Genomic DNA, 258,491 nt, shown 5'->3' with positions numbered 1-258,491 from the left:
TCATCTCTTGGATCTAGACTGTATGGAATAAGAAGGTCATTTGAAATACCCATACACATACAGTATGCCAGTGCCTGCAACCACATATAATGATTTTGCCACTTTTAACTCTTAATATATTTTAAAATGAGGATGTACCTGCACCATTTTATGTGCATTGTCTTTCTATATTTTCAGTCCATTGTCTGTCCATTGTCTTTCCATACTTTCAGCACCATTTCTCCATGATGTAAATATTAATAACACTGAGGATAAGAATTTGGCAAACACAATACATAGCTGCAAACATTTTGCTTTTATTGGTCCAGTACATGTTTCAAGCAGAGAGCTCTTTTTCAACACTTGAAAAAGAGCTCTTTGCTCGATCCCTGAAGGGATTATACAACACATATGTATGACATGGCTCTTCGAAGTGTTAGTATGTATTTAATTTTATTAATGATAGTGTGTTGAGCAATAGAATCTTTTGAAAGGAAATGTTTGCTAAAGAAAAAATATGTCCTCTACCATAGCGCCTGCTGCTTAACATCCTTCAGTTAAACCAGCTCCTGTTCTGCATCTGCTAAATGGCTTTTGTCTAAATGAAGTTCAGCATGCAATGAAAAGGGAGGAGATCTGCCAAAATCAACATTTCTGTTTCTTGAATTATTTAGTATCTGTTCAAGTAGCAGTACAAAACAATATGACTACTTAACCCTGGTCATTAAATAGGAAGAAACCACTGCACATATCAGTTTCTATGCCTTTTCAAATGGGACCCAGGCTAAGCCTGGCAGCCAGGGAGCTAGTTACAGATAATTGTTAATGTAATTATAATTACTATAATGTAGTAGAAAGGAATATGCACATCCTTCACATAAATAATTCTCAATTGTGTGTGCAATGATACATTGACAAAGGAGGTTTTAGGCCCCCTGAAACATTTGTACTCTGCATCCTCGTTTATTGCTCCAATAATCACTGTGGAGGCACTTTTCAACTGCATAATGTGAGTGACACCCATTCTTTACCCTTTGTTATTATAATTACATTAGTGTCTAAATTAAGTACGAATTGTTATAGAAATTTCACCATAATAAAAATGCAACCAAAACACTGCTATTTGTTGCTTGATCAGTTCATAACAAAATTTCAAGTCATTTTGCTTGGTGCTTTATATTTATTGGCCAATATATAGGTAAAATTAATCTAATCTATTTTGAGGCCTTGTGCTGATCTGCTTTTTCCAATCTGTGATAATCGGAATAGACACTCACATACAACGCCAGACACTCAGGGGCAGATTTATTTATGTGAATTTTTTTAACTCTAATAAATTCGTATGTACTCACTAGTTGAATGGGAGGTTATTTATGAAATAACTCGAACAGAATAGAATTTGAATCAAGTCTTTCACCGAAAGAAAACTTGAATTTCAGGAAGGCAATTAACATCTTCAATGGTTCAACTGTAGTGAAGGACGAATTTGTGCCGTTTCGATTCGCCGAAAAATTTGCGAATTTCACGGGAAATTCGCGAAATGGCGAAAAATTAATTTCGCAAATTTATTTGCCGGTGGCAAATCGCGCAAATTCGCCGCAAATTTGCTCCTGGCGAATAAGTTCGCCGCAAATTTGCTCCTGGCGAATAAGTTCGCCCATCACTATTCAACGGACCTCTGCCATTGACTTCTACATGAGCTTGGCAGGTTTTAGGTAGCGAATAGTCAAATTAGAAATGTTTTCATGGTCGAGGTGTGATAAATCTCACATTCAAATTCGAGTTGCCGATTTAAAATTAGAATTTGTTGAAAATTAGAATTTGAATTTACCATTCGAATCTTAATAAATCTGCCCCTTAAAAATCACATCCAGTGTGGAATAAAGTGATACATTATTATGTATATTGCAACAAATTGCATGCATAAATTGCAAACTGTGTACCGTAGGTTATGAAGGTACAAATTACAGAAAGATTCTTTATCTGGAAAAACCCCAGGACCACACATTCTGGATAGTGGACCCCATGCCTAAACCAATTATTAAAGTAATATGTTGTCTTGTGTATAGATTGATTATTTATTGCTGACATTGGGAATATTAAGGGGCCAATTCATTAACTTTGAGTGAAGGAATAGAAGAAAAAAAACTTCGAATTTCGAAGTGGTTTTTTGGCTACTTCGACCATCGAATGGGCTACTTCGACCTTCAACTACGACTTCGACTTCGAATCAAAGGATTCGAACTAAAAATCGTTCGACTATTCGACCATTCGATAGTCGAAGTACTGTCTCTTTAAGAAAAAACTTCGACCCCCTAGTTCGCCACCTATAAGCTACCGAACCCAATGTTAGCCTATGGGGAAGGTCCCCATAGGCTTGCCTAACCTTTTTTGTTAGAAGGATAATCCTTCGATCGTTGGATTAAAATCCTTCGAATCGTTCGATTCGAAGGATTTAATCGTTCGATCGAACGGTTATTCCTTCGATCATTCGATCGAACTATTTGCGCAAAATCCTTCGACTTCGATATTCGAAGTCGAAGGATTTTCATTCCCTCGATATTCGACCCTTGATGAATTTGGCTCTTAATGTAAGTTAAAATATTCCATGACTTTGTGCTGCCAGCACACAATTTTAATAAAAATATAAATTCTTCTCTATACAGATACACCATGTTAACGGATATTTTAGGAATTCACTGGTCTCATGTGTTGTGTGCCAAAAATGTTGAAAAAAAACCCCTCTTACTGTGTTTTTTTAAAGGTTCCAAGAACCCAGGTATATGTAAAATTCATATTACCATGCTAAATCATTCAAAGAGGGAAGAAAGGAGACAGACGGAATGTACCATCTGTAAATATCATACAGTATGTAGGATTTATTACACTTGAAATCATCTCAGATGGTGACACATTAGTGCACCGAATCATTTTGTAAGCTAATGCAAACCTATCAAAAATTGAATTAAACAATGATAATAGTAGATATCATGTGAATCAAATATACCCTTCCAAAAAATGTGTAAACTTGATACCATAGACTCATGGGGTATGTACTAGAAGGTAAAAAGCTAGTAGCACTTATAGTGACCACTTAGTTTGTTGTTTGTGGCCAGGGAATGAAACCTGTTGCTTGGTTGCTTTCTCTTTACTAAAACAGGAACTGAGGTTACATAACTACATTCGTGCTTTAATTTATTGTCATTGTTATTATTTATGTTGTCTGTCATGGATCCAGAATGAATTCTGAGACTAGTGTGTTACCAGAACAGCATGGTCTTTTTCATGTTAGTTTCAGATGTTTTGCTGTTTAAACAGTAGTTGTTCAGGATGGAAAATGATATGACTCATGAGGATGATGTCACATGTTCCATAATGCCCAAATCCAGCCAAATTCCAGGATCTGACAAACTAAAAAAAATCTTATAACAATGGATTGGTAATAAATGTCTTAGAGCCTTATATAGAGGTACAGTAATGGTATCAGGAAACTAATTATACAGAAAATTCCAAATTACAAGAGGGCCATCTACCACAGGGTCCATTTTGAGCTTATAATTCTAATTTTTAGAAATGATTTTCTTTTTTTCTATAATATTAAAACAGTACATTCCACTTGATGATAACTGAGCTGGTAAATCCATGTTGGTGGCAAAACAATCCTACTGCTGATGATGATGTAGGTGACCCATTGAATGCCCATAGAATGCACATGTGAGTGGCAAGAATACCATTGGAGACCAAGACACAAGGGAGCCCAGCCTATGGCATTAAGCAGAGGATGTCTTCATATTGAAAAACCCTGAACTCTCCACCTTCTGGTGAATTATAGGTTGGGTGGAAGTACAGAGTTCAGCTTCTACCAGAAATCCCAGTGGTTCAAGTGCTTCATGAATGTGTGGATAGCTCTTGCACTTTCATCCATGGAGTTAGAAATGAGCCCTTGGATCTGTATTATCTGTATTAAAGATCGAATCTAATGTCCATGTTTGTTAGTCCCTCTTATTCTTGCATTTGCTTTCATATATTTTCAAAGAAATTGTGAGTGCAAGACATGGTATAAGCCTTAAAATAAAGTATAGCTAGTAGTACCACTGAAATAAAACAGCGATCAGCACCTGGCTTCTACGAATATTGCATGCTCTAAAACCCAAAGTAAATAAACATATTTTAGACATGTTCGAAATAAAATGTGTATTCAGCGGTTAGAGTTCCTCACCCATGAAAAAAACACTCTTTAAAGGAAAGCTGAGATCTCTCAGCAAGTTTTTCTAACATCAGCAAAAATTATAATTCTGTCCCATGCAATAGAAACAGGTTTGGCCTAATAATTTTCCTATATGTAGGGCATAAGTGGAATATGCAGGTAACCCCCCATATTCATCCATCCTAAATACACCCATATATCTCCAAGCTATGTAGGGGACAATATACTGGTAAACATGGTAGGTAAAAGAATACCTGGTAAAGCCATAGTGGTACTTATACTATCATTTTGCTTAAGAGTGGGGAGGGGACAGAGCAGACAAAGATCATGTAATATGACACTGTATCAGTGTAAGATCTGTTTGAGAGCACACCCATTGTTACACATCTTAACACTATCCTTTTAAAGTATTTAAAAAGAGATGCATGCTGTTGTTTCCTGGACCTGGTTAATATTTTATCATTTGCAGCATCTTAATTCACTTTAAAAAACATGAATATGGTTACAAATACAACACTCTAACCTGATATGTAAGCTTTCCTTTTTTTTTTTAAAGTATTTTGTTTTTAACAGACTGGAGTAGTTATCATTTCTAAGCATATTTCAACATGTTTTTTCCATGGGGAATGTACAATATGTGTCAGCAAATTCCCCCATCATAGGGGTCAATGTACCCAGTTAACCCTCATAAATTAAAACTTAAGTACTGTATTTTGATAGAGCTAAAGTTTGATAAATTTTCCACAATATATGTCTTCATTAGAACCATCTTCTTATTATATGACCTATTGCTTTTAAACCATTGTCAGGGATGATCCTCAGATTAGTGGGGACTCAACAGAAACTGGAAATTAATGAAATGATGCGTCTTTTAGGCAAATAATATTGGACGGGACAAAAGAGAGTGGATGAAATACAAGACTGGATAGAGCAGGCAAAGCATAGTTACTAACCCGTCAGAGACACTCAGGTCTGAAAAGGCATTAAAATTAGCAAACTCTTGCAAAGCTCTCAGGTCAAAATTCACAAGTAAGAATCAAGTTGGGAATACAGTTACTCAGGTCAAGAAATACTGGACACTCAGATGTAAATTACACAGAATCACATACTCAAATAAGCCTTTAGTTTGAAAAATAGGCTGTTACCTGTAGTTACAAAATGACAAATTAGTTTTAAGTGAAAATGCAAGAGAAGAGGTGATGAAAATGCATGTAATATAGTAGTAGGACAATGAGCAAAAGTAGGGTACAGTGTTTAATTATATATCTGTAAAGGCAGCACTGTGAAGCATAATCTGCAGGAACGGCACAATTTCATCAATCAGATATCCAGATTTTAAGATAGCAACTTCGATGGCACTAAAATAAAGGAAAGTTTTTAATACAAAGAAGTATTTGGAATCATGTCTACATAAAAATAAGTCATAGTCTTCCCTAACGATTGCACAGTAATTCAAGGTACATAACTGGAGATAATTTAACTTTATGATTTTCTATGCTGAATCCTCCATAAACAATTTGATCAAATATCAAGTCTGATCTGAATTCCTTCAGTTCTTAATTAATATGTGGCACTGAAGCTTCACATTTAGTTGGCCAAGTGGTGGGATTTGGCCAATTCAGAACTCTGATCAAAGCATAAACATGCTGTGTATTTTATTGCTGTATCTTTTGCATTTTGCAATCAGTTATATTTCTTTTTCTATGTGCTCTACTGCTCCCCGATATAAAGGTTTGTGTGCATGAACTAACAAAAATATAACAAAATAATATTCTTATAATACAAACACTTCCCAAAATCCCTTTAAAAACAGCTTTGAGGCACACTTAAAAGGATTTCTGTAAGGCCTACATAGTACATAGATATGTTGTGCATGTTGTGTTGCAACCACTACAGAGTCCAGACACTTCAGCTGAGTATGACAAAATGTAAGTTTATATAAATGGAATGTATGGTTATAGAGTAGCAAGGGACATGAATTTACAATGATGCAGATAATGGAATGTCACTAAGTAATACAAGTACTGTAAATAAGTATTCTGAATCTGAGTTTTTTCCTGGTGTCCTGACGGTTTTTTTCCTGGTGTCCTGTCAGCCCAGTCTGACCCTGCATTGGTGGCTTTAACATTTTGTGAACCTAACAGGGCCGGGCCAAATCGTCCGGGCGCCCCAGGCAGCATGCCAGGCAGCATCGCCCCCTCCAAACAAGTGCATGCACGGCAGCGCGCGCATGCACACACGTACAGGAGCGCTCACGTATGGGAGCATGCATGCGCACTGACAGGCTGGGTCAGGCCACGCACACCACCCTTTCTTCACCTAGGCGCGCTTGCAATGCGCATAACACAGGATTCTTCAGGCCGGAATGGGGTAGGCAGCAGTTAGAGGTGCGTGCTGGGCCCCCTCCAAGCTATGCACCCTAGGCACGTGCCTACTCTGCCTACCCCTAGTTCCGGCCCTGGAACCTAATGTTGGCAAATGAGCCCCACAGTCTCAGAGATATAGATTTATGGAAATATTTAACATTAGTAGGGGGAGCGGATTGTAAATGTGTGATTCAATTTGCTAATATTCTAAGTATGTTGGGACACTAGGAAATTGGGGGATAATTGCTGAAATCTTAAACCAGGGGAATCCTGGTTGTTTTATCTGGATTTTTTTTGACTCCCATAGACATTAATGGGCGACAGCGACATTTCGGTGGCGGCGAATTTTTGCGAAACGAATCGGGTCAAATTCGCCCATCCCTAAAAAGCACACATTCTGTCAATAAAATTTTTTAAATAAATGTGTTTTTATTTTTTTCATAACGTTCTGTTGTGTGACTTGGTTTAGGTTTACACTAATGTATCACTCCTGACAATGAAGTCTGGTAACATTCACCTTGGGGCAGTTTAATCAAGGTTCGAATTCCGAGGGTTAAAAAACCCTTGAATTCGACCCTCAAAGTAAAATCCTTCGAATTAGAATATCGAATTCGAAGGATTTTAGCGCAAAAGGTTCAATCAAACGATCGAATGATATAATCGAAAGATTTTAATCGATCGAATGATTTTTATTAGATAAAAAAAAACTTGCTCTGGAAGGTCCCCATAGGCTAACATTGCACTTCGGTAGCTTTTATGTGGCGAAGTATGAAGTCGAAGTTTTTTAAAGAGACAGATTATCGAATGGTCGAATAGTCGAACGATTTTCGATTGAATTTGACCAATTCAATGGTCGAAGTACCCAAAAAAATACTTTGAAAAATCGGATATTTTTGCATTCAAACTATTCACTCGAGCTTAGTAAATCTGCCCCCTTGTGTCACATTGGAGAAGCATGACATTATCATTGATCTGGCTATAGAGATACAAACAACCTAATGGAGGCAAACACCCTATGGGAATCAATGCAATTGGGTTTGCTGTGTCTGTTCTGTGGATCATATTTGCTTAATGACCCATTTCATTTTATAAACTAAACAAAATGTATAGGCTGCACACCTTGAAATAGTAGAGACCTGGGTGCTCATGCAAAAAATAAAGAATAGACTGTCCAAAGTGATGGTACACACAGGATTTACACAATGACACCAAAATCAAAGAAAAGGTTTATTTATCCGATATTTCTGTTCCCCCACAGGAACCTTTCTCATGGACAGCAGTGTAAAGAGTGAACAGACAATATATAGACAATAAAGCCACAAAACCAGTTGCTCAGCAACCAAAAACCCACCCATCAATGACATCACACTGATCATACAAAAGTGAAGATAAAAAGCTCCTAATGGTCGTAACACCGGCAATCCTGTGAATGCCATCATTTTGGACAGTCTATTTTATAAACGAATACACCTTTACTGGGCTAAAACAGTCCTGGAAATGTTGAAATGGGTTACTATTTTTTTACATTTTCATCCAAGCCAATGCAATTGGTAGTTCGAACTATGAAAGACAGCCTAAAGTTTATTATTAATGCTTCAGTCATTTCTATTATTTTGCTTTATTGCAGTTATCTGTATTTGAAATTAATACCATCTGTGTTAAAGACATACACAGTTCTATATACAATCCTGTCCACTAGACACAGCTGTCAAAGACAGCCTTAGGGCACTGTTGAAGTGTTTAGGAATAAATTACCAGCATGAGCTACCTTCAGTGGTGCAATAGACATACTACTATCTAAGACAAATTAAGTTAATGTAACCTAACAGTTAAGCCAAGGTAAGGTAGATGATTAATGCAAATCCTTTCCAGTAAAGGCTTCACGCCTTTTTGGAAGATGTAAAAAAATAATAAAAAAAAGAGATGTGAAAGTTTTAGTAGCCCCTGTTTTAATGGGCCAATTATTTCCATATGGCAGGTTTGTGCTCCTGATTATATTAAAATGATGACGTCATATAAAAATGCCTTAAATGAACCCTTGAGTAGACAGGGAGCGGACATATCTCTTGGATTTAAGGACAACCCCGATTTAAGGTTCAGTCATGCTAAATGCAGCCTTGGCCCAAGTAAAATCAACTGTGAACTTGTGCATCCATATTGATTCTTTTTATGTTACTGTCTACTAAGGTAAGTGTACAGAATAGAATATAGAATTTAATTTTAAGGAGCTCTGTTTCATTTGTAGCCAAAGTTACATAGTTAGACATTACACACTTATAAACCAGAATAATACTAGTGCGGTTTAAATGTAACCACTTGGCTCACCATACGTGCATCAATTTTTCACCCATTGGAGTCTATGGCCATCTTTTTCATGGCAAAACCCGTCAGAAAATATTTTACTCATCATTATGTGTTAATAAAGCTGTGGCTTTGCACATCCATCCTGTATTGTCTTATAATACACACAGAGCTATGAATATCTTGTAAATTATACTGTATCCTTATAAATGGTGAGTACTGATGTCATCAGTTATAAACTGTGAGTTCTGATGTCATTTCTGTCACATGAATCACTGAAATTTGTGTATTATATTAAATAAACATCCCCCAGTTGCAAAATATGAGAAGTTATCGCGGAGTTTCATGACCGTATAAAAACATATATGGTCATGAAACTCCTCGGTAACTTATGATATCCTTATATTTTACAAGAGGGGGTACTTTATTCACTATATATACTTATTTATGCAATGGTAAGTGGCAGCTTTTCAGTAGGGGGTTTAGATGACAATATGCCTTGACACTGCCCTGGTTATTGATTTTCTACCCATTCATTAACTGACAATAACCACATACTCACAATCACTAGGGATGCACCGAATCCAGGATTTGGTTCGGGATTCGGACAGGAATCGGCCTTTTTCAGAAGGATTCGGATTCGGCCAAATCCTTCTGCCCGGCCAAACCGAATCCGAATCCTAATTTGCATATGCAAATTAGGGGTGGGGAGGGAAATCATGTGACTTTTTGTCAGAAAACAAGGAAGTAAAAAATGTTTTCCCCTTCCCACTTTCCAGAGAAAACAACCCAAACCTTGATAGTCTACACTCATATTTTAAGTCCTTTATCCCTCTAACCAGTTTAGTTGCACGTCTCTGCACTCTCTCCAGCTCATTTATATCCCTCTTAAGGACTGGAATCCAAAACTGCACTGCATACTCCAGATGAGGCCTTACCAGGGACCTATAAAGAGGCATAATTATGTTTTCATCCTTGAGTTAATGCCCTTTTTTATGCAAGACTTTATTTGTTTTAGTAGCCACATAATGACATTGCACAGAATTAGACAACTTGTTATCTACAAAAACCCCAAGATCATTCTCATTTAAGGAAACTCCCAACACACTTCCATTTAGTGTATAACTTGCATTTATATTATTTTTGCCAAAGTGCATAACCTTGCATTTATCAACATTGAACCTCATTTTCCAGTTTGCTGCCCAGTTTCCCAACATAGACAAATCACTCTGCAAAGTGGCAGCATCCTGCATGGAACCTATAGTTCTGCACAATTTAGTATCATCTGCAAAAATAGAAACAGTACTTTCAATGCCCACCTCCAGGTCATTAATAAACAAGTTGAAAAGCAAAGGACCTAGTACAGAGCCCTGCGGTACTCCACTAACAAAACTGGTCCAATTAGAAAATGTTCCATTTACCACCACTCTTTGTAGTCTATCTTTTAGCCAGTTCTCTATCCAGGTACAAGAGCCTGAACTTGGGGTAGGCAGAGTAGGCACGTGCCTAGGGCGCAAAGCTGGGGGGGGGCACAAGGCACTTACCTGCTCTGTTGTCGACCCCATGTCCAGTCCCGTCTCTCCCCGACTGTGGCTGCTATTTTTTGCGCAAATGTGCTTCTGTGCATGCACGCACACACTGTTTCACGCCCGCACGCTCGAGAGCAGTTTCACGCATGCGCAATCGAGGCACACTCTGCCGGCGCTGTGGCTCTAGGCAACCTGGCCAGGTTGGGCCGGCTCTACCAGGTACAAATACTATGTTCCAGGCCAACATTCCTTAATTTAACCATTAACCTTCTGTATGGCACTGTATCAAATGCTTTAGCAAAGTCTAAGTAAATCATATCCACTGCCATCCCAGAATTGAGGAATTAACAGAAATTAAGTTAGTCTGGCAAGATCTATTACGCATAAAACCATGCTGGAACACATAGTATTATGATTTGTTATGAAGTCCAGTATCTTATCCTTTATTAACCCTTTGAAAAGCTTTCCTACCACAGACTAAATGGCCTATAGTTTTGAGGCTCGGAACGGGATCCCTTTTTTGATAGCGGCACCACAGCAATTTGCCAGTCTCTCAGCACAATGCCAGACCTCACTGAATCCTTAAAAATTAAGTAAAGAGGTCTGGCAATCACAGAGCTAAGCTCGCTAAGTACCCTGGGATGAATACCATATGGCCATATACCATATGGCCCCGTACCTGCCTCTGTCTTGTCCTAACCTGATGTATGCTTAGCCACAGAAGTAAGTTTTAATAGATCTAAAAAATAGAAAGTCCACAAACCATTATTTATTTTATTATATTTTCATAAAAAATGTGAAAAAATAATATATTCACCATTCATTAATTTTAATAGATAGATACAAATTAGATGGTTCTGCCACATGTGTGGGGGGGGGTAATTATTAAGCCTCAAATTCCCACATGTACACTTTTCGTTCAGATGTTTTTTTAATAAAGTAGGCCAAATCGTGCTTGGGAGTTAGGTTGAATTTTTATTTTTTAAATGACAAGAAAAAAATTGTAAATACCCCTCTTAATTTTATACTAAGAAATGCTCAAGTGGGTATGCTCATAAATTTTCCAGGCCTAAAAAACTAAACATTATTCATAAAATACTTTGAGAAAATTCTAAACTATGCAGCTGACCACACACAGATGGTAAACCCGCTACTGTATTACTTCAATGTATTGGGTAGGGGTGTATATTAGTTAAGAAATGTATCTTTGGCAACTATTTGCCATTTATAAACTTTATATTCATAGTCATTTTAGACAGTTTCTTGTTTGTTCAGAACTGATGTTTTAAATTGTTACCCCTCGTCCACATATTGTAAATTATAGTGTCAACTACTACCCTTTTCAGACTATTGGATTATATCATTTTCCTAGAGTGTGGTCTGAACTTATGCTATCAGATTTTTCAGGCATGATTATATCATTCTTATAACTTCAAAAAGTAATTTTATTTTGATTTGGCAGGTTTTGATTGACTCATTCAGTTTCTTTATGAGACTTTGCATACAGGACACTGAATTTCCAGGTGTTGACACAGTCTCTTTAAAGTAACAAGTGATATGTTCTTGGCACATATAGTGGAAATGTAGTCTCTATGCATGAATGTTTGCTTGAGTTTTCAGCCTTAAAATTCATAGTTTGTTTTATTCTGCTCAGACATAGCTAAATGTATCATAGAGCATTCAATCAAGGTGCTCCTAAACCCCTAGCATTGAGTCTTTTCTCAACTTTGTGTAAAGGTTATGATCTAAGTCCTAATGAGCACATTTTTCTAGTTGTTATGGAATTGTAGTAGAATTCACTCTTTTACTTGCAGTGAATTTTCATTTCAGTCCGCACCAAAGTTTTACTGTGCATTTTATTTCACGTAAAAAAAGCTGAAAATGCAATTATCACTATATTATGACACCTACCCAGCATCTTTAAGCATGATGGTGTAGGCAGGGACGGACTGGGCCAGCGGGACACCGGTAATAAAAAACAGGTAGGCCCCGGCCCTCATGTGCCCTGCTGACCCAAACCCGCTTCCCAATCAGGCGAAACTAAACAAAAATCGGTGTAGCGCAATTTGCAGAATTATGCACTGGTCTGCCAGTTTTTGCGCTTGTGCATGGAGCGCATGCACATTTTTTTTTTGCACTCTTAGGGCAGAGATTCAGTGAAAGGACCACAAGAATTTCCATGGGGTTGAAGCTTGGACCATGTTTATTACAAGTTTTTCCATTATTAATGGTCAAATGGGTAGATAGGTATGTTATAAATTTGGAAGCTTCTTTATTCATATTAGAACCTAAAATAAAAGAATTCTGAACTGACTGTCCTCAGCTTTCCATTCCAGGATGTACTGTCTCTTGTTCATCTTCTTCTTCTAATCACAATCACCAAGAAAGAAGAAAGTAAAATAAGATGCAGAACACATGTAACCATAACCTCGTTTTATGTATCCAGTTGTCCAGAATTGAATAATTGTCGTAAATTCTAAATTCGCTGGCTTAAACTCTGTACTGCTCTCAACAACTCTCTGAACACTGCTGACACAATTATTGCAAATGAATTGCTGTGAAGTAAGTTTAGAATGCCTTGGATAGGTTCTCAGCTGAATATGACATCTCAGGAAAACTCTTGTTACGAAAACGAAATAAAAAAAAAAGATTGTCTAAATTATTTTATACATTTGAATTTTGATGTGTATTTTTCTTGAGTTGATTTGCAGAATCATTTTATTTGGCCTTAATTATTCTGCATTCACCCCCAGACCGATTTTAGTAATATTTTGTATGTGTTTATCGTTGCCAAAAGAAGAATGCTAGAACTAAATGTTTCTTTATAATTTAAATTCAGGATTCTAGTATTTTCCAGAATCAATAAGTCTATTTTCATTAATACCACAACTACGTGTAAATGACAACTGTATTAGAATATTTTATTACAATTAATTTTACTATTGGGAAAAGTATACATTATCCAGAGGTCAGTTTTATCAGCTCAGGCAAGCATATAATGATAACAATCTGACATCAACAGATAATTAATAGCCCCAACATACTAGCAGCCTGCCCAATAGCCAGACCAACTTAGCAGTTCCACCTGAACATATTAAATTGCACCTTACAAAACAATGCCATGATTTATCAAACACTGGTTAATATGCCAATGACATCAGTATAGCTGGAACAGGAAGCGATACAGTTCACCATTTAGTACTGTGTTTGTAAAAGAGGATACATTTGTATTCGAAGCACACATTTATATTCGAATGCAACTCTTACTTTCAGCGAAAATTGTACTTTGTGGATTTGGATTTAAATATGTATATCTAGAAAACTGTAGTAAACAACCTGGTTAGCACACGAATGCACATTTATACACACACATACAATTTGTTTTCATTTAAAGGGGAAGTCTGTCCAAAATAAAAAAGAATAAAAAATAAATTTTGCATGCTGAAAGAAAATATAATTTATTTTCCAAACATGTTAAATTAAAGAAAATATTTTTTGTGATTGTTTTATTCATTAAATGTAGTGCCTAGTTATTTCTGTTCTCTGAACGACTTGTCCTTATTGTTTAAAATAATGTAGCAAAAGTCAGCTGTCCTCAGCCAAGACTTAATGCCTTGCATATTCCTTTGCAGGTCTGTTAGTAAGAGCACATGAATGCATTGTGGGAACTTGAGTCTTGGCTAGAACAGAGTTGGCTGCTGCGTCTTAGGAGTCAAGGGATGTTGTTTAGAAAACAAGGACAAATAAATACTGCTTTCATCAAGAAATATATTTATAAAACCACTGACATTATAATAAATGTATATTGGAAAGCTGTTTTCAATGTAATTTTTTTCTTAAATTTTTTTTAATGTTTTAATTCTCTGGATTCTATTCCCCTTTGAGTGCTAACCACTCAACACCATGTTTCCCATTCCCCTCTCTTGCCACTGAATATGCATTGGTCGCAGTAATCTTGGTAGGGAGCACTTAATGCAGCAATACTCCCTATGTCTATTATTTTCGCTATATTGTTTTAGGAATTTAGTTTAACGTAGCATAGGAAAACTTGCTCAGCTATATCAGGGTCCGGGCTATACGTAATTGACATTAGGCAAATATAATAGGTTTCTCATGTTGTTATTCTTTTTTTGTTATATTGTAAACCATATAAGTGTAGCTAAGCTCGTAAATGTGATTGTGCAGTAGGGTCAGAGATCTTTAATAGTGATGGGCGAATTTATTCGCCAGGCACAAAATCGCAAATTTGCGCGATTCGCCGCCAGCGAATAAATTCGCGAAACGCCTGCGAAAATTTGTGGCAAAAATTCGCCAGCGTCAAAAACGGACGCCGGCATCAAAAAACCGGCGCCGGCGTCAGAAAAAACTGGCGCCGGCGTCAAAAACGAGATGCCGACGCCGTTTCGCGAATTTCGCGCGAAATTCGCACATTTTCCGGCGAAGCAAAATGGTGCAAATTCGCCCATCGCTAATCATTAAAGATATGGAGGGGTTAGGGGACAGTAAACAAATTACTTCCTATTAAATGTGGCTCTAACTAACCCTGAATATTTTTAACCCTAACCAAAATACTCAGGAGTAATGATCTTGTTGAGCAAGGATGAATTGCCAATATTACCTAATTACCTAATAATATATTGCACTAATGTGACAGAGCATATTTAATTGTAAGGTTTTGGTTTAGTTTGAATTCCTAAAATATTTATGCCTATTAGTTGTTTCTAAATAACAGGCACAATATGGGATTCATTAAGAGCCAGAATGCCATAGCAAAAGAGCAAAATATCCACAAATCCCAGTTGTAGAAATTAGGACATTGTGTCTGTTCCTTACTCATGTAAATATTAGGCAAGACATATGTGAATGCTCACTGGCATACGCCACATCTAAAAAATATTTGAATCTATACATATACAATGCACAGTGGCCATTAAACCTTTTGGTGTAATTAACTTGTTGTTAACAGCCCCTAGTGTTATCTGTATAGATTTTATTTTCTTCTTCTACTTTTGTTTCTGTCTTTAAAATGTGTGCCTCACCAGGGTCTCTGGCCATTATAGTCAAACATTGGCCTCAGAGACATAAATTTGAAGATTTCAGAAAGTGCACTGTCTGTATATACTGTATAACATACAATAATGCAGGTACAGTATTCATTATCCGAAAGCTCCAAAATATTGGAGGCAATCCTTTATAAACTTAATTTTATTGAAATAATGAACGTTTTAAAAAAGTATATCCTTTTTCTCTGTAATAATAAAACAGTACCTTGTACTTGATGATAAGTCGGCTGCATGAATACATATTGGAGACAAAACAATCCTATTGAGGTTATTTAATGTTGTATTATTTAGCAGACTTAAGGTATGGTGATCCAAATTACAGAAAGATCACTTATCTGAAACCCCACAGGCCCCGAGTATTCAGGATAATAATCTTATATAACATATTTGAAAAATATTTCATAAAATGTATTTAAAAATTGATTGGTTCTTCACCACAAGCACTGATGAGTGAAATATTGACCATATTTAAACCATAATATGGCATTTCACAGCACAATGTTTTTACATTTTGGAAATATGTTAAATAACCTATAATATATAATAAAAGGAGCGAACATATTTGCAAACTTACAGTATACTATAGCAAGACAGAATGAAGAAGGAAGCATTTCTATGTTTTGTTATAATGGTACAGAGCTGAATGGGAATGGGATTAGGAAGTTGCCATTTTGAAAATCCGATATTCAAATAAAATGTATCTGCAAAATAATTGGGAATCAGAAAAAGAGAAATCATTTAAAACTGCCAAAATGAAGTTCTAAACTGGACGTATAATTCCCTTTAGGTCATAGTTCTCAAAACCATAGGGCCTGCCCCTTGTTGGGCCCTAAAGCAGTTTATTGTGGGCTCAGACTAAAGGGCATTTAAGGTGATATCCAGGCAGCAAAATTTTAGGGGGGCGGCAAGCTGCCCAACCACACCTGCATTGATTCAGAAGCACTGGTGATTCACAGGAGATACAATAGTTTTGAAAATGTGTGCATCAATCCCCATTACTCTTGACCCGATGCATGTGCACAAAGGAAGAAGAGGGGAAGGGGAGATGAACGGGAGAGGGCCTAAGGGCGCCTGCTATTTAAATCCGGCCCTGGTGATATCTGATATATTAAGTCCCCCTCTCTCCCCCTGTAAACAGTGTAATTTGTTCAGATGGAGATATTAAACCTGTTATCCAGGAAATTTTGAATTATAGACTCCATAGAATTTTTTTAATTATTTAATTTTTAATATAATAAGACAGTACCATGTACTTGTTCCCAACTAAGATATACTTAATCCTCATTGGAGGCAAAACAATCCATTTGGATTTCATTAATGTTTTAATGATTTTTAGTAAACTTAAGGCATAGAGATCTAAATTATGGAAAGACCCCTTATCCAGCAAACCCATGAGCTTTCTAGATAACAAAACAAAACATACCCATATTTTCCTCAAGCTGCAGCGTTTGTTAGATTTTGAGAAAAGAATCAGCTAATTTTTAATATGTTTTAATGCCTATTCCACCCTACTCAGTGGCACACAAGAACTAGGAAGTTGAAAAGTAAAAATGGTCTCAGCTTTGGTGAATGAAGTTCTATTGATTTAATGTTCTGATGTACAGTTCTGCTCACATAAGTAGCCCTATATAAATAAAAATATATATACATGCAGGACACACATGGCATCACATATTTGGAAATTCATGTTGCAATACATAGACAAATGCATACAAATATGATGTCAATTCTTGGTCTCTCTGTCTCTCTCTCAGCCTCCTCCTCAGTAATAAAATATAAGTGAAATAGGTACTGCTGGGATGTGTTCACACTTATAAGCATTACAGTGTATTAGTAAAAAACAGGAATAGGCATACTGTAAATGGAAAGAGAGTTTGAAAATGAATTTGATCTTGAAAAACCTCACAGCAGTTTGGAATCTGTGACAAATCCTTTAAGCATTGTAACATTTTCCATGTTGTAAATCTGAAATTACTTGATAAATGCATAATAAATATGAACATTATTTGTTAAATCTCTAGTTAACATAAAACATTGAGACACTAAGGCGTGAATGTTTTTGTTGGGCCAAAGTTTCAGTTGCAGTTTAATTACTCAAATGATCTTTCATATCTAAACTTTAGTGCTGTTTTCATTTTTATATTAGTTACAACTGTTGCATTTACAATTGAATTTGACATTATTATGAAGAAATATAAAGTTAAACATTGTATTGTATTGAAAAATAAATGGGAATTTTAGTATAGCACAACAGCTTTCCCTAATGTTAATGAAATACACAGGTGACATCTCCTGTGAGACACTGCCCTGTATATTGTTTTCTCAGTCCTTTTCTTTTCCCTTTGTACCCCATTTTATGATATTCTCTGTGCTGCCTCAGAGATCATCTGACCAGAAATACTGCAGCCCTAACTATAACAGGAAGAAGTATGAAAGCAAAAGACAGAACTTTGTCGGTTAATTGGCTCATGTGACCTAACATGTGAAGGGACCATAGGGTTAATGTGCCCCTATGGCTTTAAATCCCTATCCTTCCTCGTTTCCCTAGTTGCTGGGCAAGAGCCCATGTCATCATTTACGCATCCCAGTTATTGGCCAAGAGGTATTATGACCACTTCCTGCCACACTTTAATATAGTGTTGGGAAAAGGGTGGATCTTCCTCTTTGGCTGCTGGTGTCCTAACCATCTGGATGTTCCCACTGAGCCAGTAAAGGCCCAGTAAAGCCCTTTTACCCTAGAGGGACCAGTGAATGAGGCTAGCTAGAGACAGGATTTAGATCAGTAAAGTACTCTCCTGGAGAGTAAGATGGAAAGGAGAGAGATAAAGAGCAGCTTTGTGCTCCATCAATGATCTGTAGCAGGGAGTAACTTCCCAAGGCACCTAGATTGCCTTTAGTGAAGGGACCACAGTGGTTAGGGTGTCAGGCTTAGATTCTTCTCCCTGACCACTCCACTGGCTGTGATCTTCACCAATTCAAGGTATATCTGCCTGTAAGTTTGCCTTACTACTTGTCTACATCCTCATGGGAGTCACATTCCTAGCTGTCTCATCCACCTTTCCTAGTCTGCTGGTATTTAAGTTTGCATGTGCCTCCTTATTGTAAGTAATCCTGTGGATCCTTTGTCTCTGACAAATAAACTATTATAATCTGTTTTCACTACAAGAACCTCCTGGCGTCCGTTCTTTTCTATTTTTTTTGCACAGTAGCCTGTGTTACATACCACTAAAAAAAGTATATGATTGTGAAAATGGTGTATTTACATGAAACAGGGTATGAGTAGAGACCTACATGGTTTGGGGGTATCGTTTTCCTTTAACAGGGTAAGCAGTCAGTTATTTCTAGGCCAAAATATACTCACGAAAAGTACACACGTGTATGAACTTGGAGCAATTTTGCACCCATTGGTGCAGCGCCGGACTGGGAGGCCCGGGGCCCACCGGAGCTACTTCCCCCCTCTCAGCACCCAGCCATTTGCCCCTCTCCTGCAGTACATGTTTTTTACAGCGTCCGGAAAATCATTTCTGCAGGGAGCGGGTCTGGGCCGGCGGGGCCCACTAGAGCCGGGGCCCACTGGGTTTTTTCCTGGTGTCCTGTTGGCCCAGTTCGACCCTGCATTGGTGGCTATACCATTTAGTGAACCTAATGTTGGCAAATGAGCCCCACAGTCTCCAGAGATACAGATTTTATGGAAATATTTAACATTAGTAGGGGGAGCTGATTGTAAATGTGTGACTCAATTTGCTATTATTCTAAGTATGTTGGGACACTAGGAAATTGGGGGATAATTGCTGAAATCTTAAACCAGGGGAATCCTAAAGGATTCCCACCAGTTTGATAATTTTGCCATTTAAGAAAACGTCCCTGATTGTCAGGAACATTTTCTTACATCCGGGAAAGTTTTAATGAATTGTTAAATCTATCAAATTCAATACCTCTGTACATTTGCCAGAATGTTTTTGGCTTCTTAAATCAGTCAATGCCATTCTGTTGTATGGGATGATAGCGCTGTCCAGCATTGGGCACTATGACTATGGTTCCATTCATGACACCCTGGGGAGAAAGTATTCAGACAATTTTTTCTACATAACAATGAATCATTTTAGGGTGGAAAATAAATTATGTTTAGCCCCTAATTGTCTAAACTAGCATTGCATCCAATGTGAGAACCAGTGCACATAAACCCCAGTACTATATTTCCTTCCAAATTTCCTATATCATTGATTAACTGGCTATGTGAATAATAGATGTATGCATTCTGTTTTGTCTGGAAAATATGCTAAATTACTATTTTACCTATTTATCATTTGTGTTGACTGTGTACAAGTGATTTGAATGATGTCACCACACAAGAATGAATTGCTTCACTTTCTAGGTAATTCAGTGATACATAAGGTTAGCAAACACAATACTTTTATAATAGTCATTAATCTTGGTGGAAAAAGTACACTATGAACTCTGGAATGCACTTCTTTGGCTTCTTTTGAAACTCCATCCTCGCTCCTAATTGCCATATGTTTCTGATTTTGGACATCCTGATTCAGTGGCATTGTCTGAACAGCTTCTGAAGTTAAACGGCATTAGTTTTAGTAATAACTATGCTACATAAATAGATGCAATATTTCTCTACTAAAATAATGTAGTATAAGATTTATAGCTGTTTAACATAGTCTTTTTCTTATGTAAATAAAAAGTATAAAGTGTTTATTATTGCAAATATTTAATTAAAGGTATGCCTATTCCATTATTTAGTTTTTTTTTAATTTTTCTTAAGGGAACAAAAACTGTGCACAAATTGTGTTCAAAATATAAGAATGTTGATTATCCGCACTACACTACAGCCAGTAAAATTTAATTATTGGGTATGCTTAGAAATTAAGGCATTATTCATGTGAACTCATTCTAAAATAAAAGGACAAAGAAAGGCTATTTCACTGGGAAGGTGGTGGCAAAATGTGAGATAACCCACAGTGCAAAGTACTTCTTATCCTGATTTTTTAAACCAATTCTTGGTTTAATGGACACACATGCATCTATACTGTGTGTTTTTTGCCGCTTAGTAAATGCACATGTATTTTCACAGCCTCAAATTGTAATTTTTCCCTTCCTGCCGGCTAGAATGTAAATCGCCAGCAGGATGGCACCCGGATCACTTCGGCTTTCCAAAGTCTCCCGAGGTTTCCTCATGAGGCAACTTCAGACGACTTCGGAAAATGAAGCATTCTGAGTGCCATCTCGCATTTACATTCTAGCCAGCGGGAAGGCATTTAGGGGAGATTAGTCCCCCGAAGAAGAGGCGATTTGGTGCTGGGTGACTAATATCCCCCAGTAGCCTTGTCTGCAACCACCCTAAGAAGCATTATAACTATAGGGACTTGCTAGGAGGCTAAGACAATAGAGTCATAAAAAGAGCCACAAGAAGAGACTTTGAAGATTTATTTTGGAGAAACAGAGGGACTCCAGCACTTCAGCTCTCCCTATTCAGATACTCTTTGGACTTCTGTTGGACTTCAGGACCGCCTTTTTGATTTTCTACTTTCATAGAAGGATTTTCTGCTGTTGTGATGTCATCGGATTTTACCATAAGTGAAAAAATGCCACATGGATTTATTCTCCAGTGGCCTGGCATACTATTAAGCTGGCCATAGATGCAAAGATCCGAAAAAAAACGGACTTCCCCATCTCCGACCTGCAATTAACCATTCAGATCAAATAAAGTAGAAAAGAACAGATCAGCCGATGTTCTGCCCCTGACAGCAATCGTACAAAAGTTATGTCTGACAAAAACTAGTGACAGTCTCCCACTGAAAATCGTACAATACATGCAGAGATATTAAAAAACTCTTTCTCTAATGTCTTATTTAGCAAACGTGATTTGTGTAAGCCATTAGTCTGGCTATTTAACCCCCTATACTGTACTGACTCATTGCCCAATATAGGTCTATTTCCTGGTAGTTCCTGGGTGTGATTCTCATCTGATTTTCTGTTCCTGACCTTTGCCTGTTTTTGACCTTGCTGTATTGTTGCCTGTTTGACCACTCTTCTGCATCCTGATTTTACACCGTGTTACTGATTGGTTTTGAATCTGGCTTGTTTATACTGATTACGCTCCTGGCTGCTGATTCTGTACTGCACAGTCTGGTTGGTACTGTCCCTGGCTGTTCCTTATCCTTCCTGTATGCATTACGGTCCCCTTGCCTGCCCAGAGTTTCCCCCTTGGTCCTCTCACTTTAAGACCTGGTGGCATCCAAATAACGGATGGCTCCACCCAAAACGAAAGGCAGTTGTCAGAGGCAGAAGCGTGAGCCAAGACCAGGACCTTAGGGTTTGTTCTGGGTTTTGGGATTCCATATGTTACATTGCTGGCCATTGTTATTGTGCACTTTTAGTATTCACATAGAAAAAGTAAAATACTTTGCACTGAGAGCAACAAATTTTTAGTGTCCTATTTAGAAGATTATTTGAACAAGGCAAGCATTTTTCATGTTTAATAAAGTAAATCCATTTTCTCATGTTTTAATAAAGTAAATCCTTCAATATATATCATGACATCCATTGTTTACAAATTCAGCAAAACATATTTATTTTGACAATTCCAGCCTGTCTAAATGACGTCAGTATTAAACTAAGCAAACTGTGGTTGTAAAAGGGTGGTAAATGTTTTTGATGGTGTGATACATTTGTATCTTTTATAAATACCATTTCACCGATCTAAACCTTTGCTACAAAAGACACCTGTCATAAAAAGCTTACCTGAATCATAGTGTAAGTACGTTTATTAAAATACATAGCATCAGAAATGTATGAAATATTCATGTGCAATACACAGTACCAATATAATAAGGAGGTGATTTATCAAGGTTTGAATTTAAATTTCTGACATTATTTAATTTTTTTGCACAAAACCTCACAAATTCAAATTATATTTTCAAAAACTCAAATGTCTGCTATTTATATTATATTGAAAATATAATTCAAATTTGTGAATGTTTGTACAAAAAATATGAATCGTGGCACAAATTAAAACATTGATAAATCACCCCTTAAAGGCCTATTTATTAAAATTTTAATTTGTGAGGTTTAGAGTTTTTTCTACTTCAGATAAACTCACAATTTAATAAAACTTAAATGTTTACTTACTTATGAAAAAATCCAAAACGTAAAAAACATGATTGAATACAAATGGGTCCATACACGCTAATGGGTGAAAAAAATTGTAGCTCATCGTAAATTTGTTGCGCAATATGTTCCACGTCAAAAAAATGTTGTTGCCTATAGACTTCAATGCACTTCAGCAAATTTTTACTGTTTCACAAATTTTTGGCAAAGCAAAACAGGTCAGATCAGAAAAGGTCAAGTTTTAGTAATTATGCCTTTTCGACTCTAAGCTCTTAGGGCATGGCCCTTTTTTCTACTGTCTCAATTTTTATGAATTGTCATCTGAAAAACTCAAATACTTCATATTATCAAATGAAAACCAGCGCAAACAACCTGAAACTACTAAGAAACCTGAAGGCAAAAATATGTTCCTATTGTTAAAGGGCAGGTTTTAGCTGCAGTATTTTAAGATTCCGATTTTTAGAAGCTTTGGAGCATATTCAGACTTTCCCCCCTTTAAAACTCATCCAGAAAAATTTGAGGCTTCATAAATAGGCCCCTTAGACTTGAGAAACTAAAGTTTCATTTGAAGGTGGTTCTTATAGTGAGGGCAATGAGCTTGAGGAATGCCCTGATATGTGGGAGCAGATTTATTAAGGGTTAAATTGAAAATTCAAATCGAATTTTTGATTTTTTTTAAATTTTTTTTTAGGGTCAAAACTCTCAAATTCTAATTGTGAATTATCCAAACTCGATTCAAATTTTAATTCAAATTTTGAGATTTATCAAACTCTGTCCCTTTAAACTGATCAACTGATTCATTTTGAAAAAAAATGTTTTTCCCATGACAGTATCCCTTTAAGGGCTATTCCACACGGGGAGATAGCGGCGCGTTTGCGGTCGAGGCGACAAAGCGCCGCGACAGTCGCCGCGACCGGCGCAGGCGACAGTTTTGTATGGGCGCCTATGTAAAAACGCCTGTGCTAACCACACGAGGCGATGCGCTTTTCAACAGTCGCCTGAAAATGCCTCGCCAGGCTTTTTCAGGCGACTGTTGAAAAGCGCATCGCCTAGTGTGGTTAGCACAGGCGTTTTTACATAGGCGCCCATACAAAACTGTCGCCTGCGCCGGTCGCGGCGACTGTCGCGGCGCTTTGTCGCCGCGACCGCAAACGCGTCGCTATCTCCCCGTGTGGACTAGCCCTAAGACTTTCTGTCTTTTCCAACCCAAATTAACCATGTAACTATGTAACATAGTACAAAACCCAATAATATTCATATTCATCAGTCTCCTAATGATAGTTTTCTTTACATATCATTTCAATATTGTACCCATAACTAAAGACGTACGCATTTATATACTTGTCATGAAAATAACATAGACATTTATGGTATTTGTTCTATAAAATGCCAGGCAAAAAGGCCCATGAAACTTTAGCAACCAAGTGATAATATATTGAATATAACTGCTTTGTTGTGCTCTATCAGTGCAGGATCTTTTGGGGCCTTGATTAATCATGACTATACAGAACAAGAAAATGTATTGTGCAGAGAAAATGTATATTGAAAACCGCCACAGAACTACGACATTTTCCATCAATTTTCTCATAGCAAAAGATGAGTAAACTTATTACTTTGCCAAAATGAAATTGTACAGTCTCCAAGTAAACATTTTGGGCCAGTGATTCAATTAGTACCACATGTGCTGAGGAGAGACCAAAATTCAAGGTATAGCAATAAATGTTCCTCTGGGTATTGGTCTACTTTTCAGGTTCCAAACCAACTGAGAAGAATTTTTGTACTTAAAATAGCCTGTATTTTTTTTCATACAAAGCTTGTCTTTTCTAATCTCCTGAACATTTTATTATGTTTCACAACTATTGCCAAAAATTATTGTTGACTTTCCTAGGCCTAGGAAGGCAACCTGCTGTACCTACAGTATTATAATATATAATCCAGTATTATTAAACTATAATCCATAACACACCCTGATAACTGTGTGACTTTCTAAAATATTCTCTTCAAATTTACACATTAGCAAAGCATAAGGGGACAGAGCCCAGCATATTTACAAAGCCAAAGTCTCAATATAAGAAAGAATAAAGACAAGTGCAGTATCTGGCATGCAAACAGCATACAAGTCTTGAAAAGAGGAGCTGGCTTCTGTTACATTGTTTCAAGAGTTAAAAAAAGCAGTGCAGAAAGGGGCAAACACATACTGCTTTGAGTTGCAATTGCATAGTCAAATAACTTTTAATTAATGTTTATTAGAAAGTTGCTTAGAATTAGAATGTTAATACAAAAAATGTCCAGCAGAATTCACGGGCGTCATCTTCAGCCGCTTCAGTAATCTTCAGAATGAGACCGGTGCAATATTTGTGAGTTTCGGCGCATGCGCAGTTGTCACAAATCAGATAATTGTTCCAACTGTGCATGCACCACTTCTTCTGTCTCATTCCGAAGATTACAGAAAAAAACTGGACAGAATCTGCACGGAGGGGTAAGTATAAAGTTAGGGGCATTTGCCGGGGGGCAGTTAGGCTGGGCAGGAGGAGGGAAGGGGTCTATGTAGGGTAGGGGGGTAGGGTTATTTATTAAGAGTTTGTTTCTCCCTTAAGGTGAAATTACGGAAAAATCTCATAGTTGTCCCAAGCATTCTGGTACATACCTGTACTACCTGTGGCTATGCATTAACTGATCTCTATAACCTTGTCTAAAAGGGCAAGATTAGTAGTTAAGCTAACTTCACAAACAGAATCTCATGATTCATGCAGACAAAATAATAGGTAATAATTTCGATGAACAATGAAACTATGAAATACTGGAAAAGGCTACCGGCTGGCAGGAAAGGATATCCATCCAGCAGTAGTTATGTTTGCGTAATACTGCTATTAAAGATAAAAAAACATGAATAAAGAGAATGATAATATATGGCTGCTGTATTGCCTGTCTGCCCTTAAAGGAAGTACTGTATGTCATACTGCAATTAAAGTAAACTGATAAATGGTTCTAAAGTGACAACAATGAATTGTTTTATAGCAAACCAAATATGCTATGTTGGTTAATAGATGAGTTAATCTTGTCCCTATATTTATATTTGAGACCTGGTAGATTGTTAATTTGTAATGGAGACTGGTGAATTGCCAGGAGCAGAGTTTCAATTTAATGTTTTCTTTAGGTTCCCTTTTGGGTTTCAGGCAGCACTGTCAAAAGGAACCAAGTTCATTGTTAGTTCAATAGGAAAGAAAACAAGCTACATTTGTAATGCATTGTTATAAAATAAATTCAAATATGTATATATATTTTTTATTAAACCAATGTAAAAGGGATGTCCAACTACACAGTATTTGTATCTTAATTTTTCTTTGGATATGCATTACAGCTTTAATAACTCATGTGAAAGTGCATAGTACTGGACTGTGGTTTATATTTACAGTATGATAATACTCCCTGCCATCTGAAACCAGGGACTTGTACAAGATAATTATATAAGCCCCCCTCCCTGGGGTCATAATGGTTAGAAAACAAATCACGCAGTAACATCACTGACCTTCTGCTGCTTGAAGTTTGTCCGGGCCACCAATGTGACTTGGGGATCCTTAAATGTAGCAGAATATGTTTCTTCTTGGAGGGAACAGGAAACAGACTATCTCTCTCCTACCTCATATCTGCCATTTTGCCCCTATTCACACATATGCAACGCTGTACCTATCCCCACATGTCACTCTCTCCTTCATCTAACCACTGAGGGGACAATGTAATAAAAGTCATATAGAGAAAACCAATTTGCAAAAATAAGAATATAAATTTGCATTTCTCAATGTCATAATCTTCATTAGACTATTAACACATTTTGAATTTTAATTGCATATTGCATACTTCTCAGATGTGCTTGAAGGTGGCAAACAGAAAACTTTTTCAGTAAGACATTACATACACTGCACTAGAGTCCTGCACAGGTCTGGTCAAAACCCTCTGACCTGCAGCCCAGCCCTTACCTGCCACCTACTACAGTATGCTCCCCTACCTAGACCCGATACCTGACCCGGCCTGCAAATAATTCACTAACCTCCAAACCTGGCTACCACTAAAATGGAAGTTGAGTCATGCTAGAGCCTATTCCAACAGGTATGTTGAGAAATTTTACTACAGACTTGGGGGTTGGGTGTAGGGACCAGTTCTGCTTCCTGGTACCCAGATTGGTTACCAGTGGACTACCCGCACAGGCAATCAGAAGATTCTGGCTAAAATCCAACCACCTTGGGGGTTTTCCATGGATATCTGACCAGATGCAGGACTTCACATGCAGTGTCCAGAAAAGCTATATTTAGGGGCTTATTTACTAAAGTCACATTTTTCGTGGGAAGAAACCCCTCTGATGGAGTTTGGATTTTAGTAAATAATGCGCATAATGGAAAATGTGTATACATTTTCGTTCACACACCACCCCCCCCAGCCTGTCCAATCATCATGCAGTTATATTGGAACTTTGATGAGAAAATGTGCAGGACAGAGAACTGTACAGCAAACAGTTTACTGATAGCAGAAGACGTGGATAAAACAGAGGAGTACAGCACAATCTGGTCCCCCACCAGACACGGGACAACTGTCCCCCCATAAGGTGGCCTTTTTGGTCAAATGACCCTGTTTGTCTCATATCTACTTGTTTTGGATGTAATATTCTAGGAAAGAATATTCTAGGATTAAACTGCTGGACTCTCTCTTGATCAAGTTTGATCAATAACCAAATTCATACAGACTGTTGTCAATGTCAGTGACACCTTTGTTTGCATACACATCTGGTAACAACATAGATTGTTAGTTATATTGGACTGTTATAGTCTACATATAAGTGACCACCGAAGGAGTTCCAGGGCCTCCCCGTGCTTGGCAACGTTCAACTTGCAAAATATCTCTCCCTTTCCACGCTCATACCTGGCGATGTGTGGTAGGCATACCTCTTCTGCCTGCCTTCAGTTGTGGGTCTGATACTGATGATCAAAACACAGTTTCAAAACTTCATCCTACATATATAAGGAAAGTAATAATAAATAGTGTCTATTATTAGTAGTTTCTTGCACTGACATAAGTCATATGTATGTTTCACACAGCACCAACATTTCACACCCAAAAAAGTTCTAATCACTGTAATGAAAACCTGGCCAAAATAAAAAAAAATCCAATTTGGCTTTTAAAACTCCTGTCATGATAAATTGTTACTGACAAAGTGCGAATAGTCATATTTGTCTAATCACTCATGGTTTTGTAGCTTCAAAAAAGGGTAGCAAGTCATTTTCTTTTCAACCCTTACAATATGCTAAAGGAAATTATTTACATTGATGTGTGCCTCATCTCTGGATCCAGTAAGAGTATGTCTGGATTCTATATTAACACCTTACATTTGTTTTGCTTAACTCTGTCTAGAACTAAACTGCTGTCATAAGTAATAATAATAAAAAGGACCAAATGCTTTAAACATGAGTTAACTGAATTTAAAAAAGAAAGTGGCTAATTTTTGCTTAAAATAATTCAGATTTTTCTAGATATGGAAAAAAAACATGATACCCATTAATGAAATATTTGAAATGCAAGAATCAGGGAATGATTGTGCCTGGTTAAAAAAATAAAATATTAATAATTTGCATTAAAAAGAAAATTTGCCATGGCACCAAGGTGACCAAAAGTCCCACTCTGGACAAGACTTTATGCCCAATGGGCATGTAGGGAATTTGCTATGGTCCAAGCGCACAGTGAAACAAGGACACACAAACCCAATATTAACACATTCCCTTAAGATATGGTGTAAAAATGGACATATATATATTTCCATATTTAAATCAGCTGCTAGCATGTTATCCAACCTAGACTTTACCCCGTGGTTTTCCCGTGGAAATGTTCTATGGTGGGAACAACGCAACTTAACTACAATCTATTCCCTCAAATTAATGCTCTCCGAGCAACAATTGCACGACCAGTATAAAGTGCCTGAAGAGGAAACTTTCAGATACTTACAGATAGGACACTACATTGTGGAAGGAGGACCCCTTCCCACACCCAACTCCACTTGAATTGATGTGTTTCCAGATACTCCCTCAAACTCAAAAATTCGATCATATATGATTAAGACCAATAAAAGACTTGAACTTTGTCCAATGGTGGGAACTGGACCTCAGGCTCTGCTTTGATCCCGATACTTGGAAGGACATTATTAGAGACTTAGTCAGCTGTTCTACAAACATCTCCATACAAGAAACCTCACAGAAAGTTCTAGACCAATGGTACCTGGTCTCAACAATCCTGGCAAATGGTACCCAAAATCATCATCTCTTTGCTTTAGAAATTGTGACCAACCAGGATTTTTCCTACATATATGGTGGGAGGGCCCAAAAGCCACTAGATTTTGGATACCAGCAGAGACCATTTTAAATAAGCACTAGTGATGGGCGAATTTATTCGGCAGGCGCGAATTCGCGGCGAATTTGCGCGATTCACCGCCAGCAAATAAATTCGCGAAACGCCCGCGAAAATTCCCGCCAAAATTTTTTTTCCCGAAAAAACGGACACCAGCGTCAAAAACTGGCGCCAGCGTAAAAAAAACGGACGCCGGCGTAAAAAAAAACGGGCATCGGCGTCAAAAACGAGACGCCGGTGCCGTTTCGTGAATTTTTCACAGTTTCATGAATTTTGCGCAAAATTTGCGAATTTTTTGGTGAAACGGCGCAAATTCGCCCATCACTAATAAGCACAAAATCTATGACATTTTTAGGAAAAAAAACTGTCTTTTAGATTAACTTTCCCTTGCAGAGGATCTTAGCTGCAGTCAGAAAATCTCCAAAAATTATATATGGATCAGTGCCTATGGCAACATAGAAAAAAACAAAAAATACAAAAGTGCGCAGTATAGTTAAATATTGTGGTAGCACCTGGTGTCAAGATCTATTTTTAGGTGTAGTTCCCTTTTAAACCTTCCACTTTTAATGCATGCAAGATTCCTTTGCATCCAATCTTTTTCCACCACCATACAGCTGAATTGCCTACTCACAAGACGGTAATACGATATAATGCCTGTAGTATTAGCAGATCTCCATTCCCTTCACATGCTCCAATGTGAAAAATACAAATCCAGGATAGTGTAATACTGTTTATTTAAAAAAGATTTCTAAAAACAAATTGAATACTCACATTTGTTCAAAGTAAATAACACATGTAATGTACAGGTTTCACAGGCTTCTTTTGTCTTTGGGGGGACCCTGTCAACATGTAAATTACCCTTCTGGCTTTTCCTGTGATCCTAGCATGACATAACGCTAGGATCACAGGAAAAGCCACCAGGGTAATTCACACAACTATTTTATTTTCTCTGTTGCCATAGGTTCTGATCCATATATAATTTTTAGCCCTTTTAAATAAACATGTGTCTGGAGGGAACAAATATTCGAAGAAACTACTTACCCACATTTTCTCAGCAGCTAAACGAACAATTGCAAACAGTGGCGTAACTAGTTGTTACTGGGCCCCATAGCAAATTCAATTTAGGGCCCCAAAATATTTATAAGTTGGCCTATTTTACCAAGATATATTAAAATTGCTCATTAATTAGGGTCTCACTGGGCCCCCTACACTCCTGGGCCCCCCTGCAACCGCAGGGTCTGCTTCCTCTATAGTTACGCCCCTGATTGCAAAAGCATGGAAAACCCCTACTCTGGATATACAGTTCATTAAAGCCAGACTGGACAATGTATTCATTTTGGAGTAACTCACTAGCCGCCTGTACAGGAAAACAGAAACAATACAACAAGGTCTGGAATTGTTGGATGACATACAGAAACAAACAAAAACATTAGCTCACCTAGATATAATCGATCTTTATAAGTCTGCATGTACTTTAGCGATCTCCACCATAAGATAGATGTACTAAGATAAGTGGTTTTTAATTTGACAGCATCCTAGAATGTTTGGAGTTTATTTTTCCTTTTTCTTCTTTTTTCTTTCGCTCTTTCCCTTTTATTAGTTATTATAATTGCTGATCATTGTTTTGACCTTAATGCATCTGTTTTTTCATAATACACAGGAACATATGGTAAACTTGAAAACGTATTGCCCACTGTTGCAAACTTATACATAGAAAAAGTAAATTTGCATTAAAACATTTTGTGGCATCCTTCTTTTAAGTGAAAGACAATTTGTGTTGCTGTAGTTGCAAATTTAGTTCCTCTAGTCAAAATGGGTGGCTTTTTTTTCTTTGATCTTTTTTATGGGAAAAAAGATCTCCCCCTGGCTACAGTATATTGTATATAATGTTATCTAATGGACTCGCAAGTGGCTCTTCTACAGAGCAACTACACCCAACATTTATAGTCTTTCTTAATTGCTCTGTTCCTGTTGCTTGTGGCAACTACCTGTAAGTCTAGACAAGGTACCTTGTGTTTTAGCATACTATGCCTATAATTGTTGCCTTTAGTTCTGTTAAATGCTTTAAGTCCATTGAGAAAACGCAAACAAGATGTGTTTAAGGCACACATGTCCCTGTTTATAATTTATGTTAAGGGCAAATGGAGTTAAATGCATTATATTCATTTCTTAGGAGTTCTCCAGAATATGTCAGATTTCAGCTACCCTATAGGTGTTCTTTGACCTAAATTCACCAACACAAGTTGAAGAGATTATTAGTAGTGGAGTACACCATGCATATTTGTGAGGAAAATTTTAGAGAATTCTAAGTAGCTGCCTCTGTCCACACTACAGACTTAAGGGGTATGGAAAGTATTTGTTTAGTAATTTTGTCTCATGGGACTAAAATGGCTTTTACATCATTCAAGGCAACCATTGGGGAGTTAAGCAAATGCTTTCAAAGTCACAATCAGTTGTGATTAGGTTGTGAAACAGATTTTATCAATTGGCTTCTGAGCAAACTCTTTATATAGACATGGGGCAGATTCACTAAAGGACACTAGCAAAGATTCGCCAGAAATCTCATCCACAGGGACATTGCCAATTCACTAACAGGCGTAGAGGACAATTCACTAGTGGAAATTGTTCATTCGCACCCTATCGCCAGGAACGGTCGTTACTTATACATACTTCACTAAGATATGAATTTTACTGAACATTACCTATTTCGCCAGTTTATTCCGCAACATCAGACCAGGCGAACTGATAAAACGAAGCTACATCGTCCTCAATCTTATGTCAGTGACATCATATCCTGTATGCCGGAAATGCATTAAAGTTGTATAAAATCCCTGGCGACTTTTCTTTTTTTAAAGCGGGATTGTCTTCAAAAGTCCAAGCTATTAAAGATTTATAGGTGAACAATTTTTTTAAACTAATTTGAGGGTTATGTCACATTTGTTTAAGCGTGGGCTCATGTCTAGGGCATTAGAGGATCACTTCTGTTTTTATTATGGCTCATTGGACATGTGTTTCAAAAAGTTGCCACCAAGTATTTGCACCAACATTACTATTATGTCCATAAGACACTAGCGATAATTGCCAGAGTTTGGCTGCTGAGACTCAACTTCGCATTTTAGTGAATTAGTGTAGTGGTACCTAATTTGCGCCTGGCAAAGTGGCGCGGAGTCTGACGAATCGTTGCTGGTGACAATTCACCCTTTAGTGAATTTGCCCCATGATGCTTCTGCTGTTTCTTGTGAATTATATGGATCTTTACTTAATTTTTCAGGATTCATTGAGGTCTGGCATGGTGCCAAGAGACTGGAGAATGCACTGCCAGATGATGTTGTGATAGCTGACTCTGTTATTGCTTTTAAGATAGGCTTGGATGATTTCTTGGACAAGCATAATATTCAAGGCAATAGTGATATTAAAATCTATAATTAATATCGATATGGGTATATATAGTTTATGTGAGTGTATGGAGGGGTCAGTGTGAGTGTGTATATGTATGTGCCCTGGGTTTCATTTGGAGGAGTTGAACTTGATGGACTTTGGTTTTTTTTCAACCCAAATTAACTTTGTAACATGAGACCAAAATGCAGCAGTACATCAGGGGTGCCCAAAAACAAGGAGTATAGATCTGCAAGACTCCAGAGCTCATGGCCAAAAAGCCAAACATACTTAAGTATAGTAGGTCAAGTAAATTGCTCCCAAGTACCAGTCTAAGCTTCTGCAACTCATTAGAAAAAGATGACTTGTGATTTGCCAAATATATGGAATTCCTCTTCAGGCTTTGTAGGACACAGGATCGAAAGTTACCATTATCAATGAAGCACTGTGACAAAGAGTCACACACACTTAAATAATTGTGGTGCTAGGACCTGCAACCCTGTGTGCAAAAGCAGCAAAAAAAACCCCAGACATTCCTTTTATAGGATGGAAGTCCAGTTCCAGATCACGCCAAAGGCAAACTGCACCAAACAGTTATTAGTGCCAGTGTTATTTTTGGGAGACCCAAAGGTTGCTGAACAGCCAATCACTGGATACATTGAAGAAATCATGTTTTATAACTGTGTTATATTCATAGGAACACTGTTTTATAAGATGTACTGCTAGAAAATTATTACGTTAAATTTACTGAATACTGAATTACATGTATAGAATTATATGGTTTTTTTTTTAAAGATGTTTATTTCTGGTTTTAAAACACACAACAAAACAGACACATACAAGGCTGTGCACCGAGACATCATTACATGTACAGATCAGTATCGAAGCATATGTAAATCAGGCAAAAAGAATCCTATCCACTATTGTGGTGATTCCGGGAGTGAGATACCGGGATTGGCATCAACCCAGGAAGCCCAAATTTTATCAAACTTTGTGGGTGAACCTCTGGCAATGTAGGTCAATTTAATAAGTGGTAGCGTGTTATTTATCTATTCCCGCCACTGTTTAATATTGGGAGGGTATGGACTCATCCACTTCATCACCACCAGCTTTTTGGCATAAAAAAGTGTAGCCCGTAAAAGATTCCTGGTTTTGTTTAGAGGTACCAGCTCCTCCACCACCCCCAAGAGACACACCAGCGGGGATTTTACTCCCGGGAGGTCAAGATTTTGGCTTAAATATTGGACAACCGCTGACCAAAAGCGAGAAACCACCTCACATTCCCACACCATGTGAAAGAATCCTGCATTGAGGGTTTGACATCTATGACATTTCCCATCCACCGACCTACCCATTTGTTTCAATCGAAGAGGAGTAATATATAGTTGGTGTATAGCCTTAAATTGTATCATTTTGTCCCGAGTGGATATCAAGGACCAATATACACTCCCTGTACCTTCCTCCCATTGCTCATGATCAAGTTCTGGGATGTATTGAGACCATTTAGGATAGGACTTGGTAAATGGGTCTATCTTTGGGTCCAGAAGTAGCCTATATACATCCGAGAGCAGTTTCTTGGTCTGTGGATCCCATAGTCTAGATTCAAGTTTCGAGCTTACCCAAGTGATAGTTAAGGAACCAAATTGAGCCTTAAAGGCATGTCGCAATTGCAGATAGCGATAAAGTTGGATGGTAGGATTGAGTAACTTCCCACGCAAGTGTTCTAAAGACATGAACAACTCTCCACTGACTAGGTCACCAATATGTCTGACGCCCAAGTTCGGCCAGTACTGGAAATCAGGCAAACTGTAGAAATGAGGGAGATCAGCATTCTTCTATAGTGGAAGTTTAGGAGAAATATGTGAGGGGGGCAGATCTACAGGTTTATATCGTTTCTTCCAAAAGCGTATGGGGAGTGCCATAACCTCTGGCAGGTGAGGGGAGTCTTTGAGACGCCTGTATGGGGCATTGCGAAGAGCTTCCAGTGAACCTATGAACCTATGCCTGTAGTAGAGTAGCGGTATTATCAAGGTCTGAGTGAAACCAAGAGTGCAGGTAGGAGATCTGGCCAGATAGATAATAGTTTTTAATATTCGGGAGTGCCAGACCACCTTTTTCAGTTGGCGCTGTCAGTAATTTCAGTGACATATGTGGGATCTTATTAGCCCAGATAAATGATGTAATACTCGAGTTTAGTTTCCTAAAAAAGGCATCAGGAATTGAGACCGGGGAGTGCAATAGAGGGTATATCAGCTTGGGCAAGAAGATCATCTTAAATAAGTTGGAGCGACCCCAAATAGTCAGAGGTAACTTGAGCCATTGGACGGCGGCCAGATTAAACTTTTGCACAGTCGGTTCTAGGTTGTTTGCGAGATATTGGGAATGGTCCTGCATGATAACAACGCCCAGGTATTTAAATTTAGACACCCAACTCAATCCACTTACTTGCCCACTCGGGGTGTCCCCACCCAGAGAAAAAAGCGAGGATTTAGATTTGTTGACTTTTAGCCCACTAATGTCTCCAAATTCAGTCAGAACCTTCAGGGTCACTTCCAGAGACCTATCCTTGTCCGCTAGGAACAGAATAACATCGTCTGCGTAAAGAGTGATTTTATCCTCAAGTCTGCCTATTAGTAAGCCTTTAATCTCCTGCGTCCCACGAATCTTGAGAGCTAGCGGCTCTATCGCCAGAGCAAAAAGCAGTGGCGATAGGGGGCAGCCCTGCCTCGTACCTCTTTCAAGAACAAATTGGGGGGATAGTATCTCATTGACCCGTATCTGGGCCATTGGCTGTTTATACATGAGACGTATCCAATTAATGAAGGTGGGACCCACCCCAAATCGTTCCAAAACCCGCCACAAATAATCCCAATCGACAGAGTCAAATGCTTTTGATATGTCCAAAGAGGCTATTACTCCACCATACCCCCTCTGGGCGGTCAATTGGATGTGAGTATGGAGCCTACGGATATTAACTGCCGTCGTTTTGTTGGGCATAAACCCCGTCTGATCACTGTGGATGAGAGAAGTTATAACTTTGCTGAGCCGAGTTGCCAGTAATTTGGCTAGGATTTTTATGTCAGTATTAATCAGAGAAATAGGACGGTAAGAGTCCCAACGCGACATGTCTTTCCCGTCCTTCGGGATCAATGTGATCAGCGCAGAATAAAAGGAGTCGGGGAGAGTGTCAGCCTCCCAGGCAGCAGCATAGGTGTCTTTTAATTTGGGAATAACTGTCTCTAAGTGTAACTTATACCAGGCCGCCGGCAGGCCGTCTGGCCCTGGGGTCTTTTGGGGAGATAGAATTATATGTTTAATTGTTTAGGAACTTTTACAGGATATACCAGTTCCCATGTGCAGGATTAAGAGAACGTTCCTGTTGTCTTTCAGCTCCCTGCAATACATTGAATTACTTCCCTCTTACTCTACCCTCACACTCTGAATTATTTTTCATATGTGCAACACTTACAGTGCTAGGACTACTGGGGGCTGCACCACATACCACCAGTGCCAGACTTCCCTATACTTTAGCTGTGGCAGAAGCTTTATCACCTGGGGGCTGAGGTTTGGCTCACAATTTATTACTAATTATTCACCCTATGTAAGTAGTATTAGAAAGGGAAAATAGTGAGGCTAATAATGAGAGTTAGAGCGAAGGAGAAAGGGAAATTGAGTGATTAGACAATGAAGAAAGGTAAAAGAAATTACCAGATGAAATAAGTGAAATAAAGTGTTGGAAGAAAAAAGAGATCAAAGTATTAGACAATACAAGCAAGATGGAAAAACAAGATAAACACAGACATTAAAAAATGGGAAACAAAAGGAGAAACCAAATCACAGTTTCTGGTGGGTACTTTGCTAGCATGCTTATTATATTAAACCATAATATTGTTCCTGATAATTGTGTAATACAATTTTGGGCTATTTAGGCCAACAGGTTAACAACCAGCTAGTATTCTAGAAGATGGGTTACATTTGACTCTAACACTTAAAGGAATAGTTCAGTGTGAAAATAAAAACTGGATAAATAGATAGGCTGTGCAAAATAAAAAATGTTTCTAATATAGTTAGTTAGCCAAAAATGTAATCTATAAAGGCTGGAGTGAACAGATGTCTAATAAAACAGCCAGAATCCAACTTCCTGCTTTTCAGCTCTATAACTCTGAGTAAGTCAGTGACTTGAAGGGGGGCCACATGGTACATTTCTGTTCAGTGAGTTTGTAATTGATCCTCAGCATTCAGCTCAGATTCAAAAGCAACAGATATGACCCTCAAGTCTCTGATTGGTTACTGCCTGGTAACCAGGGTAACCAGTCAGTGTAAACCAAGAGAGCTGAAAAGCAGGAAGTAGTGATCTGACTGACATGTTATACGTCAAATCACTCCAGCCTTAATACATTACATTTTTGGCTAACTAACTATATTAGAAACATTTTTTTATTTTGCACAGCCGATCTATTTACCCAGTTTTTATTTTTCCACTGAACAATTCCTTTAAGGCAGGGCCTTGCAAATCAAGCAGAACAGAATAGCTTATTTACTTACAGTGTAAAAAGGCATAGGCAGAATAGATATTCACAAGGCTAGGACAGTACATCAGAGACAGTTAAATGTGTCTCCGCTGAGGATGTAGTCAAGGCAGTACAGCATAGGTCCAGGCAGAAATACCTCACAAGTGGTCTGAACCCCACCCAGTGAAGTGGTCAGGGAGAAGAACCTAAACCTGACACCCAATCCACTGTTGTCCCTTCACTGTAGGCAATCTTATGGCCTCATTGAATGGGTCCCTGCTCCCTGACTTATCTGTCTCTCTAGAGATACTGGTCGCTCTAGGGAAAAAAGGCTTTACTGGGCTTTGGTGTACCCAGGCTCCCTAGAAACATCCAGCTGGGGCAAACACCAGAAGCCAAAGAGGAAGATCCACCCCTTCTCGCTCACTATACCAAAGTGTGACCGGAAGTGGTCACAACATCTCTTGGCTGGGATATGTACATCACAACTAGCTACATGGGCATCTGTCCAGCAACTAGGGAGATCAGAAAGTGTAGGAATTTAAAGCCATAGGGGAACATTAACCTTATGGGTCCCCACAATTGATTTAATGGAATTTATATTTCTTATACATTTGGACTAATTCGTCTTATTCTAACCTGTCTTTATACATATTACACTTTGTTTTTAGCATGAGGTATGAGTCAGTGGCCAAATGCATTAATATCACACAAAAAAACTGAATTTTCCCATACAAAAGAATCTCAGATACTTTATTTTGATTATTCCTGTTTTTAATTTTCACATGGAATGGAAACTGGATCAATATTAAACCAATGGTTGTTAGAAAATCTTTATTAGATTTGGGTGTGGTTATTATTTGGGCTTTTGTTTTGTGTTTATTTCTTCAACTCTTTTTTGGAAGACGCATACAGATTCTGTAATTGTTTTGAGTACATACATATTCATTTATGAGGCTCATACAGTATTATCATAAAGATGAACGCTACCAGTTTGGGAGTGAGCAATATTGACTATTTTTATATTCAAAAGAATATAGTTTTCTGAGTCTAAGAGAAATAAAAAATAAGCAAAAAGGTGTGTTAACTATTTTTATAGCAAGATCTTGAGTATTTTTATCATAAGCCAATTGCTAGTTATTATGTATTGCAATTAAAAGCAATGACATATTATATTGTATATCCTTTTATATCTATCTATCTATCTATCTATCTATCTATCTATCATCTGTATATCTACTCTAAATACTAAGAGAGAGAAAAGGATATCCACAACACAGAGGTGCACACCAACAAATGTGGCCGTCTGGGTCCATGAAAAACAAGGAATAAACAATAAATCTCTGTTAACTATTTTTATAGCTAGATCTTGAATATTTTTATCATACGCCAATTGCTAGTCATTATGCATTACAATTAAAAGCAATGACATGGTTGCTCCATAGTTCTATTCCCAGCAAGAATAGTTCATCTTGGCAGAAGAAGCGTAAGGAGCATCCAATATAAACAAACAATATACGGGTTAAATATTTGTCCTCTAGATTAAATAGTGCACATTTTATTTAATAGTCAGGCTTGAGAAACATGCTGGTGCGCACTATGTGGTAATTAAATACTAATAACACAAAGTGATAATACTGCTTCTAGAAGAGTTGAGATACCACTTAAATGGATGCAGATAATAAATGACCAAATTAATAATTGCAAATTAATCATTTCTTATTGATCATTAGATTAATTATTGAGAAATGAATTATATGATTATGGAACAGCATGTCCCTTGCTCTAAATAAGTTTGGCAGAGTGAGTGTTCTTGTGGTTTTTCCAGTCCCTCAGTAAAATTTGTCTTGTCAGTACCATTCATTAGACAATGAGAAAGGCACGAATGTGATCATGTAAACTAATGATGTCTCCTGTGTAGAGATATTGTTATGCAATACTATGGTAGCTCAGTTAAAAGAACTACCAAAATAGATCCCACAATAACTCATACTTACTGCTATATTGTATTAATGTGCAGGTAATGGGAAACTGGAGCAGAGAACACAGGAACAGGGAACCGGACGGAGACTCAGGAACAAAGCAGGAATCAGGCACAGGAGTCACAGGATCAAGGAGTCACAGGAACAAGGAGTCACAGGAACAAGGAGTCACAGGAACAAGGAGTCACAGGAACAAGGAGTCACAGGAACAAGGAGTCACAGGAACAAGGAGTCACAGGAACAAGGAGTATGCTGGATCTAGCTTGGGAGCTTCAATGATCAAGCCCCGGGGTATCTTTAGCAACAGGCTTATAAAGTCCCTTAATTAACAAATTACCAACACCTGGTAGAGCAAGAAGGAGGAGGAGGAGGTGAGCAAACGTATAAGGTAGAAAGTCTTTAATCATACCAGTAGAATCAGATTCCAAAGGTCTCCAGTGGCTCAATGAAATAATGTAGGAGCTTGTGAGTGTATAGTTCAGAGTTCGATCCCAGGTAGCTCCTGACATAATATTTCTTGAAAGTAGGCTTAACCTTGCTACCATGTATCCTTTTTTAGCAGTGCAGTATATCCATATTTTGTATATGTTAATATGATGTGAAACAGGTTCTTGCAACTTACAATTTGTCCTTTTTGGAATGTTTTTGGAAGTTACTTTATGTTGCTTTGAAAATTCACTCATCATAGTGCTGATTGGCTGAGCTCTTTATAGCTGACACAGTCAGTCAAGTTTGTATGACTAGAACTGTATTTGTATTTAGTTACTTCAAATGCAACATCATTTTTGAGGACCACTGTAACCATACATGGCAAAAGATAGGTGGTAGATGAACTCTCACCTTCTCAAATTTGCTGGCAGGTGGTCCTTCATGACCACTGTAAACAAACCAACCCAAAAACATAGATGTGAAAAGCTGGAACTGAACTCTCAAACTTCTTTTTGATAAAGAACAAATTTGCTAGAAGATTGCCCTTCAATCAAGGCTACTTCAAAAAACCTATCCCAAAAGGACTGACGTAGGAAGAAGTTGAAGTTGAAATGTCAATCATAAACCTTAGAAGCATCTGGATATCTGGATATAAAAAAGAGCAAAAATCATCAGGAGGGGGTTTTCAACTCAAAATGTTCTTGTTTACAACTTCTCACACAACCACTACACCATTAAAAACCTGTACTAGCAATGATGCAATAAGTTCCATCTAAAAAGAAGCCCAGCAGGCAGATTGTGGTTAATGCAACTGGCACATAGTGTTCCGAGTTCAGTTAACATCTAAGCTGCGTAAGCACTGTAATTTGTGGCTTTTTTCAGTGGTGAACTTTTTCACAAATTTGCTCTACACTTTCTTCATGTGGTCTGTTTTAGCAGGATAAAAATAATCGCAGCAGACATCATTCTACCACTTGCCTAATACTTTTTTTTGAATATATTACAGACTGCAAAATAGCAGGTATGATAAATTATTATAGGCTAAAAACACATAAATAAACACTTGGGGGCAGATTTATCAAGGGTTGAATTGAAAATTCTAATTTTCAATTTTTTTTATGGTCAAAACTCTCAAATTCAACTAGGTAGTTACTCAAATTTGATTTGAGTTTTTTTAAAAAATTCTAATTTGTTTTTTGTGATTTATCATACCCCTTAAAAACTTGAATTTGCCACTTAAAACCTGCAGAATTGGTGTTTAAGTCAATGGGAGAGGTCCAGGGATCATTTTTGAGTTGTTTGCAGCCTTTCTGAAAAAAACTCAAATAGAGTTCTTTAAATTCGAATCAAATTCAATTTGAGTTTTCAGGTTGATTTAATTAATCTGAGTTTTAAAAATTAGATTTTATTAATAAATTTCGATTGGTCAAATTTTGAAATTATGGGAGTTTAGGAGAGTTTTTAAAAAAACTCACATGAATTCGAAATTCGACCTTTAATAAATGTGGCTCTTTGATAAATGTGTCTCTCTTGGTGGCTTAAGGTTCGAATTTAAATTTTTGCCATAATTCAGTTTTTTTTGCACAAAACCTCACAAATTCAAATTATATTTTCAAAAACTCAAATGTTTGGTTTAAGCAAAGCAAACTCGAAAACTTGAATGAGTTGGTGAGTTCATATAGAAGTCTATAGGAATTGTCCTAGACAAAACTCAAGCCATTTTTTAATTCGCATTTTTGAGCTTGTAAACTCACAAATTTGAGTTTTTAAGCCTATAAACTCGAAAAATTTGAGATATCGAGTTTTTTTTTACAATTGTATTCAATTGAGTTTTTTTACATACAGATTTTTTGATAAATGAGAAAACATTCAAGTTTTTTTTTAAATTGTGGGGTTATTCAAAGTAAGAAAAAAACTCACAAACCTCACAAATTAGATTTTTGTTAATCATGTTAATTTAGTATGCACCATCAATAATTCTGCACCACTTCTAAAAAGCATGAAACAGTATTTTAATTTGAAAAAATGTTGCTCTAGTGAACACATTGATGCATAGCTACCACAAATAAAACTAGGGCTTCTACTAAAAAACAACATTTTACAAATTGTTATTTGCTGTAAATTGCTGATATGTTTATACTGATTTGAACATACAAATTAATATTACATATTTGTGAGCGAAATTAGTTTTATTTATAAAAATATAAATACTTGAATGCTGAAAATGATCCTCACCTTGACTTCTCCAACATTTAGTTGACAAATTGTTTTCAAGAATTTTTCAATTCATAAGTTTAAAAAATTCGAGGTCCAAAACTAAAATGCAAAAACATTTAGGATAGCATTTTTGTCGCAATTTCTTGAATGCTAAAAAATACATGACCTCCAATATTAATGAATCTGCCTTCATAGTGTCCACTGATTCAAATGTATTTTTATTTTAGCTAAAGCGTTTTAAACTTTGTGTACAAGTGACTACTTCTGTCTAAAATAAAAGACAGGGCATGCAGTGGATTGTTCAGCCAATACATTAATATCTGGATAAAAAAATCTCATAAAAATGCTTCCCTATTAAAAAATTATTCTTCAATATTTATACCAGACTGGTGGTTGAAAATTCCACAGCCAAGCTAGCAGCACAGAATAATTGCTTTTTTCAGTGTGATATTCAGTTTTTCACTTTTATAAACTCACATCTGTGATTTGTTAGTTGTGTCCCAAATTTAATTGGAAGATAACATACAATTAATTAGATCTGAGCATATGGTTCTTTTATGTATCATCTTAACATTTTCATGTGCAGGTTCAACTGAAGGTAGTCATGCAATAGAATGTTTTGCAACAGTTAATAATTATTTCTTGGAGACTGATCATACATTACAAATACCCTTTGCCAGAATTTCTCAAACATTCTAAATTGAATAAAAGACAACTGTCCAAAATATGCATCCTATGAAGATTATCTATAACCCAAAAATGTCAGTTTTATCTAAAACACAACATATAATGAATTAATATATTTTTAAAAATGGTTAATGTTGTGCATTTAGCATTTTTTAAAGAGGATGTTCACCTTCCAAATACATTTCATAGTTTAGTTCAGTTGTTTTCACCAGAAATTAAGACTTTTTTTTCCATTTTTTATATTTTAATTTCTTAACAAAACTGAAGTTTAAAGTTGAATGTCTCTGGTGTTTCAGTCTGGCAGCTCAGTAATCCACTGTTACGATTTTGCTACATTTATTTGATACACCTCTCATCAGCATCTGTGGAATATTAGCAACTATTATATCAATTACTGTACAGCTGCCTTTGATGAAACTCAGGGATTCTGCTCAGCAGGGCCAAAGAGAATAAATGCATCATGTAAAGGTACCATATACTACATAATTGCGATTTTCTACGACAAATATTGAAAAATTTGTGGGTTTTCTATATTTTTTAAAAGCTCTAAAATTTTGAGATGTATTAAGTGTAAAAACCACGAATTCAAACATTTTCCAAGTAAAAGTTGTTGAGGTCCTATAGAAGTCAATGGGAGCTGTGCTGATCTTATTTTGCCACTTTCAATCAATTCAGACTGCTATAGGTTATTGAATTTTTTTCACTAGAAATTGTCTGAAACACTCACATTTTTAGAAGTTTTCCAGGTATTCATATTTTTTAGTGCATCGTTCAGTGATTTTTTCTGTTCGTATTTTTTTTTTTTTTGCCATGTACTGTATAAAGCAGGCTGACTATCAGAGTAACCTGAGAGGCAGCAGCTCTTATATGGGCATTGGGGGGGAGTGTAAGGAAGGAAAGGCAGGTTTTAGTTATAGGGGATTCAATTATTAAAAAGGTGGATAAGGTAATCTGATGCAAGTACCCTACAATCTGCTGTTTGCCTGGTGCTACAGTTTGGTGTGTGGTAGAATGAGTGGACTGATTATTGTGATGGGCTGGGGAAGACCCGTTGTCTTGGTACACATAGAAACCAATGACAAAGTTAGAGGAGGGTGAGGACTTCCAAAGTAATTTTCTCAGAGATACAGTATTACCTGTTCCACGAGAAACTTTAAAAAGAAAGCAGGAGCTTAGGAAGATTAATGTGTGGCTGAGAGATTGGTGTAGGGAGGAGGGTTTTGGATTTCTGGAGAAATTTGATTGCTTTTTTTATGATGCGGTAAGTAAAATGCTGGACAAAGGGAGAGCAGTTAATGTGATCTATTTGGATTTTGCCATACAGTGACCTACAAATGACTCCTTTCTAAAGTAGGGACTGTTGGGCTTAATGAAGAAGTTTGCACATTGATAGGAAACTGGATACAGGATCGGGTACAGAATGATTCATTCTCTACTTGGAGTATGGTTCTTAGTGAGGTCCCTCAAGGCTCTTGTTAATGACTTAGGGGAGGGTATTGTAAGTAACATATCAGTGTTTGCAGATGACACAAAACTATGCAGCCCAATTAATTCCATCCAGGATGAGCAGGATGTGGCATCCTTGCAGCAGGATCTTGACAAACTAGCAATGTGGAAGTGGCAGATGAGATTCAATGTTGATAAAAGTAAAGTCATGCACCTGGGATGTAAAAATATGTAAGCCATTTATACCCTTAATGGGACTGCACTAGGCAAATCCATAATGGAAAAGGACCTTGGAGTCATTGTAGATAATAAACTTGGCTGTAGCAAGCAATGGCAGTCAGCAGCATCAAGGGCAAGCATTAAGGTCTTGAGCTGTATTAAAAGGGGCATAGATTCACATTAGTAGGGGGTCATTCTTCCACTGTACAGAGTGCTGGTAAGGCCCTATCTAGAATATGACATACAGTTATGGTCTCCAGTGCTCAATTGAGACATTATTGAATTAGGGAGGGTCCATAGAAGGGCAACTAAGCTGGTAAAAGGTATGGAAAATCTTAGCTATGAAGAAAGACAGGCCAAATTGGGGTTGCTTACACGGAAGAAGAGGTGCTTGAGGGGTGATATGATAACTATGTATAAATATATAAGGGGATCTTCAACAAACATCACATTCCTACGTTTTCAAGCAAAATATCACTCTGATTGTCCAAACAAAAGACCCAAAACTAGGGATTAGCAAACTTGTAGTGACTATACTGCAATGAGGAAATTTTGAAAACCTCAAAATTCCATAAATACGTACTGAAGTTAAAGAGGTTGTTCACCTTTGAGTTAACTTTTATTGTGATGTAGAGGGTGAGATAATGTGCAATTGAGTTTCATATTTTTTGTTATTATTTGTGGTTTTTGAGTTAATTTGATTTTTTTTCAGCAGCTCTCCAGTTTGCAATTTCAACAATCTGTATGCTAGTGTCCAAATTACCCTAGCAACCATGCATTGATTTCAATAAGAGACTGGGAAGCTGGAAATAGTCAGAAGAAAAAGGCAAATAATTCAAAAACTATAAAGAATAAATAATGAAGGCTGAATAAAAAGTTATTTATAATTAGCCATTCTATAAGGTACTAAAAGATAACTTTAAGGTGAACCACCCCTTTAATAGAAAAGGCTAACTCAGCATCTAAAGGAAAAATGGAAGCTCCTTGGAGGATAGCAATGAGCATATTGGACAGAAAGAAGCATGAAGCCAAACTAGAACAACCATCCATCAAATCTATTGAAGTCAACCATGATGTTAATATTCCTTACCCAAGTTGTTTTACAACAATTCATATTTCCAGTCATGCAACTTAAAAATGTAACACCTGTCTAAATGAGAATCATGGTACCTGGGTCACACTGTCACATCTTTGAGTTTCAGCTAACCCCTTCCTGCCTTAGCTCAACAGAACCATTGTGGTTAGTAGTTGTTGACTGATCGACTACTTGGATGAGCAATGAATTTACTCTGCAAGTCCTATTTCTTTAGACCTATTTCTACTAGATACAGTAAATTTGATTTTAGAAAATACAATAAAATGGGTTTGTTAACCACAACATATTTTGAAAAAGGTTATTCATTTCCATATTTTAAAAAAGATTTATAGATTTACTACATGTACTATTTTTAATGAATATTTATTTTAGAATGGTTTGAGGCCACACACCCTTATTGTTCTGTGTATATTGTCACATCTGAAAATAATATGTGTTTCTTCTAAGGACACAAAGGGAAGTATTCAGCAACACATTCTGCCAATGGATTCTCCACCCAGTAGCTTGTGACAAAAAGTTTATTAAAAGCATAGCTTCACTAGTACATAAAAAAGGATTTACACTTACGGCTATTGATGTACTATTCTATTCAATCATTTATATCGACATTGTTATGTGGAATTAGCATATGTTATTTCTTAGAGTGAATTAACTGGAAAGTTGTCTGCATCTTACACTTCTATCAGATTTCTAATTGAAACAATCAGTTAAATTTTTAACAGATGTTTGACCAAATAATAGGCAGGGCTTAAGTAATTTTTGATCCAGCATCTAAGACCAGTCCAAGAACAGTATGTCCAATAGGAAATCGTTTTCGAGGACAGTTCAAATGAGAGTAATTTACTACCATACATAGTATATTTGCACATAACACAACACACAATTTACCAAATAGAACTAGAGATGATCATAAACAAGCCTTGGTTACAGAAAACAAGATTAAACCAGTAGAGATGAAAATAAAACCTATTATTTTAAAATCTGTTTGCTATTCAGCTGAATATCTTGACTATATATATATATATTCAATCAAATATTATTTGCTACACTTTATGCCTGGTACACATACTTCTTTTATATATTGCTAAGTTGTAAAGACCATTTAAATGAATGATGAAGGGCACACTGAAGAGGAGGAATCACAGAAGCGTAGTAAACTTTTTTTTCCGCAGAAAACTCTAATCATTCCCTCTGTGGGAATGTTTAAAATTATTTTATTCTAAGCTAGACTTGAAGGAAATGCCCACTGCCTCTATTCTCCACTGACAATTACAAAAATAACAATGTTTTCCCCCCTATAATATCTAGAATCTCTGGATGTTTACCTCTATTACCCATGACCACAGATACTCTCTAGGAGTCTAGGTACACATGATCTACCCCTGATTTACCCTTGGTCCTTGCCGGTTCAGTGAACCAATCAATTATGGGTGAACATTCCCCCTTTCCCCTCATTTTACACTTTACTCGTCTTAACCCTATCCCCATAACTGATTATAAGACCAGCACTATTATAGTGCCAAAGGTATACAGGGTCAAGCTTGAATCCCTTATAGTATATTCCAGCGGCTAAGTAAGAGCACTAAGCAAAAGGCTAAAAAAAATGTGAATAATTATTTTTGACATATAGTTTAACTATAGTACTTTCTTTCTCATCCCTAGTCATGTTGTATCAGAACTGTAAATAAACAGGCTATATTGATGCATCTGGTGAACACAAATCAATCAAACATAAACGATCCAAAAATATACATTTAGACAGACTCACAATGATCACAGAATTGTTTGATCTACAGTTAATTACTCTGCTAAACTTAGAGAAAAGGTCTTGTTTTATTATAACGGAACTGTTTGCTGTAAAGTTAATAAAGTTAAGAAAATGAATGAAGACAAATCTGGGACACGTCCTTGTGTTTTTGCACTGATAGTTCAAGCATGGAACTACGCTACAGCCAGTGCTTTAGGACTGCTACTGGAGTCCAGAAGTCTCAGTTTGGTTATTCATCTAAGAGTGGGGGCAATTACTATAGCAATTACTATGACAGATTGTGATAGGGGAAACCCAGTCAAAAAATAATGGAAAGTGAAACTAAGAGGCCCATTTACTATGGGTCGAAGTGAATTTTTGAATTCAAAAACTTCGAATTTCAAAGTAATTTTTGGGTACTTTGACCATCGAATAGGTCAAAATTCGATTCGAATTGAAAATACTTCACAAATTCGACCATTCGAAAATCGCGGTACTGTCTCTTTAAAAAACTTCAAATTCGACACTTCGCCACCTTAAACCTGCCGAATTGCTGTTTAGCCTATGGGGGACCTCCTATAAAGTTTGTGAGTGTTTGGCTAAGTTTTGAGTAGTCGAAGTATTTTTTTGTAAAATCGGTCGAATCGTTCGATTCGAACAATTTAAACAATCGATCGGACGATCTAATCGATCGATCAAACAATTTTTACTTCGACTATCAAAGTATCAAATTCGATGGCCGAATTTCGAAGTTTTTTAACTTCGAAATTCGATCTTTAGTAAATGTGCCCCTTAATCTAGTAGTAGTTAAACTGCAATAGTTTAATGGGTTAGTGAATTGCACATGTTTTTGGCTAAGCCCTTTCTTGAGGTGTAACTACTACTAAATTTCTTTTTCATTTCATTATTTTGAAGTTTTGCACAAAATGCTCAAAATTAATATTGTGAAAATTAACTTGTTTTTTTATAGTGAGGATAAAAAAAATACAAACATGTGTCTTGTTTATACCATTTTTTTCCTTGTTACATTTTTCCATAAAACCCATGGCACTCCAAACAATATTTGGTGATGCTTTCAATGAGAATAGAAAAGGATGAGAATAGAAGAGGATAGAAATAAAAACAAAAAAAAGCCCTTCCACTTGTGTCATCATTTCCCTTGCAAAAGTCCGAAAAACACTCTGCTTATAGCCAGTGGCGGAACTACTTAGTGCAGTTGCACCCCACGCACCCCCTTGGGGCCCGCTGGTGGTTCTCATGCACATATAACTGCTGCGACAATCTACTTGGGAGGGGTTGGGATGGGCCCAGCTGCAGGCCCTGCACCCTGACCCCACAGGGTATAGTTACTTAACTGCTTATAGCCAATGCTTGTGATTGCAAACTTGCTAGAATGAGTCTTCCTAGGCCTAAAGTTACAGTGATAGCCTAATTTGTCACAATGATAGACTACAGGATTCATTGAGGTTGTAGCAAAATCGTAGTCACCCACAGTAAATTCAATTGCTAATTTTGTTCCCCTGGCCAGTACTTTATTTAAAAAGCACACTGGCCTGTGGAAGTATCTAGATCAGCTATATGCTGCCACCTTTCCTTGCTTTTCCAGTCATCAAGCAGTTAGACTTAGACTTGCAAATTTGCAATAGCAGAAGATTCTAACCTAAGCATAACTGGGAAAATAAGGGAAGAGATTTGTTTTCTATACATTAATTAACAGTTACATAAACTTTATAATTAAGGGACTTGAACTATACACCTACTTTTCTGTAACTGATGCCACAAAGGAGGAGATATGATATTGTCATTAATTGACTTTTAAAATCATTTCCCGTAATTTGTATCAACACAGGTTTGGCCAAATAGTGAATAAATCTCCAGAAAAGCTGCACTGCGCTGATGATGCTGAACCTTCTCTTCTGTGCAACACAAGGGGGAAAGCATTTCCAGAGACACACAGCCTCTAAAACTGAGATTCATTTTTTTCTGCTACTGAAACTATGACAGAAACTGAAACTATATCGATATGACAGAATTGTTAACTTAAAGCTAACTTCCAGCTAACAGAAAATGAAAATTACTTTTCATTTTATTATAGAATTGTTGTTTATCATTAAGCATTTCTTAAAGCAAATTACATTTCTGCAACTCTCGATCTTAAATGTTGCTTAATTTGTTTGTTCAACAGAATGCAACGCAAACAAAAGTTAAAGAAACATCAGCAGACTGATTGATTTTAAAAACACAATTTATTATTTGAAATAGTTTACATCTTATAAAGCAACATATCTGGAGTAATACACAGAATAACAATTGAAAGTATTGTTTAGAAAACAAGTGAAAGCAATAATGAGCAGTACATTGCTAGTAATTCAAGTAGCTACAGGGACATATATTTGCATTAATGTCCGGTGCATTATACATATTGTATTTTGCATTGCCTTTTGCATTAATGTAAAAATTACCTAACTGTATAAAAGCTGAAATATTCAGTTGAAATGGTTTCAAATGGAACTATGTATAATGTGGCAATAGACTGATCATTAGATACATGCTAGAATATACATATGCTCACTTTTGTTTGCCAGAATAATGAAGATTTCTAAACATGTTCAGACATCTGTGTCTCATATTGGTATGTACTCTATATTACATGTCTCTCTGGAACACAAACTTGATTTTTCCCCTATTAAAAAGGTGACATTGCAATAATGTCTCTGGTGCTGATTAAAATGTCTTTGGTGTTTGTGTAACAATAAACAAATCATAAAAATGTCATATTCTTTCCATAAATACACGGACATAAAGTATCTCCATGACAACAAAGTTATTGCTTATATAACATGATGTAAAGAAAGTTTTAAAAAAGGGGAGTTTTGGCAATTTTCCTTAAGACATTTGTAACTGCCTGAAGGAATGTTACCACTTAGTTTCTATGATTGACCAAATAAATCATTTTTAAATAAAATTTGTATATCGTTATAAGGCAATATGATAGTGACTATTGCCACTCTTTCACCTTACTTTCTCATTTCGGAATTCACATGTTTGCATTGATGCATATAAATGTCCCCTATTCAGAATCTCACTTAAATCTCATATGTTTTTCCCATATAATTTAAAAACAGGAAGTGTATCTTATGATGATTTCAATGTAATTCAGGTAGGTATATTATACTGTGTTGTTGGAGAATAATTCCAAAAGGACTAGTTAAGAGGTCGTATATGAGGTTGTAATGTATACTTCTCTGCAATAATAAAGTCCACTGAGCACTTGTGGAATCAATCTAGTATATTTTTGTTTTACAAGTATTAAAAGCCACAAAAGAGTACGTATAGAAAAATTCTGATCCCCAAACAGAATGCCTTATCTCTGAATTATCCCTGAAGTCTTCTTTCAAGAATCTTGGCGCTCTCCCCCTTATAAGAGCATCAGACCACACTCCCCAGGCCTTGGCAGTTGTGCACATTGGCATGCGTCTTGACTTAGTTCTGCGCTTTGTAATACTTGCCACTTCAGGCTTGCGCATGTCATGACACAGACATTTAGAGCTTAAAGAGATGCTCACACTTTGAGTGGTAATTGTGACACTGAGCTTCTTAGTTTGTGTTCTGACTTGACTTCAGATTTCTACACCCCTGACAGTGTTACCTCATAAAGCATGGAGCCTGATGTTGCCTCTTCCGTGATGCTTGCCTTTAGAAAGGAGAAAGCCACATCGCTGTAAGTTCATAAAAGTTTATTAATATTGTTAAAAACAATGGCACACAACTAGGTCTGCTGCCTCACACGTTTGGGAGCATGCACCCTTAATCATGCACCTGAAACACGTACAGAATGTGAGATATGATCAGAAAAGAGAGACCATTGCTGAAGCTGCCCTTTGAACCCCTCAAAAAAGATGCCCACATACGTATTATGTCTCTGCATTTCACAGATATGCCAATACCCAATGGGTCAATGCAGCTTTAAATCACAAATTCCACATTTGGTTATCCAAAACGTTAAAGGGATGAACTTACCAGAGTTAAAATTCCAGATAGGATGGAAAAACGTATTAATCTTACTATTAAGGAAAAGATTTGAAGATTTCAGAAGAACCTGTATCTCTATTGTGGCACTTCAGGTCACTTCCTAAAAAACTATACTACCCCCCTGGGGTAAGATTTTCTTCAGGTGAGCAAATGCTATTAATCAATGGAGAGCAAATATCTTGCTATGAATAAGAGAAGAGACAAATGGAAAATGGTTTTCATTCTCCCTATTGACATTTTGAATATATAGTAATGCCTTTCAAATTATAAATCCCTTACACTGCAACATTTTGTAAACAACTTTCTTGTCCAATTTCTAAATCAATGACATGTTGAGCTTCTCCGCATCTAGAGAAGAACACATTAACCATATGAAAAAGGCCTTCAATATCAATTCACTAGATTTTAAAAAGTAGAATTTATCATATCCACTGATGGCATCAGTATGGATCAAAAAAAAGATTTATGCATAGGCTCACTGTGCCTATAAATTGTAAGGCTGATCAAAAAAAATTTGGGGTCCACTAACCTCTAACATGTATCTAAAATTTCTTTAGTATTATAGCACCCATTACAGACCTGAGCAGCTCTCTATAAAATGTTTCAATAGACAACTAATGCCCAGTCCACTTTCAACCAGCTGAAAGTATTACATCCAGATATCTAACTACCTTTTTAGTACTTAAGATAGATGCCTCAGAAACTCATAGAGGCTGTCTTCTAGATCTGGAGTCAATCATTTTCTTGAACTTGTAGTGCTCTTTTCTAAAAAGCTAACCACTTCTGAGAGAATTGATTATGTAGACCCTTAACTTCTTGTTATTAAAGCTGCTTATCTCCAACCACCAAAATCTTGACTTCATTGAGAAAACAAGATGCTAAGACCTCAAGAGGACAAATGGGTCCTTTTCCTCTTTAACTTCCACATCACCTACAGACCTGTCTCTCAAAAACAGAAAGCAGATTTTCTTTCTGTGAAGTTCTTTAAACATACCCCTCACAAGAGTACTCCTGATACCATTCTTCACCCTTAGAAGTTTTAAAAGTAAAGGCTCATCATCCCTGTCACATTCAAAAGGCTTGTAAGTAAAGGTTTTATTTTTTCAAAAAGTTCTACAGCTAATGCATGACCTTGTGGGAGATTATAAAACCATACATTTAACCAAAAGACTCTTTTACTAGCATGGTTTAACCAATGATTGTTGCCTATATGTATGTTTCTGCTGCAACACTCTCATCTGAGACCTTTTTGTGGAATGTTTTATGTATTTGTTGCATATCCCAGGTAGACCTAGTGATTTATGAGGTTTATTTGCTGTATTGCCCTGTGCATCACTGGGGGTCATTTATAAACTTCGCGCAGGGCAGATTGGTTCGCAAAGTGAATATATTTGCCCTGCGCATGGTTATATTTATAAAGCTGAATAAGAGGGTGCATACAGAATTGCAAATTTTTTATTCACAATGCGAATGTCTAAAGGGGCTTTATAAATATGTCACAATTCGCAAATTGCGAATCTTTATGCGCACACTCTGCGACTCAACTTTGGTGGCGGATAAAATATTCGCAAAACAGTTTTCCAAACTGCGAATTTAAGTTACTGTCAACGCTATTTTCGCGCACAAAAACCTCGCACATTGGGTGCGCTCGCGCAAACTCCTGTCTCATTTGCGCGCCATTTGCAAAAATGTATTCACATTGCGAATTCGCAAAAACAGGAAAGAAGGGCAGAGCAGTGCAATATATTAGCACTCAGCAAAAAACATGCGCAATACAACCATTAGCAAAAAATATGCGCTGCGCGAACTTTATAAATGACCCCCAGTGTGTTTGAAATCAGTTAATTTATTTTTCAGAGTTCATTGCAGGTAAACTGAAAAATGAGGATTCATAGGGCCAGTGAGAAAAAAATGATTTAATTGTTTTATTGTTGAAAACTGATGGGCGTGATTAAATTCCAAGGGAAAATTTTTTTCACCTAATTAAGTTTAACCTTTTTTTACCATAGATTGGAGTTTTTACATGATACATAGTGAGATGCGTTTTTCTGGATGGAATTGATTCTCATACATCACATTTCATGTGATAAATCTTTTTCTCACTGAATTGAATCAGGTTCATTATGTGAACTGGGTTGTAAGGTGTTTGTATTGTCTTTTAAGTTGAAGTTGAAGTTAGTTCTCCTATTTTTTTAAAAACTTACTTGGTACTATAAATCTTGGTGTTGTTGCAGCCTCAAGTCTTCAGCCTCTTAAGTGCCCTTTTCAAGTGATATTTTAAGATATAATGGTTGTTTATTGAGTTGTGTTGATGTATTTCCTTTGTTTATTATCTCTAACTTTTTAGTTAGCATTTTATTTTGTTCCTCTGCTCTCTGTTTTTGCACATTTGTTCCTAGTTTAATAGCTTTCCCCCTGATAAAAGCCTTATGTGTACACCACAAGATAAAGTGCCATTATCATTCTGAGTTAACTATTCTTCTAGTGCTTCAAAGAGGTTATTTTTGCTTTGTTGGTTTCGTAAAAGATCATTCCTCTTTTTGCTTTTATATTAGCTTGGCTGTTAAATGGAAACGTTTTATGGTTGCCTCCAGAAGGTTTGTATTGGCAGAAATTGGTCTTTTGAATAAATGCTACATCAGCATGAACATTTATAAGTTCTTTCCATAGTTTCGAATGTTTGTAAGGGCTGTTGAGATCCTTCACATTTAAAAAGATACATTTCAATACATTGCAATACCGCTTAGATGCATTTTTACCATCAGTCATTGACATTGTATCAGTTAAGACAACATAAATGCTTTCTGTAGGTGTACAAATATAACAGACAAAAACTACAAAGTATTTATTCTTCTTTATTTGATTAGTGTAGTTGCAGATAGAACTGTGAAAATTAAAAATTTTCCATTTGTTTGTGAATTTTTTTGTGCAATGCCCTCACTTACTTGAAAATTCTCCTGCTTGGTATCTGCTGCTATTTGTTAGAATTTTCTCAGGAGAGAGCCTATATCATTTGCAGAAGTTTTCTCATCATGGATTCACTTACCATTTAATGTAGCTAGGTGTTCATTATCTGACACTGGATTATCTGTGCAGCTGAAGCCATCTTGGATTTGTCTTGGCCATTGTTCTGTGGTGAGCAACTCTGTTCGTTTCCCATCTTGCAAGAGTTATGGTGTGAGCTGTTGTTGTTCAGTAAGTGGGAAAACTATCATTTAGCCTATTTATGATTGAACATGTCTTCTCTCTTAGCCATTCAGGCAATGCCCACCTAAGTAATACAATTTTGATAGAAACAATAAAGAAATTTCTGGGGATATGATTTTTTTTGTTTAATGTTATATAGAATGTGGAAAAACAGGCAACTTAAGGGAAATATTTAGCTACTATTGCAGGATGTATAACTGGGCCAAGTCTTAATCACGTAGGATTTTAATTACTGAATGGTGTAATGGAACTGCCAACACATCAAAAGAAGAACATTTTTTTAACTTTATTAGTAATGAGAATGTTTTGGGTTTTCTAATCTCAGACAGCACAAAACATGTAACAAATCTTTGCATAATGGAAAAATAAAGAACAGTGATCACAGCAATGTCTAATTTGATGCACGTTACAGATATCAAATGCATACTGGAGATTTACAGATACAATCTAAGTTCTGTACAAGGATAGCCAGGCAATGTTACCTTTACTGTTCTGGGGCAAGTTGAATAATAAAATCAAACATCTGATTGCTTATGGTTTTCCCGAACAGGGCAAATGTTGCACACAGTAATTCACTGAGGCACAATAAGACTATAGCTCAAAAATTTAACAACAGCTTAAATTTATAAAACAGAATTATGTAGATTTTACATATCTAATTTTCTAATTGTGCATTGATTGAAAAAAATTGCAATAAGTTCCCGGAACGATAGTATAAACAGCGTCATCAAAGATACACCCAGCTTTCAGCCTTTTCCCTAAATGGAGCAAACTCTAACGCTTAGTCCCTATTTCTGGGCAATTGCTACCCGGGATCATAATTCCATCTAGTGGCTAAAACTGATACTTTGACTTAGGAAATGGAGTCTAGCTCCTGTTTAACTAAGGGGCCCTTAAGTGACCAAACGTCAGCCCCCTACACACACATAACAATTATTACATATAATGACACCACATACAGTGAAAACATTTACCCAATAATTATGTGTTTCAGGATTCCCTTATTCACTTATTCAAGGTTAGTGTGGTTAGAGATAAGGTTGAGATAAGCACAATTATGCTTTATTTTCTTTTCAAATAGTAAAGAAAATCAATTTGATGAGTGACTGAAATATACCTGTAAACAGAAAAAGTGCTGGCTATGAACAAAAATTATATAGTTCTTTTACTTTCCCAGACTTGAAGTGTTTGCATGTAACTGGCTTTCCTTGAGATGCCTTTTTTTCATTACACAATGACAATGTCGAATGATTAATCACTGCATTTAATCATTTTAAACACATACCGTCTTTTTAGTCATGAACCCATGCGATTGCACATTTGTTCTGTCTAAAAAAAACATTTCTTGCTGGGATACAGGTCAACCATTGTCTGTCTCAAGTTTGAACTATTAGTAATGAGTCTCTGAGTTTCTCATCAGTGTTATGTAGCGTCATAGACATATTTCAAAGTCCTAGTCAAATTTCTTATATTGAGGATATTTATCTACGATTAAAAATATGTAGTCAAAATCCTTGGTTTTATTGTACCAGTACTGGTAATGTAAGAACATTTAAAGCAGTGAAAAATAAAGAATTGCATAGCTTTTATGCTGGTAATGGATCAATAAAGCTTGAAGATGTAGATTATTTTCTTAGAAGACTATGCAGATTGCAGATGTTATTTTCATTTCCCTTTCCAAACTAATAACCAAACTTCCTATTCTTTCACTACTGTGTCAATGTAAGATATAGTAATGTAAAAACTTCCATGTCATAAAACACTGATTAATCCCAAGAGAGTTTGCAAACCAAGATCTTTTCCATGTACAGAAAATCCAATAAGTTGTTTGACGCTTGGTCATTTCCTTCCCTTTAAATGTGTTTATGTGTTTAAATATAATTAATAGTTTTTAACATCTTGTCTTTAGCTGCTAGTAGTAACCTTCTTTTTGTTATTATTGTGCTATTATGGCTTGTTTTGATCAATTGTTTGCATTTAAACTTGTGTTTAAAATAACAAAGGAATTTCTATAAAAAAAAAAACAGGAAACAAAATAGAACCCTTACCATAAAATAATGTAATTACATTAAGTAATTGGAATTTGATCAAATTATTTCATTAATTTTCCACATGCAGCAGCAAATGTTTGTGTATTTAATTATGTATTTTATTTATCTCAGTTTTACAGAGCCAATGATTCCTACAAATCATAATATGAGCAGCTGGAGAGTGAAGTGCATTTAATGGAATGGGTTCTTACTGTTGTGTTAATGTAGCATTTGGTTTGTAAGTTTTTTGAATTTATTTATCATTTAGAAAGGTCATGGAAGACATTGCCTGCTATGTAATAGGCAGGAATGTGGCCTTAGGTAGTGATAACCAAAATTGTTAGCCATGTTTCACAGTGAAAAAGACACCCATAGACTTCAATGGGTTAAAAAATGTGTTTGTGCATCATAGACTTTAATGTATTTTGTGAATTTTTCACAGTTGTGAGAATTTACGGAGAAGCAAAATGGGTGACATTTTTCCATCCCTAACCTTAGGTAATGTTTTTCCAGGGAAGGAAAACATCTGACTGCAAGTATAGTTACCCATGCTCCAACAGTATGCAAGTCACTTTAATACCTGAACTTTTCCAAAATGTTTGACTCTTTAAAGGAACAGTTCAGTGTAAAAATAAAAATTGGGTAAATAGATAGCTTGTGCAAAATAAAAAATGTTTCCAATATAGATAGAAAAAGTAATGTATAAAGACTGAAGTGAATGGATTTCTAACATAACAGAACAAAACACAACGCCCTGCTTTTCAGCTCTCTCACTCTCAGTTAGTCAGCAAATTTAAGGGGGCCACATTGGCCATATTTGATCAGTGAGTTTGCAATTGATCCTTAGAATGTAAGGATCAGATTTAAAAGCAAACAGTTATGACCAATATGGCCCCCCTTCAAGTAATTGATTGGTTACTGCCTGACAACCAATCAGTGGAAACCAAGAGAGCTGAAAAGCAGGAAGTTGTGTTCTAGCTATTATGTTAAACATCCAGTCACTCCAGCCTTTATACATTACATTTTGGCTAACTAACTATATCGAAAACATTTTTTTATTTTGTACAACCCATCTATTTACCCAGTTTTTATTTTTACACTGAACAATTCCTTTAAGGACAGTGGTCCGTGGGGCTAAAAAATGTTGCTCTAGGTGTGCTGCAACAGCACAAGATTTTATAGGATCATAATCTAATCCCCATAGCTGCCAAGTTAAATTGGATCAGATTAAGCCGTTATGGTGTTTTGTTCCTGCACCTACTGTATATGCATCAATGTATTTCAATGAGGAAAAAAAAGTAAGTCAGACACCATCATATTTTATCTCATCAGATAAAGACATGCAGTGTTCCCTTCTATATAATAACAATATAATTTAATATAATAATATTTTGACCCGTGCAACTACATCCTACTTTTAGGGTTCAATCTGTCGCTCCAACACCATCCTACAAAATCTCCCATGTAATTTAGATGGGTAGTTTAGTCTAGAAACTTTTTTTCAGGTGGGCCCTGATTAACAAGGTCTATCTATCACATTTGTTGATATGACCATCTCTATTAGTTATGAACATTTACAAAGTGAAACATGGATTCATAAATGCATTTGCTGCATCACTTAATCTCACTCCAATCATACATGTTGCATATTGGTAACCTTAGTCCAGCATCCAAATATCCAGAACAAAGCAAACATAACATTTATTAATTGTAGTAAAATCTCTGATGTTTAATGGAATCAAGTACAGATTAGAATAAAATTAGAATCCTATTGCCTGCAGAGCAATTATACAATTTTTTTCTTAAAGGAAAATTATACCCCTAAACAATGTATATAATTTGTATGTAAATAAGGATTTTCATAATAATATACTTTTTTAGTAGCATGTACAATTGGATAATCCTAAATATAAAAGTGCCATTTTGAGAACTAAGGGCTGTCCCCCTTGGAGGGGGGATTTAGCACACAGTTTAAAACCAAGGCATAGGAGTTGTTCACATGAAGTAATGCTATTAAGAAGAGAGGTAAGATACCTATTTTACTATGATTAAAGGTAAACAAGTTAGGGACCACCGTATGGGGTTTACCTTGACGTGGTATGGTGGCTTATCAATTTTATGATCATAACTTTGTAACTAAAAAACCCTGTTTCAAAACTATATGCACTAGCATTTTTACTTGAATCATTGAGACAGGGAATTAGACTTTTTGAAATTGGCCTCAGGTGTGCACCCACAACCATTCTTTTTTGTATTTGTAATTGCTGGGAGCTATGGCTAAGCTCCATGTGGTTTGTTGCACCCTCATACCCACCCTTTTAGATTTTTGGTGGTCCTATTGTCCCTTTAATTATTTGCTTTGGTTTGTGCAATCACTCTCCCTTAAAAGCCGAAAATGCTAGCGGCATGGGAGGATCTAGCCTGAAGGCAGTCTCTCCCATTTAAAAGCCGCATAGCAGTTGGCGGGGGAGGATTTAGCACACAGTTTAAAACCAAGGCATAGGAGTTGTTCACATGAAGTAATGCTATTAAGAAGAGAGGTAAGATACCTATTTTACTATGATTAAAGGTAAACAAGTTAGGGACCAACGTATGGGGTTTACCTTGACGTGGTATGGTGGCTTATCAATTTTATGATCATAACTTTGTAACTAAAAAACCCTGTTTCAAAACTATATGCACTAGCATTTTTACTTGAATCATTGAGACAGGGAATTAGACTTTTTGAAATTGGCCTCAGGTGTGCACCCACAACCATTCTTTTCTGTCCCCCTTGGATCCTAGAATTCACGGTGCACACAAGCAAACAAGACAACCCATACATGTTAGGTCACATGAGCCAATTAATAAACAATGTTCTGTCTTTTACTCCCATACTGCTTCAGTTACAGTTAAAGCTGCAGTATTTCTGGCCAGGTGATCTCTGAGGCTGCACAGAGAATATCATAAAATGGGGGCTCAAGGGAAAGGATATAAAAGACAAATATTTACTGAAATAAATATTTCACTTTGGTAAGATTCTTTAATATGCCACTTCGTATGATGTAAATGATCTGTTGCTTAAGTACTGATTTGGGGGGTATAGATTTCCTTTAAAAACCTTCTGGAGTTATACATGCAAATGTTACATTCTTATACCAATCTTTGTACAGAATATAAAAATGGAGAGGTTTGTATTACATTATTACATAAAAATGTAAGCCTGGTGTTTATCCTATGAATTGAGTCATCTATTACACAACTTTTGCAGCATACTAATTTTTAAACATTATGCCAAAATCCTTACAGACACATTTTAAAGTTATTGAGGATTTATAGTCTGTACTGAGACATAAAATTACCTGTTTACATAGATGATTGAGGACAAAGACCTAGAAAACAAATTGACACTAGCTAAAAAGCAATAAGGACGTTTTCATTAAGTTACAACATGTGATTGTAATGTCTGATCCAGGCATTCCTGTACAGATCAGCCAGCAATTTGATAAATAAAGCAATTGCAATGTTTTAAAGTTAATGTTAAAGCAGTATAGATACAATGGGGCAGATTTACTGAAGAGCGAAGTGGCAGTCGCTAGAGAAAATTCACCAGAAATCTTATCTGTAGGGACATCGCCAATTAACTAACAGGCATAGATGACAATTTACTAGCAAAAGAGATTAGTGATGGGAGAATTTCTCCCGTTTTCCCGAAAAATTTGTGAATTTTGACACCCGCGACAATTCCGATGCTGGCGACACCCTATCGTCAGGCGAATTTTTGCTCAGGCGTTAATTAGTCACAGCGAGAATTTCTTCTAGTGTTCTGCCTAGCAAAACTTTTTACTAATCCTCTAATGCCAAAGACATGAGCCCACCCTAAAACAAATGTGGTATGCCCCTCAAATGTTTGGAAAAAAATGTTAATGTTAATAGTTACGACTTTTGAAGGCAATTCCACTTTAAAAAATGAAAAATCGCCAGCGTTTTTTACAACTTTTATGAGTTTCTGGCATACAGGATATGATGTCACTGACATAAGATTAAGAAAGATGAAGCTTCATCTTATCAGTTGGCCTGGTCTAAGTTGGCAAAGGAAACTCTGGTAGAAGAGGTAACGTTCAATAAAATTCACACTTTAGTGAATTTGCAGAGTTCATTTAAGCAAAAATGCACCTGGCGATAGGGTGCGAAACTGCACTAGCAACAGTCTCTTACTAGAGAATTGTTGTCTACGCCTATGAGGCAAATTGTCTCTAGCAACGTCCACTTTGCCTTTTAGTAAATCTGCCCCAAGGTGTAAATACTGACTAGTTTAAAAATCTAAGATGACCCTAATGAAGCAGATGGGCTCCAGACTGAGAGAATATTACATTGACTGGATCAGATAGCTGAGATTCCGATCTGGAATAATGCAAATAATTCAAAAAGATAAAGAAAAAATAGGTGGAAGAATACGTACTGTATGAACCCTGAGACAAAATGTGCCTATAGTCTTTGATGAGAGTCTGGATGGTGGTACTTTTAACCATTCTTCCATACAAAATCTCTCCAGTTCAGTTAAATCTGATGGCTGCCGAGCATGGACAGCCTGCTTCAAACCATCCCATAGATTTTCCATGATATTCAAGTCGGGGGACTGTGACGGTCAATCCAGAATATTGTACTTCTCCCACTGCATAAATGCCTTTGTAGATTTCCAAGTGTGTTTAGGGCCATTGTCTTGTTGGAATATCCAACCCCTGCGTAACTTCAACTTTGTGACTGATGCTTAAACATTATTCTGAAGAATTTGTTGATATTCGGTTGAATTCAAGCGACCCTCGACTTTAACAAGGGCCCCAGTCCCTAAACTAACCACACAGCCCCACAGACTTGTGACTTGTCTAAATGAGCTTTTGCATACAACAAGTGACTCTGTTTGTGGCGTGAGTGTAGAAAGGGCTTCTTTCTCATCACCCTGCCATACAGATGTTCTTTGTGCAAATTGCGCTGGATTGTAGAACTATGTACAGATACACCATCTGCATGTTCTTGCAGGTCTTTGGAGGTGATCTTTGGGTTGTCTGTAACCATTTTCACAATCCTCTGCATATGCTGCTCCTGTATTTTTCTTGGCCTGCCAAACCTGGGCTTTACACCAACTGTGCCTGTGGCCTTCCATTTCCTGATTACATTCCTTACAGTTGAAACTGACAGTTTAAACCTCTGAGCTTTTTGTAGCCTTCCCCTAAACCATGATACTGAACAATATTTGTTTTCAGATCTTTTGAGAGTTGCTTTGAGGATTCCATGCTGTCACTCTTCAGATGAGAGTCAAACAGAAGCACAACTTGCAATTGGTCACCTTAAATACCTTTTCTCATGATTGGACACAACTGCCTATGAATTTCAAGGCTTAACAAGATAATCCAACCAATTTGGTGTTGCCAGTAATCAGATTTGAGCAGTGACATGCATTCAAATGAGCAAAATTACAAGGGTACCCACATTTTTGCATGTCCAGTTTTTCACATTTGATTTATTTCATACAACTGAATACTGCTTCACTAAAAATCTTTGTTCAGAAAACCCCCCACTACTCAGATGTTCCTGAGAAATGAAAGATACACCACTTTCTTTTTTGTTGAAAGTGGAGAGGGGTTCCCAAACTTTTTCATATGACTGTTTGCTTTGTAGTGTACATGCCTTTCACGTCTCTAAGCACTGGGGAGAATGCATTAGGGAAATGTTTGTCAAGTAAGGCTGGTGTGTGATCCAATCCTAACATTAGTTTATAGATGTTTTCCTTTTTTGTAGACTGGTGTTTTTCTAGCATTCCACCATATTCTTTTCCATTTAAGATTGCTAATCTGGTCACCATGCATTCCACCCCAATGTGTCATATATCTGTATGCACACTGGCTAAGTCTTACTGTGTTCAGGATAAAATAAAAGCTAGTAAACGTCACTGTGTTATCTTGGCTTTACACAACTCACTAATCTGATGCAGGGAGGACATCTGTCTCTGAGGGAAAAGAATTATGATGTAATGAGAAATTTCTGATTTAGATATCTAGAGCCCTCTTTGTAAATGTTCCATGATTTCATTATATGTTATCAATTTGTTTTCTTAACCATCAAGAGACATTGCTGATAATAGTTAAGAGAAGAGTGTCTTACTGACAACCCCATGTCCCAGGGAAACTTCTAGTTTCTATGATAATACATCCATGGGGACTAGTGATGGGCGAATTTATTTGGCAGGCACGAATTCGCGGTGAACTTGCTTGTTTCGCTCCTAGCGGATAAATTTGCAAATTTTCTGTGCAAAGTTTTTTCAACGCCAGTGATGGTTCCGACACCTGTACCTGCTGGCGATGATTAACAGGGAGTGCCAAATAAGGTCAATTGGCTATTTGGTAGTACCATGTGGACTGGCAGCCTGCTTCGTAGTGCACACAATCTTTATTCCTCAAAAAATTGCCTACAAGACAAGAATTAAAAAATAAGCACCTGCTTTGAGGCTTCCAGGAGCAACATCAAATGGACCAGTGATCAACATGTTGTTCATGAGCCACTGGGTTGGGATCACTGTGCTAAGAAGTGCCTAAAATGTCTTTCTCCAAAATCAACTTGTCTTTCTTGCCTCCTTGACATCATTTTGTATAAACAGGCCCTTTTTTTGGATTTTCCAGAGGATGTCTGCTTTGCCTCAAAATTATAGCAAACTAAATTATTATGCTTTATTTAGACAGTATACTGTATTTCATACCATTATAAGTAATTTACATCAGTCTTATGCTTTTGTTGAGCTTAAACACTAAGGTCCCTATCATACACAGTCAATTTTATCAATTCTGGAGTTGAAACCACACAAGTACAGAGAAACATACAAATTCCTTGCAGATAGTGTGAAATCTATCATTTAAGGAAGGAACTAGTCAAGCAGTCAGGGAGGCAAATGTATACATTTTTTTCCAAGGCCAGATTATATAAAAATGACAATGTCATGCAAATAAGTCTTGTGCAGGCTGGGGCAACTTACTTTTTATTGACAGTTTTCAAAGTTTTACAATGTTGAGAACATCTCAATAGACATCAAATGCATGTTAATACAGTATAGCATTCAGAAAATCGTCTAGAGCTAGGGCCTTTAGGGCCGGCATCCAGATCTATGTCAATAATCAATAAATGTTCGCAAATCCAGGCGGGAATGCGAACTATGTATCATTCAAACGTAAACTGCAGATGCAATAAAAAGGGGCCCAAAATTTTTTTAAATGTATTGCCCATATTTTAGCAATGTTATTCTCTGCTTCTTATTTATCATTTGGGTCTCTTCCACACTATCATATTCCTTTTGTTTCTACCTCATTGCACATTTTACTGTAAATTGTAAATATGTAAAACCTTGTTCTATTAAAGGAGAGCTAAAATCCTGTGACTCCAAAGGTCTCTCTCGTGTCTCTCATGTAGAATACCTATGATACAGACCTGGAAGGATCATGTCTCAACAGCCCACCTAATTTATATCCTTAATTGAAGCCCAAATAAACATAAGCAAGTTTGGGAAGTTTTGAAATTTAGGGGCCTATTTATTTAACCTCGATTTTTTCTGGTCGAATTTTAATGGGGAAAAATCTGAATTTTTAAAGGAAAAAAATATTTTGGGGAGTTTTTATACTTCAAAGTTGCTAAAAATCTGAATCCAAAAATACTCCAGCTAAAACCCATCCAAGTCATGTAAAAGTCAATGGTCGATGGTCCCTTTAACAAGTGGAACATGATTTTTGCCTTCATGATGTTCAAAGGTTTCAGGCTGTTTGACGATGGTTTTCTTTCAATAATCCGAAAAATTTGTGGTTTTCATACAATAATCCAAATAATTTGAGTTTTTTTGGGTGACAATTTGAATTGTCACACAATTTTGTGGAGGATTTTCCTGCAGAGACTTTATTTGAACAGATTTTTAGATAAATTAAGGCAGTGGCTGCAGTGGTGCACAATTGGCACAATTAAGTGGCATATTAAAGAATCTAATCAAACTGGAATATATAGCCCTTTTACATCTCTTGCCTTGAACCATCATTTCGTGATGATCTCTGACTAGAAATACTACAACTCTAACTGTGACAGGAAAAAGTGTGAAAGCAAAAGACAGAACTCTGTTAATTGGCTCATGTGACCTAACAAGTATGGTTTGTTCAGTTTGTTTGTGTGCACAGTGAATCATATGATCCCAGGTGTCTGTCCTTATTTTTATAAATGCCAGTTTTCTGTTTATGATTACCCAATGGTACATACTACTAAAAAAGTATATTATTATTTATAAATGGTTTATTTACATGAAGCAGGGTTTTTTCATATGAGCTGTTTTATGCAATATATTTTTATAGAGACCTACATTGTTTGAGGGGTATAGTTTTTCTTTAAAAAAAAATTATGTACTATACTGTATGGATCAGAGACTCCTGTGTGGTACTGGATGTTCAAGATGTTCATTTTCTTTAGTCTCTTGGAATGCAGAAGAGACAAATCACTTGACACCCTTCCTTCTTTATTAACCTTTAGCTCAGATCATAGTGTTCTAAATATGTACTGTTCCTCTTCATACTTAGAAATTAGTAAAGTATATAGTGATTTAGACTGAATATATCTCCATGGCAATATATATTTTATGAACAATTGAATTCTCAGATCTTTCCAGGCTGAAATCTAAAACTATGGAAAATATGAATAAGATTGTTTTTCTTTTCCCAAGAGTTTCCTGTTGAAAAAATGTCCATTAAAATTATATGCTTTTGAATTAAAATGACATAAATTAGACTTACCATGTTTTTTGTTTTTGTTTACATTATATATTTATATATTTGTTAAAATGTAGTGTTACTTAATGTTAGATCTCACTACAATTCATTTAATCTGTTTGATGAAACCATTTGATAACTTAGATTTAAAAACACACACGCCTATTTATCAAGCCTCAAAGTTTTAAAGTTTTTAGAGAAAAAAAACCCCCAAATTTTTTTCTTTATCAATTGGAACATGTTTTTTATCTTCAAAACTCTCAATAGTTTCAGACTGCTTGTGCTGGATTTTGTTTGATAATCAGATAAATTCAAGATTGTTGGGGAAGTTGCACGATTCATATTGAAGTATATTATAATAATAATAATTATAATAATAATAAGTATTGGTATATTAAGGGCATTCTGGTTTTGGAGTTTGTTTGTTTTTTTAATTAAGTGAGCAATTCAATAAGAATTGAAACAGAAACAAAATAACAGAAACTTACTGTATTTTGCTGAACAATAGTCACACCAATTTTTAGCACATGATGCATTTTAAATTGATTCCGTTTTTTATTGCTTTCCACCTCACTGGGCACTGTGTGGGTAAATCAGTGTTAAAAACATAACTCCATTTGGTCAAAAGTTTTTTAGCAGTATGGGGCAGAGATCATTTTTCACCAAATAGTAATTTTAAAGCTTTCACTAGGAACACAAGGAACAGACAAATCAAAAAGGTTGAGCCCCAATAATAACAACAGTGGCAGACATTTGAGTGAAGCTTTGTTTAACTTTATGTTCCAAACATAATATTGCCACGTGATCTTACATGATCATCGATCGGCTGTGGAAGGTAGCATCCACGCTATATTAAAGATTGCTGTTCTCCATGGAACTGTGCATGATGTATTGGAAGCATACCAGATATATAGAGGAGTTAACCTTTTTAGACAGTTTTATATCTTCCACCAGATGGCTGGTTCCTTCATGTACATTTTAACATGATAAGGCTTTTTTTTAGTTTTGCCTTTAAAGTAGATATTGCTGGTTTGCACATGCTAGTGTAATTAAAATAAATTATAGAGATTAAAAGAAGTCACAGTGGCTGGTCCTTGATCAGACCTGGAGGTTTCTCTCTTTTCAGAATGCCAAGAATGTTTATTTTTGGGATAAAGTCAGTTTTTCTGTATATGAGCCCACAAATTGTGACCAAGCACACAGGATTGCTAACTGATATGCCCCTGTTCACCAATTGATACAATAAATATCCATCCTAGGAATGATGTGTTTGCAGCTGGGGCTCCTGTTCATGTATTCCAGCTGGTTGGCATAGTTAGCCTATTCGATTTTATGCTGTCTTTTTGTTACCCAAATTGTCCCTGACCAGTTTTTTGCTTTTGATGGTGAGTACCACATATTACCTGCCTGTTCTCTGTTGGAATGCCAATTCCTTTTGCTCTTGTTATTTAATACTGTAACTGACTCTCTGATTGTGTACTTATTTCCTTTGCATTCTATAAAAAAAACAATAAAATCTAATTGTATAAAAGACAGGGTGTATTTTTATAGCAATGTTAGTTCCCTTTAAATTTCAATCTACTTTTTGTGAATGTTAGCAATGGATGGCATGCAGTTGGGGACAGTAATGTGCAATCCAAGAAGAGGCTATAGGTGCATGTTCAGTGATTTCTTTCCATCCATACTTTTTATAATCATAACTTTTAATAAATTCAATGACATTCGAAGTTTTACAATTTTTTAATTGTGGTTTCAAAAGCCTCTAAAATCCAATCTTTCAGCAATCTTTCATTAATAGGTTTTAGTGTAATTTTTTTGTGACAAATTCATAATTCACAAAATCCTAGCAGTACAAATGTGAGGCCCCCATAGTCAAGGCAATAACATTTTGTTTCAGTGCCTGCCTACTATTCTGTTTATATCTTTTTTTCTCTTCTCAGTATTTTTTATACTGATGTTCAAACCTCCTTCCATTTGTTTTCATTTCTTACTCCTTCTGCTTCTATACCCCAACTCCATTTATTTACTATTTTCTCCTTAACATGCATTCCATTACGTCCAAGCGTCATCAAAAAATGAAGCATAGATTATGTGCAGCGTGTGAACAACCATTGCCAGATGAACATATTCAAAGACTATGCCTGACTTGTATGAAAAATACTTTGGAAGAAGATCAGGTGAAACAGTCAGAACACTTTATCGACTGGTTTAAAGGGATGATGTCACAGACTTTTGAGGAGATGAAACAAGCTGATACATCAGATAATAACGATGATCTTATCATTTTGGATCAAGTATCAGGGGATTCAGAATCTGGCGAATTATCATCTTCATCTTCTTCTTTTTCATCTGGGAAAAAGGAAAAAAGCGAAGGCATATTTCTCTTTCCGACAGACAAAACCCAAAAGCTGATTAGAGCTTTGAATAAAGTGGTAGAAGATCAAGACAAAAAGAAAGAAAGAAAAAGAAAGAACAAGGTACTTCTAATGATTCACTGCTGTTTTTCTCCAAACAAAGAGCCGATACATTTCCTGTCAATCCAGTGATTAAGGAGATGATGGAAGCGGAATGGAAGGATCCTACCAGGAGGCCAGAATTGTCCAGAAGATTTAAACAAATGTTTCTATTACATAAGCAAGATATAGCATCTTGGGAAGAACCTTCTAAAGTGGATATTTCTATTGCTAGATTATCAAAAAGAACAACAATTCCAGTGGAAGACACAGAAGGGCTGAAGGATCCAATGGACAGAAGAGCAGATACATCGCTCAGAAGGTCACATATAACAGCAGCAGCAGTGGTGAAACCTGCAATTGCTTCAGTGTCGGTCTCAAGAACACTGAAGTGCTGGATTAACAATATAGAGGAAGATATTGATTCAGGTGTATCAAGAGATGAAATATTAGACTCGTTTAAATATATTAAGTTGGCCACAGATTTTCTCTGTGATTCCGCTGTAGAAATGGTAAAATTATCAGCAAGACTCATGGCATTATCAGCAGTGGGCCGTAGGGCTCTGTGGGTGAAAGCTTGAAAGGCAGACGTAACATCGAAAAACAGTTTGTGTTCACTTCCTTTTGAAGCAGGAAGGTTGTTTGGAACCAAGTTGGATTCATTAATCGAGAGTCTCCAAGGTGAGAAAGCGAAAACATTACCACAAGACAGACCAAAAGGTTTCAAAAGACCATTTTTTCGTCACAAGTCCAGAAGTCGTTCACCCAGAGCAAAACAACCAAGATATGCAGCAAGAAATAGAGATTTCTTCAGAAGACAAAGACAGTATAGAGTCAATGAATATGACCGAAATAATAGAAGACAATCTAAAACCAAAGATGGCAAGAATAGAAAGCTGGGTTTCTGACGCCAGGCCCTTTTGCAAAGAAGTAGGGGGCAGACTCTCTCTTTTTTACGACCAATGGGAGAGATCGACAACAGACGAATGGGTACTGAATATAATAAGAGATGGATATCAGATAAAATTTTGTCATCATCCAATAAGCAGATTCTTACAGTCAGTGCAAAAAGAAGAAAATTTGCAGAGAGCTGTGGAAGAATTTATAGAGATGAAGGTGTTAGAAGAAGTTCCAGCACACGAATGGAAACAAGGAATCTACTCAAGAATGTTTCTTGTCCCAAAACAAGGGGGAAAAATGAGATTAGTAATAGATCTCAGATATTTGAACAAATATATCCAAAAGGAAAAGTTCAGGATGGAATCGATCAAGTCAGTGTACAGTATCCTCAACAAAGGGGATTTGATGGCCACAATAGACTTGAAAGATGCTTATTTGCATGTTCCGATTCATCACAGCAGCAGAAAATTCCTCAGAGTGGCAGTGAAGATCAGAGACAAGTTAAGACATCTGCAGTTCAAAGCTCTGCCATTTGGAATAACTTTGGCGCCAAGGGTTTTTACCAAAATAGTTGTGGTCCGAACAGCAGCTCTCAGAAAAAGAGGGATATATATTGTTCCTTATCTAGACGACTGGTTTCTAAAGGCGTCAAGTCTAGAAGAAATAGAAGACCATCTGGAACAGACGATATATTTTCTGGAAGAACATGGATGGATTATAAACAAACAAAAGTCAAATCTTCAACCATCCACTTGTGTAAAATTTCTGGGTTTAATCGTGGATTCATTCAGAAGGAAAATAATTCTTCCAAAAGAAAAGATACAAAAGTTGATTCAAGAAACTCAACAATTGATTCAGACCAAAGTAAGTCCGATTCGTCAGGCAATGAGAGTCCTGGGACACATGACGGCGGCAATAGAAGCAGTTCCGTGGGCAAAAGCACGGATGAGATATTTTCAAAACGAAATACTGATGGCATGGAATCGGAAGAATTCAGGCTTGGACAGATTGATGAAAGTGTCAGTCAGCCTGAAGAAGTCTTTGAGATGGTGGACAAAGATTTGCAACCTCAACAAAGGCTTATCGTTTCATCTTCCCCCTCCAGTGGTGGTAACCACGGATGCATCCTTACGAGGATGGGGAGCCCATATGGGGAATCTTTCAGCGCAAGGTCTATGGTCTCCACACGAGAGGAAAACATCCTCGAATTACAGAGAGTTGAAAGCAGTGTGGAGAGCTCTGAAAGAATTTCAGAAGGAGATCAGCAACAACAATGTGCTAATTCAATCGGACAATAGTGCTGTAGTTTCCTATATAAATCACCAAGGTGGTACCAGATCGAAGAAATTGATCAAACTATGTGTGAAAATAATGCAGTGGGCCCAAATGAAACTGATTCATATATCAGCTTTACACATCAGGGGAGTGAACAACAAATGGGCAGACAAACTCAGTCGACAGACAATCATGCCGGGCGAGTGGTCCCTGAATCAGGAGACTTTCTGTCAAATAGTGAAGAGATGGGGTTACCCACAGATAGATCTGATGGCGGCCAGACAGAATACCAAATGCAAGAAGTTCTGTTCGATTTACAGAAAAGACAGACCGACGCATTTGGATGCGTTCTCAATAAACTGGGATCACCGACTAGCATACATATTCCCTCCAGTTCCAATGATACAGAGGGTACTAAAGAAAGTGAAAAGGGACAAAGCAAAGGTAATAGCCATATTACCGGGATGGCCCAGGAGAGCTTGGTTTCCAGAGTTACTGTACCTCTCGAAGGGGAACTATTGGATACTACCATTGAAGCCAGATCTGATTGCACAGAAGGGGATATATTTCCCAGATCTCAGCAAACTCAAATTAACAGCTTGGTTACTGAACGCGCGACATTGCTAGAGCAAGGACTGTCGCAGGAGGTAGTGGAGATAATGTTGCTAGTCAGGAAGAAGTCTACATCCAGTACCTATGAGAGAATTTGGAAAAGATACAATTCCTGGTGTGTTCAAAAACAATTAAATCCATTACAAACAACAATACCTCAAATACTTCAGTTTTTACAAGAAGGGTTTGAAAAAGGTCTACAGCCTAGTACTCTGAAGGTGCAAGTATCTGCTTTGTAAGTGTATTTAAGTTTAAAACTGTCGGCAAATACCTTGATAATGAGGTTTTTGAAAGCAGTGTCTCGGTTGAGACCTCGTACAATATCATACGTTCCTCCCTGGGACCTAAATCTTGTATTGAATAAATTTTGTGGAATACCGTTTGAACCATTAGATCAAGTAGAGTTGAAAATGTTGACGGTGTTTTTAAGGCGGTGTTTTTAACAGCAATAACTTCGACTAGAAGAGTTGGTGAGATACAAGCTTTGGGAGCTGTTGGAATGCAAGTTCTTCCTGCATTCATCAAGTATCAGGAGTCAGCAGTTGTTGGAAAGTTCTTTTATTTCCAGAGGAAAATTATACAAAAAAAAAAACAGAAGAAAAGTATTTTTTCACAGAAAGCACTGTGATAACTCCATATAACAAAAATAAACAGGGTACTTTGCAACTACCCCTTTCCAGGCAGCTACCCTCTGCACTCAGACTGCTTGCTCTGAGATCAGGAGTTCTACTAAACAGCATTTTGTATGTTCTTTAAGTAGGTAAGTCTGCCTTTCCCAGCAGCCCATGCTCTTAAAGACACATTCAGCTACAACAAAGTTGAAATTATTAACAAAATAATACCTTCATATACATTTTGCTTCCTATCTCCCCATAATAGGAGCTTACAATCTTATTATTCACAAAACTAACACAGGCAAAACCCCATTATCAGCATATAAGAAAAACACATTTTGCTTACATGTGACCTGCTGCAGCTTTTACCAATTGGTAATTAAGCTCAGTGCTTGCATCCTGCAAACACCCAGTGCTTAGGTTTTGCTCCCATTATACCAAATGGGAACAGACACACTTGGTAAGTAATATTTTTAATTCTTGTAATGCTGGGTAAAATGTGGAGAGCATAGTTTATTACTTTGTCTGCATAGCAAGAAAAATGGGAAGAAAAAGAGATTTGCTGGCCAGCAATAGAGAGAGAGGAAAAGCATTTATATCACACATACAGGCAGACAAAATAAACCACTGTGCATATCCTAACATACCCTCCAGCTTAAGTGGAAGCTTGTTCTTCCACAAACTCTTCCTGGACTTCAGTACCAAACCTAGATAGGTGATCAGCATTTTTATGCTGACTCCCTGGTTTGTAATTTACTGTAAACTTGTAAGGTTGTAACGCCAGGTACCATCTTGCTAAACGAGCATTGTTATTTCTCATTTGGTTCAACCAATATAATGGATGATGATCGGAAACTAAAACAAATTCCTTTCCGGTCAGATAATAACGTAAACTCTCTATGGCCCACTTAATGGCCAAACATTCCTTTTCTATAGTGGAATATTTCTGTTCTCTTGGAAACAACTTTCTGCTAATGAATAAAATTGGGTGTTCTTTCTCATCTTGAATTTGGCACAAAACAGCTCCTATACCTCTCTCTGACGCATCAACCTGCACTTGAAATGGTAGTGAGAAGTTTGGATTAGTCAAGACTGGAGCTGTGCAAAGTTTTTCTTTTAGAATTGTAAATGCTTTGTCACAATCTGGTGTCCACTCAACAACATTCCTTCGGGTCTTTTTTGTAAGATCACTAAGACAAGCTGTTAAGTCATAGAAATTTGAGATAAAACGGCGGTAATAACCTGCTAGTCCTAAAAAAGACCTAACTTCTTTTTTCGTCTTAGGAACAGGGGCTTCTTTTACTGCCTTTACCTTCGAAGTTTCTGGTTTAACTTTGCCATTACCTATCACATATCCTAGATAAGAGGTTTCTTTTTGTGCTATAGAGCATTTGGTTGGATTTATTGTAAGTCCAGCATTCGAAATGGCACAAATAACTTTCTCTAAATGGACAAGATGAGACTTCCAATCTGAGCTAAATATAATGACATCGTCAAGATAAGCAGCACAGTATGAACTGTGTGGCTTTGTCACTATATCCATTAGACGCTGAAATGTGGCTGGGGCCCCGTGTAACCCAAATGGCATACGTGTAAACTGAAATAACCCTTGGGGTGTAGCAAATGCAGTTTTCTCACGGGATTCTTTATCCAATAAAATCTGCCAGTAACCTTTTGTTAGATCAAATGTAGAGATATATTGGGCTTCACCCAGCTGGCTAATCATATTGTCAATGAGGGGCATTGGATAAGAGTCAAATTTTGAAACTTGATTAATTTTTCTGAAGTCTATGCAAAATCGCTTTTCCCTTCTAGAAAGGTGACCTTTACCTGTACCCTGAAATATTTCACCCAAGTTTTCAGCTGTAGTCTGGCTTTTAACTTGAGACCTTGTTGACACAGCAGACACCTTACTGTCCCTGTTCAATATATCACTGAAACCAGGTGTATCTTGCCCCAAAATAACAGGGTAAGGTAAGTTAGGTACTATGCCCATCTCCAACGACACCCGTGTATTGGCTATTTCCACAGGTAGTACTGTCTTAGGGTATATTTTTGTGTCCCCGTGAACACACTTCAAAGGTAACTGACCAGTGACATTTGGGGAAGCTAGCAAATTGGACCGAATTAAAGATTGTTGGCTCCCTGTATCAACTAAAGCTTTTACAGTTTGGGAGTTGATTTTGACAGGTTGTAAATAATCATTCACCACACCAACACAATTTGTAACAGTCTCCTTGCCAGACTTTACCCTCTTACTTAAACAGTCTTTGGCTAAATGTCCCACTTTATGACACAAGAAACAGATAACATCTTTAGTGTGACCTTTGTTTTTTAAAGTGTCTTGTCTGGGTTTATCACCACTGCCAACAACTGGAGTAGCTCTTACCATATGCATCTTACGTGATAGTCCTTTTCTTGCGAGTAAATAATTCTCTGCCAATATCACAGCCTGGTCACCGCTCTCTGGCTGATGCTCCTTTAGCCAAACTCTCAACGGTTCAGGAAGGATTTCTAGAAACTGTTCAAGAATAATGGTTTGCAAGACTTGTTGGACAGTCTTATTTTCTGGAACAATCCACTTTTGGCACAATTCAGTCAGACGCGTATAGGTCTCTCTGGGTCCCTCCTTTTCAATGTAGATATAGCCTCTGAACCTCTGTCGGAAGGTCTCCGTGTGAATATTATACCGCCTCAAAATGGAACTTTTGACTTTTTGATAGTCCCCAGCATCCTCAATCCTCATTTGGCTATATGCTTGCTGAGCCTTGCTGGTGAGGAAGGGTGCAAGATGAATGACCCATTGATTTTCTGGCCATTGACTTGCTTGAGCAACTCTCTCAAATACTGTCAAATATGCTTCTATGTCATCAGTCTCTGAAAGTTTAGTGAGTTTTAAACTTGGCACAGGAGGCATATTATGCTGCATTGCTTGCAGTAACTTGAGAAACTGGTCATCTCTCTTTGCTCTCTCAGCTTCCTGATGCCTCAACTCATCCTTACGTTGATGTTCCTCTTTTTCCATACGATACCTTTCTTGCTCACGATAAAATCTCTCCTCCTCCAGTCTGCGCTGGTCACCTATTTCTTGGCGCTTTACCAACCAGACTAAAAGTTCTTCCACATTTTTAGGAGTGGTCCCAGTCTCAGTTGAAATTTTAGCACCATCATCAGATATAGCGCCCTCCTCCGGAGGTTCCTCTGGGATCAAAGGTTCACGCTGCTTTGGCCTGGCTCCTGCCATCTTGGCTATTTGATGTGATCTCTCCGTCACTTTAAGACTTTTGCCAGACTGTTTCAGGAGCTCAGCTTCCTTTGCGCGTCTCCTTATGAATTCCCTTCCACGTGCTTTTACTCCTGCCATGCAGTGCTTAATTCAACACCAAATGCACTCCCACCGCTGCCACCATATGTTGGAATGTAAGTTCTTCCTGCATTCATCAAGTATCAGGAGTCAGCAGTTGTTGGAAAGTTCTTTTATTTCCAGAGGAAAATTATACAAAAAAAAAAACAGAAGAAAAGTATTTTTTCACAGAAAGCACTGTGATAACTCCATATAACAAAAATAAACAGGGTACTTTGCAACTACCCCTTTCCAGGCAGCTACCCTCTGCACTCAGACTGCTTGCTCTGAGATCAGGAGTTCTACTAAACAGCATTTTGTATGTTCTTTAAGTAGGTAAGTCTGCCTTTCCCAGCAGCCCATGCTCTTAAAGACACATTCAGCTACAACAAAGTTGAAATTATTAACAAAATAATACCTTCATATACATTTTGCTTCCTATCTCCCCATAATAGGAGCTTACAATCTTATTATTCACAAAACAAACACAGGCAAAACCCCATTATCAGCATATAAGAAAAACACATTTTGCTTACATGTGACCTGCTGCAGCTTTTACCAATTGGTAATTAAGCTCAGTGCTTGCATCCTGCAAACACCCAGTGCTTAGGTTTTGCTCCCATTATACCAAATGGGAACAGACACACTTGGTAAGTAATATTTTTAATTCTTGTAATGCTGGGTAAAATGTGGAGAGCATAGTTTATTACTTTGTCTGCATAGCAAGAAAAATGGGAAGAAAAAGAGATTTGCTGGCCAGCAATAGAGAGAGAGGAAAAGCATTTATATCACACATACAGGCAGACAAAATAAACCACTGTGCATATCCTAACAGGAGCAACAGAACCATATATCAGATTCTGTCAAGATAAAGTATGTTTGAGGACCCTACCAGATTTTGTACCTAAAGTGCCCACATCTTGGTGTGTTAATGCTGAGGTAAATCTACCTACTTTTTGTGCGGAACCCGAAAATGAGATGCAAGAAAATTTACATAGGCTGGAGGATCCCTGAGCTAGATGATAAAAGTCCACCAGAAATCTTAAAAGCTCATTCAACAAGAGGAATGGCAACGTCTTGGGCAGAGAGAGCTTATGCTTCACCACAAGAGATATGTAAAGCGGCTACTTGGTCCAACCTTCATACGTTTGCAAAACACTACAAACTTGACATCCTTTCCATGCAAGATACAGCCTTTGGTAGCAAAGTACTCCAAGCGGTGCAGTAAAGAAACTAATAATGTCCCTCCCAAATTAGGGAAGCTAGTAAATTCCCTTGATGTGCTGCCTTACGGACGTAATGGAATAGGAAAATTGGTATACTTACCATCGAAATTTTCCTTTCCATTAGTCCGTAATGCAGCACAAATATACCCTACCCGAATAAATATATTTAAGCATTGAGTGTGTGTGTTTATGATAAGAAAGGAGCTAGGAAAATAACATGAGTGGGAGGGGCTTTCTATGGGGTTTAAAGGCTGTGTTTAACTATTTACTACCTGTCCTATCAGGAGGCATGGGATATTAACCCTTGATGTGCTGCCTTACGGACTAATGGAAAGGAAGATTTCGATGGTAAGTATACCAATTTTCCCATTCTCTCTTTATTCATATTGTATTGACTTTCTCTTGGTCTGTTTCTCAAATTTTCACACATTCTCAAGATTCATTAAGATAATTGCAACCTTTAGCACTACAATATGGTTACAGCTAAACTGATGGGGATGCAAATAACCCCTATTATCCTTCTATAAAGCCATTTCAATTATGCATTGTCCCATTCCTCTTCTCCTACTCTCTTTTATGTATTTATTTTCACCTTTCTCTACAAACATTATAACCCCAGTGATAGCTTTCTCAACCTCTTTTCTTGCTCTTTTACATTTTACAATACATTATTTGTATTGGTTCCCTAGCCATCATATTTCCTGTTGTTTGGGCCCCTTGATTCTCTCCACACTTCCCATATGCTCTCACTTCCTCTAATTATTTTCTTATGCTCTTAACTTCTCTCAGTATTTGTCTTCTCTCATCTTCCCTTTCGCTCTTATTTTTTTTCAAATTCATCCTTTCCTTCACTTATACTCTCTCTCTACTCCATTTCTTTTTTACTACCCTTCTACTTCCTATCTGTCTTTAAATATCTGTTTTGCTTCTCTTTAAATTAAGTACCCCTATTTTGCCCCCTCCCTCTGATGATAAAAAGACTGGATATAAATTTGTATAAGGGTATAAGTATACATTTCAAAACAATAAAAGGTGCAATGGGTGAATAGTACAGAGCACTTAGAGAATCTTAAAATTTAAGTTAACGTGGAACATATTGTTTGTTGGGTCCACTACACAACATTCCTTATTAAAACCTAATTTAACAAATAAACCCTTCTTCAGACAATCAAATATATCTAGATATTGATACCAAAGAGAAAAGAGAAAAGTTATAATAGCACTAATCCAAAATTTCAAATAGAAAAGAGTGTTAGATTTTTCATTCTTGACGTTTTAATGAAGAGCTTCTTGAAGGTTTAATTCGCTTGCTGAAGATATAGGGGCAAATTTACTTATGGTCGAATATCGAGGGTTAATTAACCCTCGATATTCGACAGTCGAAGGATTTAGCGATATTCGTTTGATCGAACGATTAAATCCTTCGAATCGTTCGATTCGAAGGATTTTAATCCATCGATCGACCGATTTTTGTTCGACCAAAAAAAGATAGCTAAGCCTATGGGGACATTCGACATAGGCTAATATTAACTTCGGTAGCTTTTAGGTGGCGAACTAGGGGGTTAAAGTTTTTTTTCAAAGAGACAGTACTTCGACTATCGAATGGTCGAATAGTCGAACGATTTTTAGTTCGAATCGTTCAATTCGAAGTCGAAGTCGTAGTCGAAGGTCGAAGTAGCCAAAAAAAAATTCGAAATTCAACGTTTTTTTCCTCTATTCCTTCAAGCTAAGTAAATGGGCCCCATAATCTCTTTTATAAAAGGGACATTATTTTTTTATCCAAATAAAGAGCAATACGTTTTCTTATGGAACTCTTGAATAAATGTAATAGGTTTAACAACTCTTTCTCTTTGTTTGAGGCTAGGTTGTCTAAAAAATTCCATCTGTTAAATCCAGTAATGTAAACATTGGATGGATCTTGATTCTTAAATTTAGATTAAGAGAAAGAATTCTTTAGCAGGCTTCTGTAATCAAAATTACAGAAAGAGCCCTTATCCCGAATACCCCAGGCCTAAGCATTCCATATAATAGATCCTATACCTATACCATTTAACACATAGAGGCACATTTATGAAGGGTCGAAGTTTGAATTTATGTGAGTTTTTTAAAACTTGCATAAACGCAAAATTCGACCAAAAAATTATTATTAAAATCATATTGTTTAAACTCGGATTTAGAAAATAAAAGTTCAAGCAGTTTAGACAAGTCAGAGTATGATTCAGGGACTTTGCAGATCCGTATGTTGTTATGGCAGGACCCATTTCCAAAGTCCTCAGTGTGGTTAGTAAGAGCTATTGCTTCTCTGCTTGTCTCTTGCAGATCCCCTCGTAAATGACTTTGACACCTTTCTACACATAGATTGATATTTCTTTTTGTTGGTCATTTGACCTATGAGCTGAATGTTGTATAAATACCAGAGAACACCACAGCTTCATTGTAATCAGCTTGAAAAAGGAATCACCTTTATACCACTTTGTTATTTTTTATTTCAAAAGGGTTGTTCTGTAACATTTTTACTGGCTAACACGGTACAGTAACTTTAAGAGCTACTACTGACCTTTCCAGTGCAGCTACCTGATGTATCAGCTTGTTATGGGCTGTAGCCATTTCGAGGAGTTTTGTGCGAGAGCCCAAATCGGTAATTTCTTTCTTAATATCTGTTATTGCTGCCTTTAATTCAGCTTGGAAGGTAGTGGTCAGCTTTTGTAGTAGAGATTCTAAGCTGGTATCCAACATTGATTTAGTAAGGCAAGTAGTATGCTTGATGTTCCAGGAGGGCTGGTGCCATCTTGGATATTTGCTGGGTCTGAGGTTTGTTTGAAGAAGTTCCCTGTGTCTTTCTGGGAGCGGGATCTTTGTGATGCCATTCCACTTTGGTACTGAAGATTGTGGTTAAGGAATTTCTGTTAAGTTCTGCATTCTGTCTGTACCACAAGTGCTCACTGAGCAGGAATAGCATGGGAGCTGTTAGGTGTCGCATCCTCATATTTCAATGTCTGTCTATGCCCGACAACAAATAGATTTTTTTAAATCCAAACCAGAGCACTTTAATATTTATTTTTAAGATAAGGTACAGATGTACTGAGATTCTGAGTGTCTTTTAATTATACATAAATCAATATGGATTTATTCTGTCATCTTCTACTTCTGCACTTTTTCTTGCTTAGCAACTTTATTTTCATTCTTCAGCGTTCACTAGATCATTTTACTCACTGCATGTATCTGTAACCTACTAAGTGAGGTTAAAAACCAGACACAAGCCCATAAAGTTCAACTATTAATACAGATCAGAGACAATAAATGAAAGGGAACAAATTAACAAACTGTCAGTTTAGCAAGCACCCAAAACATTCAGTTAGTTATAATTAATTAGCATTCTTTTTCATACAAATGTACCAAACAGTTTAGCAAGTTCTATAAAAGTGCCGCTTTCATCTGTTACATCTTTGCTGATTTTAAAGCATGAGAAGATTTTATTAAATTGTTCAGCTTTGATACATATTAAGCCCTGATTCTTTTATACAGATGAAGTGTTTGCTCTCCCAGATCATTTTTTGGGATAGCCCAGATAATTTAAATGGAATGTGTTTGTTTGGTTGTTTATAAGAGTTCCCTCATTTGTTGTTTGGGAAATGTATCCCAGAAGAGTTTACTGTATATTACATTCAAGCATCTTAATTAAATCAAGCTTTCAAAATGTATCTTAGAAATAGTCCAAGAAATCATTCAATATGAAGCACTTTGTATGTCTTAGCACTAATTAATGTGGCAGTGTTAGAGCTCAGTGCTGCTGCTGAGCTCTAACACCCCATACAACAAAATAGTATTCAATAGCTCAAAACATTTGAACACACACTCACACTTTCCTAAATGTATCACTCTTAGGTACATTTTTCCAAGAGTTAGGAATCTGTTTAAATATGTGATACAATTTGCTAACTGCTAAAAAATCTTTGGGATTCCCAGTTTAAGTTTAAATAATTCTGCACCAAAATTTATTCAAACGGTAACATGTATTCTGCTAATAAACCATTTGAACAACTTATACAGGTATGGGACCTGTTATCCAGAATTCTCGGGACCTGGGGTATTGCAGATAATTGATCTTTTCATAATCTGCCAGTGTGAAAGTTCTCCATTCTCTATTCAGATCTTTGGGATTTTTAAAAGTGTATTTATGTGTACACTCTCAGTTTCATCCATTGTCAAATAGGCCTTTACAAATCCCATAGAAATAAATAGAGTGGGGAACATAATTTTGCACTAGTCAGTATGCTAGCCATTTTACATAAGTACTTAGTTAAATTGGGTTGAAAAAAGACCAAAGTCCATCAAGTTCAACCCCTCCAAATAAAAAAACTCCAGTATCTATACATACACACACTCATACTTACCCTTCCCTACACTGGCATTTGCCTTTAAAAATGGATGCACATTAACATGTGTTTTGAATTTTGCTATTTCACCCCAGATAACCTTATGTGACTGTGCAAATTCTCTGCTTGTCTTTATTGGAAGAACCATATGCACAGTTAACATGACACATTACTCTTATATGGGGTCATTCCTTTGCTCTCAATCAAAATAGCAACCGTCAGCAGTTGACTAAGACGTAAAGGACATTGTGGTAGAGATACAGTAATTCCCTTATAAATTGCATCACTAAGCAAAGGGTGATCACAAGCATATGCCCAGTTTAAAATTACATTTCTTGAAGAGTGTGTAGCGCTATAGTAAATTGAGTGCACCTTACTCTATATATAGTATATATACTATAAGCTCCACTCCCCATAAATGTGCTCCGGATGAGACCTTAAAATCTTAGGGAGTAAGCCCTCGCAGCAGTGTGGAGGCAGGGTGCAGTGCAACTGTAACTGTATTCAGGGTGCAAATAATTGGGCACCAGTGGCTCTTATAACTTAACCATTGAACAGATTTATTGAACATACAATCCTCAGAGGAGTGACATAAAATAGAACATGCAGGATCATACATCAACATTGCATAGGCAATACTCACAGAACCTTTGATCAATATAAGTTCCCTCGTGAACAAGTATAATGTATGCAGCCTTGAGGAGGTACAGCCAGCTTTCAGCCTTTTCCCTAAGTGGAACCTGAGGGGACTACTCTACCCTAGGTCTGTACACTTAGTCCCTACTTCTGGGCAATCAGTACCCGGGACCTGCAGCAATTCAACTAGTATGGAAGGCTGGAAGGCAGGGTGCAAAATGCTAAAATATTTTTTTATACTTTACCTCCTGCCTTCCCTGTAATAACCTCTTAGAACTCTTAGAACTGTTGACAGTATACAATTATTGTATGATTTTAACTTTGCAATACATTCTGCTTGCTGACTTCAGAAAAGTCAATGGATGGTGTTAAATGTGAAGGAGAACATCATATTTTGCTAAATAATGACTTTTGTCTACCATAGGAAACTGAGTAAGTTGCTTAAATGAAATTATTTTTAAAAAATTCGAATTCGATTTTCAAGATTTATCAAACTCTGGCCCTTTAAGTATTTAAGTACTCACCACCTAAAACCTGCCGAATTCATGTATAAGTCAATGGGAGAGGTCCAGTGACCAATTTGAAGATGTTAGTAGCATTCCTGACATTAGAAATTTCTTTCAGAGTAAAAACCCAAGTTTGGTCAAATCTGATTAGAATTACGATTCGAGTTTTGAGGTCGGTAAAATTTGTCCCAGTTTGAGATATTAGATTTTTTTAATAAATAAACCCCCAATCAAATTTCTAGGTAAATCAAATTTATTACAGTTTAAAAAGAACTCAAATTAATTCGAAATTAAACCCATGATAAATCCGCCTCCCCATAAACCCAACAGGATTGTTTTGTCACTAATATGGATTTAAGCAGCTTAGTTACGATCAGGTGCATTGTTCTGTATTATTATTAGAGAGTAAAAGGAAATAATTTTAAAAAATGAGTTATTTGCTTAAAATGGACTCTAAGGGAAATGGACCATTTGTAGATTTCTGGATACTGGCTTTACTGATGAGGGATGACATGCATGCACTTTTACTGTAAGCAGTTCACAGACATTTATGCAAAATTATTCCCTTTAATATAGACCTCACAGTTTAGGCTTGATGAAAATTACAAGTAGCTGGCAAAAGAAGAGCCAATGGAAATCAAAACAATACCTGCCTAAGAAGTGAGTTGTATAAATGCACTGGAGGTCAGTATAATAAAAGTACTGGAGAAAACTGGATGCGATACCAATATTCAAGCATGGTCTGGAAACTATAAACCTGGAAGTTTGACATCTTTATTTGTTAATATATCTGTAGATTTGTTGAGAGATCATATTCAGGAATGTTTTAAAGAATAACAGCATTTAAGTAATTTAAAAGACAGATCTTGCCAAACAGATTAACATGCTCAATATGAGAGTTTGCAGTACTTTTTTCAAAATCTCTATAGCAGTTTTTGCAAACTGGTCTTGTGGGGTATATTTATCAAAGAGTGAAGTTAGAGGTTGCCACAGTCCTTTAGGTTCAGAGATTTACAGTGGGTCAGAGAAAGCAGTAGGCTAGAAATGTTGTACATTATGTTTTGAACTTCTGTACCAGCCCAAGGCAACCACAACCCTTTAGCAGGGACAATCTGTGCCTCCATAGATGCCCCAGTAGCTCCCCATCTTCTTTTCTGCTGATTCACTGCACATGCTCTGTGCTGCTGTCACTTACTGAGCTTAGGAACCCACTCACAATATACTGTACACTTATTTACTAAACTCTGAATGCAAAAATCACGGAAATTCATGATTTTTTTAAATAAAATTGTACTTTTAAAAAATCATGAATTTTTCGGAATTTATTAAATCCTGAGAATGGAAAAGTCTGAATCTGAAAATCCAGCATTGCAGACCTGTCCAGGTTGCATATAAGTCAATGGGAAAAGTCCCAATGATTTTTTGATGTGCACTGGGTTGCGTGCAATACCCCGAAGTTTTTGGGTGATCGTGAAATTCGTGAAAATTGGATGAAAAAATCCAAAAAAATCTTGAAAATCAGATTTTTTCCTGCAAAGCACATTTTCGGTAAAATGTAATAATAAATAAGCGTAAAAACCCCGACGGATTCGATCGGACTTTGCAGCAGAAAATATTGAGATCAATTAGGACTTAGATAACACCCATAGAATACCTCATGGCGCAGGGTTTAACAGTTTGTTAATATGTTCAATATTTAAATAAAATGAAGCTTTTTTACCAATGATTTGATGAGCAAGCGATTCCTTGATGTAATCCGAAGAGTGTGCTGTCCAGGAATTTGGTGTGTGCAGTAACCCCCATAGAATATAAATGTCAAGGTTGATTAGTGATTAATAATAGCTAAATGGCAGCACGGAAACCAGTTCAATCTGATCAGAATTTAAAAATCAAATTTAATTGTAGCATCAGCTTATATTACAGACACACCTCATTTTCTGCTCGATAATTTGTGACAACCCCTAAGCTTAGCTTCTCAACATCTGCTCAAAGCCCAATAAGCATGTGCGTGTCGCAGACACTTTCCAAGATGGTGACCCCCTGTGATAAGTTTGAAGTCCTGATTAGTTGCTGCTATTGAGAAGCTGGAACTTTAGGCTGGTGCATTAAGTTCAGTACATAAAATATGGGATTTTTAGCTATATTAATTTATAGGGGTTAGTTCTCCTTTAAAATAAACCTCAACAGTTTGTGTGTTACAACAGTATTTATACATTACTATACAATTGATTTTGCCTTATGCAAGCAGCATGAGGATCACTTAAGATGTATAAATCAAAGAAAAATAATAGCATTCCAAGAAAAATGCAAAATATCCTATTGAATTCAGAGATGCATTATATTTCCCTTTATACACATGCCAAGAGGTTCATTGCTTTAATAAGCTGACTGTTAGACGTTTATAGCAGCCATACCATAGCTTTTATCTGGCAGTAAAAGGCAATTTCTCCACAAAATAATGCTCTTCTTTCAGCAGTTGTTCCTCAGGTGCTGTGAATATGGATATAGTGGAAGAGCAATTAATATTAGTTTGCACAATATGCTTATCTACAATACAATTATATAGAACAGAATACTGGACTAGGTTAGTATTCAGATTAGATGTTAAATAAAACTTGGTACGTTTAGTACTGACTGAATCTGTCCCATTTTACTTCATAGAAAAATTTACTATACAGTAAAATTTCACAAAATGCATTAAAGCCAATAGGTGGGTGGATGGGTGGGTGTATGAGGGGGTTGTTGCACAGTTTTGTGGTGACTTTTTTTTTTGATGGTCACTTTTTCTTATACAATGCATTGGAGTCTATGGACATTTGGTCACTTTTCTGGGGGGAGTGTGGAATTTCACTACATTCATTCCTGGTGAAACATTTCATTTCTCACTAGCAAGCTCAGATACATATATGGACATTAAATAACTGAGGGACTACGAGCCATATATCTTTACCAGTATTGGATCTGTTATCTGGAAACCCATTATCCAGAAAGCTCCAAATTATGAAAAGGCTGTCTCCCATAAACTCCATTTTATCATATGTATGTTTAATTAAATTAAGAATTTGGGTTTTGTGTTGAAAAGGACTTCTATTATACAGTTTTTTTATGTTAGGGTAATAGGTCCTCTTTAACATCAAAATAGTAGCAATATATTAATAAAAAAGGATAGATAGGTAAAAAAATTCTTAGCATTTAGGAGTAAAAAGGTTTTTATAACATGACTTATTACATCACTTTTTTGCCTTCAGAACCACTTTTTACAGTCAGTTTACAGCAGTAAAGTTGTGAAATGATCTCAATGAAAACCATGTTGTGGTGGATAACTGTGGTGTTCATGCAAATGGCCTGTAGATGTCACTGTGCTCATACTTATACTGTGCATACTTCCTGGTAGCTTAAAAGTGAAAGTTACTGTTGGCGACAAGGATGGCTCTTCTACCTCTGCAGCAGCCTGCACCTTTTCTTCCAAACCCTGGTGAGCCTACCATACCTTTTACTGATTGGATCCGTATGTTTGAAAATTACATTATTGCTGCTGACCAAGGGGAGATTTCTGCTGCTAGAAAGCGTGCTTTACTTATTCACTGCCTGGGAGCAGAGGGACAGCGTATATTCTATACATTACCATTACCTGATGATACTTATGAAACTGCTCTTACTGCTATAGAGAACTTTTTTGTGCCACGGGTGTCTGAAAGATATAAATTCCACCAACATGGACAGTGTAATGGCAAATCCACAGAACAATTTGTAGCAGCTTTGAGAGAGCTGGTTGTTACCTGTGAGTTTGGGAATCTAACAAATGAAATGCTAAGAGACCAAATAGTGGAAAAAACAAACTCACCTCGCATTCGAGAGAGACTGCTCCTAGAACAGGATTTAACCCTTGCAAAGGCTATTACAGTTGCTAGCCAAATTGAAACAGCAGTGACAGAAGCTAAAACTCTGTCAGGGAACTGCTGGGAATGTACAGATTGTGAATTCAACACTGTGGCCTAATAATGCACAGTCACAGGCAAAATACAGTGCTAAGGAAAGTGATTCACTGCAAAACTGTGCAGCAAATACAAATAGAAAATACTGCTTTCGCTGTGGTTCAACACAACACACTGCAAATCATGTTACATGTCCTGCAAAAGCTTTACGGTGACGTAACTGCACATAAGTAGGACATTTTGCTAAGATCTGCCGTAGTTCTGCTAAAGATGTTCATGAATCACTACTACAAATGTTACAGTATGGTGTGGATAAAGCTGCTACATTTATTCCAGACAAGTTTATATGCACTGTCAGTGTCAGTACTGCTTCTGCTGACAAGGGACACTCCATTAACCTGATGCTTGATACAGGTTCAGCTTTTTCTATACTACCAAAGGATATTTTCTTGAAATACTTTGCAAAAGATCCGCTTGTTGCACCTGCTCTGAAACTGGTAAGTTACTTAAAGGATCCAATCCCTGTTTTTGGTTGCTTGCCAGTGACCGTACAATTTGAATCAAATACTGCAAAATGTGACTTTTACATTGTGAATAAGGGTACTGCTATACTTGGAAGGGATCTCTTTGCTGTATTAAACCTACAATTAGTTGATGGTCTCATTACTGCAGCACCAGTGCCTGTCATACAGCCAGTGTCTAAAATTTCACCACAAAGCAACACATCACTGGGCTGTGCAAAGAACCTTACAAGGACAACAGCGTTAAATGCAAGATTCAGGCTTTATTTCATCATACACACAGGTAAGGGTTTTGGCGGTGGGTGTGCAGGCTGACTTACGCTTTTCTTGCCGAATCCACCAGCACTTCCTCAGAGTCTGAGGAAGTGCCGGTGGATCCGGCAAGAAACGCGTAAGTCAGCCTGTACACCCACCGCCAAAACCCTTACCTGTGTGTATGATGAAATAAAGCCTGAATCTTGCATTTAACGCTGTTGTCCTTGTGATGTCCTGGATCTGCGCCGAATATGCGAGAGCATGTTGAATTCTGCAATGGATGCCAGCACGAAGTAACCGGAGTCTCGCACAGGCTGCGACCAGACAGACACAGCTAATCCGGGTGAGCTCCGATGCGAACCGCATCTTTTTTTGTCCTTTGTGCAAAGAACTTTGTACACAAAGTTAAGTTGAGACCAGATGAAAAACCAGTACCATTCCCTGATTCAGCATGGGAAAAACTTGCTATTGATATTGTTGGTCCTTTTACAGATGCTCCTATAGACTGTAGATTTGCTATAACCTTGATAGACTATTACAGTAAATGGCCTGAAATTGCATTTGTTTCTCATTAACATCAGCTACAGTAATAACATTTCTGTCTACAGTCTTCAGCAGAGAAGTTAATCCAAAGGAGTTAATATCAGACAATGGACCACAGTTTGTCTCATATGAATCCTTACTGAGAGAGAGGAATATTGTGCATAGGAAATCTTCAGTGTATTACCCACAAGCAAATGGAGAAATCGAGCAATTCAACAGAAGTCTGAAAGAAGCACTACAGACAGAAAATCTTACTGGGAAATCTTGGAAAGTATTTACAACAGAGTTCTTACATAACTACAGAGCACGTGCCATGCAACAACCCAATCATCTCCTGCTGAATTACTACATGGCAGACAGATGTGCACTAAGTTACATGTTGCAGACATCAAAGTTCCACAAAATACTGTGCCTACAAAATCATCTACTGCTGACATTGTGAAATGTCAACAAGCCAAATGCAAGGATTATACTGACAGAAAACGTGGTGCAAGAGAAGTACACTTTCAGCCTGGATCTTTAGTTAGAGTTAAGAAACCAGGAATACTGAAACAAGGACAATCTAAATTTACTACACCACTAGAAGTGAGACGCCAGCGAGGACCATACACATATGAACTGTCTGATGGACACATATGGAATGCAAGTCGTCTTGCACTTGTTAGATATGACTTTGGAGAAGCTCCATTTGATGAAGGACATTTTCCTCCTCCTGATGTCAACTGCAATATGCCTGAAGAAAGTGTATCTATAAGGCATACTGAGAGAATCAGAAAACTATCTGCATGGACCAAGGACTTTGTGATGTGAAGAATGTATAATATTGTTTTAAAATGCATACTGTTTAATTGTTGCTGTTATTATAGTTGTCCAAATGCTTTCCTACTATAGGGGGAATATCATCCTCGGCTACCCAAAACATTTTTGTATCCTTATGTACGGCCTACTTTTTCAGAGATTGTTTATCATTTACATGGTACTTGTCCCAGTGAACTTTAAAATCTAATGTACCTATCACAATTTTCTGTAGGTCCATTTCTTCAGAAGTTTATTAACCTAAGAAGAAGCAAATGCTTTGCAAGCGTGGGAGGAAACCAGAAGAAAGCCACACAAACACAGACATACACAACATACAATCTCATTGCAGATAGTGTCCTGTCTGGAAATGACCTCTGGACCTCAGCGCTGCAAAACAGAAGTGCTTACCACTGAGCCACTATATAATTGTAAGAAATGCTGACTACATTATAAAGTTATAAATGTACTATGGTAGTTACTCACATGAATGGAGACGTCTTGAGTTATTTGCTAAAAGAATAAATTGCACCACGGTGCAAATTCAGTGATATCTTCATTGGCCGTATGTTTATCTCCCTTCAAACACATACTTGAAATAAAGCTTCACAGATAGTAGGAGTTGAACGCAGATCAGCAAATTTTACCTCTGCAGGGATACACCGGTATTTAAAATTATTTTGTTACAGGTTAGCTAATGTAGTGTGACTTCTGTTCTATCACGGTTTCCAGTATTAAGAAGACTAAGTTGTATTCACACAGTCCCCCAGCATTACATTTTATGTGATTAGTCTGACTTTGTCCAAGTTTTTTCAAGTGTGTTTCCTGTTTAGAAAACCTGTCAAGCTTCTGAAGAACCAGATCCATTGACTTAGCAGCCAAATATTCTTGGTTACCAAGAAATAACAGCAATCCTCTCAATGACAAACTCCCATTGAGCCATTCTTTATTGTGTTTAATCCATGTTCTGTAAAACAGTTGCAAATGTTTTATTCTTTCAACCATTTTCAATGTTGGTTTATATAATAGGGGCAGCTGCAGAAAATAATTGATGTCAGGACTACAGGACATGAGGAATGACAACCATTCTGTGTATTCCTGCAGTTTACACTACTTAAAACCAAGTCCTGCGGTCTAGATATGTAAGTGCAACCGTACAAAATGTTTCAATGTCAGGATTCTATGATAGTGACCTAATATGAAAAATAGGCATATAGGGAGAATAGGCCAGCATAAATACCTTCTTACAGCGAATAGCATGAAGGGTTTAAGGGGACCAGAACACGTGGCTATTGGAACAATTAGTTGGAAGGGCTGCACCTACTACATTTCATTTAAACACAACCACTGCAACCCAACATCTTAAATGAGAACTAAAGCATAACAAAGCTGTAAGCTACAAATGCTACATGCTTCTGTACCAGCTCAAGGCCACTTCTGCCCTACAACAGTGACGATCTGTACTTCTGTAAATGTTCCCTGCAGCTCCCTTCTTCTTGTTTGGTGCAGCTCATACTCTTGGGCTGCTGTCACTTATCTAAACTTAGAGTAAATATATACACAAAAAACATCTGATTAATAATTAATTCAGATAGATTCACATTACATAGCAGCTCAGAATCCACTGCATTCTTCATCAGAATTGAAACACCAGTTTCTATGACAAATGGCTCTAATTATACTAGCTTGATAAATTTGCAGGATCCCTTAGCTTAGCTACATAAAGGGATTCTGTCATGATTTTTATGGTTTACTTTTTTGTTTCTAAATTATACTGTTTACATTGCAACTTAATCACTCCACCATTTAAAATATTATTATTGAGCCAAAAAAATAGCTGTAATATTGGTGTGGAGGCAGCCACCTCAGTTCTTTGTGCCTTATTCTGAGCTCTGAGTAGGAGCCAGCACTTCAGGACGGAACTGCTTTGAGACAGCTATTGTTTCTCCCCTTCTAATTGTATTTCACCATGACCTAAGTCATGCTCTCTACCTAGTGGTAGCCATGAGAATAGCACCCAAGCAGGAAAAAGCAGGGTGTTGTTCTCATGTCTACCACTAGGTAGGGAGCAAACAAATCCTTCTGTCAGGTGGATACCTATCTATCGTAGCTATCTGGTTAGCTACACATTGTTCTGTTGATAGGCTGATAATGGGCTGCTGGGGTGGGGGAGGAGGGTGATATTACTCCAATTTGCAGTGTAGCAGTAAAGAGTGACTGAAGTCTAATAGCACAAGCCACATGGTTTGAGAGCACCTGGGAAATTTAAAAAATAAATCTAAAAACATTTGTTTGCTCTTTTAAAAACAGATTTCAGTGCAGAATTCTGCTGCAGCAGCACTATTAACTTAGGCGTTTTTAAAAAACATGTTTTCCGACACAGTATCCCTTTAACAGCCGCCCAGAGAAGCATGTCGCTGACATTACTTCTGCCGGGCTGTAAAACCTCTCTGCTGACAGACCAAGTTCAGTAAAAAAAATACAGCATTTTTAGCCATATACACGTTTAGGCTTTTCCTCTATATTATTAGAAATGTCTTTGATTCTATGATTATTCAAATGAACTGGTAACCTTGGTGGCCATAGATGCAAAGATCCGCTCATTAGGCCACATCGCCAAACGAGCGGATCTTTCCCCGATATGCCATTAACAAACATGGCTATATCGGGGGTAATCTGATTTCTGGGCGTATGGCTGAACGATCCGATTACGATGTGCCGTGGGCTCCGGCGAGATTGGTCGGGTCAAAATCAAACCTGACCGATCGACCAAACGACCGAACTCTGCCGGACGAAAGATGTCGGCACACGCCACACACGATCCGAAAATCGTACGAATCCTCGATTCATACGATAGGATCCGTGTGTCTATGGCCACCTTAAAGGAAAGACTTAAAGCAGGAAGACGATAGATTTGTGGTGCTCACTGGAATAACCCCGGTCCGGTGTAGTTTTCTGCTGATAGGAGCACCGGCCTGGGGTTTCATATAAGTAAATACAATCACTTAGGGTGCCTAACTTTTGGCACCCCTAAGTAAAAATGCCTTTCCTTTTTCTTTGGAAACTGTTAACAACATCTCAGTACCATTGATTGTGAACTGCCAGATGTACAGTATATGAACTATGTAAGTGACCAGGCAGAATATTTAAAGGAATCCTCTAAATGAGAAAGATGAACATTGAACAGGGCAGATTTATCAAAGGTTGAATTGATTTTTCTCACAAGTCAGTTATTATTCACAATTTCCAGGATTTTTGCTGACAACTCAGAGTTTTTCACTTATAAAGGGGCACTTTCATCTGTTTTGTGCGGGTAAACAAAAGGCAATTGTACTTCCATATCGTTGTGCTTGGCACCACTGTTGTGCGTCTCCCTCTAGTACCAAGCTCAAGCATGTCTATTGATACAGGGAAGCCGTATGAAGGGAGTGGTAGCTACATAATCCATGCATATGATTCATGATAAAATGCAACACAGCTGCATCAGACTTCCCCTGTTGAACACAATGGCACTGGAATTGTGAGAAAATGCTTTTGCACTTTTGACCCTGTTTTCCTGCTTAAATGAATTACTGTGCTTTATTTGAGGGGTCTAAGGGTTATGCACTCCTTGTCAGAGCGCCGATAGCTATGCCCCCTGCCTGTATTGCAGCATTATATTCACGAGGGGTGAGCACATAGGCAGGGCTGGACTGTGCATGCCAATGTTGTGCTCCGCACCTTGTGGCAGTTTTGTTTTTTTGGCACAAGTTGCAGAGTGCAGACAGTCTTTGAGCAGAAGTTTTCTATGCATGAGCACTAAGAGTCACTTCTGCCCAGAGTCTACCCCTTATATATCCTATGGTGTATGATTGCAGTGGTATAGCAGCCACTTAGATGTTTGCTTTCATTATTCTTCCTGCAGTTGATAAAACCAATTATTGTTTGGCTTATCTGACCCGGTGAAGCTTTTATTCACGTAATTTTCCTCTTAAAATATTCACCAGTTAGATTAACTTCAAGCGTGGAAGGCAATTTCTCATTACATGGAACTCTTGCTAATGAAAATAAAACAGACGTGCAGATCTAAATCGTAAGTACTCATTAAAATTCCATGGGAAAGACATCATGGAAAGAAGCATGTCAGCATCTTTTCCTTCTCAAATCATTTCTAAGGTCAGCTGGAATAGAAATAAGAGGGGAAACCTATTACACCAACTATTTTATCTATTTTTAAAGGATGATGTGCAACATGTACAGGGAATGCATTCACTTGCTAGGTGGTCATATAACATACAGTAGGTTATGCAAGTCCTCAGGAGGGTTGATATAGGGGAACTGTTCTTTATATAGCACTTTTCTCCCATGGGACTCAAAGCACTTTTACAGCAATCTAGGCAGTCATTACAGGTGCACTAAGCATGCTGGGACACCAGGAGATTATGTGACTTGTTTAGAGTCACAAGGAGTTGTCTCCTCATATAAAGACAATGTATGGAAATCCTGAAACATGATGCACACTTGGTATGACTTAAAGTACAGAAAATCGATTTCCAAAGCATTTTTTTTAATTCATGTCCATTAACATTTCTGCAATCTATAGAACCATGTTGACCCCTGTTCTTGTTTCTAATAAAATACTAGTTTATTCAGTAAGTATATGATTGTTGTATACCTTTCACACCATGCATAATATCCTCTGTAATATTATATGAATGGAATTTTTTTTTATATTAATGAGAAAAAGTCCATGTACAATCACAGGTATCGGATCAGTTATCTACAAACCTGTTATCCAGAAAGCTCCAAATATCTCCTAAATATCCATTTTATCAAAGTAATTACAATTATAAAAATGACTGATTTTCTCTATAATAATAAACAGAGTATGTATCCAAACTGAGATATAATTCATCCTTATTGGAGAAAAAACAGCCTATTGGGGTTATTAAATGTTTAAATGATTTTTTTATCAGACTTAAGGCATGGTGATCCAAATTATGGAAAGACCCCAGGTCCCATGCCTGTAATACATCTTGTTTCTAGGATGAACAGGAATACATTAAATGACCACAGATGGTCTTTTGTACTATTAACGGGTGCAAAATTGAGCACAAAAAACTGGAAATACCATGAAAAAAATACAATAGAAATACCATACACAAAGAGCTATTGTTTCTTGCCCTTAGCATTAATGCATCTGTTCGGACTGTTACTACAGTATGTGATATGCACAAGGACTATGCAGCATGCTCTCACAATAGTGCACAGAAGGATGGTGCCAGATTACCCTGGCCAAGTGTGTCACAACTGTAAAAACATGGTGGATGCCCACTGGTGGATTTTTCCAATCCTAAACACTTTTCCCATGACACAAGATTATACAAGGTCCTGTATATTTTCTTGTACATTTAAATGTACCCAACAGAGCCTATGGCGTTATTGGTGGCCACAGGGGATTTATCATTTAATTTAGGGTATGCTAAATGCATCAGGCTGATGCTAAAGTATAATAATTTAATGATCTGATGAAGATGAGGTATCTTGTGCCATATTTTGTAAAATTGTGTGTCAATTATATAACTAACAAACTGTGTCAAAAAACTGTAATCTACTTGAAATATTTAAATAATTTAATATAAGATCAGTGAATGTATTGACTCCCTGCAAGCAGGTAAAAGTCCAGGACCAGATGGTTATACTGCGTTATTAAGGAAAACTTTCCCCACTACTCTTAAAATATTTTAATCATATTTCTGACACCAACAGCTTTTATCAACAAGTACAAGAGGCCCTTATCACCATTATACCTAAGCCTGGTAATGATCCTCAGTTATGCTCAAGTTATCGACCAATTTCACTTATAAATACAGGTATTGACATGAAAATCTACTGTAGCGCCTATTTGGCAGTATGTGACCAAATACCCACTAGCAGGGTAGAGCATTGCTACATGCGACTTACACAACAGGGTCAGGGCCTTCGCCATGTGGAAGTGTTCCCTCTACGGTGTAGTGCAACTACCACCCTCAGGCTACTGTGCACACAAAACATACAAAAGATGGGCGCCAGGAGGTTCTTTTAGTAAAACAGGAAACGATTTATTAACTATGCACAAGGCAAGTGACCACAGGTTTAGTACTCACGCAGGAGCTGAGGAAAGGTCTCCATTGGGCATTTGCAGTATTCACACACATTCCCTCCTGGAAGTTGTTAGGAAAGCAGCTTCTACCCTACAGTCCCTCTTCACTGAGGTCCCTGACTGGAGGCAAGTAGGCAACACACAGAGCCTCCGGGAAGCTACTCCCTTACTGAAAATCCTCGTTGGAGCTTCAGCTGCTCTTTCTCTCTTAACCTCTCTGCCTTTCTCTCCTAGAGAGACTATGACAAGTCTGCCCTAGTATATCTATCCCTCATTCACGGGGTTTCCTGGTCCCTGACTTCTTCTCCAAAGCACATGGGCCTTTCTGGGCCTAGCTGTACCCAGGCTCCCCTGGGCACACCCAGCTGGATCACCATCCACAGGCCAAAGAGGAAGAGGCCACTCCCTACACACACTATATAGCAGTGCGGCAGGAAGTTGTCATACCTCTCTGGGCAGATCACACTAAGAAAAGGGTGGAGGCCTTAAAGCTGGGCAATTGGGAGAAATTGGGACTCTCATGGCTATGAAGAATCCGAGCTGTTAAAATGTTCATAGTTCCAAAGTTGCTTTATCTGTTCCAAGTGCTCCCAATAACTATTCCCAAAAGTTTTTTTACCACTGTAAAATCACTCATTTCCAGATTTATTTGGAAAGGGAAAATTTTTCTAGACTAAAACATGATCTGCTAATTCTACCTAAGGATAGAGGGGGACTGGGTCTACCTGGTACATACCTTTACTATCTCTCGGTCCACCTATCTAGAATTCTCAAATGGTATTCTGCAAATAAAAAGAAAGATTGGATTAACCTTGAACAAGCATTAGTCATTTATCCTTTAGAAAATACTTTATGGATAGATAACTCTATGATAGGGTTTGGTCCTGACCATCCCCTAACAAAAACAAAATTCAAAATTTGGCACGAAATTAAAGCTAAATTTCATTTATCCTATCACCTTTCATATTACAACCCTTGATGTACAATCTGGAATTTATTCCAAGTATGGAATCAGGTTCATTCGATAGGTGGAAGTTTTGGGACGATAGGCCAACAAGAATTAGTGATTTTATAATTGATAATAAGATGATTTCTCTTTTGGAGATTCAAAAACGGTGGGGTCGGCACCCTAGGGACTTATGGGGGTATAGACAATTACATTTTACATAATAATCAGAATGAAGGACTGGAATAGGAACTTAACACATTGGGAACAGATGTTAATGTCTCCACTTAACATTATTAAACCTCTTTCAAAAATTTACAAATTACTTGTAGGCCAATTTTTTTTTGAGAGAAGAAATTTTGTAACAAATGGGAAAAAGAACTAAATGTAAACATTTCAGCAACCATGTGGAATAAAATTTTTACCAACATACTTAAATCTTCCAGGGCATCAGGGACTAGAGAAGCCGCATATAAACTAATTACTAGATGGCACTAAACCCTTGTTATACCCCTGTTAGGCTAAGTAAAGTTATCTTGACTCTGTCCAGGTTGTGCTGGAGTTCTAATGACAAGGAAGGTTCTCATTCCCATATTTGGCTTACATGTCCAGTCTTAAATATTTTGGACATGGGTAATTTCTATAATTAATGGAGTTACTAACTCTTGTTTGGGTATTAATAATCAAGCGCAAATCCTACTGAATGATTCAATTATGGAGGACAAAGTAATTTCTAATCCCCTTACTTTGCACATGATGCATGCGGCTAAATGCCTCATACCACTATAGTAGGCTTTCCTCTGTTGAGGATATTAAACAAATGGAAGAAATTACTTATATAAAACATAATAAAAGTATTCAATTTTGGGAAATATGGTCCCCTTGGTTAAATTTCATGGAATTAATAAACTTTTAATTTCTTATGTATAATTTGGTAGGCGTATCATATTGAAAACATTGACTGTATTTGGGGAAAATAGTGAAAGGAGATATTTAATATACTTAAGATGTGATTGGGGGTTATATCTTGCTGTCAAGATGCCAATTGCATTTTCTTTATGTATTTATTAATTAATTAATTTTTTTATTTTTTCTTAACTATTTTTTTCTGTACCCCTTTTCTTCTTTTGTAAAAATTTAAAATTAAGAATTAAAACAAATATATATTTAATATTTCCAGCTGCCACTGCTACTATGGTGTTAGAAACTGGGACAAAACTGTATGCAGTAACATCAGCAATTCATAAATGAATAAGAATATATTTCATGCTTCAAAGTTAACAACAATCCATATTTCCATCTTTCCAATTAAAATCCCTTTACCTTTCGATAATTTGGTTCAAATTTACTATAGGTTTATTTTTAGAAAAGTATGGAAGTTATTTTAACAGAGAAGAAAAATAAGGAAAAATGAACATATGCCATGCAGATGAAGTATAGATCAAAAAGCTGATATACACAGTATTCTTTTTATAATTTGGGTATTAAAAAGGGCTCTTTGAAAGAAGATGGAGAAACTGGACAGAAAACAAATGTAGCAAGTAGCCTGCAGCATGAATAAAAATAAAAGAAGTACAACTAAAGGAATTTGCTCTATCATTTTTCTCCCCAACCCTACTTGGTTCTCTTCTATACAGGGGTGTTTTAAACAGCAAGAAGTTTATTTTTTATGACCCATTAAAAAGGTGAATAAAATAGATTTATATATTTATATTTTTATATTTCTCTTCTTTAAGCTACACTAGACCAAGTGCAGACCAGCAAAGTCAGGTTGCAAAAAAAATGTATTGAGTGAAAAGTGGTGTAAAAGGTTTTTTATGTAGCTTTTTTTTCAAGCTAACACCTCTTTATATTCCAGATTTTTTTTTAAAGATATATGTAATTTTACAACATGTTACTGCTGGTGCTAAAGTGGTGATAAATGTGGCCTTTTGTATAAGGTATGCATTATACTTCTAATATAATAATAATGCTAATAACCATTCCTATTAAGTATGGGATCCTTTAATCTGGAAACTCCTTATCCAGAAAGCTGAACTTTACATATGGTGCTCCAAATGACCTAAAAATCCATTATCTGGAAACTCCAGGTCCCAAACATTCTGGAAAATATATCCAATACCTGTTCCTGTTCCTTTTTTTCTTTATATATTTTAAGGTCATTATATATTAGAATACAGGCTCAAAAGTTTTTTAAAAAAAGCTGTATCTAAGGCATATGCTAAACTCTGGCAGAAAACCATATGATTAGGATTAAAATAAACTTGCTGATTCTAAGCACAGGCCTTGACATTTCATGTCATCTAAATGTGATTGCTGTGTTACAGGCTGTACAAATAATTAACTTAACAATACAAGTATGAATGGACAAGGAACACAAACACTGAGTGAATAAGCAAAGCATGGTTTTTAAAAACAAAAAGTGAACCTTTTACATTTTGCATACTTCTGTGTGGCTAAATAGTGTCTGTGCAATTGCCAGAAGAAGCATATGGTGGTAGCAGCATATGTGGCTACTCCTGGAATCTATGAAACATACTTCTATTTAACTTGCTGCCATCTGTTTGTGTGCCTTTTCCGCTATTTGTTTTACTTATGGGCTCTCACAAATTTGCCAAAATATGGAGCTGGGCTATTGGGCCAGGTCTGAATGTAAGTGAGGGTATAACTGGTATTAAAGCTTTTTTCTGCTGCCTTTTATTTGACTCAACCTACAGTATACCCAGGAATAATAGTTAAGTTATCATTTGACTAAAGGTTCATGTTGGGTCAGCATAAATCATGTGGCCTTAAACACACTGCCAATCTAGCCTATAATTGCTCACTCTCACGCAAGTCACAGACCTTTGAAACTGGACTATCAAGTCTGTTTGGTTCCTCACCTTAACTGCACTCTTGATTCCCATCTTCCCTGGCCTCTGATGGTGGCATTTTAAATTCAATATTACTGGAATAAAATGCCTTAGGATGAAATGGGCTATGAAGATAAGCAGGCTTCAGTGTAGGCGTCAGTGTTACAATCCTGACTGTGTAGTAGTACAGAAGGATTAGCTCAAATAACTGCCAGTGGCTGACAGACCATAGTGACAGATTGTGTAAAACAAATTGATGTGTTTTATTTATACCATTGGAAGAGGCCTCAAATTAGAGGTTTACTTTTCAAACTACAGTAAGTTCTTTTTGTCTTGGAAGTGTTATTTATACATGGAAACAACAAGATTTGAATGATTATTTAGAGCAAAAAGGAATCTTTATTGTGTGGAAAGTTAATTGTTAAATACATTTCCCTACAGGTAACTCTTCTTTAAAAAGCACTGGAAAGGTCTGATTTGCAATATGAAGTACCGTCTTTCTCTGAGTTTGTAACAAAGAAGCTGTGAAATCCTTCACCAAGGCTTACAGAGATAGTTTCAAGAAAGGGTTGGATGCATTTTTAGCATTGCTATTACAATTTTTAGTCCAAAGCAAATTCAGAATAGTCAGTCTGATTGCCCTTTGGAGCCAGGAAAGTTTCCGCATAGGAAAAATTGCAGCCAGCAAAGCCCAGGACTAGGTTTTTAATTTCCCTCTTTGTCAGCTACTGGGATTTACATGAGCAAAAGTTTGACCTTAATGAACGAATGATGTATTTTTTTTAACTACTACTCTATGTAACATATATCAATAAATATGATGATTTCTTAGCTCAATTAAAAACATATATTGTACTTCAGAAACCTCACCCTAAATCCTGGCACCCCTGGACATTAAAGGCAAGTTGTATGACAACAGGCATTGTTTATAAATCAGTAATAAGTTTGCTGCTTAGCACAAGAGTAAATTTGTTGATAGAATATTATGTTGGCCAAATGTCTTATTTAAATGTTCATGTCTTGGCCAAATATTAAAGTCCTGATGTAACTGCATAAATGTTTATAAAGCGATGACTGTAATACATGATCCTGTTAGGATGACATGTCTTATTTAATAGCAAAACAATATATATGTATGATTTATGCTAATAAATTGCATATTTGTAATAATGGTACATGAACTAATAGTTTACACAGTGTTCTCCAAAAGAGAAATGCATCAAAAATTGTTTTGACAGCAAAGATGTTAAGGAACTTAAAAAACCTGTCGCTGAGTATTACATAGAATGATTGTATGACTGATCTTTTCATGATGAATTAGAATCACAAACAATCACAAGTAGAAATGCCATCAAGGAATTCAGTGATATCACTCATTTTTATGTTTATTGAAGTAAACATATGCACATGAACAAATAGTCTCCAGATGGCTGCTCACCAAATGTGATATTACTGCGTAATGTTGATAATGAAAATGTAAAGCTCTGTTGAATTACATTTACAATAACAAAGACTTAAATACATCATGGCTGTGCAATAGTTGCAGCCACATGAGAAGAAAAGTAGCCCTAAGGGTGACGTCAATAACATTAACAGTTTCTAAACAAAAAAAATGTTCATAGGGTTATTACAGTGCAAGGCAGTCAGCAGGCTTAGGTAGGCTTTAGTTAGGTGGGATGAATGGTGGATAATCATGGTTTAAATCTATCCAAGGCTTTCACATATTTTACCACTGATTTTAACTGGAGTATTTCCTCTCCTCTTGAAAAGTCATCCGTTAAATATAACAAGGCCACAAGGAAGAGGGGAACTATAACTTCTCATTCTCCATGCTTAGAACAATATAAGTAATTATTTAAAGCTTACTACTGGAGTAGAGTTCAGTGGATAGAAAGGGTGGAAATAAGAAACTTAATGATTACATAATCCATTGGTGCCTATAATTCTACTGCAAAGGTCAACATAATCAGTCATTTATCTGGTGTTCAAGAGCAGGCACATGTTAAATATATACAAAAATAGGGCATGGATATAAATATTAGGGTAGCAGAGAAAGAGTAGACTATTTTCTTGTTTTATATTGCATTAATTAAAAAAAAAATATATATATATATATATATATATATATATTAACAGTTATTTCTAGCTAAAAGTGCAGATATAAACCACCAATGCATAAACTGGTATACATATACATATATACATTACAAATAACTGATACTGTCCACGAACTCAGAAACAGCCTTGAATTATTATCCAATATATTCCATTACTCTTTATAGTGTAGAGCTGTAGTAGAACTAAACATGTGCATGCGTTACTGTGTAGAAAGGACACATATAATGAGACATCAGTCCATTGGAAGTAAACTCACCTCACTATAGATTGAACAACCATGATTTATTTGTACATCGGACACACACTGCATATGAGTCACACTATTCATTTCAATGAAGAAATGTTTTTGTGTATCAGATGAATATAACATGATAGCTCCCTCTGCAAATTACAGTATTAATATTTAAAAATATGATTGCCCACGTGTATCTATCTATTTTTTCCTTAAAATTTTCACTACATTTTTTTTAAACCACTATGGAAAGCACAGTGACAAAGAGATTAGCAATAGTGTCTTGTAGCACTAGGGTTTGATTCCAGCCAGTGCCTTCATGGAGCATTAATGTTCCTTTGGGTACTCAAATTTCCTCCCACACTCCAAAAATATACAGGCAGGTTAATGTTCTTGAAAAACTGACCCTAGTGTAAATGTTATTGGGACTATTTTTATTGTGAGCTCCACTGGATCAGGGATGAATGTATCTGTCAGCCGTTTAAATAAAAAATAACAATACAGGTATGGGATCTGTTTTGCTTACTAAGAATCAAGTATATTATTATAACTTTTTTTATAACATTATGGGCTGTAGGCAATGGTGTAACTAGATATTACTGGGCCCCACAGAAAATTATTTGTCAGGCCCCAAAAATGTCTAGAGTTTGACTTGTTTTACCAGTATTTATTAAAAATGTACTGTATATATAAAAGGGTAAGGGTGCCCAAAATGTAGATGGGGATCTACCAGTAGATCTTTAGCTGGGGATCAGTAGATCTAAAGACACTGTCAACAAACAGCTTGAATTAATTACCCTCCTGTTTAATGTTTTTCATTCAGATATTTATTATGTTAAGGTTACCATTAAAACAATACTATGGTAAAATAAAAAAAGTCCAATTTTAAATTAAGGAAATGTGAAGCACAAATGTGGCAATAATTAAGCTGTTTATACCCAATAAATGTATAAAAGCACACTTACAGCAGTAACTACAGATCACCTCATAATAAAGAACAAGGGCCCCATTTCAGTTATTATAGGAAATCCTTGGAACTTCCTTTTCCTGGTCTATATTTTATTGCAAAAATATGCAGCACTGCATATACAGGTATCCAGAATGCTCGGGCTCTGCGGTTTTCCTGTAATTTGGATCTCCATATCTTAAGTCAACAACAAAAAGAATTTAAACATTAACCCAATAGGTTTGGCTTACCTTCGATAATGATGAATTATATCTTAGTTGGGATTAAGTATAAGGTACTGTCTTATTTTTAGAAAGAAAAAGGAGACCATTAAAATTTTGAATTATTTGATTAAAATGTAGTCTATGGGAGATGGCCTTCCAACAATTCAGAAATTTCTAGATAATGAGTTTCTGGATAACAGATTCCATACCTGTGCAGTGTTTGTCATAAAAAATAAACATAGAAAACATCCTTACTATACATCTAGTTATAGATTTGAATGTACTTCTACCAATAGCTTGTAACTTTAAGCATACCTCCCAACATTTTGGAAATAAAAAGAGGGATAAAAAAGTTGGCTTGCATTGCGTGGCAATTTTTTTTTTAACCATGCCCATTTTTGTGACTGCACCCCCAATTTTGCAAATGTGGGAGATTATGAAAGTTTGAACATATTTCTGTGTTTTTTTTTTCATTTATTACAGTTTTGCTAATGAAGGTGAATTGCCTTTTAAGCTGCGAGTCTAACTTTTCTCAAGGGACCTGTTAGCTTATATTATCTTATAAATATAATTACTTATTTGCTTATCTTGAAATTGTATAAAAGTATCTTATCTGCTGCTGTGGCTGTTCTGGGCTCTCTGCCAAAAGCCAGTTAAGTTAGAAACTTTGTTTCTTTTTCTGGTTGTTCAGTGCAGAGAAAAACTGGACATTCCAGTACAAACGAGGGACTGCGGGGTGAGATGTCATAAGAGGGACAGTTGGGAGGTATGCTTTAAGAGACAAATCTCCTGTTTTAAACAGGAAGTTCATATCAACCTGCATGGTACTGTCTGAAAGAGGGTTGGGGATATATATATATATATATATATATATATATATATATATATATATATATATATATATATATATATATATATATATATATATATATATATATAAAGCAATATATATATATATATATATTTTGAGATGGCATAGGATGGCCAGCCTCTGCAATGTAGGTGGCACATGGACACAGATTACTCCTGAGTGCAGCAAATATTCCAGGCTAATTTTTTATATATCTAGAAATTTAAGACCAGGCAGCCAGTACACAAAAAGATGGCTTCTAATGGTAATTTATTACATCCAATTACAGTGGTTGCAAATAAGAGAGGGTCAACGTCTGTACACAGCTTTCACTGTCATTGTAAGAAAGAATGATGGAATAAGAAACAAATGGAAATGAATAATGGGAAATTTGGATATTGTCCAGTCAAATGAATACATTTCAGCAGCTTTGAGTTATCTCAGAAATAAGTCTAACTTTTTATTGTACAAAATATGCTGACAATAGATACTAGAACAGCTATAATTGATAACATATTGGTATTCAAGTAATACAGAAGACGTCATTGTGGTTAATGTAACAAGAACCGTCATAAATTTTGTGGTCGGTGCGAGTTTTTTTTTTACTGGAAAGCTACAATCTAAATGGGTGTCACATATCCTACGAATATTTTGTCTAGAATAGGGTGAGTTGTCTGCCTTAAATATAGAAAATGTGTTACTCATTTTTAGTTTTGCCTCATAGGTAATTTTTTCACTGTCTGCCACATATATAACAAAATCCTTCTTCGTTATATACATTTGGTAGTAAAAGAGCTGAATTTAATGTGCTTTGTCTTGTTTGTTTTTGATACTAAAATATCAACCAAAATAGTCCACCAGAGGTTTCAATTGGCGCGCATTTTCTCTTCAATCTGCTCGTGATGTCATCAACCTGCTGTTCTCTCCTGCGCCCCCTGCCTGTAGAATAATGCAGTGCAGACCCTGACCAACTGCTTCACGCAGATTTTTTAAAGATTTTTCTGCCTTCACAGGGCAATTTCTAACGGGGACCGAGGTCCTGAAACAGGGCAAATGTTAAGCTTATATTATACTCTAATAAATACAGCAGTCAATGATCACTTAATGGACTGTGCCCCTGTATGTAGGACCCAGCCAATATATGAATTATAGATACATTAAATGTGGTAGCTGTTGTACATATATATCTTAAAAAAATTGAGGGGCTGAGGCCAATTCTGACTTTATACAAAGGCTATTCAGTATATAGTATTATACACGTATGTAACACAGAGGTCAATTTAAGCATGTGTATAGACTGGTTTGAGAGTATACTTTTTGGACCAAGGCTGCAGTGTTTGCCTTTAGGTAGGGCCTTGGTTATGACATGACTAACTATGGGCTTGTATAGGTAGTAGGGGTGTACCATTCCTCAACAATAGGTGGATAACTGTATCCTCATACCAAGATTAATTCTTATCTTGGATACTTAAGAATAGTCTTGGTGAACTATCTATCTTCCAGCCTGGAGTCCTAGGATAAGAAAGTATTTCATAGTTATGGAAGAATTAATCTCTAGCAGTATTACATTGTTTAGTTGGTTAGTATATATGTGGGAGCATGCCAAATAGATTTTGATTTTAGGCCCAATCTATGCGGTATGATAACTTTAATTATGTCCAAGTCAAATCCTTGAAGGCTCAAGAAGACTGTATCCTGGCAGGGTTATCCATATTGGCATGTATTTCTGTTAGGATACCCATTCCATAGGGCATCCAGATCCTTAATACCATCCAGACTAGTTTGGCGGGGGTCATGGGAATATGATAATGAGAACAATTTCAGCCCGCACAGGAAGATTTGCCTAGGCTTCTGGATGCGCCTAGATACTTCATATGGCCACAGTGGCGGCAGTCATTCCCATAGGGGGGTCATTAACTTTTGCCCCTTTTGACTGGCCATGTATATCTGCTGTAGAGAATAAATGCATTGGAGTGAATGTGTTTGTTTTCTTGGGCCAAATGCATTTGTGTCAATTGGTATTGACAAATACATTGAAGCCAGTGGGATATTTTTCTCACACTAAAAGCATTGGCATCAATGAGCTTTTTTAATCATGTTTTTTCAAATAATCACAATTTTTTTTCTGGCAAACAAAATGCATGGCAAAATTTTAACAAAGATTCGTAGCATTTTTCCCAATTTGCAAAAAAGCTAAATTCTCTGTATTAGGCAAACAAAAAGTGCTAATCCCTATGTATAAAATATATCCAAGATGGTAATCAAATGCATTAGCATAAATGGGTATTTATCCTATTTAAAAATGAAATGTGCAATATTGATATGAAAGCAGTGCCCCGATGAAAGGTACAATGCTTTCACATCAGATGGATTTTGGCTATAGCCAATGAATATCATGGCCCTTGTAGATTCAGTGATAAATCTAGCTTTTGATTTGTTTCATTGTTCTCTTTTTGGCTACTAATAACAGAATTTAAGATAAATTTCATTTTTCCACAGAGGTCTGTTCTAAAAGGTTCACTTGTTCTGGTTTCAGCTGAGGATGGAGTGTGATTTTTGTGTTGCCATTTACAAATGACATGCTCAACATTAAATAACTAGTGTTCAATCCTGTCTTACATTATTAATTAGAGCAACTTTTCTGTTTGAGTAGTAAATTAAAACCACCATGTTGGCATCCAGTCATATACATTGACCTTATACGCCCTGGAACAATTGTTTTTTGGAGAGTAATAATCATCCTGGTGACTTTCATGAGATGTTTGTCAAACAAGAAAAAATATCTGCCTTCCTTTGTTTATACAGTAGTTAAGATCAGGTATTTTTGGTTGAAAGCTTTCTTTGGCTTTCTCCTAATACAAAACAGACCAAGATGTAGAAAAAATGTCAAATATGACTCAAGACCATTTTACTTTATTCCATTTTTCTTTGCTCAAAAGTCCAAGATGTTGTATGTTGGGTTTTCAGACTCTATCTCAGATATATAGTAAATAGCTTAAGTGAGTAAAATAAAATCCGAGATGCAAATAATTTATCCTTTGTATACAGTTAATTATGCAGCCAAAGTGCGACTCCACAACCATCGGTAAAAAGATTTCTTTTGAACCAGTGTTCACTGAATGAAATAGAATGTCTCACTAAAAAAGCACCAACTCATGTCACTTTCAGGCAGGCATTAAATGCAATAACCAGTGTAAGGAACATTAGGACATTGCAAATGAGAATTTTCATTTTTTATTCTTTTATCACATATTGTTATTTCTATGCTGATGCTACAATGTGTCTGCTTCAGTACAATGTGGTTGTTTGTACATTTACGGAGTTACAGTATTTAAAAATTTCAAGATTTTCTCATTATTTTATTAAAACAACTTTGTCCAAGCTCCCGTACACAATTTTGCCTTATTTATCAATAAAATAACTTGAAAAATTTGATTCAGGAAAAGACTCAAAAACGTGAAAAAAATCCCAATCGTACAATTTTTTCAGATTTGACGCCTGAAAACTATGAATTATTTGGATTATGGTATGAAACCCATAATAAAACAGTACCTTGTACTTGATCCCAATTAAGATATAATTAACCCTTATTGGAAGAAAAAACAGCCTATTGGGTTTATTTAATATTTACATGATTTTCTAAGACTTAAGGTATGAAGATGCAAATTATGGAAAGCTCTGTTATCCAGAAAACCCCAGGTCCTGAGCATTCTGGATAGCAGGTCCCATACCTGTATTGATAACTTTGGCATTACTTGTATTAACAGGCTTAATAGTGAAAATAACTTGAAAAGTTTGCTGAATAATTGTTAATTAAGTGTGTCTCATTGATTTTCCTCCCTCTCCATTCAGTAAAAGCAATAAGAAATATTACAGCAGTTTGTTTTCTGTTGTGCAATTAACACTTTATGGGGCAAATTTACTTAAGGTCGAATATCGAGGGTTAATTAACCCTCGATACTCGACTGTCGAAGTTAAATCCATCAACTTCGAATATCGAAGTTGAAGGATTTAGCGCTATTCGTTAACGAAAAAACGTTTGATCGAACGATTAAATCCTTCGAATCGTCCGATTCGAAGGATTTTAATCCATCGATCGAACAATATTTGTTCGACCAAAAAAAGCTGGCAAAGCTTATGGGGACCTTCCCCATAGGCTAAAATTGACTTCGGTAGCTTTTAGGTGGCGAACTAGGGGGTCAAAATTTTCTTAACGAGACAGTACTTGGTCGAAGTAGCCAAAAAAAACATTCGAAATTCGAAGTTTTTTTCCACTATTCCTTCACTCGAGCTAAGTAAATGGGCCCCTATGTGATTATTGTTATTGTTCAAGCTTCTTTGTGGGAGTAATAAAATTTGGTCCAATTTCTCAATGTATATTGTCTGTTCATATTAACACTGACATTTTTCTTGTCTGGTTCCTGATTCTGCTATGTCTGTGAAAATCAGCATGAGCATTTTCTCACATGCAACATAAGCGAATTCCTTAATAGCATTAATCATCAGTTTTATACAAGAATGCTGCACATTTTTGATCTTTCCATATAGACTTTTCTCACCGACTGCCACAGAGACACAGAAATACCAGAATGTAACAACTTTGCCCTAAGTAATGCAGAAAATGTGCTTTTCCAGGGAACTGTGATACAAGTAGTCTTAGTCTCATGAAGGTCTTTTTAGTTTGTCAAGGATGAACCTAGTTACAATATTGTGTTGTGGATGGGTATATGTTTACTTAAGTCAAGGCATTGCACATAAACATTGTATGGATTTATACTATATTGAAATGTAAGGATTGTTCTAAACTCAACTTCTCTTCATACACTTATTGATTTTTTAACCAACTGTGTAATTTATGATTGTATTCACGTGGTGGCAGTGAGCTGGGCAAAAATCATGTACAAGTATGGGACCTGTTATCCAGAATGTTTAAATATTTAAATATTAATGAAACCCAAGAGGATTGTTTTACATTCAATAAAGATTAATTTAATCTTAGTTGGTTCAGGATTCAGGATTTTATTATTACTGAGAAAAAGGAAATCATTTTAAAAATGTTAATTATTTGATTCATATAGTCTATAGGAGATGGCCTTCCCGTAATTAGGAGCTTTCTGGATAACACATTTCATACAGCTGAACTCTATGCCTTCCTGCTGCCTCCTGTTCTGAATTTCACCCAGCTGCAGCCACTGCAGGGGAGCTAGCACTACCAGATGTTAGCTCCAGGGTTCCAACAGTGACCTGTATCAATCAGCACAGTTGCACAGAAAGAATAGGGCAACTCCAAAGACCAGAAATTAAACCAACCGCATTTAGAAAATGTCCACCCAGAAAAACTCAAAGGATAAGTAAACCTTTAAAACAAGTAAAACTGATGAGAGTGCTATTCTAAGCATTTTTGTAATTTACATTCATTATTTTTTTTTAAAAAATATTAAGGGAGAATAGAACTGTCATCAATTAAACATTTAGTTATTTTAAAGGATTACTTATCCTTTAAAACACAAAAAAAAACAAAGAAAATATTATAGAGCTGGTACTTGACCCCAGATACACAAGATCTATTCAAACACCTTCACATCTCTTGTAGGAATGCCCTATAATCTTCAAATTTTTAAAAGAAACTGAACAAAATCCTACTAGAAATTGCAAAGGTGATCTGTCCAGTTTAAGCCCTACTAGGGATTATACATAATGCTATACCTTACAATTTGCTCCAAGCCAACTGGGCACACTAGGCAACTAGGCAACCGTTGTCTAGGCCCGCCCCCACGTGCCTACCTACGTGCGCACCATAACATAGATGCAAGAAGGGGTAGCGGAGGGGCAGTTTGGGGCAGGGGAGGGATGGAGACGACAGGGGAGGGATGGATACAGGAGGGACAGAGAGAGGAAGGAGGAAGGGACAGAGGAGAGAGAGATGATGGGGGTAGATGGGGGAGGGACCTGCAGAGGGAAGCAAATCTGGACTAGGGGTAGGCAGAAGAATCTTGAACAGATACCTGCCCAGTACCCCAAAAGCATTGTGCCCTAGGCAGGTGCCTCTTCTGCCTACCCCTAGTTCTGGCCCTGGATGTTCTATTTACACAGATGACCAGTAAATGCTACCTGCTTGGCTGCTATGGGTTACTGCTCCTGGGCAATCGTAGTGCCGTTTATTACATAATCCCATTAATATATAATGAAATGTTTTTAAAAGTGAGAACATTTTCAGAGCAAATGCATCCAAATAGCACCAAAGTAAATAAGCTGCATTGTGAAGAAGAAAAAAAACATGGCAAATTGCACTCAGCCAACCACACTAGCAGTTGCAAATGTGGGACTAGTGTAATCAGACCTGATGATTTAGTGGGGTGATGTGGACACCTAATGAGCTCCCTGCAGAGACTTCTTCTTAATTTGGCACGTGTCCTATTTCTCAGCGCACTGGTGACATCATCACACTTGGCACAAAATTCAAACTACGCTCTGTTACTCATGTCATATGTTCTGGTTCCCATTGCCTGCCTACAACCCTCATCTTGGTTCTCTCACTTAAAACCTGGCATCATCCAAGCAGCGAAGGGCTCCTCACGACTTGAAAGGCAGCTGGTATAGGCAAAAGCGTGAGTTGTGACAGGAACCTTGGCATCTATTCTGGGTTTTGGAATACTGAATGTGACATTACGTCCGGCCAGACACGGACACCAAAGGAGCAGCTACTTCTCCTGCTACCAGAGAAGCAATCTTGGCAAGTTTCTGCCATCGTCTTGGGGAGCAAGAGACAAAGCAAGACCAGATTGTCCAGTTTTTCCAATGATTGTCAAGGTTAGACACTCTAATGTACCTCCAGGCAAACTTGCCATAGCATCCAGGACACAGTAAAACCTGTGATGTTGGTAATTATATTGATTTTTGTCCAGTATGATCAAAGCCTTCCAGGTCTTTAACTCACTGTCTGTTACAGTCGCTACCTATTCCCATGAACTAATTTTTCTCATTTTTCACGGATTTCATTGTGAAATTACCTCTCTCTAACGGGAATACTGTTATCTGGGTGGTAAAATGTGCCATTGCATTCCACTTCAGCCCTTCCCTCTGCTAAGTCCCTTGCTGAACTCTGCCTATACAATATATTAAAGCTTCATGGTGCCCCACTGAATATTGTTTCTGATAGGGGGGGGGGTCAGTTTGTTTGTAAGGACAAATCAAACTTTGGAGCAATATCTTAGGTGTTATTTTTCTAGTAATCAATCCCAATGGGTAAATTTATTTCTTTTGGCTGAGTTTGCATTCAATAATGGTACTCCTCATCCATTGGGGAATCTCTGTCCTTTACTGTCTTCAGCTTTCACCCCAGAGCCTTTTCATTTTCTGTTCACTCTTTGGATGTTCCTGCTGTCAACTCTTTCATGGACCACTTCTCTAGGATTTGGCAAAAGGTTGAAAACTCATTATTTTCAGCTGTAGTAAAAGAGAGCCACTGATAATCATTGTAAAGTGTCACCTGAGTATTAGGTTGGTGATAGGGTCTGGTTATCTTCCAAGAATATTCCATTAAAAGTCCCTTCTGCCAAGTTAGGACCCACTTCATTGGTCCATTTTCTGTGTCAGAAATGAGTAATCCCAGCACTGTCCAGTTAGAACTTCCTCCTGAACTCAAAATGTCTAATACTTCTCCTTGTTAAAGTCAGAGCTGCCAGAGTTGTTCAAAAGAATTCCCCTTCTCCTCTGATTTCTGTTGAAAGTCAGCCTGAATATTTGGTTCAGAGATTAGTGGATGCTCGCCTTTCCAGATGTAATTACAATATCTGGTACACTGCAAAGGTTATGGTCCTGAGGAGAGATCTTGGGTCCCTGTCTCAGATATTCAGGCTGACAAAGGTTTTATGCTAAATTTCCTGACAAGCCTAGGGGTTTAGCGTCCCTTTTATTTGGCATGCTGTGTGATGTCACTGCGCTTGGTGCAAAATTCAGATATTTAAAGGTGCCTGTTTTGCTGCCTGAACCATCCATTGCCTGTTTTTTGACACAGTTCTAGATCCTGATTCTGTACCGTGCTGACTTCTGCCCCGGCCTGTTCCTCCACTACACTCTGCTCTTTCCCTGTTACTCAAATGTTCTGGTTAACATTGCCTGCCACAGGGTCATCTTACACCAGGGCAGTAACCCACAGCAACAATATGATAACAAATTTAATTTCTTCAGTGAGAGAAAGCAAATAACAATGTGTTTTATATTTGTTTAATAAGTTGTGTCTCATTTTACTGAGAAGCCAGTTATGAAATAATTAATTCAATTCATGTGTTCAATCAAAGTATTTACTGTACTTGTAAAACATCACACATTTATAACACAATAAGACAGCATGGAACATTTCAAAATCATCATGATTTCTAGCATTTAAATATAACCTTTCTAGCTAGTTGACCTCACATTAATTTTATTGAAAACTGTTCTTCGACCCCACGTTTTTCTTTTACCACAAAAAAAGTACATTGTTTATTAAAAAAAATGCTAAGGCAGAGAATTAGTAAAAACTGTAAACTAAAAATTGTATATGTAAGAAACTTAATAAATTTACATTTCGCAAAGTAATATTTTTCATGTGACTATAATTACATTGTAAATTTTAATGGCAAATAGTGCAATCTAAGGCTTGGTATTCTTTAGTGCAAAAATATCAAGTTTTCCAGAAGTAAGAAATTTTATTAAATAAACACTTTGAATTGGCGCAATCTGTAAAACGTGCACTTCCATGGGCAGATGAAGTCAATAATTTTAATATTTATTTAAAATGTTCCTTTACATTCGCACAAAGGAACAATTGTTTGAACATAACAGTCAAGGGGACTAACTCTTCAGCTGAATACAGCTTACAAGTTAATATCAGCCTTTCCCTTCACTTACTGCATTGGACATGGAATGGTGTCGGGGTCAAACACCTGTCGCCCTGTTGGCATGGTGTCTGCGGTGACCCCATGTAGCTTTGTGCTTTTTTTATAGGTTTAAAATGCTTAACAAGAGGGATTTGTCTTAATTTTAAATTTATTTTTGGAAAGTGATGCTTTACATTCAAAACAACCTTTTCATATGCGAATTCAGCCAGTGGCAATTAAATTAGGGGACACATTTACTAAATTCGAGTGAAGGATTAGAATAAAAAATACTTCGAATTTTGAAGTTTTTCTTTGGCTACTTCGACCATCGAATTGGCTACTTCGACCACGACTTTGACTTTGAATCGAATGATTCAAACTAAAAATCATTTGACTATTCAACCATTCAATAGTCAAAGTACTGTCTCTTTAAAAAAAACTTCGACTACCTATTCGCCACCTAAAACATACCAAGCACCAATGTTAGCCTATGGGGAAGGTCCCCATAGGCTTCCTAGCCAATTTCTGATCAAAGGAAAATCGTTTGATCGATGGATTAAAATCCTTCGAATCGTTCGATTCGAAGGATTTAATTGTTCGATCGAACAATTATTCCTTCGTTCGTTCGATCGCACGAATAGCGCTAAATCCTTCGACTTCAATATTCGAAGTCAAAGGATTTAACTTCGATGGTGGAATATCGATGGTTAATTAACCCTCGATATTTGACCCTTAGTAAATGTGCCCCTAGATGTATGAGATGTATGAACAGAGAAGCATTGACTGTATTTTAATCCAAGATGCCTAATATGCAAAGCTTCGGGGGTTACGTATTGTAAATGTTCATCTTTGTTAAAAAAAAAATTCACAAAATAGAAATCTCATTTTTTTTATCAGATTTTTATCAGAATTTTAAAAAAGCAGATTGTATCCAAACAATCAGATTTTATTTTCAAAGAAAATGTTCAGTTTTGTGTCCAGCTTAGTTATGGCTGCCACAAACGGCATAGTTTGTTGTTACTGAGTCCAATGCATCTGCATTTAGTTCAGTTTGACATTTAAAAACTCCCTTTCTGAATAAAACCCCATCATTTTTCATCTTCCTGAAATATGGGACAGTCAGTTTACATTTCATTTCTGTCTATTTTGAAGGATTGCAAGAGATGTGTTGAGTAGTGTTCTTTGGATGGTTAGTATAAATATATACAAAGCAGTGGTCAGGATTCTAGTAGGAGGAATATGGTTTGCCAAAGGAAAAGCATAAACTAACTGCTAATACACAAGATTAAACATTTAAACAGCAACGATCCTGGATTCATCTAAGCTTAAACAAATGTAGTATTTACAAATAGGCAGTAATACTGTACATGTCTTAGTATCTATATCTATCTAGATATATATATATATATATATATATTTATTGCCTTAGTAGTGGTGTGGTCAGCCAACAGACTACACACGGAGAAATCAGGGCTGGACTGGCCTACCAGGGTACCAGGGAAACTCTGACGGCTCCAGCTTCCTTTGTCCCTAATCACAATTAAATGAATGATCACAATGAATGTTAGAACAATTGCTTCCGAATGCAAGTTTGCCAAGATTCATGCCAATCCAATTATACTGCACTGTTCAAAACTTCAAGGAGCCCATTTACTAACAATCAGATTCTGGAAAAATTTGTGGTTTCCTGTAAGTGTAAAAACCATGAAAACCTCTAAGGCCAAACGTTGCCAAGTTAGAAGTCAATGGGAGATGCACTAATCTTATTGGACCCCATTTCATCAATGAAAAGAGGTTTTTGAGGTATTCCTATTCTCCACAAGAAGCATCAAGCCTTCTCTTTCGCATTGGTTCTGCAAGTTCTCACTTGAGAAAGGGCCCTTGAAGCCCGAAACATGTCGTGTGGACACAAAATGAAAGCCTATTAGCAGTTATTCTGCCTGCTGTATGATTCCCAACCTTTATGATACATTTGCAGGATTTGTGGATGCCAGGATGGAGTATCCAGGGAACATCATACAAACAGCCTACCAATTTAAAATACACAGCTGACAGTGTGTTTATCTGATATTATGCACAGATATCCAAAAAAATATCTTAAAAGAAAGAGACTATCACAAACGACTGCTCTCTGCAGGTTGGCTGGCAAGAGGGACTTATGAGAAGGAATGAGTAGGGCTGATGCACTGGAGGAGGAGGACTAATACTGTGACGCTTACTCCACAACCTTCCTCTCTTTTCATGTCTAGTATCCACCCTGCTAATATAATAGAACTTATTTACAACCACAAGTGCGGTGGTCACCTTGCACTTTTACCCACAATGAGTTGCATGCAAAATCCCTTTTGTTAAAGGTGCTCTTCTCAGTTCTGTATCTGTGCACCTCCTGAGCAGGCGGTAGCTCCAGGATTTCAACAGCAACTTGAATTAACAGTAACTGCAAATCAAGCGCAGTCATGTCAGGCATAGTGCAATTGCATCAGGTTCAACACCCCATTGTGCCTTACATTCAGGTAAAACACTGCATTGTAGGAAAAAATGCTGATTGTGCTTAAACTTACACATTGCTCAGTGCATTTGCAGATGGAAATGAGCCCTAACATCTCTGCCTCACCCTCCTCATGCCATAACCCCTCAACCACCATCACTTCACTACATGTCCTCTCTGCCTCACCCTCCTCATTTAATATCCTAATATCCTATTTCCTCAGTCTGAATGATGGAGATAGACATTGTATGTATATTTTTAATTTTACATTGATTACATAAGAGTGCACAGATAAACTATCCAGTCAGTCATCTTTTTTAAATATCACAGTATGGGTGATGGTGGTTTAATGCATAATCAAAAACATTCAGTTCTTCCCTAGCCTACCCAGTATTTTATAACTTTACTTGAACTCATAGTTAGTGTATATAGAATACACAGTGCATAAGCCCCATTTTATATCATAAAAAATAACTGTATATGGGCCTGAATATTCATAATGTCCAGCTTTGCAGGTGCTCTAGGAATTAAGCTATTGCGGCTTTGCAAATCTTCAGGGAGTCCAAAAGAAAATCAAACAACCTTTAATGTGCTTTTATTCCAAACTGTACCTGTTTGAAGCTTTTTAAAATCCAAGAACGATTTGCATTCTGCAATATTTCTGTGTTTTAATGAATATTCTCTGTCCCGCTTCATTTACACTATAGTGAACCGTTTTTTTAAATGACTAATGTATTAAAAAGTAGACATTCTTTAGAACAAACAATCATGAATACTGATATTAAATAGAGCTTTCTACTATATCAACCATACATGGGAGTGACATGGAGGCATCAAGCCAGTGTGACTGGTTTGAAATCCCTCTTTTGATGGATACTTTTCAAAGTATCCATTCTCTCAAGGCTTCTATGTTTGTTAACTTAATTTTTTGGTTTTCCATTTCTAAACCTATTTGTGTTTGTTTAATGGATGACCAAAACAGTATTCCACATCTGAGAAAACCACATATTTTTATTCGGATTCCTGTTAGCTGCCAGCATATTTTGTACCAATATTTATGCATGCTTTGGTCTGCTAAATTGTTTATTACATTTTATTTTATGCATGGAATCAAGTGGTTAAAATTCAGCTGCCATATTCATAGTACCAAAATGATGTCCCCAATGAGTATTTAGTGCAGATAACTTTTTGTCATTTGGTTTATATTGAAAATAGCACCCTTACATATTATAGTTGCTATGAAATATTGTTAGTTTTGTTAGCGTAACAGTTAAGCAGTTTCTGTATTTAAAATGTAGGTGTTGATTAGGACGAGGGATTCACTCAAGGAGATGCTTGCTGTTGCATGATACATTAAGAGGTTAATGATTAGGGAGGGTGAATCATCAACGTTCGAATTAGAATTTTTGCCATGATTCAATTTTTTTGGCACAAAAGCTCACAAATTTGAATTATACATTTAAAAACTTGAATGTTAAGTATTTATGAAAGGAACAGTAACACCAAAAAATGAAAGGATTTTAAAGTAATGAAAACATAATGTAGTGTTGCCCTGCACTGGCAGGGCAGGATTTACATAGCAGGCACCCCTAGGCCCTCTCCCTTTCATCGCCCCATGCCCCTCCTCTTCCTTTGTGCACATGTGCAAATTTTCAGCATCGGGTCCGGCTTAATGGGGATTGATGCACAGGAAATTTTAAAAACGATTGTATCTGTCCGTGCCTTTGTAGCCTTTCCACAAATCCGGGCCTGTGCACTGGTACAACTGGTGTATTTGCTTTAGAACCTCTACTATAGTTTATATATCAAGCTGCTGTGTAGCCATGGGGGCAGCCATTCAAAGCTGAAAAAGGATATAAGGAACAGGATACACAGCAGATAACAGATAAGATCTGTAGTATACAATGGGATTCTTCAGAATGTATATGTTATCCAGGACCGGATTTGTGTAAAGGCCACCTAGGCCCGGGCCTAGGGTGGCAGGATTTTAGGGGGGCGGCATGCTGCCCAACCACACCCACATTGGTCCAGATGATGAAAATTTGCACGAAAAAAGGGGAGGGGACAGCGGCGATAAACATCAGTGGGCCTAGGGGCGCCCACTATGTAAATCCGGCCCTGATGTTATCTACTGTGTATCCTGTGCTTGAATGGCTGCCACATGGCTACACAGCAGCTTGTTTATATAAACTATAGTTGTGTTTCTAGAGCAAACACACCAGTTTTACCAGTGCAGCGCAACACTACATTATATTGTCATTCCTTTAATGCACTTTGCTTTTTTAGTGTTACTGTTCTTTTAAGCGCAAAAAAACCCAAATGTATAACTTCTCCATCTAAAAGCTTGCGAGTTCATAAAGAGGTCATTGGGAGTTGTCCTAGGCAAAATTCAATACTTTTTTTAGTTTGAGATTTTTAAGTTTTTCGAGTTTTTGAGCTTATAAACAAATTCACGTTTTTTTCAACTTCACAAATTTGAGGTATTCCAATTTTTTCTCTCTATTATATTCAATCAAATTTGTATATTTGGGTTTTTTTTAATAAATAATCAAGGATTTTATTTTTTTTTCAATTGTGAGTTTATTCAAAGTAGGAAAAACCTCTGAAACCTCACAAATTCAATTACTGTTGGATATGTACCATATAACTTATTTTCTTTACTGTTCGGGGCAGATTTACGAAGGGTTGAAGTGAATTTGAGGGTAAAAAGTAAAAAAATTCGAAATTCAAAGTAATTTTTTGGATCCTTCGACCATCGAATAGGATACTGCGACTTCGAATTTACTTAGACTTTGATTCAAAGAAAAATCGTTCGAATATTCGACCATTCCACCATTCGATAATTGAAGTACTGTCTCTTTAAAAAAAACTTCGACTTCAATTCTTTGCCAAGTTAAACCTGCCGAAGTGCTATGTTAACCTATGGGGACCTTCTACAACATTTTTCTAAGTCTTTACACATCGAATAAAAATCCTTCGATCGTACGCTAAAATCATTCGAAATGGCCGATTCGATCGCAGGATTGCCAAATTTGCTGAAAAAACTTCGAATTCGATATTTGAAGTTTTTTAATTCGATGGTCGAATTTCGAAGTTTTTTGTACTTCAAAATTGAAAACTTTTATTACTTTTGCTCCTTTACCAGCCAGAAAATGAAACATGGCCCTTGGTCAGGAACCTGGAATAATTCACTGGATCACGGTTATATAGAAGGACTTAAAAGCATCAGTGAATGTAATGATTGCTTTTACTATAGTAACTGCACAAAGGTTACAGGTCATAAAAAAACGTTGTCCATATTTATGCATTAGCATATTCAAATAGTTGGTCACTATTTAAAAACCTTAAATCATGAAACAAATCTGGGAAATGCAGAGTGTTCCAATTCTAATCAGCTTTGCCTGGTAAAGACTCAGAAGTTGAATTCATATTACAATTGTATGATGGTATTTTGTGTGTCACAAACATATTCCCCACTTTTTTCCCTCCGTACATGCATGCAGGACCATACAATGACAGGAAAGCAAAATATTTTCAGTAGTTTTATTGAAAAACGCCTCTTTTGTTTCAGAAATAAATAAAAAATATAAGGCAGTGAAATTCACAATTTGCAGTTAAAAATCTTCAAACAGCAATTCTATTTTCATAGCCTTGCAGACAAATTCAAACTGCTTTGAGAACTAAGAAACACTATATTCTGAAAACTGTTCATACTAAATATACAGCACAAACATGCAAACTCCTTTTCTGTAGCACTGTCTGAAACTTGGCATACATGTAACTGTTAAGTGTCTAAAATATAAACCTGCATCAGAACGACACAGAGTACTCAGCTCTGTGGAGGGGTTTTGCTATGTTGAAAGGTTTCTGAATGTTAAAAGGAAAGTATAGTATAGTATAAAAAAGCAGCATAACTTTTCTGAAGCATTGTATTAGATGAGTAGATGAGTACAGAAGGACTAGAAGATGATAGTGTACAATGACTGATTCTAAATTAATACAGTCAGCTGATAATTAAGAGATAAGAAAAGCGCAAGATGAAAGTGCAATTCATTTCCTGGTAATGTGCTGCATTTTCATCTAGCATGCAATGGGCTAAACCTCTGCTTTGGGTTACCAGCCAATGGAAAGCCTTAAATTGCATCTGCATTAGAGCTATTTAACATTGCTACATGGTATTGCCTCTATTCACAGATCTGAAATTAAGCCAAAAATATTTTACAAGCTTATAGGGGCATCAAAAAAAGCTTCATTTTTATTTTCTGTAAGTTTCCATCATTATACAGCTGCAGTATCCTGGAATGAAATGGCAACATGTGCTTTGTAGCTAATATAACCAAGGATATTGCACACATATCTTAAAATTTCTTTGGTAAGGATCTCCTCCATCGCATATGTTCTGCATATTCATGTCCATAGTCCTCAAAATCCTCATCTGGACCCTCTTGCTGCATAGGTACTACGTAAGGCTGATTCTCTGGTTCCTGCGGTCCACTTTCAGGCTGATATGGTTCTGGTTGAAAATAGTTCCCCCATTGAACAAAATAGTTATCTTTATGACATGAATCCATGAACATATGGAACATTATTTTTAAACATAGACAGTTAAATAATTCTTTAGTCGTTATTATGAAATGAAGTTAAATGCCTTAAAAATAATTTAGCAATTAGTTCTTGTAATTTAATGCCCTTAGTGCTGATCGTTATAATCCTTACATAAGCCTTAAAATGGTTGGTTGAGGGCAGCAGATAAATAATGAATGCATTTTCATTTTGGTCGAATTCAGATGACTCAGATCACTGATGTTAGCTTAGCAAAGTGACTGTGGTTTGGGCCTACTTCTTCGCAGAATAAAATAAATAGAAAAAATATAGAAAGTGAATAGAAAATAGTTATACCCAGTTAATTACTGCAGATACATTATTTAAAAGTCTGATTACCTGGACATTTTTAACAAGCACTAGCACCATAGATTGTATAGAGTGTCAATGATGGTTATTTTAGCAAACAGCAAGCAGCAGGCTTTAATGCAGAAGCCTATTGTAAAAATGTTAACTGATTTTAGTGGATATGGTCTCATACACATCATTTACAAGCCACAATTAGTTTATTATTTACATATGTTGGTTCTATTTTCTTTGGTTAAATCTCTCTTTTACATGGGTTACCTCAGGTACAGTAGTTAGTAGTTATATTGACCTCCTATATAGATTAGGCCCTATAGGTTTCTTCTATTTGACATGACTTTCTTAATACAGAAATGCAACAGGCTTTGTAAGTTGACACCGCAGTCCTTGTTCCCATTCGAGTGTTGTTAGTATAAAGAATGTCCCTGTTTTACTGATGCCAACATGGGTCATTAGCTATATCCATGGTGAAATTTCCCAAAAGAATCATTTCAAGGTAAGCACGTGCGCAAACATCTCAGAAACAGGATTTTCATGAATTCAAACTGTAAGCAGCACTGGAGACTTAGAAAATGTGTTAGCCGGAACCTGAAACAGGTCAAAGAGATGTTAGTAAATGATGCAAAATACAATATCTTACACCTACACACAAGTTAATAGTGTATATCGCAGTCCACAAGATGTGATGCAAATGTCTGGCAATTCCATGAGTTAAAACCCTGCAAATCCAAACTGTGGGGTTAGCACAATCAGAAAGTTTGGAGCAGCAGTGGAGGAGCATCAGTTTTGAGGAGAATGCTATTTTGCTGTGCAAATAATGTATATTTTTATGTTTCTACTGGGGACAGAAGACCTGAGAGAGGGCTTACACTAGCTTTACATGGTGCACTTAAAGGAAGCACACTGCTCAGACAGTTTAGTTTCTTTTTAACTAAACCTAGACCCTCAATAGTTTCTTCCATGATGTTTAATACTATTTTAGGGTGACAGCACCTATAATTTTACATCAACTCAAAACCTCAATATTACTATATAATATGAAAATGTATACTATGAAAAATTTGAACCTATAAACTATTAAAAAACAGTGGGCTTCATTATAAAGGTATTTGGATCAAGCTCATGTTATCCTAGATCTGTCAGTGAGAACTTCCAAATTGTTCAACCTTATTTACACACTAGTTATGCTTTGGGAATTAGCCAATTTTGTTTAATTTTTAATAATCAAGTAAAATTAATTATTATCAAGTAAAAGAAGTAAGTAGGACTGTATATTTTTTTAGATGTATGACTTGTTTGGGGTTGGATCATACCCCCAACTATTATGAGAGAATGCTTGGCTCTGTAGAAAAAATTAACCCCACTACCCGCTGGTAACTGCTTTGTCAGTGGTAAGTAAAAAACAAACATAACTGTGAGTAGGAAAAAAAAGTTCTAATGCATGCAAGAGAACATCTCCCACCTAAATAAAAACAAATCCTGATTTATTACAGTGCAAGTCATATGCAATTGCACTACAAATTACAAATACAGTTCTGAATCTAGCAGCACATTAATATGAGCTGTGTCCCATATCATAAACTTCATAGGTAGAAAATACCTGGGTATCCTTGCCCATTGTAAGGAATGCTTGCACACATTGAAGCATCACAGTATCCAGCTGGACCAGGAGGCCCTCTAATTCCTTGGTTACCCGGGCGACCAGAAGGTCCTGGAGGTCCTGTGGAGCCTGTGGATCCTGGAGGTCCTGTTCTGGATTCGCCTGGAGGTCCTACAATTTTTAAATAAAATGTCAGGATACTGTGAGGATTGTTTCTTATTATTTTAAAACAAAAGCTAGAAGTTAATCTGGCATAAAAACTGTCTAGACTCTACTATATTAAATGAGAATAATCAGTTTGCACACATGTTGTCAATGAAGCCACTACAAAATTACCAAAATACAACTAATCACTTTAACCATGATAAACCATAACTTTTCAGTGTAGGCAGCTGATTCAGAGGCTATTTTATACTCGTCCTGATTTGGCAGGATTAAGACAAAGTGCAGACATAAATGAATTTGTTGGTTTGTTTCCACTTCTAAGATATAAAGACCTCTGGGGAACCTACTACATTAGAAAAGTCAATTAAAATGTAAAAGTGCATCAACTCTGCTGCCCTGCAGCTCAAGGGAAGGTGAAGTAATGTTATTTTTGGAGCATTCTCTATTATGTTTAACTCCAATGTAAAGCTTGAATCAAGTGAGGATACAACTGTTGCAAGCTTCTTGTGGATCTTGTAATGAAAAAATCATGTTTTAAGTAGTAAATTAAAGGCAGAAAAAGCCAGACAGTTTGTTTCCACTGCCAAGACATAGGCAAATAATCAGTGTACAATGCAAGGCATAGATCAGAAGTGGAGCAAGTCTAAAGACTAGTACTATTTGTACACTTGTATTCCATCCAGTAACATTTTATTAGTACACTGGGAAAATAGGATTATTTTTAGATTTTAAAGTAACAATAACTATATTTTACCATATTATTCAGTTAAATTGACAACAAACAATTGTTTTAGATTCATTCTTTTATGATGCAAAGAATTTGAAATGGTGAACAAAACAACAAAGTAAAGAAAGCTTTTAACTACAACATTAAAATATCTTGGATTTATGGATGTTATGTTTCCCTGCACAGAAAATCTTATCCAGTGTGGAAATGAAATCTTCTAATCATATATAGTTTAGACATTGTGAAAAAAAACATGACAAAAAAAACAGATATGAATCAACCTGGAGGCCCTGGAAGTCCCCTGGGTCCTTGGGATCCAATTCCTGGGTTACCTCTCTCCCCTTTCTCTCCTGGTATTCCTGACAAAACAGTGGATAACAGTGAAATGAAATGTCTAGCAGTCCCCTGCTTATCTTACACAAAAATATAGGTTTTTGCCAGTGCAAAGTACACAGGAAATTTTCAGAAGCTAGGAATTGATAAGAACAAATGCAAACCTCTTTCTCCAGGCGGTCCTTGAGGACCAGGTGTTCCTGGGAATCCAGATCTGCCTGCAGCTCCAGGTTCTCCTCTCGTGCCAGAGTTGCCTGGAGGACCAGGAGGGCCTGGAGGACCGGGCTGATTGCGATTGGAATAGTAATCATTTGGAATTTGGTTCAGCATCTGATTAAATCTGCTCATTTGACCTTAAACAGAGAGAGGGGAAATGACACATTAGAAATCTGTATGCTTGACTTCTATCTTACTTAGACTACTGGTTATAAATTTAACATTGACTATAATGACAGAGGATTTGGAGGTTAATATGCTTTTTTGAAACAGAATATCAAATCACAGCTAAAGTGAACATTCTTTCGATGGGAATCAGTGGAAGCTGAATGGAATAGCTGTCAAGCCAAACTAGTAACAAAACAATTCAAAAGTGCAGAACAAAACCACTTCTTGATCTTCCTCCCATAGGGAAAAAAGACAAACTGGGTGGGCTAAAGCTCGTATCTGTTTAAAAAGTGGATGGTGAAAGTTGCTCGTTTGGGTTTTTCAGAATAAAAACTATGGTTTTGACACCTTTTGTTTAACCTTTTTATACAGTGTAGCATATTGATAATTAAAACAAGTGCAGCTTTATGAGAATAGCGCCCTTAAAGTTTACAGGTTTTATAAACCAGGTACTACTGTATATTAATGAGTACAATATGCAAGGCATATAAAGAATCAAGTGTGAAGGTGTCTGATACATCTGATTTGTGAAATTTGTAAATGTAATAATGTATAACTTGTTGGACTCTACTGCTACCGTGTATGAATTTTGAGGGAATGGTGCCACATTACAGTTATAAACTTGTAGGTGCTAAAACAATGTAAAATTCAAGAGAATAAAGTATATTTAATGGAAGGTAGCGACATCCAAAAACAACTAGGAACAACTATGAAGGCTACTGATCTCCTTAAAGAAACTAAGATATACAATTGAAGGAGAAGGATGTTGATTATTATGCTTGCTGCTGCTGTCAGCAGCAGCATCAAGGTTTGACATGGTCATCACCAGTAATAAAAGGGTATAGAATTGTGGGAAGACACAAGTACAAGTAAGGCCTCATTTAAACTATGGGGTGTAGTTTTCCTTTCCAGTAAGAACATTAATGAATAACTGAAACACAAAGTAAATCAACTAACCGATAATAAGTATGAAAGGTCCTAATTCTCAAGAAAAATGACACTTTCTTGGACAAAAGGCTAAACTTTGAAACTGTAACATTACAGTTAACTCCTAAAAATGAAGAAGGCCATAGTATAAGATGTCTGCATTCCCTTGTCTGTTAGGTACTTGATAAACTGTGTGTATTCAAGTCATTGTTGCATATTTTATCTGTGTCATTATGTTATCCCTATCTACAATAGCTTCTGTGGACAGCTAAATAAACTGTCAGTTCTCACTGTATAAATAACTGCAGAGTCATGAAACAATAAAGAATGTATTAGTTGCTAGAGAAATAAAGAAGTAAACTAACTGATGGTGTCATTACATTGCATGCCCTTGTCTTAACAAATCATTTAGATATGCATTATTTATTTAACACTAAATACATTTTTCCATCCACAGTTCACCACGAAAGATGCAAAACTACTAAACACTGCTCCATTCACAAGCCACCTCATCCTTCGGCTTCTGTACAGCTGAGTTAAGTTAAAAAAACAGTGACACTGTTGTGACACTGTTGTGCAGCCATCCACCACTTGCTAAGCATGGAGCACCTCTGAAATGACAATAAACCATAGCTAAAGTAGCTGTCTCTGCATCACTGCATGCACACTTAGCCTTCTGTCCTGCCCCAATATAATTTGCATTCCAGATGTCTTTCTTCTCTGCCTCACCTTCTACATCTCCTTCAATAAAAATAGCTTATCAGTTAGATTTATGTTTTCCAAAATCACAGATATATGCGCAGAGTACTTTTCTGCATAATATTATCTTGTTCAGTACACTGAACACTTAATACAAAAAAACAAAAATGCTAACCAATTTAAAGAAGAGAAGTTTGTGCCATAATGCAAACATTATATATGCTAAAGGAAGTTCCTCAACATTGTTATTTTTTTATTTGCTGTTCATTCTTTAAGTAGGGAATGTTATTACTGCATTCTTTTCACGGTAGCTGATGTCTTAGAGTAAGACTCTTGCCCATAATGGGGTAAAGAAATGCCCAGCTATTCCCAAATTTCTATGTGGGTTTTTGTAGGCTCCAGTCCAAAATATTCCATCTCCATAGAGCTACTGTACTATATGGCTTTATAATGGAAAAAAAACAAAGCAACTCAATTTGCTCTTAATTCAAAGGTAGTTAATCATTTTCAACTATGTGAAAAAATTAACTAATTCATGGAATTAGTTGTATAGCAGTTATTAGCATGCTATATGAAATCTATGTTATATCTTTATCATGGATGAATAAAATAGAATTCCTATTATAGAGTTTTGGTTCAGGATATTATCTGAGTTGTAGTTCCTTATATTATGCACATATGACATTACACAGATGATGAACAATCTGTTGCAATTTATAACAGAGAGGACTGAATCATTTATAACAAATTGGTGCAGTTAGATCCAGAACACATGTAGTGACTTTGGGTTGGATTGCTTGTATTTACAACCAGTCAATAAAGGCCTCTGGTGTAATAATCAAGACTGCTGTTTATTAACCAATTATAACATACAAAAACAATACACATTTCAATTGTAATGGTATCTCAACTGCTCTTTAAATTTTTTTTTAAATTTACTTACTATTTAGTATTCACTCACAGACCTGTATTTAATGTACTTACTATTTATCATCTGTTCACAGACTTGTCTTGCTACTGATCTCATCATGTTCTGAGATGCCATGTCTCCCTTAATAAAGCAAAATTGATATATTTGACATGGTGTTTGCAGTGAAAAGGGCAAGTCACAACATTTAAATAATTCTTAAGTGTTATTTTATCCAAGACATGCATTTCAAAAGTGAAACATTAATTACTTACCCTCTCACCCCTGTCTCCTTTCTGCCCGAGAGGGCCCTAAAACAAAACAATGGTCTATTATTTATTTGACCCATAGTCCAAAGAAAGCAGTAAAAATTAAAGAAACCTGTCTGCAGTTTATATCTGGAGTTCAGTGTCTCTTTAAAGCTCAGTCATAAAATCAGCATTCCATGTCAGCTCTCTTGAAGTAATATACTACATTTCCCTAATAAACACACCCCATACATATTTTAAACAGTGATCAAAACTTTAGAACACCCTGAAAGCAATAAACAATCATAGCTGGATGGTAAGATATCTGTACATGGGATTTATCGAGTATCTCTGGGATTATTCTGGACTTTGTACAATCATTTTAAGGTTAACCCTTAAATATTTGTAAAATCCTCTTATCACCTACCACTACAGATAAGAAAATATACTTTAAATCCTACACATGCCTACATAAACTCCCCTTTGCATAGTCCAGTACCCAAGACTCCATGCCTAAGAGCACTAGCTTTACTATTTTATGTAACATGAAGAGAAAAGTACTTGCAAACTTTAACAATCAGTTAAAAACAGCATTCTCACAAGCCATGAAATTGTGAAATACTGAGAGTGGCTTGTAGGATTTCTTGAAAAAGTATAATATCATAGGCTATTGTGATCTTAAGATCTACAGTTAGTAAGAATAGGTGTTGTTATATATTGTTTGTATATGTGAGTGTATAGAATGGTCTGGTAATGTATGTGCTTACTGTATATATGCAGAGAAGCTCATTTGGAAGAGTTGAACTTTATAGACTTGTGTCGGGAGACAAGACTGTGTTTGCACATTGGGTTGTAAACTGAATTTATGACTGTGTCTGTGCTATTTAACCACCGGCTGTTGATTTGCCAATTAGCTCAACCAAATCTAAAATATCAAGTCACACAATTTTATTTTGTTTACCAAGTACCAATACATCAAGCAGTTCTGCTATATACTGTACTTCTGTTAGTTTGTGCATATGTTGACTCAAGAGCCAGTAATATTGTTACATTTTATATCTATTCAGACAAGAAATTACTTTGTCCGTTTAAAAACAAACAATATCCTATCTCTTTTACTTCATAGAGTGACTTTCTCAAGCTAATTTTGCCTTCTACAAAGGTCATCTTACTAAAATTAATCATTAACATCACAACATTTAGAAACCACCAATAATGCATATTCGTTTTGTTCATATCCTACAATACATAAAATAACGCACAAATAATTCATGTTAGATAAGTCTTTTCATTGAGAAATGGGATGACATGCCCTTGAGGGTGTTTCCACCAGTGAGCCTTAGTCCTAATAAGCTTTTATTCATTGAGCCCCTGCTTGGGATGTGAATGCATGAATATCTGTGTTCACACAAGGTATGTTAGTGGAAAAATGATTTCACCATTTAGTTATGAGTTTTAAACTCCCACCTTGGCAACTCAAACAACAGAGCAGCATGTGTCCCTTTTGGTGAGGGAGCATGTCAGCATTAAATGCAGCCCTGAATGAAATGCTGTCACACTGAGTAACAAGAAGAGGGAACAAAAAAGGCAAATAGGAGGGAGTGAATGAAGAAGTACAGAAAGGAAGAGAAAAACAAAATAACGGTAATAGGACGATAGAAGGAAGTTATATTAAAAAAATGGGAGAATAGAGAATGAAAATGAGGAACCAGGAATAAGATGAAAAAGGAAGAGGAAAGCAGAGAAGTTGACAAAGGACAAAGAAACCAAGAACAAACTCCCTCAACAACCCCCCACCCAGAAACTCCTTACACTCCGAGTAGAAACAGGCAGGTTCAAACAGTCGCTATGGGCTGGGGGCAGTGCAATTCTTCCATAGACTGCACAACAGATGTTAACAGTACTCCAGCCTACTGAAGGATCGCACTGTCAATATGATCGATAAAATTGCCTCTCCATGCTCACCTTATTTGGGCAATATAGCCCTTTGATGAATCTATGGTATTTCTTATTTGTTGAGCTAAACAGGGAAAATGGGGAAGCTACTCCACATGAGGTCCGTGTAAGGCAGATAATTAGATTACTAGCATAAAATTACCCCTCCCTACTCCTTAGTTGTGAAGATTTTTTTAGCAGGAATCCATTATGCAGGGGAATTATCTGTGCATTGCTAATACAGTTTTCTACCTCGCAAGGACCAAATATGGAGTAGCTGTAGTTTCCCTGCTTGCCCTGTATAGCTCACAATATAACTAAAACAATTATTTTTCTGTAATTGAAACAATGGGTATTATGTATGCATGTATACAATTCACAGAATATTTTCTAGCAAAATATTCAATAAAATTACTGGATTCTCAGATGCATTCCTCCCAGTTTACAAATTTACATTCTCTTCTCACAAATCCCTGAGCAATACCTGATATAAAGCCTGTGTTATAATGTCCTCACCCCTTATTACCTTGGGGCCACATTATGAATGAAGACAAATAGCATACAGAGAGTTTACTGAAAATATTGCCAGCGGTTAAATTAACCGATAGCATATACATTTTGCAAAACAAATTCAATACTTACTGTATCTACCCTGCTCTGTAGTGCATTCTTTCTTATGTTCTACTCTTTTTTTTAACAGAATAAAGTAGAGGTTTTAAGATACACCAATGAGAGGGATTCCTTGACAGTGTGGTTAAATATTTCTGTCTGCTTGACTGTGACCTCAACTAGACTGTGCTTCTGTTTCTGGGAGCAACGTTTCCTGTAAATGTGCTGATCTGGCCTTTTGTGTTTGCACGCTGTAGAAATGTATGTCTTGGCAAATCATCTTAGTGGTTGTTCAAATGGAAAAAGATTACCACAGTTTCCAAAGATCGAGTTTTATAGCAAAAAAATATATATAGCAAAGTTTTGTGAAGGCAAAACATAGCAATGATGTGTGAGGATAAAAGAGGAAAGATTAAAAGGAGCCCTGTAGAGAGATTTTCTTACTGGTAATCCATTATCTCCTTGCTTTCCTGGTTTTCCACTTGGACCTGGCACTCCCTGAGGTCCAGGTGCTCCCTAGCAGAAAAAAAGAATGCATTGAATTGATGATATCACTAGTAATGTTATCAGGCCTTTGTAAACCAAACTGTCAGATTATTTCCACATGAATACCCAATGGAAAATGCTTCTATGTGATCATATTTCTTATGCTAGCAAATACTTTCCCCTTACAATCTAATTTAGCTGCCACCATAAAATAAAAAAAGCATGCTTAAAGCGTTATTAATATGTTTCGTTTTAGTTTGTCTTTTGTCAAAATATGGAGATGCTGCCATTTACCATTGGTCCTGGTGGTCCTCTGGGTCCTACTGCACCATCCTTTCCTGTGAAACCCTACAAATACACAAACATATACATTCTTTCAGTAAAGCAATAAGAATACATAACTGATTCTCAGCTGAGGGCACATAGTTTATATTTTTGTCATCAGTTAACAAGTTTCAGATGTGATAGAGTGCACAGCAATGAATGCTGTAATAAGAGGGATCAAATGAAAACTATAATTCTGTGTGAAAAGAGTTGGAGTACTGTGCTTGATTACAAAACAATACATTAGCTGTATACATTCAATAAGCTAACAGAATTCTATTTTAAAATGTTTGAACATGTAATATTGTAAATAGTTGCATGTTATTGCATAATTGCATGTGTTTCTGGTGATATTAGCCAGGCGTCTAGAAGCTTGTAAGTCCTATTCCAGCTGTTCCTTGTACACTCATTTTTTATTTTACTTATAGATCTTTGAGTTTTGACCTCAAGATTCAGTTTTATGTGCCTGATTTTTATGTTGTATTTGAATGCTTGTCATATTTGAATTTAAGGTGTGTTTTATAAGAATCATGAACCACCTATTCTGATAATTCACTTTAGAGTTCAACTGCCCATCTGTTCTCTAAAGTACTAGATCTTTTTTTATTCACCAGGCATCACCAGGGACTTTTGTCATGCTTGTGTTGCTTCCCAAACCTTTTTACAATTGAATGTGGCTCACAGGTAAGAAAGGTTGGGGACCCCTGCTTTAGACTATACTCTCAAAAGAGTGGCACAGCAGGATGTTAAAAAAAAAAACAGATGGCATCTTGAAAGCCATATCATCAAGGATATAACAATAATGGCTTGCAAAAGAAACAATATGGTATTAAAATATAGTGCAATTAGAAATGCTGGTAAAACCAAAAGAATAAAACAAATGAATACCTAAAGTCACATGCCTGCAAGAGAGTTCATTTGAGTTGAAAGCAAACAGAGAACAGAGGTACATGCTATAAAAACATATAATAGTGATGAGTCATTTAGTGAATTAAAAGAAAAATCCTTGGGAATCCATAAAACAATCCGTAAATCCTAAACTCACATAAAGTGCACTGCATTTTTTGTAAAAGTTTGGCTAGTAATATGAAATGGGGGTTTGTAAAGCTATCCAATGTTATCTTGTTCACACATTACAATGGCAGCCAATATATTGCAGGGTTTGAGAAGGATTTCAGTGACGTTTCTAATAAAACAGAATCACTTGGCCTTTTTTCTAATTTTATGAGAGTTGCTTGAAGTTGTTTCTTTGGTGTTAATCCAAACATAATTTGATCTTGCATAATTCCACCATCCTTTTTCCAAATAAAACAATCAATGATCTATCATTTTTGAGAACCAGGAATGTGTGCTGGGGAAAGCATGTAATTCACCTATCCTAAAAGCAAACATCTACAATTCTAAACAGGATGGTATTTTTTGGTATCATTTAATGCTATTCATCTTTTATAAGGATTTTTATATTTCACAATTAGATTGTCCGTCTGTCTGTTCGCATGAAAAATAAAGGACAGGGTATCATAGAACATGATGCTCGTGTGTGGTTGCCAACCTACCAATAATAGCATGAGCCAGTAAGTCTTCCAGGGAAATAGCAAATAACAGGTTTACCAATGAAGCACAGGTCATAAGTTGATCTTGCTTAAAGTTTGGAAGAAGTAACGTTCCTCAATAGTCTATCAACATTGCAAAGGCTAGATCTCCTAGAAATCGCCTACACTGTTGTGTAAATTGTACCTGCAGATATACCTTTGGTTTCTGACAGCATCATTACAAAAAGTTGTAGAGAATTAAAATATTGTCTATTTTGTGCACAAAAATATCTGAGGAAGCTGCTACATTTGTTCCTCAAGAGAGACATTTCACAAGAATTTCCACAGTTGAAATCACAATCACTTAGGGCTCATACAGAAAAGTGTCTATACCCGCAGCTGACATGGGGTCTACTGCTGTCAGGTTCACAAGACTTTGACAAGTTCTGTAGCTCTGGAGTCTCAGACCCAAGTTTCTTATGAAAACAAAAGGAAACTATGGCTTTTTCAAAAATGATAATAGATATTTTTTAAGAATGTATATTTTGGAGAAAAGAATATTACTGTATTAATAAATCTCCTTGTTTCCTTAATTAGAAAGTACAGTATGCATTAGGGATGCACTGAATGCACTATTTTGGATTTGGCTGAACTCCTGAATCAATCAAACATTCAGAACTGAAATGAATTGGAATCTTAATTTGCCTATGTAAATCAGGGGAGCAAATGGAAAAAGAGAAGCACGTGGTTGAAATGTTTTTTACTTCCGTGTATTGTGACAAAAAGTCACGTGTTTTTAAAGATTCATATTCGGTTAATAATCCGGGATTTGTTGCATCCCTAGTAGGCATAGAGAACTACTAAAGCAATTGAAACACTGGTTACAGTAATTCGAATTAGACCCTGGAGGATGTCAATACATTATTTTAAAAAGTGCCTCTTTTAAGACGGTGGCTCACTGTTAATTTTAATATGTTATAGAATGGCCTATTCTTAGCAACTTTTAATGTAGTCTTCATCTTTTTTATGTTTTCTAAATTATGTGGCCTTTTCCAGTTTTCACTGGCACTGGCTGCAAAAAAAGCGGTTGCTCTGTAAAGGCTAAATTGTTATTGTTACTTTGTATTCAATAGCTTTCTATTTAACCCCATTCCTGTTATCATGCATTCTCATTTAAACCACTGCCTGAATACACGGGTTATTTGGACCCTAACAGTCAGACGCTACTGCTGATATTCCAAACTGGAGAGCTGCTGTTCAAAAATAATTCAAAAGCATGAAAAATGGAGACCAAGTGCAAATTGTCTGAGAATACCACTCTCTCCATCACACTGATAGTAAATTTTAATGTGACTAACATCTTTAAGAAATACTTACAGTATATTACATTCTTTCTGTTATATATAGTTACAAATGCTACTGACAAACTAGTGGAGCAGCAGAGCAGTCAATCATTTTGCATTCCATATTCCAATATAGATAGATGCTTTAGCTTTACACTTGCAGATAACAGATTGGTTTTTAAACTCAGAAGGTTGATAATAAATGTATCTATTGCTCCATTACTGAAATGGCAGCTAATTCTTGGTAATATATAGTATGCTTATTTGTCCATTTTACATTGCCATTTGTCCTGATAAGAAGGGGAACATTGTTTGGAAAGAAAACTGATTCATTTGTTGTTGAAAGAATTTCAGTTGTATTCCTTAGGGCATATAAATAGATCAGGTCCTAAAGTTTTCCATGTTTAAGCACAGGTGTGCCGCTCTGAACCAGTCATTCATTTCTTGTGTGTGAGCAAGGGCAGCCTAAAAAGCAGCCCTAAGGACTGGAGCAGAAAACACCTGGATTAGAACATCAGCAGTGATCGGCCACACAGAAACATTTCCATGTAGGAAGTAGAGAAATGATGGAAAGAATCATAAGTGAAAGAAGATACTAAACATAACAATAGCTCAGAGCCACCTGTGATATGTCAAGTCAATATGACTTCAACCCAAGCACCCCAAGGGCCATGTCACACAAGGCATTTTCTCTACATACCAGGGGTAGGAAAACACAGATCTGCTTACTTCTACCCATGGCAGCATGGCATCAGCTTATTAGAGCACCTATGTGGTGTGATATTGGCGTTAACCTATAACAATGTCAATATTTGTATATCAGTATAGTATGATATATTCAATCTGCAGGTGGTTATCGTTGCTTTCTTCTTTAACAGTGCTTTTGAGTCATCACTTGTTTGTCATAAGATTTAAAACAAGTTACCAGGACCATTTACCTAACCTTACAACTATGCATACACCTAAACCTAGTATCACAAACAACAAATGAAAAAGGCAGCAGAGAAAGGCATGTAATTCAACATACACAGCTCATTGGCTATTGCAACTATACACTACATATGTTAAAAAGCATACAGCATGATCCCTCTGATGTCCCATAACATCTTTAGGATGTTTTAGTCATTGCTACACAGGGCTGTTTCAAAGGATTTAAGCAAACAGACACCCATACACTAACACTGTAATCACCTGACAAGCGTCCATACCAGTTCTTGGCAGATGATAGTTGTTTGAAAAAGCAAACAGATGATTTCTGTAATTTTTTTTATGATAGAATGTACCTTTGTCAGGCAATTGCAATATCAGTCTATGGGGGCTGTTTGAGCTATTCATTTAGAAACCAAAAGATTATAGTAATTATATTATAAGTGAAGTGTTTTCTAAGAGGGTTGCATTGATATTTTAAAGCTGTTGAAATTAGATGTCTTGCTTAATATAGCTATTATTTAGTACTAACAGGGATTTGAACAGATTCCTTAAGTATAATACAGGATAATACACACATTCTACATGTCACAGTATAGCAATTACTAATTTATATGCTTATAGGCTTACAGCAAGTTACAACCTCGCTGCATTCCTAACAGACAGATTTAACCCTAACAATTGTTTTGCCCCAAATCTGTCTGTTGCTAAATTCCTTTTCAGTCAGGTTTCTTATGAAAATTCTACAGATTTTTTTTATTGAAATATATTGGGTATAGGCTTATTTTTCAGTTAATAAAGAAAAAATGGTATTTTATTTTTGCCTTTACATCCTCTTTAAAGTTCCAACTCCAACTGTAGGGACAAAGATCATGGAGCCAGATTTAAACAGATAAACTGGGATTCTATTTGGAGGATTATTTTGCTGCAGCCACTGGCTCTGGAGAGTTGGATAAAAAAACTATAAAATCCACATTAGGTTACATGACAACACCGGACCCAGTGCAGTCTGCATATTCTGATTATTAATCAGTCTTGCTGTATCTGCTTCTGTAGCAGATATTATTTGACTTGTGCTGTTTTGATAATTGATGGCAATCCCTAAGCAGCAGCCCATACCACATTGAGCATGTGCATAGTCTTGGTCTTGCAAAGATGTTTAACAAAGTTACAAGATGGATGACCCCCTGTAGCCAAATTTGAAAGCATAATTTGTTTAATTAGGCTACTGGTGCAGTAAGTCCATGTTTATGTTTAGTTTACATAATACAACAGTTATAGCATTATTCTATTTTAGACTTTAGTTTCCCTTTAAGAAGTCAAGTGCATCACAATGTGTGCAATTCCCTGACCGCCAGATGAATGCGAGAATGTCTGTGCCTTACTCATCTTTTTGGATGTTTATAATCCTCTGCAACCCCACAACTTTAATACACAATCATTAATTCAAACACAAGATGCAAAAATATATGACAATTGATAAAGAATCTTTTATCTCAGCATTTCCATATATACTTTCTAAGATAAATTATCTCATGATTAAACAGATATTAGAGTGATTAAGTTATTGTATTTTTAAATGAAATTACTTTTACATATACATTTACCAGTGTATCTGAAGAAATGTATAATATCATTAACTCACCCTTGTGCCTGGTGGGCCCATAGCTCCTGGTGGTCCTGTTACCCCTGGAGTACCCTGAAAAATGACAATCTGCTATTAATATATATTTAAAAAATAATATGGAATCTTTAATCCTGAAACATGTTATCCAAAAACCTTTCCAAATGCCCCTTTCCATATTGTTCTACACCAGCATTTCTTCATTAGTAACTGAACTGATGTTTGTTGTCAGTTTAGTAGGAAATTAAGAGAGCACAGCAGGGGACAATAATATCTACTAGTGCCATAAAAGACAAAGCAGTGGGGCACCGAGAAACTTGTTGCTATTTAAAGAGAAGCAGCTGGAAGAGGGTTGCAGAGTAATCTACAACGCTTCCTCACTTTCAATAGCTAGAAATGAGGTGCAGTGGAAAAACTGTATGACGTTTAGATAAAAAGCAAAGCAAGAACCCATCTCTAGAATGGGCCTCAGGGCAGCCTTCCAAACAGTAGGGATTGTACTAAGGTTCCACCCTACAAAATATGTCACTTTATTTTAGACACATTGTACACATAAAAACTATTTTGTTGAGAGAGCCCTGGGTCCTGAGCATTCTGGATGACAAGTACCATACCTGTACTACTGTTTTTAATTTTACAATAATACACTTGAATTTGTTCCTATGGAGATGGTAAATGAACCCCAATACTTTTTTAATTTAATGGTAGCATAAACCCATATTCATAGAGTTAAAAAACAATATACTGTAAATTATTTGTATATGTGAAAACTGTATACCATTCTTCCTGGCAATCCTGGGTCACCGGGATCTCCTTTTATTCCTTGTCGACCCTTATTATTTGAAGAAGAAAAAAAAACAACATTAAACGAGAAACTAATTTTGAGGTCTTGTATTATTGCAAATTATTTTTTCCTATTATTTCTATTTGAATAAAAAAAGGCATTCCGAGATATAAGAATTGTAAGGGCCTGTTTTCAACCAGGATTAAGAACTGAAACAATATGTAGCAACATTTGTCCAACCCAATTGATCACACAAGTAAATGCATGTCTCACTCACAATACTATTGCCAAGTACTTTAACCAAAATCACAGTGAAATGAATATGGTACATTTAATTTTGTGGGTTTCCTTTCCACTGGGAATGTTCCAGTCTCCTGACACAGTAGTAACTTGATCAAATTACTCAGTTTAGAGAATATCTGTCTTACTGAATTCATTGTACATTATGTTATACAGACAGCTCCTAATAAAGCCTCATGGCAATAAATGTAAGCATTCCTTTTGTTTTCTGGTTACCATCTTTTTTTTACTGCATATTTATTAAATACTTGCTTTATCTACTGTATTCAGGAGCTGTGATCCACATAGGGCAAAAAGGATTCCCAGCAGTTTGATATTTTTCCCCAAGTTATTAACACTTGATAGTCATTGACTTCTTTGACTGAAGTGTCTGTTTTCTTCTGTGCTATGGGGTGTTAGGTGTCCAGCAGTTATTATAGGCAATTTTCCGATATAGATAAAGTAAAAACATTTGAGTGGTTTTAAAGTTATTTGCAAATACATTTGTGTATTTGTGAAAAATGAGCCAGGTCTCCTTCAGGTCTGTTGATCAGCTGCTTTGCAACATCATTTCAGAAGATACAGCAGGAGTGCTCAGTACTGATACTGATTTCAAAAGAAATTACATTTAAAATAACTTTAAAATCAATGAGCATTTTTATTTGTGTATGTATATTGGAAAGTTGCTTAGAATTACATTTATTTTACTATACAGTACCAATAGTTTTCAGTGGAGGACAATTTGGATTTAGATTAAAAGAAAAAAATCTACTTTAGTACTTTAGCAATATTGCAGAAATAATGCAGAAAATGATTAGCTATCTTTATGGTGTTATTAGATTTGGAATGGGTTTCGATATTTTTACTGTACTATATTCAGTCCAGGAATGTACACTTATTTTAGTATTCATGTCTAGATCTTTTAATGCTCCATTTTGCTGCATATGTACTATAAAATACTGTACAGGTATAAAGTAGTACTTAGTGGCATCTAATTAATGCATAATTGCCTTTTTTACAAAAGTATATACATACAGGTTCTCCAGGAATGGAAAGTCCAGGTGGTCCTTGAGGTCCAGGTGGTCCTTGTGAGCCAGGTAAACCTTGGTCTCCTCGCTGACCTGGTGGGCCCTGTATTAAAAAATGTAGAAAATGTAAAAAATAAACATATATGTATATGACTGGCATTTTAACTGCTTAATCAGTTAATTAAGTTCAGCAATTGTATGTACATGTATTAGTATGTACATTTAATCAGAAACATAGCTAACAATGGACGATGAATAGAGCTGATATTAACTAATTCCTATCAAGTCATATCTATGAGGCTTTGTAAAATTAAAGACAATACTATATAATGTTTCTTAAACCCTAAAAATTAATTGACTAGAAAAGCCATATTTTATACACTGAACTTAGCACACAAGCCTAAAGGATCAGTATCTCTATAACAATGATGATCCAGGCCTACAAAGCACAGAAGATCACAATCTGGATTATATTAAGAGTGTTATTGACACGCACATACTCAGTATAATCTAAGCAGCTATTGAAAGTATAAACTTTGGGGTCATCAGTAATCATCAAGTAGAAAAGTAGGTTCACCTGTTTTATAAATTGATGCTACAGGGCTGATTATTAAATTCTGATGCTGTCTGAGCTGCCATGTGATGAGAATCTGAATTAATTACTAATCGCCGTTGTATTGTCATATTTATTTTCTGTATATACAGTATATTGTGAGTGGACCCCTAAGCTCAATAAGTGACTGCAGCACAGAGCATGTACAATGAATCAGCAGCAAAGAAGATGGGGAGCTACTGGGGCATCTTTGAAAGAACAGATCTTCACTGCTAAAGGGCTTTGGTTCCTTGGGCTGAATACAAATAGCATGAAGCATTTCAACTCTACTTTTTTGTAAAATATCTTTAAAATAATCGAACTTTTAAGAGCTATAGTATATGCAGAGATATTATTACGTTCAATATACTGTTATCCATGCAGATTTCTTCTTATATATACTTGAATTGGAAGCAACATAAATGCCCTGCAACAATAATAACTGTTAGTTTCCAGCCAGTTTTCTCAAGTAGTGTGGGGTTTGCTTTCCTTTCAAGTGAATAGAAAATGATCTGCAGCCGACTTTTGATTGCATGTACATGGATCCATCTGACAGACCATTGTAAAAAAAAGTATTAAAAGTGAGTAATATACATCCTCAAGCCTGCTTACCTCCTGGCTTCAGACTTCCACCAAAGCAGCAGTAAAGGGAATGGAAAGAATATTTTATCCAATTCAGAGCATATGGCTAATAAATGTGAAAGGTGTGGATTCAGTTCCAAAGTCAGGAATTTATGGACTTTAATGTGAAGCCTATTGACATCTCAGCTTTATGTAAATCTTATAAAGGTAACTGTGAGAGCAATTTATATCAATAGTTTTATAGAATCACACTAATACAGATGGAACATAAATTTAAAACATAAAAATTCTTCTTCATCAGACATGAACTGACCAGATGTTATAAGGAAGATTATATTTTCCTCCACCACATCACTGCTGCTTAGAGAAATTTAATTTAACTCAAGATCAGATCACCTACATGGGCAAACAAGCCAGCAGTTAACATTAAAATAGGTAGATACAATTCATGCTTTATCAAGAACAGGAGAGCCTTTTGGGTATTACTCCATTCAGGATTACATGAAAACATACTAATAAAGTCTTTCCTCTGTCACTTTCTAGTATACAATAATGAGTGAGGGAAAGGCTTTCCCCAGTTCTTTAACTACCATATTTTTTTTATTTCAAAGGACTGAAAATATAGCAACATACTAATCATAATGTCCTGTCCATAATGGTTGTCCTGTCTGATTACAGTACACCTGGTATTCACATAGTGAAATGTTTCAGATTTAACATTTATACTTTCTTAAAGGAACAGTAACACCAATAAATGAAATTGTTTTCAAGTATTGAAAATATAATGCACTGTTGCTCTGCACTGTACCTATAAAGGTGACACAATTAAAACTAGCCCAGATGCTACAGTGCAAAGTAAATAAGTGTTAAAGTATTGAAAAATGTGGGGCTTTAATGTTGTACAATAAATCCTTCTAGTGTTTACAAGTGCTATAGCTATTGTCCCAGTGTAGATTCTAGGATGTATGAGGTCAATTCAAAAAAAATAAAATTATATATATATATATATATATATATATATATATATATATATATATATATATATATATATATATATATATATATATATATATATATCAACAATAGTAGAAGATACTTACAACTGGTCCATCCAAACCCCGGTCACCCCTTGGTCCTTTACTACCAGGAATACCCTAAAATTTAAAACAACATAATTTTTTATGAGTCCTACCAAAGATAACTTTTCTTCTTCATTAAACTGAAGATATTTGGTCATAAAGAAGTGTTTATATTAGCACATTTGTGATTTATTACTCCTGCCAATCTTATTCAGCCATCTTGAGAACCGAGACTTCCCTTCAGGAAATATTCCAGTTATTTGGATTTGTGAAGACTGATCACAAAAACAGATATATTTGTGTGCAGTTATACCAGCAACTATTCAAAAGTTATTCTGTAAAGTTTAAGATTATGTCACACATTTGTTTTGTTACACAGGAAAGGCCTCAAACAAAACAAACTAGTAAAGGTTGTTTATTACTTTCTCTTATTATCAGCTAGAATTACAATATGGCAAACAAGCACCGCAGCCATACTGGGCACAAGAGAACCATAGGCAAAAGCTGCATACGCTCAGTGATTCCCATTAACCATAATGGAAAGGCCAGAATATTTTTTTACAAAATGCCTTATGAAACATAAACCTTAGGACAGAACAACTAGTTATGCATAAAATCCAGGATTCAGCTTGGGATTCTGCCAGCCAAATCTCTTCCTGAAGGATTCAGATCAGGTGAAATCATTAGTGCTTAGCCAAACTGGATGAAGAAAATGTTACTTTAAAGCTCTGGGCAACTGAACATGACAATATTTTCTTTATAAAAAATAGTTGAATATGCTGTGTGAAATAACAGCAGATATAACAATGATCAGAAAAATAATGTATAAATTACTAAAGCAGAGACATCTGGTTGTAATCAATCGTGTTATTTTAATCTTAAGTGGGTCACATGTGTGTCCATTCCCTTGTCATTTTTTAGGCCAAGCTAATAGTTACTATGGACCATTGAATATGGTCAAACTGGCCAACATGGTATATACAGGGGCAAATTTATTAATGTTCGAATTGACATTCAAATTTTTTTTAATGTCAAAACTGTCAAACGCGACTAGGGAATTATCCAAACTCGATTCGAGTTTTTAAAAAAAATTGAATTAGATTTTTGAGATTTAACATACTCATTTAAGAATTCGACTTCAACTATTCACCACATAAAACCTGCCAAATTGCTGTATAAGTCAATGGGAGAGGTTCAGTGAGCAATTTGTCAGCCTTCCTAACATTCGAGGTTTTTGTTGGAGAAAAAACTTGAATAGAGTTTGATTGAATTTGAATCAAGTTTGTTTCTAGTCTTTGGGTCACTTAAATTGGTCAGAGTTTTTACAAATGGATTTTATTAATAAATGTCCTTAATTCTAATTTCCAATTCAAGGACTCAAATTTTATACAACGTAATGAATAGGCCCCTAAGTGTCTGTGAAGCAACATCAGAAATCTGTTCATGGTTCTGTTCAAGGATCTGTTGTCAAGGGGTATATTAAAATTCGTTTGGGGTTCAAAATTAGCACATTTTGATTTGACATGTTTCATGGACTTGATGTAATGCAAATCATTTTTAAAAGTACACATTTTACAGTTGAAACAAAATTGAAAGTCATCTTACAGATGGGCCTGAGGGTCCTGGTGCTCCGATGCTGTCTTGTGCACAAGTACACGAATGGGGCAAAGCTGGACATTTGGCTTCATCTCTCTAGAAAAAGATATAACATACTTATAACTGTTATATTATTTTGGATATTCTATAAAACATCTAAAATAATGCAAACATAAGAAGTAGCCTAGGAACTATAAATAATGTTCTTAGAATGGATGGTTTGCTAGAATGGAATTTCCAGTTGCACTGGAATAGCGTATTACCAAGCCTGGACTGGGAATCAAAATAGGCCCTGCCATTCCAAGTACACAGAGGCCCAAACAGCCCCCTACCAGCCCAAAACAGCCTCCTACCAGCCCACTATATGGTAACTTTCTATGGAACCATACAGCAGCCCCTCTGGCTTTTGCCAGAACCCACAGATTGCCAGTTCGGGCCTGGGTATTACCAAGTGGTAATAGTTGACAGGTGTTATCTACTCATTATCAGTTATTCATCATAAACTGCACTTTTAACTTTGATTTGGCTGGATGGATGTCTTTATTTTCAGTCCATTTATCACATTTCAGTACTGGGTGGAGGAGTATGATGTGCTTTGCTTTTGAAAGATATTCAAAAAGCAGAACCAGAATGTTTTCTCAGTCAAAATTGTATTTAGAAAAAGTTGAATGTTCCTTTAATTGCATCTATATAATTACAGTTACTCAGTTCAGGAAGCTAAAATACGAGCTATTCGTTATGAAAAACCTATGACCTAACATTTATGTAATACAAGAGTAATAGCCCAACTTGAGAAAAAAACTATTTGGTACACTATTAGCTAAAAGATTCTCTTCCACTCTGTTCATAGTCTTATGATGCTGATGCCTGGGAGTAGGTTAGATAGAAGGATCCCTGCTGGAAGGACAGATGGAAGGATCCTGGGGGTAGGATAGATAGAAGGATCCCTGTGGGTAGGACAAATGGAAAAGATCCTGGAGGTAGGATAGATATAAGGATGCCAGATCAGTGTGCAATCCAAAATTGTACAACCTAGGTTTTTTTATGAGATGATTCTGATGCTAGTGTCTTTATCATACATATGTGTATCATATGTATATCAATTCCCTTAGCAGCACCAGGTGAAAATGAACATTAACATAGAATTAGTCATGGGCATTATGAAGCCAGGGCTGGATTTAGAGAAAAGTGAACCTTGGTCAATAAAAATGGCTGTAGTCCAACCTAAGAAAAAAATATGTCCACCATGCTGTTATTAAACTACACCTCCATACACCCATAATTTTGCTGGTAGATGAGACAATTTAATTTAACAACATTTAAACGACCCAAGCATGCAATGCTGAAATAAATCATAAGATGTTAAAAAATGGTTATAATGTACTTTAGCCATGACATTTGTGGTCACGGATGTGGGCACAGGGTAAATTCTTGTTTATCCTAACCTAAAACTAACCTTGAAGGAAACAAAAACATTACTTATATTATATGTGAAATGGTATTTATATTTTCAGTGAAAAAGAAATATATATTTGAATTGAAAGTATACGTGTATAGGGTCGATGCAATGTACATAAATTATATCAAATCAAAATAAAGAAATCTGTCTAAGCTTTTCTTTGTATCTCCTTAAGTTTTCAAAAGTCATTTGATAGCTGCAAAGCTTTGGTGTCCATGTAAGTTTTTCAAATTAGTGCCATTTCATTATCCAACTGGCTACCAGTTTCCATCTTTCTCCATACTAAGTGGGGGGATACTTGTGCAATCAGAAAATGACAAAACCACTGTAAACATTTGTTGCTGATTTACACTGTGTATCTTTAATAACTTTAACAGAAAGTCAAAAGCTTGGCGGCATCTTGCACTCAAATTTTTGAGGCTTATTTTTCAAGTGCCACAATGGGATATTTATTGGTCATTAAATTTCACAATGATTTATCAAGTGTATTACACAACTTTTCAGACAAATTATTCTACCAAAGTCAATGGAAATGTTATCATTGTTTTGGGTTTTTGTACAGGACAGATGCCATTATGTACTGAAGCTCATAAAAATGGTGTCTGATGAAGACACTGCATGCTACCTGACTCCAGGTTCCTTAAAAAAATTGAGCAGTCCACATATTAAAAAGATAGTGACACTTCTCAGTTTTTTGCATAATTGAATTCTTAATCAAAATATGCCTATATGTCCTTTGGACAATTTTGCTCAATGTGACCTCTTTCTATGTAAATTGGACATAGGTCACACGTTCTTATGGTCCCTTGGGGCCAGGGGCGATCCTGGCCCCTCCGCTGCCTCTGCTGCCCCCCCCCCGGAAATTCGCTCTTAAAGTACCAGTTGCTGCTGCCCCTGGTACCTAGTGGGGCGCTGCCGCCTGAGGCGACAGCCTCAACTTGCCTCATTGGCAAAGCACCCCTGCTTGGGGCTTGTCAATCAGAGTTTGCAAGGGTGGAAGTTAAATGCTTGACTGACAGGAAGAATCAGTTAACGGTAGCCACACAAATTCAGGGATTACAGCCTCCTTATCACAGTGCTGCTGCTTCCTATCATGTTCAGGTATGTGACTATACAATAACAATCCTCCATTCCTCCACCGTACTGCAATTCCTCCTCTGCACCACTCTGTGCTGCTCATTTTTTTAACGGTGCTTTTAACTTATTCTGCCTTACTTGATGAAATGTGGCCTCTGCCTGTGTTCCCTGCACAAACTGAATGATATGTGCCAAAACAGCTTGCAAGATTAACCATTTAACCCCAAGAGCTGGAGTAGATTGTTAGTGCAGGAAAAGTCAAGCAGACTCCAAAGGGACACGCATATACAGTATAACCTAGTAAGAGGGAATGAGTTAAAAGCACCATCTGAAAAAACAAACAAACCTGAGCAGTGCGGAAGAGGAGGCTTTTATTTTTTGCAGGAGTGGGTGTGAGATAAGAGAGGCTGGAATAGTAGTTCTCGCCCCCCTACAGGAAGTAGTACCCTTCTCCATATGAGGAAGTGGAGTGCTTTTTTTAACGCAATATATTTTGTGGGTTTACATTAGTAATTTTGTGATTAATAGTTATTATTACCATCAAAGTAAATATCTAAACTCAAAACTAGAGGTGTCACTATCACTATTAAGGTTGAAATGACTGTAACACCGTGCTTCAAAAGGGAATTCTGAAAGGCAAATGTAAACTGATGCTGAATGATTTAGTTCAGCTTAGAGAAAATATTAGTTATCCACAATGTTTGTCTACCCTCTGACTTGCATAGCCACTTTCCAGAAACTGGGAACATCTCCTAACAATGGTCAGACAGTTGAAACAATTTTCTGGATGCCCCTAGTTTGATCTTTAATGAGGGGTTGAATACCCCAAGCATGTCAAATTTCTGCCTGTTCTAAGAATATATGGGTATGATGACAGATGACAATACAGAAACAAGCATCTATAAATTGAATGCAGAGTAAAGAGAAGACTAAAGACAATATTGTGTATAGTTTGTCGTGTGCAAAGATTTTTTTCTCAAAATATCTTTTAATAATATACACATGAGAGAGTAGGGGTGCATGGAGATAAGAGAGAATGTGGTTATATAATAAACTGCTCCATATAGATGGTAACATGGATTTATATAATGGCTGTGAACTGTTTAAGGAGCAAAGCACACATATGGTTTATACTTACTGTAGCAGGAATATCACAGCATCTATCTCTACTTGTCCAGGTCACAGTACACACAATGTCAAACATCTGGAGCAGGAACTGGGGAGAGAAGAAACATGTGTAGTTCCAAACGTCATATCTATATTTTTAATTATACATTTTTAATGACATTTTCCTTATATTCACATACAGTATGGAAAGAAGACAAATGAACACCTGCAAGCAATTACAAAGTTGTCAACTGGTAAGTGACGTCAACTGGTAAAACAATGTAACTCCTGCAAAGCCCAGTATATTAATCAACACATCATGTTACATATGTGATGTGGCATTGGTTTTAAAAAAAAACTCCTTTGCACCAAAACATGAAAGGCTTAAATAGTGTCAAACTAATTTAAAGCAAAGTATTTTCAGAGATTCCAATGCCATTTTTTTTACAGAATAACCTTTAATGAAATTGCAAGATGGTGTACAAATCTATAATATCAAAAAGCAGTATTAATACAATTAAATTGTAGTTTGTTCCCACCTAGAGCAGCACTGTGAGCTTAAAGCTGGTTACACAACATTTGTTTACATTAGAAAAAAACCTAAAAACTTACAGGGGCTGATTTTTTATCACCCTTTAATGTCTTCCCGAGAACTTCATATCCTTCTGCTGAAATATTGCCAGCTTCTTTGATTTCTTTCTCAGCAACTTCACTGCAATCAATATAAATTCTGACATATGATGGAGAAACCACAATGTGAACCTGCAAAAGAAATATGTTCATTTTAGTTCTGTATCATATTATAATACATACAAATGTTGGCAGTAGCCTAAGAGGTCTTCTGCTTTATTTATGTAACAAGTACAGAGTAGTAGAACAAAGAGCAAAAATAGGAATCTACTTGTGCTGAAAGTATCAAATTGGAAATTCTATTACTTATGGTTTCTTATGCTTTCCCTAGGCGTTCCCTAGTCAGCTGGAATTACACAATTTGTAGATCCATGGTATGTTGTTTCAAATACAACTGGTAGCAGCAACATGTGGTTTTTCCTGAGTCCGTGAGTATGACCACATTAATATATACAACTGATATACACTAAGATCTGCAAAATATGCTGTTGGGTTGTAAGTGATTTCATTTAGAACTACTGTACATGGCCTACAAGAAACAAGAATACAAACTATTTTTAGCTAGCCCCTTTTACCTGACAAAGAATTTCTGGCTATTTTGGTTAAGACAAATATGTTTGGTCTCACTTTATGTTGGTGTAAAAAGGTTGTGTCCTACCTTAACTTAGATCATCCTAAGGGATCCTGACCTCAGCAATGGACTAGGTCTGTTAACAGTTAGGAGGGGGAGAATTCGCCTTTTTAGGCTAAGTCCTGCACTGGGAATTAATTTTTGCCAGGGATGTCCGGTCATAGTCTTTAAAATTAAAGGCATCACAAGGCTCAGCATGTCTGGACCCTGCCTGCTGAAAGGGATAGTTGTTGCTCAAAAACTTAGATATTTCCTTATCAAATTAGAATTACTATATCAGACACGAAGTTCTGCCTAGGAAAGTACAAGGATTAGTACCCTAAACTTCAACTGAAAGCATAGGGTCTCAATTTGATAGGGTAAGGAATTGAGAAATCTCAAGGGGAGAACCTGTATGAGGACCTTGTAGTCTGGGCACTGGACACCTGTAGTGGGTACTATGACTGGCTGCAAGATGAATTAAAGCCAACTAAAACAAGTTGCAGTCTATGCATTGTGCACCATGCATTGTTCTTTCTATTGTAACAAGATGCATAGTTCCTGAAAAGCATCACCACAGCATGATGCTACTATCATCTTCTTGCATTGCAGGTTTAGGCTGAGCTCTGTGTAACACTTGCCTACATAGAAGCTAGGCAGAGAAGAATACTTTACTCAGTAAGAACCATGTAGAAACACATTTGAAGTTTACGAAAAAACATGAGAGGGGCCCAGCTGCGATGTGAAAAAAGTTAAGTGGTCAAATAAGACCAAAGTTAATATTTTTGTTGCTAAGGGATCCTAAATAGCAGGAGCTGGCAAAAAAAATGCACACATTAACATTGCATTGATAAATTAGATTCAAGCTGCATATGAGCTTTTCTGGGGTCCTTTTGTACGCAAATTGTGTTTGGCTTTGAGAGCTCAAGGTGCCAAGAACTTTGCTGAAATGTGATTCATTAGGTGCAGGACACATGTATATAAGACAAACACACTTGATAAAGGATCAACATGGATCCGAAACATGTCGTGTAATAGCCTGAATAAACACATCACAGCATAAATTGCTATCTATGAGTGCTCTCCTCATTCTTGGAAATTTTGAAGTATATATCGGGATAGTGGTGTACCCGTGGAGGATTGGATGCATTCTATTATCAAGCTGAGGCAGTGCGGGGAACGTTCCTAGAAATACAAGTATATAAGACAAACACGCAAGGGGAGCCCTGGCATAAATATAAAATAAAAAATATAAAAATAGCATATTTTTTGTTTTCATTAAAATAAATTATAACATCAAACAATATCACACTGCTGCATAGAGACATGGGAGCACATATAGTTACAACATTAAAAAAAAAGTTACAATATACCTAAGCAAATCCCTGACCAAAATGACTATGGGGCTAAAGGTGGCCATAGATGCACTAATTTTCATACGATATTTGGTTTGTTCAGTGTTAGTGCTGAATCGTCAGATACAGGTTGAATTCTATTGTTTCTACCTGTATATCTACCTGTATATCTGACGATTCAGCTCTACACGTGTGTATTGCAACAAACAATCTTTCTTGGACAGATCTTTTTCCAAGAAAGATCGTAATTGTTACTTCTATGGCCACCTTAAGTTACTAATATAGGTGCTTAATTGTGCTCATTGGAAAATTTGATCAAACTTATTTATTTCACTTGTCTCAAAACCTCTACTAGAATAGGTATTTTTTAAAAAAAAAAAAAATCACTGATTATACTGCAGCACAATTCTAAAATGTTTCTATAATGCTTTAGGGCATTTACATTCACTTATATTAACAGCCCTTTAATTGATTAACCATAGCCTGAAGTAGGTGCATGCTTCCTTTGAGTTACTGTATATTCAGGACTCCAGCACGGAAGTCTTTCTCCTGTTCTGTTTAGAGCTAGATACAGCTGCACAGCACTAGGGATTGTCATAGACTGTTTATGTTTGATGTGCTTGTTTTCCCCTGCATGAGCTCATCCTAACAAGAAATAAAGTGTCAGCTAAAGGGCAGCCAAAGTGTATGCACCATTTGCTGCTTTAACCACTGTATATGCAATGCCTGTAGCCAAACTCAAAAAAATGGTAATGTAACACATCCTTTCACTATAAAGGAAAGGGAGAAGAGCGGCACAAAGAGAAGGGAAGGGAGGGGAGACGAGAGGCACAAAGGGAAGGGAGAAGAGCAGCACAAAGGGGAGACGAACAGCACAAAGGGAAGGGAGAAGAGCGGCACAAAGGGGAGACGAACAGCACAAAGGGAAGGGAGAAGAGCGGCACAAAGAGAAGGGAATGGTGAAGAGCAGCACAAAGGGAAGGGAGAAGACCGTCAGGAAGGGAAGAGAGGGGAGGGGAGACGAGTGGCACAAAGGGGAGATGAGCGGCACATAGGGAAGGGAAAATAAGTATTTTTTTTTAAAAGAAATCACTGATTATACTGTGGCACAATTCTAAAATGTCAGGCTAATTGAGCATTATCTATAATGCTTTAGGGCATTTTCATTCACTTATATTAACGGCCCTTTAATTGAGTACCCATAGCGGGAAGTAGTTGCATGCTTCCTTTGAGTTACTGTATATTCAGGACTCCAGCACGGAAGTCTTTCTCCTGTTCTGTTTAGGGCTAGATACAGCTGCACAGCACTAAGGATTCACATAGACTGTTTATGTTTGAAGTGCTTGTTTTCTCCTGCATGAGCTCATCCTAACAAGAAATAAAGTGTCAGCTAAAGGGCAGCCAAAGTGTATGCACCATTTGCTGCTTTAACCACTGTGTGTGCAATGCCTGTAGCCAAACTCATAAAAAATGGTAATGTAACACATCCTTTCACTATGATGTCATTCTTTATTTTGTTTCACTTTATACTTTTTCATACAGTCTTATCGAACCAATATTCAAAATCTATACTTTATGTAACCCAAATTTTACTGTCTTTCTTCTCTCGTGCTTCTGTGCTTATGCCCTAAGTTGCAAGTAATGAATTCCTGTCACCCATCTATTTTGTGTTTCTACACTTATGGATTTAGCATTTCTAACAAGTAACCAAGAGCATTAAACCTATTTGTGCACATTATTAAAGAAGAAGTCCTTTGGTAGTGAAGTTCCGAAAATTTCAACAATAGCTTGCAATTATATATTCTGCTGATTTACAGAACATGCTCCAGGCTGCTGTCAGTTACTTAGGATCTGACACAATATGAACTATATATATATATATATATATATATATATATATATATATATATATATATATATATATATATATATATATATATATATATATATATATACACTACAGAGGCTTCCACAAAGACGGCTAAACATTCTTGTACAGGTGCTCTATAGTTTGCATATAAAGTATCTTATTATAACTTTATCCAGTGTATGCCTTCAATGGCTCTGAAATGTCTCACTCTTTTGCCTGGCAGATTTTAGCTGGTTGAAAAGAGCCCAAACTGCCTCATGCTGTCCCAGACATACATGACAAAATGTCACCCAATTTGCCGAAATGGATCAGATTTGCCCATCAATACAGAACATCTGGACTGGTACAGTTAGTTCAAAATATATTTGCTTTAGAAGGTCTAATATAGTTTATAAAATTATATTATACAGCCATAGTAGCTGCTATTCAATTTCCTAAGTTCTGTAGAGCCAGGACTATAAATGGGGGTTTCCCATACCAATTTCCTATAACACATGCAGTATGCTTTTCACTATACTCAAATATTCCCAAAAATATAAATCTATAACTCCATGAATAATCTAAAAAGTATTTTCATTTCAAGACTTTGCAGTACATTAAAAACCTCCTTCACTTTATTACACTTGGCAAATCAAAGGCTGCAAAATAGGCCAATAAATGTGATCCCAAACATCTTAACCTCCTAAACAACTTTTTAAATAGCTAATTGCCTTTTTCATTTCTTATTTTTCCTCTTAATTTTCTACCTTTCTACCTTCCAGCATCCATTTTCATGTTCGCTTTAGTCACCATTTTACTTGGAAATGTTGGCAGTTGAATGTAATTTTGCAATACACAAAGTATGAAAACACCAATGAAACATAATAAAAATAAATATGCAACAACATTTCTCCATTTTCCTTCAGAAATTATACTGGCCTTGTTTACAAATCATGAAAATATTAATGTACTTCAGTGACTTATATTTCTGGTTTCCATAAGACCTAATGTTACATATGGTCTAAGGCTTGCTACTTGTCTAGTAATCCATAGCCACCAATCAGCAGATAGCATTACCAGTCAGCTGTCAAGTAATGATGGAAACTAACTTGGCTGAAGTACAACATCCATTTATTGCATTATTATTTTGTTGCTTTTAATAAAATTACTTGTTGATTTAAACATTTTTAAAATTATTATTTGTGTAAGTATGCCAGAAAAAAACTTAGCAGGCCTGATTTGGAGAAATGTCAGTGGTACTTTGGTCAAAAAGATTGTTGAAGCTCAATAAGGAGAAAAAAGTCAAAGCTATGCAAAATTTATATTGGCATTAAATATTAGTGTTACTAAAAGGTAAAGTTTGAAAAATTTACAATATTTACACATTTCAACCATTTCCCCCATTAAGGGCTGAAATAGAGAGCACAAAAAATAACAGCTTGGCTCTTAAGTTTACCAGGGGTGTCTAACCTGGTTTAATGTTAAAAAGCACCTCTATTGACTTTAGAAATCGGCACCACAATTAAAGTTTTTTTGGAGGGCTGTTGGATTTTGCATGCTTAAGCAACTTCCACATTAGAAGCTGCATGATACCAATTCATAATTGTAGATTACCTAGAACGGCAACTTACTGCAGGTAAATAGAATGCCGACAGCTACTGTGGTCTGGACATAATGAGCTTGCTCATTAACTAAATCAATGGCTATGGAACAAAAAACAGCAGACCACATAAAAAGAAAGAACATTTATTTTTTAATTGCCGTTTTCAAGTGAATAAATGCTATTACAGGGCGACTGCATTTTAAGTGAGATCATTGTCTCCAAAGAACACGAACCATAAAGGTTGTTTGTCTTTTAAAGTTACTCAGATTTCAATCTTAAAAGTAAAGCCAAACATTTTCCAACAGTAAGTGGCATCCCAAGTTCAACAGCCACAGAATCGCAACTTGTAAAATGCATCAACTGAAGCCAGATTTTGTCTCTCAGGACAAGTTCAGACTAATTTTGTTTTGCTGGAATACTAACTGTTGATTTGAAAATAATCAGAAGGGTATGTAGAATATCATATGTCAGAATCTGAACTCTCAAAAACCATTACGGAAAGAATACACAGCAACAAAAGGTCAAACAGAAGCTTGTTGTTCACACTCCTCAATTATCCTCTTACAGCTGCCCATATGTATTTGATACAGTATGTAATGTGAGAGGACTGTGATGCTGAGGATGCTTGCCAGCCATAAAATACTCTCCAATTCCATAGTATGGAATTTAGTTATGAAGTGTGAATGTGTTTATCTTCCATGATAAACCCAATCTGTAGGAAATGGAACTAGACTGGAAGGCTTTATTATCCTTGGACAATCAATAGGCAACTCATAAATAGGAACCAAATACTCACTAGGAAAAATGTCTAAATGTTCTGAATTCTACATAAGTCATATTTTCCTGGCAGTATTAATTTCTATATTTGGAATTTCTTATCCCAACAGGTATCCTTAAATAAATATGTCTAAAATGTATATGATTTATTAGCAAAGACTAAATTACAAAATGTTTCTGGATTTTTCCGCTGTTCCTTGTGTTAAATGGACCATTTCTTTAGATTTAAGATTCTACTTTTATGGTAGAATCTCAGAAATATTATTTATTGGAATACATAAATGGGTCTGACAATATGTCCTATATTACATTCTTGTGATGTTTAAAAAAAAAGTGTTTAGTCTGGTAGTTACATTTCTGGCTGCTCATCATACTGTACATGAAAAAGAAAACAAAAAACTACAGATGATGGGTGGGGGTGAAATTTGTGTTTGGGGAGACTACTAACAGAAGGCTTTCTGTAGGATAGTGTATAATTGTATTCATATATACTGTATATATACTATATTCATTATGGGGAGGCAGTGAATTTACAGTGTAAATAGATAATAGCAATATCTGTGATAATCTAAACTATGAAAAAAATGCTTCCATTATTTGCAAAAATGAATCCCACCCTTAACTGCGGAATGTTTTCTCTTTTAGAACTACATATAAAAATGGCAGATAGAAATAACTCAAGCCTGAAGACTCTGCAATTGGTAACAGGGCAGAAGCAACTACACATATTTTCTCCAGGGAGAATGTGTCAGGTGAATCTTGACTGAAGGCTGGTTTAGATTTTCTAATTATTTTTCCTTGCTTTAAGGACATCTTTATGCTAAGGTGATTTATTGTCTGGGTAAAAGAGTAGTCTTTCCTTTCTTAGAACTCAGACATATTTCATAAACACTATGTAGACTCAGAACTGCCATCTAGGAAAAATCATGTTATTTCCAGATCCATGACAAAATCTATTTCAGTTGCGGGCATTTAACTGATTCAATACCGAAATCTATAAATATTGGGGTTTTTTTTACATTTTTGGTTTGTTCTCTAAAATTCATGATTCCATGAAACTAATATACCAATCAATGATAGGATTCAAGGTCAAGATTGCTAATGTTTGCAATGATTTCAATGTATATTAAATAGTTGCTGAAAAATTCCTCTTGGTCCCTTGACTAATTTGAATTTATTAGCACAAAAAAAACTGAATCACTGTAAAAATTTGAATTCATACTTTGATAAATCAGGCCTATCATGTCCCTGGATGTCACATCCAAAGGATGTCAACTAAGTTATTGTAAGAAAAAAAAAAAAGAAAAACCAAACCAGAATGACATATTTAGGTTCCAGATAAACTGCTTGCAATCCAAAAAGAGATATGCTACTTTGACAGTACAAAGATTGCAGAGCTATAAATCAACTAATTCACAAAAAGGTCATGTCACAAAGACCTAAGCACTGTCTGAATGAGGCTGCCAAGAGAGTAAGCTAAAGACTATACTTTGAACACCACCGACTTGACTTTAGTGCAGCTGTTATTTTGCTTACTGGTTCATATCATGAATCCCCAAAAGGTTTTCTCAAAAAGAACAAGTTATGAATGAAAACAACCCAATATCTTAAAGGACAAGGAAAGTAATATCACTACTGTTTGTTGTGCATCCCTTTAGTGCCTCTACATCCTTCCCCAGGGGTACATTCATCCAGAGCAGATCACTGCCATGTTGCCTCAAGCACCCAGGTATCTCATACATGAGTTTGAGCTTCAGTGGATATCAGGGAGCCTGGGGCTGGTGGTGGGCATAAGATGATTAGGGTCATTAGGGATGCCTAATAATTTGCATCCTGTACTTTACACATCTTTTCAATTTGCACTTGGATTTTTAAATGAGTCATTTGATGAGTAATTTTGAAAGCTCATGTACAACAATGTCAAAAATAAATTATTTACATCCTACAAAACGAATTACTTGACACAAGGCCTTTTGGCAAATATGTATACACATGGGTTAAAAGTCATCAGCATTCAACCTGACATCATGATAAACTACAGCATGAAATATGCAAGGTTTATGGGAAGGTGTTCTAACTGCATATATATAATACATTGCATAATATATTTTGCCCAGTAAACACAATTCAAGATTGAAGATTTCAAATTATTTCAAAATCTTGTACTTTAAAATGTAAAATTTATATAACATAAATTTCAGTTCTAATTGATTAAAAATACAGTAAAGTAAAGAGTATGGTAAAGTAAAGAGTACAGATGCACTTAAAAGTGCTGGATTACCTTGTGGAAGCTTCCATAAAAGAGTTTCTTTACTTCGTTTCCATCAAAAGTTACAGTCTGAGTATCTCCAGCAGCCCCCTTGTTAAAGAACGACAGCGTTTTCTTAGATGCTGAAGAAGAGGGTGCAGAATGTGAGATGGAACCATTACAATGAAATAGAAATATTTAAAACAAATAAGCATAACATGCTACAATATAATAATCTTATGTCTTACACGCCCAAAATTTTTTTTCATGAATTTGATTTCAGGTATTAGCAGTATCTGCAGTAACCAGTAAAGCATTCTGGTGGCAAAGTGGAGTAAGAAATTATTCTTTTAATGGGTATGGAAAAGTACGAGATGAAAGCGAAAGGGGTATATTGGTAGGTAGATACAGGGTGAAGTGTACTGGAATGTGGGCAGAAGAGTAGACGATGTATGAGGTCCAAATAGGAGTGGAACTACAAGGAGTGTGGTGGGTGTAATTGCACCACCCTCAAATCCGCTATGGAAAATTTGTCCGGAGGGGGGGGGTGGAGGTCCCCTGCACCCAGGCCCAGAGCTACGTGTTCTGTTACTGGGTCTAAGAAGCATGTTCAAGGGTTAGAGTAAATCAAAACATTGTCAACGCCACCTATTGTTGTGTCTAGATAAGCTAGAAACCAAAGCGAGGGTGAAAGAGTATGACCTTCAGTGAGAGTAGAAAAGTAAGTCCACCGAGAGAGACTAAATGAAGTTGTTGGTGAAAGGAGTTTAAGGTTGCAGGGAGACATCAACTGAGTTCTTATCAGAAATGTTGAAGTCATCTAAAATGTGCTGGTATTTTATATTAGAGAAAATGAGGAAGTTAAACAGATATGTGATCATGTAGAAGAAACGCTGGTGGTGGGAAAGATTAAAAAATATTCTATCAATTTGGATTAAACTAAAATATTACCAGTAAATTCAGAATTACCAATGAATCTGCACTTGTATCAATGGATGCAGTGCACTGTGACTGCATCTGGGAATACAAAGTCCCTCAGGACATTTACAGGCTTATTTTAGTTTATGAAACATCAAAAACAATGAAAAAGAAAGAACTTACGATCAAGATTTACTCCTACTTGTGACTTGTAACCTTTATCTGTAATTTGCCATAGAGAAAATGGCTCATTGGGAGTTTCTGGTAGCAGACGGAATAGAAATATAATAGTATATGAAGGTGGTAATCCTTCAGGGTGCAATTCTCTGTAAAGTAAATGGAAAATGTATATCAAAAAAAAAAAAATCTATATTATATACATGGTTACTCTACTACTCATTTACTATAGTCCAGAAGCAAAGCACTGTGCACATTTGCATTCATATTCAAAAGGAACCTCCGCCCAATACACATCTTGAATGGTAAATGCCATTGTAAGCAACTTTCCAATATATTTTATTAAACTTTTTCAAAGTTAAATATTTTAATTACTAAGGGCACATTTACTTAGCTCGAGTGAAGGAATAGAATAAAAAAAACTTCGAATTTCGACCATCGAATTGGCTACTTCGACCTTCGACTACGACTTTGAATTGAACGATTCGAACTAAAAATCGTTCGACTATTCGACCATTCGACCCCCTACTACACCACCTAAAATCTAAGGTCCCCATAGGCTTTCTAACAAATTTTGGATCGAAGGAATTTCGTTTGATCAAAGGTTTTAATCGTTTGATCGTACGATTATTCGTTTGATCATTCGATCGAATGAATATCGCTAAATCCTTTGACTTCGATATTCAAAGTCGAAGGATTTAACTTAGACAGTCGAATATCGAGGGTTAATTAACCCTCGATATTCGACCCTATGTAAATGTGCCCCTAAATGTACCTAAACAAAATGTGCCTGTTTACATTCTCTGCCCTCCAGGCTCTTGCTCTGGCTCTTAAAATAATGTAGCAAGACAGCTGATTAAAAGACCCAGAGAGCTGATTCTTGTTACCAAGACTCAGATAACAGAAGCGATAATGGTACTCGCACACAAGGAAATGAGTCCCTCGCTTCCCCAGGTGAATGATTTTCTGCAAGTGTTTTCCCACTGGCAATAAAGTATATCACTGGTGGAAAAACATATGCTGCAATTCGTTCTTCTAAAGTCACCCGAAGTTGCCTCTCAAGTACCCTAAACAAACACTGCACTGCAATATAGATGGAGGACCCCTTGAAAGTAATTGTTCAGTGCAAATATAAAAAAATTAGTAGATCGATAGGATGTGCCTGTGCCAGATTTTCTCCCAGTGTTCCACCAGTCTAGTCTTATCCTGCATTTATAGATTGCATTTTTGTGTAAAGTATATCAGAAACATTTTTAATTTTGTTTTCCCAGTTTTTATTTTTACACTGAACTGTTCCTTAAGGGTGACATCTGTATTTGCCATAGATAGCAACAGGTAGTGAAAATTATTTCCATTGCTTTAATCACTGCATTTAATGCCTTGTAGGTCACACACTCAGCAAATGGGACATCTGAACCCATTTAAGTTATGATTTAGTCAGTTATAACTGACAGGGAAATATGTACAGAGATGTTATAACACTTGTTTAAATTAAACAATAGAACTATTATACACATTTTTAAATGTTATCTATAATATAAGGTATTTATCTCATGTATAAAATTAAGTGTTAATATTTTCTGTCCATAGTAACCCTAAGGATTTTTTAGAATTTTCACTTACGCGGTTGGCATGGAAATGAAGGCATCTTTATGAAGGTTGTATGCAGGGAAACTGTTGAAAGATCCTGGTTGCATTGAGACACCTTGTACTGAGGCAGAACTTTTCTCTGTTAGGTTATATGCTTCCAGCATTCTGAAACCTTTGAATTTCCATATTAAAAAAATATATATGTATATTAAAGTAAACAGGCCATCAAAAAAAGCAATGGTTTGAGGCAAGATATTTATATCACATTACCTGGTGAAGTGTATCCTTCCAGGTAAATGAGTGGGCAAGCTAAAGAAAAAACATAAACATAACATTTCAAGCCAGTTTGTTTTATGCTGGAAATTTGCAGCATTACCTCATCTATATATGGAATTCTAGCCTGCAGCTCTCAAAACTGAACTACAACTACAGTACTGACTGCTTGGGGAACCTAGGAACGTTTGCTCAGCAACAACTGGACAGTATCAGTTTAGATAACTACAAAAAAGATATGTCATTCCTAAAAGACTACCTAATGTTTTGGTATTAGTGGAAACTCTATTTTTTAAATCATTAATTCCACAAATGTCTACAGAAGTAAATCCAGAGACAATATCAATGCAGGCAAGTTCTAGACTTTAAGAGGAATGCACAATGGAGCTTTCTTTTGTGAACATAAATGGGTGCTAATGCTAATACTTGATAAAACACAGTATACTGTGATTTCTTCTAATAAATGAGAAATGTCACTAAAGTGGCAGTGGAATATATGTGTATATATCTTGTGGTAACTAGTGATGGGCCTAATTTGTCCCATTTCACTTCACCACGAATTTCGCGAATTTCCCACGAAATTTGCGTAACTGCCTGAAAATTTGCGAAACGTCGATTTTTTTTGATGCCAGCAAATTTATTCGCCGGCGGCAAAATGGGCAAATTCGCTATGAATTCGCGCCTGGCAAATAAATTCGCCCATCACTAGTGGTAACATTTTGAGCAGATCACAGCCATCAAATAAATGGATGACATCTAGGATATAGCAAGTTGCTAGTCTGAGCACCTATATGATAGGCACTTCGATATGGGAAACCCTCAACTAACAGTTTGCTATTGCACTGTAAATATCAACATTCTACAATCTGCCAGTTTCCTATTTAACTGTACAGTAAATATCAACATTGTACAACTGTGTTGGCACAGCTAAAATATTAACAATATTAACAATATTATAATATAAACACTTTACAGCTTGTGTAATAAGTATTATATCAATTAATCATAAGTCAGTTTAAGAAGTTGAATTATGCATTTACAACCACAAATTTAGCACTCCATTAACACCAACATCCAAGTCATACATTTAAAATAGATGCAATCTAAGTAGATTGCACAGTAACAATTTTGGCAGCATACGTTGTTCTTGAATGCTACAAAATCAAAGACACCACACAATTAAAAACAGGAGTTGATCACACAGCAGAACATAATGTATCATTGTTGATATCAACTTCCTGATTTATGCTTTAATCATACGTGGCTTTTTATGAGATAAACACTCTTCTAGCAAGTTTGACATGTCTGGAACAAGGGGCAATTGAGCTTCCTGATGCTTCCCCACTTCCTAGAATTCAATTATTATTATTGCCAGCAAAAAGATAGGTCAGCGTGACCCTGTTTACTTTTTAATGGATATGTTAATGAAGGACATTTACCTCAATCTTTGGCCTTCCACCAAATGACTCAACTGTTATTTAATATGTAATGAGATTGTTGCTAATGTGTGGTAAAGCCCACACTTTATTTAGCAAAATAATATCAGTCTACCTAATAGGAATTGTTTTTCTGAATTTGTCATCTCCATTCAGAATCAATCTTTACTGTATGTCATTAATTTTTTACAGCTCAAGAAATTGAATGGCAGAGGGTGCCTAGTACATAGGATAAGATAAGATTCTTTATTTGTCACATGCATAGTTATACAGGTACAACATCTGGGGGGATGGGGTACACTGCAATAACACTTTCTGATTGGTGGGATACTTTAGATTATAACAACAACACATAATAAAGATTATATTCCGGTAGGACCCAAGTATCTCAGAATAGTGACTGACTGTGCAACACTTGTCATTCTTTTTACATATACCTGGAAAAAATGTCTGTATAAGTGCAAGACAAACACAAAAGAAAAAAACTAAGAAGGAAAATATATATAATAGCAAAAGGAGAAATTTGAATGTAGCTGTCTGTCTGTCTTTCTGTTTTCTGTTGCATCTATCTCTCTGTATATTTGGTGTGTTTTGTAGAAAATTTAATAAATTGGATTGCATCCTTTGATAGCGTAGGAAACATAGGGTACATTAAAGATTGGAACTTACTTGATGTTGCAGTCTCACATACAAAGGTGATCAGGTTATCTTCAATCATCTCAAAAGCATCAAAATCATCGACTATAAAAACATGGCGCTCACTTGGTTTACTGCCAATGTTTCTTAGTTCATTATAATCCACATCAGCCACACCAATGACAAAGACACTAAAACCTGCAGATAAAATGTTTTTATGGTGTCAGATTGTGAACATTTTAAATCTTTGACATTGCTTTTTCCCATGAAATACAACTGCCAAACAAAGTGAAGGTTATAATAGTTTTTATATGTATCAATGTAATTTGGCATTGAAGCATCAGATTCTGAAAAAAGAATCACAGTACAGGTCTCTATATGATAATACAGTTTTGCTCCATTAGTTCTTCAAACTTACTTGCTTGTATAAGTCTTCTCACTATTTCAAAGTTAGGTCATGGATTTTTTAAAAAACAATAAACCCTCTTATAAATAAAGTCTGTCATTTAGTGCTTGCTTGGAGTAAGATTTGCAAGGCATTGCCATACTAGGCTTTCCTGCATATGTTTCTTGCATTCTCTAGTCTGTAAATCTCAATAATACACAACTAAAGGTCATTTCAGACAATGGTTTTGTGCCACCCCTTCTGAAGCACTTTATGGCAAGGATTAATATGCAAAAACAGGATGCTTTATAACAGAACCAGAAATATCAGCAATTGGTTGATGCTAGCTGTACGTCATACGTTTGAATGAAAAGATGTCTCCAAGCATCTTTGGAGAGTGACCTTGGGTCAGATACATGCTACTGAAATTGTATGTGATTGCTGATATTATTATGCCAGAAGTTAAATACTTGATCTTATCTGTACATCTGTTTAGTGCTACTGTAAATGCTCACCAGACTGCTGAATGTCCATGGCTGATTTCGTAACCTCATCCTGAGATCTGCCATCGGTCACTACTACCAGAACCTTAGGAACAGATCGTCTCATTCCATTCTCAAATGTCATTACTTTCTCATGAACAAATTTGAGAGCCTTTCCTGTAACAGAGTAAAGTTCATTTGATGATTGTTAGAAGTAGTAGCAAGTTTCAAGAAAGCACCAGCTTTTTTGGGGGAACTGAGGTGGGCACAAAAACAAACATCATACAAAGGTAAAAAAATCAATTTGAGGAGAATAAGTTTTCTGCTACTTAAATTTCAGATTTTCCTATAGACTGTAATAGAGTTTTTACATGATAGACCATTAGATACATTTTTCCTCACTGAATTGAATCTCCCCCAAAATCTGGTCAGCTAAATAAGTCATTTAATTTAATATATTTCCTTTATTTTATGTTTTTATCCCCTCCTGCTATGCAGTTCTATGCAACAGTTTAAGTGCCATGCACATCCTTTTTGATCTTCCATCTGCATTTGATTCTATTGATCATGTTCTTTTATTCATTTAAATATTTTCCCTGTCATAGCATTTCTGTTCGGCTTTCCTTATGGTTCTCCCTTATTTTTAGTGTAATGTGCCTGCAGTTCCTTATCTAATTTTTATCCACCTGGTGAGGGTTTACTCTATAGGGCAAAGCTTTAAATTTGGCAGTCTACATCATGTCAGTGAGTGATATCATAATTTCCATTGATGTTAATACCTGCACAAATATTTTCTCTTGCCCCTTAAGTTCATTACAAGGCCTTAGAATGGCTCTTAGCCAGGAAAGCATGAACATTTTAGACCAGATGGTTTTAGATTCATGTTTTTCCTTCGCTGTCCAGAATTAAATAAGATGTCCTTTAGCTCATAGCTTATATAATTATGATCATGTTCCACAAACACACGATACATCAAACAAGCATTCTTCCTCAATGCTCACTTCCTCTTTCATATAAGGGAACATTATAAATTATGCATTTTTAATATTCTATATGTTGTGTGGCTCGTGAAATTCAAAATGCATTGCTTATGCAGGTAAGACTATGGTATGGCCAGACTTATTGTAGATTTAGCTGTGTTATCTAGAAGGATTCTCAACTGTTCCATCTTTTTTAAAATTTAACAAAACATCCTGACTGCCAGGAATATTTTCAGGAATGTTTCCCTTTTAAAAAGATAGCTCTCTACAATGAACACTATAAACTATCTGAATCCTTCCTCTCTGATGCAAATCACATGCAGGGAGAAAGGAGAGGACAAACATTTCCAGCCCTGGAACGAGTTGTTCCAATGCAAAAAATAACAGGAATTTGTTGTTATCCTTTTTACAAGCAGTACACCTGCTATTAATAAAATAATGATGATTAATAAACATGCCCTGTCCTGTAATGCACATGTTCATCAAATAGTCTCCAACCGAAGGTATTATCATGTTAATACTGACTACAGAATGTGTAAGAAACAAAATGTGAACCAAAAAAGTATGTTATAGCTGCACAGTGACATGTTTCTTAATTATACTGCTGGCCATAGGAACTTAAAACTCTGTTAATTTGTGCATATAGTACAATACTGATTGAGAAGCTGGACTTTGTCTGAGATTTGTTTAATATTTTTAAATGAAAAAGATAAAGTATTTTTCTTTTTCAAAACGGGGAAACTTGTTTTCAAAGTTAACAATTGAAAACGATAATGTATAGATTTTGTAGCATTTAAAGGCATTACTAATGTGTACCTGTTTTTGTGTTTCCTCCTTTGTATCTAATGTTGGCAAGTGCTCCTAGAGCCTGTGCTTTATCGGCATAAGTATTCAACTTGAACTCAGTCTGGGCATCATCACTGAACTGCACAAAAGAGACCTGAAAGAGTTCATGGAAAAATGTGTTTACTGTAACAGAATTGACACCAAGGTCAAAAATGTAAAGAAGAAAGGACACTTTTAAAACTGAGAATGACCATTATATAAACAAGACAATATATTCATTAAAACCAGATGGACAAAGAGAAATGTAAAAAGCAATGCTGAGAAGATCATTTAAATTTGTGTGCGCAGAATTTACTAAATCTTTGTTATATTACACATTGAATGATGTTGTTGCTTATCATTTGTGTAATTGTAACTTTGGTCTTAATTTACGCTTCTGACAGCTTAGCCATACTTTGCAGAACTACGTCAGCCGTTAATTTGATGCGACTACGCGTATTCATCAAAATGCAAAAAGTTGTCTTGCCAAATGAGCACTGCCATATATTCGCTAGAGAAAATTCATCAGCGAGAAAGTTTCTTAGCGAATCGTCAGTTTAAATATGGTGGGCATTTACAGGTCATATGTACGTCTTTATTAATGATGATGAAATTGCTGGGAGTGGCCACTTATTATTATTAAAAATGTCCAAGGAAACAAAATAAAGACAAAAGAGATCCTCTAGTGCCCTAAAATTAAGCCTACCCTAAAACAAATGTGACATGAGCTTTAAATTGTTAAAAAACTTTATTCACATATTTAACAGTTACAACTTTTAAACATAATCCCACATTAAAATATGAAACAACCCCAGTGTTTTGTCTTTTTTTGTGACTTTTTTTGAATACAGGATATGATGTCACTGACATAGTAATGTTGAGGATGTAGCTTCATCTTAACAATTCACCAGGTAGAACCAGGCAAAGTAGACTTTGTAACGTATTGTAAAGTTTACACTTTGACAAATTTGTGTATTAACAATTGTTCACCTGAGCAAAACTTTGCCTGGCGAAATGGCCCAAAAGTTCACTAGCGCTGAGGTTTTTCTCTAGTGAATTGTCTTTTAGTAAATAGCCAATGTCATTGTGAATTGTCATTTTGGCTAATTTCGTGAAAAAACACAATTCGCCCTTTAGTTAATGTGCCCCCAAAGTATCTACTGATTGGCTTACACTTGGTGAGTGATTAATTGTTCTGGGCACTTACATTATATATAATGCTTTATCAAAATTCAGAAACAGCATTAATTGCTAAAATGGTGTGTGTGTGTGTGGCTCTGCTGCAGTGTTGGCCTTAGACTTACGTTTCCTTAATTTTCCTAAGGCTAATCAACAAGACATTTGTTGTATGGAACAAAGCAAATATTAAATATTTAATAAATATTATCATCTTTGAGCTTTGGAAATGCTTTGCTCTGAAAATTTGGTGGCATTATTACAAATCCATAAAACAGATACCTTCTCTAAATTAGAAACTTTTACACTCTGGCAACTTACACTTTCGGAGTTCTGTTCTTACCAGCATGCTTGTGAATTCCCCCCTTAAAGTCACATTACTTCAAAGGTTTGGTTAATTTAGTTTCAGTTTTCAGTCAGCTTTAGATACCTAGATTTTCAATGTCCAAAAGTTCTGATTTAGCAGCTGTATGCATAAAGTACATAGTGCCTAGCACAATTTCTTTTGAGGCTTCTAATTGTCTTTTAGATTAAATTCCTTGTTAGATAAGAGGGAGACAGTGTACTATAATTTTAAGGAATTGCATCCCTTTGAGATATTTCATCGTACTCTTTTAGAAAACTCACCTGGATTCCAGAAGGGTTGATTACATCAAAAGCTCCAATAGTATTGAAGATAAACTGACGGACTTTATTATAGTTATCATCACCAATACTCCAAGAACTATCAATAAGGAATACTATGTCTGCTTTGGCCCCTTTGCACACTAAGAAAAGATAAGATAAGTATAAAGGTAAATAAGAAACCTTCAAAATCTTTACTTATCTATGTTATCTTGGAATGTGCTACAAAAATATCAAGTACTAAAATGTTTAAGGCATGATGAAATCAGATTAGCATGAACCAATTTAGAGAAGAGCAAACAACTTTTAAAAGGAATGAACACAGGTTTCATATGATACTGATTCAAGATAAATCAGGTAAGAAAATTCTGATCGATATCAGCCAGAGAATCCACCTGGATATTTTTTTTCACCAGTAATAATTTTAAAAATATATTGTCCAGCAGAAATTTTTGATGAGTGTTATGGTAAACATTAAACTCACATTATGTTCTAAAAGAGGGGTTATAGTTGCATGGCTACTGTTCTTCCTCTATTTTGTAAGTCAGTGGTCCCCAACCCATGGCCCATGAGCAACATGTTGTTCACCAGGCCTTTGGATGTTGTTCCCAGTGTCGTCAAAGCAGGTTCTTATTTCTGAATTCCTGGCTTGGAGGCTAGTTCTGGTTTTATTAAAATAGGTTTACTGCCAAACAGAGCTGCCTGTAGACTGCCAGTTCACATAGGGGCTACCAACAGCCAATCACAGTCCTTATTTTGAATCTACAGGAACTTTTTTCATGCTTGTGTTGCTCCCCAACTTTATCTGAATGGGACTCTTGGGTAAAAAATGTCGGGGACCCCCTGTAAATGCCTCACTTTAATCTTCATCTGAATTATATGAACATGTACTTGGTTTCAGTAATTCTTTGGTAGCAACAGAAATTCAAAGAGGCCAATGTAGAGATCTTAAAAGTGTACAGTAAAATAATTTTTATAGAAGGGTTTCTCAACACTGTGCATGGTGCAATTTTATCCTAACATTGGATTTGCCTGTAACTATTAACTATCTACCACACTGAAATGATATGGATAGACCATCCTATATATATATAGTAGCTAGAAGAAAAAACCGCACCAAACAGGTCTTAACATAGTGTCAAAAGAAACAAAATTTATTATCGACGTTTCGCCTCTGTAGATTGAGCCATCTTCATCTTTAATAAATTACCAGTTCCAAGTTTTCTATATATAGATATATATATATATATCACTATATACACTAGATACTTTTTATACATAAATTATCTGTACTATAAAAAAAATTATTTCAATCTCTTTCCAAAGCTTCTAAAAGTAAACTGAATTCACACACTTGTTTCAAAAGCAAGTGTTTCCCTGCACTACCAGATTTATATGCTCATGTAAGATTTTACTTACCCTCCCGAGCAGGTGGAATTGTAGGGGGTGGGGGAGGAGCAGGTGGTGTAGTTGGTGATTCTGTCGGTTTGATCACTAAAAATTAAGTAAGAAAAGTAATGGAAATAGTGTGAAAATATAATGAAAGCATATAATAAACATATACTAGTTAATTTGTACTTACATGTACGCTCATCTATTGAAACTCCTCGTCCTTCAAGGTTAGGTGTTTGTACAAAAACAGTTGCTGTATATGGTGTGTCTTGTTTCAGTCCAGAAAAACAGTGTGACGATTCTGATCCTGTTACTGTTATTTCTTGACCTCGTGATCCTAAAATTTTACAAATAAAAACATGATGAAAATCCAAAAGTTGGGTAAATCTCATCTTCAAACAATAGTATCCATTCTAATGGCTATGCTCCTAAAGCCATAAAAGTGTATTAAAGGATGATTTCCTAATCCAATATACATTAGTAAAACCATCAGTCTACTGGCCAGTGGTCTCTCACAAGGGATGAAATGCAAAAAGTCTGGCTGAATTTGGCAACATGCATATTACATCCCTAGGTCACGCTGCCTAGGCCATGCAGCAGTTGATTCTGACAACTTTCCTGTCCAGTCCCCATTTCAGATGTAGCCCACAGGTGCCATTCTGCCCCTAAAAATTTTGCTTCCCTAGGCCCAGGCTTTTGTGGCCTATCCAAATGCAAACTTCAGTCATTCTCTTTTACTACAGAACATTCAATACACTGCTGGAAATGGGCTTAGAAGTGAGCTGACTGCTGGAAAATGTTATTATAGAATTAGTGTAGCTATAAATAACTATAGAGGCACATTAAAAAGAACTGAATTGAAGTTAATTTGTGATGCCGGGATATAGAAATAAATGAATGACTTCCCTGGTGCTCATAGAAGAAAGGGGAACATCGATCATGGATCAAAGGTCATGTTATAAAGTAATTTATTAAACCATAAGATTAATTGTAAGGGGTGAAGGAACATCTGGTGTACTGTAGGTTGTCATTATTTGAACTACACAGATCTATATAAATGATGAAGCCATTATTTAAGATTCTTTGAATGCTTTACTTCTAAATGAAAACTTATTGAAAATAATTTACATTGTAAATATACCTGTTTTTTAAGTCTAACTGGACAGTCTGCATAAACATACCATCAACTGGATTCAGTTTCAGTCTGTAGGAAGTGGCTGATCGGTGAGGAGTCCATCTTATACAGAACGAGTCCCATGAAACCTGATAGCTTGTCAAATCAGTTACATTCAAGTACACTGCAAATTAAAATAATGGGCACAAAAACTATATTATTACAGTGACTGGAAATATTTTATTTATATTTAAAAGTTATATCTGTTTGTCAAGCATCTGCAAACAATATAATTATTTTTCATATATACAGTATGTATGTACAGAACCATAAATTAAATTTCATATATGTCAACTGTATGAACAGGTAACAATAAAAACCACTAATTTGCCTAGGTGCAGTAACACACGGCAGACAATAAGAGATTTGCTTTTAAACAGGTGACCATTAAATGGTATCTGACAATTCTTTGGTGTGTATCTGCACCAGGCAGTTTTTTTTATTTCATATCCCCAGTAATGCCTTTTCTGCTTTGCAATATGGGACCTAGAGCTCTGCTGGAACTTTTAATGACAGTTTTTAGGCTACATCATAGCATAATTATATAAACTATATTACTGCTCCTGTCCTGAAGCAAATACACCATTTTCACTAGTGCAGGATTACAGTTCATTATAGCTAAATATATATAATCCCTTTCTTGTTCCAGTGTTAACGGTCATTTCATACTATTCCTCTATAGCAAATGCTAACCCAATAAAAATACTTGCTTCTTTTCAAACGCTCCTGTATCCCACATCAGTCCTTGCTTTATAAGCTGCAGCTAATTTAAATTAACTTAGTGATCTACAGTAAAAGTGAGCAGCATAAGTCTGTTAAGAATCCCATGGGGTCCAATAAACAGGGGATTACATGGCAAATTCTAGCTTCATAGAGAGAATTACATAGCCTTACTTCAAATTAAAGAGTTGATGAGAATGACAATTAATAACCTGAATTTGTCTGACCACTAAGGCACATGCCAACCTTGGAATCCCAACCTCTGTGGCTCCAAATTCAGCCAAATATTTCTGCCTGCATCATGTTAAACAATATGAATGTCATTTACTTACAAAATCTCTTGTGTATGAAAGCAAGCATTCCAATGTGTCTATTTTGTTTGTAATCATTCTATAGTTCTTTGAGCTAGAAAGTCATAATCGTGCATATTTTAATTGATATGTTTTGTTACCCTTCTGTTTTCTGGCTGTTTGTGTGCAAGATACCACTCCTGAGGAGTCAGACTATGTTAATTTATGCGCAATAGTCTGGATTTTAAGACATCACTCAAACAGAGCTCTAAACCGTGGCTCAAATCTATATTAGATGTTATATTAAATATTTCAACGCTCCTCAACACTTGAAAACCAAAGAAGAAATTTACAGTGCCCTGATCTATATAGTAAACAGGACTTTACTACATGAGTCTTGGGCTGCATCTAAATTATAAGGGTGCTTCAAGATGTCACATTACTTTTTTTTTTCCGAAATACTCTTTAAATAAACAAAAAAGAGAAATCCAAAGAAACATTATTGTGTAATAAAATAATTACATCCTTAAGTCTTTCTGGTCTAACATAACTAGCAAAACAGATGATGATAACAGCAGTATATGTAACTTTTATCTGAGTCTCTTCTGAATAAGCTTTCTGGAACATTATAATGTCCTCTAAACTTACTTCTCCTCCCTCCAACTTAACACAAGATTTTACAAAACCTTGAGAACATAAGTTAAATATTATACAAACTTGAAGAGCAAAGGTTTTTAATGATGAGTATATTTTAAATGAGGTGCAGATTGCACAGTATCCTAAAGGAGAAGTATAACTGCAAATTATATTTTACAATAACAAAGTGTAGCTGACCTTTGCAAATAACACAATAATCACAATAAACTCACAAGTTGTCCCAGGTCCTGATAGTGGCCCACTTAATCCTGTGTCATACTGAGCGTAAACGTTCACATCGTATGTGGTGCCAGGAGACAAGTTCTGCAAAGTGTAGGAACTCACATCCCCGACAAATACTTCCATTGATTCATCAGAATCTGAAATCCAAGAACGCATTAAATTATTTTATTGGAATGTCAATAAATATTTAGAAATGCATACACAATAAATCACCCCCCCCCCACTTACAGATGGAAGATAATAAAGATACATTTTTCAATTGAAACAACCATAATGTAATGTTTAGTTACATTTCATGTACCTTTCAAATTTTTGCAATTATTCAAAACTCACTTGTTCAATTGTCATTCATTCATACAATTTAACAGTTATGACTATTGGTATACAATACTACTATGTTTCTAAGTAGTATTCTTGCATTTAACTTGATGATCTATATTTAAAAGACCATGCAAACAAATGATGCATGTATATTAATGTGGTTTATTATTGTTGCTCCTCCCCTTTTTTCATTACTGGTGTTTCTCAATGGCAATTCCCTTGATGGTGTAAAACTATGCACCCTGTCTGATATTTCAGACAAGTTTCTTGTAGGCTGATGGCACTAAATCAAGAAAATTAGGATGGCTATAGCCAGTAAGCCAATCAGTAGCAAAAAATGTTTTACAAGAAACTACTGGACTCCTGACAGTTTTATTCCATAATCAAATTAAAATGGAGCCAGTGGGGATGTTATTGAGGGAAAATTGTGTAAGTTAGAATTCCAGTACATAGAATAACCCTGTACTTCTGCAAGGCATTAGGGCTACATTGGGCTTCACAATATGAATGGAGGTGCACTAGCAGTTGCTATATTGCAACATAAAACAGCAGGCAAGTTAAAACATATGTTGTAATCATGTCTTATTAAATAAGACAAATGTTTTTTTAAAAAGCATAGCATCTAAAGCAAAAGGTCATGTGGGACCCACTACTAAATGATGAACTGGTTAGTGTGCAATTATACCTACTGCATGGGGAAAGAAATGAGCTAAATCTATGAATAGGTGACCGATACATTAAAAAAAATCATAAACAGATACAGCAACTAGAATTTATATGCAGAGACAGAAAATAAGGAGCTGGAGAAAAATAATCATGCATTCCCATTAGCTAAAGGAACATATAAAATAAAGTTATACAGGAAGTTCGACAATATAATGTCACTGCTGAAAATATATATATATTTACCATGTGGCTGATAAACCAGCTTGTAGCCAAGAACAGGAGTTGGTATTCTATCCCAGGAAACCCTAAATCTTGTATACCATTCATCGGATACTTGAAGGTTTCGTGGTGCAATCAAACCCACTAATAAAAAAAATATACATAAATATATATTATAAAGATATATGAAACATTGCCAAATGACATATGGTTTTAAGCCGTAAAGGTTAACTCTGATGCTAACCCCTCCAATGTAAAATAAAATGTGACATGAAAGCCAGTATTTTCAAGACTGAAAAGTATTAATTGACAAAGAGAATGGTTTTGGACGTCATTGCAAAGCATGGCTAGACCTTAAGCACGTGTTTCTTTTATCTGCTAAGAGCATCTGTATTTAATATCTTCATTCTGGGAAGGCATCACTGTATTGCAGGACACACATCTAAAGAAAAAAAGGACTCTCATATGTTTAATATCTGCATCTGTGCTCCATTTTCAATCATCCAATAACAGGAAATAAGTTTTAATACATCCAGCATGTTGTACCATACATGATAGCATGCAACAGAATAAACATATTACCTGTCCTTCCGTTTCCTGTCAGTTGTCCTCCATCGCCATCAGCATAAACTGCCACCACGGTGATTTTATACGGAGTGTCAGGCAAAAGGGGCTGCAGTACCACATTATTTCTCCTACCAGGTACAGTTGTCTGAAAGAGTTGTAATAGGAAGAGCTTTTTAACCACCAGTATTATATCAGTTTACAGTTAACATTGCATAATAGCTGTACTATCTGCCTACATGTTATTGGTACTGGGTAATATGTCATCATGGGTACAAGAGTTGCATCTTTCCTGCCATCATCTAATACTTGTCATGATTTGCCATCCTGAATGTGCCATCTATAAGGGTCTTTCTAGATGTTGCTATGGTTTCCTCCTTTACCCCACAAATCTTTGTCTTTCTTGCTTTAGAGGTCTACTTTACTTTGTGTTCTACATGATGACACCTAGGGGCAGATTTATCAAGGGTCGAATTTCGAAGTTAAAAATACTTAGAAATTCGACCATCGAATTGAAGTTTTTTTCATCTAATTTGGCTATCCTGCAGTCAAAGAAAAACAATTAAATCCTTCGAATCAAACAATTCAAAGGATTTCAACGATCGATCAAAAGATTTTACTACAAAAAAAATTAGAAAAATGCTTTAGAAGGTCCCCGTAGGCTAACACAGCACTTCGGCAGGTTTAAGTTGGTGAAGTATTGGAGTCGAAGTTTTTTTAAAGAGACAGTATTTCGATTATCGAATGGTTGAATAGTCGAATAGTCAAAGTGTTTTACTTCGAATCGAATTCGAAGTCGAAGTCGTAGTAGCCTATTCGATGGTCAAAGTATCCAAAAAATTACTTCAAATTTCGAATTTTTTTTACTTCGAAAATTACCTCGAACTCACTTTGACTCTTGATTATTTCCAACCAATCTGCCCAGCCTTGTCCTAGTGCTTTCAAACTTTTCCATGCATAGTGAACCTGGATTCTGTCAAGACCAAGTTTGTATTTTCTAGTCTGATTTTTTTTCCTCTGTGTCATGCTTGTTCCATTTTACAATATTATCCGTTCTGACCCGGTCTACTCTTTACTGGAAACCTTCTGTCCATTGCAATTATTTTCAACCAAACTGTTCTTGATACCCTCCAGCTCCCTCCTGGTCTTAAATTCCCAGCTGTGGTACTAAACTGATCAGTCAGAACCGGAGTAGTAAGCTGTTCCTGCCAAGGTGCAGCTGCAGTAAGTAATAGCACTTATAAACAGAAGAGTGTATTATAAAGATGCTGACCAGGACCTGTGAAAGGATATAGCACAAGTCAATTAGAGAAAGAAACAGATGTACAGAGGGAAGTGAATAGTCTGCTGAAGCCAAACTAAAAGATTTATGCTAGTGGATATAGAGTAAAATAAAGAATGTAGTGAATAGCTGAAATTGTATCAAAAACACACTACAAGGCAGAAATAATTATACTAAAAGGGGAAGAGAGGCTTCAACATAAGCATGGTCTCCTGTACTGAACAACATATGTAGTAGACTGTTCAAAGCTAATTTTCGATTGGTTGATTTTGGCAGCTTTTTTTTAGTAAATTAACCGTATGATTTGTGATGTACAATGTAATGTTTAGTTAAGGGGTATATAATGGGTTGTGGCTGCTTTTTATGCCTGGGCTAGGGCTGGGCTGGGCTGATTATTCAACACCAATGCCCAAACTACTAATGCTTTTGTGACTGAATGTTAGCAATTGGCAACCAGCATGTTCCGACATCTAGTGGCAAATCTGACCATAAGAATAAAGGTTGTTACAGTAGAAAAGTTAGGACCAACTTCATAGAATTAACCTGTGTGTTGGAAAAAGACATTGCAGCAAATTCACTAATGGGCGAACTTTCGCCAGAGAACGATCCGCCACACTTTGCATCACTTCGTCAGCAGCCGAACGCTGGCAAAGTTTTGCTAGCGTTAATATGTGAGCACGAGCATTCCATAGCGACCTTTCACTTGCGATTCAAAAGTACTCGGGTCAATTTGAATAGGGCGGGTACATATAGGTCATACATATATATGTCTTTATGAGAGATGTTGGTGCAAATGCTTGAAGTGCCCATTTATTATTACGAATATCCAAGGAAGCAAAATAAAGACTTAAGAGATCCTCTAATGCCATAGACATGAGCCCACCCTAAAACAAATGTAGCATGCCCCTTAAATTGGTTAAAAAATTGTTAACACAGAAATCTTTAATAGTTAGAACTTTTGAAGGTAATCCTGCTTTAAAATATGAAATACACCAGCATTATTTAGAACTTTTATGACTTTCCGGCATACATGATATGATGTCACTGACATAAGATTGAGAAGGATGTAGCTTCATCTTATCAGTTCGCCAGGTCTAAGGTGGCGAAGGAAATACTGCGAAAGAGGTAATGTTCTGTAAAATTCGCACCTTAGTGAATTTGTGGAGTAACGATCGTTTATCTGAGCAAAAAATTTGCCTGGTAATAGGGCGCAGAACTACAATAGCGACGGTCTCTTTCACTAGCGAATTGTCCTCTACACCTGTTAGTAAATTGGTGGTGAGCCTGCAGATGGGATTTCTGGCAAATTTTCGCTAGTGATGGCCAATTCACCCTTTAGTAAATCTGCCCCAAAGTGTCAGGAATCAGACAAGATAGGTTAATTTGTATAGAAATAATGTTCTGCTATATACACAAATGAAAGGACTGCAATTGTTTGAGGGAAGACATTCTGCAAAGTGATGATTCTTGGTACATCTGTTTAACACTCATACTGCTGCATGTGGAATGCTTGTCTTTTCAACAGAAAGCACATTTTTCCACAAAATGGTAACATATGGATAAAAGTGGTTTGACAAAATGTATGGCTTGGACATGTGTCGAAATACTTGTGCTTGCGAAAGTCTTGCATTTTTTGGAACATGAGTGAGAACAGTTTCTTTATATGGCATCTCTTTAACAGTTCATCTCTTAATTGCTGTAATTTCAAATTATCAGGTCAGGTCGTCAAATTATATGTGTGTATCTCCTAGGGCTTAGAGAAATATTGAATAATTTTAGCTACTTGTGATATATAGTTTATATATTTATATATATATATATTTTTAAATCATCAAACAACTTACATATTCATCAATGGGATCACCAACAGTTGGTGAATAGATGATTCTGTATTGTTGGACAGGTCCATCAGCATGATCCCAGTTCACAGAAAGACTGTTAGTGGTCTCTCCAAAAACACGAATATTTTTTGGGCCACTGCGAGGTACTAAAATAAATGAAACACAGCAATATCTTAGATTTATAAATAAGATAAGAAGATAATAATGAAAATATTAGGCATCTCCAAACACGCTCATGGTGTCTAGTTACTTTACAGAGCCTTCATAATTGAACGTTGCCAACGAGCACATAATGACATATTATTACGGAATAAACCTACCACAGTACAAAATGTGGAAAGAGGGTAACCACAAGTATTTGGCTCCAGAGTTGCTGGAGGGATTTGCAAAGCAGTCAGCAAAAGAAAGGAACATTCTAATGTAATACAGAGCTGAACTTTCCATTCAGGTGCCACATGAGCACTGAAGAATAGTAAATTACCAGTGCAGTAGACTCTAAATTATTGTTAAATTTAATTTGGTGCCCAGCAATGTTAAAAACAGTGCCAGCCAGCAGTTTACCTAGACATGTGGCTTCAAATCTTTTATACTGAACCCAGCAAAAAGTACTAGAGGATTAAAGTATGCTTGCAGAAATATTTCCTTTCTCCAAAACCTCAATTACACTTTCAACATTTATTGCAGAATTTGAGAAATACAGACAAATCACACATTTTATAGAGTTGTTTGCACTACAGCAGTTGCAAAAAGTTTGCACTAATTTTGTATGAGGACTCGTATATTAATATAATACCTGTATGTATTGCTCATATTAATATAGTATATATGACAGTTTATTAATATAGAATAAAGGAAAGTTTGATAAATATATTATATAGGACAGTTATAGATAACTTGAATGCTCTAAATGCACGTTTTTCTTACCAACCTTAATACTGACATTTTAGTGAACCATAATGATTTTACTTTGCTACACCTTTCCCTGCTTACAAAGTAGCATAATAAGGACATTTAGGGGGTTATTTAATAAGCAAGATTTTTTGCGGCGTCCATCTTGACGCCAAAAGCTATTTTTTTGCAATTTATTATGCCCTGAATCTATTCCAAGCCCGAATCCAAAAATACTCAATCTAAAACCTGCCGAACGGTGGCAGATGTCACCATTTAAAGATGTTTTAACCCTCACAAAATGTTCTGCGTTTTCAGGTGTCAAACTAGAAAAAGGTTTTGTAATCAGAAAAACAATCCGTTTTTTCTCAATCCAATTTTTTCAAGTTTTTTATCAATAAATAAGGGCAAATCATAGATTCCAGTTTGGTAGGACTTTTTTTTATTTAAAAAATCAGAAAAATTCAGATTTTGATAAATAACCCCTTAATTAGCCTTGTGTGTAACCCTGGGAAAAGGTTTTTCTACAGATTCCCATATAATGCCAAAGTTCCGAAGTCTAAAAATGTATGAGGTTGTGTATTATAACTAGGGGACACTGGGCAATTTGAACCTGGGCAGTAACCCATGGCAGTCAATCAGATGTTTGCTTATGTTGTTCTACCTGCAGCTGGCTGAAAAAAAGCCAATCACTAATTGGTTTCTATGAATAACTGCCCAGTTGTAATTTGTAAATTATCCATGTTTATAAATGAATGGATGATGTTTGCTCAGCTGCATTAATATAGAAGCGAATCAGCAAGTAACACTTACTAGTCACCCATTAGAAAGCAAACATCTTATTGGTTGGCATGGTTTACTGCAGGTGTGTATTACTAGTCATTAGTAGATCCAAAAGAGAACCAAACTGTGTACCAAGTCAGAACTTCAATACTGCAACCATTCATTATCACAGTTTAAGTGCACAAAAAAACAGGAGCAGAATATGAAATTACAAGCCCTTTTTTACTATTTTACTGTTTTAATGCCACTACAGAGCTGTCCGTTACTAAGCAGTCATATATAGAATATATCTACATTATATGCTAAGTATTACACCATAGGAAAACTTGGTTTGACATTTTTAGTACCGCCAAACATTCCTATATAGTATTTCTGTTTCAACCAGGTATCAGTCTATTAGCAACAACAGGCAAACACTCTCCACAATCCAGCATTCCAGTTTTTTCTCCCAGAACTTCCCATCAGAAAAAGAGTGTGCATCATCACTTTAAAACTTCAATAACATAGTAATAAATGACATACAGTATCTTATGATTATGGGCTTCTAAATTAGGAATGTGTAGCAAAGACCTACAGTATATCCATGTAAAATGAATGAATAAGAATCATGTGTCATACATTTAATTCACTGGTGCCCAGGAGTGCAAAATGATAGGGAAGAGTATGTGCTCATACAAGATAGAAATCACTCATACAAAAGAAATATGGCAGCATTCTCCAAAAATCTTAGCAGTCAGGGGGAAATTAGCAATGTAAACAATTTTTTCGCTGCAGGAATAATTTCCTTTGCACACATTAAATATATACTTTCTAAATGTGTTTTGACAACTGACGATGGAAAAAAAATTGCATCATTTAACATTTATTACACAGTAAATACACATCTTAATGAAAAAACAGTTATGCACTAAATAGATGAAAAGTGTGCAACTCACAAATAAAGGGCAGTATGTAATAAACTGTGTAATTAACATTACTGCAGAATACATATTTTTATTCCATTTATGCATTTTATCATGCCCAAAAAAAAAAAAAAGGATTGTTTATTACACAAATATCTTTTGTTAAGACTGAGGAAGGCTGGAGAAAAAGCATACCTGTGTAGGTTAAAGTTAGACAATGCAATATCATAGAAATGGATAGTGGATAAACTTACATGTTTTTCCTTCACCATTACTAGGATCCCCCTCACCATCTGCATATAGAGCCACAACATTCACAGAGTATGGTGTGTCAGGAGTAAGTTGCTCCAGTAGCACATTGTGGGTAGTGCCAGGAATTACAACCTACAAATGGCCAAGGGAATTATGTTATTTTTTTCTTGTACACAACCCCAGACTTTAGACGAATGTCTCATAACAGGAAATTAAATGCAGAACTTCATAGCATTGAAATATCTGATAACTGTATACAAGACCACAATGAATTCTACAAAAACATTAATTACCACATTAGAGACAGTGAAAAATGTATAGTAAATTAACAAAACCTCCAAATTACTCACACGCAATCCAAACAAAAGAATGTATCTACCCAGCCCTATGCATACCACATGGATGTTTATAATCCCACAGAAAAATGACTCACAAACTCAGTAGGCCGTGTTCCAAGAAGTGGAGCATAGTTGACTTTATACTGCTGGACCATTCCAGGAGCAGGCTCCCAGCGAACATTCAGAGTGTTTGTTGTGGGATTGTATACTTGAATATTTCGTGCTGTTCCCCGCACCACTAAATTGGGAGAAAAGTGAATAATGATTTACAAAGACGCTATACAGTTTTTGGGGGTGGACAATTTATTATAAACCATATAAACCTGACCTAATGCAACTAAAGTTATGTTGCTCCTGCGCAGAAAGACAGAAGCCAATAGCTAAACAACCAAATGTCTTCATAAACAAACAAATCTGAAAAGCCTTGCTCCACTGCAGTCTAAAAAAATAATTTTATCTGTCTACCACTTTAAAATAATGCAGAGCATTTGCTAATGTAAATGCTAAAATGTACTAGTAACCGGCATTTATTGTTGTTAGTAGACAAAATGGCCTGAATGGTGATACTCCCCTAATTCACTGTTGCTGTTTAAAGAGTATGGATTTAAAGTGATTCTGTTTAACAAATATTTTTTGATTTACCTGCAATTTTGATGTTGAAATTCCATAAAAAGCTCAGCTGAAGCCTTATTAAAATATTACATTGGAGATGGTATCTATGAGAGTTTTAACTGTTACTGTAGGTAGACTCTGTTCCATCTGTAGATCAAACTTGTTCCACAGTTCTACCATGTTTTAGCACTGGCTTACAAGGTTTCTGTTGTATGTTAATCTAAGAGCAGTACAATACAGTCCAGTGGTGTTTATAATCCATTTTTTGTATTTTAATGGCAATAGTTTCTAAGGCTATATATAGGTCATTTTGGTTTGTGCATCCACTGTTGTTTGATTTGTCCAAAATGTCGTCAGTTTCCATTTGTCTTGTTACTATACATGGAGAACTAAATTGTTTGAATCCCAACTTAAATTAAAGGCACTCAATTAACATACCAGATTCCTAAGAATGTAACAACTGCATTCCAAACAGAGAGCCAATGTTTTGTAAAGTCCTTTATAGCAAAACCTCTCTCTATACTTAATGAAGTCTTTCTAATGTTAAAAATAAGCAATAGTATTTAATATATTGTATATGCTACAGATACAGCCAGAATTGTTCCATAGCAATATCCGAGAATGTCAAATGTAGTTATCCCTCAAGCTGTTTTCCTCTGCATTAGAAATATAATATATGTAGGTTTTATTTTAAGGCTTTTATGTGAAGTGAGAAGAGTGAAGTTGTGGAATTCTCTCCCTAAAGCAATTATACTGGCAGGTACAAAAATAACTATAAGACATGGATGAATGCCTTTTTAGGAACTAAGAAAATAGGAAGCCACTAAAAGTATTTCATAATTTACATGTGAGGGATCGGGCCCAGGTGCCATTTCCAGAAGGATTTATTTTCCCTTTAGTGGCAAACAGGTCCTTTATTAATTTTAGCAAAACTTGAAACTTGACGGATCATTTTTCACAATCAACCGTTGTTATTTTGACAGCAGAACATATTGAAACAGCACCATGTTGCTTATGAAATTAAAATGCTGTTACTGACATTTTTGGGAAATTGCAGCAAGGTTTCAGTCTCAATCTGGCCAATTTTCAAGCTTGATAAAGGGTCAATTTGGGCCTGAAAATTTGCTTCAGTTCCCCATAAAATACAATAAATGCATTTTAATTTGAAAAGCGACATGGTGCTGTTTCAATATTTTCTGCTTTGAAGTTTTCCAGTACCCACTGGAGAACCTGCACCATATTAGAGCATTTTCTATGAATTATGCTGACTACTTGCTCAACTGACAATTTCACAAAGCTTTCCTCTTGTGACGATGACAACTGCATCATTAAGAAAGAGTATTTACACTATAATGTATATACTGTACTCTTTTCTCCAAAACCTGTCATGTTTCTTATTAGGTATCATAACTGTGTTCATTTCCAAATATCCACTTGACATGCTTAGTATTCTGTTCTCTTATCGATTTACTGACATAACACCTACTCTGCCTACATTATTTTTGTGTGGAATGAAACAAAAGTGCTGTGGTAACGGCACTTTTGCCATAAATCTATATCTATCTAAAAATAACTATGGCAGAACACATAGCTGCACTGTGAAACTCAAGCTCATACCTAACAAAAGTATGATGGTATATTTATTATAGACCGACCTGGCAGATACAGAGTTTTAAACAAAGTGAAACATTTATCAAATTGATACAGCATACAGTATGTGTCAATGCGTTGACTTTCGAGTGGGGTGGAATCTTTACTCCCCAATTCAAACTGTATTCAAGGAACATCAATTCATACAATTATTTTCCTGAGGTGAGACAATTCATTCCAAAGGAGAAAATAAAATCCAAATGTACCAGTAATGTTTTACTAAACTTCATTACTACTCTATAAAATGAATGAGTGATAATAAATTGTCCTCTTAATGTATAACATATTATATGTGGTTCAGGTATGAGACCTGTTATCCAGAATGCTAGAGACCTGGGGTTTTCTGGATAATTTGGATCATTATACCTTATGTCTACTAGAAAATCATGTAAACACTAAATAAACCAAATAAGCTGTTTTGCTTTCAATTATGATTACTTATATCTAAGTTTGGATCAAGTACAAGGCACTGTTTGATTATTACACAGAAAAAGGAAAAAAAAAAAATTTGGATTATTTAGATAAAATGGATGAATGGGAGATGGTCCTTCTATAACGGGTTTCCGGACAACAGATCCCATACCTGTATAGCCAGATCCCAACATGCAACTCCCAACTCATGCATAGCATGAGTTATAATAGCTTATGTCATACAATTACATATTTGCTTTTAAATAGGTCGCCAGTAAATACTAAAAGCTAATTGAATGCTATAGGTGACCATACCTGAAGCAAGCTTTGTAACTTTTATTACATAAACTTAGTCTTTTAATAATAATAATAATAACCAAGCATACAATAAAAAAGCAGAGATGGTGATGTGGCTGCATGAAAGAGGGAAAGAACAGTTTACAAGGAGAAGGCAAAAATTCATTCTGTCAGTTACAAAAGCCACCACCCTAGATTCCAAGTCTACCAACCTGGTCAGCTCAGTCTATAATGGCTTGGTTGATTTACATAAATAGGAAAAGATCACCAAAAAAGAGGGGAAAAGCACAGTAAGATTCTTTCAAGATAATGAATTAATTATTGCAGCCAACTAACTAGTAGTACAGTAACTAACATAAAAACATGCTTCCAGATTTGGTTATACCTACAAATTAAATATTTAGAAATATCTGCATTAATAATTGAACTAACCTTGAAAAATTACAACATTAAATTTGCCAGCAATACTTACAAGTCCTTCCTGTTTCTGACATACGACCTCCTTCTCCTTCAGAATAGACAGGGACAACAGATACTGTATATGATGTGTCAGGCTGAAGGCTCCTAAGAACTGAATAGACTGTATTTCCAGGCACTGTTACCTGTACAAATGAAATATATAAAATATAAAGATCTTCATGTACTGTATACTGGCGTTTCTCAACATACTGTACTTATCACTTTAATACATTGAGGGCCTTATTTATAAAAATCCAAATTTTTCTGAGTATTTAAATTAAAAAAGTGAGACCAAATTAGAATCCATGTGACCTTTATTATTGATAAAAAAATCAAGAAAACATCTTTCAGTGCAGACCACAGAAAATAGGATAAGGACCTCTCCCATTGACTTATATACAACCTCTGAATGTTAAAAATTAAAAATTTAAAACCATCTTCATTTTTTTCCTGCTGCATACCTGCAAATGAAATAATTTAATCTTACCTTGAAAAATAATTTCTTTTCACATATCTATACACAGCAAATACAGTTAGGCCCATATATCTTTGGACAGAGACAACTTTTTTCTAATTTTGGTTCTGTACATTACCACAATGAAATTTAAATAAAACAACTCAGATGCAGTTAAACGGCAAACTTTCAGCTAAAATGTGAGGAACTAAAGGCTTTTTTTTAACACAATCACTTCATTTCAGGGCTCAAAAGTAATTGGACAATTGACTCAAAGGCTACTTCATGGGCAGGTGTGGGCAATTCTTTCGTTATGTCATTACAAGGAAATGAGAAATGTGAGAACACAGAAAAGGAAGAAGTGAACAGCGTTGTATAAGGAGTAAAATATGAAGATTTGGTTATTAATCTGTCTTCACAAAATTTCACTGACAAGTATTGAATAAGGGTTTGACATTTTGTCTATGTAATAATTTTTTTATGTTTTCTATGATTGTTGATTTAACCCTTTACACCGTTCGTTCTGGCAGGCAAGGGCTTTAACTGCCAAGCACGTACACATCAGATCGCGTGTCTGCCTTACTGCACTGCTTCCAACTCCTTACCTCATGTTCCAGCGACGCCCACACACTTCCTGCTTGCTGTGACTCTGCAGATAGCTTTTCTAAGAACTCCTCCAGCTCTCAGATCACCCAGAAACGGTAAGCGCCCTTTATTTTACACACTTACATACACTTACCTACACTTACCTACATTTATACACTCATACACACATATTTTAGTAAAAAAAAATAATTATTTTTTGCATTTTTCATTTTACACTAATATGCACTTATATGCACTTTTATACACTTATATGGACTTATATACACTTATATACACACTTATACACTGTCACACAATTCTTGGAAGTGTACACACATGTATACACATTTTATTTTGCAGCGTGACTATTGGATAATCGCTTTTGGCCACTAATTACGCTGTCGGAGCAGTTATTTTGTTATTTCATTAATCTGCACAATTTTTTTGGTTTTATTGCAATTTTATCACTGCATTATTGTTCCTTATGTATCTTTAGTATAGTTTTGCTGTTTGTTGCTTTGGTATAGAAAGATATATTTTACTTAGTTTGATCGTCAGAATATATGCTTTCCAAAAATATATGGTTTTCTGGGGGTCTTTTTACAGTTTGGGGGGTCTTACGGCACATAACGCACAGTTAGGGTTCTCTTTTCAGCAGCTTAGTTGGCTAGCGTGAAAATTCATATGCACGTTTTTCATTTGGGGCCCGTACACACCACATACTTTGGTAAATCTATGCATATTGGGCATCAAACTATTCAGTAGACCTCTGACGTCGATATTTAGAGTGATTTTTCTATGTACGCAAAACATTGTGTGCGATAAATGCGGCAAACTGCAACATTTTTCAGAAATGTTGTAAAAATCACTACGTTTAGAAAAGCTTTGCAGTTTGGTAGTAGAAAGTATCTTTATCTTGGTGTAGAAAGACGTCTTTATCTTTGTTGGATTCGTCAGAATGTATACTTTCCAAAAACATATTGTTTTGGGGGGTCTTTGCTGTTAGGAGGGTCTACAGGGTAGATACTTTGAGGTAAATTTTTGGAAATGTCACCAAAATCACCAAATTTAGGAATGGTTTGCGGCTTGGTACTCTGGAGTACAAAGACATGCATACCCAATTTAGATTCGTGGGAATGTGTACTTTTCTGGGGTGAACTTAGTTTTTTCTACTTTTGCAGCCCCCGAGAACTATGTAAATGTGTTGATTTTGCAGTACCTGAAATGACAGACCACATGGGGGTCTCTCTTTTGGGGCCCCTATATGCCACGTGTTTGGGTACACCTATACATATTGGGCATCAAACTGTTCAGAGGACCCCAGGCTTTCATATTTGGGGTGATTTCTCTTGATACCTATAAGTTACTATAATTTCTATAAAACATTATTGATTCACCAGAATCTGTTCTTTCTAATAATGGGTAGTTTTCTGGGGTAAACCTACTGTTAGTGGAATGTTTGGCCTTGAAATCAGAAGTATGCCGTTTGGGGAACGGTGCTTTGGAACTTTGGTAGTGTACTGCTTGTAGATTTTGATCCATACAAGTGAGAAATCTCCATAAAACGATATATATTTGGTATTGCCGCGTTCAGGAGACACAGACCTTTCCAAATCTGCTGTGTTCTTGTACATAAAATAAATGATGTTTCTGATATATGTGATTGTTCGTTGTGAAACATGATTTTTTTCATTTTATTAGGCACTTAGAAGCCTATATTTTTTTACAGAAGTAGAATTACATCAAAATTCTTGCATATTTTGAAAGTTCAGGTTGTCCTGAAAAAAACAATATATTGTTCTCCTGGGTAAACTAAAAGACTGCCCCAGGAAAGGCCCTTAAAGTGAAAGAGTGCAAAATATCTATTAAAAAAAAAAAACTGCTAGGCAGTAGATGTTCACATCTAGGACAAAACGGCTGGCAGGGAAAGGGTTAAATACGTTTATGAGATCTTTGTCACTTAAAAGATTTTAAAGGAATATTGAATGCAATAGAATAAAGCAGAACACTACATTGGAGAGTCGAGGAGAAGTACAGAATAGTGGTGATTGTATTGAGAATTTTGCTACACAGGATGCTATGGAAGCAATTGCAGAATTAGAGAGAAGTGAAAATATATATATTAAAGCGGAAGAGAATATAGTCCATACTGATCTAAAGGTCAAATTGTCATTTTATCCTATAGGACAGAATGGCCCATTTTTGGATAGGTTCTATATCCTTGTGTATAAAGATTTGAAAAATCTATTTAAAAAAGAAAAGAAGTTTAATTAGGAGAAAAATTTGATTAAGAAAGAATTTGATGCTTTAAGAACCCTTAAGGATAATGATAAAAATAGTTGTACATAAATCAGACAAGGGGGGTCAATTGTAGTATTAGATAGAGAGTATTACGAGAGAGATATAATGATACAACTTAATGATGAGAAACAATATAGAATCCTGGAAGAAGATCCTACTAAGGCATTTCAGTCTAAATTGAAAAGAATTTTGGAATATTAAAAGGCAATAGGAGTTTTGAATGCTAATGAATTTGAATATATATGGTGTGACAGTTCTAAAATTCTGATTTTTCATACACTGCCCAAAGTACACAAGACACTTGATAATCCCAAAGGTAGAGCTATTATAGCCGGTATAGGGTGCCTCAATGAAGGTTTGGCAGAATACGTAGATAAATTTCTCCAACCTATTGTGAGTAAATTGCCATCAGTGGAGATGTTATTAACAAACTTCAGGATGTAAGATGGGAGGATAATTTATTTTGGGTTACTTTGGATGTCACAGCATTGTATTCATCAATTGTGCATCATTTAGTGATACAGGCATTAACATTTTGGCTAGATGATTCTAAACTGTATTCTACCAAACAGAATGAATTTATTTTGGAATCGGTGGAATACCTTCTTGGTCATTATTATTTTATGGTTGGAGGGCTGTTCTATCTCCAGAGGTGAGGCACAATAATGGGGGCACAGTTTGTGCCCTCATAAGCAAAACTCTTTATCGGATGGATGGAGAGGTGTCATATCTTTGGAGAGGGATCGATCCTGAGAGGCTGTATAGTTTAATACTACAGGTTTATCGATGATCTGATAATGATTTGGAGAGGTAGTATGGGACAGATACAGGAATTTGTGGTATATTGCAATAATAATGAATATGATATAAAATTTACTTATAGGATCAGTAAAGGAAGTGTAGAATTTTTGGATATATTGTTTTAACAAGAAAATGGGATCTTGACTGATGTATCTCGGAAACCTATTAGTAGGAATTCTCTGGTACCCAGAACTAGCTGTCATCCAGAACTGCTGCTGGAGGGTATCCCGACTGGACAATTCCTCAGGCTAAGGAGGGTTTGTACAACTTGGGATGCCGTCCAGAGGGGGGCAATGGATTTATGGGACAGATTGGCAGCAAGGGGCTATAGTTTGAGACACTGCAGAGGGCATATGGACGTGCAGTGTGTAGTGAGGAAATCTGTTGAGACAGGTAACAGAAGATAATAGATCTAAGAAGATAAAAGGGAGAAAAAGAAAATACAGTAATGTTTATTTTGTGACAGATTATAGCTGTGAAGCAAGAGATATTAAGAAAATAATTATGAAACATTGGGATTTGATAAGATTGGACACGTTAATGGAAGTTAGAAAACCATGGTTACTTATAGAAAAAATAGATCATTGCAAGTTATGTATCTCCGAGTGTGCTTCCAGATAAACAACAAAACCCATCAAGCTGGTTAAAACAATTTGGCACATATACATGTGGAGCAAGGATTTGTAAAGCATGTGATTTTATTAATGTATCAACAAAAATTTTAAAACACAGCAACAGGTACAGAATATAAATGTAGATCGTATGTGAATTGCCGAACTAAGAACGTAATCTATTTAGCTACCTGTAAATGTTGGTGCCAATATGTTGGAAGAACTATGCGCAGAATTAATGACAGAATTTTAAAACATATAGCCTGTGTGGGAAGAAAAGATGTATCATCGTCAATAGCGGATCATCTAATGTAATGTAATGTAATGTAATAATGGTAATGAGAGATACATCTCATTTCAAGGTATAGAACAGATTAATTTGGGAAAGAGGAAAGGAGACATAGAGAAACTGATAAATAAAAGAGAGGTGTGGTGGATGTTCATCCTAGAAACAGAAACCAGTGGGTCTGAATAAAGATTGGGAAATAAAGTATTATTTAGAAAAATAGAGGTATAGCTATAAATTAAAGATCTTTGAACAATGGGATATGGAATCGTGTGTGTGTGTGTGTGTGTGTGTGTGTGTGTGTGTATATATATATATATATATATATATATATATATATATATATACTGATTAGATATAGCTAAGATCTTTTATTACTAAAAAATAGTTGCAATAGTTATAATTAAAAGCAACACTATTGAAATTAGAGGATATGTACCTTTAAATATATCCCTTTAAATATCCCTTTAAGGATTTTTGAGGGTGTAGTGGTATCTATAAAGTTACATGTTGTGAATGCTATATTATACTCTGAGGAAGTGCCTGGAGATGGGGCACGAAACGCCCCATGAGCTTGTTAAGTACACTGTGCCAATGCTGACAGCTTTTATTCATGCATAATAATAAAAGAAGTGAAGATTTTTCACTGGATCCTGAATGATACATGTCCTTAATTGATGTCCATGTTGTGAGAGAGTTAAAAAATCCATAGCCAGGATGTGGGGCTAGAGGTCACGTGAACAGTCTGGAGGCAGGCTGTCATTGCCAGCAAAGGGTTTTCAACCAAGTATTAGAAATGAACATTTTATTTTCAGTTTTTTAATTTGTACAATTACTTTTGAGCCCCTGAAATGAAGTGATTGTTTTAAAAAAAGGCTTTAGTTCCTCACATTTTTATGCAATCTTTTTGTTCAACCCACCGAGTTAAAGCTGAAAGTCTGCAGTTCAACTGCTTCTGAGTTGTTTTATTTAAAATTCATTGTGGTAATGTACAGAACCAAAATTAGAAAAAAGTTTTCTCTGTCCAAAGATTTATGAACCTAACTGTACACACATACATAAAATGAATCGCTTTTTGTACCTTTTGTGCCAGAGTGCAGTATATGTACCTTTTTGTACCTTTTGTGCCAGAGTGCAGTATATGTAGTAATTTTTTTTTAACTGAAATCATTGTCAAATGGTTCAACCAGATCTTAAACAAATGCTTGTGAAATAAAAGTTTGTAGCATTTCAGTTATTATTTTTACTGCAAATGCTATTGTTTTACTTATTACCATTTCCTCTGATCCTCCAGCTGTTGGTACATAGTAAATTTTATATCGTCGCACATTTCCTTCTGCAGCTTCCCAATGTACATTTAAAGTGCTTGTTGTTGGATCATACACTCTTAGATTCTTCACTGTATTTAGGGGCTCTGCAATAAAGCAATACATGCTGGTTAATACTGTACAATTTCATCACCTGAGTGGAACCACTAAGAAATTAAGAAATGCTATTTGGCCTTTACATATTTTATTTCTATCTTCTGAAGTCCAGCTGAGCCAAGGATAGAGCAAAATAAATCTGGTAGAACAGTGCTGTCCAACTGCTTTTCAATGGTCCAGTTATATTTTACATGCACATGGTCATTGGCTGAATGTCATGAAAATGTCCTACATAAAGGTAAATAGTGTTTTTAGATCTATTATAACAATTTTTAGGCTAGATTCCAGCCAGGACTTCACTTGGACAGGATTGTGCTTAAAATACTTAATGAATAAAAATCACTCAATACATTTAAAATATTTAGGATCACCAATATCTTACTTGTTTTTCCTCTCCCTGAGATATTTCCTCCTTCTTCGTCTCCAATGTACCATGACGAAACAACAATGTTGTATGGAGTATCTGGCTTTAGTCGCTGAAGCACAACACTGTTCTGTTTTCCAGTGACACTTGTCTAATGACCAGAAAATATGTAGTCATAAACTTTATAAAGACGTCAACCCAGGCAACTGTGTCTCACTCAATGTAGTCACTAATGTAAGTGTAACTAAACAGAAGGCAGTAGTTTTGTGTTTGCAACGTAATTTGTTAGAGTATGAGCTGAAAATTCCCAGTGTTGGAAAATGTCACATTTAAGGTACAACGTGTAGGGCTCAAGACTGAGTATATTTGCTAAGATTTATTGTAAACTTGATACAGCACAACCCGAATTATAGGATTCGAATTGATGAAAATACACAATAATAATATTCACCAATTAAATTTTGCCTGCCTGACTACAATTCTTATTTATGTTTACATTACTTTGGATGCATCTTGGATTATGGTTTTGTTTATTAATAAAAGCCCTCAGTTAATAATGCATTGTATGTTCTCTGTAGGTACACCAGCTCTATGACATAAAAGACCCACCAACTCACTATAGAAAGATATTGTCCTCCTCTGAATATTAATACATTGCCCATTTTTCATACTTTCAGTTTTTTGGAAGCCTATATCATGCTCTGTATGTAATGGGTTACAGCAATGTTGCAGCCATGAATGTCAAAGAGAAGACACTTTGTGCATATTGTGCTGATGTCTGAGGATGCCGGGTTCAGCAGAGTAAAAATGGTGGGACTCATTATATGACACATGGATTGAGACTTTAAGCTATATAACCATCCAGTAGGACATGTACACTCTGCAGGAACAAAAGTGAATGTTTTCTTATCTCCTTCAAATGGTGTAGACAAAAAGCTGTTTAGTTTTTTTTTTATTCTGTATAACATGTTAATGTTATCTGCTATATAACCACAAATGGAAATTCTGTTTTGCAGTGCTGTTCTGTAAGTGATATGTTAAATGGTATAATATTTCTTTATACATTACTTCTTTCCCTTGTAATCCTATGTGTAGAGCTGGAGAGGTTAGTAAATAAACCTTTTACCCTGAACTTTAGATATGCCAACTGTCCTGCTGAAATAGCCATCTGTGAAAGCGTAAAAATAAAGTTCTGTCTTTTTGCCAATATTCTGTTTCATACCCTCTGTAGCTTAAGACACTTGGAGAAAAAAAAACAATGTGATTATGTTTTATTAGCAGCTGGAAACTACTTCAAGAGAAAGTCAGTTGAAGACTATATAGGATAAAAGCGAAGATGTTCCACACCTGAAAATGAATGTAGCCAGATGGCACAGTCTAATAAATATAGGGTTGTCAAAAATGAACAAAGGGTAAAGTGTCTATAAAGATACAAATTTCAATTAAAGAAGATACTCTCCAAAGTATGTGTTACCATTTTCTATTAACTCCCATTTATTAGACATATAATGAGTTGATGAAGGAGCTGACAGTTAAGAAGAAGCAATAGGGATGTCATTTTATGGAGTCATTTGTATTTGTGAGCAGGATATTAGTGTATAAGTGTTCATCTGATACTGTAACTAAAACGTTCCATTATAATTAGACTTATGGTTATATTTAAATTGTGTTTTAGAATTTACAGGAATTTACAGGAATTAATGTAATGTGTTAGCTCTATATATATTTAATATATTTTCTTTCCCTTAGACAATTATATTCATATTCTGTTCAGAAGGTGATTGGAAATGTATGCATTTGTGTCATTTATACTTGGTCAACAATTTTAAAGACACTAAGGGGCAGATTTATCAAGGGTCAAATTGAATTAGAGGGATTTTTGAAGTAAAAAAAATCGAAATTTGAAGTAATTTTTTGGATACTTGGACCATCAAATAGGATACTACAACTTCGAATTTACTTCAAATTCGATTTGAAGTAAAATAGTTTGAATATTCGAATATTCGATAATCGAATGACTGTCTATTTAAAAAAAATTTGACTTCAATACTTCCCCAAATTAAACCTGCCGAAGTGCTATGTTAGTCTACAGGGACCTTCTAGACTATTTTTCTAAGTCTTCACACATCGAAGTAAAATCGTCCGATCGTACGCTAAAAACGTTCGATCGCACGATTTTACTTCCATCGTCTTATGGCCAAATTCTGGGAAAAATCCTTTGACTTCGATATTCGAATTCGAAGTATTTCAATTCGATGGTTGAATTTCGAAGTATTTTTTACTTCGAAATTCGACCCCTGATAAATCTGCCCCTAATAGTTCAATAAAAAGAATACAGCTGGACTATCCTGTGATTTTGAACAAAGATTGTTTAGTAAAACATCTGCCTAAATTAAGTTACCTTGAGGCAAACCTTTATAACATTGTATAGTGACACATCCAATGTTGTTCTGTGCCTCTTGCCTTTTAATTTTATGGAGTTCTTATTCATTGTTGCTTTAGGCTGCCAAAAATAGTTTAACTTACTTTTATAATATCTGTATTCCAGGGTTTATAGGCCTCTTTAAATATGAATTTTCCATGTGTGGTGCACTGAATGGTACCACTAATGCTAGGCTGGATTGAGCATGAGATAATTTAATCAAAGTTCAATAGTAGACATAGTAGAGATGTTTTCTACTATAGGGGAAATACTGTAGGAATCGAATTTGTTAAAAATGTTTGTGGAATCTTGTGGAAAGAAGCAACACTTAACAAAAAGTAACATGTTCCATCTAACGCTGGCCATTATACCTGCAGAACTTCTATATGTTTTACTCTATCCAACAAAGTAAGTTAAGGTTCTCTGGTCATCCACTTGCCATCTGTACAGTGATAATACAGACAACAGAGAGGGCCTCTGTATACATACTGTAGCCTTAGGCGTCACAGCTGTTGTTGACCTACAAATCCCCAAATCCTTTGACAGTTGTTGACTGTGGCAGGATGTTGGTATTTATTATTCAGAGCAGATAAAAACCCACAAGTTGAAAATGAAATTCCCAGTGAAATATGCACCCATGGATTCATGGACATTTGGTCTCTATGAATCAATTTGCACAGATTCAATTATGCATTATGGCTCTGGTTTATAAACTTTTATGACAAAATTTAATTCTATTTTAACATACCTGTATATTTTTTGAAGAAATGGAATTGTGGTCAGAATGTATATTACATCATACAAATATAATGTTGATTACATTTCCTACTTTGATACCATTCTAAGAACATGAAATGTCAATTATTTTTTCATTTAATTTTCAATTCTGCAGCCTCCCCCAAGAAATAATTAATTTTGCAAGGTCCAGAGAGGTGATTTCATTTTAATTAAATAGTCTTTTGAAAATCTATTTAACATTATTTATTTGTTTTGAAAAATTATGAATAGGGCGTAGTTTGATTATTTTCACACAGATCATTCTATGGCTGAAAAGCAGCAACACAATGGCATGATTCCCTAGAACCACACATACACACATCTATCAAAATTCAAATTGGGAAATACTGAGTGAAATCTATATTTCTTCGGCTTCCTGTTTAAATACTTATTGATACTGATCAAATAGAAACGTTCCTAGATCAGAATTAGGTTGATTCATAATGACTTTATCTAATTCAATTGTTTTTGTTACCTTGCATGATAAATTCCCATTTTGGATTTATAATGATCAGTATGAAAACCATTCAATTCTGGAACTTTATACATTGTAGTTTTGCCACTGTTATTTTACATGAACTAAAAATATTCTTTCTTTATTTGTTGTAGATGGGTTTCTTTTTACTAGAAACAGCTGGAAAAACTTTGAAGTGGGCGTTTCTGCAAACACCAATATTAAGGGGCCAATTCATTAACTTCGAGTGAAGGAATAGAAGAAAAAAAACTTTGAATTTCGAAGTGTTTTTTTGGCTACTTCGACCATCGAATGGGCTACTTCGACTACGACTTTGAATCAAAGGATTTGAACTAAAAATCGTTCGACTATTTTTAAGAAAAAACTTCGACCCCCTAGTTCGCCACCTAAAACTACCAAACCCAATGTTAGCCTATGGGGAAGGTCCCCATAGGCTTGGCTACATTTTTTTGGTCGAAGGATAATCCTTCGATCGTTGGATTAAAATTCTTCGAATCGTTCAAATGATTATTCCTTCGATCGTTGGATCACAGTATTGCGCAAAATTTTTCAAGATTTTCAATACTAATTAACCCTCGATATTCGACCCTTGATGAATTTGCCCCTTGATGTTCTGTTAAAGGTCTTTAACATTAATCATGATAAATATGTTTTAGTTTAGTATAAAGATCCAGCATCATATAAATCTGTAAAGAACTTGATTATCTAAGGGTTTAATTGGTTTTAATAGTTGCCACACAGCACTAATTTCTTTTTAGTTAGTAAACATAATTTTAGTCCTCTAAAGAAAGTGCTAGCTTAACCAACAAATGTGCGTCTGTACTAATGCCAGAAACGCAATTGCTTACTTTGAGTTTCCTCCACCTTTACCTTTTGGTTTGGTTTGGACTTCACTGGACATGTTTTCATCTTGGGTTACAAGTTACGAAAATCAAACACCAAATCAGACCAACATGGAGCACTTATGAATTTTTCCATACCCGGAAAATAGTGGCCAGAAATTGTTGGCACTCAAATTTTAATAAAGGAGAATGATTGCCAGCACACAATCTCAGCCTTTATAACATTATAATATCACTACTTAAGTTATCCTAGATAAAAATCTTAATTCTAGCAATGCATGCTCAATTCTCCACCCACTTGGGTGTTTTGCAAAAAGCAAATAAATTAGTCCTACAGTCTTGCATAAGTAAATTAGTCCTATAATCTTTTAGAAGGATAGTTGATATTGTTTTCATTTCACACCTTCTTCTATACTTTCCACATAGAAGGAATGGCTTTTGTGACAGAAAGCAACAATATATATATACAGTATTGTATATATTTACAAAAATCATGGACTTTATTACTTTAGTCTTGAATGCCTGTTATTTTGTGATATTTATAGTTGCAAAAGCTATACGTTTTAACATTTTCAAAAAGTATATACACATAAAAAAAATTTAATTTTGTAGTAAGTATTTTTCATGAAAGTGGTTGGCTTTGCCTTGGGAGTAGGCAGATGCCTATAAACACAGCAGCTGTGTCAGTCTTATTTGCAATATTCTGATACTTCTTGGGGTTGTCAAATTAACAAAAAGAAAAAAGGGAACAACCCCTAAGCACTTAGTTCATTGTAAAGGATGAGAAAGATAAAAATCACTGATCCCCAACCCTACCCCACAATAACCACAATAGTTAACCTTGTCCCATGGGCAGGTGATGCCATTTGCTGAGCCATTTGTCAAGGGTCACTTTTGACTATAAGGGGACAGTGCATGTTCGGTATACTAAATTTTAGATTTTTAGTAGGCATGAAGAAAAAAGTTGACAGTTTACTGATAGACCATATTGAATATTTGACCAAATGAATGGGTTGTCTTTGTCATATAAAACCAACTGTGTTTCAGTATCAGTGACTATATTATATACATGGGCATATGTTTTAATGTGTAAAGTTTGTAAAATATCAGTAGTTACCATTTGTTCAGGACCAGCAGCAGAAACAGGCTTATAATGGATATTGTATTTTTGCACATCGCCCAGAGCATGATCCCATCTTACAGTCAAACTATTTGATGTTGCATTAAACACCTGTAGATTCCTAGGGCCAGTTCTTAGGGCTAAAATGAAAAAAAATAAATAAATACAAGTACAAATAAAAAAATTAAGTACAAATACTGGATTTTGCACCTTATAAACACATCAGCTCAGAAATGACAGGGAGCGGTTTCTTAAAAAAAAAAAATAAATAATAATAAAAAAAAAACAATATACAACACACCATTTGATGCACCAAAACAATTATCTAGACTACAACACATTATTTATGTACTTACCTGGTGTTGTAGCAATTATTTCTGGCACTATTAAAAATAAAAATACTCAGTTAGTATTGCCATACTGTTAGAATATTAGGTTTGCATATTGTATTATTATAAATGAATTCATATTTACATGTGCGTTCAACCCCTAACAGATCTTCACTCTCTGATTCATCAGGATAAATGGCAGTTACGGAAACCTCATACTCTGTTTCGGGTTCCAGTTCTTCAAAGAGCAAAGTGTTTATATCACCGTCCACAATTGTCTAGGAAGAAATATTGGCAGCTTAGAAAGTTACCTTTGACAATCTTTGTTTCATCTCCATACAATATGAACAGTAAAACATACCTCTTTCTTCTTTTCTAGAGCTCCAACTGGTGCCCAAGATATCCTGTACAAAGCTACATCTGGAGCACCATGGTCCCAAGTACCTCTAAAACTTGTTACTGCTATATCAGAAAACCGGAGGTTTTTTGGAGCTGGTACTGGTGCTGTTGGTACACAAAATTCAATTGCAGTTTTCTGTTAATTATTGTATCAAATCACATACAGCACATATAATTGTTTGTGTGCACTAAAACATTTTTCTTTTGCTACAATAATTAAATTCCATATTCAATGTTAAATATATAATATAGGAATAAAGGAAATCCCTGGAGCTATAAAAGCAAGGGCTAAGGAATCTGAAGGACCAGCAGCCAGATTACACTGGTTTATGTTTGAAGACTGGTAGAATCAGATGTAGCTGTGATTGGGTGAGAAGGAACAAGTAAAGGCAGGGAGAAGCTGGGCTGGGGGTGGAAAAATAGAGGGATGTGATGTCAAGGGAAGAAGCAGTTAACTTCCTTATCTTCTGAGCAGGTAGAAATATGCCAACCACCGTCCCCCCTTTTTTGCATATTTTGTGAAATGTCAGAACTACTGCACAGGTAAATTTAGAAGTGGGAGAAAGCAGATTCTCTCCTGACTGCACAGTGGGGTGATTAATACAGACGTTACTACTGATTGTGCCAAGTGACTGCTTGGATTTCGTATCATCGACACACTGCATATTCAGAAGCAGCAGGGCTGCTGAACTTCTCTCATGGTGGGAGATGCAGCTCCTGCTGCTAGCAGATTTGGGGCCATCCTCTCTGTAGGTAGAAGCAGCTTAATACTCAATGGTGGATATAATGCCTTAGTGCTTGATTTCAAGTATTCCGTGATGAATAGCAGAGCATAGTAGTGATCTCTTATGAATTCTGGTTTGAATATTGCCTTAGGGTGAGGTTGACAAGATCCTATTTATTTGAAAAAATGTGAATAAATGCTGTGTGTTCCATTTTACCCTATCTCTGGTTTATTGTGCTTACTTAAAGATATACTGACACCAGAAATTTAACCTGTTCTTATATATACCATAAAATTGACTTTGCATGCTTCTTATACTTTTGGCATAAAGTATTTGCCCAATGCTTTTACATTACCTATCTGACTCCCTGAGATCACCTATGAGGGGGCTGCCATATTTGTGTAGCAGGAGTCCATTAGAATTAGAAACTTTAACTGACAGGCTGAGATGGGACAGTCAGGTTGGCAAAACAGGTTTAGAAACTTCAATTAACAATTACTTACAAAAACAAACCTTTCAGCAAAAATCAGCATGACCTATAGGTAACTTTTAACATACATTAATATTTTAAAAAGTAGTTTTTTAGTGTCAGTTTCACTTTAAGGTATGAAACAATGTTGTTCAGTGGGATGGCTAAAAGCAAAGGGTAAATTGAGGAGTCTCCTTGTCATTGGGCGGAATGTGGGTGAGTCATAGTAAATGTGGATAAATGTAAAGTAAGAAAAGGTTCAAAATTTTGGACTTAGCAAGGCCTGGGTTTTAGTATCGGCAAATTACTGCCATGCTATTGTAACTATGGGCAACATAGTTAAAATTTGTTCTGTAATGTATACAACCAATCAGCATTTTACTTTGATGTTACTGCTATAATGCAGATTAATGATAGGTGACATCTTATTAGTCACTCTGGCCTACTGATTAGTATATATGTTTTGTCAGTGTTTTAGCAAAATCATCTACCTGTGGTTCCTTGTGTAGTACGTGGCTCAGATACTCCCTCATCATACACTGCAGTTAAAGTGATATCATATAGCGTTTGTGAGAAAAGGTCAGTAAGTCGTGTACTTGTTGTTGATCCATCCACTTCCACCTGTAATATAATAAGCATTTCCACTGTTAGTAAGAGGAGGCAGTGAGACATTTTAGGTGGGAAGATAATTGGTAGCCTAGGGCATGACACCATTCTAGCTACTGTATTGTATAATGAATCTGTGCTTTTTGCAATTGAATACATTTGAAATTAACAGTGACCTATTAGTTGAATGACAGAAGCAATCTAATAAGGGGAACTCAAACTGTGTGAGAAGGGTGATTCTAACTACTGCACTATAATGAATATAGCAGGGTCTCTTACCTCTTTGAATTCTTCGTCTTCCTCTGTTTTATATCTGACTATATATTTAAGAACATTTCCAGGAGCAGCATTCCAAAGGACATTCATTGAGCTGTGAGTGATATCTCTCACTCTAATGTTTCCCACACCCTGAATGGGTACTGTTAAAGGAAGTGTCAGACAATAACAATTTAACTTGTTTGTAGTATTATTTTCCTGGTATTTATGTGATATTTTTACTATACAACATAAAGCGCATTAACAGTTATGGGCAAGGTGCAAACTGCAAAAAGCACCTTAAAATTATCATGTTCTTAGTCTACACTAAAAATTGTAAATGTGATCCCCATTCAAGCTAATATATTTGAACCTGCTGCCAGAAAGCAGAAATCTTTGCTCTGGAGATGTAAAGTTTTGCATCTGGTGGAAAATAGCTTGCATCTGGGTTAAAATTGCAAATGTAAAAATAAAAACTGGGTAAATAGATAGGCTTTGCAAACTGACATAACTGTTCAATGAGTTTGCAATTGATCCTTAGCATGCAGCTTAGATTCAAAAGCAAACAGTTATGACCCATGTGCCCCCCTCAAGTCACTGATTGGTTATTGCCTGGTAACCAATCAGTGGAAACCAAGAGAGCTGCAAAGTAGGAATTTGTTTTTCTGGCTATTATGTTAGACATCCAGTCACTCCAGCCTTTATACTCCAGCATTTTTGGCTATTTAACTATATTAGAAATATTTTATATTTTGAACAGCCTATCTATTTACCCAGTTTTTCTTTTTGCACTGAACAATTCCTTTAAGCAAAAGCTGGAGCAAGGAGCAGTGAAACCCTATGCTGCATGCTGTGCTTTGCACCTGATGAACTAATTCATGAGCAATGCTTTACAGAAGCTCAGGTAGGCATAAATTATACGTAAATACAATTTTTTATGGCTTTTACATAGACTTTGTGGCAAAAAGAGTGATGTTAAAAAGGCTCTTACTTGAGAGCAAAACTTTGCCCGGCATTTCTTGAATTTCATAAAAACACAATAAAAAACTTACAAGTGACTTCCTGTGAGGTGAGAGGATCACTGGTCAGCTCATCAAAAAGTGCATATACAGTCAATGTGTACTCGGTGTTGGGGAATAAATCTTCCAAACGTACATCTGTCACTGATGCGCCAACTCTCAACTAGAAAAGTCAGATAAAAGAATAAGAATAATATGTAGTGGGAGAGGAGGGAGGGGTTATAAAGCTTGCTTTAAAACCTCTAAACCACGCATGGTCACAAGGAAGCTGTTCAGATATTGCTGAACTACAACCCATTGCATCCTTTATCTGTCACATAAACATCTGGAAGGCTATTTATTAAAATAATGTCTTGAGAAATCAATATATGGTTTTAAATTTGCTCCTATCTTTAATATTCTAAATATGGGGTACTAAAGTAATCAAACAGGTACTTCCAGAATTGAAGTTTAAAACCAGTTCTCTTCTAAGACCTCTGATTGGGATGCTCAACTGAATTCTTTACTGTCCCAAATATGAATCCCCAATATGCACTCCAATCTTTTGAAATATGTAAGCACTAGGCAAGTATTGTTCACCTCTTTTTCAGTTGAAGGCACAGTAGCGTTAACTGGTTCATACTGCAATAAATATCCAGTAGCTCCAAGGGCAGCTTCCCATCGCACTCTCATTGTTCTGGTTCCAATATCATAAATGTTAAGATTTCTGACTGAAGGGATGGGTACTGTAGATGTAAATATAGATGTTATAATTTCACATTGCCTTTTATTATCTAATTGTAATCTATAATCTGTAAAACATAAGACCTGCTTTTATTGCATTAGTTTTTTTTTTATCAAGTCTGATGTGTTCAGCCATCTTTTACCTTATGTTGTCTAAATAAAGCTCCGCAACTTGGTGATTGTGCTCAAAGCATATTGATGACCTCTCCCCACAAGCCCTCTCACAAAAGCTATGGGTATCTTTTAATGCAAGTGTCATGGTTTCTAGTATAATACATTTTGAAAGTGTGTCCTGTGAGAACATTATGTGCATGTGCTTTTAAGGCATATTCATTTCATGTTTTTTTACTGGTCCTTTGAAAGTGTAAACTCTAAAAAGTGCAAAAACCCTCAGCTACCAAGAACAATAGAAAGTGACTTTAAAGCTATGGTCCTTATGAATGAATACAAATGAGAAAATAAGATATGTGTAAAAAAAACTTGGGATGGTTTAAACTAGAAAAAGTGATGGCAGTTCTTTAACCCAGATGCCAATTTTACTGCAGTGTTAGAAACATTCAATATGAGGCAAAGAAAGGCAATGCACCTAATTAATTTCTGCAAACATTTTAGCCTTCAGGTTTTATCGTGTTTGAATAAGATAAGGTAATGCCTCTGGATCACACTCCTGTGGACATTTTACCATACAATGTGAAACTGGCAGAATCTTTTCTATAACGTTAAAACAAAAAACTTAACCCGGAATGCATTTTGTATGTTTGTTTTTTTTAATCCTGCAATTCATCATTTTTTCTCCTTGTTATCACAATATTTACCATACAGCTTGAAAACTCCTTTATCTATCCATGCATATTATGACACAGCACTCCTTTAGACATTGATTGGTTATTTTCTGTACATTAAATGTGTGGTTTGGTTTATATGAAACAGACCATTTTGTAAAATACTTTAACCAGCACTAAACATCAGTAAATTAAGACCACATGTGGTAATGCACACTTTGTAACCAAGCCAGCTGTTCAAGAATGTAAAGAGGGTAATTCTGTGCTATTACTAAGCAAGAAGTAATTATGTTTTATTTTGCTCATAAAGACATCCTTGTGTGAGGTAAAGACATGCTACCTGCAAACTTTTTTGAGAAATCAGTTCTATTGGAGAACATTGGATGGCTTATCCTATATCCTATAATATAGTTAATTCCCTAAAAATGTTGACATTATGTAATTAAACGTTGTTGTAGGTTGCAAGGAAGACATCATTTTCTACTTTGCAAGCAATGGAAAATAAGTAATTTTTTAAATAAAGTGATAAGGGAAGTGTTACACACATTCAGGCTGCATAGTAAAATGTAACCATAACTTACGTGTTGTTTCTGTGCCTTCTAATGGCTCACTGCTTTCTCCCTCTAACACAGAATACACTTTCACAACATACTCTGTTTCTGGTTTTAAATTAGTCAAAACTGTAGTTCTATCTGATCTGCCAGCAAAAACCTAAAATGAAAAAAAAAAACAAAAGATAACAATAGATATCTGCAATGAAAAAATATATGAAGGCAAGAGCACAGAGTTATTAGTGGTTGTCTGTCTGCACCTGCATAGTAAGAAATATTTTAACTTATTGATATTACATATCTCACCTCCATTGGTCGGCCACCAGACACTGGATAATATTCCACCCTAAATCGGTCAACACTGTGAGAGGGTGGATTCCATGTGACTCTAAAGGTCCGTGGTGTAGGCTCTGATGTAACTAGGTCAGAGGGTGGCTCCACATCATTTCCTGCATTTAGATTAAACCAAAAAACACAAGAGGAGTGCAGAGAATGTTATTAGCCAGGCAATTCTACTTTTAATAGCAATGATATTTACAAATAACTTTATGAATATTAGAAAGATTCTTAAACAATGAAGTTTTTACAAAATGAAAAAAAAAATGGTAGAAAAGGATAACTACCTGAGCCTTTCACACTGTTACATAGATTGTTAGTGAGGTCATCCACAATATTGACAAGTAAAGAAAAATCAGCAACGTTATATACGTAAATCTCATCTGGATCTGAGCCGATTAACTTCAGTTCATTTTCATCCGCATTTTTGATACCTATAAGAGATAAAGACAAATGAGAAGCCAATAATGCAGTGTACTACATTTGAAAAAAATCGAGACAGTGAGAAAACTGTGATGTTATTATTCTCTTGGTTACAAATTGAGAGTTATTTAGAATAAAGAGACAAATGCTTTGGGCCAGAAAAAATGGCCTATTTTTCTTTTTGTTTCTAGATGCCCACAAATCTCTAGTGATGGCCATAAAACCATTATTTTTCCTATGGAAAAAAAAGACTTTGAGCTTATCTGATAAAAGAGCTTATTAGATTAAGTACTTATCCACATGTTAAAACTGAAGCAACCCAAAGAAAATACTTAAGAAGCTGCAGATCAGCATCCCTTGAGGTATTGTGCTATTATGTTTATCCTGTGTAACACTAATAATTAGTGCAACTCTAGTCATCCTATTTGTCTCATATGTCTTTACTCTACTAGCCTGTTCCTTTTTACTGTTTCCATGACTGCATGGTGCTCACACAGAATCTAATGTGACACTCGAAGTAATGATATTTGCAGCACTATAACATGACATCATCTTTTCCATTTTTTTAAAGAAATCATTTTCCTTGGAACCAAGGCAAACAGAAGAAACAAAGCACTCTTGTACAAAGAATTAAGGAATACAATTTCCAGATTTTGCAGACAATTTTCATTGTGCTGCTTTTATTTGTTTTTCATACTTTTACTTTATCCATTGTATTTTGTAATACAAAATGTATTTTTATTTTAACACTTCCTACAGAATAAGCTCCTTTACCTTGATTTGCTCTTTGCAATGTTTGCATTTCCGTATCGTCAGCCTGGCGGATGGCTGGTAACATATTTAGCCTACATTGGCATATTGCCATCTTCACTGCAAAATATTTCATTTTGGAAGAAAGCTTGTGATTTGTGCTTTTAAAATGCTACTGTTGGATTCATGCTTTGCCAGCAATATAGCTTTGAACTTGCAATGTTACTCCATACAGTACTGTCTTTGTTGTAATTCTGGATCTGCTAGGTACTGTATGCTGCCTGAACAGAAGCTGGTTTGATATTTTAGGGCTTGTTTGCTAAAAGGGGGCCAATGTGCAAAATGAACAAAAAAAAACGATACAAAGCTGTGGATTTTCTGGTACACAAAAACACTTTTGTCTATTAACATATATAAACTGGTAGCAATTATTTTCATAATACAATTGACTGACAATTTGTAAGCTATTACGTTTTGTCTTTTGCAATCATTACATTTGGTGCCAATATGCACCTAAAAATATGCAAGATTTATAGCAGAATATGTAATTGACCAAAACTGGCATCAAAAAAACTAATAATCCATCAAAAGTAATTATAGCAATACGTTTTACATTTGCGCAACTAAGGCCAGCTATCTCAAGACAAATGAAGCGCCTTGCAGCCGCCAGCACTACAGCTATTACTCACAGATTTTCAGAGGCTACTAAAATGTCTGGCATATCATTACACTACAGTGTAAAAAATCTAGTGCACTGGAAGATATTTCTTTTTATATCAAGCCTAACTGAACTGAGTTGTAAAAATGCCATTTCTTAAGTGGCTGAGGGTGCAGAAATGTACATGACCTCTAAGTAACAAAGATATGCAACTAAGTTATAATGAAAACTATTTAAACTTCAGCAATATATGCATGAAAGTCCTTCAATGTAATGATGCCAACATCTGAGGATGACTGTGTGAACTGAAAATGCAATACCTTATTTGTCTACCATTTCCTCTACCTCTCTGCTATACTAACTCTTCATTTCAGTCTCCCCTAGGTTTAATGTCTCCTTATACTCCAGTGTTATGTTTAATGCCTTCCTTGTCTCTTTTTCCCCTGTACCCAATGTTGTGCTAAGTACAACTGCGTTCTTGCAGGAAGAAGCTCCTTTTTTTTAGCCACTGAACATTTAATATTTTTGCATGCTCTGACAGGCCTAGGCTGTATACTGATTTGAGCCTAATAATTCTGACAAGAAATTGAGCATTAAGATCTGACAAGAAACTGAGCATTAAGAGCCAAAGAATCATTCATTTTCACACTCCCCAAAGTTCCCACTTACCAACTGCATATAATTCTATTCCCTGGTCCCGTAGATTTTTGGACGGTACAACAATGTCATCTTGAGATTTTCCATCAGTGATTACGACACCAATTTTTTTTGACTTTGTTCTCATACCAGCCTCTGCGTTGAAGTTATTTTTTAAGATGAAGTTCAGAGCCATGCCTATTAAAACAGAAATCCCAGAATGCAGTTTTCATACAGGTATAGATCATTCGCTAATTCTCATGTTATGTTAGTGTTTATGGCATACCTGTAAGAGTGTTACCACCCTTGTAAGGCAGGTTTGCAACTGCCTCCAACAAAGACTTCTTGGTGCTATGCTTTTTCAGTTGCCATTCGGTTCGAGGATCCCCACTGTACTGGGCCAAAGCTGAAATAAAAGTATACAGTAAATGTTCCATTATCTCACAATAATTGCATGTTGCCAATATGCCCTTGAAAATAGGTGTTATCACAAAAAAGTAGGGATCTAACTATGAATGATATCACTGATTAAAAAAAGGTTATAATATGGAATATAAAGCTTGAAGGCAAAGCAAATACATTTATTCAGGTTAAATGTGTGTTATTTTGATGTAAATGGCTACTTATATATGCCTGAAACTGCAGAAGCATTTACCTCAAATACTTTCCTTTGCTCTGAGATCTATGCTAACTCTTTCCTCACAAACACCTAAAGTGTACACTTCTAACCATTAATTTTGCTTCGGCTTACCCAACATCTTGCAACATCTCCTCTATGTTTTACTCTGCTAACAATTCCATACTACGAACTCTAATATTTTCATCCAACCCCCAGACTGAGCTAGTGACCAGTTCCTCCATAAAATTACACATGGACTTGCACCTCTTTTCAAATCCAAGTTCATATATGGATTTTTATAACATTTTAGCTGAGGCCATTGAATCTTAAATTCTTTGTATTTTTTCCAGCAGTTAACATAAAGTAGTTACCTTTCAAACAAAAATTACAAGCATTGATGAATCAGTTTAGCTATAATGAGCTGTTCTGTAAATAAGAAATAGCATATTCCCAAATTCGTAAAACAAACTTACCAATCTGTACTCTATCTGGGCCAATATCAAAGACTTCAACCAGCCGTGCTATAAAACTCCTGACGGTCCTAAAATTTGGGCGGCCGATACTCCAAGAGCCATCCACCAGCAACACTATATCAGCAGCAGCTTTAGTTTTGCATTCCAGGCCTGCCACAGTAATCATACAGAAATGCATAAAAAATAATGAATATGCTTGAACTCTTGAAACCAAATGCTAACACTGCCCAAATGGCAACATCAGGCTCAATACTTATAATAAGGGATTGCACACCTACAGTATAATTACTAATTTTGATACTATGGTGGTGAAATTTGAGAATAACAACATCACGCATCCTATAAATAAATCTCCCCCCTGCTGTCACAAAAAAACGTTTGTCAAAAGCATTGTACAGTGAGTGTACACAAAGGAAAAAAAGAAAGAAGAGATGGAAGTGCAGACACATTTCAAAGACGTATGGAATTAAGACATTAGACAAGCATTTCAACACTTAGCAACAGTTAGCAGCTTTCTCAATGCACAAATAAAACTTATACATGTAAAACTAATTATACAATATTGATTGTTGATTTTTCTTTCATGGCTGATTCAGGAGTGAAATTGGTATCCCCCTTTTTATAGGGGGGGATTTATAGGTATTTATATATATCCTATCCACATTTCATACTGTGATTTCATGTTTCACATTTTTGATCCAACACTCCTGTAACTGTTAAGGTATCTTTGAACGAAAGGGCTTAAATGCAAGTCCTCTTCTGTGTGAAAATAAATACATTTTGTTAAACAGATCAACACACATAGGACATTAAGGTACATTTCAGTTTAACAGATGGACATAAGCACAGATAAATGTACATTTCATATCAACAGTTTGCATCAACATAGTTAAAAAAGCAATGCAACTAAACGTTATAATGTTACTAATCAATATTAAATTAAATTAAAAAATACATTGTATGCCTTGCCATTTATTACACTTGCAGTATGTTGCTTACATACTAGTGTGTCATAATAGTGGCTCTCATAGTTAGATACTGCCATAATGGTTCCAAGCAAACAAACAGAAGAACAGCTATCATTTATATGCATAAAGATATATAAATAGTTTAACTCTTCATTACAGTACAATTAGGGCCTGCTTTCTCTTTACTGCTGTAAGACTTTTATATCGCCCATGGTATCTTAATTCATAGCTTAAACTTCTAACCTTTCTGTGTATGCGCTTATGTATGATACTGTGATCCTGCTCTTTTTTACAGTAATTAAAAAAACTATTTAATGGTGGTAAAAAGACCATGTTATTTATTAAAGGGGTTGTTCACCTTCCAAGCACATTTTTCAATTCAGTTGTTTTTAGATTGTTGCCCATAAATAAAGACTTTTTTCAATTACTTTCCATTATTTATTTTTTACTGTTTTTCCAAAATCTAAGTTTGAAGTTGAATGTTCATGTCTCTGGTGTTTGAGTCTGGCAGCTCAGTAATTCAGGCGCAGACTCTGAACTGTTACAATTTTGCAACATTTAGATACTTTTTTCAGCAGCATCTCTGGAGTATTAGCAACTATTGTATCAATTATAACACCTGCCTGTAATGAAACCCAGAGATTCTGCTCAGCAGGGACAAAGATAAGAAATGTATCAACTAAATGAATCCATTTAGAACAGTTTACAAGGTCGGCGACCCCCCCTCCCAGAGCTGCTTCAGAAGGTGAAAAAAGACACTTGACACTTCAATATAAGAAAAACGGTGACACATAGAAAATAGAAAGTCATTGAAAAAATTTCTGGTGATCTATCTGAAAATAACTAGTTGTTTGAAGGTGAACCACCCCTTTAAAGTCTGAATGTCAAAAACGCCAAAAATTTTAATTTTGTTTTACTATAAAATCCAAATTTTTACTGGAAAAAAAACTTGAATTTTTTGAGATTTATTATACCCCGAGGATGGAAAATGCCAGAATCCGAAAATCCGGCATTTTAAACCTGCCGAGGTTGTATATAAGTAAATGGGAGAAGTTCCAAAGATATCCTGAACTACACCGGGTTTTGTGCAATAATCAGAAGATTTTGTGGTTTTCGGGCAAAAATTAAAGAAAACCTGAGTTTTCACGCGGAAAATCTGAAAAATTCGTACAATTCTGATTTTTTCATGATTTTTTTTTAGTTTTTTTTCCTGCACAGTAAATTTTATGGAAACGGTATTGATAAATAAGGGGAAAAATCAGTGTGGATTTTTTTTTAGTTTTTTTTCCTGCACAGTAAATTTTATGGAAACTGTATTGATAAATAAGGGGAAAAATCAGTGTGGATTTAGACTTACTTTTTTCCCAAAAATTAGCAGAAATTTCGGATTTTGATAAATAAGTCCCACAAGATTAATTGTCTGAAATTTATAATGTGAAAATGTGACAAGAGGATAAATGTGACTATGTTGCAAGAGGAAAAGTGGACTAACTAAAAATAGAAAAGAAAAGCACAAAAGGATGTGAAGTTAAAAGCAATGCTTCATGCTTGACAGTTATTCGAAACATTTATTCTATAATGTGTGTTTGGGGTTTGTTGTTGCTGAGGCCTCTTGTAATTAGGCATAATAGTGCAAGTGCTGCTTTTTATGTAAGCTGTTGAAATGTACTATAAATCTAGTTTTCATCTAGATAATTATGGCAGAATATTCTTAGCACTATACCATAAGTGGTTTTGGTTAAATTATGAAAAATAAACTTTCCTCCGAAAATGAAATATGAATTGTCACTGTCCCCTGCAAACTGAGACTGACACTGGTAGAATAAAATAGTGAGACTTTACACTGCTGCACATGTGCAGGTCTGATTTTGCACAAATGAGTTGGAATCTGCTCTAGAATTTTGCCATGTGTTTTGTTTCACTGAAAACAAAGCGAGAAAAAACTCAAAATGCCCGTTGACTTCAATGCATTTGGAGTGAGAAAAAGATCAAGAAAAACACCATTGTTGCATATGGCTTTGGTGTGAGAAAAAAAAAAGAATAAACGACCATTATTTGCAGTGCTTTTGGCAAAAATTTGAGGGGAAAAAATCCATAGGTCAAAATGCATTTGGCAAAAAGCTGACAAAATTTTGCCATTTGACAAATTTTTCAGTGAAACAGGCCAGTTTTGCTCATAATTATGTGTAAGTGAAGATGGCAACATGGCTTTAGAAAATTCCTCAGGTGATGCATTTGCTTCCAAAAAGGAGCATTGGCCCAGGGAAAAAACGAACATTATGGTACATCCCAACTGAATTAGGGTTACCCTTTCAGGAGAATGCTGTTTTAAAGCAAACATCTTATTGGTTGGTATGACTTACTAGTTCGGGAGAAAACTTAAAGGGATACTGTCATGGGAAAGTATCATGCTCCAGCAGAATTCTGCACTGAAATCCATTTCTCAAAAGAGCAAACAGGTTTTTATATATTCAATTTTAAAATCTGACATGGGGCTAGACATATTGTCAATTTCCCAGCTGCCCCAAGTCATGTGACTTGGGGCAGCACTATTAACTTATGCGTTTTGAAAAAAACATGTTTTCCAATGACAGGATCCCTTTAAGCCCATAATTATTCAATGATACTAAGCTCCTAAGTAAAAGGTAAAGTTTAAATTAAACTTTATACATTACTTTACCTTGTTGCTGAGAGATTAATGATTGTATATGTGCCACCTGTTCACCAATTGACAGTGTTGGAATCATGTATAAACAGGCAAGATGTGTTATGAGCTCACAGATTTTGGCCAAAGTATGAAACTAACACTTCATTATACAGATAAAGTAGGTATTAGGTTTAGTATTCTTAATGCTTGGGGTCTGGGGTTTTCTGGATACAGCTCAATGTAGACCACCAATCTAAAACCTATTTTTATATTTTGATATAGGTTCTACCTGGATACCTGCAGTTATTTTCTGTCTTTTAGTAACACCTGAGAAGTGTGACTTTGTCTTTACGAAATATAGCAATTGTTTTCCAGTGAGTATGTACTCAGCTAATGGGGGCAATATACACCTTAATTTGCTGTTACTGATTTGGCATATCATATATTTAATTTTACATTCAAACCTCTTGTATGTATGTCTTCTCATTTAATGTATATTTACTGAAATAATAAAAAATCCTGTTCTTCAGATTTAAAGAAAAATTGCCAAGGAATGTCAATTGACCTATTAGTGATGAAAAATGTCTATGAGCAACATGGCTAGCATCAAATATCAAGAAAGGCCATAGATATTTACAACTCTCCCTAGGCCCTTAACCACACTAAAAATAGAAACCGAGTTGTTTTAATGGGGTTGGAAGAGTATGATTCATCGACATAAATGATTTTTAAAACTAGTATAGAAGGACATATGTTCTCAATAAAAAGTTTTACTCAGTAATGAAGAAACCGTTCATGATATATTATGGTGGAAAATGTTACAGATTCCTCTTCTTTCCAACTCAATTTAATTCTGATCTCCTGATGACTTGGATAATATTACTATACTGAATATTACATAATCATTTTTTAAAAAAATGCTGACTATAGGGTTAAAAATTACTGGAAACCCAAATGCTCTCCATGGTTTGCACAATATATTTGGGGTGCCCAAGCAGTGGCCCAGTATGTGCTGCACTACAAATCCCTGACTGCAAAGCAATGCCAGTGCACACTATGGCAGTTATTTATCAAAGTTCAACTTTATCTTGACATTTTCTGCTACAAACTCCGATCAAATCCACTCAAGTTTTTTAAGCTTATTTATTATTAAATTTTCCCCAAAAATCTGCTTTGCGGAAAAAATCTGACTTTCACGATTTTTTCAGATTTTTCACCTGAAAACTCCCATTTCTTATGCTTTTATCCCTGAAAACTCCAAAAACTTTGGGGTATTGCACAAAACTCAGCGCACATCATTGCATATGATTGCACTACTACTGTATATAAACAGTACATAATACACATAAATATGTGGTTTGGTTTATTGGGTTAAGCCCTTCAAAACAGCCCAAATGGGATTTTGTGAACTGTTGAACCTAAATACTTTGTGTGCAACTGTGTAATTTCCTAAATACAGTGCAATAAGGATCACACTGCTGTTACACAAATAAATCTTATCGTCAGATACTAGTTCATAAGAGTTTTCCGATAACAGTAATTTGCTTGACAACTTTAGTCCTTTCAGATGAACTCAGATGTTTGCATTGTTTTCAATTATTCCTTCATCACGCCTAGCACTTTTTTTGGACCTGTGAAAACTTACCTGATGAATCAATGTGAACTTCAGGAGCATCTGACAATGTTGTCATTTCTTGTCCAACTAAAGGTACACTCTCTCCTTTATCAAATACTCCAAAAACATTGACTTTATAAGATGTTCCTGCCCTACATGAAAAGACAGATTTACCATTAGTTTAACAATTACATTTTTATTTAATTAATTTTTATTTATTAAATTACATATTTTTTTTATTAATCTATAGATTAGTAATTCTGCCTTGAATTACTGGTTTAACCCCAACCAGAGCTATTGTCCCTGTGTTTGTGCTGCAGGCCCACCCCACAATACAAAAAACCCATAGTGTGAATATAAGGATTACCTGCATAAGGATGAATTATTGAACACTAGTGTATGCTCTATATAAGTGTTTAATAATATATGTTGTATTATAATTATTATTATTATTATTATTATTATTGACAATGATAATAATTATTATTGATAATTATTATTATTATTGACAATGATAATAATAATAATAATAATAATCATAATAATAATAATAATAATAATAATAACAATAATAATAATAATAATAATAATAATAATAATAATAATAATAATAATAATAATACAACTGGCATCTTGCACCCACAAAGCAAATTCTTATGGGTTAAAATATGATATTGCCTCAATTTATTTTTCAATCAACAGGGAGTAAAGTTTATTATTCATTTATTAACACTGGGCAAATATGCCCATGGGCAGTAACCCACGACAACCATTCAAATGGTTACATTTATTGTCCTACCTGCTGCTGACTGAAGAAAGCAAATCACTGATTGGTTGTTATGGTTACTGCCCGGTAGCAATTTTATTGTTGTTGATAAATGAGCCCTACAGTGTTTATACTTATAGATATGCTGTCAGTGGCAATATCTGGTAGAGTTCTCATTGCATGGTTCAAGGAAAAGTAGTATTGTCTTTTGTGTCAGATTTCACCCTGTTCCTTTACTAACATGGCATCCTGTTCGTCGTTGGCTTATAATTATAGCAAAGCTGATTCTTTTTGTTAACCATTTGTTAACAGCTTATGTATTGCTATATGGGTATCATATGGTCCAGTTATGATTTTATTAATTATGATAATAATTATCATAATTAATAAAATCATTACAAATATTTAATCACTTGGTCTGCTGATTAAAGCCTCCTGCTTCTCTTGTGTACTCAATTTTTCGGCTAACTTATTCAATAAATACGTTTCCCAGCTATATGAGAACCCATATGAATGGTTACTTGGCTGCAAACAATCAAGCCACATAAGGCAATAGTTAGAAAATTTACACACCAAGGGGCACATTTACTAAGCTCGAGTGAAGGATTCAAAGTAAAAAAACTTCAAATTTCAAAGTATTTTTTGGGTACTTCGACCATCGAATAGGCTACTACGACATTCGACTACGACTTCGACTTCTATTTGAACTTTTCGAACTAAAAATCTTTCGACTATTCGGCCATTCGATAGTCGAAGTACTGTCTCTTTAAAAAAAAATTTGACTACATACTTCGGTAGTTTAAACCTACCGAGGTACAATGTTAGCCTATGGGGACCTTCCGCATTACTTTTGTAATGTGTTTTTGATTGAAGGAAAATCCTTCGATCGATGGATTAAAATCCTTCGAATCGTTTGATTCGAAGGATTTCATTGTTTCATTGTTCGATCGTAGGATTTGCGGTAAATCCTTCGACTCCGATATTCGAAGTCGAATGATTTTACTTCGAGGGACGAATTCGAGGGTTTATTAACCCTCGATATTCGACCCTTAGTAAATGTGCCCCCAAGACATAGGAACTGTTCAGAATCAACTTAATCTATAAGGCAAGTCATTAAAAAGATTAATGTTTTAGAAAAACAAACAAATGTTCTTATGCATATTATTCATTTACTGTATTTCATACCTCAGTTCTTCTAGTACAACAGTGTTATCATATGGTCCAACTGTTAACTCTCCCAAATGCTGCTCATCTCCAAAAGGAAAATATTTGATTTTATAACCCTTAACTTCCCCAGGGGCAGGTTCCCAGGTGACTCGGAAAGTTGAGATTGTAGGCTCAGATGTTTTCAGATTTCTAGGTGGCTTGAAAGGAGAAGCTAATTTTAAAAAAAAGGATAATTTGTGAATGAAGACATTCCAACTTTAAAATAAAAATGTTCCTTTATGAAATATAAGTATATTTTCATTGCACATATTATACACATTTAATGTATTTTCCATAATAAAACGGTAAGATTTAATGGGTCTGTTTAAAGTTGGAACAAAATATTGGTTCTGTCTATATCTGATAATAACCATCATTCCTCTGAAGACATCTACAGAAATACCCATATATGAAAACTTTTTACTGAATAAAGCATTATTCAAGGCAAGCAAACCCTCACAGTTGTACACTGGAGAAAGAAGGACATTTTGAGGTGAGACCTTTTTAAAATGTTGGGTTACCTTTGCGGTAGAATCTCTGTACGATCCTTTTTTTTAAGGAAAACTGAAGCTTAACTAAAGAAGTAGGGCATACATGTTGCTGCTGTCGGTTACTGAGCTTAGGGTCCGATGCACAATATAATGAATACACATAAAAATATAAATGTCACAATATATATTACTGATTAGTAAATAATTCAGATTATTGGTACATGGCAGCTCAGAATCCAACATAATTAGCAGCCGAATTTAATAATCAACCCTATAGCATCAGCTTATATGACAGACAAACCTCATTTTCTGCTTGATGATTTGTAAAGACCCTTAAATTTAGCTTTTTACAGCTGTTCAATGTACACAGAGCATGTGTGTGTTGCAGACACTCCCAACAAAGTTCAAGATAGGAGACTTCTGTGAGAACTTTGAAGGCTTGAATTATTACTACTATAGAGATGCTGAACCTTTCGGATGGTTTAATAAGTTCATTGTATAAATGAATTAATTGTAGCCATACACTATAAGAGCTGATCATTTGGCCAAAGGCCGGGTGATATCAGGCTAATCCGATCATTCAGCTCTTAAAACAAATTATAAGATTACAACAATGGGAATAGGCGCCAACAGGACAAGGACTGCAACAACTATCTGATCCTTGATCGGGGGTGAAAATCAAGCCTGCTTGATAGTCATCTGGCTGATTTTTGGGCAGATATCTTTTGGGAAGGCCTGTTGAAAGGCGCCATACATGGGCAGATAAGCTGCCAAATTGGTCTAAAGGACACAAATCTGCATCTTAAATCTGCCCGTGTATGGTCACTTTAACAATCAAAAGTGTACAAGATAAAGATGTCCAGCCCTTGCTAAACTTAAAGGCTGGAAGTTGTAAGTCAGTCACAGCCTGAAAAACTCTGACACAAGACAAATCTTCATGCCACAGCAGGCAGTAGTTCCTAAACTGTTGAACTGTCCCTCCTATGGGGCCACAGAATAGTGACTAAGGGTTAGTTTTGTAGAGAATGTCTATTTGCTCTCCAATAATAATTTGCTTTTACAAATTATCATGCAATGATAAAATGACGAGTGGCGATAAGAGATTTTCAGAAAGCATACCTGTTGTCCCTTCTCCTTGTCTTGGTTTTCCATCCCCAGTCTTATAAACAGGAACAACTGTGATATCATAGGTTGTTAGAGGTTGAAGTCTTTTCAGCACTGTAGATGAGACAGTAGCCGGCACTTTAGCGACCACTTGCCTTCCTCCAAGCTTTGGCCGATATATAACCCTATAATTTGCAACATTTCCTGGGGCAGGTTTCCACGTCACCTTCATTGTAGTTTCTGTCTCATCACTGACTTTTAGAAGCTTGGCACTTGGTGACACTGTGATAAGAAAAATATGTTTAGACCTAAATAACAAAAATCCCTACAGTATACAGTATTCATACAATACATTGATAATTAATGTGAGTTTTATTTTACTAAATATAATATATACAGTATATTGCTTCCTGTGAGGAAATAATCCACAAAAAGCTAATGGTTGAAGGTTGTATTAAATTAATAAAGCTCAGCAGCTCCATCTTCTAGTTGGACTTAGTTCTATTTCATAACCACTCTCTCTATATTTATATTCAGCTAAACCAACAATACATCATATTTGTTACTTAAGCATAATATGTAAAACCTTTTCTTTAAGGTAACCAATGCTGAGTGCTTTTTAATTTCTAATATGGGTATGTTATTCTGATTTATAGCTCAATGTTATTGTACAGTTTTTAGACATATCAAGAATATACATCATTGCACACTGTACAAAGTGTTTCAACCTCTCAAAATATGAGACTGCTGAAATTATGAATTTACAGTGATTTATAAAATGTTATACTAGGGGATAAATATATATATATCAGTGGTCTCTATGCTGTGTCAGAGATCACCTGACCATAAATACTACAGATCTAACTGTAACAGGAAGAAGTCTGGAAGCAAAAGAAAGAACTCTGTCTGTTAATTGGCTCATGTGACCTAACATGTATTTTTTTGTTTGGTTTGTTTGTGTGCACCATGAATCCTAGGCTCCTACGGGGCAGCCCTTTTTTTAAAAAAAATGGCAATTTTATAGTTATGATTTACCAAAGGGCACATACTGCTAAAAAGTATATTATTGTGAAAATGGTTTATTTGCATGAAGCAAGGTTTTACATATGAACTGTTTTATGCAATATATTCTTATAGAGGCCTACATTGTATGGGGGTATAGTTTTCCTTTAAGCACTACTATGGGTCACATGACTTAATATTCCCATTAAGGTTGTTAACCTAAAAAAGTGTAAGGCCTTGGTGAGTTTAGAAGTAATCTGTGGCAACACATGTACAATACGGGACATCCAAGACTTATGCACATGTTTAACATATGTTTGGAAACTGGGAAAGGCTTGGGAAACTTGCTACCAGATGTCTCTCTGAGAATTTCCTGAAATTCTTGGGATTTTATTTGTCAAGATATATTTGCAGATCTGTATGTGTAACTTTCAAGCTTACAAGAAATATTTAATAACTCCTGTAGCAGAAAATACATTCAGTAGCTTTAGTAATGCCTTTGGCCCCTTAATGTGTTATGGCTAAGGCAATACAATTAAAGCAGCTGTATTAGAACAAACACTGAGCCAGACCATATAAAGAGCTTACATTTAAAAACATTCTCACAGTTCTAGATGGGACTGACTAGCAGATAAAAATATTTGTAGTTACTAAATAAGACTTTGAAAATGTAATAAAAAGTAGTTGTTTTTGCAGCAGGTACAGCTGGCAAACGATACAAGTCTTTTATAGCTTATATATATATATATAAAATGTGATTAATATGATCTTTTCAATTTCCGTTATTTTTATTTTAGTCTCAATTACGACTGAACTAAACGCAAATGTATTTACCAGGCCATTTACAACAATATAGTGAATTTTACATTTGAACTCCATTTACAGAATATATACTATTCCTAGAAAATATGTAATAAGGGTTAATTTACTTACTACAAATGCAGTGTGCAAAGTGCAATTCTGGGTCCATTCAACATGTTATTTATCCCACAACGCAGAATTTTCCCCATAATTCAAGTGTAATTGCAGTCACAAAGGGGAGAGGCCCCTAATGCAGTTGGGGGAGATGCTTCAGACTAATTGTGGCTAATGCATTAAAAACACACAGTTGCACTTGTACTGGTATGCAATTGAGAAGAACATTTTCATGGTCTGAATATCATCATTTTCTTTAGGTACAAGTGTGTTGCATCTATTAAGGTAGACTGCTGTGAGAACTCTGGAGCCTGCGCCACCTTCAAGCTCCAGGGTTCCTCTGTCTATGCTTTCACATGAATTTTGGAATGAATAGTGTAATGATGTGCAGAAGTTTAAGGAGCAGCTTTAGACACGTAATTTTTGTGTGACTGTGGTCGTTTTCTGGGACCGAAGCTGCTCTTGTATGTCGTAACTTAGGGGCAGATTTACATAGGGTCGAATATCGAGGGTTAATTAGCCCTCGATATTCGACTGCCGAATGTAAATCCTTCGACTTCGAATATCGAAGTCAAAGGATTTACCGCTATTCTTACGATCGAACGATCGAAGGAATAATTGTTCGATCAAAGGATTTTCCTTAGATCAGAAAATGCTTAGGAAGCCTATGGGGACCTTCCCCATAGGCTAACATTGGCCTCGGTAGGTTTTAGGTGGCAAACTAGGGGGTCGAAGTATTTTTTAAATAGACAGTACTTCGACTATGGAATGGTCGAATAGTTGACAATTTTTAGTTTGAATCTATTCGAAGTCGTAGTCGATGGTCGAAGTAGCCCATTCGATGGTCGAAGTAGCCATATTCGACCATTCGAAAATCAAAGTATTTTTTCTTCTATTCCTTCACTCGAGCTAAGTAAATGGGCCCCTTATAGTGTTAGAGGTACAGTACCACCACAAGTATGGAACCTTTAATCCAAAATGTTTGTGCCATTATGTTTTTCAAATCCTTCCATAATTCTGAGCACCATTATGTTAAAAAACTGATGATATTAGTCAGCAACAAATATTTAAATATATTTTGCAGGATTTTACTTATAACTGGTTTGCAATACTGTATATCACTATACCTTCAGTGGTGGCTTCTCCTTCAAGAGGGTCTCCTTCTCCACTTCTATAATTAGCAAACACTGAAATTTTATACTTTGTTTCTGGCCTCAGGTTTTCCAGCACAGTATTAGTAATATCGCCAGGAACATTCTTTTCTCCAGAGTCATCATCAAAAAGAGACTTCCATGTAATTCTGTAACCACGAACCATCCCTGGGGCTGCTGTCCATGATGTTCCAATTGTAGTGTCTGTAATATCTTTGGTTACCAGGTCACGAGGGGAACCACGATCTACAATAAATCATAGTGAGAATTATAGCCTGTGACCTAAAGAAACATCATGCCACATAGTATATCATCTTATATTTTTCCATTGTATTAAGGTCTACTAGATATTTGACATGGAGGCTCTGTGACTTCTGATTGGGCTGAAATGATCATGAAACATATTTTATTTAACATTTTACTTTTCACTAACATTTAAGTTTATACATTTTACACTTACAATGAGGTATTCAAAAGTTTTCCCTACACTACAGTTAACATATGTTTCTTAAAGACAGTCACTGAAAGTAGCGAAATAAAATGGAAAATGTAATACATTCTTGGAACCAAATAGTTTCCACTATTAACTGTGTGAATGACAATTTTATGTCTAAATGTTGATACTTACTGTAACTGAAGCTTAACAAGCAAGAGATGCTGAAAACATATTCTAATTTATTTTACCACTGTTCTAAAATAATATTTTGTAACACTAATGTGGTTGGTTGGATGGAAAAATCCCTGCGGCTAAATTATTACTTGTTAGAATAGAAAGCATTTGATAATCTTTTACTGCAATAAAAAGAATTGACCTATCATTGAGAATGCATACAAAGTGAGCATGGCTACATGGCTAATCAGAAAATAAGGTAAGGGTTCTTATAATTACATAATTAAGTTGGGTTGACAAAAGTCCATCAAGTTCAACCCCTCCAAATGTAACCCAGCACACATACGTACACACAAACACCCACTGAAACTATTTATACTTTACCAATATCTATATTAATTGTAGATTTTTGTATCACTATAGATCCATTTTATGGAAGAATATATCTTCCACTAGCTCTCTATAATGCCCTCTAATGTAGTTATAAAGAGTAATCATGTCCCCTCTCAAGTAGCTTTTCTCCAGAGAGAACAACCCCAACCATGACAATCTACCCTCAAAATTCTAAATCTTCCATCCCACCAACCAGTTTAGTTGCACGTCTATGCACTCTCTCCCGCTCAGTAATATCCTTCTTAAGGACTGGAGTCCAAAACTGCTCAACTAAATATGTCTGGCATGATCCATTACGCATAAAACCATGCTGGTACAAACTCATAATATTGTGACTGCAAAGTAGCTGCAAATTAAAGCAGCTACTGGCAAACTAGTTGTAAACAGAATAGCACACTACACTTTACTATTTACTCCTACACTAATAAATTATGTTCAGCTCTGATGCTGTGTCTTACCACCAATATAAGCACTGAAAATTGTATTAAATGACACAGTCCATTATGTAAAACATGGGGTGTAGTGCTGATGTCACATAATCTAGCACCCATGAAATATTTTGTAAGACCAGCCTTCGAGCCAAGTAAGTATCATTTCCACTGTATCCCTTTCATCCCAGATAAACAACTACAATTTTACTTCTGATCATTATCATAGGATGTCTTTCTCCCATATGTATTATGTTCTTCCTGTATGATCCAGATGAAAGCAGTTACAATGTAATCCTATCAAGCTTTTAAGCCATATTCACATGGTGTTTTACTTTGTATGTATGGTTTGCGAGATTCTTTGAGAACTCTGAAACGGACAAGACTAAAAACCAACTTTTAAACAATCACAAAGCCATTTACAGACCATGATCAACTTGCAGCAACTGAGAGCATCAAAGGACTCATAGAAAGTACAAACACATATACAAAGCCAATCAATAAAACGAGTGAAAGTGACCCTGTCAGGTTAAATTCATATATGCAACTCTATCTTAATTTATTGTAGTGTTGTAACCTGTTCTGATGTTTATGTTTCCAATTGCCAAAAAGTCAGGGAATAAGTAAGTATAGTGATTGATGATTAATTCTTCAATTTGTATTGTGCATGTAGTATCATTTGTATATTGATAATTAGTACCAGACTATGAACACATCTACAGCACACTTTAGCATTGTACAATCATAGGCATTAATTCTGTTGCTTAATTAGAACAAAAAAAATACTCCATCTGTAAAATGTCAGGTTAAATGAATAAACATATGACTCAGTATAACCGTGACTTTACAATTAAAAATATAACTACAGACATCTGTCAAACAAGACCTTCATCAGCAGACTGTTTACAAAGTAAAGCTGGTAACCATGGCTGGCTTCTTGGGAAATACTATTTGTAGATTAGGTCAATGCCCATACAACTGGTCAGTTCTTCAGCATGCTAATCCAACTAAACCCTACATAATTTTAAACTTTCTTAGTCAAAATATGTTGTGGCACGTATTTTTTGAAGTGAAGTTTATTGGTAAATTATGTGATGACTGCCACTTCAGTGTTTTGAAAATATCTACTTATAGTTCAATTACAGGTCAGTTACAGGAGGACTGGGATTAATAGAAAAGCCACAAGTATGACCATCTATTTTTTGCAGCTCATAGTCTAGTGAAGGATGATTTTCAGATCTACATAATTACATAGTTAAATTGGGTTGAAAAAAGACAAAGTCCATCAAGTTCATCCCCTCCAAATGAAAACCCAGCTTCCATACAAACACCCCTCCATACCCTCACATAAATTATATATACCCATATTTATACTGACTATAGATTTTAGTATCACAATAGCCTTTGATATTATGTCTATCCAAGAAATCATCTAAGCCACTCTTAAATGCCGGCACCCGGCAGTGCATTCCACATACTCACTGTGAAGAACCACCTACGTTGCTTCAAATGAAAGTTCTTTTCTTCTAGTCTGAAGGTGTGGCCTCTGGTACGGTGATCCACTTTATGGGTAAAAAGGTCCCCTACTATTTGTCTATAATGTCCTCTTATGTGATTTCTTGTATTGGGAAACTTAATAAATGGAAGCCTGCCTATGCCCTAGTGGGCCCCACCAATCCAAGCCCGCACCAGAGACATTGGTCGCTCCTCTCCCATCCCCGTTCCAGGCTGCAAGTAAGAGGATCTAGCGCAGGTGAGGGTGGAGGGCAAATATAAGAAAAGAAAGTCTTGCCAATACCTGTGTTTGCTTTAGTAAGAGTAAGAGTAACAGGGTCAGGGTAACAGCCCTTGTGGGCCCCAGACACCCCAGTCCAGCACTGTATGCCAGTATGGACTAATCTTGAACCTCATGTTCCACTAGCAAATTAATGAACGGCCAATATACAGTATGTATGTGTGTGTGTCTGTTTGACTGAGCTATTCAATAATATTTGCTTTCGACATTTATTTTATAATTGTACAAGAGGTTTGTGATTTGGGTCACTGTATTGCTGAAAGGTGAATTTTTATCCTTCTTTTACATCTACAAAAGACTGAAGCAGATGTTTTTGGAAAATATGTCTGTACTTTCCTCAAGCCATTTTCCACTAAACTAGGACAGTTTTTCAGTCTCCGTTCCCACCACCATTTTTGACAGTAATAAGAATGTTGCTTAGGGTGCTATTCTGGTTTTAAATCAGACATAATACTTTACACAAGGTCTAAAATATTTGACATTTGTGTTATCTGACCACCCAGCATTTAGTTACATTTTAAATTTAAATTGAATTAGAAAATCTTTTTGTAAAGAACATTTGGTCTTTTTTTCATAATGGCCAGCATATACTATTAGAGGCACAACTGCAAGGCATTAAAACACACACATTTTTGTGGATACTTAAATGTTATACACATAATGGTTGCACTAAATTGTCTTGTGTGCAACACATATACGTTAACTGCACCTAGATTCATAAAAACAAACCACAGAATGCAGAGGCAAAATAGAGCCATGTAATTTAAACCTTCAACAACAGGGCTCCTTATTTTGCCCATGTACAATTGCAATTGATATAAAAGGTTGTAAATACTTGAAATGGTCCTAGAGACAATAGAGTTTAAAGAGAATGCGGAAACATTTGGTCAAATCAGTTACTATAGTGGATATCTATCAAAGAAGAAGTGACAAATGCTTGAACTACTGCATCTCATTTATTCAGGGTTTCCTGCCAGTCTAACATGTGCTCATTACCAGTCAATACCAATGCTTATAACCCTAGTGCTGATTTCAAATATGAAGCATCCAGACTATGACTACATACTTTAGAAAATGCATGAGGCAGCACTAACTATCTGAAGCACAATGAAGCCCTTGTTTTGTTCCCATGCAGAAAGTTAGATGCCTAAAAAACATTACGTACACTTCCTGCAAGATGGTAAGAACTTCATTGTGAAGAAATGTCAATTCATTTGCAGTGTCATACTGTTCGTAGGAGGATCTTGTTTTCTAAAACATTTCTGGGTTGCCAGAGAAACAGCATTTAAAAAAAAAACAATAAAGGGGTTATACTGTTCCCTACCCAAAACTAAATTTAAGGCATAGTTAAATTATCCAGCCACTTCTGAGCTACGGCTCCAACCATTAACCAAAAACCACAAGGCACAGGTTCTTACAGCAATCTTAAATTAAAGTAAATGCCTTGTTTGCATCATAAGTGTCACTCGTGGAGGCTTATCAGCATTCTCATTTAAGAGATTTATGAAACCACGACTAAACTTACATTCTCTATAACCATGAATATCATGGAATTTACTAAAAGATCCGAATATAAAAAAGTACAAACAAAAACAAACCCTGACCAATGTGCTAAAAAAAACATTAAAAACCTCTAAAAATTCGAGTTTTTCAGACATTTCTAGTGAAAAAAAATCTGAAAAACTTTGAAATTTGGATTAAAATTTGCATTAGAGGTTTTCGTGGTTTTTTTCATGGTCAACAGTTTCAGAGACAGGTTTTGTCGACCACAAGGAAAACTGCCCAAAGACCAGATCTTTAATCCCTATTACAAATGAAACATGGAACAAACTACTACAATTATAACATGAAGCATCTCCTTGTACAAAACTAAAATATATTATAAGCTGATGACAAAGTAGTATCAGAACCAAACCAAATTAGCTAAAATATATATAAGGTTCACTGTGCTGGAATGTAGTCGGCCAGGGACACTAGCCCGTATTTTCCATAGCTTCCTGTCCTTACTACCTATTGGGAAACAACCTATGACACACTTATGACTGTCACATAGGCAGTTATCCCTAACATATCCTTATTCCTCCTTGACACCGCCTACTCGCTAGGAACATATAGAAGATCACTGATACCAGTTATGCTAGATGAAAGTCCTAATACCACTTAAATGGAAAACACTGGGCAGCCCACACATTAGGGAGTAGCTTGCCACTTGCCATACATCTAACTAATAATATGTAATGTTTCTAAAGAAATGGTTCTGAGCAGATGAAGACTGTCAGCTTAATTTGGTGACCTCTGATGGAGACCCCAGACACAAATCATACACAGAGGTACTGTATGTACCACAAACACAAACAACTCCCATAAAATGACAAGGCCACAAGTGGCATGAAAAGTGCATGTGGTCTTAAAGGAAAACTATATTCCCAAAACGAATACTTAAAGGAGTGGTTCACCTTCAAACAACTAGTTGTTTTCCGATCACCAGAAATAACGACTTTTTCCAATTACTTTCTATTCTCTATGTGTTACTGTTTTTCAAATATTGAATTGTAAAGTGTCTTTTTTCACCTTCTAAAGCAGCTCTGGGAGGGGGACCCCGACCCTGTAAACTGTTCTAAATTTAGTTGATACATTTCTTATCTTTGTCCCTGCTGAGCAGAATCTCTGAGTATCATTACAGGTGGCTGTTGGAATTGATACAATAGTTGCTAATATTCCAGAGTTTATATCCAACTTAAGAACCTTACCAAACTATATATTTAAGTAGATATTGGTCTTTTACATCTTTTCCCTTGAACCCCCATTTTATGATATTCTCTGCGAAGCCTCAAAGATCAGCTGACCAAAAAACAGATGTGTTGAAGCAAAAGACAGAACTTTATCTGTTAATTAGCTTATGTCACCTACCATGTATGTTTTGCTTGGTTTGTTTGCGTGCACAGTGAATTGCAGTATCCCAGTGAGTGGCCCCTTATTTTTAAAAATAGCAGTTTTCTATTTAAGATTACAAATGACACATACTATTAAAAAAGTATGTTATTATGAAAATGGTTTATTTACATGAAGCAGGGTTTTATACATGAGCTGTTTTCTGCAATATATTTTTATAATATATTTTATATAATAGGGTTATAGCTTTCCTTTAACTCATACTTGACTGTCTCTGTGGCAAGAAACAACCCCCTCACTACCCATAACCCTATCTTCAGGTGTCCCCCTACCCATTTTGCTTCTCTTACACCATCTCTCTACACTCAGATGGCAGTTTTTCACACAAGGCAACCTGCAGCTTGTATGCAGCTTCACCACGGCTTCAAAGTTTTCAAGAAAATTACAGGCATGTGGATAAGGCAAAATGTAGCTACAATTTTATATTGTTGTTTACTCATATGATGTCTAACCAATGATATGCCCAAGGAACTGCCTCCCTTGTCTGCCTATATCAATATGTTGAAAAATAGTTTAATAAAATAGGTTCATTGGGAAAAAATATAAAAAATAGGGCTCATTATGTAGGTCTATCTCCAAATAGACATATTGGTTAAAAACTCTGAATAAAATATATGAATTAAAAAGAGTTACCTTACATTCATCTCACAACACATATGTGAGAGAGGCGGAGATGAAGCAAGGTTTTGAATTACGCAGAAATTGTGAGTAAGAGCAAGAAAATATCTGTGACTCTGGAATGGTAAGAGACAAGCCCTGGCGCTCATAGGTAACAACAGACAGAACTAAAATTAGATTTTAAAAAGCGTGTTTCTGTGTTTAGAGAAATAAAAAACTGTTAATTGTAAAAGTTTAGCAAGCCATTTTATCTATATGTTAATTCTATGATCAGTCCTTTTCCAACAAATATCTTCCATATTTTTTTTTGTCAGGCTTTCTCATACCTCCCATGCAGAATGGAATGCCTTTGCATGTAAGATAATTATTTTTAGCCTGTCCATACAAAGCTGAACATTCTTTAGAACTTGGTATTTTGATCTTTGTGTGATGCCTGCTTGCTTTCCATTTAAATAGTGAACATAATAAATAATGATGTTATATGCCAACAAATGTGGCACAACTGTCATAATAATTTATCCAACAAGTACAGTAACTGCACCATAAGACTATTTTCCACTGTTGCCCTTTCAGGTTTTTTGCTAATTGATACAAAAGAACCAAACTGTTTCCATTTGTGAAGGTAATGACTTAGAAGCTGGCAATGAAATGAAAAGAACATCTGTTAGTTCACTTAAACCTATGTGTGAGCAGCCCTGAGCGGAGCTGTGGTGAAACGTGTGTGCAATGTAAATATCCTTTAACAAATGTGATGTGGTTTCATGGCAATTAACATAAAACTGTTTTGAGTCTAATGATTTATTAAGGCAAAAAAAAATAAACACCATTCATTCATATTGCTTTTAGCAATGGAGTGAGAAACCAATACTTTATGCCACAAATGTGGCAGATAGGGAACTCAAATGCACACCACATGCTGCAGCCATCATGTATGAGCCACGTGGCTGTTAGAGCTGAGTAAATTACTTTGCTGTTTGGATTTATAAATCTACTAAGTATCACTAAGATTCAGAAGTGATAAACACATATTGAACTGCTAACTGAATCTCATGATGCAAACAGCTTTTTGCAGTTTTTTTGGAATTTACATACTGCTGGATTTGGTGACAACATTCTCCCATTCTGTGACTCAGATACCTCTGTGACTTAATGTAGGTGAATTTCTTTAGCCACTCCTTCTGGAAAATGTCAACTGTTTTGCTAACCTTCTTGCTTGAGCCCCTAGACCAGGGGTCCCCAACCCTTTTACACCCGTGAGCAACATTCAGATGTAAAAAGAGTTGGGGAGCAACACAAGCATGAAAAATTTTCCTGGGTGGTGCCATATAAGGGTTGCTCCTATGTGTACTGACAGCCTACAGGAGGCTCTGTTTGGCAGTACACCTGGTTTTTATGCAACCAAAACTTGTCTCCAAGCCTGAAATTTAAAAATAAGCACATGCTCTGAGGCCACTGAGAGCAACATCCAAGGGGTGGGGAGCAACATGTTGCTCACAAGCTACTGGTTGGGGATCACTGCCCTAGACGATAAAAACATCCTTCACCATACCTACTATACTTTCTTCATTAGTCCTTATCCTGCCTCAACTAAGTGCTATTTGTCCCCAGGCTGCCCACGCAGACTACAATCTAGGAAGACCTTAACCTGATCATAACTTCCACTCAGCTCCTTTATACAATGGGGTCCTCTGACTTACTGGTACTGAATGGACTCCAGCTACATCTTGAAGACCACTCTAAGAGACCACACTTCACCTGCTCTCCTTCATGGCATTTAAGCTTAATTTGAGAGGAACACCACAGTGTTCTGTGTGGATGACCATTCTACCCCCTACACAATACAGTTCACTGAAGAGCAATGGCACTAGGAGATTTTCGAGGACCTTATTGAAACGATGATAACTGCTGCTAATTTGCAGGCTCAATCTTATCTCTACATGTTTCTGGGTAAGGCTCAGTTTCAGCCCCTTATTCAGCTTCGGATGTGTGTTTTCTGCCATATTTACTGCTAAGTAAAGTAAAGTAAAACAAGTGTGCTTAAAGGAGAAGGAAAGCTACTGAGGCATTTTATTGCCAATAGATTAGCTGCAATAGTGCAAGCTAGAATGCTATATTTATTCTGTAGAATGTTTTTTAATTAAAGTATATTGGAGATAGGTTTCTTTTTCATTAGAGAAAGTAAAAAGGGGATTTTATTTTTTTGCCTTTCCTTGTCTTTTAAGAAAGTTACATATTGTACATCTGCAATTGCATTACCACTGAGTTACTTTCATCCCTAAGTTCAAACCAGGCAGAATGCCACTCTAAGGGGGTTATTTATCAAAATCCAAATTTTTATATAAAAAAAAGTCCAATCAAACTAGAATCCACGATTTGACCTTATTTATTATTAAAAAAGCTCCATTTAATGAGACTGGATTAAACCTCGATAAAATCAAGCGAAACCCCGAATCATACAATTCCTGACTCGTGCAATTTTTTGGGCTTTTTCCCGAAAAGCCCAAATTTTTCAGATTTCTGCCCGAAAAGGTCAAATTTTGGGATAATTCCAGCTCAGATCACAGAAACTTCAAAATACAATAGAAACCTCTGGCATTGACTTATATACAACCTTGGCAGGTCTGAGATGCTGGATTTTTGGATCAAGGCTTTTTGCTGCATCGTGCTTTAATAAATCGCGGGGAAAAAAAATGCATCCATACTGCAAAAGTGCACTGCCACAAAAAGCAATGCCATAGAAGGAGAAATGTTGGTGTATATTTTATATTCTGCTAGTTTTTTTTAAAACTCGAAAAATTTGAGTTTTAAAAAAAACGAAGAATTTGAGTTTTGCCCCAAAAAGCCCAACCAGAGTTTAGTGAATAACCCCCTAAATTTATGCATACTGCAAAAATGCACTGCCACAAAAAGCAATGCCATAGAAGGGGAAATGTTGGTGTATATTTAATATTCTGCTAGAGATGTAATTAATCACATCATCCTATAGTACAGTGTGGGTTTCTGTGAGTTAAAAAAAACAGCAGCTTTATTATTAAATACCTTTCAGGTCTTATTTTAAATAAGTTCATCTAGGTACATTTTTGTTGCTGTGGCCAGAGACTGCGTTTGGCCTTGAGCAATAACTATGCAATTTAAGTAATTAACGTCTATGTTGATGCCATATTTTTATTCATTAAGGGCTTGGCTAATTTTAGTATTGCCTTTAGCAATGGAAAAAAAAGAAAAGTATCCCATTTTCATCACACAAAAACAAGATTGGCTTAATATATGAACAACTAAAGTGTTGTCTGTGTTTACTTTTGAAATCTGGGCCCCAAGGTAGTAAAAGTACATTTCTGCCAAATTTCTTTTTACCACCTCCTCGCCCTTGGGAAAGTAGATTAGAAAAACAGTAGCATTTAGAACTGACTCAAAGTATTGCATTTCCAAGGCTTACTCTATCTGCATTTTCCATTACAATTTCACTCTGGAATATGACATGCGGTTTTGGCATTGCTTACAAAGTGTAATGCAGACAGGACCATCAAACAACTAGACAAATGGAGAATTGCAAATCTATCTGCAAATCTCATTATGTTATGATGTGAGATAGCTATTTGCCATACATGACCATTTTTAATTTTTCTGTCCAGACTATAAGTCTGAGGTTTATATTTTTTATTATAGTTTTTAACAGACACAAAATTCTTGCCCACCTACAAGAGATTCATTTGCCTTTTTCCCTCCCCGCAAAACTCATAAACAATAATGGAACCTTCTGCTAAAGAGATCACATTTACTTATTGAAAAATATATTTATGTTAGTGGATCTCTTGCATTGCTATAAACTTTGACAATTACATATTATGATGGAGCAAAATTTGATTTGATGTTACACATTGCACGTTTCATTATGTTGCAGCATTCATTTTCGTGATCTATAACACTGTGAATCACCTGTGCGAAATTTAGTAAATCGAAATTTAGTTTAGTTAAATTATTTTCCTCTAGACCTGGCTCTATACCAGGAAAGCATGCATTACTATTGTCACAATGGTTGGTTGGTATTGGAAGACTGCAACACAACTCCAACCCATGTGTCTTCAGTGGCAGCTGAACTTTCTGGGCGGATGGCCAGAGTTATAGTTCAGCAGTCACAGCTGGAAAGTCACAAGGTGAAGTATAAATCTATCCTGCAAATGTCCTAAGAGAAATGGTAGGAAGAAATAAACGGAAGAATATGCAGTGTTGTCCTAAACAGACATCTGTTCTCATTTGGGTATAGAGAGTAAACTGACAGATAACTTTGCAATTGCTTGCAGAACTTTGACTATTATGTGTCTGGATTTTTACTGACATGTTTTTATTAGTCAATATAACTAAATTATGGTGTGTGTGTTTGTTCCAGTTTGTGGTTTTTTTTTAACTCCCTACCTCAAGGTCACAAAATACATGAATGTTCTGACACATAAGGAACTTTTTTACTATTTGTTTAATTTCAAATCAAGTTGTACAAGGATCAGTCAGTGCAATCATCCCTACCAAGTACATTAGAATTTCATAGAAATTCATCTGCACTGAATGAGGCCAAGATACAACCCGATCAATAATCATCAGATCTGTAGATGCATAGGGCCTCAACCCATCCACACTGAATCTCTACAGCAGTGATCCCCAACCAGTAGCTCATGAGCAACATGTTGCTCTTCTACCCCATGGATGTTGCTCCCAATGGCCTCAAAACAGGTGCTTATTTTTGAATTCCTGGCTTGGAGGCAAGTTTTAATTGCATAAAAACCAAGTGTACTGCCAAACAGAGTATCAATGTAGGCTGACAATCCACATAGGGGCTACCAAATGGCCAATCACAGCCCTTATTTGGCACCCCAAGAACAGTTTACATGCTATTGTTGCTCCCCAACTCCTTTTACTTCTGAATGTTGCTCACGGGTTCAAAAGGTTGGGGATCCCTGCTCTACAGTCATATATCCTACAGAAAAGTCTCAAATATATTTGTAAAACCTTAAACTAAATCCAAAATCTTAAGTACCATGTTAAAAATGCAATAAATATTTTCAAGGTTCAATATTATCAGACAAAGATATATTTTGTCAAAATTTTATCTCTTCCGAAAATCTACTATTAACATAACCTTACTGTTATTAATCCAGCTCAATGTCTTTTGTGCGTGGCCTATTAGGTGGGTGTAAGATCTGATACAACTGGGTTTGTGGCAAGGATATACTGTAAGTAACTGTCCTAGGAAAAACAAAAGATCTCCCAGTGAGCAGCATATGGATATCATTGTACTTGATGGGGGAAAAAGAACATTTTTAAGATAAGAGTGTCTTTTCAAATGTGCCCCAGTAGGTTTGTAGTGCCTCTGCATTCTAAAACAAGAATTTCTAGACTTCAAGCTCCAGCTCAAGCTTATTTGTCTAAGGGAGCTAGCACACTGGCAGATTCGGGGAGATTTGGTCGGCTGGCGACTAATCGCCTCGTCTGCGGGGCGACAATCTCCACCGAACTGCCTTTGCTGTGCCTGCCGCCTGCTATAATCATAAAACACTAGCGCCAATGCACTCGCGACGCTTAGATTTCCGACGTCATCTGAAGTTTTCTCATCGAAGCGTTGCGAGTGTATTGGTGCTAGCGTTTTATCACTATAGCAGGCGGCAGGCACGACGAAGGCAGTTCAGGGAGATAGTCCCTCCGCAGAAGAGGCGATTAGTCGCCAGGTGACTAAATCTCCCCGAATCTGCCGTGTGCCTGAGGCCTTACACAGAATTTGATGTTGTGTCAGTGCCAATGTGCCAATGATAACATCAAAATATTTAAATTTTTAAAGTAATAGAAATATAATGCAGTGTTTGCTTCATAAACACTACTATTGTTTATATAAATCAGCTGGTGTGTGTTTATACAACACAATGATGTTCCACACTCAGTCAGCTATATCTTTGCTAATGCCTCTCAATAACTAAATGTAGCTATGTTTCCTTTTCTTCTTCTCTTTTCTTCTGAAGGTGAACATCAATATGCCAACTACTTTGCCAAAAAATAAGAACTGATGCAATCTTCTTTTCTCTTCTTATATTTCAAAGCATAGTTGCTAAAGATCAACCTGACACATCTGATGTTATGTATTGACATGTACAATTTATATATGTCAAAGCTTTTATAAAGAGTACATCTATTATTACCGTATCAAAGGTTTAAACATTGTTTGTTTGAAAAGTGTGACTTTTTAACCATTATAATGGACAACTACTTTTTACAGCTGGTATTATGCCTTTTCTGAGTTATGGATATTTTTATGGTTCTTTGTGTACCTTGAAAACATGTACAATTTATTAGTTTTATTACAATATATAACTCCAGATATCAAAACATCACACGTTTTGCTGTTGAGTATGCGCAGTTTACATATATTAAGTCTATAACCGCCCTTAAGGTGCATTCATTTTAAAATATGGCAACTATATACTGTATTACTTGAAACCATTAGTAGGCTCAGCCATCTAAACAGTCTTCTTCAGTCTGATTAATATTGTATGCATGATGTATGTATGATATTGTATCTATCTATCAATCAATCAATAAGAGAGTCTATTACTATCACAACAGGTTGCATTGTCTCCTCCAGCATTTTTAGTGATACACAAATCCATAGCCATGCTACGTTCTCTCTTATCTTGGCAAGGACCAGGATCGGAACTAGAAGAAGGCAGAAGAGGCATGTGCTTAGGGCACAAAGATGGAGGGCACAAGGCACGTACCTCTTCTGACACTCTCCCCTAGTTGTCCCCCCCCCAACTTGGCACCTCTTCACATATTCTTTGAAATATTTGGCTCGTACATGCGCTCTTCAAAGCATGTGCACTCTCGTTCTCATCCCTAAGCAACCTGGTCAGCTTGGCCCAGCATTGGCGAGTACAGTGATAAAATGTGCATAAAAATGCATGTGGAACTAGCTTAACATATCAAATATTTTCCTATTATTGTATTGTCATATCTTGGTCAACAAAGATTAAAAATATTACTTACTTTTATAAGTAATATAATCATCAAACATAATAGTGCTCCAGACCAAAATCAACGCATGGTATTATTAGGCTGCACCTTTCTAAATTGCATTGTTTTGCTTTGATAAATGTTACCTAATGATGTAAAGATCAACAGTACCACCATCTTGCCATCCAAACATTCAGAAATAACACTACCTTGATGGAGACTATAAAGAACACAGATAATTGTTGCATGTTTTACCTCTAATTCTGGAATTAAGTATTTTTAAAAAAAAGGAAAATGTGTGCAATATAAGGGACAGTTAACATAGGGGTTCTTTAACTATTTTACTTTATTCTCTTACTATTATGTTTAAATGTTGCTTTAAGGAAAAACAGAATCCTCAAAATTATTCAAGGAAGACCTTGAGCATTTACTAGTCTTATGATGTTAAAATAGGTAATAATACCCCCCATGTAAAATATAAGGATATTAGAATGGACCATTGAGTTCCATAACCATATAATATGAAAGCTCCAAGATGAGTGCATTTATATGGGTCATGGAACTGCAACATGACTTTCAGTGTGCTCATAAATGTATTTATTGTAACAGGGGGTACAGTAATTTAGTGAGACAACCAACTCAAGTAACATCACTATTTACCATTTACGATACATAATGTTTTAAATCTATAGACAGATATATAACAATTTTGTTTTTTTCTACATCTAACCAAAATATTAGAAAATAAAACTTACCATCAAGAGTGGTTCCTTCCCCAGTAAGTAACGAGCCAGCTCCAGATCTATAGAGTGCAGTTACAGAAAGGGAGTATGTGGTGCTTGGGTCTAATTCCTTCAGTACTGTACTGGTTATGTTTCCTCTGACTGTAACCTCTTTAGTTTCCCCTTCTGCAGATGGATTGTAGGTTACAAGATACTGCAACACTTTCCCTGGTGCTGAATCCCAGGACAGTTTCAAACTGGAGGTTGTGGCATCAGAAACCCTCAAATTCCTTGGTTCTCCTAACACTGTAGAAAAATGGACACCAAGTATTTAATATATTTGTTCTAAAGGTGTTTAGATTTGCTTAGAATTTTTAATAAATGCTACAAAAGAAAAATAAGCTATTGCAATCTCTGAGGAGACAGGATATTTGCTGTCCTAGAATAAGAGTAAAAACTGTTCAAATCCTTGCCAGGTGCATCAAAATGAGTTGCTTACTGTTGCTGTGGTTTCACATTAGCACCTATTAAGGGAAATAGTGCATAATATTTTACTATTATTTGTGCTATAAAATGAAAACTTAACATTAACTTCAATTCATGGAAATGAGAAATGTTCTAAAAATAACCAGTTACAAATCTTGTACTATTTCTGAAATAATCAAGTCGCTCATCAGTATAGTCCTCTCAGCAACCTGAGAGTTAAAGGGAGAATTTAATTAACAGTTAGGTCTAATACATTGGGGTGTGCTGCCTTTGCCCAGACAATGCATTCTTTAAGTGTTTCAAAAAACTGCATGCACAGAAATTGTTTAACATGCTACAGTCTGATAACCCTAAATTACCTTCTTCGGTGGCTCCATTTCCTGTCAAAGGTTTTCCAGGGCCAGAATGATATTCTGGAATCACAGATACTTGGTACTTTGTATCAGGTGTGAGGTTTTGGAGTGTTGTCACGGTCTCTTTTCCTGGGACTGTAACCTCTTTTTGTGTGCCTCCTGTGACGGGTCGGTAGGCAATTCTGTACCTCAGTACATTTCCAGGAGCTGCTGACCAACCAACTTTAAAACTATCAGTTGTTTCATCACTTACTCTCAAGTTTCTTGGCGGACCCGTCACTGTTTAAAAAAAACAAAAAAACACAGGAAATGGCAAGATTCGTTGTGGCAACATTCTTACATATGAACAAATATGATGTTTCCAGACCAATGATAATTTTTGTTATTTCTAACATAAAATGATCCAAAGAAGGCACAGTCTAGGTGCAAGGGTGACATTTTCCTCTGACAGGCCGAGTAAACATTAGGCTACCCTATATCTGCATTGATGACAAAAGTGAGGTAAAACCAAGCTTCAGTGTTGACTTTTACTTTGGCACGTCAAGTAATATGGAGCTCCAATAAATCAATATTGAGATAAATAAACTGTACATAACCATCCACTGCTGGAATATAAAATAAGAATATAAATTAGCATGCAAGGTAAGCATACGCCACACTTTATCTCCATACTGTCTTTGACTGGCTATGCCACAGACATTTCTATTGTCTCTCTCAATTGATTTTCAAATGCATGTATTTGCAGAACTAAAACTAACTGAACTGCAGAAGCAGATAGACCACTGGTTTCCCTACAATGGGGCTACCACCCAAGGCAGTGTAAGGGGGCAGGTTTCAGTTTGCCTAGAGTGACCTTAAAGAAAAATTCTTATTTTCAGTTTTGTATATTCCTAGACCTATATATTAGAGTGACTATTGTGACACATTTCTGCAAACTTGTTGTGACCTAACAGGGGCCTAACCAAATGCTGGAGTACAAAGATGTGGCTAAACCCTTTAGACCTTTAGGCAGACATACTTTTTTCTATTTGTGGGTGCAAATACAAGTACTGAAAACATAGCAGCTGGTTAATACTACAGTGTAGGTTAGACTGAGCACCCCAATGTCTTTTTGTGGCATGTGCATATTGTATACATAGGCCTTTCTGGTATGTTATCCATTCATTCTACCCACGGGCCATATGGACAGAGAGCACATGGCATGGCCACCTTTTCACTGGTCTGATTATTTGGCTCCTTTTCACTTCATCATCGGCTGATATACCATGCTCTGGCAAAATTGGGGACTAGCAGATGAAATCTGCAAAATTGCCCAATCCCTAAACAGGCCGATATCCACAGTAAATGAATGTCAGAAGGTATCAGCAGGCCACTATATGCGCATAAATAGTTGCAACACTCTTATCTGTGTATGTATGACCACATTTAGGCTGACATCATATCTACACACTGAATTTAATAGCATTCGTCAGCTGACAGTAGTTGTAGTCCCTATACAAATGTCTTGCCTATATACCACACCATTCCTTTGTAATAAAGTTCTTAAAAAGCAACAAGCCATTCTACAAGACAGCTGATACATAGTGCAGCTCCATGAAGGAATGCAGAAGGCAAGCACAAGCATGGAATAGATTCAAGCTTCTGCAAGGTGATAAATGTAGCATTTTTGTTTTACGACTTTACTGTTCTTACTCTTGCCCTCAGCCACATTATGGGGTGTGTATTTTGCATAATAGAATAGATTTCAATATGTTACTGTATGTGCTGGAAATATTATCCAGGTCATTTATCTTTCTTGTTCCTTAATATCAAAAAAGAATATACTGTATCCAGAAAAATGTATACATTTTAACTGCAGATGTCCATTCTTAGCAAGAGGAATGGCACTTTTTAGAATGACAACTTCCATTAATAAACCCAGATTACTATTGAATATAAATGTCCTTTGGATATTGGGAATTGTAGCTGCAGAATAGCCATTAATTAGTTATACAGAAATAATATTTGTGGTCATGCAGCTGTGAAGAGATGCAAGTCTCAGCATTCCACAACAACAATCTGCTGCAATGGAATGCTGGGAGTTGTAGTTGGCAACAGATGTAAGGTCATAAGTTTGACACCTCTGGTTTAAACTTTATGAGATTGTATATGCTGTTTTACAGCAGGCTTACAGAAATAATTACTTTTTCAACTGCTCTCTCCCCATATCTAACTGAAAAAATGCCAGCATTGTGCACAATTTCAGTTTAGCCCTTCCTCACCAATCCGTGTATTAGCAGCAGTCTCCAAGATGCAGAAGTTAAACTACCATTACAATAATACAGAATGCTTGCGGCTTGTGCCAGCACAGACAGACCATAATTCAGCATAGCAGGAAAAAAACAACCCGCCCAGAGAGCATTTGATAGAACATTCTGAAAATCTGACTCACCTAAGATATTCAATTTACATGTTTCATCTCCAAACACAGCTTTGTATAAAATGCAGACTCTGAGTCACTTATTATACAATCCCATTTCACTTCTATCAAATTACTTTTTATTGCCAAACCTTTTAGAGTTCAAAACAAAGGTGAAACCCCAGGACATATTTGCTTTTATGTTACTATGCATTTATTTGACTGTGGGAGTCGTTGTCAAACTTTTTGAGATCAAGCCCCATTTGAAGGTCCAAAATTTGGCCAGTCCCTCTTGAAAGATACAGAAAAATCTCCATCTGTCAGCCATTGAGTCATAATTTCATGAATATCTAGGACAGCAAATACATATTCACCCCAAATCTCACCCTAACTGACCTTCAAGCTCAGCTGTCAGATCTATCTAGGAGACCAAATGGCCAAGTCTTACCCTAATTAGGGTTCAGGTTTAACCCCTCTGCTACTGCCCAAAGCCCTCAGGAGGGCCAGCCCCACAGTCTATTGGAAACCATAGACTATGGTTATTTCGGCAAAATAACCTGTAGTCATTTGAAAGGATTTGGATTACTAGATCTGCTAAACTTACATCAACTCAAACTGAATTCTCCACACCCAAAATCTAATTGTACATGAAGAGGTTTTTACTTTTTTCCATGCAGTAACATCATTTTTTTAGATGAGACATCAGAATGTACCCTGCCAAAACTGCCAGTTCATTGACCGTGACTAGAGGACTATGAAAAGATTAGGGGGTACATAAGAATAGTTTGCCAGTATACTGGCATTGCCTTTATTGGAATCTAGAAATAATCATTTGTGTGCCTAATGTTTTGCTAAATCAGACAATTACCTTCTAAAGTTGTTTCTTCCCCATCTAATGGAGGACTCTCTCCTTCCTCATATTCTGCCAGGACAGCCACAGTGTAAGTAGTTTCCGGAAGTAAATTCGAAAGAACTGTGGTAGTTTTTGGTGCTGGCACAGAAACAATGAATTCTTCACCTTCTCCCACAGCCACCTTATATTTAACAAGGTATGACAAAACATCCTCAGCTGCAGGTGACCAGCTCACGCGGAAACTGCTGGATGTAACTGCAGTGAAGGCCAAATCTCTTGCAGTGGTCAAAGCTGTAAACACAGTTACATAAAATCATTCAAACATTAAAAAATTATTCAGATCTGCATTTCAGGACAAACTTGGTACATTGGTTTTTTTTTTCATTTGCTGCATTTTTATGCTTTTTGCACCAAATTCAAAATATAATAAAATATAGAACTACAATGTAACTTGAAAATTACTCATCCTAGAAAACATATATGCACACAATATTTGCATTTTGAAGCATACGGCATTAAAATGTGCACATTCAAAAGCCCGTATTTCAGAGTCGCCATACAGGGTCCAGTCCTATATGGTATTTTATAGGCCAAAAGACCAGATACTGTGCCAAGGTATGACCACATTTGTATTTTTATTTTTTTGGGCTATTGGGGCCTCTATACTTCATAAAGCATCAAACTGACGAATGAACAGACTAAAAACTATAGTGCAAAGATTTAGGTCTAGATTGATCAGCTAGCATAAACATACAGAAAAACGTATACAATTTTATCAGTATGTGTGGCCAGCTTAAAGTCCATAAGTAACAGGATACATTTTTGTGAGGTCCACAGGAATTTCTCTATTTTAATCTCAATTCTGCACTCCTTTCAGACAGATATTAATGTCAAATGAGCATGGCATATTTGTTAGCGCCATGTTATGCCATAGGAATTCATCTAATTTGGTCACACAGCATTTGACAGCATATCAGTAAATGCTATAATAATGATGGCATTTGGTGTTTTAGTTTGTACTTACATTTACGTTTTATTGTTTGTAGCTCTTGTTCAATTCTAAGGCAGATAGACTGGGTTAGTTCAAAAGAAATTCTTTGAAAAGCATCAAAATCTTCCACTGTGTAAACATGGGTGTCTGCAGGAGGAGAAGCAATGGCCTCCAGCTCAGTTCTCACTGCATCCTTCACACCAACTGCAAAAATCTCAACATCTGAATTCCGCAGTTTTATAGCTGGATCTTTAAAGGCATCTGATGACTTTCCATCGGTGATAAGAATCATGACTCTAGGAACATTTGGTCTTGCTCCTTTACTCTCAACAAATACCTTTTCCCTCACATAGGTCATTGCTTTTCCTGTGTTGGTAGAGCCACCTCTATATGGAAAGGTATTCACAGCTTTTAGAATGCCATCAATCGAGTCATACCTGTTTAGGGTAAACTCTGTAAATGGATCTCTGCTGTATTGCACAAGGCTGATCTGTACTTTGCTGGGCGAAATATCAAAGCTTTTTACTAAAACTTCAAGGAAGGATCTGACTTTGGCAAAATTAGCTACACCTATACTGTAAGAGCCATCAACAAGAAGAACAACATCTGCTTTTATATCGACACCACCGGAACATTCTGTTTAAAATAAAAACATAAAAGACATATTGAACAGCAATCCCATGTCTTGTTCTACTTTGCATCTTTGATCAAAAAAGTTAATGTCAACTTATGACTGTTTTGTTTAATGTTCTGAAAAACAGTTTCCAACAGGAAGGTAAAGTTATTAAAGACAACAACTTACCAACTCTAATTTTCACAGCCTGGGTTTTTTCCAGTGTTGATATTGGCTCGCTTGCTGTGAGTCCTTTCATGGCATATAAATTTATTTGGTATTCTGTATCAGGGGAGAGATCTTTTACATTTATACTTGTAGTCTGAGGGCCAAGGTTCAGTGAATGTTGTTTACTTCCCGCTAGCATTGGAAGAAGCTGAATCCTGTAGCCTGTAATTTGGCTTGGCGATGGTCTCCAGGTGATCTTCATTGATTTGGAAGAAATTTCAGTGACAGCCAAATCTGAAGGAGGCTCAACAGCTAAAAAGAAAAATAAACTGGTTAGAACATCATAATTTCAAGGTAAAATACTATAAACAGGAAGGGGTAACTGTAAATATTTACAGTTGCCTACTTTAGGCACAGAGTAACAGTGAACATATTTATGCTAAGTACAAAATTCTGCTCCCAATCATCATGTTTTTTACCCAAATTTCAGCATTTCTTCCCAGAATTCAGATTTAACAGTGCCCACCCATTAAGCAGAAAATACTACAACTTGTATGTGATGTCCAATATGGAAACAAATTAGCACCCCCTATTCACGCACTGTGTGCAAGTTGCAGGACACATAGTTCCATAGTTGGTATTGCATCACTACCAATGCACGGCCGCAATAATGGCATTGGCTTCCCATGAACATGGTGTAATTACAATTAAACCAGGCTGGATGTAATTCCAGGGTTCACTAACTTCCACACATACAACTGTAACACAGTACATTACTGAGATAAACTAATGAGCCCACAATTGCATATCAGTCAGCTACATCACAGGCATGCCACACAGGTGTGTAAAATTTGTGGTCATATTCCATATATAACTTACCTTCTTCTCCACTAACAAGCTCACTTAGCTGCTCCTCAACTCCTGAGCAAACTTCAGTAATTATTTCATCTTGCACTTCCACAATTGAATCAAAATTAGCAACATTAAAAACATGTTTCAAGGAAGGCAGAGAAGCTATTTGTTTGAGTTCTTTTGCATCTGCTGCTTTTATACCTGAAAAGACATATGAGCATATCTGTAAATGTATGACAAATCAGAATAACAAGTATATTTTTAACTGTACAGCTGATGTGACCCCAATGTGCTGTCTTCTCTTTTATCCTTTGAACTTACCAAGAGAAAATACTTCAACCCCTAAGCTACGTAGCTCCCTTGCTGGAATCTCCACTTCGTCTTGGGATTTTCCATCAGTTATAATGATAGCTATTCTTGGAAATCCTTTTCTTGAGCCAGCAGATTTGACAAAAGAGTTCTTAATCAGGTAATCAAGGGCTTCACCTGAAATATATTAAAATATACTTTACATTAATACAAGTAGATATATGTTTCATTAAACTATGCCACGCTAAATATTTTTAGGCAATTTTTCACTACATTTGTAATCCCAAACAGATAACTGATCTCTCACAACTCCACACTAGTACAATGTGTTTTAATTGCTAATGCTAACAGACTAAACCACAAGTTGCCACCAAAGGTTACTTCCCAATAAGCAATTGCAAGTAGCCTTTGCCCCACAGCGTGTGCCAATGGCCAAACATATTCTGTATTCTATTATTTCTGTGTTTGCAGTGGTTTGGGTAAAGACAATTTCATTATAAGAAGGTAAAAAAGTAAAAAAAAGTCAACTATAAGAAGGTACTAACATAAGAACAAAACAAATTGCCAAGAAGAAATGAACAGACATACCTGTCATTGTATTGCCTCCCTTGTATGGTATTCTTTTAATGGCTGCTACTAATTCCTCCTTCTTGTAATAACTGTTCAAATTAAACTCAGTCCTAGTGTCAGAGCTATATTGCACAACACCGACTCTGGTCTTGTCTTCCCCAATTTCGAAAGCTGAGACCAGAGAACCCATAAAATCGAGAATATATTTAAAGTTGTTTCTTCCAACACTCCATGATCCATCCACAAGGAAAACCACATCAGCAACAGCACTTAAAGAGCAGCCTAAGAAAAAAAGTATTCAGTTATATACGCTGCACCACAAATAACTGAATTTTCCCTACTGAATTGTATTTAGAACAGGGAAATATCTATGATTGATATACTTTATGTTAAATCAAATGAAAAATGCATGAAATGAGAAAAGCTGTGTAATGTCATATTATGCACCACAAAATGCTGGGCCATGCCACCATTTTGTAAGGGAATTAAAACTAAATAAGATGATATGATACTTTTGGACACAATGTTGCAATAATAAAGGGCTAAAATTGCAAGCTGAATCAATAACACCAGCACAGATACTAGCAAAAAAGCTAAATAAAATCTAACTCATACTTCCAACAGACAAACCTGAATATAAAAATTAAAAATGTAGACATATAAAAGACAGTATTACTTACGTGCTGATTTACTTGTCTCAAGTTTAGGCTCTTCAAGTGTCACTCGACCTCCTGTTTGAACTTAAAATCAAAATTCTATGATTATTTAGTATACCCTTCTTTTTTATTAACAAAGGTTAAGTCAATTTACTGTTCACAAGTGCAGATTTTACCTTAGTGTCCTCAAAAAAATGAAAATGTACATATTAATCATTATTAGTGATGGGCAAATAAATTCGAAAGGCATGGATTTGTGGCAAATTTTCGCGTTTCGCCACCCGTGAATATTTTCGTGAAACTATGATGAAAATCCGCTGAATATAATCCGCCGCAAGAAAAAAATTGTCACACGTCAAAATTGTCATGCACATAAAAATTGTTGTGTGTCAAAATTATTTTGACGCTCATTGACTTCAATGTGTTTCCCAGATTCACCTATCCCTAATCATTATCTGTGCAGTAAATGGTAATACATTTGCTGGTGATTCTTGTAATGTATTGTCTTATTATTCTCATCCAAGAGTATTCCGGTTTCAAGCAAATTACCTAGATTGATCCAAGTGAACTAATACTTTATCTCTTTTTTATAAAAAAATCTTTTTATATAGCGTCAATGTTTGAAATTTGGTCAAGATTTGCAGATTTTAGGACTGGTGCCATTTTTTGCTTACATAACACTTTGATTTTGATTAAGATATTTCATTCTGACGCTTTTTTATGCAGTTATGCTTCAACTGTTTCATTTTCCATAACCATCTAAATGTAATAAAGTCATCGAAATTATATTAAAATTATTACTACTTGAGGAAATTTTCGATACTAACTACAAAAACGATTTCATTTCCCTCCAACTTCAAGCAAAATGTTTTACAAGGTTAAAATTAGGCAATGAAAATCGTTATAAATAAATAAAGCAGTTCATACCAAAATAACTGTAGTTCCTATATGCTACATCAGAACTGAATTTTCTACACCTACGCGTATTTAAAACCACGATTTTCTGTGAAGTTTAATAATTAAATGTAATAACAAGAACATTAATCAATGCAAACTGGCATGAACATATGTGTTATAATTGTATGAGTGCATTTATGATACTGTACTGAAAAATTAATGATGCTTTATAAAAGTGACTAGCTCCAAAAGAACAGGTTTATTTTTTTTTATGCAAGCTTATACTTACAAAATGCCTTTGGGTAATGGTTTAATAAGATCCTATGAAAACAGTATGGTTGGAAAGGCTGTGTAAAAAATATGGCAGCTATTAACATTGCTATAATAAGCAAATTGTATTTGTTTTCTTAAGAAATGTGTGAATCTTTACACATAGATAACACAAACCACCTGTAAAGATGTTAAGCCTAAGGTACAGTATTTTATTGAATACTGTATATCAAAGGATAAAGAGACTGGTTTTATTTTAATGTTTCAGTCTTTTGATAGAGGGAAGTGCATCACATACTGTGCATGGTTGGTATCTGTAGCTGTCTCATATAGTTATTTGTGGGTTGAGTTGATATAAAATGCATAATATGGTTGTAATTAATATCTGATTTTTAAAGGGAATCCCTGATTAATTGAAACCATAATGTTCATAAGCAATTATTTATTAATTCACTGTTCACCTGGAAAAGTTACATGAACATAATCTTGCTGTATCTGTCAAACAAACGTTGAATCTGAATAAATTATGGTTCTCGCTCAAGTACTTACTTGTAAGTTGGCCAAACACAGGTATGCTTTCCTCCAATTCATCATATGAAATTGCTGTCACAACATATTCCACATCTGGTACAAGTTCAGTTAGTATGGTTTGTGTAGCAGAAGCTGGAAGATCTAGTTCCTTTGCTGGTCCATCTGTAAGGTATTACCACAATGTGGACTTCAGGGATTTATGGAAGAATAAACATTGGGGTTTGGTTGTGCTTTTAGCTATGTTTACTGCCTACTTAGCTATCAAAAGCATCTCATATGCATGTCTTTTCTTGATGCTTCATGTGCCATTAAGTTACCAAAATATATCCCTGTTTGTTTGAAATACTGAACAAGAAGTTCTAGCATTGTGTAGTCTGATAACTGTTCCATTTATTTCAGTCTATTAATTAATAAAGGGTGGCCACAACAACCCTAGATACCCAGTGTGAGTTAATGCTCCTTATATCAGCTTTTGTAGTAAGATAGGACCAAACCTAGAAAATACAGCCAATTTAACTATTTAGCAGGTAAGGGTTGAGCTATTAAAATTCATAAATATCTTGGGGCACATGCCGAACCTTTTGTTTTAGATGGATAAAGCTGGTTAGCCTTACTTAGACATATTTAAGTAAGTGCGGAGTAATGATGTAACTAGCTTAGTAATTTGGCAGGATATCTTAAAAACTTATCACCACGCAAATTTGCTAGACTTCCTTTCTAAGAGTGATAAGTGAGATGAAGTATTTTAACACATCACATATATTTCCTTTTCAGTCATAACTTTCATTAACATGGTCCTCTAGTTCCCTCTGTTACAGGGTTAAGAAAGAAAAAAGTGTCTCTCTGGAGTCGTGTGTGTGTGTGTGTGTGTGTGTATATACACAATATAATATTATATTGCATAATATACAATATATACAATATAATAACACTGCACCTTGAGAATTTGTTACCCAGTGACTTTGCTATAAAAAGGTTATGCCAAAGAAACCCTGAAATGCAAGTTTTGTCTGAATGAGGGGAACTATTATATGTGGCATATGAGTTTTGGCTAAAAAAAAGGAACAGTAGTCAAATGCCATAAAAAAGTAATTGAAACAATGTTATAATGAGGTTCTTTTTCACTTATATAGGATCTGTAATCCTTTTGAGAAAAAAGTGACTGCATCTGTAGCATTAATATAATTATAGCATGTACAAGTGAAATGGCATGAAGACATGAGAAATAGAGCTAAGTGTTAAACAACAAAACGATGTTCAACAAGAACCTATATTTTCTATTACTATAAGTACGTAGCCAGTTGCCAGAAATTCCGTTAATAAGATTCTAATCTCAGTTGGTCGCCTACTGTAGCAAGCACTTTGCTAAAATACAGTATTTTTAAGGATGTGTGAACTATAATATTGCATAAATTTAAATAAATGTACTAAACAAAGAATTCCAAACAGTTTATGTAACATCATTGAGAATCACAGTCACTGTATTAGCTTAATTTAACCAGCTTTTAGAACCACATTCTGTTATTGTTGCAGAAATGTCAACTGTTTTCATAACCTAAATTCTTGTAAACTTGCTAGTGTTGAAAGTGCCACTTATAAAACGTACACAGGTAATAATAAAAAGGATTTTAAATCACAACCTACCAATTGTAGGAACGATTGTAATCTTGTAACCCTTTATTCTTTCTGCCGGCCTTTGCCATGTCATTCGAACTGTATTTTCATTTACTATTTCAAAATTTAAGTCTGTTGGTGGACCAACTGAAATAAAATGTTGATAAGGTTAATTAGTACAGTATTTTTATAAAAGTTATTGCACCCACTAATGTACTTGGAATGGACAATGCTTTTTTTCAGCACTTTTATAGAAGGTCCTACCTTTAAAAGTAGCTTTTACAATTTGAGTGTGGTTGTGTGCCAATTATTTTGCCATATTTAATAATGTAGGAAGATGCAAATTTTAGATTAAGAGATTTACTAAGGGTCGGTATGGAACTATGGATGAATACCTGGTACAGCTTTGATGTATCTGAAACCTTGTCATAAACTATGTGGCATTTGATCAAATAGTGCACCTCAAAGAGAGACTTTAACCTTGTTTTATGAGCTGGGCTGGTTCAATTTATTAGGGACAACTAGTGTTATGCACATTCAGTGTCGGACTGGGACACCAGGGGCCCACCCAAAAACCTTTGACTAGGGGCCCACCAATTAATCTTAGACCAGGGGCCCACTCTTAGTACTATTGTTCTTCCTTTCCTCCCTCAACCTCTATTCCCCTAGTCTCTTTTCTTTACATACTATAATCTATTATTCCATCTATTTAGCCTCTTTGTTCTCATAGAATTTAGGAATAGCTATGAAATATGCCAAATGTCTAGCAGTATGAGGGCCCACTGACACCTTGGCCCACCGGGACTTTTCCTGGTATCCCGGTGGGCCAGTCCGACACTGTGCACATTGAAACTAAAGGATCTTCATGACAAGCTTTTTATAATAATAATAATGTGGTGATGTACAGCAAAATGGCAGAAAGGGCAGTGGAAACCCCTTAAATAAATGGCTCTCCATGTAGGAAAGTCAAGAAACACAGCACCACCACCACTTTAAAAACTATTTTCTACATCCTCCAAGAGCCATCTTGGAAATGTTTGGATTTCCTATTCCATTTGCATTGCCCTTTAGTAAACAGGCCCCATAAAATGGCTTCAGAGCCTTGCCTCACAGACACAGAGGCCAGGGATCAATGTTTATAAAGACATCCTTGGGTGCAATAACTCATTTATACAAACCACAAAAAGCAAACATAGGTACAACATTACATAAAGCAAAGCTTACAAAGCATAGCTTTGCAACAATTTATTTCCAACATCATGACAGCATGCTGTTGGAGAAAAATTACACGTGGAGCTGACAAAATGACAAAACAGTCACAATTATACAAGTTACAGTGCACAACATAAAACAGTAACATCTTGAATTGCTACATCATTAAAGAATGACTAGCAAAATCAAGTACATTAAGAAACAACACATTTAATTAAAGATATAATCACAGAATGTAATCAGATTTGAATTTATTGTGTGACATTAACAAATATTTGTACATGCTGAGTGAAAATCATGCCAAAATGTAACAACCTGCTTACAATCAGACTAATCTCTGCTTAGCATGAGAGCTGAATGCTACCAGATTTCCTGTATATAACTAGGCTTGTGTAATAGTGCTAGCACTGTTTCTGCATGTTGTGATTATATCTAAAATAATCTGCCTCTTCCAATAATGGCTAAACATATGGGAAATAAGCCATGAGTTCAATGACCAAATATACAATGCTGGTTGAATCATACAGGTCATGAAACACAAAATTTACTTCTAATATCCTTTACCATCTTAAGTGGAGGTACTACTTATACAACATTTAGGGGTTCTATTTGTAATACAAGCGTTTATAATTAATGACAATAGGAATTATCATACACCTATGTTTATAGGTAAGAAATCTAGAATATGGTCATCAGTTCCTTCTACATGCAGTCTACTACAAATATAATTTTACAGCTAAAAATATATACAAAAAATTTGACTTCCTTAGTGAATGTGCCAAGCACATTTACACAAGCCACAATAGTAACATAAACACATTAATAATATTTCTGCAGCAGGTACACACACTCCATACTAAAAACAGCATTTTGATATCAAAATGCAAGTATGGACTATTCACAAAACACTGGTTAATGATGAAAAGACAGAATCAGAGCATGTTGATGAACATTTGTTTAGAATGTTGCGAGCAAACAGTGAAAAGGGCACTTTACCCCACACGGAACTGCAAATCAAAAAAAAATAAAAGTGCTGATGACAGAGATGATTGAACAAAACACAAAAAGAAATAACTGGCATGGAAACTATTTCATGGCATCATGCAAAATACATGAAATCTTCATTTGTTTGAGCTCTCCAAAATGAACACAAGCCTCCATGTACAGATTGCATTGCACACAGACTTTTTGTGTCTTATTTTATAATGATATTCACTTTTGCTCAGTATTAGAAAATGTGTATATCAGAAGCCTATGGTTTTTTTCTAGATTATGACAGGTTTAAGGTGAGTCTATTTAGAATAACTGTTGGATATCTTGATCTACAGACTTCATTTAATTTTGTCTTAAGTTACATTAAAATGTTGATAAATAAATTTAACAGTTTACATTGAATTGGCAGCTGAAGTAAAATGAAATGCAATGTTTTGATATGAGGTTATTACAATGGTATGCATTTAATGTACTGTAATAGGCGTATCCTAGTTATTTATGCCTTTAAGCTAAGACCTGTTGAAATCATTTAAGGGTAAGGCCACACGAGGAGATTCAGGGAGATAGTCGCTCAGAAGATGAGGCGATTAGTCGCCAGGCAACAAAATCCCCCCAAATCTCCTCGTGTGGCCTTACCCTAAAAGTCAGTGACAGATGGTCCCTTTAACAATTGGAACATGTTTATTGTCATGATTCTCACATTGGTTTTAGTTCTAAAATCCAATAAATGCAAGTCTTTCAGGTGAAAATTCAATAAAGTTAAGTTCTCCGAGCAACATACTGGAAAAAGTCGCACAATTCTGCTTGTCCCACAATTTTGTTGAGACTTTTCCCGCATAGACAATTTTTACTCCGAATTGTGAGTAAATTAAGCCAGATCATGGTTGGGAGTTAGGTCAAGTTTGTTTTCATAAAAAAAATTTGAAAAATAGAAATTTGGTCTAACGCCCAACCACGATTGGGCTTAATTTACTAAAAAAAATCTGAAAAAAAATTGTACATGTGGGAAAAGTCTTGACAAAATCATGCAACAATTCGAATTGTGTGACTTTTTAAAATTGTTGCCCTAAACAAAAACCAGTGTCAAACAGCCCGAAAACATCAAATATCATGAAGGCAAAAAACATCTTCCAAGTTGACATCTGCCATAGACTTTTATCTGACTTTGACAGGTTTTAGCTGGAGTATTTTTGGATTTAGCAGCTGTATTGGCAAATGTATTGCCTAAAGTAATATTAAATTTGTAGCTCACTGGGATTCTTAGAGGGCTGAACAAGCCACAGTATAGTACATGCCCCCTGTAGCCAGTCTGTAGTGCAGGCACTACTAGGAATACTCTGACAGCTTATATAATTAAAAAAAAAGTGTCTTCACTGGCACTTGCACTACTGGATGTCAGGGAAATTAGATTAGAATTTTAAATGTATTTATACCACCAGCCTGCCTCAAGCCATTGGGTCACTATATTAATCTCATGAAGTTCCTCAACTTATAGTATTAGCAGTTGCCCTGGCATATGCTCCGATTAGTAGAAATTGGGTCAGTTATTTTGTGTAGTTTTGTGTGTAGCAGGTGTTGAAATATTAAATCTGTGCCGGGCCCTAAGCTGTTGTTACGCTTCAGTACAATGATTTCCAATTAGTGTCCAGGAAAATTTATGTTATAGATGGACATTTTCTAAATAGCTTTTGTTATGTCTTCATTTTTTTTATTTTGTATGTTTTTTAATTATTAGTGTTTCTATTCTGGCTATTTCCAGCTTAAAACTGAAAATGCTGGTTGTTAGGATCAACGAACCTGTTCAACAAAACACAGATTTTTTTATTTCTTACATTTCTATTTAGGTTCCCTCCTCATCTTCTACCTTATTTTCTTGACTCCTGACATTAAAGTAGGGCAATTCTGTATGTTCTGAGCAAAATGGAACTTTTTTCAATATATACAGATATACTGTATGTACTGTATTAGCATTTTGAAATAAAAGGTACATATGCATGGACAAAGGATATCACATGCTTACTTATAGCTACAATCAGTAAATGTATTCCCAAGCTGTTAGTGACATTTAAAGATGCATAAACATGCATGTTATATAATTTATGTTATAGATAACAGGGTATTGTCTATAGCTGGCAAAGAAATAGACAATTAAATAAAGAATATCATTATAAAATACTATTTCGGTTGCAATGGCTCAGGACAAATTTAATGCAAAGGCAGACACAACTGACCTGTGCATGCTTCAAAAAGGTATCAGTACATGGTAAAGATGTAGCACCAACCTGGACAGTAATTTGACCTGTTGCTGAAGGCGGCTTGGGCTTTAACTTATGTTGAACAGTAGAAGCCCAACTTGGTAAGCTCCAAAACACCGAATTCCAAGAAAAGGCTGATTGTGGGGAAAAGGCTTTAGAGACTGAAAAATGTGTAAACCTGTTTGAGATCGTATTCATTTTTTCTTCATATCTTTAACAGCAAGGCTGCTCCAAGACCTCCTGAGTCATTGAAGTTGCAATGTCTAATTCAATGTATTGTGTGTTTGAGCATTGCTCAAAATGAAGAAAAATGTTACACGCGTTCCCTTGTAATGTTTGTAACTGGAGACCAGTAATAACACTGGAGAAGGAAAAAGAAGTTTCAAACCTACCCCTAGTGGGATTTCCATGTTTGCCATTAAATATATTGTGTAAAACAATGTCCAGTATTTAACACTGATATTTATTCATCTTAAGCATCTAGAGACCAAAAATATTTAAGTATCTTTGGACCCAAAGTAAAGAGGAAATATAACAACAAACTTGTCCCCATGTTCTGTAAATAAACAAGGTATTGAAAGACAAAGTGCACCTATTCAAACTGGCATGTTGAGTTCAAGTAAACAAAGAGAAAAATCAAAACAAGCAAAGGCAATAGTCTTGTATTAGAAAGATGGCAGAAAAGTACAGGTATGGTATCTATTATCCAGAATGCTTGGAACCTGGGGTATTCAGAAATAAGGGATCTTTCCATGATTGGGATCACCAAACTGCTTTATTATTTTAGACAAAAAAGGAAATACTTTTTTTTAATGCAAATTATTTTCTCATTATATAATTTCTATGAGAGATGGCTTTCCATTAATTTGGAGCTTTCTGGATAAGGGATCCCATACCTGTACGACATACGATTTATTTAATATCTTAGCACACATTAATGGTTAAACCCTCATGCGCATTGGCCTTGCACTACTTCATCTGTTAAAAAAATGACATGCAACTAATATTATTGTCAATTTTACTGTGTAATAGGGATATCTTGCTACATGATCAGATCGGATTTTGGAAAATTGGATATAAATTGGCAAATGGGAAATCATTTTTATTTAACTGACAAGCACCTCCATTCAACATAACACAGAGATGCATTTCCATGTAAGAAAAGACATACTAGATTTGCCACATGCAGCATCTTCCTACTATGTTTACGAACTGAATGTACAGATGACTTTTCAATAGCAATGCACTTACAGGCAATACTATTCAAACAGTGGAAAAGTACCATTCAGTATCATATATGCTGATATGGCTATCTGCAAATGTTTCAACATGCTTTTTCATGAAAGAACAGCAAGAACTTCAAGTGTAATAAATTATAGGTAATCTCTGTATCTGTGCCAACCATAGGGAGGAGTTCTGCAAAAATGGGTCCATACCATGTTTTTCTTCTCTAATTAAATAAAATATAATCAGTTCAATAATAAATAGACAGAAACCTTTCCACCCCAGCTTAGGTTCCTGCTAATACTGAACATAGGTGTGCATTTTCCTTTTAATCTGCTAGAAATATCAATATGGGGTGGCAGCTAGTTTAGGGTAGTGGCACACGGGAACATCTGTTCGCTCATGCTGTTTGTCAATGGTGCAGGGCACATTGCTAATTTAGTCAGTTGGTAAAACTATCAATGGGTGTTGGTTGCAGTTAGGCTAGGCAGAGGGAATCACAAATGAAATGTTAAAAATGTGAACTGCAAAGAGAAAAAAAAATCTGTAAAACGTTTATTAAATATCCACCACCCTTTATTGGATTTTTTTTAAATAGTTCCAATTAAGAAAACCATTAATGTAGGTATAATATATAGCTAGACTTTGTAGACTTTTCACTATAATTAGTAAATTAAGAGGAAACCGTAAATAGTACCATAATCTGTAAGAACACAAGCAAATGTCAGCAAATTACACCTTGCATGGTACAAAAAAAAGGGCAAAAATTGCACCCCTAACTGAAAAGAAAAAACACAATATCCATAAAAGATACTGTATCATCTTGAACATTTGACCATTGTGCTATGCAATACCCCGTAAGTACTGAGACCATTTATATTTGTTATGTTGCATTTTTAGTCTGCAGATTTGTATTCAATAGTATATCTTCCTCCTGCAATGTGCATTTGGAGGCCTCTCCACCACTCCACCTCAACTGTGGAGGTGCCCACTGTGGTCAAAAGTCAGATTTCAATACGTGATGTGCCAGAAAATTAAGATATAGAGTTAAAGTGCAAACTCCCAAAAAGAACAACATATGTCTTTATATACTACTATATACTGAACTGCTAAAGAGATTAATCCTTAATAACCTTATTTTAACAAAGGAACTGATACCTAAAAAACTAAAGACACAGTTCCCTGAAAGATTTAATTATTGCAGTAAATATTCTTAATACATTCTGGAATGACAGTTTTCAGAAAACCCAAAGACTTTTAATCATACCTTATGGCTAGGAACGCCTTTCTAACTGAAAGACATAACCAGTAGACTCTTGTTAAAGTCTCCTTTGAGTACTAACAGGGAATACATTACCCACCTTTCAGAACATTAGGATGACAAATCCTGTAATTTAACCTCACTTAATCTGATGTTTAGAGTGAATACAAAATCAAATTAAGAAGAAAAAATATGTGGATGGTACCTGCAATATTACTTAAAGGAAAACTATACCCCAGAATGAATACTTCATTCAATGAATACTATCATATTTAGTGGCCTTATAAAGAATCCTAGCAAACTGAAATACAGATATCAGTATATATGTTTATTTTTGCTTGAGCCAGCATTTTATAATATTCTCTTTGCTGCTCTAGAGATCACCTGAAATACTGCAGCTCTAACTGTAACAGGAAGAAGTGTGGGAGAAAAGACAGAACTTTTTATCTAATTGGCTCATGTTATCTAACATGTATGTGTGCACTTGGTTTGTTTGTGTGCACTGTGTTTACATTGTATGGTCCCAGGGGCGGCCCTTTGCACATACTATACAATTAGATTTTTACAAAAATAGTTTATTTAGATGAAGCAGGGTTTTACATATGAGTTGTTGTATACAATATATTTTTATAGAGACCTACATTGTTTTGAGGTATAGTTTTCCTTTAGTTTTCACCCCAGACAATTATGCAAAAGGGTCATGCTGATACTTGAGTAATACACAGATAATGCCAATGTTTTGGTAAGGTAAGAAACCTTCTGACTTCATCTTCATTCTTCTAAATTTGAGGTAAAATAACTTTACTTTGTACAGGTATGGGACCTGTTATCCAGAATGCTCGGGACCTGGGGTTTTCCGAATAACGGATCTTTCCGTAATTTGTGTCTTCATGCCTTAAGTCTACTAGAAATTCATTTGAACATTAAATAAACCCAATAGGCTGGTTTTGCTTCCAATAAGGATTAATTATATCTTAGTTGGAATCAAGTAAAAGCTACTGTTTTTTTATTACAGAGAAAAAAGGAAATAATTTTTGAAAATTTGGATTATTTGGATAAAATGGAGTCTATGGGAGACAGCCATTCCGTAATTTGGAGCTTTCTGGATATTGGGTTTCTGGATATGGGATCCTATACCTGTACAACAAATCTAGACAATATAAAACTATCTGCTTTTAGCCATGAGGAATTACTGTTCTACTGCTGTTTATGCAGAATGCCCCAGTTAGAGTAAAATAATGCATAACAGTTATAGGCAGAAATGCCAGCATAGGTATGGGACCTGTTATCCAGAATGCTCGGGACCTGGGTTTTCCAGATTATGGATCTTTCCATAATTTGGATCTTCACAACCTAAGACTACTAAAAATCATGTAAACATTAAATAAACCCAATAAGATGGTAATTTTTCCAATAAGAAATAATTCTTTCTTGGTTTCAATCAAGTACAATGTACTGTTTTTAAAAATGTATATTATTTTATTATAATGGAGTCTATGGGAGACAGCCTTTCCGCAATTCATAGCTTTGTGGATAACGGGTTTCTGGATAACGGATCCCATACCTGTATCCAGTTTACCTTTGCCTATGCAAAAGTAAAACAATGAACATAAATCCTAATTAAAAATAGGCCAGTGTTTCCCATAGGGATGATACAGTGAAGCAACCCATCAATATTATAGACATTGTTTTTCTAACCAACTTACATTTTCATATTCAGTAGATCCCATTCCTACATATATTTGTGATTCACACTGGATCTTAGTACAAGAAATGCATGTGCAGGTCAGCCATAGTACCAGATTCCTGGGAAACTTTGCAGTGTGTCAAAAAAGTGTGTTAAGCGAGGAAATGAGCAGTTTAACAGAACCTAACCACTAGCAAGATCAAGCTTTGTGATTAAAAAAGAAATATGCACAACTTGCACACACACTTTAAAAATACTTTATTAAATGATTGATGTTTCGCATTTCATGCAGCACAAATGCCAATTAAGATAGGAGTGGCAGTGCTATAGGCTTTTGTATTTTTCTTTCTTTTGAAAACATCATGCTTACACAGGTATTTTTCTTCCAGAACATTGACTTGATGAAGATTGGAGAGGACACAGGCTCTCTCAGAACCAAAATTTGACTTTTTACCTTGTTTCCAGGGAGAAAATATGTTATGTACACAAGACAAGATGACGAGGAAATGACAAACCAAAGGGAAGAAGAAAAATGAAAGGGGAGAATAAGTAGAATAGATCCTAGAGTCCTGTTAAATCACCAATGAAGAGAAATTAGGATCTGTTACCTTCAGCCTCTATCGAAGATAGAAGCAGCACAGCACAAAATACTGTCACTGCTGAGCACAGCCGAATTTTCATTTTTCTGCTTTTCTCTGGTCACAACAACATGAATGGATCTGCAACCATAAAAGGATTAACATTTAAGGAATGAAAGCATCCAACTTTTATCAGTATCATTACAAAAAAATAATAATAAACAAACTTTGGCTGTGGGATTGTACTAGACTACTGCAGTGCTCCAAAAAACTCACTTTAAGGGTATACTGAAACAGATATCAATCCATAATTCTAAAATGTAGCATTAAGCTTAATATGCTTATCTTGATTTTTCTTTAATTGATACAACTTTGTTTAACATGTGCACAATAAATAGAACCTGACTTGAAAATGTATTCTGCCTATACCATTAATAAAAAGGAAATGCATAATTCCTAATCCTAATTTTTTTTCTATGAAGCACTAATAGATAATTTTTTACTTTCACGTTTATTCCCCTCCCTTACACGATAATCAAGATATGTTGATTTGTTGAGATCACAACAGAGGGTTTAGCTGTGAACTTGTACTTTTTACATAACTTCTCCCCTCCTGTATTTGTTTGCAGGAATCAGAGAACATTGGAAAGTAACACCAATTTCAGTTTCCGTTTTTATCATTTATTGCATGAAATAACAAGAACTATGGATATTTCCTCCGTAGGCTAAAATGAGCAATATTCACGTTTCACAGTTGCTGATAAAGGAGAAAAGGTACAGGTATGGGATCCGTTATGCAGAAACCATTATCCCGAAAGCTCTGAATTACGGAATTCTCCCATAGACTCCATTATATTCAAACAATAAAATAATGATTTCCTTTTTCTCTTTAATAATAAAACAGTACCTTGTACTTGATGTAAAATAAGATATAATTAATCCGTATTGGAAGCAAAACCAGCCTGTTGGGTTTATTTAAAGGAGAAGGAAAGTTGTCTTGCACTTGGGGGTGCCAAATGTTAGGCACCAGCAAGTGACTGTATTTACTTACCTAAAAACCCGGCTGGTGCACCCACAAGTGCAAGATGACTTTCCTTTTCCTTTATATTTTACATGATTTGCTAGTAGACTTAAGGTATGAAGATCCGCATTATGGAAAGAACCCCAGGTCCCGAGCATTCTGGATAACAGGTCCCATACCTGTACTGGTTTACATAGCAGTAAACAGAATTGTATTCTACAGAGAATATCTGTTATCTGCTATGTAAACCTGTCTTTTTTCCTTTTTCAGCTTGGGAGGCTGCCCGTGACTACACAGCAGCTTGTTTATACAAACTATATCCAGAATGCTTGGGACCTGGGGTGTCAGGATAACGTATCTTTCCGAAAATTTGGATCTTCAGTCTACTAGAAAATCAAGTTTACATTAAATAACCCGAATAGGCTGGTTTTGCTTCCAATAAGGATTCATTATATGTTAGTTTGGATCAAGTACAAGCTATCATTTTGAAAAATTTGGATTATTTGATAACATGGAGTCTATGGGAGATGGCCTTTCCATAATTCAGAGCTTTTCGGATAATGGGTTTCCAGATAATGGAACCAATACTGTAAATGTAATAATACTAAAAAAGGCTAGTATTAGTATTTTACTCTTTAATATTCCTTGAAATAAATGTTTTGCTGCAATAAAAATGTAATGCAAGTTGTAGGTAGAACCTGCAGTTGTGAAGCTAAGGTGCGCCATTACATTACTCTTTTTCAACTGGGTCTTCACAGCATACCACCCAACATTTGGGAATTAGAAAGAGGGAAAAAAAGATTTGTTGTGCTCAGCGTGATGAAATTTTGGCCACACCCTTTTTTGTGGCCACACTTCATAATTACAATGTTTATTTTACAAAATTTGGCAGGTTATGAAAGTTTGAACACATTTCTGTGGTTTTTATGTGTTATTACAGTTTTGCTAATGAAGGTGAATTGCCCTTTAAGTTGCAAGTCACAGTTTTACCAAGAGACCTGCTTTTCTTAAATAGTTACAATTGTTCTTTGCAAGAGAATGTCCATTCCAGTAACCATCCGGTTCTGCGGGTTGAGTTGTCAAAATCGGGACTGCCCCGCGAAAAATGGGACAGTTGGGAGGTATATACAGCAGTATTGTAAGTAAAGGTCGCTAAACTAAATCACACACACACTTCATTCTTCTTCACAATGATTTTGGGTGCCAGTGGGTGCCAGTATTACTGAACATAATATTCAGGAAATTATAGTAATTCACTTAATTCACAGACAGCTTCAACAGATTACACTCTCAATACATCAGGTCACCCCACACTATTTTGACTTGGGGGAGTCTACAACTGCTCCTATCAGCTAATCTACTCTTATGCTTTGTTCATATAGCATGCTATAACAAGCACTCATTCATGGTGTCCCTTAAAGTAAAACTATACCCCCAAAATGAATACTTAAGTAACAGATAGTTTATCAAATTGAATGACATATTAAAGAATCTTACAAAACTGGAATATATATTTACATAAATATTGCCCTTTTACATCTCTTGCCTTGAGCCACCATTTCGTGATGGTCTCTGTGCTGTCTCAGAGATCACCTGACCAGAAATACTACAATTCTAACTGTAACAGGAAGAAGTGAGGAAGCAAAAGGCAGAACTCTGTCTGTTAATTGGCTCATGTGACCTTACATGTGGTTTGTATGTGTGCACAGTGAATCTTACGATCTCAGGGGGCGGCCCTTATTTTTTAAAATGGCAATTTTCTATTTATGATTACCCAATGGCACATACTAATAAAAAAGTATATTATTATGATAATGGTTCATTTACATGAAGCAGGGTTTTACACATGAGCTGTTTTACTCAGTATCTTTTAATAGAGACCTACATTGTTTGGGGGGTATAGTTTTCCTTTAAAAGGGTTATTCACCTTTAAATTAACTTTAAGGGGCAGATTTACTAAGGGTCGAATATCGAGGGTTAATTAACCCTCGATATTCGACTAGGAACTAAAATCGTTCAACTTCGAATATCGAAGTCGAACAATTTAGCGCAAATCCTGCGATCGAACGATCGAAGGATTATTCGTTCGATCGAACGATTAAATCCTTCGAATCGAACAATTCAAAGGATTTTAATACAACGATCGAAGGATATCCTTCGATCAAAAAATCACAGGCAAGCCTATGGGGACCTTCCCCATAGGCTAACATTGACTTCGGTAGCTTTTAGCTGCCGAAGTAGGGGGTCGAAGTTTTTCTTAAAGAGACAGTACTTCGACTATCGAATGGTCGAATAGTCGAACGATTTTTAGTTGGAATCGTTCGATTCGAAGTCAAAGTAGTAGTCGAAGGTCGAAGTAGCCCATTCGATGGTCGAAGTAGCCCAAAAAACACTTCGAAATTCAAAGTTTTTTTAATTCGAATCCTTCACTCGAGCTTTGTAAATGTGCCCCCAAGTATGATATAGACATATGCTTGTGTTGCTCCCCAACGCTTTTTACATTTCAATGGGGCTCACAGTTAAAAAAAAAGGCTGGGGACCCCTGAGCTAGAGTATGGCATTCCCTTACTCTTAGAGACTAGGGAATACCCATAACTCCTGAGGCCAGACGGGATCTCCTCTGACCAACAGGGCAGGATTACACTAAAAGATGATTTATAGCAGAGACAGGATTAACCCTTAATCCCTTTATAAAACCCTCAGATCCAGAGTAATGAAAAATATGTCAGCACCCCAGTCCCACTGCTATGTATGTATCTCCTGTATGTTTTGTCCATTTATAGAAAATGTCAATATATCATCATACACAAAATGTTATTGTGTCCATGCGCAACAGTTTATGACACCAAATGTTCCTGTCATGCCCAGTTAGGGTTATGCCCGACACTGACTCACAGAATTTAAAGTATGAATCATTTTAATACAGACTATTTGTCTTAAATACATTCACATCCAAACAAGTGCCTATCTCAGAATAATGAAATGGAAAGCAAAGCAAGCAGTGATTATCATCCTGATGCTGCAGCTGATCAACAATCCTCTGCAAAAACCCAACAGCCTTTAGCTGTCAATAGTGGTTTTTAGATAACACAGTGGGAATCATTTGGTTAGAGGATCATTGCTTGAACACCCACCAACTGTTCTACTCAGCAGAGTGGAAGTCCAACCTTCCATGGCATGCTGTCTCAAACATCTGATTAAGACAATAGGTCTGCCATTTCTAGATGTTTCAAAATATCTTCAAGAAAGTACTAGCAGTTACTTGCAGTGTTATGCTGCAGACAAAACAATTACTGTTTTAAATTAAAATGTTTTTAAACTATCTCCAAGAACTAGAATATGCTCAGTCTGATGAGCTCTACAAGTTCCTTTTCCCCATGGGGGCTTCCTTTCCTAGCAGATGAATTAGAGCTCATTCAAATAACTGATTCCAGTACAAACAAAATCTAAAAAATAACTGCCTTTTGTACACATTCTGCATCTAGAGAGACATAATGTCTGGTGATTTTAACAGAGTGAGTTCTAATATATCTTCTAGGCAAAAGGAACCCCCCTATAAGATATATTTGATCTAACTGTCTATAATTATCTGACACCCAACTTCTGCATGAAGACAGAATGAAGAGAAACAGATGCTGAGAGAGGAATAGTGAACATAAACTTGATTATTTCAGAAACAGTACCTCATTTTTTATTGAAAACTTCTTATTTCAGTATGCTGAAGCTTATATTAAATTATTATTTTCACGATAGTTCCCCTTTAAGTCTACTAGGTAATTTCATGAGTACAGAAGTGGAATCTTAATCAATGATTGCATCTACAACAATTTTCCCCAAAATACTGCATTTTGTAACTGGAGTCTTCGAACATAGAAAGTATAAGTCAACAAGACAGGATGAAGCTTTACAATGTTTTACAGTCATATGAAAAATGCCTCAAACCTACTTATTGTCATGGAATTCCTCAGCAACTTCTAGGGGCATATTTATTATGCTGCGTAAAAAGCACAACTTTACACCACATATCGGCAGACTTTGCTGTGTAAAAATTTGCATAAAAAATTAGACTTCTGCCAGAAGCAATGTAAAATAACAGCGTCAAATCTGGCATTCGCATGGTGTAAAATTACACACATATTGATAAATTGGCAATGTCCCCGCAGATGGGATTTTGCCAATGGCCACTTCACCCTTTAGTAAATCTGCCCATGCTGCTTACAATTTGGTGTAGCACCAGGCTAAAAAGTTGTTCAGACCATTTTGACAAACTGCACACGAATGTGCATGTACAAAGTAAAGGGCACAACCAACATAAGGGATAAGGGAACCCTGGAATAAACACCTGCCTTGTCTTGCTGGGAATGCCAGCATTTCACAGTGGGCTGAGTCTACTCACACAACTGACTTGCATCTACTTGACTCAGACGAGGGCCAATAAAATACAATTGTGAGCATGTGAAGCTAACATTTTTAGTCAGTATTAAGTCACTTCCAACACTTGGCATTTAAAGGATGTGTCTGTTTGATTCTTCTGGTGCAAGTCTGCTGCACCTATAGCTACAACCTGCTATGGGAACCCTGAAATTACCTCCAGGGTTCCTCAGTATCAATCAGCACACTTTCACACAATTCAGAAAAAGAGGCAAGATCAATGCTAGTGGTGTAATTGCCAGGGGTCCAGGGGGTGAATTTGGGCCCACCAAAGCAGGGAAAAAGGCACAGTATATTGTGGATAAAATGGACAGGGATTTTTTGCACAACGTCCTTTCGGGGCCTGTTAGAGCTCCTAGGGCCCTGCCTACAGTAGTTATGTCATTGAGGGATGCAATGGTGTTTGGCACCACTGCAAGGAGTCTGTTTGGACATCAATAAGGGAAACATTTGTGGCTGCATTTATAACTGACCACTTAGAAGAATCCACTATCTATGCTTTAGGGTATGGTATCATTAAAAAACAATATTGCTATTGATTACTAATCAGTTAGCCAATCATACTATCTAGAATCTCACATCACTAAAAACCTTGAATATTCTTTCAGGTCGAGTATTTGTGAATGAGTAAGGGCTGGGTAAATCATACAGGTATGGGATCTGTTATCTAGAATGCTCGGGACCTGGGGCTTTCCACATAACAGATCTTTCTGTAATTTGGATCTTCATACCTTAAAGGGATACTGTCATGGGAAAAAACTTTTTTTTCAAAATGAATCAGTTAACAGTGCTGCTCCAGCAGAATTCTGCACTGAAATCCATTTCTCAAAAGAGCAAACAGATTTTTTTATATTCAATTTTGAAATCTGACATGGGGCTAGACATATTGTCAATTTCCCAGCTACCCCAAGTCATGTGACTTTTGCTCTGATAAACTTCAATCACTCTTTACAGCTGTACTGCAAGTTGGAGTGATATCACCCCCCTCCCTTTCCCCCCCCCAGCAGCCAAACAAAAGAACAATGGGAAGGTAACCAGATAGCAGCTCCCTAACACAAGATAACCGTTCCCTGGTAGATCTAAGAACAGCACTCAATAGTAAAACCCATGTCCCACTGAGACACATTCAGTTACATTGAGAAGGAAAAACAGCAGCCTGCCAGAAAGCATTTCTCTCCTAAAGTGCAGGCACAAGTCACATGACTGGGGGCAGCTGGGAAATTGACAAAATGTCTAGCCCCATGTCAGATTTCAAAATTGAATATAAAAAAATCTGTTTGCTCTTTTGAGAAATGGATTTCAGTGCAGAATTCTGCTGGAGTAGCACTATTAACTGATTCATTTTGGAAAAAAAGTTTTTTCCCATGACAGTATCCCTTTAAGTCTACTAGAAAATCATTTAAACATTAAATAAATCAAATAGACTGGTTCCAATAAAGATTAATTGTAGTTTAGTTTGGATCAAGTACAAGGTACTGTTTTATTATTATGGAGAAAAAAGGAAATCATTTTTTAAAATTTGGATTATTTGGATAAAATTGAGTCTATGGGATATGACCTTTCTGTAATTCGGAGCTTTCTGGATAGTAGGTTTCTGGATAACGGGTCCAATACCTGTACTACAAATAATGCCTTTTATCTCTATTTAAAATTGGAGTTTACAATGTGCTATACTGTTTGAGTAGCTTGAGGGATCTAAACCAGGTTATTAATATATTGTTACACCAGGTGATAGCATCCTCCAGCGCAGGGCATTCTAAAACCTTCTTTCAGAATGATCCGTATTCTAACAGTTTAAGGAAACTCAGAATATCCTGTGATGGACTGCCAGCTGGTCTGGGTAACACATCCTATTCTATTAATGCCTTCCAGCTTGAAAAGAAACCTTCACTCCACTGATGGGGTTAACAAAAAAAATTGAGACCCCAAGGAAAGAGCGGACTATGATGTAAGAGCCACAAGGGAGCCATGCAAGGATTATGGAACACCATGATTGTTGCTACAGATGTTGCCTTCGTAGTAATACAAAAGTATTGCTCACCGGATTAAGGGTCACAGTTTAGGTTTCCTTTTCAAATCATCAAGCCAGACACAATAAGGGGTATGTTAGGTAAAGAGTGCAAAAAGCATTAACAGAACCATGCACAGCAGTGTTCCAGGGGATCTTTTTTCACTGTATAACATATCATATGTGAGCTCTGCTAAACGCATCCTGCCCTGACCATTTCAGGATCCTTTATAGCAAATAAAATGAGCTACAAGTTCTTTGTTAAATCAGTTAACTCCTTTTCATGGTCTGAGTTCATCCCCTTTAACTTTCCCAGAACTCTCACATAGTTAATAAGGATTTTTTACCAAGAAAAAATGAACTGAGTGGAAAAAAAAAAACAGTGGTACAATCCTTATAGTGAGTGACTCATTACAAATATATATATGTCAGCCTTACTACTGTAATGTGCATGTAGTGCAGGAATGTCCTGTAGCACATATGAACTATATATTTCTGTCCTGTACACATGACATAGGAGGGAAGCAAAAACTTGTGTCCCTTCAGACTTGTAAATCTCATCAAAGCCAAATTTGCTTGAAGGCATAGTTAACAGTAGCGGTAAGCTGACCATACTAAAAAGATCAGTATTGTTTGGTCTTTACTGTGTATGGGCAGATTGACTGGATACCTTGCAGATCAGACAGTGTTAAATCTCCATGTTATGATTATCCAGCTTGTGTCAAACTACAACCCCCAGCACCTCCAGCCAGACTGCAGCTGGCTAAACTGTAGTATAAACGTAGCAAAGCTGCAAGGCTGATGTGAGAACGGCCATTGATGACATAAACACATTTTCTGCTACTTTAGACTTGCTTCAGTTTCTTTTGTAATGCTCTGAAACAAAGTATAGCAAGGTATACCGTAGTGCGTTTGCCTGACTCCCAGCGACATCTACAGGATGGAAATTCAGAAAGGAATTCAGAGACAACAGCAATGAAGCAGAGCCCATGAATGATTCAGCCTCCTGTTGAACACTTTCCTTGACTTGTATGACTATCTTTAAGTATTTTTGAAGGGAAATATATTGTGAAAAGCTTTACCAGCATGTCCTAATCCAGCATAGCCAAGTATTTATCAGACTGTACATATTACAAAAAGGGCCATGTCAGACCATGGGATCCATCCACAGAACTGAGCCCTGGACTGAGAGTTGCAACATGATGTATGCACATGCACAAAGAACCCAAAAGCTGAATCAGCTCAAAGCAGAATTTTAATAAAAAACAGCAATGAATATAGGAATCCTAAGTCTTAATATCCAGTTGGGTGGTATGGGGAGGTGTTTCGCTATTAAGTCTGACCACATCCACTAGGAATCCCTGCCAGTCATCTCTCCACAAAACCACATTTGCTGAGCTTCTAATAAATTGTGTCTTCCATAGGATTCCTAACTCTAACACCTCTGATGCCAGGAGGACCTGGGCTGCTCTCCGACAGCAAAAGGGTTACAGGTCCCAATCAGAGCAGCAGCTCTCTGTGCCGCCCCTGCTCAACCTAATCCCCCAATGCAACCATCCTCCCCTCTCTTCATCTGCCCCTCCATGTCTGCCTCTCCCTCAGTTTTTAATCTTTTTCCCTCCTTTTCACTACACCTCATCCACTTAGCCTTCATTTCTTACCTTTCCTTAATTTTCCTTTGCCATTTATCCCTTTCCATTCCCTTCCCTGCATCCCTTCTTTCTTCCAATCCCTCTCATTGTCTTTTTCCTCTCCTCTATCTTCCTTTGCAGGATTTTTGTCTCTCCCATTCCAATTACCTAAACTCCTTAGACCCACACATTTTAGGGGCTCACTCAGTTGTATAAACAAACATCTTAAGGTTTCACTGCTTGAACTGCTCTTATTGTGCCTCACTGGCATAAACTCACCTGAACAGACCCACACATATTTACCTGACCTCACCTGTTCACTCTCACATATCTCATCTATGTAAATATCCCCCAATATTGCATTCAGGAAAATACTTGGCACCAGAATTACCAAAGTAGACAAGCTCCAATTCCCCCTCTTCTTTGCTATTTCTAACAAGTCTGACACAAATAAAGTGGAAAGACACAGCTCTCAAGCTATTCGTCCACCCAATGCCCTTTGCAGAATGAAACTGTGTCCAGTGAGCATCCACCCCTGCAAAGATCTTCTGTTCAGCCTCAGGGCTGCATTAGAAAACCCCAGCGCACAATGAGAGCTGGACTAACTGCACTGCACATAAGGTCATTTACATAAGGTCATTTGCATAAGGTCATTTCAAATAAATAATCATTTAAAGGGTTGGTTTGCCTTTAAGGTAACTTTTAATATGTTATAGAACTGCCAGGTGTAGCAACTTTTCAATTGGTTTTCATTATTTTTATAGTTATTTGCCTTTTTCTTCTAGCTCTTCTACAGATTTCAAATGGGCGTCACTGACTCCCTTCTAAAAAAAAACAAATGCTCTGTAAGACTACAAATGTATTGTTATTGTTACTTTTTATTACTGATCCTTCTATTCAGGCCTCTCTTATTTATATTCCAGTCTCTTATTCAAATCAATGCATGGCTGCTACGGTAATTTGGACCCTAGTTACCCGATTGCTTAAGATGCAAAATGAAGAGCTGCCGAATAAAAAGCTAAATAACTCAAAAACCACAAATAATAGAAAAATGAAAACCAATTGCAAATTGTCTCAAAATATCACTCTCTACATCATACTAAAAGTTATCTCAAACGTGAACAACCCCTTTAATATCTGTGAGTTTTTTTAACCGGTTCATCTTATTATTTCTCTCTCTCCTTTTATAAAGAAAAAAAAATCATATATTTTTTTAGGACCTTCCTTTTTGTTACCAGGACAATAATTAGGGATAAAGGCTACAGCTGCAAGTTGGAATGTGAGACTTGCAGTCCAACAACTGTAGATGAATATGATATATATATATAATTGTTACACAGTGGCACAGTTATATTCTCCCTCTGTGGACCCTTGAGATGGTGGTGGTCCAAAGAAAATTCCAGTTTCGCCCTACATTAAAAGTAACCCAGCTATTTGTTCGCTTTTTAAATATATATTAATATATATAGAGAGAGATGATGCTGGGTGTTCTAACCTGGATTCCAAGTTGCTGCTCCCACCTTGCACCCCTGCCCCTGGGAAAGAGGATGAGAGGAGCGATGCGCTGACTGTCCACTTGGTGGCTTCCAACCTGATGCTCCTTCCTCACAGACTGTCTCCTTTCAAGTGGGAAGAGTCTCTCCCCAATCTGCTCCTTAAGAGAGGGCTGTTCCCAAAGCTCGTAAGCTCTTACGAAAGAGCAGGGGAAGGTGGACCGCTGCCACGGGGTGATAGATGCAATGCGCTTCTGTATGGGGGGAAGGATGGATGTGGTGTGGAAGGAGGGGGGGATCGGAAAGTAGGGGGGAGACTCACTTTTTGGAAAGTTCCACATACTTTTTTACATTCCTTCTGTATGATTCCTGCTCGAGTGCTAGTGCCAGGGGGTCCTCTGTGTCATGTCGGAGCCAGAAAGCGCAGGCACATTTGCAGGGAAGCTGGAAGATCTCTTAGGTTTCCCTGGCTCACTTACAAAGGGATTTCTCAAACGGGGAGAACAATAGGGGGGGGGGGGGAGATGAAATGTGTGTTTGATTGTGTGAGGGAATAAACAAAGATGGAGCTAGTGCTGGTGGTGGGTGCGCGACGTGAAACATGGCTTTTCCATGAGGTAACTGTCTGCCTATTCCACGCATTCGCCTCGCCGTGTAGGTTTCTCTGGCACCGGCCGGGAACATTTGTAGAAGCAATAAAATAACCTCCGTTGTCGGAGATTCAATGCTTTTCACAGCCCATTTCTCTCAATGAGTTTCCACAGACTCACAAACTCAACATGCACTTTTTTTATTTCAGGATTATTATATTTACTGACACGGCTGAGAACGAAAGGAGACACGAGTATTGCATCTATCATGGATAAAGGGAAAGTGGGATAAAAAGCAGCAGCAGCAGCAGTGGTACCTACACTAAAACGCACAGACTAGCCTACGCGCAACTACGGGTCGGAGCGGGCTACTACAATGGGTGGAATCTACCACTGCTGGTGGCGGGGGACCGTCACCTTAGTTATTAACTTTTGGGACATTTCATTATACATTATCTCGTTAAAGCGTTGTAGAAAATGTGGCTGCTCATGCTATTATATATAAAGCTGTGTTATACAAGTGGCGCTAAGGTTAGCTCTGCTGCATTTCAATGTTGGAGTCCCAGAGTTGCCCCGAGTCCAGGATGAATGTACAAAGATTATTGGGAGGTAGTTCTAATGTGAGAGGTTATAGGGTAACCTGTCAGTGCCTTTTAGTTGTTCCACATCATTTGGCACATGTAACAACTACCAGAAAGGTGCCATTTGTTTATCTGTGCTCCAGTTGTCCACTGAGGCTGCATCTAAATGCGCTGACAGATGGACAGGGTGCAAAAAAACATGGTGTCTCACCTTCCTTTTGTTTCTGCACTTTTCACATTACCCTATATTCATGTGCGGGACTAGGGGTAGGCAGAGTAGGCACGTGCCTAGGGCGCAAAGCTGGGGGGGCGCCAGGCACGTACCGCCTCTGTCACCTACCCCGTGTCTGGTCCCGTCTCTGCCCGACTATCTGTGGTATTTTTTCAGCGCATGCGCACGCGGTCGGCAATTCACGCATGCGCATGCGAGCAGCCATTCGCGCATGTGCACACTAAGCCGGCGCCGCGACTGCCTGGTTTGCCTAGGGCGCCTGGCCAGTGCGGCCCGGCTCTGTGTGCTGGTTAACTTTTTGTCAACCTGCACCTGACCCCAACCCTCCCACCTGACCCGCAGCTGACTATATATGCCATCCCTCTTTAATAGGGAGGCTGATTTTTTCGCCTTGTTTTGCTGCAAAAATGACGCCCATAGACTTGTATGGCGGCATGCGTCAAAAAAAAAAGCTGCGCTACAAAAATTTTTTGACGACTATAGACTTTAATGGGCGTCGGTGACATTTCAAAACGGGTCAAATTCGCCCATCCCTACTCTTTAAATACCTGCGTCCAAGCCGACCCTCTCTGATGTCACTGAAGTGGTTGAGTGTATATATATATATATATATATATATATATATATATATATATATATATATATATAAAATACACAAAAGTCATGAATATCTTGTAAATTATATCCTTATAAACAGTGAGTTCTGATGTCATCAGTTATAAACGGTGAGTTCTGATGTCATTTCTGTCACATGACTCACTGAAACTTGTGTATTATAGTAAATAAAGCACCCCCAGTTGCAAAATATGAGGATATTAGAAGTTACCTCTGAGTTCAATAACCTGTATAAAAACACTCGGCTTTCGGCCTCGTGTTTTTATATGGTCATGAAACTCCTCGGTAACTTATAATATCCTTATATTTTACAAAAGGGGATACTTTATTCACTAGATATATATATATATATATATATATATATATATATATATATATATATATATACACAGCACAGAGAGGAGCAGAGACGGTATCACACTTT

The 258,491-nt window shown here is 36.1% G+C and overlaps 1 protein-coding gene across 3 annotated transcripts; it reads right to left on the bottom strand.

Annotated features, from left to right (window-relative positions):
* Positions 1 to 115,857: 115,857 nt before the first annotated feature.
* On the bottom strand, positions 115,858 to 256,200 carry col12a1.S (collagen, type XII, alpha 1 S homeolog). Of its 3 annotated transcripts, none has more exons than XM_041564671.1 (66): positions 256,052 to 256,200; positions 245,496 to 245,606; positions 236,286 to 236,402; positions 234,660 to 234,803; positions 232,968 to 233,027; positions 232,306 to 232,569; positions 231,730 to 231,894; positions 231,436 to 231,609; positions 230,578 to 230,868; positions 229,809 to 230,411; positions 228,800 to 229,075; positions 225,540 to 225,812; positions 224,728 to 225,000; positions 210,160 to 210,429; positions 207,131 to 207,397; positions 205,500 to 205,692; positions 203,579 to 203,700; positions 198,319 to 198,468; positions 197,513 to 197,632; positions 197,260 to 197,424; positions 195,047 to 195,193; positions 194,730 to 194,872; positions 194,454 to 194,583; positions 192,947 to 193,092; positions 192,401 to 192,530; positions 191,373 to 191,512; positions 190,979 to 191,108; positions 189,256 to 189,398; positions 189,040 to 189,172; positions 188,922 to 188,948; positions 188,563 to 188,705; positions 182,948 to 183,080; positions 182,416 to 182,555; positions 176,117 to 176,246; positions 172,770 to 172,912; positions 172,339 to 172,468; positions 169,515 to 169,657; positions 166,407 to 166,536; positions 165,849 to 165,968; positions 164,609 to 164,755; positions 162,737 to 162,853; positions 161,746 to 161,892; positions 161,583 to 161,657; positions 160,167 to 160,306; positions 158,355 to 158,478; positions 156,592 to 156,735; positions 155,725 to 155,889; positions 153,617 to 153,655; positions 153,380 to 153,518; positions 151,763 to 151,905; positions 150,695 to 150,804; positions 142,202 to 142,351; positions 141,621 to 141,698; positions 137,956 to 138,042; positions 136,372 to 136,425; positions 134,105 to 134,200; positions 132,785 to 132,838; positions 132,028 to 132,081; positions 126,551 to 126,604; positions 126,215 to 126,286; positions 123,254 to 123,289; positions 123,056 to 123,122; positions 120,226 to 120,414; positions 120,010 to 120,087; positions 118,837 to 119,007; positions 115,858 to 116,841 (listed from the first exon to the last, which is right to left on the bottom strand). In XM_041564671.1, the coding sequence occupies exons 2-66, from the start codon at positions 245,566 to 245,568 to the stop codon at positions 116,687 to 116,689; spliced, it is 9,366 nt and encodes a 3,121-aa protein (XP_041420605.1). In that variant the 5' UTR covers positions 245,569 to 245,606; positions 256,052 to 256,200; the 3' UTR covers positions 115,858 to 116,686. The 3 variants fall into 3 exon arrangements, with proteins under 3 accessions (XP_041420605.1, XP_041420607.1, XP_041420606.1); XM_041564672.1 differs by lacking the exon at positions 115,858 to 116,841 and adding an exon at positions 117,665 to 117,824; XM_041564673.1 differs by lacking the exons at positions 203,579 to 203,700; positions 205,500 to 205,692; positions 207,131 to 207,397; ... (10 more) ...; positions 234,660 to 234,803; positions 236,286 to 236,402 and having other exon boundaries at positions 256,052 to 256,198.
* Between the last annotated feature and the right edge of the window lie 2,291 nt (positions 256,201 to 258,491).

Source organism: Xenopus laevis, chromosome 5S (genome assembly GCF_017654675.1).
Source record: "Xenopus laevis strain J_2021 chromosome 5S, Xenopus_laevis_v10.1, whole genome shotgun sequence".
Lineage (NCBI taxonomy): Eukaryota > Metazoa > Chordata > Amphibia > Anura > Pipidae > Xenopus > Xenopus laevis.
Note: the sequence above shows the minus strand (reverse complement) of the source record. Positions and strands in the feature narration are given on the sequence as shown.

What these genes read in the sequence shown, in the direction of transcription:
- col12a1.S (XM_041564671.1), bottom strand. Translation starts at nt 245,568, where the DNA reads ATGAAAATTCGGCTGTGCTCAGCAGTGACAGTATTTTGTGCTGTGCTG. An exon ending in AATAATTGCTACAACACCAG is followed by an intron (nt 188,706 to 188,921) that starts GTAAGTACATAA and finishes TTTTCATTTTAG; the next exon opens with CCCTAAGAACTGGCCCTAGG. An exon ending in CTGTGAACAGATGATAAATA is followed by an intron (nt 120,415 to 123,055) that starts GTAAGTACATTA and finishes TCTCTGTTTAAG; the next exon opens with GTCAAATGAGCAGATTTAAT.